At 40.7% G+C, this 233,098-nt stretch overlaps 2 protein-coding genes and 1 pseudogene across 4 annotated transcripts; 1 reads left to right on the top strand and 2 right to left on the bottom strand.

The window, feature by feature from the left end:
* Positions 1 to 7,721: 7,721 nt before the first annotated feature.
* LOC145349287 (small nuclear ribonucleoprotein F pseudogene) lies at positions 7,722 to 13,934 on the bottom strand (annotated as a pseudogene).
* A 1,357-nt stretch (positions 13,935 to 15,291) lies between these two features.
* On the top strand, positions 15,292 to 129,756 carry rev1 (REV1 DNA directed polymerase). 3 transcript variants are annotated; one of them, XM_080197113.1, is made up of 23 exons: positions 15,292 to 15,396; positions 38,805 to 38,871; positions 40,970 to 41,102; positions 41,325 to 41,493; positions 50,088 to 50,234; positions 54,771 to 55,477; positions 59,107 to 59,214; positions 59,951 to 60,067; positions 61,088 to 61,220; positions 63,699 to 63,827; positions 71,730 to 71,884; positions 77,142 to 77,261; positions 80,458 to 80,678; positions 85,458 to 85,630; positions 90,927 to 91,029; positions 94,475 to 94,637; positions 98,507 to 98,691; positions 99,251 to 99,484; positions 99,648 to 99,729; positions 102,450 to 102,649; positions 103,528 to 103,684; positions 117,484 to 117,586; positions 123,170 to 129,756. In XM_080197113.1, exons 2-23 carry the CDS (start codon positions 38,815 to 38,817, stop codon positions 123,279 to 123,281), a joined length of 3,708 nt encoding a protein of 1,235 aa, XP_080053239.1. In that variant the 5' UTR covers positions 15,292 to 15,396; positions 38,805 to 38,814; the 3' UTR covers positions 123,282 to 129,756. The 3 variants fall into 3 exon arrangements, with proteins under 3 accessions (XP_080053239.1, XP_080053240.1, XP_080053241.1); XM_080197114.1 differs by lacking the exon at positions 99,251 to 99,484; XM_080197115.1 differs by lacking the exons at positions 15,292 to 15,396; positions 38,805 to 38,871; positions 40,970 to 41,102 and adding an exon at positions 48,418 to 48,573 and having other exon boundaries at positions 41,403 to 41,493.
* Positions 129,757 to 129,865: 109 nt separating this feature from the next.
* Positions 129,866 to 232,678, bottom strand: eif5b (eukaryotic translation initiation factor 5B). The gene is made up of 24 exons (XM_080197116.1): positions 232,553 to 232,678; positions 212,837 to 212,938; positions 212,664 to 212,751; positions 210,730 to 211,372; positions 201,729 to 201,934; positions 192,458 to 192,608; positions 191,158 to 191,262; positions 187,885 to 187,974; positions 183,263 to 183,337; positions 182,704 to 183,011; positions 178,174 to 178,281; positions 173,789 to 173,899; positions 173,601 to 173,668; positions 171,176 to 171,317; positions 158,126 to 158,257; positions 156,089 to 156,271; positions 153,699 to 153,860; positions 146,202 to 146,333; positions 145,120 to 145,251; positions 144,955 to 145,031; positions 141,555 to 141,719; positions 140,709 to 140,847; positions 140,368 to 140,529; positions 129,866 to 130,641 (listed from the first exon to the last, which is right to left on the bottom strand). Exons 1-24 carry the CDS (start codon positions 232,585 to 232,587, stop codon positions 130,534 to 130,536), a joined length of 3,624 nt encoding a protein of 1,207 aa, XP_080053242.1. The 5' UTR covers positions 232,588 to 232,678; the 3' UTR covers positions 129,866 to 130,533.
* Positions 232,679 to 233,098: the final 420 nt, after the last annotated feature.

The raw sequence follows: 233,098 nt of genomic DNA, 5'->3' as shown, positions 1-233,098 counted from the left end.
GCAGCAACACCTCCCTACTTTTATATTCAATCCCCCTCGCTATGAAGGCCAGCATCCCATTAGCCTTCCTGACCACCTGCTGCACCTGCAGGCTGGGTTTTTGCGACTCATGCACAAGGACCCCGAGGTCCCTCTGCACCATCGCCTGCTGCAGTTTTTCGCCCCGTAAGTAATAGTCCTTCCTACCATTATTCCTACCAAAGTGGACCACCTCGCACTTGCCAACATTAAATTCCATTTGCCATTTCCTGGCCCATTCGCCCAGCCTATCTAGATCCTTCTGCAGACTCTCCACACCCTCCGTGCAATTTGCCGTTCCACCAATCTTGGTGTCATCAGCAAATTTCGACACCCTACACTCGGTTCCCTCCTCCAGATCATCTATATAAATGGTGAATAGCTGAGGCCCCAGCACCGACCCCTGGGGCACTCCACTAGTCACCAACCGCCAATCCGAATAGCACCCATTAACCCCCACTCTCTGTCTCCTATTTGACAATCAATCCTCTATCCACGCTAACACCCTACCCCCAACTCCATGCCCCCTTACCTTCTGCAATAACGTCTTGTGAGGTACCTTGTCAAACGCCTTCTGAAAATCAAGAAGGACCACATCCACCGGCTCTCCTCTATCCACCGCCCTAGACACATCCTCATAGAACTCCAATAAATGTGTCAGACACGACTTCCCCTTAACGAAACCGTGCTGCGTCCGCTCTATCAAGCAATTCCCCTCAAGATGCCTCGCTATTTCCTCCTTGATGACAGATTCTAACATTTTACCTACAACAGACGTTAAACTAACCGGCCTATAATTCCCTGCCTTTTGCCTGGCACCCTTCTTAAACAACGGCGTAACATTAGCCGCTTTCCAATCTTCCGGCATTTCCCCGGAATCCAGCGACGTCTGGAAAATAACCACCAAGGCATCCACTATCACCTCCGCCATTTCCTTCAGAACCCTCGGATGCATTCCATCCGGTCCTGGTGACTTGTCCACAATCAGTCCCTCCAGTCTGTCGAGCACCGCCTCTCTAGTAACAATAATATCATTGAGACCCTCCAGTCCTACCACCTTTCCATTGCTAACACCCGGCAAATTATTCACGTCTTCCTCCGTGAAGACCCAAACAAAAAAGTTAATCAAGACCTCAGCCATTTCCCCATCCCCTACCACTAAGTCCCCCCTCTCATCCTCTAAGGGTCCAACGTTCACCCTAGCCAGCCTCTTCCTTTTTATATATTTATAAAAACTCTTGCTATCCTTTTTTATATTAAGCACTAGCCCAGCTTCATAGTTTCTCCTACCCTTCTTTATCAACATCTTTGTCAATCTTTGTTGACATTTAAACCTCTCCCAATCCTCTTCTCGCCCACTACTCTTAGCTACTCTAAACGCCTCCGCTTTTAATTTAACACTTTCCTTCACCTCCTTCGTTATCCACGGCTTATTTCCTCTCCTCCTACGGTCCTTTTTAACCATCGGAATAAATTTCTGCTGAGCACCAAGATAGATCTCCTTAAAGATCCTCCACTGCTCCTCAGCAGACCTACCTTCCAACGCGCTCCCCCAGTCAACATTCGCCAATTCTTCTCTCATCCTACCGTACTCCCCTCTGTTCAAACAAAGGACGCGCGTCCAGGAGCCCACTTTCTCCTCCTCCATCTGCACCAGAAACTCCACCATACAATGATCACTCTCCCCAAGAGGATCCTTCACCGCAAGGTCCCTGATTCTACCCGCCTCATTACATAACACCAGATCCAAGATAGCTCGCTCCCTCGTCAGCTCCAACACACACTGTTCAAGGAAACTATCTCGGCAGCATTCCAAGAACTCCTCCTCGAGCCCACCGCGTCCAACATGGGTCGACCAATCAATATGCAGATTGAAATCTCCCATAATTACGGCCATTCCATTCCTGCACGCCGCACTTATTTGCGCGTTAACAAGAGCGGGTAAACGCTGTGACCATTTGCCAAACTAATATAGCCGACCTGGTCCAGGCGCAGTCCACTGACTGTTCCCTAAAACAAATTTTAGACGGAGTCTACCCAACCCCATATGAGAAATGGAAAGATAAAATAAAGATTCGGGATGGTTTGATATTAAAGGCAGGCAAATACGTCGTCCCTACCCAGGACAGAAATCAGGTCATCTACCAGTACCATGGCGGACATGGCCATCAGAGCATAGAGACAACAATTGAGCGATTAAAAGAATTATGTTGTTGGCCTAAACTGCACAATGACGTTGCCCATTATATCGACAATTGTTTAATTTATGCCCAGAGCAATCCCAATAGGTATGCCAGAAAAGCGGAGTCAAGATACACACCCAGTAGAAGGCCCTGGACAAATCTCCAAATTGATTATATCGGCCCACTACCACCATGTAGGAATGGATTTAAATACGTCCTGGTAATAATAGACACTTTCACTAAATGGGTCGAGGCATTCCCCACTAGATCCAACACAGCTAAGGTCACCGCAAAGATATTAGCCCAGCAGGCGTTCACACGATGGAGTCTTCCGCAGCACAGAGTCCGAGCAAGGGACACATTCCACCGGGCAGGTGATATAGAACATTATGGCTATGTTTGGCATCAAGCAGAAATTCCATATCGCTTACCATCCACAATCCTGTGGAACTGTAGAGCGCATGAACCGAATGCTAAAAGGGATCATCAGAAAGACAGTGCAGCAAAACAACACAACATGGAATATAGTACTTCCCTTTGCCCTCATGATGGTACATAACACCGTTTCCAGTTCTACTGGATTCACCCTCCACACATTAATGACTAGCCTACTTATGAGGGGAGCTGAATATTTATTGGGGTTTGACTTAACTGAGCCTGCTATCACAGCGCTCACCCACGAGAAAGCCGTCCAGCAGATAACCAAAAACATTAAAGCAGCCCAGTTAGTCGCAGCTGTCCAATTAGGAGTTAAAAAGAAAGAGAGCAATGCATATTTCGATAGAAGGGTACACCCGGTAGAATATACAGTTGGCCAGCAGGTGATGTTTTCCTTCTAAAACCCCAGTTCCTTCTTGTCCACGAGATATGCAGGTCCGCACACCATCACCAACAAAATAAGCCCCTCAGTGTATGAAGTCCTAATCACCAACAGGAAAACTGGTTGGTTCCACAGTAATCAACTGAAAGCTCACGGGACTCAGAATAATCACTTCCACCGTCTCTCATTAGAAAAAGGGGAGGGTGGCACTAGGTGACCGGAATGGTCTCACACAGGAAATGTATTTCCTTGGACACCTTCTCATCCACTTTCAAGTTCAGACCAGACCCTTACCCCTACCACACTACAGCCCAGAGTCTCATCCACACCTGAAGTGCCCCTACGGGTACTTATCAACCCAGACATAACAGTAGACTTGCGCATCCTAAAAGACTGGCACGACTCACCAGATATCAGCCCTCGCAGCATTGTGGATTCTCCCATAAACATAAGCCTAAACAGCCCCAGACCCAAAAGTGAGGCCCTGACTAAACGACACCGGGTTATTTTGATGGGGATACCCGATGCTGCATTCCCCAATGGATAAGGGGCCAGACACATAGATTAATTAGACTGGGACACGAGGATAAAGGATCCCTGAACTCTGATTCAAACACAAACTCCATTGTGCAGTCCAATGAACGGACATGGGTATGGAAACCAGGTGAGGAGATAATGATGGAGCCCCATGAGACAAATGATTCAGAAGATGAGTCTCTGTTGGGCCATTGGTTAACAAAAATACAGAATGAAGGAATCTAAGGTGCTCCAGATGATGACATTCAATCTACAAGTACAGACCAATGCAAGGTACAAGAATCTCTGATGGAAGCACCAGTCTACAAGTGGTTCCATACTGCTAGTACGACTAACCTGTAACTTGCTGCAACTGTACAGGGTACTGGTGAGGCCGCAGCTGGAGTACTGTGTGCAGTTTTGGTCGCCGCACTTGTGCAAGGATATTTTAGCCTTGGAGGGAGTGCAGAGGAGGTTCACTAGGCTGATGCCGGAAATGAGGGGGCTGGACTATGAAGAGAGACTAAATAGACTAGGTTTGTACTCGTTGGAGTTTAGAAGGATGAGGGGGGATCTTATAGAGGCATATAAGATAATGAAAGGGATGGATAGGATAGAGGTAGAGAGATTCTTCCTGCTTAGAAAGGATAGCAGGACTGGAGGGCACGGCCTCAAGATAAGGGGGGGTGCAGTTTAGATCGGAATTGAGGAGGAACTTCTTCACTCAAAGGGTGGTGAAACTCTGGAATTCTCTGCCCATTGAAGTGGTGGAGGCTACCTCGCTAAATATATTTAAGTCACAGGTAGATAGGTTTTTGACAGACAAGGGAATTAAGGGTTATGGGGAGAAAGCGGAAAGTGGAACTGATCCACTTCAGATCAGCCATGATCTTATTGAATGGCGGGGCAGGCTCGAAGGGCTAGATGGCCTACTCCTGCTCCTATTTCTTATGTTCTTATAACCAGGCTACTTATATAACCCGATGCCAACTCTTTTGCCAACTTTCTCCAGTTAAGACCACATTGAGCAAATTATACATATCTTTGGGCAGCTATGCTACATTTTAAAATCTTTGAGGCAGAGACACTAAATTTTCACATCTTTAGCTATGCTAAATTTTAACGTCATTGAGGCAGCTGCACTAAATTTTAAAATCTTCAAGGTGACTGAGCTACATTCTCAACAGGAAATGAAATAAACAAAACTCTTACAGTGCAAAAACCTGGTACAAATGCAGCTGCTCTGTGTTCCAATTGACACTGAGAATTTTATTTCCAGTGTTCTAATGATAGAAGGGTCATCTCTTTACCCCTAATGTTAAACGGACACATTTTCAACTCTTAGAGGCACTTGTGCTAAATTTTACATGCAGCCCGCTTTCAAACTCCAATACACATATAGAACAGACACTTCTTCAGGTCATTACAGACAGACTCCAGTGCTGTTTGAATCCCTATAGTTAATGGTGGTTGCTGCTAAACTAAAACCAGCTGCCTTGATTTTGCTGGCCTGTTAAATAAGCACTTTTTGGCAATGCCATGACTCGTCTATTCATCGATCTGAACAAAAAATTGCTCCGTAGTGCTCCACTATTAGAATAAAAAATTATGACATGCAAGCGACACTTGAGATGCCCAGATCTCCTGACCACATCTCTCAAATAAGTGTTCGAGAAAAGTGGGGCGTGGGGGGGAATATTGATCACTTTAAATATATGTATATACATCAAATATTAGATGCGTTAACAACAGAGATTACATTGATTTTCTCAGGAGAGTGACGGATGACAATAGAGATGCAACCTACAATCTACCTCATCGGACTCATCATCGGGATAAGCACACAGGACATTCCAAGGAAGATGAACTTGTGGTATCCAGGTTATTTATGGTTTGTCCCACCTGACATGGGAGAATGTGAGGAGGGTGTGTTATGGGTGCACCCTGAGAAGAGTATAATGTTTGGGTGTAACAACCAGCGGCTGGTATACAAAAAACCAAAAGGCAGTTCAACTGAATGTTACTTGACTGTCATCATAGAAGGGGATTGGTGAGGGTTTTCAAATAATGGGTACCCTGAAATTGGATGTCTGGCTAACAGCCCAGAAAAAGGATTGGATCTCGGGCAGCGGTGCCCCGGGACACTCACAGAGGGGAACTTTGCATTGTATGAAATAAGAACTGGGCCGAAGCCAACCCCAGACCCATCCCATTCGATTTGTCCTGAAGCCACTCCCGGACCACAGAATGGGTTGATACTAAAACACATAGGGAAAACCTGTATGACAATATTCACCACGAATTGGTACCTGTGGTGGTGGATATAGCTGGGACACAACTGCCAGAGTGGTGCTCTCCCCAATTTAAGAGATTATATCTCCACTTAACTCGCAGACTATTAGGACAGAAGGTAGGAATGGATGAAAGACAGGAAAGATCCAGGAGGCAGTTAGTCAATGACATGGTCACAGCATACAAGGCAGGGGTAGCAACCATCAATGCCTTTGATTTAGCTGACCTGGACAATAAACTTAGAGTTCTGATCCAACAGGTTAAACAGACACTAAGTTCCATCAATGAGGACAATCAGCAAGATGCTGAAGGGGAACTGACTGGGAACATAACCAGCAGCCAGATGGTAGCTGTGTTAAAAGGACACGCCAAGACAATCAATCAAATTATCAGGGAAAAATTAGAGGATGATGACTGACAACAGAACCGGACTTCATGTAGTGCACATGGACAGTGGATGATAGAACAGCTAAGGGAAAACCTAGAGCAGGTACACAGTGGACAGTTCTGTCTTGGATTAGTGACGAACAGATGGAACACTTATTTACAGGTAAGAAACACCCCGAGTTATCTGGCTGCCAGATGCGACAGTTGACCAAAGTCTGGTTCAATGACATCTGCAAAGGGACTCCAGAGAAAGCCCTGGGAATGATCTTAGGGCTCCCCATAATCAGTGACGACCAGGTCAGACTGAGGGTCTTTGAAATGGAAAATATAGGAACTATCCAGGAGGATATCTGGATAGGGCACGACGGCACTTTACCATACACAGTGGAGAAAGAAAGAAGGCTCATAGGCACTATTCCGGACAGATGTCAGCAAACTGACGAAATAATCACATGATCCATTGTGTGGCTTCAGAACAAACACTAGCTTAAATTGCTCAACAGAAGCTCATAGCCTGGACACAGACATAACCCAGGTAGCTTACAAGGGAGCAGGGAGATAGTGGGCCCAATTTTACCAACAATTTGCACCCGTTTTCGGGTGCGAAATCGTGGTAAAGTCAGGTGTGAGGCCTTTATCGCGATCTGCACCCCAGTCCATGCAGATCTCCACTTTACCGAGACCCACAAATGGCGGGGATCCATTCCGCACCCAAATCGGGCACAATGATGATTTAAATGTATTTGCATGCATTTAAATTGAATTAATGAACTGCCTACCCAACCCTATCAGTACTTCCCCCTTTACCACCGCATTTACCAATCTGGAACTGTGCTTTTAGGGACCTGCAGAATAAAAGTCTGAGTCGGGTGCTCCAAACCCTGAAGACGCGTTCAGTGTTTGCAACGGTACTCTGGCTCAGATCAGTGGTGGGGGTGGGGATGGAGGCGGGTCAGATCATTCTCTGGTTGGAGCAGGGAGGAGGGGAGTGAGGTCAGATCGTTGTCTGGTTTGGGGGGGAGGAGGCGGAGGCGGTTCAGATATACCTCTGGTGGGGGAGGGCCGATTGTTGTCTGGTGGTGGGGTGGGGGGGGGGCCGATCGTTGTCTGGTGGCGGGGTGGGGGGGGGCGATCGTTGTCTGGTGATGGGGGGAGGAGGGCCGATCGTTGTCTGGTGGGGGGGGTGGGGGAGGGCCGATCGTTGTCTGGTGGGGGGGGGTGGGGGAGGGCCGATCGTTGTCTGGTGGGGGGGGGTGGGGGAGGGCCGATCGTTGTCTGTTTTTTTTTCAGATTGAAAACTAGTTTTATTGGTCCAGCTTACACCTGAATTCACATTTGAACATATTCAGAGTGAAACTAGAACAGTTGTCTACAATTAAATTCTAGTTTGTCATCTATATTTTGCAGCACAGTACAAACCCCTGACCAAGTCAGTGCAAATCCAGTGTATTTGAACGGCTGAATCTAAAAAAAGTACTCAAAAATTCTACTATACACTGTTATTCTTCAAATAAAAAGGAATGTTACTCTCTCATTTCCCCATCTTCTTCCACTTCCTCAACTCCTCTGATGCACAGGACATTGTTACACCTTATTAGAACTTTACCAAGGTGACCCGCTAAAGCACAATCAATATATTCTTCTGTGTTCACCAGCTGCACGTTCATATGTCCATCGACTGATACCAAGTAGCCCTTGTATTCCATTCCCCATTTTAACCACCATCACCAGTTTGCCAGTTAAGTCATAGAGGAAAGGTTTTGGATTCAATGGTACACTCCCGCAGGGGGAGGGGTACACAGAGCCCTTGGGGCCTGACTCCTCTATCTCTCTCCTTTCTTCACCATGCTGGAGGGGAGGGATGATCGTTGTCTGGTGGTGGGGTGGGGGGGCGGAGGGGAGGAGGTGGGTCAGATGTTCTTCTGGAGGGGAGGGGGAGTGAGGCCAGACCACTCTCTGGGGGGAAGTGAGGCAATTTTGTTGTCAATGAGGGGGGAGAGTGAGGCCAGATCGTTGCTTTGGGGGGGAAGGAGGGAGGCGGGTCAAATGGATCTCTGGTGGGGGGCAGGGGGGTCCGCTGCCACTCTGCAGGTGATCAGTGGGGGAGAAGGGGGCAGGGGTGGCAATCGATTTGGGTAGTGAGGGGGGGTGGTGGATAAGGGGGCAGTGATATGTGTGTGTGTCTCCCTTATCCACTCCCCCCACTACTCACACAGATCACTGTCCCCTTATTCACTCCCCTACTACCCAGACTGATTGCCATCCTTGCCCCCTCACCCCCACCAACCGCCCACAGAGTGGCAGCGGACCCCCCCACCAGAGATCTGGAATAGGTTGTAGGAATGTATCATTACTGTGCATGCCAATGCCCGAGCCTTACTTGACTGTTGAGTGACTGGGGATGTGATTCATCACATTCATGTTCAAGATCAAAGGGGGACCTAAAATGGCGATTTGAAAAACACCCTGGGACAATTGGGCAAGAACTAAAACAACAGGCTGCAGTTTAAAAGACAGAGACAAACAGGCTGCAACCCGGACGTGTGATTCCACAGGATATGGGTCATCTCCTGGGTCAAAGAGACTTTCTGGTCAAACTGGGTTGTTTACCAGTCATAAGGGTGCTGTAACTCATTACTTGGGAGCAAGGTGTGAACCCTATATGCCCCCAACACCTGCAGACGTGGCTGTTGGGGACACACCCAGAGATTGGTGTGGCAGCACCCGATTGGACTTTATTGATCAGGGTGATCAAGTCCTGATCGATTGATTGGCAACGACCAAAAGGAGCGCGAAACCCAACAGGGTATAAAGGGTGCTGCACAACCAAAATCTCTCTCTCTGACCCCACATACAAGCTACAACACTGGTGACCATCGCCAGCGACAACCAGCACGAGGAGAATCATCACAACCAAGAAGGAAGGAAGATCAGAGCCAGAATGCCAGACCAGACCAAAGGACCAGACTATGCAGAGGACGACCGAGACCAGCACACAGATAAAGGCCAATATCTGCTCAGGTATTTGCCAGTCACGCAAAGTTAAGTCAACGTCTTGTATTGGACTTGAATTCTAGTTTTTTTGTAAGATTAAGTTATTGTTAGTTGGGTGGGTGATTATTGATTGTGTATTTTAAAGAAACATTGATTGAACTAACCAGAAGTCTATTCGCAGTTATTTGTCCATCGTATAAGGGTTAAAACAGACTGTGCGGCAGGCACAACAGCACCGCCTTCCCACACCAGTCAGAAAGCAAAAGGACTTTTCATTGCCCACTTGGATTATTTTCTCCCATCTCCAATAATTCTATAATGATATGGAAATGCTCAGTTTTTATTTTAAGTTGCCATATTTATCTTTCCATGGTTGCTTGCAGCAAATTGGAGATTATGGGCAGAATTTTCCCAAAATATTTCAAATGACATGATCAACCAGCCATTCACGCCATGCTCCCACTGCTGTAAGACCAAAGAATTCGGTGCCCAACCAAATCTCTGTTCGCTACAGAGGGATGGGAAAATCCTGCTGGCATGAATAGCTGTAGCATTCCAGCCTAAGTGTCACAACGGCGAAAGAAATACAGTGAACCAGGTCAGTCTCTCAGGCACACTCCACATCGCAATCTTTCAATGAATGCAGTGAAAGAGCCACCATGTAAATCATGCCGTCATGGAGGCTCCAGGCACATGCATGCCCAAAGTGGCAACTATGATGCACCGTTAAGCAGGGGAAGCTGCATTTAAACACTAACGATGTACTCACAGTCAGTTACTCCAAGAAGAACACACAGGTACTGCACTATCTTCCTGCTGAACTGCAGTCTGCGGTGACACATGAGGGGGCAGCACAGTGGCGCTGTGGTTAGCACTGTTGCCTCACAGTGCCTGGTTCTTGTTACTGTTAGTGGGGCCTGTGATGGAATGTCCTCAATAAAACACACAGCCCGCCCAGCAGATAAATGGCAGTGTAACCAATGCAACATTAATGAGGTTGGGACTCCACCTCATATGCAACCCCGCGGATGTCATTCAGCAGCCAGAGGGAACGTGCGCAACATGAGCCCCAAGCCAGCAGCAACCCCTGACCTGCAGATACCCAGACCAGCAAGAGCGCCCCCAAACACCTGCACCCATGTAAGTCCCCATCCCATGGCAGTGGCTGACAATACTCCCCCCTCCACAACACCATAGAGGTTGGTGGTCAGCAGTACTCACCTCCTCGCTCTTCTTCACAACTGCTGTGCCTGAGCTACACTTTTAAAGAGCAGTACTAATTAGTATCTGTGTGATGTCTCGAAGGAGAGGTAGGGAAGCATCTGGTAGGGGAAAGCATGCATGCTAAACTCCCTAATGATATTGAAATCCAGTCAATCTCATGCTAATTAGCTTTGCATCCTTTCTGGGCATGAAGTGGTTCTCGCCATTCGGAAGGCGCTGGGAAGATCGGATACCACGTTACACCGGATGCGAAACAAAACTTCAGCTCCATAAGCTATTGTCCCAGCTCAGCGCATTGATAACCAGGCATAGCAAGGGATTAAAACCACACCCTACTGTTCAACTTCTGGAGACTCCAGCCCAATCCTGGATGGTTGGTAAGTCAGTGGCCAGACATATCCATCCAACTTTAGCCTACTGGTATTTATGTCAGTCATCTGATTTCTGTCTGTGGTTAGTCCATCATTAAGAAATCTATTAAAGGGTATTCACCAATAATGCTAACAGGATAACCCACATTTAATGTGAACCTTCAGAGGATCTTCAAATTGCTACAAATTTACTTGTGAAATCTTTGTACAAATTGTTCTTTATTTACTTGGGTTTTCTTTATGTATCTCATTTAACACATGCAAAAAAAGCATATTAGATTTATTAGCGATTCCTTTCCATTGTACTATTTAGCGGAAGGAATGAATGAAGAAGTGCAATACATGGAAGATAGGCTTATCAGGTACCACAGGTTCACAAGACAAGGCACACTTATTGTAACATGAGCAATGCTTAACTACATCTACCACTCAAACTGCCTTAATTCAGGTCCTTATCCATAAAGCTACTTTGTCTCACCTCCCCTAGGGTTTTAGAATAGGGTTTAATTAGGTTAATTGACAAGACCGCATCATGTGCTACTGGGAGGAGCTAGGCTTGCAGAGGGTAAAAGCAAGCAGTCTCTGCTTGATTTTGTAAGGAGCAGCAGATCTTCTCTCTCTGGAAATTGAAATCTGGGACCTGACAGAAAGCAAGTATCTCCCCAGAGATGTTCTGGAGATTTGAGCAGCCCTCATACCAGGATGTGGCCTGTTGTTTGCTAACTGATTTTGAAGAACAGTTTAAATCTATGAGGAATATTGCTTAAATTGAAACAATTAGAGATAGCCCAGCAGTTAAGAATTATATCATGTCATGTTTAAGCACTAAATTGGTAAAAGTTAGACCAATTTGTTTGTTAATAGTTAAACAGTATTGTTAAATAAAGTTTGTTTTGATAAAAGCTTCCTAATCGGTTGATAGAATCACACCTGGAGTGAAACACATATGCTCACACTAATGCCAATTTCAAAAATAGTTGGGGTCTAGTCCAGCTTCAAAATATACCTTTCAGTTTCTGACCTGCAGTTTTGCTGTGCAATGGCAGTATAAATCATGTAAATACTTTCAGTAGATAGTTTGCTAATCTGCTACCTAAACAAAACCATTATGAACCAGATCCTTCAGAGACACATCCTGCAAGCCAAGTTGCACATCAGGACCCTGTGGAAATCCCAACAACTTGTCCTAGACCCCATGCCAACAGTATAGTTAAGAAAGCCCACCAACTTTCTCAGAAGACAAAGGAAATATGGCATGTCAACTATGACTCTCACCAACTTTTACAGATGCACCACAGAAAGCACACTTTCTGGTTGTATCACAGCTTGGTTATCTCCTCTCTGCCCAAGACCTCAAGGAACTACAAAATGTAGCCTAACCCATCACACAAACCAGTCTCCCATCCATTGACTCTGTCTACACTTCCCGATGCCTCGCAAAACAGTCAGCGTAATTAAGGATCACATGCCCCCCGGGCATTCTTTTTTCCACCTTCTTCCTTTGGGAAAAAGATACAAAAGTCTGAGGTCACGAACCTACAGACTCAAGAACAGCTTCTTCCCTGCTGTTGTCAGACTTTTGAATGGACTTACCTTGCATCAAGTTGCTCTTTCTCTACACCCTAGCTATGACTGTAATACTACATTCTGCATTCTCTCATTTCCTTTCCTATGAATGGCATGTTTTGTCTGTCTAGCACACAAGAAACAATACTTTTCACCGCATGTTGATACAAGTGATAATAATGAATCAAATCAAATCAAAATCAATGTGCTGACTCCATGGGTATTCCTATGGGGTCCCCCGAAAAGGTCTCTGACTCTGAGTTAGAGAAGGAGACTGAGGACAGTTCTGCAGTTTTTACCTGAATAGCTTCCCATGATGTGTTAGCAGAATTGTTGGAAGGGGACCTACCAATACATGGGATCCTGGCATAGGACTGAGTCAGGAAGGAACTATACTGCTAGGACAGGCTCCATCTGAACTGGAATGGAACAGGAGTACTGATGGAAAGGACAAGCAGAAGTGTGGATACAACTTTAGACTAATAAGAATGTGGGGGGGAATCAATGGAAATAACATAAACCTGAAGATAAAATAAATAGGGGATGAGATTAGTGGTCAGACCAAAACAGTCAGGGAACATATATGGTCGTAGGAAATTTGACAATTATACAGGGCTTTGGTGAGACCATACCCAGAATACTGTATCCAGTTTTGGTCTCCATATCTAAGGAAGCTTAGTCTTGTCGTGTAGGTGGAACAGCTAATGTTCACTAGATTGATTCCTGGGATGAGAGGGCTGTCCTGTGATGTGAGGCTGAGTAAATTGGGCCTATACTCTGAGTTTAGAATAATGAAAGGTGACCTTATTGCAACATTCAGGATTCTGAAGGGGCTTGAAAGGATAGAAACTGAGAGGGTGATCAGAACTTTCATTCCAGAAACAAGATCCTTACATCAGACCCATTTTCAGGTTCTAAGCCCATGCCAGAAACTGACCTATTAGAGATTATGGACCTGGTGATGAGGTAGGAGCTGGCCTCAAGTTAAATGTCAAATGGAAACCTTCATTATGAGAACAGAGTTATTGAAGGCTGGAAGTAAGAGGAGAGCAGTGGTCCAGGGCAGGCTCCAGAAAAAGGACAGCCCTACAATTCTTGGCACTTTTTTTGAGATTTGGGCAGGTAGTGGTCAGCAATGCAGCATATTTTCCCAGAAAGTGGCAACAGGAGATCAGCTAGCCAGACAAAATACATATAACTGGAGGTAGCACGTGAAGCACTGCAGCATTGTCATCAAGATTGGAAGTAGTGGAGAAGGACAACGTGGTTTTAACTGCACATCACACAACTACCACAGTCTACCTCCAATAAGAGAAAATCTAGCTTGACATTCAATGGCATTACCATCAGTGAATCACCCACTATCAACATCCTGGGGTTACCATTGACCACATACTGAACTGGACTAGCCATATATATAAGGTGGCTACAAGAGCTGCTCAAAGATTGCGAAATCTGCAGCAAGTAACTTACCTCTTGGCTCCCCAAAGCATCATCTATGTCGCTGAACTGTGTAGTTACAGGAAACCGCCACCAGGTGCCGCTGTGAGTGGGTGTAATCATGATGTGGAGATGCCAGTGTTGGAATGGGGTAAACACAGTAAGAATAATGAAAGGTGACCTTATAGCAACATTAAGAAGTTTCACAACACCAGGTTAAAATCCAACAGGTTTATTTGGTAACAAACGCCACCAGCTTTCAGAGCGCTGCTCCTTCGTCAGGCGAGTGGGAGATCCTATGATAGTGGGTGTAATTACAGAGAGCCGCCACCTGGTGTCGCTGTGAGTGAATGTAGTTACAGGGAGTTGCCGCCCGGTGTCGCTGTGAAAGGTGCAGTTACGGGGAGCCGCCGCCTGGTGTGAGTGGTGCAGTTACAGGGAGCCGCCGTTCGGTGTCGCTGTGAGTGGGTGTACTTTTTAGTGGGTGTAGTTGCAGGGAGCCACCGCTCGGTGTCGCTGTGAGCGGTGTAGTTACAGGGAGCCGCCGCCTGGTGTCGCTGAGTGGTGTAGTTACAGGGAGCCGCCGCCCGGTGTCGCTGTGAGTGGGTGTAGTTACAGGGAGCCACCGCTCGGTGTCGCTATGAGTGGGTGTACTTTTTAGTGGGTGTAGTTGCAGGGAGCCACCGCTCGGTGTCGCTGTGAGAGGTGTAGTTACAGGGAGTCGCCGCCTGGTGTCACTGTGAATGGTGTAGTTACAGGGAGCCGCCGCTCGGTGTCGCTGTGAGTTATGTAGTTACAGGGAGCCGCCGCCCGGTGTCGCTGTGAGTGGGTGTAGTTACAGGGAACCGCCGCCCGGTGTCGCTGTGAGTGGGTGTAGTTACAGGGAGCCGCCGCCCGGTGTCGCTGTGAGTGGGTGTAGTTACAGGGAGCCCCCGCCCGGTGTCGCTGTGAGTGGGTGTAGTTACAGGGAGCCCCCGCCCGGTGTCGCTGTGAGTGGGTGTAGTTACAGGGAGCCCCCGCCCGGTGTCGCTGTGAGTGGGTGTAGTTACAGGGAGCCGCTGCTCGGTGTCGCTGTGAGTGGGTGTAGTTACAGGGAGCCGCCGCCCGGTGTCGCTGTGAGTGGGTGTAGTTACAGGGAGCCGCCGCCCGGTGTCGCTGTGAGTGGGTGTAGTTACAGGGAGCCGCCGCCCGGTGTCGCTGTGAGTGGGTGTAGTTACAGGGAGCCGCCGCCCGGTGTCGCTGTGAGTGGGTGTAGTTACAGGGAGCCGCCGCCCGGTGTCGCTGTGAGTGGGTGTAGTTACAGGGAGCCGCCGCCCGGTGTCGCTGTGAGTGGGTGTAGTTACAGGGAGCCGCCGCCCGGTGTCGCTGTGAGTGGGTGTAGTTACAGGGAGCCGCCGCCCGGTGTCGCTGTGAGGCGGTTGCGGGGCCGGTGGACGGGGCGGGAATGGGGAGGTTGTGGAGAGCGGAGTGAGGGGGGGGAGGGAGAGGGTCTGAGGGCGGTGGCCCGGCGGACGAGAGACGGCGGAAGCGGCGAGTGGGACGGCAGCCGGTAACCGAGGCCGGGATGAGTGTGAAGCCGTGAGAGGTGAGTGATTTCTGGCTCGGCAGCTCCGCCGGGGCCGATCCCCCTCCCGCCGGGCCGGGCTCAGTCTCCGCGGCCCCGCTGCTGCCCGGAGCTCAGAGACCGGCAGCGCCTCCCCGGTGGGGCCGCCCCGGGGCAGAGCCCGTACCCGGGCCGGGGATGAGCTGAGGACAGTCCCGCCCCTGAGAGCCTCAGCCCGGGAATAACCCAACCAGATAGAGCCCGTCCCCTTAATCAGGGAGCAAACAATCCCCTTAATCCGGATCATATAGCCCCATAATCCAGGATCAGACAGTCCCTTAATCCGGGATCTGACGGTCCACTTAATCGGGATCTGACAGTCCCCATAATCCGGGAGCAGACGGATGGTCCCCTTAATCCGGGATCACGTGGTCTTCTTAATCCGGGAGCAGGCGGTCCTCTTAATCCGGGGGTCCTCACCTGACGAAGGAACAGTGCTCCAAAAGCTAGTAGCATTTGCTACCAAATGAACCTGTTGGACTTTAACCTGGTGTTGTGAGACTTCTTACTGTGTTTACCCCAGTCCAGTGCTGGCATCTCCACATCATGTGGTGTTTTATCAAAGGAACATTTTGGCCGCATTTTAGTTGCATGTCCTTTAAGGTGTTCATGCTCTTTCCATTTTCCTTTAATCCTTTGATGTTTAAACATTTGCTCCTGGTGTTACGTTTTGCCCATTGTCAACGTCTTTCTATTTGAGACATGTATGGTTAGATACCAGTTCTGAGAACTTATGCAGTAACTTCACTTACTGTTAATTGTTCTGAAATATATATGTGAAAATTATAATTATATATCTGAAAATGTCACATTTTCTGTAGAAACGGAGACAGATACTAAGTTTGTGCAGCACATGCTTTGCGGTATTTGTTGCTGCCCTCCTGTGTGGGAGTGTGTTCTTTTTCAATTGTGTAAGCGACAGAAATGAAACACTTGTGCTGAGCATATTCTTTGGGGGGGGGGCGGGGGAGGGGAGTCTCTGAGGGGAGCTCTGGTCCACTTATTTTAAGCTGCTGTTCCTTAATCAGTATCAGAGTGGTCCTGCTTTGGTTTGGAACCTCATACCTCAAATTACGAATCTTAATCATGTTGTAAGTAAGGTCCCTTCAGGAATAGATACAAACATACAAATTAGGAACAGGAATAGGTAGTTCTGCCATTCAGTAACATCATGGCTGATCTGATTGTAACCTCATATCCCACATTCCCAACCTCATATCCCACATTCCCAACCTCATATCCCACATTCCCACCTGTCCTTAATCAAGATTGTAATATTTTACTGAAAGATATATGATTGTATATCATTCAGTAAGACCAGGGAGGATGCTAGAAAGATATTTACGCTTGTAAAAGAATCTAGAACTAGGGGGCAGAATTACCAGTTTAAGGTGGAAATGTGGCAGAATTTCTTCCCTCTCAGAGGAATGATAATCTTTGGAATTCATATTTCCGGAGAGCAGTGAAGGTTGAGTCTCGGGGTGGCACATTGGTAGCGCTGGGGTGCTTTATATGCTCTGTCTGAGGCCAGAACTCTCCATTCACCTGACGAAGGGACTAACCCAAAAGCTTGTGCGTTTACTATCAAATAAATCGGTTGGACTAAAACCAGGTGTTGTCAGACTTTTTACTGTGCCTCACAACTCCAGGGACCCGGGTTCAAATCCAGCCTCGGGTGACTGTGTGGAGTTTGCACATTCTGCCTGCGCCTGCATGGGTTTCCTCCAGGTGCTCCTGTTTGCTCCCATGCTCCAAAGGTGCGCAGATTAGGTTGATTAGCCCTGCTAAATTGATCCTTTGTGTCAGTGGGATTAGCAGGATAAATACAAGAGTTAAATACAGGGATAGGGACTGGGTGGGAGACTTGTTGGGCTGAATGGCCTCCTTCTGCACCATAGGGATTCTATGAGTCAATGAATGTGTTCAGGGCTGAGTTAAATAGATTGTTGAACTATAGGAGTGTCAAGGGTTACGAGGCACAGGCAGGGCTCTGGCAATGAGGCCACAGTCAGATCAACCTTGATCTTATTGAAAGACAGAGCAAACAAAAGGGACTGTATGACTAGTCCTATTTCTTATGTTGTCATACTTTTCTGTTGGTCATGATCTTGTACATTATGAGGATTTGATACAGGAGCAAGGATGTCTTAATGCAGCAATACAGAGCCTTGGTAAGACCACACCTGGAATATTGGTGTGCCGGTTTGGCCTCCTTATGTAAGAAAAGACATACTTGACATTGAGGGAGTGCAGTGAAGGTTCACCAGACTGATTCTTGGGATGGCAGCATTGTTGAGTGATTGGGTCAACTAAATCTATATTCACTGGAGTTTAGACGGAGAGGGGACCTCATTGAAATGTATAAAATTCTGATACAGCTGGACAGACTGGATGCAGAGACGATGTTTCCCCCAGCTGGGAGGGTCTGGGACAAGGGGTCACAGTCTCAGAATACAGGGTAAATCATTAAAGACTGAGATGAGGAGATATTTTAGAGGGTAGTGAACCTGAAGAATTTTCTTCCACATAAAGCTGTGAAGGCCACATGGCTGAATGTATTTAAGAAATAGATTTTCAGACACTAAAGATGTCAAAGGGTAGGGGGAGAGAGTGAGAGTATGGCATTGAGAAAGGGGATTAGCCATGATCACATCAAATGGTGTAACAGGCTTGATGGCTGGAATGGCCTACTCTTTTTCTATATACCATTTCACATGAAATACATGTCAATTATTTTTTATTTTAGAGTTCCAATTTCAGCTGCGCTAATTGCAATGGACCTCTTCACTGGGCTGCGTGCATGTTTTATTGTAGCCAACTAAGAGTGGCATTGATGGCAAGAGATTCCCACACGGTCCTTTAGGCACAGGTGGTATTTTGGCAGGAGAAAGGAGAAGGAAGAGGAATGGCCCTTCTGACTTTTCAAATGCTTCTTTCTCCGCTGTTTTTTCCCTTTCCATGACAAAGGCATTTCAGAGATAGAGCTGTTGCTGTTTTGATTTTATTTCGGATCGTTCCTGTCTGGTGTTGATCTCTATTTCAGCTCATTTCTGTGGAGTTTGGTGAGTCCAGATGCTTTTCATTGAGGTCAGTCAGTGTTGCCCATTTCACATTCAGCTTGGTCTGGTATGAATGTTGTTAGCCAACATTTTTAAAATTATTGCCAACAGATAAATGCATGTGAATAAAACACAGGGACATGGCGAAATGTGTTTGAAATACTGGGGTATTAATACGGGAGCCTGGTTATGCCCATGAATCCACTAGTGAACTTGGTGACCTCTGCCAAGTGATGAAAGGCTGACAGTTCTATCATGGTCTCCTTGTTATCTAACTAATTCAACATAGAAACGTAGAAAATAGATGCAGGAGTAGGCTATTTGGCCCTTCAAGCCTGCACGACCATTCAACATGATCATGGCTAATCTTGTACTTTAAGTATCCCACTCTCACTTTCTCTCTATATCCCTTGCCTCCTTTAGCAACAAAGGCTACATCTGGCTCACTCTTGAACATATCTAACAAATTGGCCCCAAACAGGTTCATAACTCGGAGTGAAGAAGTTCTTCCTCATCTCAGCCCCCTTAGTTTTAGACTGTGACCCTCTAGTTCTGCACTTTCCCAACATCGGGAACATTCTTTCCGCATCTAGCCTGTCCAGCCTTATCAGGATTTTATATGTTTCTATGAGATGCCGTCTCATTCTCCTAAATTCCAGTGTGTATAAGCCCAGTCGATCCAGTCTCTCTTCATATGTGAGTCCTGCTATTCCAGGAATCAGTCTGGTGAACCTTTGCTGGACTTCCTCAATAGCAAGAATGTCCTTCCTCAGACTGGGAGACCAAACCTGCACACAACACTCAAGGTGTTGCCTCGCCAAGGCCCCCTATAACTGCCGCAAGACATCCTTACTCCTATACTCAAATCTTCTTGCTATGAAGGCCAGCATGCCATTAGCTTTCCTTACCGCCTGCTGTACCTGCATGTTAGCCTTCAGCGACTGTTCCACCATGACACCCAAGTCACATTGCACTTGCCCTTTTTCTAAATTGCCACCATTCAGATGATAATCTTCCTTCCTGTTTTTGCTATCGAATACCACAGCTTGTTCTGGCTCCTGCTCTGCCCAAGACCACAAGGAACTACAAAAGGTTGTGAATGTAGCCCAATCCATCACGTAAACCAGCCTCCCATCCATTAACTCTGTCCACACTTCCCGCTGTCTCAGCAAAGCAGCCAGCATAATTAAGGATCCCAACGCACCCCGGGCATTCTCTCTTCCACCTTCTTCCAGCGGGAAAAAGATACAAAAGTCTGAGGTGACATACCGACCGACTCCAGAACAGCTTCTTCCCTGCTGCTGTCAGACTTTTGAATGGACTTACCTTGCATTAAATTGATCTTTCTCTACACCCTAACTATGACTGTAACACTACATTTTGTACTCCCTCGTTTCCTTTTGTAAGAACAGTGTGTTTTGTCTGTATAGTGTGCAAGAAACAATAGTTTTCACTATGTTGGAGGGAGTGCAGAGGAGGTTCACTGGGCTGATACCGGAGATGAGGGGCTTGGCCTACGAAGAGAGACTAAATAGACTGGGTCTGTACTCGTTGGAGTTTAGAAGGATGAGAGGGGATCTTATAAAGATGTATAAGATAATGAAAGGGATGGATAGAGTAGCGGTAGAGAGATTCTTCCCGCTCAGAAAGGACAGCAGGACTAGGGGGCACAGCCTTAAGATAAGGGGGGACAGTTTAGATCAGAGTTGAGGAGGAACTTCTTCACTCAAAGGGTGGTGAATCTCTGGAATTCTCTGCCTGTTGAAGTGGTGGAGGCTACCTCACTAAATATATTTAAATCATGGGTAGATGGGTTTTTGATAGACAGGGGAATTAAGGGTTATGGGGAGAAAGCGGGAAAGTGGAACTGATCCACTTCAGATCAGCCATGATCTTATTGAATGGCGGGGCAGGCTCGACGGGCTAGATGGCCTACTCCTGCTCCTATTTCTTGTGTTCTTACGTTAATACATGTGACAATAATAATTCAAATCAAAGTAGATAGCCTCACACTTATTCACAGAATATTTCATTTGCCAAATATTTGCCCACTCAACCAGCCTCACACTTATCCACATTATATTTCATTTGCTAAATATTTGCCTACTCAATTTGCCCACCCAAGTCATCCTGCAGCCTCTTAGAATCCTCCGCGTAGTGCACACTACCATCCAGCTTAGTGCTGTCTGCAGATTTGGAGATATTGCATTTAATTCTTTCATTCAAGTCATTAATGTATGTTGTGAATAGCTGGGGTCCCAGCATTGAACCCTGCAGTACCTAGTCACTACCTGCCATTCTGAAAACCTATTTATTCCCACTTTCTGCTTCCTTTCTGCCAACCAGTACTCTATGCAAGCTGATACATTACTCCCAATGCCATGAGCTTTAACTTTGCTCACTGATCTCTTGTGCGGGACCTTGTCAAAAGCCTTTCAAAGTCCACGCACACAACATCCACTAGTTCATTCTTGTACAGTCTGCTGGTCACATCCTCAAAAAATTCTAGAAGATCTGTCGAGCCCAGTTTCCCTTCAGCGATTCCATGCTGACTTTGATCTATCCTGTCACTGCTTTCCAAATGCTCAGTTATTATATCTTTAATAATTGACTCCAGCATTTTCCCCACCAGTCTAACTAGTCTATAATTCCCTGTTTTCTCTCTCCTCATTGTTCCAAAAGTGGGGTTACGTTAGCTACCATCCAATCCATTGGAGCTCTTCCCAAGTCTATAGAATGCTGGAAAATGATCTGCAATGTGTCCAGTATTTCTAGGGAGAAGTCTGGGGTGCAACAGTTTCCCCAGTACAATTTCCTGACTAATAAGGATTTCCTTCAGTTCCTCCTTCATGCTAGATCCTCTGTCCCCTAGAATTTCTGGAGGGTTATTTGTTCCTCTTTAGTGAAGGTGGAGCCATTTGTTCAGTTGGTATTTCTTTGTTGCCCATTATGAATTCACCCTATTCTAACTATAGGGGACCTACATTTGTTTTCACCAGTTTTTTTTCTCTTCACATGTATGTAGAAGATTATGCCGTCAATTTTTGTGTGTTCTGCAAGCCTACTCTCATTCTATTTTTCCCTCAAATTAAATCCTTAGTCCTTTTCTGCTTGATTTTAAATTTCTCCCAATCATCAGAATCATTATTATTCTGGGATTCAGAGACAGTATAGAAGGAGGCCATTTGGCCCACCCAGTCAGTACCGACCACATACCACCCAGACCCTATCCCGTAACCCTACACATTTACCCTATTAATCCCCTGACACTAGACTCAATTTTAACATGGCCAATCAACCTAAGCCATGCATCTTTCAGACTGTGGGAGGAAACTGGAGCACCCGGAGAAAACCCATGTGGACATGGGGAGAAAGTGCAAACTCCACACAAACAGTGGCTGAGGCCAGAATTCAACCCGGGTCTCTGGCACTGTGAGGTAGCAGTGCTAACCACTGTTGCCACCATGCTGCCCCAATCCTCAAGCTTGCAACGTTTTTGGGTCAATTTATGTGCCTCCTTTTTGGTTTTAACACTATCCCTGATTCCCCTTGTTAGCCATAAATGAGCCACCTTCCCCATTTCACTCTCATGCCAGACAGGGACATTCGGCTGTTGAAATTCATTCGTGTTCTTCAAATGTCCACCATTGCCTATTCACTGTCAACTCCTTAAGCATCCTTTGCCAGTTTATCCTAGCCAATGCAAGTCTCATACCACCAAAGCTAACTTTCCACAAGTTCAGGACCCTAGTCTCAGACTGAACTGTGTCATGCTCTATCTTAATGAAGAATTCTGTCATTATTATGGTCGGTCTTCCCCAAAGAATCTTGCATCACAGCGTTGCTAATTAATCCTCTCTCATTACACAATACCCAGTCAAGGATGGACTGCTCCCTAGTTGGTTTCATGTTGGTTGAAAAAAACATCCCTGATACCTTCCAAGAAATCCTCCTTCATTGCATTGCTACCAGTTTGGTGAGCTCAATCGAGATGCAAATTGAAATCACCTATAACAACTGCTGTACTCTTATTGCCTGCGTTCCTAATTTCCTGCCATCCCCAACCTCGCTACTACTGTTTGGTGGCCTGTACACAACTCCCATTAACGTTTTTTGTCCTTTGATGTTCTGCAGCTGCACCCAGAGAGATCCCACATCGTCCAGGCTAATGTTCTTCCTTGCTATTGCATTAATCTGTTTAACCAGCAACGCTACCCCACCTCCTTTCCTTTCCTTTCCATTAATCTTTCCTGAATGTTGAATACCACTGGATGTTGAGTTCCCATTCCAGGTCACCCTGGAGCCAGATCTCCATGATCCTAGTTACATCATATCCATTCCCTATTGTGTCTGTGTAGTTAATTCATCCACCTTTTTACAAATATTCCTCGCATTGAGACACAGAGCCTTCAGGCTTTTTGGCATTTATTGCCCTCTTAGAATTGTGATGTAATGACTTTGATTTTTGTCTTTGGTTTCTCTGCCTTCCACTTTTCCCTTTACTGTCTTTTGTTTCTGCTCCCACTTTGTTTCCCTCTGACTTCCTGCATCGGTTCCTATCTCCCGCCACATTAGTTTAAACCCTTCCCAACAGCACTAGCAAACATTCCCCTTATGACTTTGATTCCAGTCCTGCCTTGATGCAGACCTTCCCATTTTTACTGGTCCCACTTCTCCCAGAACCGGTTCCAATGTTCCAGGAATTTGAATCCCTTCCTCTTGCACCATCCCTCAAGCCACGTATTCATCTTATTATCCAGATGTTCCTACTCTGACTAGCACGTGGCACTGATAGCAATTCTGAGATTACTACCTTTGAGGTCTTACTTTTTAGTTTAACTTCTAACTCCAGCTTGTAGGACCTCATCCCACTTTTTATCTATGACGATGGTGCCCATACACACTAAGACAACTGGTTGTCCACCCTCCCCTTCCAGAATAACCTGAAGCCACTCCAAGACATAAGAACATAAGAACATAAGAACATAAGAAATAGGAGCAGGAGTAGGCCATCTGTCCCTTCGAGCCTGCCCCGCCATTCAATAAGATCATGGCTGATCTGTCGTGGCTCAGTTCCACTTTCCCGCCCTCTCCCCATAACCCTTAATCCCCTCTCTTATCAAAAACCCATCAACCCGCTTCTTAAAAATATTTAGCGAGGCAGCCTCCACCACTTCAACGGGCAGAGAATTCCAGAGATTCACCACCCTTTGAGTGAAGAAGTTCCTCCTCAACTCCGTTCTGAACCGCCCCCCCTTTATCTTGAGGCTGTGCCCCCTAGTCCTACTGTCTTTTTTGAGCGGGAAGAGTCTTTCCACCTCTATCCTATCCATCCCATTCATCATCTTATACGTCTCAATGAGATCTCCCCTCATTCTTCTAAACTCTAACGAGTACAAGCCTAGTTTATTCAGCCTCTCCTCATAGCTCAACCCCCTCAACTCCGGTATCAGCCTAGTAAACCTCCTCTGCACTCCCTCCAAGGCCAAAATATCCTTGCGCAGGTGCGGCGCCCAAAACTGCACACAGTACTCCAGCTGCGGCCTCACCAGTGCCCTATACAGCTGCAGCAAGACCTCCCTACTTTTATATTCAATCCCCCTCGCTATGAAGGCCAGCATCCCATTCGCCTTCCTGACCACCTGCTGCACCTGCAGGCTGGGTTTTTGCGAATCATGCACAAGGACCCCGAGGTCCCTCTGCACCGTCGCCTGCTGCAGTTTTTCGCCACGTAAGTAATAGTCCTTCCTACCATTCTTCCTACCAAAGTGGACCACCTCACACTTGCCAACATTAAATTCCATTTGCCATTTCCTGGCCCATTCGCCCAGCCTATCTAGATCCTTCTGCAGACTCTCCACACCCTCCGCACAATTTGCCTTTCCCCCAATCTTGGTGTCATCAGCAAATTTCGACACCCTACACTCGGTTCCCTCCTCCAGATCATCTATATAAATGACACCCTTGACCTTTGCACCAGGGAGGCAACACACCATCCTGGAGTCTTGTTTTGTGTCTGCAGCAACACCTGTCTATTCCCCTTACAATTGAATCCTCCAGTCACTATAGCTCTGCCACTCTTTTTCCTGCCCTCTGTGTAGCAGTGCCAGCCACGGTGCTGTGAGCCTGGCTGCTACGACCTTCCACTGGTGAGCCATCTCCCCACAACAGTATCCGAAATGGTGTATCTGTTTTGGAGGGAAATGACTGCAGAGAACCCCTGCACTGCCTTCCTGCTCTTCCTTTGGCTGGTGGTTACCCATTCCCTATCTCCCTCAGTAATTTTAACTGCAGTATGACCAACCCACTGAACGTACCTTCCACAACTTCCTCAGCATCATGGATGCTCCAGTGTGAATCCATCTCCAGCTCCAGAGCCATCAAGCAGTCTAACAAAAGCTATAGCTGGATAACATCATGCATGCGAAGGAGCCAGGGGCACTGGAAGGGTCCCTGTGTTCCCACATTGCACAAGAGAAGCATGGCACCAGTCTGGGATCTCCTGCCGTGACTTAATGCTTAGGTTAACTTAACAACAACTACAATGCCAAGAGTAGAAAAGAAAAAAACTACTTACTAGTCACTAGTCAATCACTTACCTGCTGGTTGTGACGTCACAGTTTGATTTCTTTCTACTTGTCCTTTGTCCTCCACTCTCCCTCGTAGGTCTGCCTCTCCACTCCTCCCAAAGGTCAGCTCCAAATTTCCAATACCCTCAGTCTGGCTGCAGTCTCTCCTGTCAGCGAGCCAAGTACACTGGCCACGTTAATGTTAATAAAGCTCTGAATTGATAGTATCGGATGAAGTAGTGCCCATCGTGTGTTAGCTCCAGTTTTAACTCTTGAAACTGAAGCATTGTGAAAAACTTAGGTCATCTTCGTTTTCTTTGCAATTCAAACCCATTTCAGAAGGTTAGGCTTGCGCCAGTTTGGTATATATGTAACCAGACCAGGTGAGCTGAGCTGCCCTCTATATCTGACGCAGCGACAGTGGAAATATACAGCAGGAGGGTGAAATCAAATACATTGTCCTTCTCCATCACAAACATGTTAGATTGCTTGGGTTGTTTCTTTACTGTCAAGCTTTCTGCTTCTATACTTCACACAGCAATAGGAATTTATATTTGATTTGATTTATTATTGTCATACGTATTAACATACAGTGAAAAGTATTGTTTCTTGCACACTCTGCAGACAAAACATACCATTCATAGAGAAAGAAACGAGAGAGTGCAGAATGTAGTGTTACAGTTATAGCTAGGGTGTAGAGAAAGATCAGCTTAATGCAAGATAAGTCCATTCGAAAGTCTGACAGCAGCGAGGAAGAAGCTGTTCTTAAGTCGGTTGGTATGTGAGCTCTGACTTTTGTATCTTTTTCCTGAAGGAAGAAGGTGGAAGCGAGAATGTCCAGCGTGCGTGAGATCCTTAATTATGCTAGCTGCTGAGGCATTGGGAAGTGTAGACAGAATCAGTGGATGGGAGGCTGCCTGCTATTATGCATTCATGTAGTTCTTTGTTTAGCTTCACCAGGTTTGCAGTCATGTTTTGATATGCCTGGTGCTGCTCCTGACATGCTGTACCAAACTCTTACTGAACCAGGCTGTTCCACTTGCTTGATGCTAATGGTAAGTTGAGGAGGATTCTGAGCATGGAGGTTGCAGATTGTGATTGAAATAATTCTACTGCTTCCAGAGCTTCATGAGTGCCCAGTTTTGAGCTGCTGAATCTGTTTTGAATCTGTTCCATTTATAACAGGGATAGTATCACACCACATGACAAAGGGTGCTGTTACTATGGAAATGAAACTTTGTCTCCACCAGGATGGTCCTTAATTATGCTGGCTGCTTTGCCAAGGCAGTAGTCAATGGATAGGAGGCTGGTTTGTGTGATAGATTGGGCTACATTCACAATCTTTTGTGGTTCGTTGGGGTCTTGGCAAAGCAGGAATCATACCAACCTGTGATACAACCAGAAAGAATGCTTTCTATAGTGCATCTGTAAAAGTTGGTAAGAGTCGTAACTGACATGCTAAATTTCCTTAGTCTTCTGAGAAAGTTGGTGGGCTTTCTTAACTATAGTGTCAGCATGGGAGGACCAGGGCAGGTTTTTGGCAATCTAGATACCTAAAAACTTGAAGCTCTTGACTCTTTATACTTCACCCCCACTGATGTAGATTTCAGCATCTTTGATGTGTCTTTAACATGATGAAATAGCCCAAGATGTTTCACAGGGGCGTTATAATTCAAAATATGTAATTAAACCACATAGGAAGATAGTCGTGCTGATGATCAAGTTTTAAGGAATATCTCAAAAGAGGAAAATAAAGTAGAGAGTTGTAGGGAGAGTATTCCATAGCTTGGGGCCTAGCTTCAGAAGGCACATCCACCAATGGTAGAACAGTTATGATCGGGGATACACAAGAAGCTAGAATCAGAGGAGCACAGATTTCACAGAGTTGTAGAATCGGAGGAGATTACAGAGATAGGGAGAGACAAGACAAGGAAGGCCTTGAAAACGAAGATGAGAATTTTTAAATCAAAATGCTGTTTAACAGAGAACCAATGTAGATCAGTTAACATGGGTGATAGGAGAATAGGACCTGTGCGAGTTCTAACTCGGGCAACAGAGGTTTGGGTAACAAGTTTACAGAGAGCAAAATGTGAGGCAGCAGCCAGGAATCCATTGGAATCATCAACAATTTGAAATTATACAACACTTTGAACATCAACTAATCCCATGTCTTTCATGAAGCCAGAAAGGGGCAGATACTGAGCCTTAAAGCAAAATGCAGGAAATCTGAAATCAAAGCAGAAAATGTTGGCATTACTCAGCGAGCTAAAATCTGAGAAAGAGAAACAGGTCATGTTTTAGGTGGCTGAATTTACATTTCTAATTAGTTTTGAGGCAACAGGTTTTAGGCAAGTACAGTGGGTGTGGGGAGAAGAAAGAGTAAAAGAGAAGATCTATAATATGGTGGAAGGTGAGAGAGATTAACTACAAAAAGGATGATGTTCCTGTGCAAAAGGTACTATTATTCCTTTTGCTATTTAATCTCTCCTACTTTGCAGATTGCCATAGATCTTCCCTCAGGATTTCTCCTGCTGTTATTTCCTTATGCTTGGAACCTGCAATATCTCAAACCTTTTGTAGATCAGACGAAAGGTTGTCAACCTGAAATGTTAATTATTATTCTTTCTCCACAGAGGCTTCTTGATGTACTTCCAACATTTCTGGAATTTAATGGGTGGGGGTTAGAAAAGGCAATGGAAGACTCAGCCAAAGACAGACATGTAGAAAGGGAGGGGCTGAGACTGAAGACTTTGCCATAAGTGATGGTGTCTGTTGTGTGCATCATCTGTGCACTGTCTGCACTCAAAGTCTCTTGAGCCCTTTGTCTGATCTCTGCTGTCTCCTTTCTGCCTGCTATCTTGAATCTCTCCTATTCTCCCCTTCAACTTTTGATTAAAAAGCTCACTCACTCACCTGTCCCTAATCGCTTGTTTTTCTTTGCTGTGGCACACAGTATAATGTCCCAGGGTGCATGTCTTTCTCAGGTTAAGCAGAATTGAGATTTAGGACTAATTAGCATCAGTGACGCAGCCAGAATCAAGAGTACAAGGAAAGATCCGGACCATCAATTAATCTGAATCCAGATTTAGTTTGTGGGCACTCCTGATTCAATAGCCTGAGTATTTGATTGGAAAAGGCAATCAAGTGCATCAATTTTCACGTTATAGCTCGGTGTTAGATTTTTCAAATACTTCAGATTTGAAAATTTAGTTTTTAAAGCTTTATTCCAATCCAATCAAGTCAAATCAAATCCAGTTCAGAGTCCCAACAAGTTGGGACATTCCCGATCCAAGCTGACAAGACAGGGCTCTCACCTCTTGTCTTGGGCTTGATCTACATGATCCAAGCTGATTGGAGCAGGTGTAGCTCCTCCTCCAAGGCTTGATCTTACTTGCATCTTAGCTAAAAGGCTGAGATGCCACTTTAAAAAATTGCTTCAAATGAAGAATTGAAAATGTGCAAATAGCTGGCTGATCCTGTTATTTATAGGTTATAAATGCTTCACCTGGTCTGCCTTATAAACACTTCCATACAGTAAACTGCTTTTAACGAATGTTATGAAATTCAAACATTGTGGAGGAAAGAAGGAGACGTAGTTTTGGTCCTTTCTTGTTTTAAATCCAAAGTTTTCCTTTATTTCAGGAGTTTTTGACAAAACATTGCTGGCTGTACTGGGGAGAGAAATCAACTTCAAAAACTTGGTTGTAGAGTTTTACATTCAATACGTAAATGTGGGTTTATGTCCTCTTGGGTTGATTCATCACATCTGCCTTGGCGAAATGAAAGGGAGCCAAGTGTTTGTGCATTGATGGCTAACCCTTGGCAGACACACATTTCCTGTAATCAGTCAATGTTTTGATTGTAAATAGAGATAGCACTGTGTTTTGAAAAGACAGCTACAAATAATCAGCAACATAAATAACATCTTTAATTGCGCAACATAAAAAGGAAGCCATCTCCTTGTATTCTAATTTATAAGCACAAATCCAGGAGGGTCAGATCATACAGGGGTAAAAATGGAATGATTTGTAATGATAACTGGTACAGTATTCTGCAATCTCTTCTGCAAACCACAGTTCTTAATGTGCCTTGTATTGTGTGAGCACAAGTTACTTGCCTTTTCTCACTAGCAGCACGACATTTGCAGTTCAACTCAGGGAAGGGGTAGAAGTAGGATGGAAGTTTGCTCTGGTCGGGAGGGGTTGATAAAGGGAAGAGATGGTGGATGTCAGAAAGAAGTGCATAAGTGCAAAGTTATTTAAGGATTTATGGAGCACTGGAGACCCCAGCTGTATGCAGATGATCAGACCTGATTAGAATATAGTACAGGAACAATAGATATTAAATGTGAAGATTGAATTCACTTTTAGAATTGAAATGCTTTCATCCAAATTACTTAACCATTTCATGCATTAAAATGTGGCATCTCTTTTTCGGCAGTGGCAATCAGTTCAGGCAGTGTTGGGCAACCTGCAACCCAGGGGCCACCTGCGGCCCATCAGGGTTCCAGACTGTAGCCCACGAGATATTTTATTGACTGGTGCCCACACAGCGTTGCCATGTTCCACAGATTTCTGTCTGCGTGTTTTTTATCTACTGGTATAACTGAAGTGATATACGTGTAAAACAAGGGCACACGAAATGAGCTGATTGCTGATTGCACGCAACGTTAACTGTGAGAGCCATGCATCCAATCAGGCATAATTCTTTTTGTTTTTACCACTTGAAGTTGATGACAGTTCTATTAATATATGAATAATTAAGCATTTTCTATGTTTAAATTGTTATGAAATATTCAGCGTGCATTAAATGTATTCAGTCTCATTCGAGGGTCACGGTTAGCAAACATGCCTGATTTCAATCTTGCGGCCACTGAGATAAAGAAGGGCCACTCACTAGCCTAAGTTGCCCATCACTGAACTAGGGTGTTTGTTACTTGTTTGACTAATTCCCATTCACAACTTTCTGTTCTGGGCTTCAATGGTGATTTCCTTCAGCATTCACTCGATTAATCTCTAGATAATTCAAACTGTTTGCAGCAGTACAGGAAATGAATATGTAGATGGGACAAACCTGAGAACATGCAACTGGCTGCTCCCTGAGTGGGGAGTTATTCAAAAAGGAAATGGGGGAGAGTACAGTGCTCCCTATAGGAAGAAATGTAGGACTAATATGTTCGGGGAACCCTGGATGTCTAGGACAATTCAGGACTGGATAAGGAAGAAGAGAAAGTCTTTTAGCAAGTCCAAAGAGAGCAATTCAGCTGCGGCCCTAGAGAAATATAGGAAGTGCAAGAGAAGTGTAAGAAAAAAGAGCAAAAAGGGGGCAAGGAAAGGACTTGCAAACAAGTTAAGGGAAAATTCTAAGATATTTTATGTTAGGGAGAAAAGTACAACTATTTGGCTACAACGTACTTTATTCTTTCACTCGAGAAAGAATCTTGGAGTTACAGACAAGGCCTTTAATACAAACTAGGTATGGAGTGGCCCAGTGCTCCAACTAGTAGTTCACCAGGGAGAATCCCGATCCAGGAGTTGTATGGACTTTAATAGTTAAGATCCAGTTACAAGAAATTAGGATATACCTATCAAAGTTGTCCACTTGCACAGAAGTTATATTTATGTCCACACTCGACTATTGATTATGTTGACATCATGCAAAACATAAGGTTATGTATAGCTGCCCAGCTGCAACTTGTACGCGTCTACCTAATTATGATACCACTAAGCATCTATTTCTTTCTACACAACTATGAAGTTAGTTTTCTAACCAGTGGTATATCGACTCCCCCCGTCCCATTGTCTCGTGTTAGAACAGACACTAACAAGTTCCATAATTCAGTGGAGGTCTTGTGTGCAGTTTTAAGGTCTTGATGTTTACCTGGATCTGCTTTAATCAAGCCCTGTGGTTTTCTCATAGTTTTCCTGTGCAACTGAGTTTAGAAGCTTGCAGCTTAAATGATTTTTAAACCTGTGTGATTATTAACTCTTTCATTCTTTAAATACATTAAGGGGAAAGGTTGACCAGGGAACAAGAGGGGCCAATTAAAGAACTGTATTAAGTTTCAAAGGAGTAAGGTAAGGGATATTGCAGATAAAAATAGTGAGTTAAGGGCAAAGGTTGATGCATGGAACTGGGATACAGTAGCCTTTGCAGAGATGTGATTGAGGGAGAGGCAGGATTGGCAACTTAACATTCCAGGATATAAAATCTTCAGGTGAGACAGAGGAAGGGGGTAAAAGAGGAGAAGGCATTGCATTATTATTTAAGGAGTCAGTTACTGCAGAAAAGAGAGATGATATCTTGGAGGGGGCATCGAATAAAACTTTGTGGGTAAATTTTAGGAATTGAACGGGACAGCCACTTTCCTAGGTGACCCCAAATAGTGGGAAATTAAGGAACAAGTATGTGCACAATTTGCAGAGATGTGTACAAATAATAACAGGGCAGTTATAAAGTAGGCGATTTCAACTTTCCTGACATTAACTGGGATGAACATAGTGTGAAGGGCTTGGGTGGAGTGCATTTCTTGAAATGTGTACAGTAGAACCTTTTAGGCCAATATGTAGGGGGTCCAACGAGGGAAGGAGCTGTGGACCTAATTGTGGGGAATGAAGCCGGACTGACGACTAAGGTGATGGGGGGGGGGGGTGGGAATTTTACTGATAACAATCACAACATGGTACAGTTTAAGTTTGGTATGGACAAAGAAATAGATAAATTGCAAAAAAAAGTTTTGGATGGGGGAAGACCGGATTTTAGTAAAATATGGCAGGATCTGGCCAAGGTAGACTGGGAACAACAACTAGTGGGGAGATTGACAGCAGAGCACTGGGTGGTGTTCAGAAAGGAAATGGGTAGGATACAAATCCAGCATGTTTCCTATAGGGTGATAGGAAGGAGTAACAAACCCAGAGAACCATAGATAACCAGAGATATTCAGGATATGTTGAGAAGAAAAAGAAAGGCTTTTAGCAGGTACTCGGACAGCAAATTAGCCATGGCATTAAGGAAGTACAGAAAGTGCAGGGTGGAGCTTAAGAAAGCAGTTAGGAAAACAAAGAGGAGATATGAGAAAGCGCTGGCTGGTAAAAGTAGGGAAAATCCCAAGGTATACCATAAATGTGTCAATGGGAAGAGGATAACCAGGGAAAGAGTAGGGCCCTTTAGGGGGCGAACTGTGGATGGAGCCAGAGGACACTGGTTGAACAAAAACTTCACAACCGTCTTTACCCAAGAGAATGAGGATAAAGGTATAGAATTCAGAGAGAGAGACTGCACGGTTCTTGAGCAAATTGGCATGGGGAAGGACAAGGTATTAGAGATGTTGGCAGACTGAAAACTGGACACATATCCAGGTCTGGAAGAATTGTGTCCCAGGCTGCTGTGGGAGGCAAAGGAGGAGAGTGCAGAGGCTCTATCCAATTTTTAAATTCCTCTCTGGCCACGTGGGAGGTGCCAGAGGACTGGAGAACACTAATATGGTTCTGCTATTGGAAAATCTATTTCCCTTGTGTTCATAAGAAGGGAGGGGAGGTAGGAAAGTGCTGAAATGATGGGCTTAGGAATCATGTTGCAGGAAATTGGAACTGATGAATGGGAGTGGGACTGAAAGTTTTGTGAAACCTTGGGAGAAGAAGCTTTGCTGTAGACAGATATTACCACTGATGACGAGGTTTCTAGTTGTGTATTGAATGCAGTAGATGTTTTTAATGACCATGATTATATTTGCCCCTTTATCATCTGTTACTGATGCATATTTTCCAAGAGCGTAAAGTTTATTCGAAGTTTTCTTCTAAAGAATGCCAAAGTTTAAGTCATCCCAATGAAAAGTAATATGGATCACCAATTTCTCAGAGAAGTGATCCTTCACCTCCAAGAAATTAAAATTGAGTTTGGATTTTTTTTAAATTATGGAATTAACCTCTGCTTCAAAATCCAGACTGAAAAAACTATCAGTGTACTCGCAAAACCTGCTAAATCTATTGCACACGTCATCGTTTAACTGCTCAGTTCCTGGATTCTGTGGCTTGCTTAATGCCAACAGACCCAACACTTCTGAGATACTGATGTGCTGGAGTTTATAATTCAGGCTTGGGCTGCAATTGATCTAGACATCTGTAAACATCAGGGTGGTGATCAACGTTTTGTCTTTGATTTAGATACCCTTTCCAGTCAAGGAGCGGAGATATTGATTGTACAGCAAGAGGATGAAATTTCCTCTGAAAGTCTTGCCCATTGACATTATTTATACAGCAAATGTAAGAGATCATTGAAAAATCCTGATAGAGAGTATGAACAACAATAACAAAGTACAACTTATATTTATATAGCCTTTGACAGAATAAACACCCCAAGAATCTGAGCCAGATTTGACACCGTCGCTTGGGGAAATATTAGGACAGATGATCAAACACTTGGTTGAAAAGGTAGGTTTTATAGACTGCCTTAAAAGTGCAAGAGAAGCCGAGGCTTTGCAACGAATTTAAGATCTTAGGACCTTGGCAGTTGAAAGCACAGCCACCAATGGTGGAGCAACTAAAATGAGGAATGCTTGAGGTCATGACTGGAGGAATGTAGATACTTCAGAAGGTTGTGGAGCTGGAGAAGATTACAGGACTAGAGAAAGACAAAGTCATAGAGCGACTTAAAAACAAGGGCAAGAATTTTAAAATTGAGGCAGCGCTCAACTAGGTGCCGATGTAGGTCAGCAAGCACAGGAGTGATGGAACTTGGTACAAGCAAACACATGGGCAACTTTAGAGGCTAAGTTTAGAAGATAAAATTAAGGAGGCCAGCCAGAAGTGCATTGGGATAGTCAGGCATAGAGGTGACAAAGGCATGAATGAAGTTTCCAAAAGTAGATTAGCTGAGGCAGAGATGGGGTTCGGTATTGAAATAGGCAGTCTTAGTGTCGATAACTTTGTGGAAGCTAATCTCAAATATCACATCAAAGTTCGGAACAGCCTGTTTCAGTCTTAGGCAGTTGCCTAACAGAAAAATGAAGTCTGTGGCTAGTGAATGGAGCTTCTAGTGGTGACCAAAGACTTTGTTTTTTCTGATATTTAATTGGAGGAAATTTCTGCTCATCCAGTATTGGATGTCAGGTAAACATTCTGATAATTTAGCAACGGTGGAACAGCAAGAGGTGGTGATGTCATCAGTGGACATGTGAAAATTAACACTGTGCTTTTGAATGCTGTGAGGCAGCATGGAGATGGGAAATAGAAGTGAGGCCAGGATGAACCCTTGGGGCACCCCAGAGATAATGGTATGGGAACAGGAAGAGAAATGATGACATCAGTTAAGATTGACAAGTATAGTTCCATCCAGCTGAATGATATTAGAAAGGAATTGGGGGAGGATTGTGTGGTCGACCTTGTCAGAGGCTTTAGGTAAGATAAGAAGAATGAGGAGGGTAAGTTAACCTTTGGTACAATAACATAGGATTTAATTTGTGACTTTGTGAAAAAGCTGTTTTGGTTCTGTGGCAGGGAAGGCAACATGATAGGAAGGATTCAAGCATGGAGTTCTGGGAAAGGATTTAGGAAGTGACAAAACTTTTCTAGTCGTTGGAGGGATGTTGGAAATGAACATTATTTTGCAAGGACCAAGAGGCCAAGGATTAGTTTTTTTTGAGGAGAGGGGTGATGATGGCACATTTGAAAAGGAGGGGAACAGTACTTGAAGAAAGAGAACTGTTAGTAATATCAGCTAACATAGGGGTCAGGAAGGGAAACCGGATGGTCAATAGCTTAGTGTGAATAAGATTATAGAAGCAGGGAGTAGTTCTAGTGGGCAAAATGAGCTCAGAGGGTGAGATGGGAGAAAGACTAGAAAAGGATGTAATTTCAGGGCTGGGACGTTAGGGAACTTCAGAGGAACTTGAGCTCAGTGGAGGCAAATGGCATTTGATTAGGATGCTCATTCTAAATAACAAAGAGGTCCATAAACTCCCTGTATTTGTTACTTAATATGAAGGTGAAGGAGAATTAGAACATTTAGAATGAGAAAGTTTGTAGTTAGAGATTATTTTTTGCATTTCTATAATCATTTTTTTTTGTAAACTTTATTCCAATCCAATCAAGTCAAATTAAACCCAATTCAGAGTCCCAACAAGTTGGGACATTCCCGATCCAAGCTGACAAGACAGGGCTCTCACCTCCTGTCTTGGGCTTGATCTACATGATCCAAGCTGACTGGAGTAGGTGTAGCTCCTCCTCCAGGGCTTGATCTTATTTGCATCTTAGCCAAATGGCCGAGATGCCGCTTTAAAAAATTGCTTCAAATGAAGCTGAAATGTAACCCAATGACTTCAACCAAGTGCAGCATGTCGATACTACACTTGATCTTAGCCAAAAGGCCTATAATCATTTTGGAATAATGAACAGTTCGGGGGGAAGGACCTGGTAGTGTTTTGAGTAGTGCTGCCAGATCGATATTCTATCAAGTCTGCTGCCCTTGCATTTAAGAGAAAAAAGGTGAGGCCCGTACTGGGTAAATGACCAGGATAAGAGAGACAAATGGTTTTCTTTGCAATGGAGATGAGGCTATGGTTAAGCAAATCGGTAGCTGCAGAAATACAATGGTAAATGGAGGGCTGAAGATTAGACAGGTCTATTGAAAAGTCATCAATCTGAAATGTTAACTGTTTCTTTCTCCACAACTGCTGCCTGACCTGCCCCGTGTTTGTGTTTTCTGTTTTTATTTCAGATTCCTGCATCTACAGTATTAAACAATTATAACTTAATTTTTTTCAGGGCAGTACACAGAAGGAAATAGGGTTGGGCTGTGAGTGGAGAATAATGCAATGAAATAATCATAGATGGCCATATCTGAGATTGATGCAATGGGTGACACAAAGCTGCATGAAATTGCACTGTCAGTAGTTTGCCTGGGGAGTTTAGATGGATGGTAGGTCTAAGGTAGACTGTGAACTCAAAGGAGAGAGAGCATGATAATTGTGATGGAGGTTGAAATCACCATGGATAAGTCGTTCAATGCAGAAACTGATGTTGGAGAGCAGTGAAGAAAGCTTTGCAAGAACAATTTTATGGGGTAGTTGTGTGGAAAGCAGGGAATAGATTTTGAACAAGACTGAAGACTCAAAAGAGGACAGAGTACCAGAAGAGTAGGAAGACAAGACTCAAATGTGATGGTGAAGCGATTCACGCCTGCCATTACAATAGTCTGGGTGGGAAACTGGTGGGAGGTATTGTGAGACGGGGGGGTGGGGGGCTTCATTAAGGGGGAGGCGTTATTAACCCTCAGGCAAGTTTCTGTTAAGGCCACAACGTTCATGCAATCATTTATAGTTCTCTTACTAAACAGCCTCAATCCCTGCCCTTAAAGGCAAGAATTTTTTTGGAAGGTTTTCTGATAACTCATCTCTGACTATTATGTTTATTAACTATTATCTATAACTATTATACACCTCCAGTCCTCAAACAAAAAGGGTCAATGATCACTCCTTTTTCTCTTTGAAGTGTCTATTATATTCTATTTGGCCAAGAGTAATACAAATTGAGTCAAATACTACTTTGTCATCTTTATAGAAGTGGGAGGGGTTTATCAGGAATGCCGTTATTAGATACTTGTAAGTGTTAAAGGATATGAGACTTTCTGGAACCCTGAAGCTGCTGATCAGCTTTTAAATAAATATTTTAAATTCTGAGCATATTTTCTTTTTCTTTCTCTCTCTCTTGTTATGCTTTGTTAAGAACATTACTCCATTTGAGATTTATTTCAAAGCACAAATGTTGACAATTTAAGGTGATAAGTATTCCTCAGTGCAATGCTTCAAGCTGGTCTTAAAATGATTGGGCACAAGACATCCCAGATTATGCCCTGCTGTGGTAGGCTCCTGGTAGGATAGACAAGGAAGACGTATCAGATTATCTGAGGTTTTAGAACATAAGAACATAAGAACTAGGAGCAGGAGTAGGCCATCTAGCCCTTCAAGCCTGCCCCGCCATTCAATAAGATCATGGCTGATCTGTCGTGGCTCAGTTCCACATTCCCGCCCTCTCCCCATAACTCTTAATCCCCTCGCTTATCAAAAACCCATCAACCCGCATCTTAAAAATATTTAGCGAGGCAGCCTCCACCACTTCAATGGGCAGAGAATTCCAGAGATTCACCACCCTTTGAGTGAAGAAGTTCTTCCTCAACTCAACTTTCTGATATGTATACTCACATTTCTGGTATCAATTCTGTAAATCTTCTCTGCACCTTATTGTCTTTGCTGCAATTAGTAGCCAAAAAATGCAACCTCTCGATTTTCCTTTGGCTAGAGTACTAGTTGCAGTTTTTCTGCAGTAGCTTGGTGTTTATTAGACACTTGGAAGTCGATGCTGCTTTTGCCAGTCAACAAATGCAAATATGGCTCATGATGAAACTCTGTATGTCTTGGGGAGTAGGATCTGATTTTGCACAGCTTTTTTTGCATGTGGAATTAAATAGGCTCACGGAACGAAGAAGATAATATGACATTTGGAATTGCATCAATGTTAACCTATTTACAAGTCCATCTATTGTGATGATACAACAAATGCTGCAAAAGCACCCTCAATAAGGTTTAAAAGCAACAAAGCACTGGAATTGATTACAGATTAACATCACTTATGGTGTCCATGAAGCAGAGTGCTGTGGGTGGAGTAAGGAACAATGTTGTGGAATCAAGTAATTCTGTCCATACAGTGATAAATACAGAATTGTTAAAATCGGCAAAGCTGCATGTTATCAGTAAAGCTCTCTTTTCCTTTTGCCTGACCCCATTGTGTTTCTGGTTATCATACTATTGCAAAATTCTGCATTATTATCAGGTTAGTAAGTTGCACAGAAAAGCTGAACTCTCACTCTAATAGCAGTTACAAAGAATAGGAATGATTGAATCTCTGAGTAGGAAAACTTGTGGTAAACAACACAAAACCCTATGAATTATGAAAAACAGATAATTTGGCACATTTTAAAAATCGTATCATCCCCTGAGGTTCATAACTAAATCACTTGCTGTTTATTTCATTATCCAGATCCCAAGTGTATTCTTGTTTCATAATACACTTTCAAGAATTATTCACTATACAGCAGTTGCTGAGTAATTACAGGCTTGCCATATTTTCTGTTAGTACTGTTTGGAGGAACACATAGTTTGTTTTACTGTAAAGCACTTACAATTTGAGCACCTAAATATATTTAAGCTAATAATACTTGAAGCACATTAGGCTATGAAAGGGTGTTCAAGGCAATATGTCCTTGGGATCTAGAAAAGGCTGCATACCTTTGTTTTTAAATTGCTGATCAGTTTATGAATTTTGAACATTATCTGTTTTCATTATTTTTAAGCAACAGATTCTTCAATTTACAGAATTTTGTGTCACTTTTAAGCTGCTTGATTGATTGCTAAGAGGATCAAAGGTTACAAGGAAAAGACAGGAGAATGGTGATGAGAAATTTATCTGCCATGATTGAATGGCAGAGCAGACAGGATGGGCCAACTGGCCTAATTCTGCTCCTATATCTTGGGTCTTACTCTTCTGATGCCTGTGCTATGAATGATATTGAGTTTACATAAATAGTTGTTCGTTCACATGAAGTCCCCAGTAGTCACACTTAGACTTCATGCTAAGGTAAAGTGCCAATTTTGGTTAATTTTCTTACTACCTTTTAATAATAAGTAATTGCACTTTGTTTTATGTCTATTTCCATCTATGTAAAATTGAGCAAAATGCTTTAAAACCAATAATTTGAAATTAATTTTCAGAGAACCTACTATGAGCCGTGGAGGATGGAAGAAACGTGCCAGCGAAGGGGATGGCTGGAGCGATTGGGTATGTTCAGCACAAATATACCTTGAATGTTCTGATTTTTATTTGTCAACTTATCATTTTGTTTTGTCCTCCAGACAATGGAAATTGAACCATGTTTTGTCAAATGAATTCCAGTTTCACTTTTTTTGTCAGCTTAGCTTAATTGTAAATGAGTCAGAAGATTGTGGATTCACTAGTGCCACTCTATGCCCTTGAATAGAAAATGCTCACCCCCTAAATCAATACAAAGGAAATGATACGTTATCAGAGATACCATCCCCTGGATGAGATGTTAAATCAGTTATCCAGCTACATGTCTTGATCATTTGGTGGACGTTTAAAATGCCAGGGAAGTGCCGGAAGACTGGAAAACAGCTAATGTTACGCCGTCGTTTAAGAAGGGTGGCAGGCAATAGGCAGGGAATTATAGGCCGGTTAGTTTAATGTCTGTTGTAGGTAAAATGTTAGAATCCGTGATGAAGGAGGAAATAGCGAGGCATCTTGAGGAGAATTGTTTGATAGAGCAGACGCAGCACAGTTTCGTTAAAGGGAAGTCGTGTCTGACGAATTTATTGGAGTTCTATGAGGATGTGTCTAGGGCGGTGGATAGAGAAGAGCTGGTGGATGTGGTGTTTCTTGATTTTCAGAAGGCGTTTGATAAGGTTCCGCACAAGAGGTTATTACAGAAGGTTAGGGGGCATGGAGTTGGGGTAGGGTGTTAGCGTGGATAGGGGATTGGCTGTCAAATAGGAGGCAGAGAGTGGGGGTCAATGGGTGCTATTCGGATTGGCGGTTGGTGACTAGTGGAGTGCCCCAGGGGTCGGTGCTGGGGCCTCAGCTATTTACCATTTATATAGATGATCTGGAGGAGGGAACCGAGTGTATGGTGTCGAAATTTGCTGATGACACCAAGATTGGTGGAACGGCAAATTGTGCAGAGGGTGTGGAAAGTCTGCAGAAGGATCTAGATAGGCTGGGCAAAGGGGCCAAGAACTGGCAAATGGAATTTAATGTTGACAAGTGTGAAGTTGTCCACTTTGGTAGGAATAATGGTAGGAAGGACTATTACTTACATGGCGAAAAACTGCAGCATGCAACGGTGCAGAGGGACCTTGGGGTCCTTGTGCATGAGTCGCAAAAACCCAGCCTGCAGGTGCAGCAGGTGGTCAGGAAGGCGAATGGGATGCTGGCCTTCATAGCGAGGGGGATTGAATATAAAAGTAGGGAGGTCTTGCTGCAACTGTACAGGGCACTGGTGAGGCCACAGCTGGAGTACTGTGTGCCGTTTTGGTCGCTGCACTTACGCAAGGATATTTTGGTCTTGGAGGGAGTGCAGAGGAGGTTTACTAGGCTGATACCGGAGTTGAGGGGGTTGAACTATGAGGAGAGGCTGAATAAACTAGGCTTGTACTTGTTAGAGTTTAGAAGAATGCGGGGAGATCTCATTGAGACATATAAGATGATGAATGGGATGGATAGGATAGAGGTGGAGAGGCTCTTCCCGCTCAGTAAGGACAGTAGGACTAGAGGGCACAGCCTCAAGATAAAGTCGGGGGGGGAGCGGTTTAGAACGGAGTTGAGGAGGAACTACTTCACTCAAAGGGTGGTGAATCTCTGGAATTCTCTGCCCGTTGAAGTGGTGGAGGCTGCCTCGCTAAATATATTTAAGACGCGGGTTGTTAGGCAAGGGGATTAAGGGTTATGGGGAGAGGGCGGGAAAGTGGAACTGAGCCACAACAGATCAGCCATGATCTTATTGAATGGCGGGGCAGGGTCGAAGGGCTAGATGGCCTACTCCTGCTCCTATTTCTTATGTTCATCGCACCATTAAGAGACGAGCGTTAAAATCTCCTGGTGCCCAAGTGTGTGTTTCTCCCTCAGCCAACAGCATTGGCAAAATCTTTTTTCGTCATTAATTGACAGGATCTTGTAGTATGTACCTTTACCTACGTTTTCAAAGCAATTCATTGTGCAAAGTGCCTTGAGACATTTTTGAGAATTGGGAAAAAGGACTATGTAAATTAAGATATTTTGGTTTTATTCAAAGTGACCTTTGCTTTAAATGTTGTATCATAATCGGTGAAGTCAAAGTTCATAACATCTTCTGAATTATTCTTAGGATGGCTACATGGCAGCAAAGATAGACAAACTGGAAAGACAGTTCAAATCGGAGACTCCTTTTCAACAAGAAAATGAAGGGACAGCATCTTGTATTTTCAGAGGTGTTGCAATTTATGTCAATGGTTACACAGGTATGCAATGCTTTAGAAGTCTGACTCCGAGATAGCTGTAATCTTCATGTTAGTGGTTTGAAAGTCAAATAGTTTAGTAGAAATAATTTATTTCAATAGAATGGGTTAGTTTCAATGAAGATTGCCAAGATAAATAAAAGTTTATGCTTGTATAGTTGTCCAGTGCTGGAATGTTAAATCACTCCTGATTTTCTCCAACTGTAAATTGTGTTTTTTTTTCAGAGCCAACGGCTGATGAGTTGCGAAGGCTTATGATGCTGCATGGAGGCCAATATCACCTGTACTATTCAAGATCCAAAACTACTCATATTATTGCCACTAATCTTCCAAATGCAAAAATCAAAGAACTGAAGGAAGAAAAAGTGGTTCTCCCCAATTGGATTACAGACAGGTTAGTTAAAAGTATAATAGTTGTAATTCCCATTGTGTTTTGAGGCAGGGAAATAGTGGTAAATGCTGTAAACTGCCGAGGTTTCTTGAGGATTCCTCCCCCAATGTCGACTGACAGCAGATTTATGTTTGAACCAGCTGCAGTGTAATCCAACCTAAGTTTATGAGAATTGCCAACTGGGTAATTGTGTTGATTTAATGCATTGCCTTTTTGTAACTGTGGAGAAGTAGAAAGGCAAATATACTTTATTCATAAAATTTGTAAAAGTACATTGCAAAACATTCTGACTAGAAAATTACAGTGCAATGAAACACTTGTGTGTCTCAATCCAATTGTAATACTCTTGATATTTACAATAAATATTCCATGTCAGGCCTGAGGGCAAAAAAATTCAAATTGCGAATTACAGGGCAAAAGAATTAAATTTGTCACTATGCAGCATGTTCAATACTATTTCAATACTCTTGATTTTTGCAATGTACAAACCTTTTATTTGTTACTCTTTGTGAAATTAAAATCCCAAATTCTAAGTATATTTGTTAATTTCACGTGTTTAGTTAGCCCAATGTTACAATGTTGTGAAAATGTGTGACTTTAATATTTTGGGAGTATAGTGATATTCTGTAAAGAAGACTGTGTGTGTATCCATAATTAATTAAACTAGAGAAAGGCTGATACAGACAGCTTGTTTGTGAGAGCTCTGATGAAAGGACAAAGGTGCTAGATGCATGCGTTTGTAATGAGAGGCTATGGTGAAGTTGGATTTACAAGTAACTAGATTAGGTTTTAAAAGTTTGCATTAGGAAATAGGTAGAAACTTGGCCTTTCAGCTGTTAAATTTCAAAGGGGAGTTTAAGGGACTTTTACAGCTTGATAGTTTCACGAATAAACAAGAAGGTTATTCAATTTTATTTGACCCGAAAGTGGAAGAAATAAAAAAAGGTTTTATATTCTAGAAAAGTTAAGCTCAGAGGTTTTGATTTAATTTATTATTACCGTATGTATAAGTATACAGTGAAAAGTATTATTTCTTGCACTCTATACAGACAAAGCATACCATACATAGGGAAGGAAAAGAGTGCAGAATGCAGTGTTATAATCATAGCTAGGGTATAGAGATATATATATATACATTATATATATATTATATATATAGGTATATATTGAGGAGGAACTTCTTCACTCAAAGGGTGGTGAATCTCTGGAATTCTCTGCCCGTTGAAGTGGTGGAGGCTGCCTCGCTAAATATTTTTAAGACGCGGGTTGATGGGTTTTTGATAGGAGAGGGGATTAAGGGTTATGGGGAGAGGGCGGGAAAGTGGAACTGAGCAGCGACAGATCAGCCATGATCTTATTGAATGGCGGGGCAGGCTCAAAGGGCTGGATGGCCTACTCCTGCTCCTATTTCTTATGTTCTTATAGAGAAAGATCAACAATGTGAGGTAGGTCCGTTCAAAAGTCTGATGGCAGCAGGGAAGAAGCTGTTTTTTGAGTTGGTTGGTATGTGATCTCAGACTTTTGCATCTTCTTCCTCATGGAAGAAGATGGAAGAAAGTATGTCCAGGATGCATGGGGTCCTTGAGTATGCTGGCTGTTTTCCCGAGGCAGCAGGAAGTATAAACAGTGTCAATAGATGGGAGGCTGGCTTGAGCGATGGACTAAGCTTTATTTATGACCCTTTGTAGTTTCTTGTGGACAGAGTAGAAGACATATCAAGCTGTGATATAACTAGAAAGAATGTTTCCTATGGTGCATCTGTAGAAATGGTGAGAGTTGTAGCAGACATGCCAAATTTCCTTAGTCTCCTGAGAAAGTAGAGGTGATGGTCGGCTTTCTTAACTATAGTGTCCACATGAAGGGACCAGGACAGGTTGTTGGTGATCTAGACACCTCAAAACCTGAAGCTCTCGACCATTTTTACTTTGTCCCCATTGATGTCGACAGGGACTTGCACTCCATTACGCTTCCTGAAGTTGATAACTATCTCCTTTGTTTTGTTAACATCGAGGGAGAGATTATTATCATCACGTCAATTCATCAGACTCTATCTTTTTCCTGTACTATGTCTCATCATTGTTTGAGATCTAATTCACATCAGCAAACTTGAAAATCAAATTGGAAGGGAATTTGGTCATACAGTCGAAGATGTATAAAGAGTATAGTAAGGGACTGAGGACATAGCCTAGTGAAGCAATGGCGTTGACGATGATCGTGGAGGAGGTACTGAAGAGAATAGAATTGGAGATTAAAAGGAAGAGGGAATATAACTAAAGTCTGATGGTTAATATAAAAGGAAACCTATTTTTCCAGGTGCTTGTAGGGATTCTATGATGTTCAAGGAAGGACGTTGAGCTGAGTTGTGCAGTTGTGTGTGGATTAGTCCTGAGATTACCTCTGTGCTAGAAGGTGTAAAGTTTGAAACGACCATCCAGTTAAGCTAGTCTTTTTTTTCAGAAGGTACTGTTTTTGAACCGCCTTAGATTTCCACAGCCAAGTGGAAGATGGGAGGAGTTGTGTGCTATACTTTTACTAAAGTGACACCAGGTTTATTTGCCTGGGGTAATATTATTGGATTTTTATGGTTAAAAATCTGTAAGGGAATTTGCAAGAAAGTACTTGTGTGTTCTGAGTAATTGGCGTTTGTGGAAGGGATGTTTTATCAAACTGTTTTATTAGACGGGTGGTGGGTGCTCGGAATTCACTGCCAGGGAGGTAGTGGAAACAGGTGTGCTAGTCAATTTTAAGGGGGGTCTGGACAAATACGTGGATAGGATGGCTATAGAGGGAAATGATCCCCGAAAGTTCAGACAGGCATCATTATCGGTACAGACATGGAGGGCCAAAGGGCCTGTTCCTGTGCTGTAATTTTCTTTGTTCTTTCTCTTTGTTTTACCTGTGTAACTTATAATCTAAGTACTTTTTCTTGTTAATAAATGTTTTTTAATTTTTAAAAATCCTGAATGTGTTACTGAAGTTCTGTGCTTCTGGGATCAGTTGCTTTTTCTCCCTTTTCAAAATACAAAAACAACATTATGATCAGTAAGGCAGGTTTCCTTCTGGGATTTGGCTTGCTCAGCTGTGGTCATAACAGTCCTCCTGTTTTAGTTGTGCTTTTATTGTGTTAACTCCAATCCACGGTAGAAAAATATCTGAACGACATATTAGTATTTTAGTGGCGCGATCTGCAGATTATATTAATACATTTATATATTATTTTGAAAAGAGTATTAATTTGAGGCTTTAATATCTCAAGAAATCAACATTCTAGTGAATTCTAGCACATTTACTAAATACTTTGTTTTTGTTCTAATGGCCTATCTGTTTTATTGAGAGTATTTTAAAAGCAACATTGCTTACGTTCAGTTAAGGACAATTGTACATCAGTGGTACCTGTGAGTTCTTGTTTTGGTGTTGCATAGCAATACCCCTCAACAAATTCTGATAGCTACCTTATTTGTATTATAAGTATAAATTATAATCTAAAGAAATTATGTTGAGTGTTGAGATGAGGAAAATCTTTTCAGTCCGAGGGCTGTGAAAGTTTGGAATTCTGCTGCCCAGGATGCTCAGTTATATGTTCAAGGCTGAGATCGATAAATTGTACTCAAGGGAATTGGGTGGTGAAGTGAAATTGAGTTTGAGGATCAGCAATGGTCTTATTGAATGGTAGTGCAGGCCCAAGGGCATATGGGCTCCTGCTTCTATTTCATGTTATCTCTTATGATTGAAAGAGCAATTTTTAATTGGTTAGTTAGATTCTCTTGTTTTCAGTGTTTTCATTGTTGCTCAGGGAATATTTTGTACTGTTATGTTTAAACTTCTGTTTTACAAAGGATGTCAGTGCTAGGGAATGGAAACTTTTTCCCATATTGACATATATTTCAGTATTAAGCAGGTCAGTTATGTATCACGTAACTGGAGGCAGAGTAATGCTCCTTATACTCTGGAAAATTGCAAGTTTATCAAATAAGCTCTGTTTTCAAAATTGCATTCCAGAAATAGAGGATGACCATTAGCAGAGAAGAAGAATTAGAAAAACTTGCCACACTAAAATCTGACAAATCCCCAAGACTTGATGTCCTACAGTTCTAAAAGAAAGAACTGCACAGCTAGTTAATTCACTGATTATGATTTTCCAGGATGCCCTAGATTTTAGAACAGTTAAAATGGATTGAAAGTTAGCACATATAGCTGTGTTATTTAAAAAAAGGAGGGATTGAGAAAACAAAGAACTGTAGGCCAATTAGCTTGACAGAAGTTTGTCATGAAAGTCTGGAATCTTTTATTAAGGAAGTCTTAACAATGCGTTTAGAAACCTTAGTATAGTCAGACAAAGTAAACCTGACTTTGCTGAAGAAAACTCATGTTTAGCAAACATGAGTTTTGGCATATAACAAGGCAGATAAAGAGGAAGCATGGGATCTAGTATTCTTGGATTTGCAAAAGGCATTTGATGAGGTGCCACACCCAAGGTCAATACACAACTCAGAGTTGGGAGCAATATCTTAACATGGATAAAGGATTAAGTATTGGACAGGAGGCAGAGGATGGAGATATATATCAGACATTTTCAAGTTGGCAATCTGAAAGAAGTGGTGTGCCTCAAGGAATAGTGCTAGGGTCACACTATTTAAAAGCATTACAATTGACTTGGACAAAGATAACAACAGTAATACATTTAAGTTCGCTGATGGTGCAAAGCTGGGTTTGAAAGTAAGCTGTGAGATGCACACAAAGAGGCTACCAAGTGATATAGATGGGTTAAGTGAGTGGACAAGAAGGTAGCAGATGAAGTATAATGTGGGGAAGTATAAGGTTATTCACTAGGTTATAAGAGTAGAAAAGCAAAGTGTTTTTTAAAAAGATGTGAAACCTGTAAACAGTTAGCAGGACTTGGATGTACTTGTACAAGGAATACCAAAAATTGGCATGCTGGTGCAGCAAAAAACTAGGAAGGCAAATGGCATGGCATGTTAGTCTGTGTTGCAACGGAATTTATGTACAAAAATAATGAAATATTGCTTCAGTTGTACAATGCTTTGGTAAGACCAGATTTGAAGTACAATGTGCAGTTTTGTCTCTGTATTTAAGGATGTACTTGCATTGGAGGAAATACAGCGAAGCTTCATGAGATTGGTTCAGATGTGAGCATTGTCCTATGATGAGAGGCTGAATTAAAAAGAAAGAAAGGCAATCTCATTGGAACATACAAGATTCTGTAGGGCTTGCCGAAGTAGATGCTGAAAGATTATTTCCCCTGGTTTGGGAATATAGAACATTGACACAGTCTCGGGGTCTAATCTTTACGACTGAGATGAGACGTTTCTTCACTTAAAAGATAGTGAATCTTTTGAATTCTGTACATCAGAGGATTGTGGATGTTCCATCTTTGAATATATTTAAAGCTGGAACGGACAGAATTTTGCCCTCTCAGCAAGTGCAGAGATTTGGGAAGTACTGGGAAAATTAGTTGAAGCTGAGGATCAGCCATGATCTATTTGAATGGCTTTGCAGGTCTAATTGGCATTTTGTTCTACGCCCCTTCCTTTGTTTCAGAATCTATGAAATGTGAATTTTAAAACAATATTGTCGATATTATCTGGAATTTTGGGTAATTTTACATGATATGTGTTGCTAGTTTTGTTTCAGAATATCAGCCAGTTATGAAATTCCATAGTGTGACTAGCTGTAGGAATATCAATAAATATTACTCCACTTTTATATATAGTTCTTAAAATCCCTTGGGGTTCTTTTTCTTTATTCATTCATGGGATGTGGCTGTTACTGGCTTGGTCAACATTCATTGTCCATCCCTCATTGCCCTTGAGAAGGTGGTGGTGAGCCGCCACCTTGAACCACTGCAGTCCATGGTATTGGTATTCCACTGTGCTGTTTAGAAGGGAGTTCAGTTTGTCCGTTGCCTGATTTGAACTCTGGTCCTACTGTATTGACCAAAATTGTCCCTTTGTGTGTTTTGAAATTGCCGGATGAGGGCCTGATGTGTTTCTGTGAAATAGTTTGTAGTGAGTGTTATCAGAGATAACTTTATGACATCATACATTTGCATACTGGTTAATGTTCAGTAAATTCTATGACGTTGTCAGCAGATAACCTACTAGTCTAAGCTATCCCTTGACAAGACAGTACAATTTTCTTTCACTCCTTTCTGGAACGTGAGTACCACTGGAAAGGCCAGCATTTATTGTCTATGCTTAATTGTCCTTGAGAAAGTGAAGGTGAGCTGCTGTCTTGAACTACTGCATTCTATCTGGTGTAAGCACATTCTTAGTACTTTAGGAAGGAAGTTGCAGGCTTTTGACCCAGTGACATTGAAGGGCCTCGATATATTTCCAAGCCAGAATGTTATGTAATAGAAGGGGAACTTGCAAATGGTGGTTTTCACATATGTCTGCTGCCCTTCTGGCTGGCAGAGATTGTGGATTTTGAAAATGCGGTCAAAGAAGCCTTGGCAAGTTGCTGCTTTCGTAGTTTTCACTACATGCTGGTGGTGGAGGGTGTGAAAATTTAAGTGGTGGGTGGAGTGCTGATCAAGCAGGCTGGTTTGGATGATGTCAAGCTTCAAGTGTTGGAGCTTCATTCATGTAGTTAAGTGGAAGCATTCTATCACATTCCTGATTGGTGCCTTGCAGATGATAATAGACTTTGGGAGTCAGGAGGTGAGCTGCTCACACAAAAGACCCAGCCTCTCCTGCTCTTGTAGCTACAGTGTCTACCTGGTTGGACCAGTTAAGATTCTGGTCGATAATAGCGTCCCCCCAATGACAAAATTCTTTCATAGCACTATAAATTATAGGAGTCGATCAGAAGAGGAGACTGATTAGGGATCATTATGGAGATTTCTGCATGGAGGCAGAGGACTTGGCTGAAGTATTAAATGGGTACTTTGCATCTGTTTTTACCAAGAAAGAAGATGTTTCTACAATCACAATGAAGGAGAAGGGAATTGAATCACTGGATGATCTAACAAGTGATAAAGAGGAGGTATTAGAGAGGTCGGTTATACTGAAAAGTAATAAGTGAACAGGACACGATTGGCTGCATCAGAAGATATTGCAGAAGGTAAAGGTGAAAATTGTGGAGACACTGGCTATAATCTCCCAATCCTCTTTAGGTACAGTGATGGTGCCTGAGGACTGAAGAATTACAAATGTTGCACCCTTGTTCAAAAAAGAGCTAAGAAAAAATGCAGTGATTACAAGGCAGTCAATCTAACTGGGTGGTGGAAATATGTTTAGAAATTATAATTCTGGCCAAAATTAACTCACTTGGACAAATGTGGATTAATTTGCAGAGCCAGCACAAATTTGGTAAGGCTAGTCATGTTTAACTAACTCAGTTTAAGATTTTTGATGAGGTTGATAGAGAGGCTTGGTAAGGGTAATGCAGTTGAGGCGATATACATAGATGTCCAAAAGGCATTCAATAAAATACCATATAACAAACTTGTTAGCAGAGCTGAGAACCATGGAATAAAAGGGATAGTGGCAGCATGGATACAAAGCTAGTTGAATGATAGGAAAGGGAGTAGTCATGAACAGTTGTTTTTCAAACTGGAAGTATGTATACAGTGATAGACGCAAGCTTGAGAGTAATATGAACTGTGAGGGTAACAGAGACTTCCAAAAGGATGTAGACAGGTTGGCAGCATGGACAGACATGTGGCTGATAAAATTTAATGCAGGGAAATGGGAAGTGATATATATCGGGAAGAAGAATGTGGAAAAACACTATAAGATAAAGAAAACCATTCTAAAGCAGATGCAAGAGCAAAGTAACCTGGGGGCAGATGTGTGAAAATATTTGGAGATAGCAGAACAAGTTGAGAAAGTGGTTAGTAAGGCATACAGGATCCTGGGCTTTATAAATTAGGATATAGAATACTAAAGCAAGGTGGTGAATCTTTACTCCAGTTGAGGCTGAAACATTTTACCTTGTGTCCAATTCTGAGCACTGACTTTATAAAGGATGTGAAAGCATGGAAGAGGATGCAGAAAAGATTTGCAAAAATGGTTCAAGGGTGAGGGATTTTACTTAAGAGGAAAGGTTAGAGAAGCTGAGACGGTTCCACTTTAGAAGAGAAAGTTGAGAGGAAATTTGATTCTGAGGCGAACAATTTGATCTTGTGGACTTATATCCACTAGGAACTGGTTTGACAGTATACAAAATGTCTAAATCGTTCACATTTGAAATCTTGCATTTATATCCATGTTATCTGTGGAAAAAACAAGGTTTTGTATAAATGTGACTGTTTTCTGCTGTACTGATTAAATCAAAGGCGAAATGAATTTAACCATTTATCAGGATTTAAAAATCGAAGTTATGGGTTCAGTTTCTGACTTTGATATGTTATAGTGCACTGCACTTGCCTGTAATTTTTCATTTTGATCTCATCCTTCAATCAGACCATTTTTATGTAGGTAAGTATTCTTCCATGTGAACTTTTTGTCCATCTGCGTAATAATTTCTCTGTGAGGGAATATATTCTTAGAAGTTTATCAGTGTTTACTGTTCTCTTCCCAGCTGTGTTGGTGGAGATAACATTTTAACGCATATTTTGATTCTTCTGTTTGCAGTATAAAAGCTGGATATCTACTCTCTTACATTCCCTATCAGCTCTATACCAAGCAGTCAAGTGTCCAAAAGGGATTGAACTTCACTGTGAGCAAACCTGAAGAACCCACGCCAGGCCCAAGCAATATTTATAAACTTAGTAGAAATGTGTAAGTTCATTGACACTATTTTAAATTATGATTTAATGTTTTAATCTTTACCTTGTAATTCTCATTTTGGCACCTCAGACATTTAAGACTGAAGATATATTGGTGTTTATATTAGCTCAGAGTTGAAAATGATCTAAAAGTTAATGTTGGTAGTTTTCCAGAAGGATGTCAGGTGATTCTAGGATGGGTTTCTTGTTCATACAGCTAAATGCTAAAGCAGTTGCGGTTTGCTGTACTAAATCAAGGTGGGTGAGGGGGGGCTGTGGTGTAGTGGTATCTCTCCTGGGCTAGTAATTCAGAGAACCAGGGTAATGTTTTAAATACCCAGGTTTAAATCCCACAATGGCAGGTGAAATTTGGATTCAATAAAAAAAATCTTGAAATAAAAGTCTAATTATCAATTATTGTGGAAAAAAGATCTGGTTCATGAGTGTCTCTGAAATCTATTGTCCTTACCTGGTCTGGCCTATTCGTGATCTCCAGATCCACAGCAATGCGTGGAACCACCAATGTGGTTTATTCTTAAATGCCCTCGGATGGGCAGTAAATGGAATGCCCATATTCATGATCAAATAAAAAAAAAAGAAAATTTTGTGATTAACTTTAATCCATTTAGTGTATAGAAATGGTTGGCTCAGTTCTGTCAAACTGAGTCTCAATATGTCAACTGCAAGTTGTTCTGTATATTGCAATAAGTGATAGAAATGTAAGTAATTAAAGATTGTTCTTTATTCCCACCAACCCCAAGGCTACTGTGTGATCCAAATATATTTTAACCTGATACTTGTGTGCATTTTATACTTATTCTCACGAGGTGGGAGATATTGGCAAGACCACAATTATTTCCCAACCCCAGTTATTCTGGGTGGTGGTTCTTCTCGCCCTACTCAAACTGATCTGGTGCTGGTGCTTCCACAGTGGGGTATTTGTGGATATTCATCCAATGGGAATGGCAATTTAAATCTTAGTCAAGATGGCAGGAAAGCTTGGAGCTGATATGACATTTCTGCTCTTGTCTGTCTTTAGCAGTCATACGGGAGAGAAGTGCTGTCAAACTAACTTGGTGAGTTGCTGCATGTGCGCTGTTGTTTGTACATGCTGCACCATTGGCAGATGTTCAGTCCACTGGCAGAGGCACTGGTCAATCAGGCTGCCCTGTCCTAGATGCTGTCAAGATTCTTGAGTTCAATTGTTTCTGCAAGTATGAATATTGATGCACCTTTTAGATGGTGGGTGGATTTTGAATGGGTCATCGGATGAATTCCTCACTGCAAAGTACCCAATTTCTGTCCTATTCACGTATATGGTGTTGCCAAAACTGGCCTAATAGTTTAGATGAAAGTGCAGGATGAGGACAGGGAGGCATCTTAAAGGGAGCTTGGCCACGTGGGCTAGTGGAAGGAAGAAATATGGCAAAATTAGCTCATAGGGTGGTCCTGACCTTGGTGACACTTAATGTTAGAGGGAACAAAGGGGAAAGAGGTTTGCGAATACAGTTTTTAGTAAAGAACATAAACTATGGGCCACCTTTTGCATTACAGGATGATCCTGGCCATTTTGGCAGGAGAGCAGTGCCTGATAAGAGTTTTATGTGGTTCAGCAGCCAGATCTGGGATGGAGTGAAATCTGATTGGATAGTATAGTTGTCAGCTGTAGCTCAGTAAGTAGCACACTCACCTCTGTGTCTGAAGGTGTGGGTTTAAACCCATCCCAGACCTTCAACACAAAAATCAAGGGTGACACTCCAGTCCTGAAGAAATGTTGCAGTGTTGAAAGTGTCATTTTTCAAAAGATGAGCGAAGCCAAAGTGTCTCCAATGGATCTACAAGTTCCCATGGCACCAATAATGAAGAACTGTGGAGCTAATCCCAATGTCCTGGCCAGATTTTGTCCTCCAATCAAAGTAGAAAAATGGACTATCTAATTATTATTACATTGCTGTTTGTGACAGCTTGTTGTGTGCAGCCCTAGACTACAACAGTGTTCTTCACTTTAAAACTATTTAATTGGCTATAAACTACTTTGGAATATCCTGTGGTCATGAAAGGTACCATATAAATGCAAATCTTTCATTTTAGAAGCTGTTGCAGAGTACAGAGAGCCAAATTCTTATAGGAAAAACCTGTCAATGGGAAAATATAAACAAGGGCAAAGAGACTTTCTTTCAAGCCTTCACTGCACAAAGATGTTGGTCTTATTAGCATTATTGTAATTTAAATAACTCAATTTATTGATTCCAAAATAATTTGCAAGAACACTTAAGGAAATGGCCCCGGACATAGTAGATCCATTGGTGGTCATTTTTCAAAATTCTTTGGACTCTGGAATAGTTCCTATACATTGGAGGGTAGCTAATGTAAGCCCACTATTCAAAAAGGGAGGTAGAGAGAAAGCAGGGAACCATATACCAGTGAGCCTAACGTTGGTACTGGAGAAGTTACTAGAGTCTATTATCAAGAATCTCGTAACTTGGCATTTGGAAGGCAGTGGTATAATCAGACAAAGTCAACATGGATTTACAAAAGGGAAATAATGCTTGATGCATCTACTTGATTTTTTCGAAAACGTAACTAGTAAGAGTTGACCGATGAGAATGAGTAGATGTGATTTATTAGACTTTAGGAAGACTTTCAGCAAGATCTCACATAACAGACTACTGTGTGAAGTTAAAGCACATGGGATTGCAGGTAATGTCTTGAGGTGGATAGAAAGTTGATTAGCAGATAGGAAACAAAGAGTTGGCATAAATGGATCTTTTTCTGATTGGCTGTGAGTAACTAGTGGGGTTCTGTAGGGACCTGTGCTAGGATCCTCACTGTTCACATTATATATATTAATGATTTGGAAGAGGGAACTGAAAGTATTATCTCCAAATTTGCAGGCGATCCAAGTTGGCTAGGAGGGTGAGTTATGAGGAGGATGCAGAGATGTTTAAAGTGATTTGGATAGGCTGTGTATGGGCATCTGTATGGCAGATGTAGTGTAATGTGGATAGATGTGAGCTTATCCAGTTTGGTAGCAATAATGGGAAGATAGGTTATTACTTGAATGGGTGTAAATTGAAAGAGGTGGACACTCAACAAGATCTTACAGTCCTCATGCATTAGTCACTGAAAGTAAACACAGAGCATAAAGAAGGCAAATGCTATATTGGTCTTCATAGCGAAAGGATTTTAGAAAGGAGATGTTTTGCTGCAATTGTATAGAGTGTGGAGAAGCAGACACTGGGAATAGGGAGAATGGAGTATTGTGTGCAGTTTTGGTGTCCTTATCTGAGAAAGGATGTCCTTGCTATAGAGTACAGCAAACATTTACTAGGCTGATTCTTGGGGTGGCAGGTTTGTCATATGAGGAGAGACCAAGTTGGTTAGCATTTTGGAGTTTAGAAGAGCGAGAAGGCTTCTCATAGAAACTTACAAAATTCTAACAGGGTTAGACAGGGTAGATTCAGAAAGAATGTTCCGAATGTTGGGGGAGTCCAGAACTAGGGATTGTAGTTTGAGGATAAGGGGTAAACCTTTTAGAACTGAGGTGAAGAGAAATTTCTTCATCCAGAGGGCAACAAATGTGCGGCATTCACTACTACCAAATGTAGTTGAGGCCAAAACGTTGTCTGATTTCAAGAAGAAATTAGAAATAATTCTTGGGGCTAAAGGGATCAAGGGATATGGGAGGAAGAGGGAATCAGAATATTGAATTTGGTGATCAGCCATGATCAAAATGAATGGCAGAGGAGTCTCAAAGGGCCGAATGACCTACTCCTGCTTCTAGTTTCTATGTTTTGTTTTTCCTTTCATAAACATATCTATTTTGTTTAATTTATTTGATTGCCAGCTTTCTATTACATATAACAGACAAATGTATTACTTCAGTGCTTATTTGCACCTGTGAAATACCTGAGCACTGATGAGCTGCAGATGTTTTATTTGCTGAAGATGGTTATGAACAAGAGCCAGGCTATCCCTGGTTTTGTGCCGTGGGAACTATAGCAGAATTCATCAGCACCAGTGGAATTTTTTGTCTTTTTTTTAATGTTCTAGAGAACAGCTGGTGGAGGTGAAGTGCTTTGCCATAGGTCAATAAATTTTAAACTTGCCAATGGATTATGTAGCAGAGGCCTTTTACATCTCGATGATTGGTGCAGAAGTCTGGAAGGATCCAAAGCAAAAATGTTAATTTTATGTATAGATAAAGCTGCAGTCTGTCTGTACCACTTTTCCACCCCTGATCCCATTGCTGCTGCTCCTGTAACTTGGGAAACTTGTTTTCCTTCTCTGCTGCTCCCTATTCCCAGTGTCTGCTTCTGCTATGTTGCTCTCCTCATGCGATGCAATGAATTTATAGTTCAAATGTCACTCTTAAAGCTTTTTTTTAACCTAAGAAAAAACTGTTGTGTATTTCCAGTATTTTCTGCTGTTGCTCTTTTTTGTAGATTTAGTCTAGCCTATACACTCTATATATGACACTCATTTTGCAGAGAGAATGCATTCCCCAGAATGAAAGGTGAAAGTAATGATTTCTGGTGCTTTTTTCCAGAAAAAACACAACCAATAACCATGACAATGCCAAATACAAGGAGAAAGCAAACCAAACTAACAATGGAATGAATGGATGGGACAAAAACAATGAAGATTTTGACCTTATGGAATCGGAGCATGCTTTTCCTAATATAAATCATAATGGAGTTCATAGCTGTAGAGACCACTTTTCTGTTTTTAAAAAGAATGAGCCCAATTCTTATAGTGCCTTAAAAACACAAGATTATTTAAAACAGTACAGTGAAACTTTGTGGGAAAACGAAGTTGGAACTCCTGAAACTCCGGAAGAGGAAAATGATGACTGTGAAATGCATTTCAGAAACTGTGATAAGCAGTTGGCAGAAGGCAGCATATTGCTGCCTGAACGCACTAGGACTGCTACAGCACCTTCATTAAATGAGTGCTTTAAGATAAATGGGGCTAACCACCCCACAGTTCAAGGGATTCCAAAAATGAAAAGTAGTTCCGAGTCTCCATCCAATAAGGCAGATTCCCACTGGTCTTCAAGACCTGCGGACCCAAGTTTTATATCTGAGTTTTATGCCCATTCAAGACTGCATCACATTTCAACGTGGAAAAGTGAGTTCACAGATTATGTGAACAGGCTTCAAAGAGAAAGCAATGGTGTTTATCCAGGAAGAGAAAAACTGAAAAGGATTAACATGGACAAGATTCAAAGAAATCCAATTGATACCAACCATTCCGGTAAGATCCTACTAACTTATTTCAAAAGCATGCTCTATATCTAACTAAACATTATATCTAATAATGCATACTTTTTAAACAATATTGCTAACTTAAGTGATTCTGTGCTCTAAGATGGTATGTGTGAGGGCATCACCCATAGCCCTGACTCAATCTTTGACTAAGCTCCTCATTGGAACGCAGACCTTCAAAATTATTATTTTGTGTTTATAGACTTGTTCCCTGTATCATTGAATTTCACTTTTCAATAAATGTGGTTGTTGTTTCAATGGAAGATGTACAAGGTCATTATCCATTTCAGTAATTTAAAGTAAAAGTTCACTTGAATAAGATATGAATTTTCAACAGTGTCATTGTTCATAGTAGCTTAGAATGCATCCATTGCTGGCAGATCCCTTCTAAAGCTCTATTCATAGGATTTCAGATATGCTTATTTTTGGACACACCTGGTACAGTGTGAGATTGTTGCACCAGTATGGTACTCTGAATATTGGACCTCATTTCCATGAAGTAGGCAAACTGCAAGGCTTAAGAGGCTGGTGAAGCATCGCTCTGGATTGAGATAGTGCAATGCCAGTAGCGACCCTCAGTTAAGTGAGAAAGGAGACATGTCTTTACAGGGTTAATTATGAATTAGATTTGGAATATGTCAGGTGAAGTTGATCAGTAGCTAGGAAAGGGTGTGAATTGTCCATGGAGTGCAAGGGAGAAGTTGACTGGAGCGGTGGTGGCTGGTGTTTATTTCATGTGGGGTTGGAAGGAGCACTAGCTCCAAGTTCAGGTAAGTATATTTGAAAGACTTGCTGGTTGCAGCTTTACAGCCAGCCTTTTTAGGGGATCTCTCCCACTCCCAATAACAATAGTTTTTTGGCATATTTGATGTAATGAAACATACTGAGCATTTAACAGAATCATAATAAAACAAAGTATGATACCAACTCTCAAAATATTAGATCAGGTGACCAACATTTCTTTAACGAGGTAGATTTTAAAAAATGCCTTAAACAAGGGTGACATATTAAAGAAGTGGAGAGCAGTTAAAATTGAAGATGGATAAGAGGCCAGAATTTGAGAACTCTGGGTTTCTTGGAGTGCTGTGGGGCTGGAGAAAGTTACAGACATGAGTTGGAGCAAAACCACAGAGATTTGAAAGCAAGGACAAAAATTTTAAAATCAAGATGTTGTTTGATCAGGAGGTTGATCAGTTGTGGGTCAGTGAGCAGAGGGGTAAGAGGGGATAGACGAAGTTAAGATGTAGGCAGTAGAGTTTTGGACCTCAGGTTGGTGGATGAGGGAGACCAGCCAGGAGTGCATTGGAATTGTCAAGCCTAGAGATAATGAAGCATGAATGAGGGTATAGATAACAGATGAGTTTAGACATTGATGAAGTTGGGTGGTATTACAGAGGCGATAATCTAATTATGACATTGGAAGTTAGTGTTGAGATCATATGAGACACAAAGGTTGTGAACAGAGTGACATAATCTCAGACTATTGCCAGGAAAGGGGGTGGTGTTGGTGGCTGGGGAAAGTTGTTTCGGACAGAGCCTGAAAACAAGTGACTTAAGTCTTCCCAATGTTTAGTTGTAGGAAATATTCCTTATCCAATATTGGATGTTGGGTAAGCAGTCTAATAATTTAACTGTAGTGGAGGAATCATTTGAGGTGTTGGTGAAGTAGGGCTGGGTTTCAGCATGTCAAAACGTGTGTCTTCAAATGATGAATCAGGTGGTTAGTATATAGTAAAATAAGGAACCAAGGATCTATACTTGGGGAGCACCAGGTGTGATATACATGATCAAGGTAGAGAACCCATTGCAAGTGATTGTACAATTTGATAGATAAAAAAGGAATCATTTGAGAGCAGACCGTCCAGTTTGATGACAGTGGAAAGGAATTGGAGGAGGAAGGTATGGTCAACCATGTCAAAGACCACATACGTATATTATTTGTGACATTGTAAAACGTTTTTTCGGCACTGTGGTAAGCACAGAAATCTGGAGGGATTCAAGTATGAAGTTCTGGCAAAATGGAAATGGATTTGGGAAGCAGTAACACGTTTAAGGACTTTGAAAAGGGAAAGGTGGTAGGTGATGAGATGATTGTTTACAAGGAAATTGATCATGGCTGTTTTAAAGGAGAGAGGGGCAACACCTGTTTACAATATTGGCTAACACGGGCCAGAAGGGAATGTTGAGTGAACAGTAGTTTAGTGGGATAGGATAAAAGCAAATTATAGCAGATGCTGGAATCTGAAACCAAAAGATTCCTCAGCAGGTCTGGCAGAATCTGTAAGGAGAGAAAAGTGTTGTCATTTCGAGTCATCAGGACTCAAAACGCCAGCTCTTTTCTCTCCTTACAGATGTTCCCAGACCTGCTGAGATTATCTAGCATTTGCTCTCCTAATGGGAATAGGATTGTGGGAGCAAAGGGTGGGATTCATGGAAAATGTGAGCTTCAAGAAGGCATGAGGAAAAATAAGAAAGAAATGAGTGGAAAATGCAATTCCGTCCTAGGGCATGGGGGAGCATTAAAAGAAATTTGGCCATGTGGGCTAGTGGAAGGGAGAGACTTGGCAGAGGCAGCTGATTGAGTTGTCTTGATCATGGTGACAAAAAGATCTATGAACTTCTTACAATTGTTGAAGCTTATGGTAGAAGGGACAAGGCTTTAAGAAAGCAATTTTTATCTGAGAAAATAAGTCAAGGGTTGGCATTACTTTCCAGGATGATGTTGGAATAGTGAGAAATTTTAGCAGATTAGACATCGATCCACTTATTTGCATCTACAAAGGCAAGAATGAATTTACCATTGACCAGAAACATAACTGGACTAGTCATTTAAATACTGTGATTACAAGAACAGTCAAAAACTGAGAACTGTGTGGCAGGTACTCACCTTCTGACTCCACAAAGCCTGTTTACCAACAACAAAGCACAAGTCAGGAATCTGATGGAATACTCCCCATTTGCTTGTATGGGAGCAGCTCCAACAACACTCAAGAAACTTAACAGCATCCAGGGCAAAGTAGCCCACTTGATTGACACCACATCAACCAATTTAAACATTCACTGTACCACCACCAATGCACCATGACAGCAGTGTGGACCAACTACAAGATGCATGATGCCAACTCATCAAAGCTCCTTTCACAGTGCCTTCCAAATCTGTGATCTTTACTACTAGAGGTCCAAGAGCAGCTGAAGCATAGAAACACCACCCACAAGTCCCACTCCATGCTGCACAGCATCCTGACTTGAAAATACATCACCTTTCCTTCACTGTTGCTGAGTCAGAAACCTGAAACACCATTCCTAACAGCACAGCAGATGTACCTACTCTTGAATTGCAGCAATTCAAAAATGGAGCTCAGTATCACCTACTCAGTGTTATGGATGGACACTAAATCCTGGCCTTGTCAGTGAAGCTCACAACCCATGAGAATTTTTTTAAATGCTTGTTTTAGGCATGAATGCTGGAGGCAGATTTTCTGACCTTTAACAGTATGACAGATGAAGCGCATCCTGTTCACCACAATGACAATACAGTTGCTGTCTGCCATATTGAAGAATTAGGAAGCCATTTAGAGTACAAATGCTCACTCCGTGTTCACATTTTTTTTCTTGCAGGTGCTGCAAGTGCTGTAGATCCACCAAGACAACAGAACTGTATAATGCACGTTGATATGGACTGTTTCTTTGTATCAGTGGGCATTCGGGATCGTCCAGAGCTAAGAGGTTGGTAAACATTTCACTATTGTTATCAGTGTTTCAACTGATGAGATACTGTGCAAATTGTGTTTAAACTGCATTAGGGGAGTAATCTCACTGAGGTTTGCATAGAGTTTCGAGAGCACAATATACATAGGCTTAAGAAAATCAACTTCGCAAAATGTTGTCAAGATCTATTGTTTTACGAGGAGGCCTTCAAATCCCACCCACAATGTTTCACCCTGTGAAGAAATCTGAACTGAGTGAAAATTGGAATCAGTAGGTAGAATTGTACAAAATTACATGTGGTAACAGAGATGTGATTGAAAAACAGAGCATACACAATGTTGAATTTGCTCATCATGACTCAACCCAATTGTTCTGGATAAATGTCTGCAAGCCCTTCATTACTTTGTGTCGGAGCCATTTGAGGGTATTTTTTATTTGAAAAGTAGTTAGTAGAATAGGTTCCAGAGCAATTGAGAGCTTTTTGTTAGAAAGTAGCCAGAGTTGTGGATGGTAATGTTCAGAGTTTTACATCAAATGTATATTGGCAAAAACCACATGAACGTCTGTTCAGGCAGACGTTTTTGGACTGGAGGTTCTGGTAGTAGCCATTTTATATTGGAATATAATTCCTATAATTGACTTTACTTGCGTTCTTTGCCTTTCTCTGATCCCCACTCCAAGGGAAAAATTGAGTTTAGCTTTCTGTGTAGTACATAAAGATGTGAAATAAGTCTTTTCATTTTCTGATCTGTAGGAAAACCGATAGCTGTTACTCACAACCGAGGTCATGGTCGCACGGCGATCCGACCGAACACTAACCCACAGTTTGAAATGCAGTATTACCAAAAGAAGCTGAAGCGAGGCCAGACAGGTAAGCATTTATCTTTGTCTTGGTGTGCACTTATCTTCAGTTATTGCAAAGAAGTTGCATAGATCTCAGTTGGTGCACATGTCAGATTTTGGGAGTTTTGGTTATTTGTGTTTATCTTGGAAGGAATTTTGGGATTTAATAATATTAAAGGGCTAATTTCTCAAGTTTCTTTTAAAAGTGCAGAAATTAGCTAATGAGCTGGACATTAACATTGCTTCTTTGAAGACCCAAAGGAAATAAGTCATTCATTAGCGCATTTTTTATTCAATAAACAGCTCTCACCCATTTTGAGATATTTTTACGTTTACGGACACTAAATGGACAGTAGGAAATTCGCTGCCTATTTTACAACATGCTTGTTTTCTCTTCATCAATGTCAATGAAAATAAGAATCAGTTAGGCTAGATAATGGGTGTAAGATTCATCCCTTATCTGCTAATAAAAGTTAAAGACCATCCTGTTGCGCTGTGAACACTCTGGTCCCAAATTCAAGGGATTGTTTTGCATGGGCATTCCTCAGAGATTAAACATAGATCACTGACAAGTTTTTAAGCAGAAGTGTTAAGTTTTGCCAGTGCACATAATGATTCTCCCTTTGAATGCTTAATTAATACTTTGTTACTCTCATCCAGATAGATTTGAAGCTTTTTTTTTAGAGAATTCTAAAACATGAAGCTTTGGGAATGATAAGCTTAATTAAAACTTGTAGGAATATAAATTATTGGAATCAATTCAAATAGCCCAGGCTAAATATACTTTATCAATGGATGATTTTACTGATTTTGAAAAGAACAAATAAACGACTTTGTTAATGAGAAAGGTGCATAATAATCTTATTAGATAATATTAATGGTGTTGGTGGAGGGATCCCTAATGCCAGTATGACACTTACTTATTTGGATAACCTTTTTGCATTCTATATTACTTCTTTGGGATTTTGATACTAATGTGGGAGAGAAAAATAGATGTAACTAAAATCAGATGCAGTATGATAATTTTGCATTTCATTACTTTTCATAGAAGAGAAAAAAGTGCCTGATAAATTGGATGACAATACCTGGGAGAATCCAAATTCTGCCTGCGTGAATGGTACTAGTGTGGATGTGGTCACTTTGTCAATGGCAGAAATTGCATCCTGTAGCTATGAAGCTAGGTAAATAAATAAAAGCTGTTTGATTTGCAGGATAATTCTAAAAGTGTGTATAATAATAAATTTGCACATTTCATATATGGCCTGAAATTTGAGGTGACAACAACAAAACTGTGAACATGTGCCAAAATTTCTCCACCGAAACTGTCACCCTCAGGAGTTCGTACATGTGCAGACTGACACAAAATTCCAGATACTGCTATCACTGATTCTTTGCTGTTAGTTATGGCGCAATGTGGAGGTCTCTACAGATTGCACACTCCATTTGCTGCCATGATCAATGAAAATCCTCATATTTACATTGTAAAAACCCTTGAAATTGTTACACTTTTTGACTGGTTAGTTTAGGCCGGTTAGTTTAACGTCTATAGTTGGAAAAATGCTAGAATCTGTCATCAAAGAAGAAATAAGGAGGCACCTAGAAAAGAATGGTTTGATTGAGCAGACGCAACACTGATTCGTCAAGGAGAAGTCGTGTTTGACAAAGTTATTGGATATCTATGAGGATGTGACTAGTGCGGTAGACAGAGAGGAACCGGTGGATGTGGTGTTTTTAGATTTCCAAAAGGCGTTTGATAAGGTGCCTCATAAAAGGTTGCTACAGAAGGTTAGGGTGCATGGAGTTAGGGGTAAGGTGTTAACGTGGATAGAGGATTGGCTGTCTAATAGGAAGCAGAGAGTTGGTATCAATGGGTGCTATTCTGGTTGGCGGTTGGTGACTAGTGGAGTGCCGCAAGGATCGGTGCTGGGGCCTCAACTGTTTACCATTTATATAGATGATCTGGAGGTGGGGCTGAGTATAGGGTGACGAAATTTGCTGATGACACGAAGATGAGTGGAAAAGCAAATTGCGTGGAGGGTGTGGAAAGTCTGCAGAGAGACCTAGATAGGCTGAGTGAGTGGGCGAGGACCTGGCAGATGGAGTATAATGTTAGCAAGTGTGAGGTTATCCACTTTGGCAGAAATAATAGTAGGAGGGATTATTATTAAAAAGGGGCAAAGCTGCAGCATGCTACAGTACAGAGGGACCTGGGGGTCCTTGTGCACAAGTCGCAAAAATCCAGTCTGCAGGTGCAGCAGGTGATCAAGAAGGCGAATGGAATGTTGGCCTTTATAGCGAGGGGGATAGAATATAAAAGTAGGGAGGTCGTGCTGCAACTGTACAGGGCACTGGTGAGGCCGCAGCTGGAGTACTGTGTGCAGTCTTGATCGCCACACTTGCGGAAGGATACACTGGCCTTGGAGGGACTGCAGAGGAGGTTCACTAGGCTGATACCGGAGATGAGGGGGTTGGACTATGAAGAGAGACTAAACAGACTGGGTCTGTACTCGTTGGAGTTTAGAAGGATGAGGGGGGATCTTATAGAGACGTATAAGATAATGAAGGGGATGGATAGGGTAGAGGTAGAGAGATTCTTCCCACTTAGAAAGGATAACAGGACTAGAGGGCACAGCCTCAAGATAAGGGGGGGAGTTGAGGAGGAACTTCTTCACTCAAAGGGTGGTGAATCCCTGGAATTCTCTGTCCGTTGAAGTGGTGGAGGCTACCTCACTAAATATATTTAAGTCACGGTTAGATAGGTTTTTGAGCGACGGGAATTAAGGGTTATGGGGAGAAAGCAGGAAAGTGGAACTGATCCACTTCAGATCAGCCGTGATCTTACTGAATGGCGGGGCAGGCTCGAAGGGCTAGATGGCCTACTCCTGCTCCTATTTCTTATGTTCTTATGACTGAAGTATAACTGGGTTTTTGATAGCATATCAACTTCATATTTATTGTCACCCTCTTTTGGCTCTGTAACGCTAATATTTGGGGAATGGCAAATTTTTCCATTAATAAAAATACATTTTGAAGAAAGTTTGCATTAATATTTTACTTTCTGTCTAAATTCCGTCACAATCATTTATTTTGCTAACTGAAAAATTAAAGTGAAGGGATTCAGTAATTTTAATATTCTGGTTTACTGTATGTGAATACGTGGAGTGATTAGCTCCATAACTGTTTGTTTACATCACGGGTATGGGATTCAAAGACATGCCCTTATACTTGGTGACAGAGCTGAATTGCCATTGGGAAAGGGAAAACCCATGTCACAGGGATTGTTAGATCTTTGTGAGGACTTTCTTCAAGGTTAACAGTGAACACTTGCCTCATTGCTGTCTACAAAATCCAGCCCAATATGTTGCACCTGATTTATTTAAGTCTTGTTTGTTCTTAGAATAGTTTCTTTGTAGAAGTATTTATTGCTTCAGTAATTATTTATACAAATGCTATCCAGTGATGCTAATTCTGGACCTATATAAGTGGAACCTTGGTATTCAATTGGGAGTTCATACAGCTCAAAGACATCCTGGAACTTGGAAAGTTGAACATGGTGCGAGTCTGACTATATTCCTCCATTCAGAATCCTGTATTTAATTTTACCAATATTTGTTAGTTGCAATGTATATATAATTGGCTTTATTGTCATTCCTTGGCAGACGGACTGGTATTAAGAATGGAATGTTTTTTGGACAAGCAAAGCAATTATGCCCTGATCTTCAGGCTGTCAGCTATAACTTCAAAGCCTACAAAGAAGTGGCGTCAATTTTGTATGAAACTCTGGCAAGGTATTGTAGTTTATTCTTATATCTGAAATTAATAAAGATGACCATCCTAATGGTGAACTAAATTACATTAAATAAATCTAAATATAGTTAGAGCAAGAAAGAATACGTTTGCTCATTTACTACTTCCCTACAAATAAATTATATTTAGCTCCATTTCTATAAAAGTACCTATTTCTGACACAGATAGCTTATTTTACAAAATTGTACAGATGTTTGCCAAAACGTCTACTTTAGATAATTGATCATTTCTTTCAGTCATCACATCTTCCTTGCATCCCTATTTAGAATTTCTAAATTTTGAAGCACAATAACTAAGGACAGCTAAACCTGGACTTGTACTGTGCTCTGTGCAAACATTGAGGTGCTACTTTGGAGGGGATAAATATACCTCGATTTGTTAAGGCAGACCATATTTGGCTAATGTTGTGTTTTGAATAGATGATTGGATAGATTGAGGGTAGAATTTCAGAAACTGCTCATATGAGTGTTAGAAAATTTCAGGTAGCCGGTATGAGAAAATATAACAGAATGGGTATAAAGTGATTCAAGAGTGAATCATTGCATGCTTGAATTTCAAATGCATTTTAAGAGCAATAAACTTGAATCCCACACGGTGTTCTGGTGTTAAACCAAGGTAATTACGTACACTGGGCAGAAAGACTGAAAGGTAGGACCGTTGATGAGCAGTGGCAGACGTTTGAGGAGATATTCATTTCCTCCCAACTAAATATATATTCCAGAGGAGAAGAGATTGTAAGAAGGGGAAATACGTCGGTGGCTAAGGAAGGAGGTTGAAGACAATATAAAGGCAAAAAATGAGACATATCGTATTGCAAAGATCAGTGACTGGCTGGAGGATTGGGAAATGTTTTAAAGACCAACCAAGGGTTACAAAAAATGTAATAAAAAGAGCACAAGTAAATCATGAAAGAAATCTAGTGCAAAATATAAAAACTAATACCAACAGATTCTATAAGTATATAAAAAGGAAGAGAATAAAATCTCATAAGGGGACAAGACTGAGGAGTTAATAATGGGGAACACAGATATGGCAGAGACTTTGAGTCAGTACTTCTGCTTGACTTTCAACGTGCACAACACAAGAACAACCCCAAATGTAAAAGGAAATGCAGACATTGTTGAAAAAGAGGAACTTAGTACTTTTTACCCTGTGATAGCAATTGTTTTGAATAAATTGTTGGGATTAAAGGCGAACACGCATCCTTGGGTTTTAAAGAAAGTGACAGCAGAGGTAGTGGAGGCATTGGTTATAATACTCCAAAATTTCCTGGATTCTGGAAAGGTTCCAGCAGATTGGAAAAAGGCTAATATAACGCTCCTGTTCAAAAAGGGAGAAAGGTACAAAGTAGCCTCTGCCATTGGGAAATTGTTAAAATCCAATATTAAGGAAGTAGTAACAGGACATTTGGAAAGGCAAAACACAATCCATCAGAGTCAGCGTAGTTTTATAAAGGGAAAATTGTGTTAATTAATTTGCTAGAGTTCTTCAAAGATATAGCAAGCAAAGTGGATAATGGAGGTCCTGTGAAGGTAGTGTTTCTGGGCTTCAAGAAGGCATTTGATAAGGTGTTGCACAAAAGCTGAGATCACATGGGATTTGGCGTAATTTATTAGCTTGGATAGAGGATTGGCTAACCAACAGAAAGCAGAGAATGGAGATAAATTAATCTTTTCTAATTGGCAATCTGAAACTAGTGATGTGTCACAGAGTTTGGTCCTTGGATCCCAACTATTTACGATCTGTGCTAATGACTTGAATGCAGTGACAGAATGTATTATGGCCAAATATGCAAATGACAGAAAAATAAGTGGGAAAGTAAGTTGCAAGAAATAAATTTACAAATGCATATGGATAGGTTAGGTGAGTGGGCTAAAATTTGACATTATTATAATTTAATGTGGATAAGTATGAAGTCACCCAGTTTGGTCAAGGAATAAAAAGGCAACTCATTATTTAAATGGAGAGAAACTTCAAAATGCTTCGATGAAGAGGGGTCAGGATGTCCTCGTGCATGAATCACAGAAAGTTAGTATACGGGTGCAGCAGATAATAAGAAAGGCGAATAGAATTTTGGCATCCATTGCTAATGAGATAGTGTAAAAGGATGGAAGTGCTAGTGCAACTGTTGGTGACACTGCATTTGGATACTGCCCAGAGTTTTGGTCCCCTTACTTGAGATAGGATGTAAATGATTAGAGGCAGTTCCAAGAAGGTTCGCAAAGATTGCAGGGGACTTGTTTCATGAAGCGATGTTGAGCCATTTAGGCCTATACTTGCTGGAGTTTAGAAGAATAAGAAATCCAATTGGGATATATAAAATGCTAAAGGGATTGACAGGTTAGATGTAGAGTGGATATTTCCCTTTTTTGGGCATTCTTGAATGAAAGACCATAATTTTAGGCCAAGGGGTGTCAGATTTAAAACACAAATAAGGAAGAATTACTTCACTCAAAGGGATTGGAAAACGGCTAATGTTACGCCGTTGTTTAAGAAGAGTGCCAGGCAAAAGGCAGGGAATTATAGGCCGGTTAGTTTAACGTCTGTGGTAGGTAAAATGTTAGAATCCGTCATTAAGGAGGAAATTGCGAGGCATCTTGAAGGCAATTGCTTGATAGAGCAGACGCAGCACGGTTTCATTAAAGGGAAGTCGTGTCTGACAAATTTACTGGAGTTCTATGAGGATGTGTCTAGGGCGGTGGATAGAGGAGAGCCGGTGGATGTGGTCTTTCTAGATTTTCAGAAGGCGTTTGACAAAGTACCTCATAAGAGGTTATTGCAGAAGGTCAGGGGACTTGGAGTTGGGGGTAGGGTGTTAGCGTGGATAGAGGATTGGTTGTCAAATAGGAGGCAGAGAGTGGGGGTCAACGGGTGCTATTCGGATTGGCGGATGGTGACTAGTGGAGTGCCCCAGGGGTCGGTGCTGGGGCCTCAGCTTTTTACCATTTATATAGATGATCTGGAGGAGGGAACCAAGTGTAGGGTGTCGAAATTTGCTGATGACACCAAGATTGGGGGAACGGCAAATTGTGCGGAGGGTGTGGAGAGTCTGCAGAAGGATCTAGATAGGCTGGGCGAATGGGCCAGGAAATGGCAAATGGAATTTAATGTTGGCAAGTGTGAGGTGGTCCACTTTGGTAGGAAGAATGGTAGGAAGGACTATTACTTACGGGGCGAAAAACTGCAGCAGGCGACGGTGCAGAGGGACCTCGGGGTCCTTGTGCATGAGTCGCAAAAACCCAGCTTGCAGGTGCAGCAGGTGGTCAGGAAGGCGAATGGGATGCTGACCTTCATAGCGAAGGGGATTGAATATAAAAGTAGGGAGGTCTTGCTGCAGCTGTATAGGGCATTGGTGAGGCCGCAGCTGGAGTACTGTGTGCAGTTTTGGGCGCCGCACCTGCGCAAAGATATTTTGGCCTTGGAGGGAGTGCAGAGGAGGTTTACTAGGCTGATACCGGAGTTGAGGGGGTTGAACTATGAGGAGAGGCTGAATAAACTAGGCTTGTACTCGTTGGAGTTTAGAAGAATGAGGGGAGATCTCATTGAGACGTATAAGATAATGAATGGGATGGATAGGATAGAGGTGGAGAGACTCTTCCCACTGAAAAAAGACAGTAGGACTAGGGGGCACAGCCTCAAGATAAAGGGGGGGCGTTTTAGAACGGAGTTGAGGAGGAACTTCTTCACTCAAAGGGTGGTGAATCTCTGGAATTCTCTACCCATTGAAGTGGTGGAGGCTGCCTCGCTAAATATTTTTAAGAAGCGGGTTGACGGGTTTTTGATAAGAGAGGGGATTAAGGGTTATGGGGAGAGGGCGGGAATGTGGAACTGAGACACGACAGATCTGCCATGATCTTATTGAATGGCGGGGCAGGCTCGAAGGGCCAGATGGCCTACTCCTGCTCCTATTTCTTATGTTCTTATGTTGTGAATCTGTGGCATTCTCTACTCTAGAGTGCAGTGGATGCTGGAACATTAAACAGATTTAAGGAGGAGATAGATAGATAGGTTTTTAATGAGTAGCAGCATGAACAGTTATGAGGGTGAGCAGAAAGGTGGAGATGAGGCCAAGATGAGATCAGCCATGATTCTATCTAAAGGTGGAGTAGGCTCAAGGGATTGAATTGCCTACTCCTCTTCCTAGCTTTTATGAATACAAAACAGAGTCAATGAATTGAAACATAGAAGGAAGCCATTCAGCCTTACAAACCAGCTCTGTCATGGCTGATCTATATCTCTACTCCATTTACCCATCTTGATTCCATATCCCTTAATACCCCTTTGGTACAGAAATCAATCAATCTTAGTTTAGAGTTTTTCAGTTTATCTAGGCTCAACAGCTTTCTGAGAGTAAAAGCTCCAGATTTCTATTTGTGTTGTGAAGAAATAACATCATCTCGGAATGGCCTAAGTCTAATTTTAAAGTGTGCTTCCTTGTTCAGGATTCCCTCACCTGGAGGAGAATGTTTTTCCTTTATCTATCTTATCAAATCCTTTATCATAAATAATACTTAAACTAAATCACTCCTTAATCTTCTGTTAGAGAGGATTTTAAAGTTATTTGTTATTAACCCCAAGAGCCAGTGTTGAGTCCATTTTTGTTCTTGTGTACAGTTGATCTAGTGCTAATCAAATGTGATCTTCCCGCCTTTCCGCAAGATCAGGATATTCATAAATTTCTAAAATGTCCCTTCCATTTGCCTGCCTAAGTTCTGTACATGTCGAACAAAGAAATAACAGAATTGCAGTTCACAACCAGTAACAAAATTTGCATGAACTAAAATAACAAATGTATGTATCTAATTGTAACATTTAATGTGTATACAGTAAAAATACTTGCTATTTTCTGGGTCGGGGGATCATAGTGGAATTTTTATAACATGGAAGGGGGATCTCAGGAACAAAATGGTTGAGCACTCCTGGTCAGGATGAGATATTCCAACCTGAGGAAGGGAAAAGGTGGAAAATCCAATTGACACAAATTAAATCTTTGCAATAAATGATCACTCATTAAAATTTACAAAATGTTCTTCCAGCCAACCTCGTTTCCCCCCACCCCCACCATCCTGACCACCAGCCTTTCTCTCCTTCTGTCACTGATCCCAAGTGCAGAGTGGCAGCAGAAACCCTCACACTCCTCCAATCTTCCCCCCCCCCCCGCCCCACTCCACCATTCTTCCCCCCCCCACCCCACTCCACCATTCTTCCCCCCCCCGCCCCACTCCACCATTCTTCCCCCCCATAGGCCCTGCCCCCTTGGCACTGCTCAATGCCTGATGGGCAGTGCCAAGGTGCCCCTTGGTCATTACAGGGGGACAGGCTGGCAGTGCCAGGTTGTCAATGCCTGAGGGCATCTGCACTTATCCCTGACCTCCTGGGGGGGCCTCCATGACATCCCTTACTCCAGAGGGATTGGGTCGCCAGCTCCCCTTTCGTGGAGAACTGTTGTGAATCCTTTTGGAGTGACGCTGTGGGGGAAGAGGGGAGCGCTAGCAGGCCCAGAAACATCAGTCCTGGTCTTGCTAATGGGATGCAAATCCTGATTTTAATATTTAAATCAGCAATCAGAGCGGAGCTGATGATGTCAGAAATCCTGGCCCTAGAGATGTGTGGATGCCATGATGCCCAGTGGGAAGCCTGCCAAATGGCCTCCAGTGATGTCTCCCAACCTGCTATGCTGCTAGAACAGCACAGCAGACTGGAGAATTGCCCCCTATATGTTTCAATAAGGTCACCCTCAGTCTTTTCTATTCCAAAGAAAATAACTTTACCTATAGCTTGTACAAGACATTGGTGAGGCCACACTTGGAATACTGTGTACAGTTCTGGTCACCCTATTATAAAAAGGATATTATTAAACTAAAAAGAGTGCAGTAAAGATTTACTAGGATGTTACCAGGACTTGATGGTTTGAGTTATAAGGAGAGGCTGGATAGACTGGGACATTCCAACCCTGGAGGGTAGGAGACTTAAGGGCGATCTTATAGAAGCCTACAAAGTAATGAGGGGCACAGATCAGCTAGATAGTCAATATCTTTTCCCAAAGAAAGGGGAGCCTAAAACTAGAGGGCGTAGGTTTAAGGTGAGAGAGGAGAGATACAAAATAGTCCAGAGGGGCAATTTCTTCACAGAGAGGGTGATGAGTGTCTGGAACAAGTTGCCAGAAGTAGTAGGAGGAGCAGGTACAATTTTGTCTTTTAAAAAGCATTTTGATGGTTACATGGATAAGATGGGTCTAGATGGATATGGGCCAAACATGGGCAATTGGGACTATCTTATATGTTTTCAAAAAAAAAGGGGCGGCATGGACAAGTTGGGCTGAAGGGTCTGTTTCCATGCTGTAAACCTCTATTCAATCTTTCTTTGAAACTAGTATCATCCCGTGCAGATGTCATCCTCATAAATCAGCTCTGCATTCTCTCTGGTACAGTCTAATTTTTCCTAATTCTAATCCCCACAACAGTAGTGTTGAGGCCAATTCTCCACATTCAAGCTTCAGTCTCTGGAGTTGCATTGTGGTGAAGATTGACTTTATATAAGAACATAAGAACATAAGAAATAGGAGCAGGAGTAGGCCATCTAGCCCTTCGAGCCTGCCCCGCCATTCAATAAGATCATGGCTGATCTGTTGTGGCTCAGTTCCACTTTCCCGCCCTCTCCCCATAACCCTTAATCCCCTCTCTTATCAAGAACCCATCAACCCGCTTCTTAAAAATATTTAGCGAGGCAGCCTCCACCACTTCAACGGGCAGAGAATTCCAGAGATTCACCACCCTTTGAGTGAAGAAGTTCCTCCTCAACTCCGTTCTAAACCGCCTCCCCTTTATCTTGAGGCTGTGCCCCCTAGTCCTACTGTCTTTTTTGAGCGGGAAGAGTCTCTCCACCTCTATCCTATCCATCCCATTCATCATCTTATACGTCTCAATGAGATCTCCCCTCATTCTTCTATCTCTTGTCCTTAAGCTCCAAGTACACCTAATTTAATTCTTCCTTATTCATGTTTGATCATGCTCCCCATTCTTAGTGAATTATCTAAAACTACCACAAATCTTACATGCAAGCTTCCTCAACAATGCTTTACCTATTCCCTCAGAAGAAAATTAAAGTTTATTTATTCCTTAGTCACTGGTAAAGCTTACATTAACACTGCAATGAAGTTACTGTGAAGTTCCCCTAGTCGCCACACTCCAGCGCCTGTTTGGGTCAATGCACCTAACCAGCATGTTTTTCAGACTGTGGGAGGAAACTGGAGCACCCAAGGAAACCCACACAGACACAGGGAGAACGTGCAAACTCTGCACAGACAGTGTCCAAAATAAGAAGTCTGACAACACCAGGTTTAAGTCCAACCGATTTATTTGATAGTAAACTCGCAAGCTATCTATGTTTACTATCAAATAAATCGGTTGGACTTAAACCTGATGTTGTCAGACTTCTTACTGTGTTTACCCCAGTCCAATGCAGGCATCTTCACACAGTGACCAAAGCCAGGAATCGAACCCCAGTCCCTGGCACTGTGAGGCAACGTTGCTAACCACTGCCACCATTGACTGTGTCAACTTGTTCATGCTGTAAGTTGTCTTTCCAAGTCAAAACTGTTGGTTAGATATGAAGGTATGGACAATTTTGCACCATAGGTCTTTGATTGTGAAAAACTGAATGAAGATGGCCCAAATTTATTTCATTTAAAACACCTACAGCTGACAATGAAATAAACTTTCATTCCATCTGTCTAGTTTGGATTGCAACTGAATCCCAGCATTGAAAAAAACAGTACGTCATCCTTCTGTACCTTCTTATTTCCATCTTTCAAAAACTAACCACTGCATTGTGTTTGAGACAAAATGCTATAATTCACTTCCCTTGTTTTTCTCTGCATTTAGCTATACTTATGATATTGAAGCTCTCAGCTGTGATGAAGCACTTGTAGATGTAACAGCAATTTGTGCAGAAACTGGGTTGACACCTGATGAGATAGCAACTGTTATTCGCTCTGAGATCAAAGAAAAAACAAAATGCACTGCATCAATTGGAATGGGTATGTATCTAAGTAATAGAAATTGCACCCTTGAATTTCATGTAATGTTGAATATCTTAATTGGAGAATACAAGGCAGGATATACTTACCTAAGAGGTGATGTTTGACTTGATTTGATTTATTATTATCACATGTACTAACATACAGTGAAAAGTGTTGTTTCTTGCATACTATACAGACAAAATATACCGTTCATAGAAAACTAAACGAGAGAGTGCAGAATGTATAGTTACAGTCATAGGATGTAGAGAAAGATCAACTTAATGCAAGGTAAGTCCATTCAAAAGTCTGACTAGCGAGGAAAAAAAATAGCAAGGAAGAAGCTGTTTTTGAGTCTGTAGGTACGTGACCTCAGACTTTTGTATCTTTTCCCAAAGGAAAAAGGTGGAAGAGAGAATGTCCAGGGTGCATGGGGTCCTTAATTATGCTGGGTGCTTTGCTGAGGCAGCGGGAAGTGTAGACAGAGTGAATTGATGGGAGCCTGATATACCAAAGGTTCGAAGGCTAAAAGGGTGTGCCTATGAAGACAGATCAAATAATATGAGCCTCTGGACTCTTAAGGTTTAGGAGAATAAGACATGATTTCATCGAAATGAATAAAATTCTCAAAGTTGATGCTGAAAGGATGTTTCCCCTGGTGGCAAAGTTGAAAGAAATGGGACATACTCAGGATAAAGGGATGCCCATTTAGGACTCATGAGAAATTTTGTCATTCAGTCATTGGTGAATCTTTAAGAGTTCTGTACTTCAGAAAGCTGTAGATGCTCAAGATTATATATTCAGGACTGAAGCCCCTGATCTTAGGGCATTTAGAGAATCAAGAGATATGAGGATATGGCAGGAGGTACTTTTCTAATTTGTTATGGGATATGGGCATCGCTGACGAGGTCAACACTTATTTTGCCCATCCCTTACCGAAAAGGTGATGGCGAACCACCTCCTTTAAACTGCATTGGTGAGGCATAGACCCACATCACTGTTGAGTGGGAAGTTCCAGAATTTTGACTGGATGGCAATGAAGGAATCATGTTATATTTCCAGGTAAGATGGTGTGTGTCTTTGAGTGGAGCTTGCAGATGATGGTGTCCCCCTGTGCTAGATATTTTTAAAGTCACAGAGTCAGAAGGTACTGTCAGAAAGCCTTGGCGAATTGCAGCAGTACATATTGTACATCGCAGCTAGGTCATGTTGGAAGCTAATCATCTCAGTCCCAGACCATTGCTACAGGAGTGCCTTAGGCAAGTACCCTTGGCCCAACCAATTTTAACTGTTTTATTAATGAGCTTTCTTCCTTCATAAGAAAACCTAATGACTACACAGTATTCAGTTCCATTCCAAACTCCATTGACAAAATCCAACCTCAGCATTGATGTATTGCCTGTAAGTTGTTCTCATTAGCACTGTCGACAAAGACTTCCATCAATTTACTGATGATTTAGAGTAGACTGCAGGGTAGTAATTGGCTGGATTAGATTTGTCCCAGTTTTTGTGGAAAGGGCATATCTGGGCAATTTCCATCTTGTTGGCTAAATGTAAATGACGTACCTATACTGGAACCGCTCGAGTTGAGGTGCTGAACAGTCTGGAACAGTTTGTTCTACAGCCAGGATCCAATTGGGGCCAATAGCCTTTTCTGCATCTAATGTCCTCAGCAATAACTTGACACCACGTGGCGTGAATCAAATTAGCTGATCACTGGTGTCTGCAATTCTGAAGCTCTCAGGAGGGGGCCAAGATGGACCATTTGCTTAGCACTCCTAGCTAAAACTGGTAACAGATTATTCATCCTTGCCTTTTGCACAGACCTGCTGTGTTTCACTCTCATGGATGAGGCAGATGCTCATGGAGCCATTTCCTCCCATTATTCAAAATTGAATTTAACAAGACTGCCCAGCTTTAATCTGATCCTTTGGTTGTAGTATCACATGTTGCTTTGATTTGATTTATTATTGTCACATGTATTAACATACAGTGAAAAAGAATTGTTTCTTGCGTGCTATATAGACAAAACATACTGTTCATAAAGAAGGAGACGGGAGAGTGCAGAATATCGTGTTACAGTATAGCTAGGGTGTAGGGAAAGATCAACATAATGCAAGGTAAATCCATTCAAAACGACAGCAGCAGGGAAGAAGCTGTTCTTGAGTCGGCTGGTACATGACCTCAGACTTTTATATCTTTTTCCCGAAAGAAGAAGGTGGCAGAGAGAATGTCTGGGGTGCATGAGGTCCTTAATTATGCTGGCTACTTTGCTGAGGCAGCGGGAAGTGTAGACAGAGCCAATGGATGGGAGACTGGCTGCTATTACGCATTCATGTAGTCCTTCGTTTAACTTCACCAGGTTTGTGCTCATGTTTTGATATGCCTGGTGCTGCTTCTGACATGCTGTACCAAACTCATTGAATCAGGCTGTACCACTTGCTTGATGCTAATGGTAAGTTGAGGAGGATTCTGAGCATAGAGGTTGCAGATTGTGCAATAATTCTGCTGCTGCCAGAGCCACATGAATGCCCAGTTTTGAGCTGCTGGATTTGTTCTGAATCTGTTCCATTTATAACAGTGATTGTATACCACACAACATGATAGAGGGTGCTGTTATTGTGGATTTGTCTCCATCAGGATGGTGCTATGATTGCTCCTATCAATATTGTTATGGAGAGATGCATCTATGACAGGTAAGTTGGCAAAGATGAGGTTAAGCAGATTTTTTTCCCTTTTATATTGATTTGCTCAGTACTGGCCACAGGTCTATTTGGGCAGCCATGTCTGTCAGGACACAGCCAGTTCATTCAATAGTGGTGTTACTGAGCCATTCCTGGTGACAAATATTGAAGTCCCCCACCATAGTATATTCTGTGCCCTTGCTACTCTCAATATTTATTCCAAGTACTATTCAACATGGAGCTATGCTGATTCTGAAGGAGAGTGGTAGGTCATAAGCAGCGGAAAGTTCCATTGTCCATGCTAGACCTTGTGCTGTGAAGCTTCATGGGGTCCAGAGTCAATATTAAGGACCCACTGGGCACCTCCTTCCTGACTATAAGCACTGCGTTGCTTCCTCTGGTGGGGCTGCTCGCCAGCTAGCATGTCATATTCAGGAGCAATAATGTAGAAGGCTGTAAAGTTGGATTCTGATAGTATCACGTGCCAAAGTGATACTTGACTAGTCTGTAGCACAGACCTGCCAATTTTGAGGCACATCCTCAAGCGTTAGCGAGGAGAACTTTGCAGGATCTACTGGGTTGGATGTCCAGTGCCTAGGCTAATGCCGGGTGATCTGTTCATTTTTATGCTCAAACTTTGTAGCATTTTGAAGCAAGTGGTGGCTTCCTTAGCAATTTCAGAGGGAAGTCCAGAGTCAACCATATTGCTATCAACTGGAATAAGAAAGAAAGCAGACGCGGTAAGAACAGCAAATTTTCTTCCCTGAAGAGCCATAGAGAACCAGATGTTTTTTAATGACCATCTGGTACTTTTATGGTCACCACGTACTGATGCTGACTTTTTATATGGATTTATGTAATTAACTGCATTTTTCCAGATATTAAAGATATCAACGTGGTGTTGAGGAAGAAGATCAGCCATGATTTAGTTGGATGACGGACCCGACTCAAAGGGCTAAATGGCTTACTCCTGCTCTTGTGTTCCTGACTGAGCTTAAATTCTCCAGCTATCATGGGATTTGAACTCATGCCTCTGGATCATTGATCCAACCCTCTGGATTACTGGCCTAGTAACATAAGATAACCACAATGCCAACAAACTCTTGAAGCAGAAATTCAGCCATGATTTTGTTGAATGGCAAAGCAGGCTTGATGGTTTATGTGGCCTATTGTGTTCGCTGACCCACTTTCCTCCAACAACTCCAATTTAAAATTCTCACCCTTGTATTCAAGTATCTACAGGGCCTTATCTCCCAAACTCTAACCTTCCTCAGTCCTACAATCTTTTAACTTTGCATTTCTCCAACTCTGTCCTTTTGCATATTCTTTTGCCTTTCAATAAATCATTAACAGTCGTTTCTTCCATTGCCTGGGCTGTAAGTTCTGCAATTCTCCCCTTAGATTTTTTTTTCTGTTGTTTGCAGTTTGTGGGAATTGTTAAATGCTATGCAAATCATAAAAATCTACACAGCATAATTGCTATAGAAATGCTGCGGTTCAGTTAGTCACATTTTGAAGATATAATCTTGCTGCTAATGGTGGATACATGGCTATGTCCACTTAGCAATTTTTCCATGAATTCTAGCTTCTCATTTCAGTAACTTTAAAAGCATTAAATAAATCAGGGTCTTTTTAACCAATTTTACTCAAATTCGTATGGTGCCTCACCTCTGTCTCCTTGTGCTTCAGTGATCAAAGAGTTGAGTTAATTGAGCTTGTTTTTAAGAATCTCTTTAAAACTGGTATTCTGGAAACCACTCCTTATCCAAAGATATACCATTCTTAAACAGTAATTTCTCCCTTAAACAAAAGGAAGTTGGATTTTCAGCAGCCTGGTTGAGTAAGTATCTGATTCTTTCAGCATAACTGCATATGTTTATATAAAAGGACAAAAATATATTTTTGTACTTGTATTCACAATCAATGCCTTGGTTCGAACGCAAGATACATTCGCTGTAAGATCAGATATATTTGTCTCGCTAGTATGAGATTCATAGGTCGTAGTGTAAGTAACTTGAGCGCTGAATAAATTTTAAAATAAATCAAATTTTGTACAATATGCTGTAAGCTAGTAATTACATAATATGAAAGATAATATTTATCTTACATTCTTAATCTGCTACTTCTATATTGTTGAAAATTTTTAAAAACTGCTTTAATCTTGAATTTAACATTTTACATTATTTGCCAGGTGTTCAAGACCTCAGCCATTATGTTTTATTCGAGTATTGTATTTTGCATTTATGAACAAAGATTTTGGCTTTGATTTTTGAATTCAGTCATGTCATAGGTTGGACATTTGGTGTACATTTCAGTGCCCTGGCCCAAAAATGGAAAGATCAGCCAGATCCTTGTTACTATCCACTGACTCATGTTGAAAAGTATGTGTGTAAATAACAGGATTGGAATTGTTATGATGTGGAGTGGAAAGCACTCAGCCTGAACTTGAGCATGAAGCATGAGGCACTGGAGGACAACTGAGGCGTGTAGAATTGTGCTTTTGAAAATGGGATGAAGCCCTTAGGACAGAAAAGAAAATGAGCCAAAAAATGAGGATTTTTCAGAGTTTTGTTCGTTGCTGATGTTTTCAATAGGATCGAACATTCTGCTGGCCAGAATGGCCACCCGCAAGGCCAAACCAGATGGGCAGTATTATTTAAAACCGGAGGATGTAGATGACTTTATCAGAGATCAACTTGTGAGCAGTCTACCAGGTAAGCCTGATTGTTTAATGTGGATAATTTTGACAATTGATTTCACTTGGAAAAGTCACAAATCCTAAAGAGAGAACTTGAATTTATGTAATTCTCTCTATAATCTATTGATATCCCAAAGCGCTTCATAGTGAATTAAGTACTTTGTAGTCAATATTTTACTGTAGGAAAATGCAGCAGTTAGTTTGCACGCAACAACAACGTACATTTTTATACTGCTTTCATAGTATTAAAGTATCCCAAATCAATTCACAGAAACATAATCAAACAACATTTGGCATGAGTCGTGTAACATATAGGACAGATGATCACAAGTTTGGTACTGGGTGCAATTTCACAGGAATTTTCACAGGAAGTGCACGAGTGCAGTCGATGGTCACATCAATTTTTAAAAATTCAAACAGTTTTCCTTAAATGAATCGTTATAGTCAATGGAGTTTAAGGTTTGTGCAGAATGTTGCAGTCCTAATTGTTCTTGGGGGAAAAGAAGTTAGCAAAGAAAGCACGTTGGGGTTTATTTAGTTGGAGCTGTTGGTTATGATCTTCTTGAGCTTGGTGTCTTTTCGGCTTATGTACTGTTTAGAAATATTTAATTGCTCATTCAAAATTTTATAGAGGCATGTCAACCTTTTCTTCGGTTCTGGAGACCGTGTCTAGCGATGTGACCAACTGGGAGACATTATACTTTCACAAGTAATTGTTTATAAAGAAGCGAGCTGCTCAGCGTTGAACTTTCTCAAGGAGGGTAATGTTTTTAGCAGTATATGGGTCTCAGGTGGCTACGCTGTACTCTTAAGTGTGGTCTAACCAATGTCTGATGCAGAATTTCCTTTACTGCTGTTGAAGAGTGATGGAAGTTCCATTTCACAAAGTCAAGCATTTTGAGTTCCTTGGAGGCTGTGTATTGATTTTGTAAATTCCACTTTAAATTATTTTGAATGTGGATTCCACTCTTTAGAATTTCCTGATTGTTAACCTCACCTGCTTCAATAATGGCTTTGTAGACTAAACAGTCATTCGCAAAGAGCCTGTTCTGGCTTATATTCCATCCTGGATGTTATTTATGAAGAGAAGAAACAAGTGTGGGCTCAGGACAGTACTTTGGGGCATGTTGCTTAAGATTGGTCTCTAGTTTGAACCTTCTCCATTTGCTCTACTCTTTGTTACTATATGGCAGTAAACGTTCTTACCTATTGCTTGTATTTTCTCGGACTTCATAATGACCTAGTTTGTGTAGTAGCTTTGTGTGTGGTACATTGTCAACAACCTTCGAGAAATCAAAAACATCTACAAGTGTGGTGATACTACGGTCAAGTTTGAGGATGGTATGGATGAGTTGTGATTTTGTTGATCTAGCTTTATAAAAGATAAGGACATTCTGTCCTTCAAGATATCTCATTCGTTTTAGTAAATTACTAAAACATGTGTTTTAATAATTTACAGCAAATATTATTAAGTTAAATAAGTCCGTAATTTGCTGGATCAATAGATTGGGTTCTTATAAATTGGATATATGTTAACTTGTAGCCAGTCAATAGGCAGATCTTCTGTTTTTATGGACTGTTAAAAGATATATTGTAACATTGGTGCAAACTCACTTGCTGCAGTTGTAAGTTCATGGTTTGGGATGTCATCTGGACTACAAGCTTTAGATGATTAATATTGTGGATGAATTTCTCATCACTTTTTGTTGTAATTATAACAGACATATTCTTGTAAGTTTGCTCGCATACAGTCATACCAGGTGCTCTCATTCCTTTCTTAAAGTGCTCTCAAGTTTTAAGATGGAGCTTTAGCTTTTTCCTTGTCATCCAATCATAACTTATCCGCTACATGAGACTGGAAATATTCCTGGTGCCTGGGTTGAATCCACCTGTCCATGTATTCAAATTAACACACATGACAGGTATTACGTGACAGTATTGCATCGGATACTCCTAAACAACTGTTGGGATGCCATCTTGAGCAGCTGGAGCACAGGCTCAATTACAAAGACCACAGGCCCACTTAGGTTTGCAACTTCTTTATTTAATGCCGGTACGTGTAATTTCAGTTGGTCCAGGATTAAATTAATGTCTTCAGTTAGTGAGGGTAAAGTGGAGCAATTTACCATAAGAGTAGCCCAAATTTGGGGCCAAGCTGTTCTTTGAGCCTTGTTCTAGTTTGTTTTGTTAAGATTTAACAAGACAGGATATAAACAATAAGGTAACCACTAGCATTGTAATTCATGCCTTGGTCAGGGGTGACATATGTTTCAAAAAACAGCAGAATCCTACCATAATTTTTGTTTGCGTGTCCTGGGTTTCTTGGCAGAAAACCATTTCCAACTGGTAAGGACAAAAAGATGCAAGGTACAAGGGGAAAACCGTATTTTGCACCTATAGCCAGTCGATTACTTGAATCAGAGGTACATGTTAAACTGTCCAGATTAAAAATCTAAACACCAAGAATCAAGTTGTGGCGAAGTTGAAGAATATTATGCATTCAATTAATTATGACCCCTTAGAGTTAAGTTAAAAATGTCTTGAAAAAGTTCAAACTGTAGTGAGGAATGATTAAAACTTAATCAAATTCAGACCAGAATGTTATATGCTGCTTATTTAAAATGGAATTATTGGACTTTTAAACAATTCAATTTTACAGTCGTCAATATATCAAGTATTAGTCAAATGGTCAACAGTTTTTACAGGGTGGCATTTGACCCATACTGAGAAATTTGACATAAAATATGGGATATTCCTTAAGTTATAAATTCTAGCGCTATGCCTTATACTCTGTTCTAAGTGACAATAGAATGTGTAATCACCTCTGAGGCTGCATTATAAGGTGCACAGATCTTTTACGCTAGATGGAAAATTCTTAACTTGGATGCATCTTTACACATTTATGAATATCTTTTTTGGATTGTTTCATGTAATGCTATTTAATTTATTAAATTTAGTCTGCGGCTGTTTTTATTTCTGACCAATTTGTATATTAAGAATTGAATATGATCATGTACATTTTTGGCAAAAAATGATGAGGTGACGTTTTAAGAAAAATCAATCTAGCATGGACCATAAATTATTTCTTTGTTGGAAGAAAGAGCAAAATATCTGGCAAGTTCTGCAATATGATATTAAACACAATTCTCATCATTATCAGTTCACTTTCCCTATTCACGTTTTATTTATATTGTTGATTGTCTTGTATATAGGAGTTGGACGAACATTAGAATATAAAATGGCATCCATTGGTGTTAAAACTTGTGGAGAACTTCAGCAAATTTTGATGCCAACTCTTCAGAAAGAATTTGGGCCCAAGACAGGCCAAATGCTTTACCGATTCTGTCGTGGTCTAGACGATAGACCAGTCCGAACAGAGAAGGAACGGAAATCTGTATCTGCGGAAATCAATTATGGTATCCGATTTAGTCAGGTACGGTATTGATAATGTTAGTCACAATCAGGTAATTGTGTGAATAGTATTGTATTTTTTGTACATCAGCCTTTGGTTTCAATCCAATTAAGTGATTTGTAAATAATCTGGTTTCAAAATTGCACAGCCTAAACTAAACAAAAATAGGCCATAGTGTGATAGTTAGCAGCTGAAATGAGAAACTATAATCTATTCAAACAATTTTTTTTCTTTCTGTTAGCATAACGACACTGGTACTTTTGAGAATTTCCCATTTTCTTTTCCAATAGGAAACATATGGTCTGTACCTGCTGTGTTTGTGCCATGACATAACTGAAATCAGAAGCTCACGAGATCTTAATACTGTAGCTTTTCGCAATAATTAAATTGTATTAGAGGATATCCCATGGGATAGTTCGATGATAAGTCTTGGATTTATGGCATAATTCCGATGGTTAGCTGCTAATCTTTTCCAAAGGTTGCTTCTCAATTACGTCCTATGTTACTGTAGCAATTTATGCTATTCATTCATGAGATGGATACTAAAAAGGCTGTAAATGTAACGCAATCCATCATGCAAACCAGCCTCCCATCCATTGACTCTGTCTACACTTTCTGCTGCCTCAGCAAAGCAACCAGCATAATTAAGGAGCCCACACACACTGGACATTCTCTCTTCCACCTTCTTCCGTTGGGAAAAAGTGCAAAAATTTGAGGTGAAGTCTCAGATCTTTTTTGAGACTCGAGAACAGCTCCTTCCCTGCTGCCGTCAAACTTTTGAATAGACCTACCTCACATTAAGTTGATCTTTCGCTCTACCCTAGCTATGACTGTAACACTACATTCTGCACTCTCATTTCCTTCTCTATGAATGGTATGTACAGCACTCGAAAAACAATACTTTTCATGTAATACATGTGACAATAATAAACCAAATCAAATAATGAGATGTGAATGCTGAGATGGATGTGTGGAATGATAAGAGGACAAAAGGAGGAAACAGTACATCAGTGAAGACTGCAGGAGCATCAAAAAAAGCTGCCAAAAAGAGATTAAAATGGTACAATCATCTGTTGTGGAGAGAGAAGAATTACGACAGTAAAAAGAAATTCCAGAAATATGAAGAAGAGATGCAACTGAACGTCTTATCCATACAGAGTGAATCACATTGGTCCTGGGTGATTCTGAAGTTAAGGTGACAACCTATTAGGATGGAGCTTGACACTGGTGCTGCTGCATCTTTAATCCCTGAAACTACATAACAAAAGCTTAAGCATCTTCCTTTTAAACCAGCTGATGTAATTTTAAGGGTATACACAGAACAGATTGTGCCATTAAAAGGTTACATCATTGTCAACGTAGAGTTGAGTGAGCAAACAGTGTAGCTGCCTCTCCATGTGGTCCATGCAAATTTTCCAGCTCTGTTTGGGAGATCAGGGTTGGAGAAGATAAAGTTATTTGCAGATGACTGTAGCAACTGAATTTCAACCATTACTTATCATCATTATTCATGAAAATCTTTTTTGGTGTAAACGATTGCCTGTTGAAATAACATTCACACCAGCTGTATTCCGAAGATCAATGGGTCAGATTTTAAGTGGTCTCTCTGGTGTACAATGTTACCAGGATGATATTCTAATTACAGCGTCCAGTGAGCAAGAGCAATTGAATAGTTTAGAAGCAACATTGGAATGTCTTCAAGCACATGGGCTGTATATCAAGGAAGAAAAGTGTGACTTTTTACAGATCTCCGCCCAGCATCACGTTATTGTTAGTAAAGCCCTACATAAAGCACCCAAGAAACTGGATGCTATTTTAGAAGCACCATGTCCAACGAACATATGCAATTAAGGTCATTTCTAGGACTAGTAAATTATAGCAAATTTATTCCTAACTTGGCTGTGTTATTTACAATGTGTGAAACAGTCATGGGACTGGACAACAATGTGAGGAGGCATACAAGGATGTCAAAGATGCTTTGCAGAAGTCTGATGCATTGGTTCATTTCAATCCAAAGTTGCCGTGACCGCTTGTTTGCAACACTTTACCTTATGGAGTAATTTCACATATTATGCCTTCGGGAGAAGAATGGCCAATAGCTTTTGCTTTACGTACTCTGACTAGTGCTGAATCTAGCTTTGCTCAGCTAGAAGAAGAATTGAGTATAATTTTTGGTGTACAGAAGTTTCAGCATTATTTATATGGTTGTTATTTCATTATTGACTGAATATCGACCCTTTACTAGTTTTGGGCCACATAAAAGCCTATCATCATTACCTGCTACTCATTTGCAGAGATGGTTACCGATCATATCTACGCACTCTTACGATAGAAAGCATCGTTGATCAGAGTGCCATGCTAGCATCATGCTACCTTTACCTATTGAGCGGATGCCACCAACTAGTTTTGCTGATATTCTTTATTTTTCACTAGTAGATCATTTGCCTGTGACAGCTTCTCAAGTTCAGAGACATACCAGAAATGATCCCATGATGGGGAGGGTGATGGAATGGTATTGAAAGAAACAATAGCTGGAGCACATCTTGTTTTGAAACCACATGTGTCAAGAAAACTTGAGTTGACCATCCAAGGTGGGTGTCTTTTGTGGGGAATCTGAGTGATCATTCCTCCTTGTCTGCATGGAAGAGTTCTTGAGCAACTACATGATGGACATACTGGTATTGTCCGGATGAAGGAATTAGCATGTAGTTATTTTTGGTACATGAATCTGGATGCTCAGATTGAAGAAATGTAGGACACTGTCAATCCTGTGCACGAATAAGAAATACTCCACCGTTGTGTTCTTTACACCCTTGGGAGTGGCATAAAATGCCATGGCAACAATTACATGTATATTTTGCTGGTCCATTTGAGGGTTCTATGTTCTTCATTATAATTGATGCACACTCAAAGTGGCCAGAGGTTTACACCATGAGATTGACTACAACTGAACAAATCATTGAAAAGTTTGTCAGAATTTTTGCAAGATTTAATAAACCGGAACAGATCAGTAGCAGTAATGGTTCACAATTTACTTCACGATAAAGGGCATATAAAATCTGCACTTTATCATCTGTCAACTAATGGATCAGCTGAAAGATTTGTACAATCCATGAAACATTCTTTAAATGCTTCAAATGGGCAAGTTTCATTATCATGTCATGTGAATAGCTTTTTGACATCTTATAGAAACACTGCTCATATGACTACCCAAAGTTCACCTGCATTACTACTCTTAAGGAGAAAGTTAAAAACTATGTTTGATTGGTTATTACCTCCAGAAACTTCAGAGATAGTACAGCATCATCAATGATCTCACGGTGCTAGACCAGAGCTGAGGGCAAAACCACACTCATTCAGCAAGAAGATTGAGTATTATCATGTAATTATGCCACGAGTGAGAAATGGGTGTCAGCATAGTTTTAGCAAATCCAGGTCCAATTTCTTACACAGTTCAAACCAAAGATGAACTATTTTGGTGACACCATGCTGACTAATTTTTGACATCTTGAGATGATTTTTCAGAATCATCTCCAGAAATTCCAACTTCTTTACTCCCTAGTGTTGTGAAACTACGGAAGATCTAATTGAATCTCCATTGCCTAATGATTGTATCTATGCTACTGTACCATGTGAGAATGATGTAGAATTAGTTCCAAGAGACGAATTGTCATTAAAGTTATAAATTATAGTTCTAAGGTCAAGGACAGCCAAATTCTAGAATGTTGCATATAACCAAAGAGCAATAAATGTCCTTCTGATCGACTTTCTTATTGACTGTGTAATGATTAATGGCTTATGGTACTGTATCTAGCTTATTATTGATCTTATGTATAACATCGTTGTAATTTGTTGTCATGATCACAAGAGTGAAGGGGAAGGAACGTTGTATATTTAAGTAGTTGTATGATTGCATGAACAGGTCACATGATTTGATGGTGATGTCATTGGAGTATTTCGGAGACTCCTGATTTTAGTTTTAGTTTGTACTCTGTACAGTGTATATCTCCTTAATAAAATCCATTATTGTTAATTTGAATCTATGTCCCTAATATAATTAGGACATTACACCCTTCCGTATCTCTCAATTCTGATTTGGAAAAATATCAGTGTTCCTTCATCATCATTTGGTCAAAATCCTGGTCCTTCCTTTGGAACAGCAATGTTGGTGTGTCAACATTACATGTACTGCGGTCATTCTAAAAGGCAGCTCACCAACACTTTTTTGAGGGCAATTATGGATCTGCGATAATGCTGGCTTTAGCATTAAAGCCCAGATTCCGTAAATGAATAATTTTTTAAAAATTGGGTTAAAGTTTCAGATCACTGACCTGAAAAGTTATTTTGACTTCTCTCTCCAATGATGCTTGAAAACTTATAGCCAGTTGGAGACATTAATGAAAGAAATGAATTTCAACATAACAGGAAGGCTAAAAAATGGAAAGGGGAAACCCCTATATAAAACAGAAAATGTAAAATATGTTTAATGTTGTAATTCTGTGGATTGTTGTTCTCCAGGTACATCAGATTACATTTTGAAGCCATGCGTCATAATGATGTACAGTGGGCGTGTCATTCAGTTTTTACATATGTTTGCAGCTTTAAACAAATGTTTATATAAATATAAAACACTCTGCAATGATAGTCAATATTTTTAAACATTTTTTGACAAGTTAGAGGCTGGAAGCTGTGAACAAGTGAGTATATGTTGTAAATTTTGTTTCTGCTTGTGGTGTGCAAGTAATTCTTGTGTACTAAAGCTCCGAATGGTAATATTCTTGTCGCTTTTCCCTCTTTCAGACTAAAGAGGCCGAAGTGTTTCTTCTCAACCTTGCAGAGGAGATCCAGCGACGATTAGAAATGTCTGGAATGAAAGGGAAGCGTCTAACTTTGAAAGTAATGATAAGAAAAGCTGGTGCACCTACAGAACCGGTTAAGTTTGGTGGGCATGGAATTTGTGACAATGTTACCAGGTATGGCAAATTGCATATGGTCATTTCTAAAACTATCTCCATTTTGTGATTCTGGTTCGTCAGGCATCATAAATTCACAGATAAACTACTTTTAATTCCAAGTTGGTCTAGCAGCTTACTTGAAGATTGAATTTAATGTAAACTATAAAGCTAAATGAGTATTGAATTTTTCTTTTTGCTATTAAACCTGCCAGTCATTAGAATAATTATTTCTACTGTCACCACAACTAAATTGAACGAGGATCAGCAGCATATCCTATCATTTTGTTCAGCTAATCATTAGTACCCCTCTGATTCTGACTGACTCTTGTTCAAATCAAAATGCGCTGTATAATTATGGACACAGTTTGCAGTAGGTTGAAATTTTAGATTTAAAAAGTATATATTTGAGAGATTTTTTTGTAGAAAGAGTTCAAATCAATGTAGCCCTTGGCTGCAAACTGTTCCATGATTACAATTTGAGAATATTTAAATAAAAGTAGCTTAATGGTACTTTTTTAAGACCTGCAATTCCATATAGAATCCCTACAACGCAGAAGGAATTCCATCACATTGTGTTGCCTGAAGGATATAGTGATTAGAAGATGAATTACTGCCCCAGAAAATGTCAGTAAATCAAGAAAGGTGAATCAGAGCAGCTCCTACAAAGTTCCCCAAAGACCATCTTAAAAATGGTTTATGTGGCATAGAGAACCAAGTGGTGGATGATAAATATGTAAATTCCCCTGATGTATTTTTATGATGTATGGGGAACTTAAAACCTCTGAAAATTCTATAGTCGAGAACACAGTGTCACTTGAGTCTGCCATTTAGCTGTCCTACTGATTTGAGGGTTAATTCAATTTCAAAAAATCATGATATCTTGCTGTATTTTTCCAGAAGTTTAGATCTATTTTTGAATCATATCAAGGCATCCTATTCTGTAACAACGTGATGAGTGAACTGATATTTTCTTACGTCAATTCAGCTGCTATTGCTTTATATATTTTGAGTGTCGATGCAGAAAATAATCAAGAAGACTTAATGGAATGCTGTTTTTTCTGTATCTAAAGAGCAAGAATGTAAGGAGCTGGAAGCTACATCTGTGCAAAGCCCTGGTAGATCATGCGTAGAGTACAATTTGTTCAGTTCTGGAAACACATCTTTGAGAGAAAGTATTGGCCTTGGAGGAAGTGCAGCATAGATTACTAGAATGATATGAAGAATTAAATTATGTGGCAAGATTGCACAGACTAGGATTATGTTCCCTAGATTGTAGAAGATGAGGGTCAGTACTTTCAAGATATTACAAGGAACTGATGGCATATTTAGAGATAAATTCTTACAACAGATTGGGGAGTCTTGGGTTAGGGGACATATCCTACAGTTAGCGCCAGTCCTTTCAAGATTTAAGTTCAGGACCATTTTTGTATTGAAGAGGAAGTGTTAGAAGTTCGGAACTCTGTTTTTCAAATAGGACGGTAGTGGTATATTGTTAATGTCACTGGACTAGTAATCCAAAGGCCCAGGCTGATGCTCTGAGAACACCATTTCAAATCAATTAACAAACATTCTGGAAATAAAGAGCAGCCTTGCCAACCGTAACTATGAACCCGTGGTTGTTGTCGAAACCTACCTGGTCCACTAGTATCCATCTGCTGACCTTCCCTGGTCTGGCCTACATATGACTTCAGAATTCGAGACTCTCAGCAATGTGTTCGCTCTTAAATGCTCTCACAAGTAACTCAGTTGTATCAATCCCATGCAAAGCCAAAGAAGAAGAAAATTGGACAGACCTCCTGGCATCAACCTAGTCACCAGAAACAAAAACAGCACACCCAACCCTATCAACCCCACAAAGTCCTCCTTAGTAACATCTGGGAACTTGTGTCAAAATTGGGAGAGCTGTCCCACAGACTTGTCCAGCAGCAGCCTTACATTGCGTGTAAGGTACGATTCAGTGATACGATTGTGTCTGAAACACCATCACCATCACTTGATGTGTTTTGTCCAACCAACCAGAAATGGCCAGACAGTGGTATACAACCCTGGGAGTATAAAGAATACGTATGTTTAAATAAAATCACATTGCATTCTCCTAAGCTCCAAATGGCACAGGCCCAACCTTCTCAACCTTTCCTCATAAGATAACCCTTTCTTTCCGGGAATCAGCTGAATGAACATTCTCTGAACTGATACAATACAATTGTATCCTTCCTAAAGTAAGGAAACCAAACAGGACAGAGTACTCCAGGTGTGAGATCCTCAAAGGGAATAAGGAAGTATAGTCCTGCCTGTTTCTCAGCAGTTTGGTATTGTTAGCTCCAGTTATACACCACACTGTCTTGCAAGAGAGGCATGGTGGCACAGTGGTTAGTGCTGCTGTCTCACAGCACCAGGGACCCATATTCATTTCCAGCCTTGGCTGACTGTGTGGAGTTTGCATGTTCCCCCCATGCCTGCCTGGGTTTTGTCCTGGTGCTCCAGTTTCCTCCCATAGTCCAAAGATGTGCAAAGTAGATTGGTTAACCAAGCTGTATAGCCCCTTAGAATCCCAGGATGTATAGTTTAGGGTATAAACACCTGGGATTCTGGAAAAAGAGCCTGAATGGGATGCGCTTTCGGAGAATCAGTGCAGACCCAATGAGCGGCAGCCTGTACTGTAGGGTGCTATGCTAAGAGAGCAGAAAGTGTGTCAGTGAATGTGGGGTCATGTGTTTGGATGATATGGCTGTCATGGTTGAATAGCTGGCAGTATGTGCCAACTGCTTTGTTCTGATTTTTTTATTGTCACATGTATTGGGATGCAGTGAAAAGCTGTTTCTTGTGCACTATAGAGACAAAGCATACCGTTCATAGTGTAGTAGGAGAGAAGGAAAGGATGGGGCAGAATATAGTGTTGCAGTTATAGATAGGGTGATGAGAAAGATCAGCTTAATAAGAGATGTGAGATGTGGTTGTGAGGTTTTTAGAAAATGCTGTGTTTGAGGGTGAGACAAAGTTACCGAGCTAAATCATGATTGCTTAAGTTTGTTGGTAGATGAGTAATGTGGTGTGAGGTAGTGCAGTGCAGTTGATGGGATATGGCATTTGCACTTGCATTCACTTGACCCCCTCATTCAAGGTTACTGAAGTTGTACACTTCATTTAGGTCCTCACGGTTAGACTCCCAGCATTGACCATCAAGGCTATCTGGGCCCACTGCCTTTATAATGTTTGTCTGGAGGCCCTCCTGGCTCCCTGTGTGTTAATAACATCTCTCCTCCTCCTACACCAAGACTCCCATTGCAACATCAGAGTATCATGGAGCCCAATCTCTGCCATGTTGTGCTATTCTTGTGACTTCTGTATGCCACATTCAATTATAGAGTGACAAGTGTCTGCTCAAGCCAAAATGCACCTCTCTTTGTTTATTTTCATATGCAAATTATAGCTTATTTGAAGGCATTTGACAAGGTGCTGCAGCAAAGACTGCTACATAAGGTAAAGATGTGGGTAATGTATTAGCATGGATAGAGGATTGGTTAACAGAAAGCAAAGAGTGGGGGTGAAGAGTGGGACCGCAATTGTTTACGATTTACATAGATAATTTGGAGTTGGGAGCCATGTGTAGTGTGTCAAAATTTGCAGCTGACACTGAGATTGGTGGAAGAGCAAAGTGTGCAGAGGTCGCTGAAAGTCTGCAAAGAGATATAGATAATCTAAGTGAGTGGGCAAGGGTCTGGCAGATGGAGTACAATGTTGGTAAATGTGAGGTCATCCATTTTGGTAGGAATAACAGGAGCAATCCACAAAAAGATCAGCCAGATGGCCTGCTCCTGCTCCTAGTTCTTATGTACTTATTATGTTGCAATCAGATGCATCAAATTATTCAACTTTGCTTTGTAGCAGTGAAAAACTAACAGATTAAAGTACATCATGCTGTAACAATATACATACAGTAGCTACAAGAGCAGGTCAGAAGGTATGAATTCTGCAGAAAATAACTCATCTCTGACCACCCGCAAAGCCTGTCTACCATCTACAAGGCTCAAGTCAAAAGTGTGATGGAATACTATCTACTCGTCTGAATAAGTGCAGCTGTAGCAACACTCAAGCTTGACATCATCCAAAACAAAGCAGTCTGCTTGATTGGCACCCATCCATGATGCATAGTGGCAGCGGTGTGTACCAGCTGCAACACGCATTGTAGGGACTCAGGCACCTTAGACAGTACCTTCCAAACCTATGACGACTACCATTTAGAAGGACAAGGGAAGCAGACATATGGGAACCCCACCACCTGAAAGTTCCCCTCCAAGCCACTCACCATTCTGACTTGGAAATATATCACCTTTCTTTCACTGTCATTGGCTCAAAATCCTGGAACCCCCACCTCAACAGCACTGTGAGTGTACCTACACCACATTGACTGCAGCAGTTCAAGAAGGCAGCTCGCTACTACTTTCTCAAGGGCAATTAGGAATGGGCAATAAATGCTGATCTAGCCAACAACACCCACATCCCATGAATGATTTTTTTAAAATCAGGAGTGTAATGGAACACTCTCCACTTAACTCAGTGAGTGCAGCTCCGACAACTTTCAAATGTGTACTATCTGCAAGATGCACAATAGCAACTCACCAATGCTTCTGTGGTAGCTCCTTCCAAATCTGCGATCTCTGCCAGCTAGAAGGACAAGGGCAGAAGATGTATAGGATCATCACCACCTGCAAGTTCCTCTTCAAGTCACATGCCATCCTGACTTGGAAATATATCGCCTTTCCTTCACTATTGCTGGGTCAAAACCCTGGAACTTGCTTCCTAACAGCACATGGACTGCAGTGGTTCATGGAGGCGACTCAACTTTACATTCTCAAGAGTAATAAATGCTGGCCTCGCTAGCGACGAATGCAAAGAAAGTTATGAAAATAAGGTGAAAAGACTCCTGCTTACAGCAGTCAACATTTTCACTTAATTATCTTTTTAAAGCAAGTTTTGAAAATCTCCTGAGGGAATTTATTTTGAATTTGCTTTTCATAGTGATCAAAAATACACAATCATTTTTGTGATTAGACCTAAATCATTGTGAAAATCAATGGCTTTCAACTATTTCAAAAAATTCCCAAAATAAAACAATTCACAGTCTTATTAATTACATTCTTGGTTCATTATGTTATATTAAGCATAGAGATCTGAGGGAATGGATTTTAAAGTTGATTTTCATTTGTTTTAATAACATTGGTATAAACGTTTTTCATAAGCCAATAAACATGTCCTGGTACTGCTTGCTTTGAATTTTTAATTCTAACAACTGCCCCAAATTTGAATTGTGCAGAAGTGTAACATTGGACCATGCAACAGGCAGTGCAAAAGTAATTGGCAGAGAGGTACTGCACATGTTCCATATGATGAAACTGAACGTGACCGATATGAGAGGGGTGAGTTTAATTTTTTTAATTCAAATTGGACTCCACAATTAAACATCAGTACTATAAAATCAAAACCTTAACTGTTTTATATTCGTTACCTGAGTCTATGCGTGTGCTGGATTGTGAAAAGTTGATTTAGCTGCATACGATTTGGGAGTCAGGTACCAGATTCCCAGAGACCGTGTTAAAAGATCAGTATTATGGTCACACAGCTGAGATTTCTATAATTTATGCTTATGCTTACTGGCAGAAGGATTGCTAGCCAGAGGATACTGACTAAAGGTGATTGGCAAGGGAAACGGAGGCAACATGAATTTTTTTATTTACATAACGAGTTATGATTTGGAGTGCACTCCCTGCAAGCATGGAAACAGGTTCAACCATAACTTTCAAAAAGGAAATTATACTTCAAGGATAAAATGCCAAACTACAGGAAAAGGATAGAGAAGTGGGAAAATCAGATAGTTCTACCAAAGAGCTGGGGCTGGCACAATGGGCTTGAATTATCTCTTACTATGCTATCATTCTGTGATTCTGATTTTATGTTAAGTCATATTTAAGTGCTCAATTATTTAACTACAACAGATTTATGTTCAGATTTATTTATATAGGAGGGAAATTTCTTCATCTACCAGCAGTGGGTAAAACAAGGTGTTGCAAGGAACGATTCAAAAACTTCACTATCTTTGATTACATTTCACAAATGTATTGATAAATTCTCAGTGGCTTTGTACTTATCTCACAAATTACAACCTCCTTGCACCAGCATAAGACATAGTCTATCATGAACAGCCAAATACATGGTCCATTAATGTTTAATTTGTTTTTAATATTCATATGCAGAGCATCTTCACATAGTCCAGTGGATGTGATGTCCTCAGGTACTGCCATCCTTTTAATTGATCACAAGTTCTACCCTTCAAGTAACCAGTGTAATTGCTTGGTTTTCAGACTGAGCTTGGGCTATGGTCTGATTGCTCTCCAATATTTCTGACAGGCTCTGCTGAACATCCTGAAAGCACTTTGAGGGTGGGAGGAGGGGATAGATGGAAAGGAAGAAATCAAATTAGATTTAAGTTGCTGTTTGGAACAATGATAAGCAGATGCAGTGCAAGAAATTGACCTGGTCGATTTTATTTAAGCATGTTCTAAGTATTCAAATCGATTAATACAGAGGTCCATCTAAGAGACAGTACGTCTTGATATTTTTGATGAAAGATTTTCTTTATTGGTAGGATTACACATCATATTTGGTTATGACTCTAAAATTGAGTATTTGCCATTCATAGTACTTCTGTTTTTTCTCTGCTCCATTTGATCAATTATAAAAGTCTGCATCTCTGGAATTATGGTATCTGTTGTGGGCTTTGATGTCATCCTTTTAATTGATCACAAGTTCTACCCTTCAAGTAACCAGACAAGTATCAGAGTTTTCTTAAACAGGTGTTTTAATACAAGCTACAGCAAGGACGCTGGAAAGCTACAGTTCACATCTCTGTAGCTAGCCAGAATGGTATATTCCAAGACACAAAGTCAATTAAAGTTTTCAAAATGGATTACAAGAAATTAGCATAAACCAATCACAGTCGCCTTACACTTGCTTCATTATAATACCCAATCAGCACAAAAACCTTATAGCATAGCTTGTTTCTGTATTTGTGGGTCACTCACATTTTCCAGTTACAGATGTCTGATTTATGCGCTTTGTCAGACTTTTTGGCCTTGGTATCTGTGAAGGCTCTTAGAAGAAGGCCATTGTTTTTCAGCCTGTTTTAAACTTGTGTGACTAGTAACCCTTCTGGTATTTATTAATAATTCATATTCCAGAGTTTATTGTGCTAAAATGGGGATCTTGAGCTTGTTGAATCAACGGGTTGCACCTATTATTTGATAAATTGTATCCCTAATTCAAGCTAATTATCTGCTAGACTATTCGGTAGCACCATAATAGTAAAAGAAAAGGACTTCTGATACTCGAACCCTGAAATAAAACCAAAAAGTGCTGAAGTTCCAAAGAGGACCTTTTGGACTAAAAATGTTAACCCACAGATTTTACCTGACCTGCTGAGTTTTTTTCAACGTTTTCTGTTTTTATGCCATAGCAATACTATTGCTTCCAGAATGATATGTTGCACTGACTGTCAGGAATAGGTGCAGTATTCTATATGTGTCATATTCTATGTATAATGAATGTTTTAATGCTTGTTTAAATTTAGCGCCATTCATATTCAAGTTCTTTTTGCTGAAAATGCACTAAATGAAAATCTGGCCATGTCCCACAATTCATCTGCTGTCCATGAGCCAAACTATCCAGTTTTCAAATGCCTTTAACTTATTTCTTATTTCTACTTGTGCTTTTCATGTAACTGTTCTTGTCTTTTTGAATATGGTAGTTTTAGGTCTGCTGCTTTATTGATGACAGTAAGCTCTCTGAGCACTAAGCTAAATCTTGGGAAAGAGTGAGATGATAGTCTGAACCTTGGATAAAGCAAGGGCAAAAAGAAGGAATAGAAATTTGAGAGCAAGTTTAGAAGTGATCTTGAGTTTGTGAGTAATACTGTGAAATTGTACAGGTGCATTTTAGTTATGTTGACCTAGGATACAAAAGTGGAGTGCAGGTTTGAGCAGGAAGAATAACAATCGAGCATTATATCTTAACATTACAGTAAGATTCTTTTTCCAGGGAGCTTGAAATTTACATGGGCATCAATAGAACAATATTTCCAGCTAATTTAGAAGCAGCACTTCTTAGTGAAAGAATGTATATTCTAATGAGCAGCTTCAGATTGAAGGTTTTTACACCAGGAGAACTTTGTTTTTGCTACTGAATATTTTTCTAATTGGCCTGAATAAAAACTTACTATCTTCAGTTTAATCAGATGTAGCAAGTAGCAGCAATTACAAAACAATTAAAGGTGATTAGCAATACACAAGATAGTTAAACATTAATTCTCTGAACTTAGAAAGAAAACTAGTGACGGACTGTATACAAAATGGCTGAATATAAATTATAGGACTTTTTTTTAGCAAGTGAGGAAACATAATATTTTAATTCATGTTGAAGATATTTTGTATCACTTCTAATAATTGAAAGGCTCATCTTCTAAGCACTTTAATTTCATTGTTATATATTATATTTAAATATGCCTCGCAAACCTCCCCGACCCCTGCTGCTGGTTAGTTCAGCAAGACAAATCATTTGGGTATCCTTGCTTAATAATTGTTTTAATTTATTCATAGTTTGTTTCCTAATTTGATGATACTGCACCTTATGGTATGGCACCTCTGTATTACCAAATTGCAATATTAAAGTAAATTGTGTAGTACATTTATATTTTGAAAGATATATCGTGTACAATTAAAACTTTAATAAGTGACTACAATGTGAAACTATTTTAGTGATTTGGAGACGTATTTAAATGGAATCTAGCTTTTTTTCCTTTTCATTCTTTAGGTTGGAATTCAGATGCATCAGTTACTGCCAAACAATAAAGCCTCATTTGCTCATTTTTCTCCTTTTGTGCGGAATAACACTACGAGCGGACCTTCATGTTCAGTGATGGACCTTTTTCAGACATCTAGAACAAAGAAAGCTATGGAGCACAGGCTTTCAGAAGGTTAGCAAGCTTAAAAAAATTAGAGATGCACACCATAAACCAAAGCAGGGGGAAAAGAGATGTGAAGGAGGGAGGGAAATAAGAGAGAAAAAAATAAAGAAACTGGGAGAGAGAATGTTAAGAGGTAGGAAAACAGAAGAGAGTAGAAGGAAAAAGAAAGAGGAGGAAGTTAAGTATGGTCCCTCAGTAACTGTAAAATGATAGATTGTATAAATGTAGGAATTAAAAAATATAGAATGATGGCAGAATAGTATTAATAGAAGATTTTAACTTACAAATAAATAAGCATGTCAGAAAGATTGTGAATTCTATTATTTTATAATGCTGTATTGTGTCCTGGAACCAAAAAGGGGCATGTTGTTAAGAATAATGTGCTAATACTCAAAACAAAATTGAAGGTTGATAAATCTTTTTTATCAGAAGAGCTACATCCCAGAGTGTTAGAAGAGGTAGCCATTGAGGTAATGTTAGTTATCTTTCAAGATTCTGTAGTTTCTGGAAGGGTTTCTGCTGACTGCAAGGCAACAAATTTAACTCCACTATATAAGAAGAGAGAGGGGGAAGGCGCAGAACTACTTGTTAGTTTGACATCAGTTATGGGGAAAATCATAGAATTCCAGCAATTCAGAAGGAGGACATTTGGCCCATTGAGTCTGCACTGACTCTCCAACGGAGTATTGTGCCCAGGTCTTATCCCAGTAATCTTATATATATATATATAATATACATAAAATATATAAAACACCCCACTAATCTACACATCTTTGGATTCTAAAGGGCAATTTAGCATGACTAACCAACCTAATCTTTTAGAGTGTAGGAGGAAATCAGACCACCTGGAGGAAACCCACGCAGACACATGGAGAACTTGCAAACTCCACACAGTTAGTCGCCTAAGGCCAGAATTGAACCTGGGTCCCTGATGCTGTGAGGCTGCAATGCTAACCACTATGCCACCGTGCCACCATTGGTAGAAACTATTATAAAGGATGTGATAACTGAATGCTTAGAAAATAATGATACGATTGGGCAAGTCAGAATGATTCTGTGAAAGGAAAATCCTGTTTGACAACCCTGTTGGAGTTTTTTTTTTGGTAATGTTACATGTAGCATAGATAAAGGAGAACCAATGGATATAGTATATTTGGGCTTTCAGAAGGCTTTTGATGAGATCCCACACAGGTGATTAGTGAACAAAATGAGAACATAGGATTGGGGATAATATACTGGTAAGGATTAAGAATTAGTTAACAGACAGAAATTAGAAAGTAGGAATCAACGGGTCATTCTCAGGTTGGCAACTGTGACTGGTGAAGTACTGCAAGAATCAGTGCTTGGGCTCCTGCTATTCCTAATCTATATAAATGATTTGAATGTGGGAACCAAATACAATCTTTTCGCATTTGCTAATGATACAAAACTAGGTGGGAAACTGTTGTGAGAAAAGATGCAAGGGGACTTGGGCAGGCTAAGTTAGTGAACAGATGGAATTTAATGTGAGTAAGTGTGAACTTAATCCACTTTTACAGAAAAATATGGTAGAACATTTCGTAAATGTTGAGAGGTTGGAAAGTATTGATATCCAGAAGAACTTTGGTGTTTTTTAATGAACCGCTAAAAGTTAGTATGCAGGTGCAACAAGCAAACAAAAAAGGTGGATAGAGGTCCTTCTAGATTTTCAGAAGGCATTTGACAAAGTACCTCACAAGAGGTTATTGCAGAAGGTCGAGGGACATGGAGTTGGGGGTAGGGTGTTAGCGTGGATAGCGGATTGGTTGTCAAATAGGAGGCAGAGAGTGGGGGTCAACGGGTGCTATTCGGATTGGCGGATGGTGACGAGTGGAGTGCCCCAGGGGTCGGTGCTGGGGCCTCAGCTATTCACCATTTATATAGATGATCTGGAGGAGGGAACCGAGTGTAGGGTGTCGAAATTTGCTGATGACACCAAGATTGGGGGAACGGCAAATTGTGCGGAGGGTGTGGAGAGTCTGCAGAAGGATCTAGATAGGCTGGGCGAATGGGCCAGGAAATGGCAAATGGAATTTAATGTTGGCAAGTGTGAGGTGGCCCACTTTGGTAGGAAGAATGGTAGGAAGGACTATTACTTACGGGGCGAAAAACTGCAGCAGGCGACGGTGCAGAGGGACCTCGGGGTCCTTGTGCATGAGTCGCAAAAACCCAGCTTGCAGGTGCAGCAGGTGGTCAGGAAGGCGAATGGGATGCTGGCCTTCATAGCGAGGGGGATTGAATATAAAAGTAGGGAGGTCTTGCTGCAGCTGTATAGGGCATTGGTGAGGCCGCAGCTGGAGTACTGTGTGCAGTTTTGGGTGCCGCACCTGCGCAAAGATATTTTGGCCTTGGAGGGAGTGCAGAGGAGGTTTACTAGGCTGATACCGGAGTTGAGGGGGTTGAGCTATGAGGAGAGGCTGAATAAACTGGGCTTGTACTCGTTAGAGTTTAGAAGAATGAGGGGAGATCTCATTGAGACGTATAAGATGATGAATGGGATGGATAGGATAGAGGTGGAGAGACTCTTCCCGCTCAAAAAAGACAGTAGGACTAGAGGGCACAGCCTCAAGATAAAAGGGGGGGCGGTTTAGAACGGAGTTGAGGAGGAACTTCTTCACTCAAAGGGTGGTGAATCTCTGGAATTCTCTGCCCGTTGAAGTGGTGGAGGCTGCCTCGCTAAATATTTTTAAGACGCGGGTTGATGGGTTTTTGATAAGAGAGGGGATTAAGGGTTATGGGGAGAGGGCGGGAAAGTGGAACTGAGCAGCGACAGATCAGCCATGATCTTATTGAATGGCGGGGCAGGCTCGAAGGACTAGATGGCCTACTCCTGCTCCTATTTCTTATGTTCTTATGTAAATGGTTTGTTAGCCTTCATTGCAAGGGAATTTGAGTGTAGGATTAAAGATGCCTTGTGCATACGTAACGAGCCTTGGTGAGATCGATCCTGGAGTATTATATGTATTATTGGTCTCCTTATCTAAGGAAACATACACTTTCCATCGAAAGAGTGCAACAAAGGTTCACCAAACTAATCCCTGGAATGACATGATTCCCTTATGAGAAGAGATTGATGAAACTGGGGCTGAATTCTCTAGAGTTTTGAAGAATCTTATTGAAACCTACAAAATTCTTACAGGGTGTGATAGGTGGATGTGGATAGAATATTTCCCCTGACTTGTGAATCTAGAACCTGGAGACAGTCTCAAGATAAGGGGCAAGCCATTTAGGACCAAGATAAGTAGCAATTTCTTCATTCAAAGAGTGGTGAAACTTTGGAATTCTTTATCCCAAAGGACTGTGGAAGCTCAATCATTGAGCATGTTCAAGACAGAAATTAATAGATTTCTGCACATCGGGGTAGTGGGAGGAAATGGCTTAGAGATAGATGATTAGCCCTGCTGTTGTTTGAATGGCAGAATGTGCTTGCCAGGCCAAGTAGCCTACTCCTGCTCCTATCTTCCTATGTATTAAAGAAGTATTGTGGTATAATAGTGGAAGTAGAATAACATTTTTGAAGTAATAGTTAATTTGTTCCACAGTGTATTTGATTCACTGATAATATTTATGGTGGCAATTTAACTTGCTATTTATAGATTTTTATTTTAATGTCAGACATTGTAATAAAAGTATTGCATGATTTAAAAGAAACTTGTTCTGCTCAAATTACTTCATTTTGTTTAAGATAATGCATAACTCTAGCTTCATATTAAGTCATTTCACAAACTTCTATGAAAACCAGAGAGCAATGGATATTTAAGTAATTCTATGATTTTTCATATTTGTGCAATGCAAAGGTTGTATTATGTTCTCCTGGAAAGTATTCACTATTATAATCTTTTTACTGGATTTGATTGTAGACCCAGATTGTGCATGGAAGAGAACAACAGAAACAGGAAATCCTCCTTTGCCCCTACCTAGTCGAGATGCAAACCTCAATAATTCGGACACTTCAGTTAAAGGTGCTGCAGCACATACCTCTGAGAGCACAGCTATCCGCAGGCATCGACATGACACCAGTATTGAAGTGCCCTCTGCTTCTCAGGTGCATAGATTAATATATGAACCATTTCCTGGTGTTACACAATTCCTGATGATATGGCACGTTTACTAACAACCTTTATAATGAGTATTCAAACCAGGTGGTTCCTTGGCGAGATGGATAGGTTGGCTGGTGCAGTAAGGTGAGTAGGTCGAGTTGGGGAGTAGTCGGAACGGGATTGTGAGGTGTGGTTTAGTTGGGTCTGGTTGACAGGTAACCGAGTAGTTTTGTCCAGAATGTCCAACTTGGAGTTGGAACATTCACACAGGGTCCTGGGCAGCAGAGAATTAGCCATCAGAAGTTTAAATTCCTAGGCACTTCCCATGTAGAAGCATGTGTCAGGCCTTCCACCAGGATCAGACGTACATTTTCCATCATTTGTCCAGTTTTCAATGATCTAGAAGCCAGAAGATTTGAACCAATGTGTTTTATGTGGTAGTAATTTTACACTCAATTTTCATTGCTTTTGTGTACCGAGAAAATGAAAACATAAATCTTTTAGAAAATCCACTTAGAAAAAATACTGTTGAGGTAATGTGATGTTTTGCTTTCTACATTTTAGATAGATCCTTCTGTTTTGGAAGCGCTCCCTCCAGATATTAGAGAACAGGTAGAACAGACGTACTTAGCTCAACAACAACCTAATTTTACTGGTACCCATGTCAAAGAGTCAGTGAAAGGCATTGTTACTGGGCAGGCACCTGTGTCATTGGGGACAATGATTCTCGAGTTGCCTGGACCTCAGGAATCAAGCAGCACTGCTGGAATGATTGTTGCCCTTCCAGCTTTTTCACAGGTGAAGTATCTGTTCTATTGTTATTGTATCCAAAATATTTAAATTCAAATAAGAATCGTTTGTTTGTAAATCTTAATGAAAATACTACATTTGTATGAACAATTAAATCTTAATCACATTGAAGGGGATTTGATGATCAGTATATTTTACTTTTCAAATGCAGGTTGACCCTGAGGTTTTTGCTGCTTTGCCGCCTGATGTCCAAGAAGAACTGAGAGCTGCTTATGATCAAAGACATCGACAAGGTGAGAATGCTCGGTGGCTTCATATTATTGATCCTAGTACAAACTCTTAGAATTCTGAAGTTATTGAATGCATGAATGAGAAATTAATAAAGGAATTATAACCGAGATAAAATATCACAAGAGGCTCATGTGAAGCAGAAGTAGCGACATAGATTTGTTAGGCTGAATGGTCTGTTTCAGTGCTATGAGTTATACAGGTAACTTACCTGAATCTATCATCAATGTTACTATCATAATGTTTACAAAACACAATCATACTTCCTTCATAAAGGTGAGGCCTTGAATGAATACTTTTCTTCAGTGTTCACTAAGGAGAGGGGCCATGTTTTTGAGGATGAGTGCGTAATACAGGCTGATAGGATGGAGGAGGTAGATGTGCTGAGGGAAGATGTATTAGCAATTTTGAAAAACCTGAGGGTCGATGGTCCTCTGGGCCAGATGGAATATATCCTAGGATACTTTGGGAGGCAAGGGATGAGATTGCGGAGCCTTTAGCTTTGATCTTTGGGTCCTCACTGTCGACAGGGATTATGTAGAGATGCCGGCATTGAACTGGGATAAACACAGTAAGAAGTCTCACAACACCAGGTTAGAGTTCAACCAGTTTATTCGATAGTAATCCCACAAGCTTTCGGAAATGGTTCGGAAAAAGGTTCCTTCCACACACCTGACGAAGGGACACCGTTTCCAAAAGTTTGTGGGTTTACTATCAGATAAACTGGTTGGACATTAACCTGGTGTTGTGAGACTTCTCACAGGGATTGTGCCAGAGAACTGGAAAGTGGCGCATGTTGTTTCCTCTCTTCAAGAAAGGAAATAGGAACGATCCTGCTAATTATAAGCCAGTTAGTCTTACTTCGGTGGTCAGTTAATCAATGGAAAGGGTCCTGAGAGATAGGATTCACGACCATTTGGAAAGACGCAGTTTAATCCGGGATAGTCAGCATGGTTTTGTGATGGGTAAGTCCTGCCTCACAAATTTGGTTGAATTCTTTGAGGAGGTAACTAAGTGTGTAAACAAAGGTAGAGCAGTTGATGTCATATACATGGATTTTAGTAAGGCATTTGATAAGGTTCCCCATGGTAGGCTCATGAAGAAGGTAAGGATGTGTGGGATAGAAGGAAATTTGGCCGATTGGATAAGTAACTGGCTGTCTCAGAAGACAGAGGGGGGTGGTGGAGGGAAAAGTTTCAGACTGGAGGCCAGTTACCAGCGGTGTACCACAGGGGTCAGTGCTGGATCCTCTGCTATTTGTGATTTTTATCAATGACTTGGAAGAGGGGGCTGAAGGGTGGGTTAGTAAATTTGCTGATGACACCAAGATTGGTGGAGTAGTGCATGAGGTGGAGGGCTCTTGCAGGCTGCAAAGAGACATTGATAGGATGCAGAGCTGGGCTGAAAAGTGGCAGAATGAGTTTAACCCTGATAAGTGTGAGGTGATTCATTTTGGTAGGACAAACTTGAATGCAGATCACAGGGTCAACAGCAGGGTTCTGAGGAATGTGGAGGAACAGAGAGATTTTGGGGTTCATATCCACATATCTCTGAAGGTTGCTACTCAAGTGGATAGAGCCATGAAGAAGGCTTATAGTGTGTTAGCGTTTATTAACAGGGGGTTTGAGTTTAAGAGCCATGGGGTTATGCTGCAACTATACCGGACGTTGGTGAGACCACATTTGGAATATTGTGTTCAGTTCTGGTCACCTCATTATAAGAAGGACGTGGAAGCATTGGAGAGAGTGCAGAGGAGATTTACCAGGTTGCTGCCTGGTTTGGAGGGTAGGTCTTATGAGGAAAGGTTGAGGGAGCTGGGGCTTTCCTCTTTAGAGTGAGGAGGTGACTTAATAGAGATTTATAAGATGATGAGGGCGATAGATAAAGTGGACATGCAGAGACTATTTCTTGTTACTAGGGGGCATAACTATAAGGTAGATGGTGGGAGATATAGGAAGGATGTTCAAGGTAGATTCTTCACTCAGAGAGTGGTTGGGGTGTGGAATGAGCAGCCTGCTGTGATAGTGGAGTCGGGCACTTTAGGAACTTTCAAGCGGTTATTGGATAGGCACATGGAGCACACCGGAATTACTGGGAGTGGGATAGCTTGATCTAGGGTTTGGACATAGCTCAGCACAACATTGAGGGCCGAAGGGTGTGTACTGCTCTATGTAAATATGAACTGTGTACTTCATCTTCATCTTTATCTAGTGTGTGAATTTACAGATTGCAACTTGGGATTTTTTTAAAGTGAGCTCAGAAATGGCAAGCTGCTATTTCTGCTTGTTACGTTGGCTTGCCATTGGCCATCTTCCAAATCTGAGGAATAGTGTCATTTAAAAGGTTACGGGAACACTTCTACCAGAATCTATGCCTTTTTACTCTTTTATAATTAACAGACATATGATCCAACTGTCTAATTTATTGGAAATATTTTCTTTGGAAATCATTCAGTGTAATTTTCAGATAAAATAAACTGAATACTTACAAAACTAGGTTGTTAATCCCTTCCACCTGTAATAGTCATTAGGGTTCGAATAAGGTTTGCTCAGGAAAGCATTAACTTAGGTATCTAATTGTGTTGCTACTGTCTTATTTTTGTTGCTATCTGATGGATGAATTGAGTTATAACTCCAAGGTTTCTATCACTTGTTTTTAACTGGTTGCCTTATTTGGCATGGCATTTCCATGTTACCAGCAGTTAAGACTATATTTTATGTTCTAGGCATGAAGAATCAGTTACTGAATCCATTACTTCAGTTAAAGAATACTGTTCCTGAAAAATCTAAGAAACGGTTCAAGAAGAAGAATCAAACCAGTCCCATTAAAGTTCAAAGTCCTCTTAAAAATAAGTTAATGATCAGTCCACATAAAGTACTACCTGACTTGATCCAACATGAGCACCAAGTCGAGGAAAAGCTGCAGGTATAATGTTCAATATACTAAATCTAGTTCGGCTGTAAATTGTGGCTACATTTAAACTTACTGAATAAGGAATTTGTAGTTTTAAGTTTATTTATTAGTGTTACGAGTAGGCTTACATTAACACTGCGATGACATTACTGTGAAAGTCCCCTAGTAGCCACACTCCAGCACCTGTTTGGATATATTGAGGGAGAATTTAGTATGGCCGATGTATCTGACCAGCACGTCTTTCAGATGAGCTTTGGTCTTGGGAATTTGTTTTGCCTTGTGTATGAAGATATTGAAGTGGTTCTTCCCTTTCCAATTGACTTACCTTGTTCTTCAGACTGACAGGAAACTAAAACAGAAAGTACCAGTTTTAAACTCTTAAGTTATCAGAAAACTCTATATCTTATGATAGGCTATATACAGAATCATTTGGGCTTTGTATAGTGCTAGTAATCTTAGCACTCAGATCCTTAATTGAGTGCTGACATTACATTATAAATTGACAAACCTAATAGCCATTAGAATGTTGCCCTTAATACACTTTTTCTTTTAAGTACTCTTACCAAATGTTATTGATTAATATTGTAAGTCTAGGGGAAACAATTACAGGTAGAAGTGAGAATACAGTTCTAATTAAACTTTGACCGATATAACAACTTGTGTTATATAATGCCTTTTAATGTAGAAAAACATCCCAAAAACACTTTGATATACAATTACAGATCTGAGCAATAACGATGCCATCATGCTACCAAGTGTTGTTTTATTAATAACTGCTGTACCATTCAGTTTTGTTAAAGAACCTTTGCCATGATGCTAATGCCATAAAGTATCAAATACTGTAATGTGTGTGTATATTATTCAAATTATTGCTCTTTATTTACCTGTAGGTTGATCCTGGTGCTTCCACATCAGACAACCAAATTAAAATATCCTCGCAATGTGAAATTAATGTTGACTCTGCTTACTTGAGAGCAAACCTTGCTGGAGCCTATGAATTGAAAGATGTAAAATCACTTCTTAAAGAATGGGTTACAACTATTGGAGGTATGTCTAAATTATTGATAATTACTACAGCTTCAGTCAAGGTACAGTTTTCAAAGTGACACATTCACAAAATAATCAGAGGTAGGAAACCAGTGAAGTTTAGCAAGAACTTAGCATTTAATATAGTACTGTTGACATAGTACAATCAAGATGTTGCTCAACTAGAAGAAAATGTTTGTCACCAAACACAGCGGTGATAGGTGAACAGGACTTGATGCAAGTTAAGATATGGACAGCAGAGGTTTGAGTGAGCTTAAATTAAGGGGAGTCACTGGAATCGTAATCCAGAAACCCAGGACAAAACTCTGCAAATGATGAAATTCGAGTTTAGAAAAGACAGAAGAAAATTTGGAATTAAAAGTTGATTTGAACCAATCTAGTTCACTAATGACTTTTAGGGAAGAAAATCTGATGCCTTTGTCTATATGTGAATCCAGACCCACATGGCATTGTGATTATCCTTAAATACACTCTGAAGTGGCCTATGAAGAGCAGTTACTGACCAGAAGCTCTTTTTTGGGTCAGATACAGCACCAAATTTTAGGTTGTTCAAATTCAGAAATTGCTATGGAGAGTGATCAAGTCGATGACATGAAGAGGAGCTATTTAGTTGGGAGGAAATGGTCTGTTTAGCTAGCACTGGATGCCTGACGAGCCTTCTGACAGTTTAGAGATAGTCAAGAGAGGCAAACATGAGGTAGAGCTGTTTGTTGCCAGCCTGTGTGTGGAACCTGCTATGTTTTTGAATGATGATCTCAAGTGGTTACGTGTAGCTAAATAGGAAAGGACCACAGATAGATCGTGGGGGCTGTACAGCAGTGATTCCCATTCAGTGTGCAGTGAGGACCTCAAGTTTGCCGCAAAAAAAGATTCAAAATGAATAAAAATTCATTTTGTTAAAAACCAGTCTTTGTCTTCAGCTCTGTGTTCGGCATCTCCAAGACCCAACGAACCTCAGGCCACCATGCATGCACCAGCCAGAAAAGAGCTGTTAATGCGAATTTTAGTTTTTTTATGTTGGTGAAGCCCATGCACATGACCGATGGGATTTGGAGCTGAAGACAATGGCCTCATGCACCCACACAATAAAGCTAAAACTCATAAAGAATGCAAAAACCCTGTGAGAAGTGAGAGACACAGAGGGAAAAAATGTTGTATGCTGTTCTGAATATCACACTTGAAACAATGCCAGTAATTTGTATCTACAGTTATGTTTAGGTATCTCAGCTTTATGCTAAGACTCTTGTCCTGCGCTTCAGCTTTCTCCTTTTTTTAAAAATTACGTTACCGCTCTTTCCTCGTATTACATTTTTCTGCCTGGGGTAGGTACTCCAAATAGTAATACAAAAGCAAAGTACTGCTGATGCTAGAAACCTAACATAAAAATTGCTGGAAGAGCTCAGATAATCAGGCAGCATCTGTGGAGAGAAACAGTCAACGTTCATGTTGATGACCGTTTCAAAATATAAAGGAGGTGATTCTACCATTCTTTGGCTAAGTACTGGATGGACTTGAAATTGGGAGAGTTTCGGATCTGTCTTTTGGGTGTGTTTTCAGGAACTCCCCCCGCCATGTGCACTGTGCCTGCAAAATTCTGAGCAAGTCTCGTACTTGATAAGAAGAAGCCTGTCGGCGGAGCTTAATGTTCCCAAAAGCCTGTAAAAGGAGGTAGTACACGTGTGCAGGCCTCTGATGCTGTACGTAGAATCCTTACCGTTCAGGAGGAGGTCATATGGCTCATCTAGTCTGCACCAACAATAATCCCACTCAAGTCCTATTCCTGTAGCCCCACATATTTACCCCTTTAATCCCTCTAACCCACGCATCCCGGGTCACTAAGGCAATTTAACATGGCCAATGCGCCTAACTCGCCCATCTTTGGACTGTGGGGGGAAACCGGAGCACCCAAAGGAAACCCACTCAGACACAGGAAGAACATGCAGACTGCACACAGACAGCAAACCAAGCGGAGAATCAAACCTGGGTCCTTGGAATTCTGAGGCAGCAGGGCTAACCTCTTCCCTCTACCCCCACCCCTACCGATCGCTGCAGTGTGGCAGCGGGCCCCCTCTCCGTCCCTCTGCACCACCAATTGCTGCAGAGTAGCAGCAGGCCCCCTCCCCTCATTAGCCCCATTCTCTGTCACGGTGGACATTACTCAGGTGCCAGGGTGGCACTGCCAGTCTGGCACCGCTCAAGGGGCACCCACCCTCTTTCCCATGGCCTCCCCAGGGGGCCTCAATGGCCTCCAGTTCCGTCGGCGAGGCTAAATTGACTGTTGCCCGTTCATAGGGTGCATGTCTATTCCTCACCAGACAGAACCAAGATCATAAAGGGAAGGTGAACCAGGACGATTGAATGCCAGGCTTGCTAAACAGATGTTAAACAGCAGTTATATAAATTTAAATACATTAACCTGCCTCTCGCCCATTTCTGGTGAGAGGCTGACCATGCCGGAAATCCAATTTTCGTAAAATGGTGCCAGTCACAAGAACCGGTGCAAATTGTTTTACACCCCACTTTATGACTGCATCCTGCCCAAAAATGGGCCCAACGCAATGATAAAACCTGGTACAATCCAGATAAATTATTTTTGAATTGTGTTTTTGAAGAAATCAAGGTTCCCTTTATAATTTACATTTATATTGTATTATTCACATTTTTCTAAGTTAATGACCCAGGTTTTCTGATAGCTTGAACTGAAGCTATCAGTCTTAGCATTATGATGGTGGTATTCAGATTTTTGGCATCCACACATGCACAGTAAAAATGGAAACCTGTGCTTCTCGGTTTTCTGGATTTTCCATCCACAGTGCCGTTCTCTCTGGCAGCGAACATGGGCTGAAAATTGTCCCTAAACAGTCTTTAATTGGAGGGCAGTTCAGAAAAAATAGGTGTGCTTCAATTTTTTTTGTAGTATAGAAGTGTACCATGACACATGAAAAGCTGGGCACCACTGTGTCCAGAGGTAATGCTGAATGAGCAAGAAGCAAAGCTATTACAGGCAATTTTTCTTATTTAAATACAGACTGTTGCTACATTCCACATATTGAGATTATATATATTTATCCCACATTTAAAAGTTCGTCATAGTTTTAGCTTTAAATATTAACAGTTGGTTACACTCCATAATTAAATTGGTGGTTAGTGGTGATGCAGAACTTCGCTGCCATCCTGCAAATATCGTACTTTGCACCCTCGACAAAGGTTTTGGTGTTTTAAATAGACCTTTATTCTCACACTGTCAATAAAGTCTGCTTCCACAGGTGATGTACAGACTTCCTAAGTTATGTGTGGCATGCACAATTATATCTTTGCTTATCTTACAAGTAGTTTGCATATACCAATCACAAGTATACATTTATTCTGAACTTATTGATATCCAATTGCAACAAATTGTTCTGATTACTTCATTTATGTCAGATGAATATAGTGAACCAGTTATAGCCTCTATATGCTCATCTAATTATAATTAATTGCAATGAGGTATGCCTACATGGTTACACCATCCAAACATCCAACCCTGCTGTTACGACTTGTAGTTATCAGAGTTCTCACCCTCTGTCCCTTGGTCAACTTGTTTGTACTGCTCATCTGCAAGTATAGGTAATGCATCGAAATATCTTCACAGCAGGGAACTCTGGTGTACTCAATGATTTTAGTGCTTTTAACTCTTTCATTGGTATAAATCTGAAGAGAACTGTTACTCTTGAGCTCCAGTGTTATGTGCCTTTCCATTGGATGTAATTCAGGTATAAGAAGGTCCCACCACACAGAGAGGAAGCTTTGTTGAAATATTATGAAAGAAGAGAAATTGTTATTCAACGTCAATGCTAGTTCCTATCCTTTATACTAGAGGCGCACTATTACCGAATGTCTCACGTATGCAATTAGCTTTCAAGATTGCTAAATTATTTGGAAGGACACCCAGCAAATTCCTTGAAGAGTTTTGCATTGTTTTTCTCAACTTTATTTGGATAAATTATCGGTTGAAAATATTTGTTGCCATGGGCTTTGGTCCAGAAGACTTTTTTGTTTTGTTCAACGTCTAAAATTTTTGAAGTAATTTTTATTGCTTATCCCTAATTGCCCTCCATTTCAGAGGGCACTTAAGAGTTAGCCACATAACTGTGGATCTGGAGCCATATGTAGGCCAGGCAGCAGCCTCCTTCCTAAAGGACATTAGTGAACCAGATGGGGTTTTACAAAATCAACAACAGTTTCATGGTCATCAGGAGACTTATAATTCCAGATTTTTATTGAATTCAGATGTCACCATCTGCTGTGGTGGATTTAAACCTGGGTCCTGGATCTTGTTCTGGGTCTCTGGATTGCTAGTACAGTGACATTACCACTACACCACTGACACCCCATTGGTGTGTCCCTACGAAATTCTAAGTAGATATTGCACAAGTGGAAGGATGCACACTTCCGTCATTACCTCTTATTCCTTTTCGTGAATGTGCATGTTCTACAACCCTATCTGGTGGTTCTTTAATGACAGGAATATAAGAAGTGGCTGGCTATGTGTACCCAAGAGAGACTCTTAGGATTAAGATTAATGAAGACATTATCAACGATTCTTTCTCTGCAACAGCCAAGTTTATCCAAGCCAGGAAAGTGTGTTGCATTTGCAACCCAAAGTAGATTATGGCAGTTGACTAATGTTCATAAAAGATGATACAGCTTAACCTTCTGACCTCTGTCATAGGACTGTACTTTAAATATCCCCAACAGATGCTGCATGATGAACTGCAGTGTTTTGATTCCCACAGCGTGCATGCTGGTAACGGATTTCCTACTGCTAGCTGACAGTTGTTGAAGATCACTTAATACAGTCTCTAAGCATTGCAACATTTAAAACTAGGTCCACTGATAACGGGATCAGTGCCTTCATCATCAAGGAAAGATTTGTGAACTGGCTGACTGGTCTGAAATTTCTTGCTCTTTGCCATGTGGTCCTGTTTTCCTGTACTTTGTATCAGCTACTGCACTGTTCTAAACTACTGTTTCTGAATTGATTGATTGGTGTTGATGAATTTGAAGATTATTTGTGAGAGACATTTTTGACTTGCACTCATTAGGATAAATGCAAGATTGCTAATTTTCAAACAACATGACAGGCAAAAAAGAAGCTGATTGGTTGACAGGCCAGTTCAGATTGGCCAAGATGTTGCCATGGAAAAAAACAATAGGAAACTAGTGGCTCCCATGCTTCTGAATAATTAGAGTCATAGAGGTTTACAGCATGGAAACAGGCCCTTCAGTCCAACTTGTCCATGCGGCCCCTTTTTTAACCCCTAAGGTAGTTCCAATTGCCCGCTTTTGTCCCATGTCCCTCTATACCCATCTTATCCATGTAACTGTCAAAACGCATTTTAAAAGACAAAATTGTACCCACGTCTGCTACTACCTCTGGCAGCTTGTTCCAGACACTCACGACCCTCTGTGTGAAAATATTACCCTTCTGGATTCTTTTGTATCTCTCCCCTCTCACCTTAAACCTATGCTCTCTAGTTTTAAACTCCCCTACTTTGGAAAAAGATATTGACCATCTAGCTGATCTATGCCCTTCACTATTTTATAGACCCCTATAAGATCTTGTAGACCTCTCTAAGCCTCCTACATTTCAGCGAAAAAAGTCCCAGTCTATCCAGCCTCTCCTTTATAACTCAAGCCGTCAAGTCTCGATAACGTCCTAATAAATCTTTTCTGCACTCTTTCTAATTTAATAATACCTTGCCTATAATAGGGTGACCAGAACTGTACACAGTATTCCAAGTGTGGCCTTACCAATGTCTTGCAGAACTTCAACAAGATGTCCCAACTCCTGTATTCAATGTTCTGACCAACGAAACCAAACATGCCGAATGACTTCTTTACACTCTGTCCACTGGTGACTCCACTTTCGAGGAACGATAAATCTGTACCCCCAGATCTCTTTGTTGTGTAACTCTCCCCAATGCCCTACCATTAACTGAGTAAGTCCTGCCCTGGTTCGATCTACCAGATGCATCACCTCACATTTATTTAAATTAAACTCCATATGCCATTTGTCAGCCCACTGGCCCAATTGATCAAGATCCTGTTGCAATCCTGCATAACCTTCTTCACTATCCACTGTACCACCAATCTTGGTGTCATCTGCAAATTTACTAACCATGCCTGCTAAATTCTCATCCAAATCATTAATATAAATCACGTGATAGTAGACCCAGCACCAATCCCTGAGCATGCCGCTGGTCACAGGCCTCCAGAAAAACAACCCTCTGCAACCACCCTCTGTCTTCTACCATCAAGCCAATTTTGTATCCATTTGGCTACCTCACCCTGGATTCTGTGAGATTTAACCTTGTGCAACAACCTACCATGTGGTACCTTGTCAAAGGCCTTGCTAAAGGCCACATAGAAAGCATCCTCATCTACCGTCTTGGTTACCCCTTCAAAAACTCAGTCAAATTTGTGAGATCTGATTTTCCACTCACAAATGATGAAGTATATCCCAGGACATTGTGGGAGGCCAGGGAGGAAATTGCGGGTCCCCTAGCTGAGATATTTGAATCATCGAAAGTCATGGGTGTGAGGTGCCTGAAGATTGGAGAGTGGCAAATGTTGTGCCTTTGTTTAAAAAGGGCTGCATGGAAAAGCCTGGGAACTAGAGGCCACATTTGAGGTGGGTAAATTGTTGGAAGGTATTTTGAGAGACAGGATCTAGAGGCATTTAGAGACACAAGGACTGATTAGGGACAGTCAGTATGGCTTTGTGACTGGAAAATCATATCTCACAGGTTTGATTGAGTTTATTGAAGGGGTAACCAAGATGGTAGATGAGGGCAGTACAGTTGATGTTGTCTACATGGACTTTAGCAAGGTATTTGACAAGGTACCACGTGGTAGGTTATTGCATAAGATTAAATCTCACGGGATCCAGGGTGAGGTATCCAAATGGATACAAAATTGGCTACTTGATAGAAGCCAGAGGGTGGTTGTAGACAGTTGTTTCTCAAACTGGAGGCCTGTGACCAGCGGTGTACCTCAGGGATCAGTGCTGGTTCCACTGTTATTTGTCATTTATATTAATGATTTGGATGAGAATATAGGGGTCATGGTTAGTAAGTTTGCAGATGACACCAAGATTGGTGGCATAGTGGACAGTGAAGAAAGTTATCTCCAATTGCAATGGGACCTTGATCAATTGGGCCAGTGGGCTAACAAATGGCAGATGGAATTTAATTTAGACAAATGCGAAGTGATGCATTTTGCTAGATTGAACCAGGGCAGGACTTATTCAGTTAATGGTAGGGCATTGGGGAAAGTTACAGAACAAAGAGATCTAGGAGTACATATTCATGGCTCCTTGAAAGTGGAGTCACAGGTGGATAGAGTGGTAAAGAAGGCATTCGGCATGTTTTGTTTCATCGGTCAGAACATTAAATACAGGAGTTGGAATGTCTTGTTGAAGTTGTACAAGACATTGGTGAGGTCACACTTGGAATACTGTGTGCAGTTCTGGTCACCCTATTATAGAAAGGATATTATTAAAACAGAAAGAGTGCAGACAAGATTACTGGGATCCCCAGTATCAGACAGGATATTTCCTTGGACCTTGAAGGAGACTAGTTTTGAAATTGCAGGGGCAGATATATTTAAAATGTTGGTATCCACAGGTGAGGTGCCGGATGATTGGAGGATAACTCACATTGTTCCGTTGTTTAAAAAAGGCTCAAAAAGTGATCTGGGAAAGTGTAGGCCATTAAGTTTGACATCAGTAGTGGGTAAATTATTAGAAGGAGTACGAAAAGATAGGATCTACGAATACTTGGATAGACAGGGACTTATTAGGGAGAGTCAACATTGCTTTGTGCATGGTAGGTCATTTTTAACCAATCTATTAGAGTTTTTCGAGGAGGTTACCAGGAAAGTGGATGAAGGGAAGGCAGTGGATGTTGTCTACATGGATTTCAGTAAGGCCTTTGACAAGGTCTCGCATGGGAGGATAGTTAGGAAGGTTCAGTCACTAGTTATACGTGGAGAGGTAGTGAATTGGATTAGATATTGGTTCAATGGAAGAAGCCAGAGAGAGGTTGTGGAGGATTGCTTCTCTGAGTGGAGGCCTGTGACTAGTCATGTGCCACAGGGATCAGTGCTGGGTCCATTATTGTTTGTCATCTATATCTATGATCTGGATGATAATGTGGTAAATTTGCTGATGATACAAAGATTGGAGGTGTAGTGGACAGTGAGGAAGTTTTCAGAGCTTGCAAAGGGATTTGGACCAGCTTAAAAAATGGGCTGAAAAATCGCAGATGAAGTTTAATGCAAACAAGTGTAAGGTATTGCACTTTGGAAGGACAAACCAAAGTAGAACATACAAGGTAAATGGTAGGACGCTGAAGAGTGCAGTAGAACAGAGAGATCTGGAAATACAGATACATAATTCCCTAAAAGTGGTGTCACAGTGGATGGGATTGCAAAGAGTGCTTTTGGTACATTGGCCTTTATAAATCAAAGTATTGAGTGTAAGAGTTGGAATGTTATGGTGAAGTTGTATGAGACATTGGTGAAACCGATTTTAGAGTATTGTGAGCAGCTTTGGTCACCTAATTACAGAAAGGATATTAATAAGATTGAAAGAGTGCAGAGAAGGTTTACAAGGAAGATGCCAGGACTTGAGAAACTGAGTTACAGAGAAAGGTTAAATAAGTTAGGACTTTATTCCCTGGAGTGTAGAAGAATGGGGGGAGATTTGACAGAGGTGTATAAAATTATGATGGGTATAGATAGAGTGAATGCAAGCAGGCTTTTTCCACTGAACTAGGGGAGAAAAAAAACTAGACATGGGTTAAGGGTGAAGGGGGAAATGTTTAAAGGGAATGTTGGGGGGGAGGGCTTCTTCACACAGAGTGGTGGGAGTGTGGAATGAGTTGCCAGATGAAGTGGGAAAGCAGGCTCACTTTTAATATTTAAGGAAAACTTGGACAGGTACATGGATCAGAGGGGTGTGGAGGGATATGGTCCAGGTGCAGGTCAGTGGGACTAGACACAAAAATGGTTCAGCACAGCCAAGAAGGGCCAAAAGACATGCATAAGCAGCTGGGATCAAATGGATCCCTTGAAGAGTATAGAGGGTGTAGGAGTAGAGTTGAGAGAAATCAGGAGGGCAAAAAGGGGACATGAGATTGTTTTGTCAGATAAGGCAAAGGCGAATCCAAAGAGCTTCTATAAATACATAAAGGGCAAAAGAGTAACGAGAGAGAGAAAGTAGGACCCTCTTAAGGATCAATAAGATAATCTATGGGCAGATCCACAAGAAATGGGTGAGAACCTAAAGGAATATTTCTCATCAATGTTCGCTGTTGAAAAAAGCACGGATGTTAGGGAACTTGGGGAAATAAATAGTGACGTCTTGAGAAGTGTACATATACATAGGAAGTGGTGCTGGAAGTCAAAAGTGTATCAAGATAGATAAATCCCGTGGACCTGAAGAAGTGTATCCCAGGACACTGTGGGCGGCTAGCAGAAAATTGCGGGTCCCCTAGCAGAGATATTGAATCATTGACAGTCACTGATGTGTTGTGCCTTTGTTTCAGAAGGGCTGCAGGGAAAAGCCTGGGAACTACAGGCCAGTGAGCCTCACATCTGTAGAGCATAAGTTGTTGGAAGGTATTTTGAGAGACAGGATCAAAAGGCAGTTAGAGACGCAAGGACTGATTAGAGACAGTCAGCATGGCTTTAGAGTCATAGAAGCTCACAGCATGGAAACAGGCCCTCTGGCTCAACTTGTCCATGCCGCCCTTTTTTTTAAAACCCCTAAGCTAATCCCAATTGCCCGCAATTGGTCCATATCCCTCTATACCCATCAGACCCATGTAACTATCTAAATGCTTTTAAAAGACAAAATTGTCTCTGCCTCTACTATTACCTCTGGCAGTTTGTTCCAGACACTCACCACCCTCAGTGTGAAAAAATTGCCCCTCTTGACACTTTTGTATCTCTCCCCTCTCACCTTAAACCTATGCCCTCTAGTTTTAGACTCCCCATCCTGTTTCTGTGCTGTAATGTTCTGTGGTTCTATGGTTCCATGGATGCTACTGGGACTTGATAGATTGAGTTATAAGGAGAAGCTAGATAGACAGGACTTTTTTCTCTGGAGTATGGGAGGCTGAGGGGTGATCTTATAGAGGTCTATAAAATAATGAGGGGCACAGATCAGCTAGGTGGTCAATATTTTTTCCCAAAGGTCGGGGAGTCTAGAGTGTCACGGAGGGAATGGTCCCTTCAGAATGCTGAAAGAGGGGAAGGGAAGGTGCATTTGGTGATGGAATCACTCTAGAGGTGCCAGAAATGGCAGAGGATGATCCATTGAAGGTGGAAGATGGTGACGTTGAAGGTGAAGACACTCCGCACTCTATCCTGTAACCTTGCAGGTTTGTTTCCCTGAAGTACCAACTCAATTTTCTTTTTAATTTCTATTAAGTGATTGTCTCCATTGTCATCACCCTTGCGGGCAGCAAGTTACAGAGTAAGAAAGGTTATTCTTCACATCCATCTCTCCCATCCCAATCTCATGTCCAGAACATTAACTCTGCATCCCCTTATCCTTTGCCATCAGGTAATGGGAGCAACTTTTCTTTGACTCCCATATCTGACTGTCAGAATTTTGTACATCTCTAAAAAGTTTCCCCTCTGTTTTCTTTGCTCCAAAAGGGATTACTCCAGTTTCTATAATCTAATCTTGTGGCTAAAATCCCTAATTCCTGGAAATGTCCTGGTAAACTTCTTCTGTATCCTTAAAAGAGTTTTGTATTCTTCCAAAAGTGTGGTCATCAGAACTGACATAATACACTAGTTGTGGCTTCACTAGAGCTTTATGAGAGTTCATCATAACCTCCTTGCTTTTGTACTCAATGCTTCCATTTATGGACCTCAGGATTTTCTGTGCTTTGTTAACTATCTCAATAAGTCCTGTCACCTTAAAAATCTATGCATGAGAATTCCTATGTCTGCTATCCCTGTGCACTCTTTAAAACTGTGCTATTAACTCTTTATTACCTCTTCCTTTCCCTCTGCCAAATGCATCACCTCCCTCTTCTCTGTTAAATTCCATCTGTCACTTGTCTGCCTATATTCTGTTTTAATCATTTGGTATCCTCATTCTCTGCCACACCTCCAAATTTGGTATCATTGGCAAATTTTGTAAATCTTTTGCAGTACCAGATTTTACGTGTCATGTGTGTATATATCAGTGGTCCTAGCACTAACCATTGAGGAACACAACAGCCTATCATCCTACAGCTGAAAAACAGCTGTTTGATTTTTTTATCCATATACCTCAGGATTGTTAACCAACCTTTGTGTGGTACTTTGTGGCGATTTTCTGTTACTTCATCAAAAAATTCCAATTCTATTGGTCAAACATGACTCCTTAATTTAACTCAAATCTCTCCAAGTGCCTCATAATTTTTTCTTTGATAATTATTTCTGAAACTTTGCCTACCACTGGTTTACTGAATAGCTTGTAATCACTCAGCATGTTCTGACACCCTTTCTTGCACAAGGCGTTTATATCTGCCACTATCCAATATTCTGGCATCTCCAGTGTACCGAGGAAAGATTAGAAGATGATGCATAGCCCTTCCACTATCTTCACTTTAACTTTCCATAGCAACCTAGAATGTAAGCCATCAGGACCCGGTGACTAAGCCTGTCAACATCCTGGGAGTTACCATTAACCAGAAACTGAACTGGACCAGCCATATAAATACTGTAACTACAAAAGCAGGTCAGAGGCTAAGAATTCATGCAGTGAATCATCCATCTCTTGAATTTTCAAAGGCCAGCTACATTTGCAAGCACAATGCAAAAGTGTGATGGGGACACAGGTGTGTACGATCTGCAAGATGTACTGTAGAAATTCACCAAGGATCCTTAGCAGCACTTTTCAAATGCACAAACACTACCATCTAGAAGGAAGAGAGAAACAGACATAAGGCAGCAACATCACCTGGAAGTTGTCATGTTGCCCCCTCCCCCAAGCCACTCATCATTCTGACTTAAAAATATATCACTGTTCCTTCACCGGGTCAACAACCTAGAGCTCTCTCATTAACAGCATTGTCGGTGTACTTACACCATATGGACTGCAGCAGTTCACCACCACCTCTCAAAGGCAATAAATGATGGCCTAGCCAGCAACATGAACATCCCATGAATGAATAAATGAAACTAGACTTGCATTGTTTGGTTCTTGTACAGTAATTTTTTGATTAAAATGTGAAATCTTGTGTAATTCTCAGTTAATAATGGAAGTTCACATTTCTTTTTTAAAAAGTTAATGGTTTCCCTCAAGATTATAAGATATATCAGAATAATTCTTGTACCTTCATTGCATTTTAACTGTCAGATTTTCCTGAATGAGGGGCTGGGAGAAAAACTTTTGGTTAAGTACTACAAACGAAGAATCTATATCTATATGGAGCCAGCTAAGGAAGCATATCTTTGAAGTATATAGATAAGATAAACCCAAATTATTACTTCAGTATTCAATAAATTTGTGCAACAGAATGTAAATGGAAGATGTGGTTATGTAAGATATGTAAATTTAGACCAGATAGCAGGACAAAATTTTTTGGCTTACAGTGATAAGTGCTTAAATAATCTGTCCAGCAAAGTAGTAATGGCAGGTCATTGAGGATATTCGAACAGCACTTGAACAGTCTGACGGGACTTTCAGTGTACCTGATTATTTTTCATAATCCTTGCTTTATTAATATCTTACACTGGACTCTATGACTCAGTCATTTTGGAAAATACAAAACTATGCTTGAGATTCGGCACATCTTGCCACTTTAAGACAGTTGATTTTACAAAATTTCCCTTCTCTATGCAACTTCGGTCAAATGGAAAAGAAAACAGGAACCAGTCACCCGGGTTATCTGTGTGAGTAATTAGTCATGCTTGACCCACTAAAACTGTTCAGGTGCCCGATCAGTGAACTAGAATGTTTAGAATGACCCAGGCTGTACCTCTACATGGTATAACTTTTGATGCTTGTTTAGAACTGGAAGTTAAAATAGTCATTTTAGTTATAGAACAGAGAACAAAGAACAACACAGCACGGGAAACAGGCCCAACGAGCCCGCGCCGCCGTCCCACTGTCCCAGTGACCTATTCATGATTTTAGTCTAGGCCTAATGTGCGAGGATCAGGGAGGTCCAATTTAGGGACAATTTAGTACCCAATCAATCAGCCTAAAAGCACATCATTGGGATGTGGGAGGAAACCGGAGCACCCGGAGGAAACCCACGCAACCACGGGGAGAACGTGCAAACTCCCACAGACACAGGCCCAAATCCATGTGTCCGCACAGCAACAGAGATAGTCTCTGAGCTGTCATGTTGCCCTCGAGATGGTCCAGTTTAAGCACACTAACGACATGAAGCAATAGGCAACTCCCGAAGCAACGTCCAAGAGCAGCCCACTACAACCTGCCGCATGCATGCCCCTTGCTGGACTTAAATGCCTGTGGAGACAAAAAAATTCATTATTAAACAGGCAAAGACTGTAACATCCATTATTAGGAAGAAAATGCAAATCACTAATTTTGTTTCATTTCTGCTTTAAGGTGGCAGGTAGAATGGTTTGAATTTAGTATGCTACTAGGTATTGTCGGTAGTATTTTGGAAAATATGATGAGACAGAGCGTATAATGCCTATAATAAACAAAAATACTGCAATTGAGCATTACTGATTTTCTCAGCACTCTGATTTCTAATATAGCATTTTTTGTATTTATTTAGAGCCAGTGGAAGAGGACATTCTGCAGGTTGTCAAGTATTGCACAGACCTCATTGAAGAAAAAGATCTGGAAAAATTGGACCTAGTTATTAAATACATGAAAAGGTAAATCTGTTATGTTATGGGTCATGTTTTATGATTACTAGAATAAGTTCACTTTTCAAAATAATTTTCTACTTTTTTTGTGGGACTTGGTTTAAGAATAGTCATTTTGCCTAACAAAGCATTTTACGATCAGTGACATAGAACTTTACGTACGTAACTTTAGTTTTTGAGTATAGTAGGAATGTAAGTTTAGATTTTATAAATCTTGATATTCCCAGGTTTGAAAGTATTTTGACTATGTAATTAAATTTATTTTTATGTATAGTGGATTTCTTTTATCCAGTGTACATCACGAAATTAAGTCCAGATTCTTGGTCCAAAAAATTTTAATGATGCAGTTTCTTAAGACTTCCTTTCAATTTTGTTTTGGTTTTCTGCTCATCACATCAGAGGTTATTAGCGTGGGAAGCACTTTGCCATTATAAACTGTTGTGGGCAAGGTTTTAGAAAAAATTATTAGGGATAGGATTTATAGTTATTTGGAGAGTAATGAATTGATTGGAGATAGTCAGCATGGTTTTGTAGCGGGTAGGTCGTGCCTTACTAACCTTATTGAGTTTTTTGAGAAAGTGACCAAAGAGGTGGATGGGGGTAAGGCAGTTGACGTGGTATATATGGATTTTAGTAAGGCATTTGATAAGGTTCACCATGGAAGGCTTCTGCAGAAAATGCAGATGTATGGGATTGGGGGTAATCTAGGTAATTGGATCAGGAATTGGCTAGCAGATAGGAGACAGAGGGTGGTGGTTGATGGTAAGTATTCGTCATGGAGTTCAGTTACGAGTGCTGTGCCTCAGGGTTCTGTTTTGGGGCCACTGCTGTTTGTAATTTTTATAAATGATCTGGATGAGGGTATAGTTGGGTGGATTAGTAAATTTGCTGATGACACCAAAGTCGGAGGTGTGGTAGATAGTGAGGAAGGGTGTCATAGTTTGCAGGGAGACTTGGACAGGTTGCAGAGCTGGGCCGAGAGGTGGTGGATGGAGTTTAATGCGGAGAAGTGTGAGGTAATTCACTTTGGCAGGAATAACAGATGTGTCGAGTATAGGGCTAACGGGAGGACTCTGAATAGTGTGGATGAACAGAGGGATCTAGGTGTATGTGTACATAGATCCCTGAAAGTTGGGAATCAAGTAGATAAGGTTGTTAAGAAGGCATACGGTGTCTTGGCGTTTATTGGTAGGGGGATTGAATTTAGGAGTCGCAGCGTCATGTTGCAACTGTACACAACTCTGGTGCGGCCGCACTTGGAGTATTGTGTGCAGTTCTGGTCCCCACATTATAGGAAGGATGTGGAGGCTTTGGAGAGGGTGCAGAGGAGGTTTACCAGGATGTTGCCTGGTATGGAGGGGAGGTCCTATGAGGAGAGAGTGAGGGATTTGGGGTTGTTTTCGTTAGAAAGAAGGCGGCTAAGAGGGGATCTTATTGAAACATATAAGATGATTAGAGGTTTAGATAGGGTGGACAGTGATAGCCTTTTTCCTCGGATGGAGAAAGCTAGCATGAGGGGGCATGGCTTTAAATTAAGGGGGGGTAGTTATAGGACGGATGTCAGGGGTAGGTTCTTTACCCAGAGGGTGGTGAGGGATTGGAATGCCCTGCCTGCTGCAGTTGTAAATGCGCCTAGTTTGGGGGCGTTTAAGAGATCCGTGGATAGGTTTATGGGTGGAAAGGGATTGGTTTAGGTTAGAGGGTCATTGTTTTTTAACTGGTTGGTGCAACATCGTGGGCCAAAGGGCCTGTTCTGCGCTGTAATGTTCTATGTTAAACACCTATAGGCACTCACAGGTCAAATGCAGTAAAGTTAGACGCAGAGTCTAGTTTCTGATTGTTCTCCAAGCAATGGCTATGAAGGGACCTCAAGTACCTTGTATTTTAGCAATGTGACATTTTACCAATGTAATCACCACGTGACATTAGAAATTTAGAGTCAAGTTACTCCAAGTTTTGTTGTGAGCCTTTGCCCACTAAAAGCTAGGTTATAATTGAAACCTTATTTCATATTGAACACAGCCAAAGGACAACAACTTTCATCCATCATTGTGGTTTATCCAGGTCCTAGATTCAAAATAACAGTCTGCTAACCAACTGTACCTTGACATAACTGATCTAACAGCAAATGTTATTTTTCTCTTTGATACATTATGAAGACATTTGGTCTGCTAAATAGTTCTCCCCCTGCTGCTGGTAGCACACATGAAATTGTTCTTTTGACTCTGATATTTCCTTATACATTTGGAACTGTAGGTTTAAAAAGGAATGTTTTGATAAATTTAGTTGCATACCTAATAATACGGAATCCCAAATTAAGTCTTTTAGCTGATGTGGTTCGACAGAGACAGAGCCAGCAGGCAAAGACTCAGACACTCAATTAGCAAATAACACCAAACTTTATTGACATGAGCAAAATCAAACAATACACTTACAAATTAAATAGTTAAAGGAAACAAAGATATACTTCTAAATTAAACATTCCACCACTGCCTGCACTGACAGGAAACTCCTTCTGTCCCCGAGGATTTCATGCCTTCAGTTGGATGGTTCAGAAGAAGCAGAATACAGTCTCAACCCTTCATGCCAACAGGTTTTCGCTTCTTCCTCCAAAGAAAACTGGAGTATCCTGTGTCCATACTGACAGGAATTCTGCCTCTGTTCTTGGGCCCGCTGCTTTCACTATCTATCCCCGCTGCTGACAGGAAACTCGCTCTGTCCCTGAGGATCTGTCGATACAACCAGTTCCCGTTCATCTTGTACACATGCACAAAATGGTATAAACCTTTTATACCCAATTCTGGCATCGCCCACCTTCTTCCATAATTATTGTTAATTGTTAATAATGTTGTATAGGTTAATTTCATTGTTTCTGGCTATTTGCAATCATTATCTTAAGACAATAGATTATTTCAAGATGTTCTTTATCTTAATACCAGACAAGTGTCCAATCCAATTCCAGAACTGGGTCAGTGACTGTGTTCTGATAGGGGCCTATAATGGATAGTTCAAATTCCTTTGACAGCTTCAAACATAAATTATAATATAGGGATGTTAGTAGGTAATACAAAAATAAATATAATCTGACTTAATTTTTCATTATTAATTACTTACCCTTTAGTTACAGGGCAATTGAGATACTTCTAATAATCAATGACAGCTGTACTATGTTAAATTAGCTTGTTGTTGTTAGTCAAATTAATATTGCTTCTTTCCTGGCCACATGTTATTACAAAATGGTGGGCACAGTAAGAAGTGTCTCAACACCAGGTGAAAGTTTTAATACAAATAAACCAGTTGGTCTTTAACCTAGTGTTGTGAGATTTCTTATTGTGCCCACCCCAGTCCAATGCAGGCATCTCCACATCATTACAAAATGTAAACTTGATCTATTGGTTTGTTGCAGAATGTATGATTGTAAAAAACCTTTTAAAAAAAATGGTCAAGTTAAGCAAGCACACTAAATCCTACTAAAATAAAATCCCAAATCTAAGCCAGCTTCCAGAACTGAAAAGTTAAAATGATAGCTGCCATGTGTTATAATGGTCTCTAATTTCAAATAGGCCAAAACCATACTGCCTCATTTGTTCCGTTTATTCAACATATCAACATTTACGCCATCTCTTAATCCCAATCCTTCCCAGTTCCATCTCCAGTAATTTATTGCTTTTCACCAAGGCTCACATTTCACCTCGTGGATTGTCTTCTTCCATTCATATATTTCCTCACATTTTCTATTCCCAATTTTCACTCAAGATTTTGTTATATTTGTGCTGCTTGCCTCAACTCCTTTTGACTCAAATGATGTTGATCTCCTGTGACTAATTAACATTGTCCTGCTTCTTCACCTCGTGTTTTTTTCTTCCAATTTTGATGACTTTACATAATCATTTAAATTTTTGTCAAGCAGTATCGGCCCTTCTCTTCTAAAAATATTAAAATGCTAGAACTACTCAGTTCTGACAGTATCTGTAGAGAGAAACAAGAGTTAACATTTCACGTGAAGATGATCTTCCAGTAGAATGTTATTTCAACATAGAACGTTAACTCTGTTTCTCTTAGATGCTGCCTGACCAGTGGAGTGTTTCCAGCATTTTGTGTCTTTATTTCAAATTTCCAGCATCTGCTGTATTTCATTTGTGCTCCCTTTTTACTAAAGTCGCCATTCCTGATGACTTGAGATATCAACATTGAGAATGATTGGTGAGTGATTACAATCCAGAATTCTGCTTTCATTAATGACTTTGAACAAATGATTTATTGTCCAACTGATATCCCTAATTCTCCCAGTAATTCAATTGATCGCAAGTTGGTTCTTCACATTCAATCATTGTTCTTATACTGCCTCTGTATCCTCTGCTTTGGGCAATAACATCTGTCATATGAGATTCTTGGAGGACATTCTGCAAGAAACCACACTCCATAAAACAATCTTGCCTTGTTTACATTGCAAGCTGACCACTTGGGTCAATCTTGAAGAGTTCTATACTTTTCCCAATCCGATCGGTATTTTTACTCTCCTGATCAATCAATGTCATAATTGATATTGTTGGAATTAAAATATTTCATAACTCACTATTTTCCATCATGTTTGGTGGTGCATCTTGATTCAATATTGCCTGCTATTCTGCTTTCTTCTGTAAACATTCTTCCTGTAGGACATGCCAATTGTTTAATCTGAAGTATCCAAGCTGTATTTATCACTGCACAGAACATCTACAAATTCATCAGAACTTCTGAATATAACTACTTTAAAGATACTTTTACTGCCACCTTTTCAGCAGTTTGTTATTTTGGTTCCTTGGCAGACTAGCCTTTCATAACTTTAGTGAATCCTCCTTTTATCCAGGTGATGCATTTGCCAATTCTCCTCAAGAGAAAATAGACTATCTTGAGTCATTTTTGCTCCAGTCCTAATCACAATGACTTCAGTAAAGAATATTCCCTGTTATCTTTCAATATCATGACAGCATCATTATATTCTTGCCAGATTGGTCCAATTCTCTGGTATTTAGTCTGTAAGAATTCCTTCAGTGCTGACAGTATTGCATTTGTCATCCTCAAGAAGTGCTGCTGAATTTACCCTTGTCCTATGCTATCATTCTTCAGTGGCCTTAAATTTGCTGAAAACTTCTGCACCATGATAATGCTGAATTCTGTAGATCAGTGGCACAAGTTCCAGAAAATTGTGTGCAAATCCATTATGTACACCTGAGGTCTACTAGCATTTTTGTGTTGCTTAAGAGGGACCCTCATAAAACTAGTTACACAGCTCATTATAACTCCACCTCTCTATTAAAGTTAATGTGGAGTTTGTTGCATTAATGTCACTGATCACCACACCATGTGAACCATTAGTTCAGAATAGGAAAGACTTCAGTCAACCAGGTTGGCTGGAGATGATTCTTTTACTTACTTATTCTGGGAACTTCATTGAAATCTTAATTCTAAATTAAGTAATAAAGTAAGTGTTTGGAAGTCAGGCATTCATTCAGTTGCTATTTACTATTATGAGAGTAATGCACACAAAATTATACTGATCTTTTCAAAGCACAATGTTCTGAGAGTGATATATTTCCTGTTTTATGATAGGCTGATCCAGCAGTCAGCAGACTCCCTATGGAACATGGCTTTTGACTTCATTCTTGACAATGTTCAAGTTGTAATGCAGCAAATCTATGGAAGCACGTTGAAATTTACATGAAAAGACAACGCTAGTGATATTTTTAAAAACCAGTACACTGGAGCCTGGAGCTCCCATCTTGTGCCATAAATCCTTTGTGAAGCTCTTAAAATTTGCATGGTAGTAACACATTGTGTTTTTATGAAGACATTTCTGATATTGAAAAAACATTTTGTAGGTTTTTTTCTTGGCAAAATTGTGTGCCAAATTCTTGTTGGAGTTGCATGTAAATAATTGTGTTGTAAAAAGTATCATGTATGTAGAATACATTGTATTTACAAAATTGTTGTTTATAAAGTTTGTTTTTTAGTGTTCACTTCTATTTAATAAAAAATGTTTGTTGTGAATTTATAACATAAGTCTCATCTAATTTTTACCTAAATTGTATAGTATGTTGGCATTTCAAGCACATTGTTAATGATATTTTTGTCAGTTATGTTGTTTAATGAAAGTTGTTGTTACTAGTTAAATCCTACAGCTCACAGCCTGAAAAACATTTTGCATATTTCCTATTATAGTGACCATCTATAATTTAGTTCCCTCAATAATTGCATATCAGTGACTGGTAGAAGGAAACAATTAACATTGTTTGAAACCAAACGGAAATGCCATTTTCTGTAAAAACTTCTCTCACGACCTTAGGCTGTTTATTCCTCTGATGCTACAATTCTCCCAATAATGTCCTGCTATTGCAGCAAAGACAGAATCATTACTCTCACACACTCTCAATGAGTGCCAGTATTTAAGAATAGAATATAAGAAATCGAAGCAGGGTAGTACATACAGTCCAAAACGTATCAATCTCAGCCTTCAGTTTACTCAATTGCTGAGCACCCACAGTCCTGTGGGATAGAGAATTCCAAAGATTTGCAGTCCTATGAAGTGAAGATATTTCTCCTGTCAACCCGAGACCACCATACCCCCAAGTTCTAGACTTTTCAAACAAGAAAAATAATCACTCAGCCTCTACCCTGTCAAGTCCTCTAAATCCTTTATTTTTCAATGAGATCTCCTCTCTTTCTAAACATCAGAATATAGGCCCATTCTATTCAATCTCTCTTCATAGGACAACCTCCCATCCCAGGAGTCAATCTGGTAACCTTTGTGTTGCATTCTATTTAGGGTAAGTACATCCTTCCTAAGTTATGGTGATGAAAGATCTACACTACTCTAAGTATGGTCTCTTCAAGGCCTTCTACAATTGCAGCAAGACTTATTTAAAATTATACTCCAACCACTTGCAATAAAGGCCCACATACAATTTGCCTTCCTAATTGCACCTGCATGTTGATTTTGTCTCAAGTACAAGGACACCCAATTGAACATTTTATTAAGAATCTAATTTTTCCAAATTATATATTGTCATTTTTTTTTGTCCACTTTACTTGCAGACCTTTGTCTTCTTGCAGTTTACTTTCCCAATAAACTGTGTCTCATCAGAAAACTTGGTCACATTACATGAGATCCCTTCATCAAAGTCATTTATGGCAATAATCCTTAGAATTTGTCATGACAATCACCTGCAAATTACCCATTCCTATTCTGATTTCTGTTCTATAACTAGTACTTTACCCATGCTAATTCAAGATTTAATACTCCTAATCCATGGAGCCTTTTTCTTATGTAACAATGTTTTGTGTGGCACTTTATTGAATGCCTTTTGAAAAAGCTAGAATGTAATTGCAGGGAACATTTAAGCCAAACCTCGTTCTGCCTTTTCCCAGTATATACACATGCGCTGCTCAGACAAAGGTTGCTGCTGGTGGTGACCTGCAACTTTTTTCTGGACGCTGTAACCAAGATCAGTTAACAGCAGTCTGGTGTGAGAATCCAAGCTCTTTCTGGTGCCTGCAAATAAACCCAATGAATTGCAAACTCAGTAAACAGAACTCCACTGTATCAGTTCCAGCTTCATTAGATTCTGATAATACACAATAGTGACAGAATTGTGGCAGAACAAATTACCAGTGATTTATTCCATTAACATATCAAATATATTGCAATTTTTCCAAATATAACATGCATTTATTCCCTAAAAAATTAATCTAGAAGTTAGGCTGTGTATTACACATGGTCAGGGTATAGAAATCACTGGCAGAAGAGCAAAGTGCATCAGGAGTGAGAAGCAGTGGTGAGAAATGAGGATTATATTACAAGGGATCATGTGGCGTGACTACAGTAGTAAGCTTTAAATTTATGTTGTAATTTAATTTAATTCAATTAGTAAGAAAGATTAGATCAATTAATTAGCAAAAAACTAAAGCTGGTTTGATCATTTATGCAATTACAATGCATAATTTGTTCAATTAATCAAATCTAGAGATGGTTAAAATTAAACAGCAAGGAGTTGACATGCTAAAATGTAGAAATCTTCAATAAATTGAAATCTGAGACACAGGTAAGTAAAACACAAATTAACTTCCTACAAAATAAAGTGATGTCAGAACATGGGAAGCAGCTGATAGGTGAGTAACTGATGATTTTTTAGTTATTTAAGTATTTTATGTCTTTGTTAAATCAGTTAATTAATGATTAAGGTATGGCAGGGTATCTCAGTCCTATGGAATGCATATCCTGTTCATGTGAGAACTCTACAAAGCTGCTTTTATCCTAGATAGCCACATGTGGTAAATGTTGTTAGCTGGAACAGTTCGATCTCCCAAGTTCTAGAGTTTGAGCAGCAGTTAAGTCTCACTGGGTGCATTCTCAAAGCCAGGGTGTCATGAATAACATTCCTAGATGTGATCACCTTGCAGCTAAGTCTTTGCAGGCAGGTAAGGAATGGGTGACTATCAGACAGTCAAGGAAAACCAGGCAGCTAGTGCAGAAGTCCCTTGAGTGAATATTGGTTTGAGTGATGGTTCCTCTAAAGAGTACAACCAGAGCCAAGTCCATGACACTACAGCTGGTTCAGCTGTATGAGGTGGAGGTGTTGTACCATAGGAAGACTGGAAAAGCAAAGTGATAGAATACCAGATGGGCATTTCTGTTGCCATAGAATTGAATTCAGCATGTTGCTTACTTGGTGTCAGGATCACCAGTAGCACTAAATGGCTGCAGGATACTTGGGAGAAGATGGAAAAGGACCAGGAGTAAACCAGAGTCAAATTAATTAATTGAGGGGGAGTTAATTTAAATAGGATGAGAACAGATGTGGCTCAGATAAACTGGAATCAGAGGAGGAAAATAATTCATTTTCACTTTGGCATTGGGAAATGCTTTAGGATAATCCAGGACACAATTAACAGGTGCTTTGACAAATGTGGATTAATTAAGGAAAACAGCATAAATTTGTTCACCTAATGGTGTTTAATTAATTTGATTGAGTTTTTTGATGTAGTAACAAGGATGGTTTATATCGTAACCATGCATGGGCCTCCAAAAGGAATCTGATGCTGCATCTTCCACTGTACCCAGTGGTTGGAATATTTTGACAAGGCGTTGTATGAACCCATTCCACTCCACCCCAATTTTAAAAAAACAACCGTGTATACCTGGAGTAACAGTTTCATCACCACTCATTTTCTCAAAATACAGTAATGACCAGAGTGCCAGAGGCAGCAGCTAAGGTATCGTAAGGGGTGTCCCACCACTGATTTTAGCCATTTTTCAGGGCATTCATGGAAGATTCAAAAAAAATGCATTACCAGGAATATAAGTATCTTGATGTTTGTGAAACTATGGTCAAAGTGTCATTCTTCCCGGGGACATAACAGCCAGTTGAATGTGATGGTACTGAAGGTATCATCAGAGCAGAGGCTTCAGGGTCTCAAAAACTAATTCTCACAGGCTCCTTGTGTTATATGGATCCCACCAACATCATAAGATACCCCCACTCCACAGTCATGAAATGCATGGTTGTATATGTGGTGAGTCTCTAAGAGTACAAAACAAGTGAGGCACCTGACTTGAGGGACCAATGAGAATCAGGAGTGAATGGTCACACCAGAGAGAGAGAGCATCCTTTCTGCTGTTTTACTTATGAAACCATGTAAACATGTAGAACTGAGCTCTGCCCCACAGCATCCCTCATGCTGCATAAACCTCCTGTACCAAGTTCCCTTATCAACAAATCCCCATTGTTCCTAACAAAGCCTGAACTCTGACAACACCTTAAAAGCCACAACATGACATACCTGAAATGCTTTTACAGATTGGATAGGCCAGTCATGCACATAGTCTAAAAGACTGGAGAGCAGCAGCCTCCCTCAAACTAGCAGGAACTTCAATGAAAGTTTGAGGATGCAAGGGCCAAGCCTCTTGCTGCCTTCCTCAGGTGTTAAGAGCAAAGATGTTTTGGCAGAAAGCACCTGTGCAGCAGGACCCAGTGGCAAGGGCTGTTCTTCCAGTGGTGCCAGCAGAAAAGTCCCAGGAAAGGCCTGATTGATGTTGCCAAGATATTAACAATTGTTATATTCATCACAGTTGCAAAGCCAGAGAAATTAGCAGCCTACTCCATCTCCTCTATGTAAAGGTGTCCAAATGTGAAGGGCACTACAAGAAGCATTTCAACTGGTGTTATGCTAATAGTCAATTAAGAATACACTGTAAATAAACTCACTTCTCACCATCTTCAGCTGCATAATTATATTAACTTTATGCTAAACAGTAATAACAGTGTGAACCAAACAGTTGCTCTTTTCCGGTGTCATCGAAGACTCCAGGCTGTAGAGCAGCTCTGCATGATGACAAGATTGATTACGCCAGAGGAAAGGCTGTCATTCCTCATCAAGTTGCATGTTTGGAACATTCATATCCTTGAGTTAAACCTCAGGCCTTTCAATAGAATCATAGAATGGTTCCAGCATAGGGAGGCTGCCATTCAGTCTGCCATGTCAGTGCTGGCTCACTGAAACAGCAATTCAGAGTGCCAATCCTGTCTTCACCGTGCAGACAATTGAACTCTCTTAACTGTCTCAATTGAACCTGCCTCCATTATACTCCACATCCTACCCATTCACTGTGTGAAAAAGATTTGCCTCATATCACCATTGACTCTTTTGCCCATTACCTTTAATCCGTGTATTTTGCTGAATCACTTATGTACACACCTGCCAGGGTGTCTCAGAGGTTGCCATCCAAGCAGTTCAGATAGCAAAAGCTCAACCTTAGTACCCTGGTGAGAGCTCCAGTGATCAGCTATAACTAAATTAAATGGCAGAGCAGGCTCAGAGCCGAATGGCCTACACGTGCTTCTATTTTCTAAGTTTCAGAACAACCCATTAAAATTAGACAGCAGGAAGGAAACGGAAGAAAACAAATCCTTAGGGAAAAGATTCAATACTGAAAAATGAAATGAAGAATAATGTGTTAAGACTGACTTTACAGGGAGAAAATATAATTGGTAGATCAAACAGAAGAACAAGACTATAGGTAAAGTTTTTAATATCACCAACCCCTTTTGTATGATTAGTAAATCAATTACTGTAATTCAGTTACAGCCACAACTGTTGTTTGGGGCGCAAACTTTTTTTTAAGCTTTTAAAACAGAAAAATGCTGCTCTAGACATGGAAGAGAATGATTAATTGTTACAGATGTTATAGCTTTCCCACTAAAAAATATTTTCAGGCATGCGGTTGGAATGCTAAATTTTTGATCAAATTAAGAATAAAAGTAAAAAATATTTTGGACAGAAAAATGTTAAGTCAAAGATAAGGAAATCAGATGGAAGAAGAAGAAAAAAAATCAGGATGGAACGAGGTTACAACAGTGGAAGAAGATTGCATGAAGCAGTATATATCACAGATACTATACAAGTGCCTCAAATTAGAAATCAAAAGTCAACAATGAATGCAAACTAATTCCTCACATTTATTTGATTTGGCCTCAGTTAAAGGGGTAGAAGATTCCAACCTCAGTGTGATCAGTGAGACACTGATCAATCTGGCAAAAAGGAAAATTATGGAAGGAATCCAATCAGCCTTTTAAGCATTTTTACTTCTAGATAATCCCAATGTCAAACTGCATCTTTTTCATAATATTTTATGATGAGTCAATCAATGACATTAAAGTCTTGGGCAATTAATTAATACTGGTTTTTTGTTGATTTACTTAGTCTTATAGAATGAAAACAAAAGGAGATATGAACATCAAAACCTCATTATTCCAATTTGGATGTAGAAAGCTGGAAAAAGTGGAATTGCAAACACTAGTGATGGCAAATGGAACCCACAGCTGCATCTCCAAGTCACTTTACATTATTTGGCAAAAATTAATATATCTGCCAATGCTTTGAAATACATTCAATGCAATAAAACCAAAAGTTCCCTGCACCCCCTCTGTTGACCTCAGTGGTGATGGTATCCAAATAAAGAATAACCAATTGAGAGAAATATCAGAGTGACTGCTGCTCAAAGAGCCATAAATGAGTTAATATTTTAGGAAGATGGAGGAGCGTTTTGCATAATGAAACCTTTTAAACTGCAAGCACTAATCTGCCTTTTTTATAATTACACATAAGATTATTGTGCTTAATTTTCCCTATGCATGCTTCTGATCAGCCATTTAGAATGTTCCTTCAACCGCATGTAGTAGTCACCATTTTGCATCTCCACCTACCAATTATAGTTGTTTTTAAAAAGGTAAAGTATTGGAAATACAAATCTCACCATCTTCAGCTTTATTTGTGATTTCAGCTTTGAAAGTTTACAGTCTGGGTCACACAACCATCAACTGTACAAGCAATAAAAGGCTGCTCTATGTTATTTTTCTCACAATGCAGGTGGAATTCTCCTAATACCTAATTCTTTATAAAAGTTTATAGGCACAAAAGCAGGGTATGCGTCATGAAGTAGCTGAGAAAAGCAGCTCATGGAACAGAGAAAAATTCTCTATACCCAAAATTACTTGTCAAAAAGGCTGTACACTGCTTCTGCACAGTAGCACACAGGATTCAAACACTTTATTCATTATTTCATACAATTAAAATTAGAATCGGGGAGTGCTGCTTACAAGTTCCGTGTAGTGGAAGGGAAAATTTAAAAATAGCAGCTAGTATTGGTGGGAGGGGTGTGGTGGGGAAGGGACAGGAAGAAAAAAAAAACAGGCACATTGAGAATTGTAGGAATATGTAAAACTGATCACTGTCAAACCAGTGCAAGAGTTTTGGTTTGTCATGGAAAACATTTACTAGCTATAACCACTTTTTACTCTGGATTCTGACTCTCAGCAGTCCAGCGCGGCTTAAATAATAGGTCCTGTTCACGCACAGGCCTCAAATCACACTCAGTCCTCCCACTGGTGAAGTTTTGAAATGAAAACAAACTGCATTAGCTAGATAATTTCAAATATTTTCTTCAGTTCCATGACAAGCTGCCAATCAGACTTCTGCATCTCATCTCTGAACCAGTTTTTCAAGGCATCAATAGATTGTCGGCTGATCTGTAATACAAACAAAATACAACTCAGTGGGTCAAATATAAAAGAACAAAATACTGAATAACAAGTTTAAAGTTAACTGCATAGACAAAAAGCTGAATTATTTTGGCCAAGTTTATTTATTAGTGTATTAGTTTATTTAATGCAAGTAGGCTTGCATTAACACTGCAATGAAGTTAATGAAAATTGCCTAACAGCCACACTCCAGCACCTGTTCAGGTACACAGGGAGAATACACTTTCAGACTGTGGGAGGAAACCAGAGCATCCGGAGGAAACACACGCAGATAGGGGGAGAACATGGAAACCCCACACGGACAATGACCTAAGCTGGGAATCAAACCAGAGTCCCTGACACTATGACGCAGCAGTGTTAATCACTGTACCACCATGCTGCCCATAAAAATGTATCTACAAAAGAAAATTAGCAATTCTGTAACTTTGACTCTCACCTGTTATTCTTGTCTCCTCTGCTTAGTTCTGCTCTATTTTGATAAAGATCATCCTGCCTATTTATTGGAAATTTATGTATTCCAAACTTTGTGGGTCTACAATCCCAGCAGACATTTTTGCTGCTTAAGATTGTTCATACTAGATTTGATCTCCACAGTCAATGTTCGCAACCTCCATCATGCTAAAATGTAAAAGTGATGTTCAGCAGCTTTCACAAATTATCTCAAGATAGAATAGTAATCTATATTTTCTGTTTCAGATGCTGTAAGTACTTGTTATGTTTCCTACTAGATTAAGGGAAAAAAATTTAAAAGTCTAGAGCACGTGACTTGATTGGTTAACTAATAGGTTGCAAATTATAAGATACTAAAGTAGAATTTTATTTATTATTTATCAAAAGTCATTGCACAGTAAGGCACATTTCCATATTTGGGAAGGATGCCTTTACAAGTTTGCTCCTAGAAACAAAATCAAAATTCAGATTCAAGTTTCACTGCAAATTTGCTACTCCAAATCTTTCCCATACATCAAGGAGTATAAAGCTGTTTCTATCGATTTCTAACTCTGCCAGAATCTATCTGGTTATCGACCCCGCTAGGACAGCTTCTCTGGCACTACAGTGGTCTCCCAATCGATACTCTGGCCCCCTCCGTATTTTTTCCTCCTTGGTGTTTCCTGAACATCAATATTTTGTACTATTCCTGCCCTTCAATGAGCTAAGTAATTGCTTTGGCTCAGCTACAGTAGAGTTAGCTTCTAGTTTTCTCAGTAGCTATCTACAAGCTAAACAGTGGCACCATCTTGAATTTCAACAATACCCTAAAGCTGAATCTACATTTTAAAATTTTTCAATCATGGATCAGAAATCCACTCTTCCAAATCAATTTGGACATATCCAAGTCTAAATATCAACCACATAACTGGGGACTTTGGGAAGAAAGATTCCATAGATAAATAACTGCTTCAGGTCTGGATAAAAAGTCAGAAGTTCAACAAGTTAACACTCTGACTTATTCAGGAGGCCCAATAGTGGATGACATTATTGCTCAACAAGGAATAAATGATCATCTGTTAAGTTTGAAGTACTACTCAAATCATTCAATGTTTATTTTAATCTATGAAGCAACAAAATCCTTGATAGGACTAAATTGAATAAGCTTGTCCACCAGTCAGGAGAACCTGTCAACTCATTCATTTAATGGGCTGTACGGGATGGCTGAAGGCTGTGAATAGGGAGATCTAAAATCTGAATTTATCAGATATAACAACCATAGGAGTAATGGATGCTGTTAGCAAAGGGCGGTGTCTCAGACATGTTTCAAGCAAAGGAGATCTCACCCTTGAGAAAGCCATCCAAATTGATAGGCAGTCTGAACTATGTGCAACACAGGTCCATTTTAAAGAAGAGAAAGTAGACCATGGTACAAAGAAAATTCCACAGTTTGGTTAGCACAGAATCAGGGACACTCCAAGGGAAGCAGTATCCTAGCTGACCAACAGAGCAAACATGCCAGCATTGTAGAGCAAAGTGCCCCCACAGGTGAGATCAATATTGTGCACTTTCAGCTTAATGCTTTAAATAAAACAGAATTGGACACTTTAGCAAACTGTGCGGGATCAAAATATTTAAACGCACAAAAGACCCAAATATTTTTCATCAGGTCGAGACTGCACACCAAGAGGATACACAGCCATGCTTCTTAAGTGAGCTCAAAGGTCCTGGATTCTCAGATCGAAATTTGGACCTCAATAAATGATTACCTCTCAAACTTTAAATTGGACATGGGAACAAGTGTTATATCCCTTTTGGGCAAAAGCCACGGCTGAGACATTGCTGGCTTCAAATAACAGACACACCAGTCTATGGGCCTTGAGAAAACTGACTTCTGGTCATAGGTATGATTCTAGAAGCATTAAAGATATAGTGGCAAACCAATCTCTGAGTTGATGTACATCATCTGTCATCGGTCTTCTCTCTTGAACAGAGGTGCCTGTGCAGGCTTAAATCTCTTCAAAACAGCAAAAGATGTCAAGATAAGCACAGTTGTAAATTATAAAGAGTTGCAAGTTCCTGAGAGTTCAAACAAGAATATCCTGATTGAGACTTCAGTTCTGAACTGTCCTCACTCTTTGCAGAGCAGATCTGTCTATTTTCATTACAGGTGTCAGAAAGCCCTCGTTGGTCAGACCAGTCGACCACTCAGATGGTTACTATGATGCCTTCGGTGGAGGTTAGATGAGAGCAAAAAGCCTTACTCCATGACACAAACAAATGCGTTGATCAACACTATCACCCACAGAGCAATCACCACAACTCCCAGCCAGCATGATGGTGCTACTGGAACCAAGCAGCAGCCTCCCACTACTGATAACATACCATGCTGTCAAATGGAAAGGTGAGCTGGAAAGACTTCCATCAAAGAGAACATCATGACAACCCACAAATAGGACTAGGTATAGTACCACCCACACATTGATGAGAATCAATGACCCACAAGTAAGAGTCAGTCTAGTGTTGGACAGCTGCTAATTACGCACATAGTTCCTGTATTTAATAAATACATAGTTAACCTACTTAGGACTACACAAGCTTCATTAAGATCTATAGCACGTTGTGCAACAGCCTATTCTACTCTCTGCAGAATTCTCAGCCTCTGACTTGGTGCCACAGCTACCAAATTTATGTCTAGTCCAGTTTTTGGTCAATGGTGAACCCCACCAGCCCAGATTCTAATAGTAGGACATCCAACAATAGCAGTGCTGTTGAATGTCAAGGGGAGGTAATCAAACACTTTCTCTGCCTGGAAATGGTAATTTTCTGGCACTCGTGCCACTAATGTTGCTTGCCAATTTACATTTCTTTCATGGGTTGCGAGTGTCGCTGGCAAGACCAGCATTTGTTGCAAATTCCTAATTGCCTTGAGATGGTGGCAATAAGTCATCTTCTCAAACTACTGTGGTGCATCTAATGCAGAAGCTCTCTCTCTTCTCTTATAGGATCAAGGATAACTTCTTTCCGCTGCCGGTTCTGCTGTGATGGGTTTAGGAATGTTGGTTGTGAAATGGCAGATAATTCCAACGTGCGATTTTCAGGCTGGCAGGTGATGCATCTTGATTTGTTCTTTGTACATGGTGCACAGCTTTGTGGAGTCAGGAGTGGAGTTACTCGCTACAGAATTTGCAGCCTCTGACTTAGCAGCCCAAACTAGAATATTGCTGTTTTTTGCTTCATTATCTGTTTTGTTACAAATGGAATTGAATACAAACATCAGCTTACATTTCTATTTCAGGCATTAGGATGAAATGGAGATCATTAATGAAGCAGCTGAAGAAAGCTTCCTGGATCAGTGTGGGCTCCAACAACACCCAAGAAGCTCAACATCATCTAGGCTAGAGCTTGTCTTCAGAGAAAATGAGGTATCAGATTCTCTGATATTGCCAGAAGATTTTTTTTGTTTGAAAGTCACAGTCAGATATGGCTTCAGTTATTTTAAAGTCTTTGTCTAGTTTTTTCAAAAATTTGAAAAGTTAAATAGGATATTTATATGTTTTATGCAAATATAAAGTGTTCCAGTATTCTAGTAAATCTTTGCACCCACTGGCAATGATGATTGCGCCTTGCAAAGTGCAGTGCCCAGTACTGGACACAGTACAGGATATAAAACTACAGTTGAGGCCTAACCAGTGACTTAAGGGTTTAGCATAAATTACTTTATTTTGTAATTTTGTAACTCTAATTTAAAGCCCATGGCTCCACATTTTATTTTTAAAAAGCTGCATCAACTTGCGCTGCCTTCTTGAAACCAATATCACTAAAATAGATAATTTAATCATCTCATAACTATTTTGTGGGATGTTGCAGTTTGTAAAATTGCCCAACATCTTTCCTACATTTACAACATTGACTTTCATTTTATTTCTCATGAGATATTAGCACAGCTGATGAGACTAGGATTTGTTCCTCATCCTTAATTAATCTTCAGAAGTTGGTGGTGAGCTGCCTTCTTGAATCATTACAGTCCATCTGGTGTCAGTACATTTACAGTACTGTTAGCAAGGGAATTCCAGGATTCTGACCTACTGACATACTGTCATTTAAATCATTTTTAAGCATGCGTGTATTGGGACACTCTGCTTGTGAAAGTCATTATTTTATTTTGGAGAAACACAGGATTGGACTGGTGGGATTAACACAACCATAGGTTCCAAGATTTCAAAGCAGGTTAGCAGGGTGGAACAGCACGCAGAGCACAAAGTATGATAAAGGTTCCAGAACGGAGGACAAAGTGATAAGGGCCATGCTGCATCACAGCGGAAAGTATAGGCATCATAGGAAAAATGTGAACAATCATGAAGCAAATTTTGGTCAAAGTCAGGATGCCATTACAACCATTCACATGTGCAACAAGGTCACATGATTGCCAATCTATCAGCTGTTGAGTTTAGTCCCAACGTTCTTATTGGGTTCAAAGATTAGCAAGAAAGAAAGACAAACAGTTGAATACAAAACATTCAAATCTGTGATGCAGGGGACCGTTGGTGGGATCCAAGATGGATCATCCACTCAGCACTTCTGGCTGAAGATTGCTGGGAATGCTTCAGCCTTTTGCACTCATGTGCTGAGTCTTTCCGCCACAGAGAATCAGCATGTTTTAGAGCCTCCTCCTCCAGTGAGTTGTTTAATTGTCCACCACCATTCACGACTGGATGTAGCATGACTGCAGAGCTTGGATCTGACCTGTTGGTTGTGGGATCACTTAGCTCTGTCCAGTTCTATTAAGCAGTAAACACCGGAGAATTCTCGGGTAATCACATCACCTGGGACTCTGACTTCTGAATGCTGGTGCATTACATCATTGCAATATTTTAACTTCTTGTGTGATCTCAGGCCCACTGGAACCAGCATTTTAGGGAATGATGCAAGCTGACAAGAACAGAATGGGAAACAAGACAATTAAAGGACAATAAAGAAAATTATATTCCATGGGAACGATGAATAGACAGATAAATTAATTAGTTTTGGGCATGATCAAGAGGGTCCAACTTCTTGGAGCAAAAACACATTTTGTTGTTTTACAGTAGCTGTACTGATGAAAGGTGGAACAGTCAAAATAAGTGATCAAAGCGTGAGTAAGCAGGACATAGTGTACTTGCATTTCTGTAATTGGACAGTCACACGCACCAAGGATTGGTTTATCAATTGAATTATAGAAAGGGGTATAAAGAGTGTATGAAAATAAAATCTGGCTTCTGATCTTCATTTCACTTTATTTTTAAACTTTACTTGTGTGGTTTTATACCGAGCTCTACCTGGGGGCCATTGTGGCATAATACCTCTTTAGAAAGCATAGAAAACTTCAAGGAAGCCCTCAGGAAACAAGTATGGGTGTGGTCCATAGTGTGCACTTAAGCAACACTAAAGAGGGTGGTGTGAGGGGTTTGAGTCAGAGGCAGGAGACTAGTCATTGCAGCTTCCACCAAGATATGACAAACAAGGAATTACATGATTTGCTCTTATATGCTATAAAGCATCAAGTCTTACTCATGCTAAATGATGTTATATCATTGCCACTGACATGGGTGAATGACTAACCATCAAGATATCAGGGTTTATTAAAACACAACACAGGGGAACGTAGTAAGATGAAGTTCATGCAGGGACCATGAAATCTGCTTACAGTAGTCATTGACTAATATTCAGGTTCAGAATCAGTACTGGACATGGACTGGAACCAGAAGTGTTAAAAGGATAAAGTGTTAGCTTGGGCACTGCAGAAGTTAATCCTGATTCCAGCGGAGGTGTTCTCTCTTCACAGATGTTGCTATACCTACTAAGTATTTCCAACATTTTCTGTTCTTATTTCAAATTTTTAGCTTCTATAGTATTTTGCATTCATATTGTTGTACTAATCACATGAAAACTGTTTGTGCAGTTTAAAAGTCTATGCACATGTACCCTGAGCAGAGAGATCTCGGGGTGCATGTGCATAGCTCCCTGAAAGTTGGCACCCAGGTTGATAAGGTTGTTAAGAAGGCGTACAGTGTGTTAGCTTTTATTGGTAGAAGGATTGAATTTTGGAGCCGTGAGGTCATGTTACAACTGTACAAAATTCTGGTGCGGCCACACTTGGAGTACTGCACACAGTTCTGGTCGCCGCGTTATAAGAAAGATGTGGAGGCATTGGAAAGGGTGCAGAGGAGGTTTACTAGGATGTTGTCTGGTATGGTGGGAAGGTTTTGAGGACAGGCTGAGGGACTTGAGGTTATTTTCATTAGACAGAAGGAGGTTACGTGGTGACCTAATTGAGGCATACAAGATGATCAGAGGATTAGATAGAATGGACAATGAGAGCCTTTTTCCTTGGATGATGATGGCGGCTAACGCGAGGGGACATAGCTTTAAATTAAGGGGTGGTAATTATAGGACGGATGTCAGAGGTAGGTTCTTTACTCAGAGGGTAGTAAGGGCGTGGAATGCCCTGCCTGCAGCAGTTGTGGACTCGCCAACTTTAAGGGCATTCAAATGGTCAGTGGATATGCATATGGATAACATTGGAATAGTATAGGTTAGTTTAGGTTCCACTGGTCGGCGCAACAGAGGGCTGAAGGGCCTGTACTGCGCTGTAAATGTTCAATATTCTATGTTCTATAGAAAGGATGCCACTCCAGAAAGGCCCTTGACATTGCTACAGCGAGACTTTGGATGCTTTTCAAAAGTCTGCATAACTTTGGTCCAATAATGCATCTCCATAAGTCACTGCCATCCTGTTCTTTCCCCATCCAGGATAAATTCTGTGCTCAAACCTCTAGACATAAATAAAAATGTGTAAAATTCTACCCTGGCTGCTCCATTCATTTTAGAGCTCTGGATTACCTTATTACAGATGGGATTCTGGCTCTTACTGATTTTGTCAACTCAAATACCATGTTCAGGAAGTCTGGTCAGTTGTGCAATGCAAGTTGATAGTTCTGTATACTACTCAGGAAAATGCACCAAATCCAGTTCTATCTTCTCACGGAAGAGAAATATCCACTCACTCCTTTTCACGTGAACTGGAGGTACAATGCAGGACTCATCAAGAGATACTTTGCGGAGCTTGAGTAAACCACCCAAAATTCCTAAAGTTTCTCAACTGTCATTTGTAGCAATACTTTTTTGGCATTGAACTGAAAAGAATCTGATGATAGGGCTTTTGAATTATCTCTCTGAAGGGCTTGAATGTATTCTGGCATTCAGCACCTGCCTACACAGACTCCTTGTAAGCTGTCCAATCCTCTGCATTGTGCACTGTTAGAGTTTCCCTAATTCAACGCATTTAACTGTCCATGGCTATGTGTCAAAAACTTTTGCTGTCCAAACATTGAATAAAAATGGGCTATTCCTTACAGGTGCACTTTATAAACCAAAGGTCAATTTGCAAATTGCAGTACATTTGGAGAACAAGCATTTTATATAATTATTATCATAATTTATGACAGATTATTGATTATTTCACAGTATTCAAAGCCTATGATGGTGCATAGTGTCTCCACGGTTGGCACAACATACAAGTTTGTTTTGTTGCAGGCGATGTTTTGCATGGATCTGTAGTGAAGAATACATTATACAATCATAGTGCAGCCTTTTCTGAGTTCCATTTTGTGCCTTAGATTCTATTATGCTAATCTAATATATGACCTTCAATTTTTTAAAGAGAGCACAAAACTGATTGTGACGTTATCAAATAATCTAAACCACATTGTACTTATTCTTGTGTATGTTTTTACAGAAGGTAGGGTAGATTGGCCAAATGGCCTCCCTCATCTGTGCTGATAATACAGCATTGTATATTTTCTGGATGGTCACCATTCAGTAACTATACCTTTTACTCCTGAAAAACCTCCAGAACAAAACTAAAAACACGAAATATACAGTTTGAATGCAGAATGTTCAAATTTTTTCCCTAACCTATTTTTGGTGAACTTGTCCAGATCTTTAACAAAGAACAAGGTGGAAAGCAAGTAACTTTTAACTGGAGAAAAACTGGCTCAGAGAGAAAAGTCCACGGTTTTATACACCACATGAGCAGGAGACCGTATTCAAAAGTCTGTCTATCATAATGATACTTCCAAGTGCAAGTTCAACATTCCTCAGAATCAAAAAAAGATAAATGCCTACTGTGTTGTTGGATACAGAATAAGAAAAATAAAATCTTTCAATTTAACTGCCGAAAGAAATTAAAATACCAGATGGTATGAAAGATTTAAATTTTCCATCCTTCAGGAATCCAACCTCAAGGGATGCTTCCCAAAACTTTTCCCTTTTAAAGAGGTATTATGCCACAATAGCCCCCAGATGGAACTCAGCATAAAGCCACACAATTCTGAAAATAAAATGAAATGAAGATCCGAAACCAAATTTTATTATCATTATTATGTATTCACAGTGACAAACGTCTCCTAGTGTTGGAAAATCCTGAGTCGTGACCCTACTCAACAAGTGAAAATTCAAGGTACTTCATCTCGGAAAATAGCAGACACTGACACTCAAAAGCATTGCTTCCTCTTAAATAGTCTGCAAAATTCTTGGAATGAAAAGTAGAAGCAATTTATTTCTGAGAAATCTTGGTCAGGATTTGATTCGAGCTTTGATTAAAATGTATCTATCAGTAACCCTTCTGAATTATTCAACAGTCAACCAGATCCAGCAGATCAGAATGTATACCATTTCTGTTAAAACATGTCGAAGTTCCAGTACCAACTGAAAACAAAAATCCCAGTTTAACAGAGGCATCGCACCAGGAAAGGAACACCTACTAGGACTGAGTACTTTGAATAGTTGTAGTCACAAACAGCCAATTAGGTTAAAAAAAATTACAGAACTTTCCATGATACACAGTTGTGATGGACAACTGGAAAAGAACAGATCATGGTCTGGGCAAAGGCAAGTATGCCCAATTTTTGCCACATTAAGGGGAACTATTTGCAGTTTCTAAAGTACATGTAGCACACTAGCTTTCCCCCCCTTAGTGAATGATTAGGTTCATTCCAATATGCATTTAGGGCAACTGCACAGCTTTCACAGCCAAGCTATGAAATATTCATTCCAAAGAACACCAATGAAATTGAGTACTTTGCCTATTCCCACCCTAGTTAAACTGTATGACTGCAAGACACAAATTTTTTTGTGCGTGCTTTAGGATTTTAGGCAGTCTTTCCAAATTGCAACTTTAAATCCATTTTGCAAAAAGAAAGGAAAATAAACTCACTGCATCTCTTTTGTGGAACAATATCATACCTTACTGACAATGAAGTCTGTAGCTTCAAAGTGCCGTCCATACATTTTTGGTGATTCTCCAGGTATGGGTTCTATTTTAATACAGACCTCTTGGCCTTTCCGGGCAACATCAACTTGTTTATGATTCACTTCAATACTAGTAACAATTCCAATATCGACAAACTGGAAAAGGACAAATAATAATTAGTTTCCACAAGCAGTCTACTGATTGGAAGTAGGATAGGTTCATCAATGTTAACAAATTGATTTTACATGTAAAAATTTCAAGGCAAGTATGAAAAAGCATTTTTTTCAATTATCAGTACAAAATGAATGAAAATGAAATACTTATATAAACTTACATTTTTTGAAGGAACACACACTGGAGTGCCTTGTTTCAGAAGTCCAGCTTCCACAGACACTCCCATTACAATTGGATCCCGAGAATTGAAAATGAACTGAGGGATAATTCGCAGTTTTGAAGGAAAAACAGCTACATGCCTACCAAGGGGAAAAAAATAGATATTTAAACACACATACACATAAACATAGAAAAAAAGAACGAGGAAACTAGACCTTTAGAAATCATTTCTGATATGTAAAATTCTCCTCTGTTCAAGTCTTTAGAATAATTAACTCAGTTTATCATTTCTGCAGTTAACAATCTGCTCTCCCTCATGAGACAACAAAAACAAAATACTAGAGATGCTGAAAATCTAAAAGAGAAACAAAATGTTGCAAATATTCAACAGGTCTGGCAGCATCTGTGGAGAGAGAAACATTTCAGGTCTGTGATCTTTCATCAGAATACACATTTTATTAACTCTGTTTTCCTTGCCACAGATGCTGTGAGACCTAAAGCTTTACCAGCGTTTTCTATTTTATTCTCTTCTGGAGACTCACTTGCTCATTTTATTTCAATGAAGTTTATATTTGGAGCTCCAATAATTTGATTATAATGCAATTTTGTTTCAATAATTTATGACTGGAATTACACAAGACAGTTAGCACTTTGGTAAAAGAACACATACAACATTTTGAGACAATTTTCTTCTTTTCCAGCTCTGCAATTGACACCCAATTTTTTTGAAACAAGGAAGCTCTTGTCACAATAGAAGCCACTATCAAAAAGTAATTAACAAGGGTCTGCGCAATTTTTGGAGAGCGAAAAGGCAATGCCTAAAATGTTATTTGTGCCTTGAACTTACTTGAATTCTTCTTGCTTTTGTTTCTTATAATCTTGTCTATATTTTGTGAAAGCATCAAATAAATGGTAGATAATTTCTGCACTGAAGATCCTGACCCCAAGGGTATCAGCAAGTTCCTGGGAATCTCGCTCAATTTTCACATCAAAGGCAAGAACGACTGAATACCTACAAGTTGGATACAGAATAGTTATCTTAGCCCAATGCATTATTCAGTATCAATTATCAGCGGATATTGTTGCATAAATTTGCCATGTCTAGCAGCTAAATCATGGAATGGAAAGGTTTGACAACAGCTCTCGTGAAAATGACATGACATGGGATGACACAATTTGCCTGTATGGTCCAAATTAAAGCCTACAATAATGTTCAAATGCAAAACTATTCTGCACATCAAGTTTCCTGCAGGGATTTCTGTGCATGCCCATGACATTCATTGGCTGAATGAGGATAAAGAATGCATCTTATTAGTGTGTTCAAGTCCCATGTATTAGTGTTCAGGCCCCATGTACCTAATGATATCAAGAGATGCCTACAAAGAAATAACACCCACGTTGCACTGAACCTGGGGGCCTTGCATCCTCAGTTCAACAGTTGGATTCGTGCCTCAACAAGGATCACATTCATCCCAAACAGAACAGGTGGAGGGCTTCCAGAGAAAAAATTCTTCATGAAGTGGAAATATGCATGCTGTCCAACCTGAGATTTTGGTTTAATTAAGGGCTGTTTTTAACGCAATAACTATCATCAGATCATTCAAAACAAAAGGAATCCAATTCAACGAGGAGGATGATGATTTGTTGTGGAGGGACGATTCTGAAGTTAAAAGTGTCACAACTAATCCAGAGTGGGATCCTTATAAAGGCAGCAGGACTAGAGGGCACAGTCTCAAGATTTGGGGGGGGGGGGGGGGGGGGGGCGTGTGCAGTTTAGAACGGAGTTGAGGAGGAACTTCTTCACTCAAAGGGTGGTGAATCTTTGGAATTCTGTTCCCGTTGATGTGGTAGAGGCTACCTCGCTGAATATATTTAAGACACAGGTTGGATAGGTTTTTGGTAGGCAAGGGAATTAAGGGTTATGGGGAGAAAGCGGGAAAGTGGAACTGAGCCACTTCAGATCAGCCATGATCTTATTGAATGGCGGAGCAGGCTCGAAGGGCTAGATGGCCTACTCCTGCTTCTATTTCTTATGTTCTTATGCCATGGCCAAAGTGACTCATAACAAATTCAATTAATTTTGTGTGTCAGATAGAGAAGGCAATTAATTCGACAGACTTAAAACACTTAGTATAAAATGTGAACACTAGTGTGGGAGTTCACCATTTTGAAATGTGACAAAAATATCAATAATTCATATTACATCAATGTGACACAGATTATCAAATTAACTAATTGTACAAACATACCTTTAATCACAATCAAAGTGGTTTCAAACTGTCAAATTCAGTGCCTTCTGCATTCAACACTCAGAGTTCATGGAATTCATTACAGGTAATTTCAGTAGTGGCATCATCATAAAGATCCCACTCTAGATTAACAGTGATGCTTTCACTTTCAGAATCATCCCTCCAAATCATCTTCCTCCTCGTCCAAGGAATGAGATAAGTGAACCCCCACTTTTTAAAAGAGGCATTTTTTGAGGCTTCAACAATCGACTTATATGGCACAATCTACAATAATTCAAACTGTAAATTGATCAGTATTTGAATAGGAAAACTTTAATAGGGTGGAGAGTAAGGGTAGAATTATATAATTAGAACTGAAACTAGCTTAAGAGCTAGCAACAGCATTGATCTGATGGGCTATGAGTATCGTCTTTCTATGTCCTAATTTTTATTACTATGAATGAATACTGTAGAACTTTGGAATTATGAGGAAACTATACTGGCACAACTCCCATTTTTCTATTCATGATGTTGCATTGCAAAGCTCAGCACAAGCTATTCATTGCATATGTACAATGGTTTGATAGTGACAATATTCCACCATCTGGTATAAAAGGTACATAAATGACTCTACATGTACTATTTCATCCATTACTATTCTTTTCTTTTCAAGCTGGCCAATTGGCAGGAAAAAGGCTTTTTTTGTATTCAACAGCCATTATTTGTTGGCATAATAGAATCAAACAATCAAACATCTAGCTAAATACATTTTTTGTAGTACCTGCAACTGTATTATATCATTGGGTGCAACTGCATTATAGAAGTGACCTACTTAAAGAAACCTCCTGATTTAAGGGATACAATTCTCTGAGGACATCCATGATTATGAGGAGGCCTGGAACAGGAGCCTGAGAAAGGAATACCTGTGATCTAGAGCCCAATGGCTATACCCACTTTTCGGAAACACTAGCCAAGTGTGCAGATGAAGATGTGGCTCAAGAATCAAGTCCATCAGCCACATAAGGAGCCACACAACCCATGACCAATGCTATGGAGTTTCTTAGGGGGATAATCATACATGCTAGTGAGTGATCGCCAAAGAAGATTATACCATTGGGATTAATTTAATGACACTGGCATTAAATCCAAGACAGGCATAGTGGATTTTACCACTGAAGAATGTCAGCATTTTGCACTTAATTTATGATCCTAAGAGAGTGGTAATTAAATGAGAACTCATGGCTTCCATCTGCTATTCTCTTACTTCAATTGATTTTGCTGCATCTAATGAAGGTTTGATGAACATTTTTTTAAGATGTCAATCTGCCCTTTCTGCATTCTTTGGTTAATGTAACACAATGAGTGAATGGGAGAAGACAAAAGGAGGAGGAAAGCTGGCCAGGAGAGGACATGGAAACTTTCTTGAGGATCTATAGACAAGATATGGAGTTAGTGGAAGAGGTTGCAGTACTGCAAAGTCCAATGAACCAGCAAATGGCTGTCACTTATTTTGTTTAGCTTAAACAGGTGCAAAGTGACAGCCAATCACTGGTTCATTCTTAAAGGCAATGCCTTGATCAGAGTAAAGCTGTCTGGTTTCAAATTCAAACAATGCTTGGCACTTAATAGTTGGTCACCATCAACTGATGCATTCATCATGGCTCCAATTCTACCAATCTGAGTCCAGCTGCCAACCAATCAGCACTCTCTTCTCATACAGTATGAATGTTGTGGTTTTCACTTGCATTGTATTCTTGAGAACTGTCCTGATGACTGCAAGAGGAAAAGCTTTGACAAAATTTCTCTCTTTTTCAGCAATACTCAATTTCTGAAATAGCACCACTGGAAATCTGGAGCTCACTTTTCACATTTAAAAAATATTTACAGCAGCAGCGCAGTGAATAATCAAAAATACCAATCTTCAGTACTTTGCTCTGTACTTCTAAGAAATCAACATGAGGCAAAGGTTTCTTTAACCAAAATGCCTCATCTGTTGCAACAGTTCTATTTGACACTTACTGAGGATCATGCTCAAGCATTGCTGAAGCTTTCATCACATCTTTCTTATGGACAGGTCCAATGTTAATTCCAGCATACTATGAAAGAAAAGAATAGACAGATTTAGTTTTATAAATATTGAAGTTAAACCAAAGCAGAAAAGAGATTTCAAATTCTAATACTTACTGGCACGCTTGATGCTCGAAGAAATTCTAAGAGTGCCTCCAAAGAACCCAATGTAGAGGCTTGTACATAAACACCTTTCTCTTCAAGTTTAATAGAATTCAGCGTTTGCTTCAGTTCATGATCTAGTTCATCCTGTTAACAGTAGCATGATAGGGGATCAAATTACATTCTAGTCACATTTTCAAACTTATATCTACATTGAAAGTGTGATGGCAGCGTTAAAGATAAAAGCAGGCAAATATAATTAAAGTTGCAGGAAAATAGATATTCCCAAATGTATTAATCTAGTTTCTCTCAAACTCGTGCCATAATAGCTATGCAAACGTACTTCTAATTATATACCAGCTTCAATGCGGAAAACAGTGCCCACAAAATGATCAATATCCAAAAAGTGAACTTTGCAAAGAAAAAGAAGTACACATTGTCGATTTACACTAGATTCAAGGTTAAATTGGAATTAGTCAATTCATCTGTTTATTTTGGCAAAACAAAACACATAACTGGCTAAAGTTCAACGGATGTTAAAGGTGTTGATGGAAATATTCAAACTTACAACCATTAGATACCATGTAGTAGCAGATTGTTATGGTTTTAAAAAAGATCTCACGATCCACAAGAATAAAAAAAAGACTAATTCAGTTAGCGCAATTACAGACCTAACGTGAACAGCAGGTTACTACACAGAATGTTCAAGAACTCAGAAGCAAGACCACTAAAAGTAGACTAAACACTGTTTCTTGTGTTAATACAGGGAAATTGCAAATTGCTCATGCAGTAGTTCTGACAGATTGTCAATCAATCAGAATGATCTATCTAGGGTGAGGTATTACTTTAAAGAATCAAGGCAAGTGCACACACAGGAGGAAAATAGTGCAGATTTCAAACATCAAAGTTCTATATAGACATTTATTGATTTTGTTGTCAGTAATTGAATTTTATGCTTTTATGGACTCAGAAACTTTACTTTGATGATGATTCATTAGAGTTCTTACAAACTAAGGTGATGGTCAAGAAATTTCAGCAATTCTTAAAATTTACCAAATTTTATATGTATATATGTTTTCAGACAATCAAATTCAAACCTTTAGGACTGCAATTTCATCATCCTTGTGGGCTATTAGTAGTGGTAGACCTGCAAGAGATTTCTCCAGATCTTTAGCAAGAACCTTCACACCTTGTGCAGCCCAGACTTCCTTTTGTTTCTCATACTGATTCTGAGGGGGGGGAAAAAAAATATCAAAATTATAAAGTCAAAACTTCATTACATAACCTTCTACATTTTTGCAGGGGATGGGAAGGCAGAGTCAGGAGAGAAGGATAATAACATTGGCTGAAAATCACAATTCCTCTGTTGGCATCCTCTTAAAAATGTCAGCTAAATTAACCAAAAAGTTACAGCACACTTACAGAAGGAGGGCCATTAGAAAGCTGTGATCAAGAACAGGAATGCTACCTGATTTTCTTCTTTCAAACGTAAGGTAATTAGATCTACTGCTACCTAGCCTGAGGTCAGCTAGTTCAGTTGGCCCAACAGGAAAGCTCAATTTATTGTACCCACACAACCATTTTAATACAATAAACTTTAATATTCTAGAGTTAACTGGTACAACTAAAACTGATTCATGCAATGGAAATTATTGACAAAACAATTACAGTTTTTTGGGAATGTGACCAGCAAAATAGACAAATGTAAGTAGTAGTTTTGGATTTTCAAAGAACATTCAATAGGTGCCAGAAAGAGATTGTTATGTATAAAGAAGCTACCTTAAATGCAGAGCATAATATATAAGCTTGTTTAAGATTGATAAATAGGAAAAAAAAAATTCATTTTCAGGAGGAGTAATGCAAGGACCAGTGTTTGGGCCTCAGCTGTTTACAATCTATATTGCTGACCTAGATGAGCTAACCAAACACAGTGGGAGGGATTTTCCAACCACCCTTGCCCCAAAGCTGGAAAATCCTACCAAGGTCAACGAACCTTTCCATGGTCCACCCCTCACCCACTATGATTCCCATGGCAGGCAGAACAGGAAAATTCACTCCAGTGTATCCAAATTTGCTGATAAGACAAAGCTAGGTGAGAAAGTGTGAGGAGGATGTAAAGAAACTGCAAAGTGGTAGAGGTAGACTAACTGAATGGACAAGTGCATGGTAGATGAAGATAATACACTTTGGTAGAAAAGTGGAATATCTCTTAATAAGATGAGACACCAGGAAATTTAGGTATTCAGAGGGAATTGGCTGCTCTTAAAGATGAAGCACAGGAGGTTAACACCTAGATGTGGCAGGCAATAGGAAGGCAGCTGCTATATTAGTCTTCATCACAAAGGGATTGGAGTATAGGGTAGAGAAATCTAAATAAATTATAAATGGCTTTGGTGAGATCACACCTGTGTACAGTTTCTGGTGCAAGGGGCAAGCTCTTGGAGGGTTGTGAGATCCACCTGGCCTGTTGGGCCAGAGGACATAAATCCTGGTGTTGAGCAGGTATTCCTTGCAGTTAGGAGTCTAGAGTCGTGCGGTATGGCAGCCATTATAGCACTCTCTGTACATAGTTATTTACCTTAATAAACCATTCATTTGTTAATGTACTTGGTGGTCACCCACCTTTGCAAGATACTAACATTATTACACAACATGGTTTTGTATGGAATCCGCAAGGAAAGAGAAACAAGGTAGACCAAGAGACACATGGAGGCAGGATAAAAGAGATGAGAGTCGACTCCTATACATGGTAACAACTCAAGTGTTTGGCCCAAAACAGGATCAGATGGAGAGAATTTGTCTGTGGCCTATGCTCTGTCAAGGAATGAAACAGATAAGACGACGACAACGTTTGGCAACGAGAGTATATTGGAAAGTCTTCGTACTGCTGCAGAAATCAGAAAAGCAGACCTTATGTGAAAGCTTTTTCGAAGCAAACTCATTTGGCATTCTATGAATGTCAAAATGCTCCTCTTTGGAAACTAGATCCATTCAATTATAACGCAGACTAGTGAGTACAATATGTAAAATGGCTGTGCTACATATTTTTTTTTAGGCCAGTCAAATTGGTACGGGGAGGAGAAGAGAAGCAGCAGGTAATCCTATTAACAGCCTGTGTGGCTCCAATCTATAGCTTGATAAGAAGATGGACTTCTCCAGGAAGCTCCAAAACTTTCAAGGAACTTGTGGAATTAGTCAAGGGACATTACCACCTGATGCCCTCTGAGATAATGCAACACTACAAATTTAATTTGCTGAAAAGAGCCCCAGGGAGTCGTTAGAGGCGTTTGTAGCATGCCCAAGACAAACAGCTAAACAGCACATGTTTGGGTCTGCGTTGACAAACAGGCTACTCTATCTTGTTAATAACATGACTATACAAAATAAACTATTAGCAGAGGCAGTGATGACCTTTAAAAAGGCATTAGAGGTTGTCCATGGTATAGAAAGTGCTGGAAGTGGTAGTTGTGCATGGCGGGGGGGGGGGCGGGTGTGTGTGTGTGTGTGTGTGTGTGTGTGTGTGTGTGTGTGTGTGTGTGTGTGTGCGTGCGTGCGCGCATGCATGCAGGAGAGAAGAGATGGAGTTGCAGAGTGTAAAGCAGGTATGGGCCACTAAGTTTGGTAGAAAATCGCTGACAGTCGAGGAACCAGGGAGGAGGGTGCAGAAAGTAATGAGCAAAGAGGCTCCGAGCAAAAAAAAAAGAGTATGCAGAGGTATAGCAAATTTTGTCCACAGACCAGAAGTTATGAAGAATGCTACCAGTATGGGAGAGATCACCCCCAGGAGAGATGCAAATTCAGAGAGGCTGCGTGTTATGCCTGCAACGGAAGGAGCGTGTTAGGAGCAAATGTGAGGCCAAGCAGAGCCTCTCAGTGCCTACTGGGACCCAGTAAAAAAAAAACTCCAGTAGTGTTGAGAATAACCCAGAAAATAATTCTGAAATTGTACAAGTTAACAACATCAACATGAATAAACATCTCCAAATACAACTGTGTGGATGACAAATGGTCAGCCACTGGGAATGGAGGTGGATACAGGTGCTTCCACTACAGTTGAAGGAGAACAAGTGTGGGTTCAATCCTAAAACATACAAAGCATGACAACCAGGATATACTGGAGAAGCAGCCAGAGGACACCCATGCAGACATGGGGAGAATGTGCAGACTCCACACAGACAGTGATCCAAGTCTGGAATTGAACCTGTGCCCCTGGAGCCGCGAGGCAGCAGTGCTGACCACTGTGCCACCCCACCCCAAGCCGAAGTTGTACACAGCCCAACCTGTATGCTATGCTTTATATAAGAAAGTTGAGTCTGAACTCATGCAGCTGGAAGAATTAGGCATCATCATGCTTGTGCAGTTTTCAGAGTGGGCAGCTCCCATCATGCCAATGGTTAAGCTAGATAGAACCATTCAGATATATGTGGGATTACAAATTAACTGAATCAAGCAGAAAAATTGGATCAATATCTAATACCAAGAATCACATATGTGGAATGAATATACTTAAGATATATGGAATGTGTACCAATAATTAAGAGTTAGACAAGACAGCTAGAGAATTCGTTACAATAATTAAAGGTTTATATAGTATACTCAGCTACTCTGAGACTCATTGGTACATGCAATTTTCCAGCGTACAATGTAAAGTTTACTACAGGATCTAGGTGGTTGCTAATTTAAACGATGTACTAATTATAGGAGCATCTGACAAATCTCGAAAAAGTTTTAAAGAGATTTGAGAAGCCAAAGTGAGGCTGGAAAGGGAGAAATGTACATTCCAGGCTTGTGAAATAACATATATAGGGTTCAAAGAAGACACAAGAGGATTGTAACTTTTGGAGAAGATAAAAAAGCAATTAAGGAAGCACCAACTCCATAAAATGTCTCAGATTTGGAATCTATTTTAGGAATGGTCAACTACTATGGGGGATTTATTCCTAATCTTTTACAACGTTGGCACCTCTGCACACACTGCTCAAGAAACACCAGAGGTGGAATCAGAAAGAGCATCAGAAAGAAACTGCATTGCAGTCATCCAGTCTTAGTTCATTTTGACTCCTCAACCTGAACACATTTACTTACAGAAACAGAGTAGTGTTATTGCATAAGATGAAAGATGATGCAGAAAGGATTACTGCCTATGCCTCGAGGACTCTGACCAATGCTGAAAAGGTTACTCAAATCGAAAAAGAGGGACCAGCCATCATCTGAGTGAAGAAGTTTGATCAGTATATTTACTAACAGCATTTCATGGTAATCACTGACAACAAACCCCTATTGGGTCTATTGAGGATAAGGCCATTTTTCCCATAGTTTCAGCAAGGATCCAATGCTAGGCTCTATTGCTAGCTGCCTACGAGTAAAGTTTGACACAGGCTGGGCACACACATTCAAACGTGGACACTTTAAGTTGCCTTCCTCTACCCAAAAGTAAATGCCTCCACAGGAAATGGTTCTTGCCCTGAACTCCCTTGATACATTGCCTGTGTTAGTGCAACAGATCAAGTTTTCAACCTAGAAAGACCCTATATTAGCTCAATACATGATCCTCCATGGCTGGCATTATGATAACAGGTCTGAGCAATTAAGATTCTTTCAAATAAGATGAGTTAAGTTGTGAGAAAGGCATACTATTATAGGGAGCAAGGACGGTTGCTCCCACTCCCGCTAGAAAGTTAAATGGACTGGCTGACAGCTGTCCTAACATTCAAAGCCACTGTGAAGAAACAGTCATCAGCCTCTCTACAAACCATACTGGCCCATTTCCTGAGCACCTGTAAAATAACACCTCATGTCACCAGGCGTTACCCTGCCAAGTTACAAATGGGCAGATTGGACATTGTGTTTCTGGATTTGGTGGGGATGGTGGAAACAAAATAGAATGCACAGAAGCATCATCACAAGGGCATTTGGAGAGGGCATCTGAGATGAAGAATTGTGAGGCTAGTCTGAATTGGATTCCTGGAACAGTTGTGGCCAGAACAGGTCCAGTGTCATATGAATTAATCATGCAAAACAAAAAAGGAGAAAGAAACATTGAGAAGGAGAGAATTGCGCAGAGAACTAGTAGGGCAGCCCACCCCTAGTATGCTTCCAAATGAAAATAATGCAGCAACAAGCTATACTGAGGAAGAGCCAAGTAATGTTTTGGGGGAACTAGAGAAATTATCTGCACTGACACACACCTTCACAATGTCGAGAGTCAACTCATCGAAGTTCAAACCGAAACTACATCTAGAGCACCCACTAGAGAATTATGACATTCAAAGGATTAGTAAATCCCAGCACTGACTTACCTTATAAGGGCCTGTGTTTGAGATCCATTTATTGTACAATATTGTAAATAGTTCAATTGTTATTGAAATGAGTTAAATCGGGAACTTAAAGGGGGAGGACTGAAGTAGCGTACCCTTTAAAGTAGTCTTCATATCACTGTCAGTCTGTAGTTATTCACCTTAATAAACCATCCATTTGTTAATCAACTTGGTAGTCACCTGTCTTTGCAAGATACTACAGTATTGCTGTCATTGATTAAGAAAGGATAGACTTGATTTAGAGAGTGTGCAATGAAGGCTCACTAAACTTAACTCCTGGGATGAGGAGATTATCATAAGTGGAAAGATACAGTAGATGCAGGTCATTTTTTCTCCAGATTTCAAATGAGAGATTCTCTCATTGAGGTGTATAAAATCCTTAACAGCTTGACAGAGAGGGGGCTAGCAGGCTACTTCCCTTGAGCAGGGAGCCTAGAGCTAGGGGTCACTGTCGAAAATGGATAAAGTAGAAATTTATTCACAAATGTTGTTAATATGTACAACAATATCCCAGAGGGTTGCAGATGCTCACTTGTTCAATACATTCAAAACAGAAATTGGCAGAGTTTTGGATAAAAAAAAATCAAGAGAAATGCAGGAAAGTGTAGTGAGGAAGAAAACCAGCAGTCAGTCAAAGGGCCAATTATACGGTCTCATGAAAGAAAGAGGAAAATTGAATCAAGTTTAACGTGTACATCTCATCTGCCTAAATAATATTTAGTAGCAACATTGCAAGAAAAATATTGCAAACAGCATGGTCTGACAACACATTCTCAACACATATACAGCAACAATAAAAATTATAATAGCTGTTTTTCTAAAAAATATCAGTTTTGCATATCAAGTGTTTTTTAAAAATGGGGGCAGCGCAATGGGCCTGGAGACTCAAGCAGAGGCTGTGTAGTGAGTTTCCCACTGTGCGCTAGGGCCACCGTGAGTTTCCAGCTGTCAGATTTCCAGCGCCGTCAGAAATCAGCCTATAGGGGCAGGACCATTGTGGGGAGAGGTTTTGCTGCCACTCCACTCAGTGGTGACACAGGGAGGGGAGGGGGCCAGTGATCAGACTGGCCAGTCATTGGGGTATCTGATGAGCAGTGACGTGAGGTCACGGGGCTGGCCAGCAATTGAGCTGGTCAGCAATTGGCTGGCAGTGGAACTAATGCGCATGCACCAATCTCAATGCTGACAGATCAGTGTATGTGCAATGGCCTGCTTAGCACTATGCTGCCAGCCTTTCCAGTGGGAATATGTCCCACCCACAGCTTTTCAATGACAGTCACACTACCGCACTCTGCAGTGCACAGAGCATAGGAAATTCATTTTGAAAATCCTGCTGAAAAAACCAGCAGGATTTACTCCAGTTTTTACGCAAATTCAACATTTAGAATTTTTTTGAGAGAATTTCACCCAATGTTCCCATTCCTAGGTATGCAATATTTGAAATGAGAGCATAAAGCCAAATGCAGGGTCAAGCTCTTTGACAGACCAAATTTCATCCAGATAGTATTCCAAACTTCATATCACTAGGTCAACACTATATTGAATGTCCTGTGTTTGACTCCACAGTCTCAACTGATAAATTACATTTTTCCACCTTGCGTACTTTAGAAAAGTGTACTTTTTAGTCTGTTTAAAATTCTCTCATTTAACTGACCTCAGTTACTATAATTTATAAATCTGGGTTCAATTGACAGTATTTATTCTATTTAAATATTTCATACACTTGAGTGAGGATCCTCTCGACTTTCTTTTCAATGGATTCTAGAGCTTAATATTCTCTTCCTTCATAGATGAATTTTAAAATTATGTTAGTCTTGTATCTCCACTCCAATCATGACCAATGCATATACATCTCTTCTCAAGTCAGTTACCAAAATTGTATGCTGTAACTATTTTCCTCATCAATTTAATTCCATACAATCAAATTGATATATTCCACTAAACTAGATATCTGACAACATAATCTCACTTAGTATTCAGGCTTCATGAATTCATTCCTCCTAAAATCACAAGTGTTAAGGGCACACAGGTGTGGATACAGTTTCTGGTCCAACTAATGTAGAAAAGGTTGATGACAGGTAAAATATATTTCAACAGATTTTGAAACTATGTAAGAGATGAATCAGTATTGGGAGAGAGACATAGCTCTCTAACTTTGTGATGGCATAACAAGTTCATAAAAGCCTTTAAACAAACAAGAGTCACTTAATTTTTTTTATAAATGCCACACAGAAACATAAAATGTAAAAGATTATAAAATAGCATTATTTTCCATACTTTTACTCTCAATTCTTTGAGAGGTGGTGGTAATAGGAGACCTCTAATCTGTGTAACTATAGGGCCTTCAACTCCAGGAACAATAATAGTATCTCCTTCCTTCATATTACCATTGATCAGAATCACATCAATAGTTGTTCCCATTCCAGGAAGTGCTTTTACCTAAAAAAAATGCAGATAAAAAAGATACAAATTTACAACTGTGAAATACATAGTGTGGTTGCTGCCATAAGGTCCATTCTTGGTCACACCTTCTGTTAATGCACCCTTTTTCAGAAACTGCTCATTCACTAAGTTCCATGAACATGAACGATATTTTGTTCCTCTGATTATCTATGCGGATATCAGAATCAACTGGGTGAACTGAATGTTGTCACCACTTTAATGGGAGACACGGATCAATTTTACTCAGTTGCTGGTACTCTCACTTTTGAAGGTCAAGAGTTCAAGCCACTTTATGGCTTGAGCATTGTCTTTGGGATGGTATTTCAATTAAGTAAATATTGCATGGTTAGAAGCGCAATTTTTCAGTAAAGGTGTAAAACCGCAAACTTGCCTGTTGATCTAGTGGATGCAAAAACATTATAATCAGCTTGGGCAAGGTCAGACCCTTTGATAGTATGTTGCACATGCACGTGCTCTCCAAAATTAGATTTGGGAAGGGAATCTGAAACTTAATTCAACTGCTCAACACAGACATCAGTAGTGCAGTTGTTGGGAATTGGAAAGCTTTCTGAATAAATTTGGAGTCAGCTAAGGCTACCCTCTCTACTATTTGTCCTGCTTATGTGCTGTACCAATCAGAAAGGATGAGGACATAACAGGTCCTAGGTTGTGACCTAGTACCACAGCTTGAGTTGCACTTATCCAATAAATCATTGTTTAAAAAATTATAACAATGCTGCCTATATGATTCTCATCACTCAGAACTTGGGTTTATCATAGCAATAGATTCAAGATGTTAATAAATGCAGATTAGCAACTATTAATCATGGCAAGTTCAAATTCAGACAGGAAAGGATAGCATTTCATAATAATCACCAAATTACGCAACTAAGCAACCATCAGGCTGAGACATTTTTGACTGTTTCCATAGGAACAATCAGTGGGGGAGGGGTTAATGTTTAAACATCATGCTTTTTAAAAAAAGCATATTCGTTTTTATAAATAAAAACCTAGCCAAAAGGTAGTTAAAATTCTAATGAGCTTGTTTGCAAATTGTTTGCCTAAAGTCTGAAAACAATAGGCAAATGTGTTGCCATCTTTTTCACATTCCTTGTGTTAGGAAATCCTCAATGCCAATCACTCAGCAGAGGTGTTCTAGAATAGGCTCAGTGCTCCTGGTTAGGAATAGGGAAATTAAAAATAGGGTTAGAAGCATACATTGAATACCATTGGTGGGATTTTCTGGCCAAGCTTGCCCCAAAATTGGAAAAATCTGCCCAAGGTCAAATGGACCTTTGCATGGTCCACCCCCTCTGCCTACTATGATTCCTGTGAAAATTCCCTGCCCTTTATCATTAAATAAAAAGCGCAAAGTCAGGTTTCCCACCACACCCCCTCCCCACCCCCCAAACTCAGTAAGCTAGTAAGAAGTAATTTTGGTTAAATCAAGTAATGATGACTAACTGATTGACATATGGAAAATATAGTATTTTTATTGTATTGTATTATTATAGTGACAGGCTAAAGTGATCTAATTACATTAGTCTGATTACAACATTTATTCTGTATATTTACTTACTGACAGAAATAAAGCAACTCAATAATTTTTATCTTGGCTCCTCTTAGCAAATCTTAATCTGTTTTTGGATTAAAGGGGTGCATATGGGAGCATGTAGGAGAGATAAAGATAATCAGTTCAGATCATGAAGGGATTCTATTGTTATGTCACAGAGTTTCGCTATTATATAGTGTACAATATAGGCACATTCCCAAAGGCAATATACTCAGGTTTTGATGAGTAGTCATCAACATTGTTTAGACAAGGGAATATCTAAAGCCTCACTTAAACTGGCAAATAAGACATGTTTTTTAAAAATTCAAGCATGTTTCCATAATTTAAGATTTCAGAACAAGTATATTTTAATGAACAGAGCAGTCCATGTTCCTATCAATCAACTTCATTACAAGAACAACAGTGAATATTTTCATTTAACCTGTAATGTTCACTAACTGCTTGAAGAGGCAATTATGTACGGTGAAGGTTCACTTTTGCTCAGTAAAACTCTTGGATAACTTAAACTAGTGGTTTAGTAAAGTTGTTGGAAATATGGGTAGAATACAAAACATTTCATAGAATCCCAATAGTGCAGAAGGCCATTCAGCCTATCGAGCCTGCACCAAAAACAATCTCACCCAGGCCCAATCCCTGTAACCCCATGTATTACCTCCATAACTTGAGCTCTTAGTTCCATTGAATATACTAATCTCTTAGCAAGCATAGTCTGAGTGAGTTCCACAAGCATTGCAATTAGGTTTCCCATTCCATCTCCAGTGTGAGCTGATGTAGGAACCAATGACACAAATGTACGCGGATCTTTGTTCTCATAAAATAAAGCAGCATTGAGACTCTAAAAATATAATGCATGATATCCATTAGCAATATGCAGATAAATATATGCCTTATAAAATATTTCAGTCAGTAAGATAGAATCATTTTACCATAATAATTACAGAAAATTAAGTCAAGTTGACACAGGGCTAAAAACCAAACACTTAAAATATTTGTGGAGCTCTGAATGCATTGCAAACTGGATATATTGTTCATTTTTAAATTTTCTCTCAGGATGTGAGGAATGCTGTCAAGGGTACATTTCTTATCCCTTTCCAATTGCTCTGAGACGCTGATAGCACTTTTTGAACCTATGCAGCCATGGTTCCAATAATGCTATTAAACAGAGAATTTCAAATTTAGCCAGGAACGAAGGAATTGCACTCTATGTCCAAAAAGGCTGGTTTTGCAATTTAGGATGAACTGAGCAGTGATTGGCTTCCCAAGATAATGTTGCTCTAATCTTGAGATAGAGGCCATAGGCTGGTAGGCAGAAAGCTGGTCAGCTAATTCTCTGCAATGCATCCTTTTACTATGTACTCTACTTTAATCTCAATTTTTTTTTACCTTTTGTAAAAATAGCACAAGACAGGAAGAAAGATACACGAGGCTAGAAGCAGGTGTCTTGTATTTAGTAGCCAATTCACATGGAGATGAGGAAAATCTGGATACACGCATTTTAAAAAAAGGGGAGGATAATCCTAAAAGTTACAGGTCAATCAACCCAACATCAATGATGAGGAAATTTTGAGACACAATAATCGGCAATAGAAGTAATTGGCATTTGGAAAAGCATGGGCTAATAAATGAAAGTCAGCACATGTTTGCTAAAGATAAATAACGTTTGATTAACTTGATCAGTTCTTTGATCAAGTTGTGGAGTGAGTTGATGATGTCTACATGGACTTTTAAAATGCATTTGACAAAGTCACACATCAGTATTTGATACACAGTAAACCACTAGCAACATAATAACATAACATAGACAAGCTGGTGAAATGTACATACAAGGAAACATGAAATTTAATGCACAGAGTATTGCAAAATGACACAACTTGAAAAGAAGAACGAGGAGAGGCCATTAAGGATAAGGTTTTTAAAGGGATGCCGAAGCAGAGACACCAAGGGTTGTACATAAACAAATGTTTGTAACTGAAAGGACAAATTCAGAACGCCTTTAAAAGAGCACTGGCTTTACTACTAGAAATATACTGTAAAACAAAATCAAGGAAATTATGCTAAATATTTTATAAAACACACTGGTTGGGCCTCAGCCAAGATAGTATGGTTAATTCTGGGTTTCACACTTCATAAAGAATGTCAGTTCTCGGAAAGGGTGTAGCAAAGATTCACCGTACTTATCTCAGGGATGAGGGATGTTAGTAATGTGGAGAGACTGGAGGAGTTGGGGTTATTCTTATAGCAAAGAAAGTAAAGGTGATAGTTTTAAAAGTGTTTAACAAGACAGCTTTGAAATAATAACTAAGGCAAAACAGTTCTCAGGGATGGCAAGGTTAGTAAGCAGAGGACACAGATTGAAGATGGTTAAAAAAGAACAAGGCAACTTGAGGAAACATTTTTTTCTTAAAAGCAATGAATAAAAAGGTGACGAAAGCAGTGTCAAAAATAATATTCAAAAGATTATTGGATAAATATTTATAAGGAAAAAATAAAAGGCCTGTGGTTAATGAGCAGTAGAGTGGAATTAATTGGATACTTCCCCAAAGAGTTGGCATAGCCAGAATGGACCGAAAGCCCTCCTATATGACGCCTTCTGTACTATATTCTCTCCGAACAGAAGGCATCATATAGAGAAACAACTTGGCTGAAAACATTATTTATAAAAAATACATAGCAGGGAAATTCACAAAACCTGTTGTGCAAATTCCACAATGGTGGATTTGGCTCTCTTGTCAAATTCATCTTTTGTGTTCTTCTTCTGCTTCTTTAATGTGGCAACCACATCTGTATCTGGACTTTCCCTCCAATCATACAACCTGTCAATCTGGAAAGAAAAAAAAGACACTGGCAAAACTGAAATATTTATTCATTTGCAGAAGTACAATGCATCCACAATTAGCACTCAATGATAAAATACTTACTGTCAAATAGTCAAAAAAAGTTTAAAATGTGATAGTGATATTACATATAAGAACATAAGAAATAGGAGCAGGAGTAGGCCATCTAGCCCTTCGAGCCTGCCCCGCCATTCAATAAGATCATGGCTGATCTGTTGTGGCTCAGTTCCACTTTCCCGCCCTCTCCCCATAACCCTTAATCCCCTCTCTTATCAAGAACCCATCAACCCGCTTCTTAAAAATATTTAGCGAGGCAGCCTCCACCACTTCAACGGGCAGAGAATTCCAGAGATTCACCACCCTTTGAGTGAAGAAGTTCCTCCTCAACTCCGTTCTAAACCGCCTCCCCTTTATCTTGAGGCTGTGCCCCCTAGTCCTACTGTCTTTTTTGAGCGGGAAGAGTCTCTCCACCTCTATCCTATCCATCCCATTCATCATCTTATACGTCTCAATGAGATCTCCCCTCATTCTTCTAAACTCTAACGAGTACAAGCCTAGTTTATTCAGCCTCTCCTCATAGCTCAATCCCCTCAACTCCGGTATCAGCCTAGTAAACCTCCTCTGCACTCCCTCCAGGGCCAAAATATCCTTGCGCAGGTGCGGCGCCCAAAACTGCACACAGTACTCCAGCTGTGGCCTCACCAATGCCCTATACAGCTGCAGCAAGACCTCCCTACTTTTATATTCAATCCCCCTCGCTATGAAGGCCAGCATCCCATTCGCCTTCCTGACCACCTGCTGCACCTGCAAGCTGGGTTTTTGCGACTCATGCACAAGGACCCCTCCATGTGTGCCGATTAGTCAGTTACCTGCAAAATAACCTCTCAGTAACAAAATGTGGTGCAGCAACAGCCAAAATAGGCTCACTTTCTGACTTCATTCCTATAAGGCATGGTTCTTATTTTAGGATTATGCTCTTGTGTTCTGGATTCCACCATCAGAGGAAATAGTTTACTGTACATACTCCATTAAAACCCTTTGTCATTTTTTAGATCTGTTACATTAGCCCTCAATTTTCAAGTTAATGTAACCTGTCCTCGTAAGGCATCCTTTCAACCCCTGGTATCGTTCAAGTGAATCTGCACTGTACCTCCCATCCTCTGCACAACTCTCACCCTCCATCCCCACTTCAGGGGAGGTATGTGAAGTGCCCATCTTAAAGGAGCACTGAAGGTAACAAAAGCACTAGGTGGAGACTTCATTGTACCATTCAGGAACGGTTCAGTGGCACAACAATTGACTCTGACCTGAAGCGGCTAGTGCCAAACTTGGCCTTGCATAGAGATGGCTTTCAAGAGGGCAATCAAGGGGACAATTGGCATTGTTCTCAATCTATCTGGCAAAAATATGTCTATTCATTACAGTATTGGCAGGGTGGCAACTGCATAGTTCTTGTGATGACAAAATCCTGTCTTCACACTGAGAACTGCTCAGCATGTTAAGTGGGACTATACCATGCTAACTGCGATGGATTCAGAACAGATCAAGCAGTACAAAACCAAGAATTTAAGAGGCCCTGTGGGCCATCAACAGTGAAATTCTAGTGAAATTGTATTCCAACAAAATCTGTAATCTCATGCTCTGGCATATCCCTCACTGTACCATTACCATCAAGCCAGGAACCAACCCTAGTTCAATAAAGCTTATAAAACAACATGCCATCAGCACACCTATAAATGACCAACTGCTAAAATGACAACACATATATGGTATACTATGAAACCAGTATGCTTTGTAAAGAACCAAATAATCCCACAGCAATGGATCAAGTTACACTTCTGCAGTCCTTCCACTTCCAGTCAAGAATGGTGGTGGACGATTTAATAAGGGTGGCACAGTAGCATAGTGGTTAGCATTGCTACTTCACAGCTCCAGGGTCCTGGGTTCGATTCCCAGCTTGGGTCACTGTGAGGAGTTTGCATGTTCTCCCCATATCTGCGTGGGTTTCCTCCGGGTGCTCAGTTTCTTCCCACTGTCCAAAGACATGCAGGTTAGGTTGATTGGCCATGCTAAAATTGTCCCTTAGTGTCCTGAGATGCCTAAGTTAGAGGGATTAGCTGGTAAATATGTAGTGATATGGGAGTAAGACCTGGGTGGGATTGTGGTCAGTGCAGACTCAATGGGCCAAATAGCCTCTTTCTGCACTGCAGGATTTCTATGATTCTAAGTGAAAACAGAGGCTTCATGAGCATCACCATCGGCAATCATGTTGATCCTAAACATGGATTCATCAGCTGAGGGAGGCTGGTTAGTCATGATCTACAGCTTTCTTTGCTAATGATTGGTCTGATGCCATGAGACCTTGTGGGGTCAAAAGTTAATGTTGAGATCTTTTAGGCTGGCCTCCTTCCGATTGTATACTACTATGCTGTCCTCTTATGTAAATCTGTTCCGCTGGTGGTTCAGGAAATGTCCAGGGAAGATGATACAGGAACTTGGAACTTTGGCCAAAAACGATGATTTTCTGAGTATGACTGACAAGCTTGATTAGTCTCTGGGATGGGTGTCCCAGTGTTGCACATTTTAAAAGGAAGATAGTCACAAGAGTGACAAAACTGATGCACTTTCAACTCTCTTCAGTCAGGTGGTCTCTTCCCAAAATCCCCACCATCACACATACAATTCAATCATCCCAAATGAAATCAAGAAATGGCAGAGTACACTGCACAATGGCTATGAACCCAGCAACACCACAGCTATAGTGCCGAAAACCTGTGCTCCAGAACTAATCACATCTATAATCAGGCTGTTGCAGTATAGGTAAAGCTCTGGTATCTACCCAACCATGTGGAAAATTGCCCAGCTATGTCCTATCCAGAAAGCAGAACAAATCCAAACTGGCTAATTATTACCCTTTCAGCCTGCTCTCAATCATCAACAAAGTGATGGAAGGCATCACTGACAGTGCTCTCACATGACATTTATTGAGCAATAACTTATTCACAAAGTCAAGTTTTGATTGAGCCCCAAGATCATTCGACTCCAGATCTCATCACAACCTAGGTCCAAACATGGACAAGTAAGCTGAACTTGAGGTTTTCTTTCCTACAAACTTTTAACTAATATATTGAATTAGGAATACAAAACAAAACCATTACAAAACTTGCAACTATATGCTTTCTTCCAAAATTCCATCAGATATCAATCTAAAGTCAATAATTGGCAAAGAATTAGAAACATAGAAACTAGAAGCAAGAGTAGGCCATTCAGCCCTTCAAGCCTGCTCCACATTCATTTTGATCATGACTGATCATTGAATTCAATACACTGATCCCCCACTTCCCTCTAGCCCCAAGAGTTACGTCTAATTTCTTCTTGAAATCAGACAATATTTTGGCCTCAACTAATTCCTGTGGTTGTGAATTCCACACATTCACCCTCTGGGTGACAAAATATTTCCTTGCCTCACTTCTAAAAGGCATCCTCTAACTATGACCCCTAGTTCTGGACTCCACCACCATTGGGAACATTCTACCCTGTCTTACCCTCTCACTCTTCTAAACTCCAGTGAATGTAATCCTAACTGACTTAGTCTCTCTTCATATGACAGACCTCCCATCCCAGGAATCAGCCTGATAAACCTTCATTGTACTCCCAATATAGCAAGGGCATCCTTTCTGAGATAAGGACACCTAAACTGCACACAATACTTCACGTTTAGCCTCACCAATGCCTTATATAATTACAGCAAAACATCTCTATTCCTATACTCAAACCCTCTTGCTATGGAAGCCATTATACTATTTGCCTTCTTTACTGCCTCTTGTACCTGTGCACTTATTTTCAGCAACTGAAGCACGAGGACTGTAAGGTCTCGTTGAGTATCCACCTCTCTCAATTTAAACCCAGTCAATAATTTGTCTTCCTATTATTGTTACTGAAGTGGATAACCTCACATTTATCCACATTATACTGCACCTGCCATGCACATGCCCACACACAGTGTCCAAATCACACAAAAGCATCTCTGCGTCCTCCTCACAGCTCACCCGCCCAGCCAACTTTGTATCATTTACAAATTGGGAGATAACACATTTAGTTCTCTCTTACAAATCATTAATATATAATGTGAATAGTGGGGCCATAGCACAGATCCCTACAGAACCCCACTAGTCACTGGCTGCCAATCAGAACAAAGAACAAAAACAGCCTGGGAAACAGGCCCTTCGGCCCAACGAGCCCGCGCCGCCATTTTAATATTACCAGTACGCCCCTCCACCCATGACCCTAATCTATTGTTTTTATGGCAATCCACATTGAGGGAAACTAATTTAAGGACAATTTATTACTTCCAATCAGCCTAATAGCACATCTTTGGGGTGTGGGAGGAAACCGGAGCACCCGGAGAAAACCCACACAAGCACGGGGAGAGTGCACAAACTCCCACAGACACTGGCCCAAATCCATGTGTCTGCACAGCAAACAGTGATTGTCACTGAGCTGTCGTGTTGCCCAGCATCTGGTCCCAGTTTAAGCACACACTAACAATATGAAGCACTAGGCCAATCTCGAACATTCAAGAGCAGCCCAAGTACAACCCATCGCGTGTATGCCCCTCGTTGGACAACAAGGCGGACCAACGTAAAACCTGTGAATTAAAAGAGAAAAAACATTATTATCATACCATATCCTTTTACGTTACCAGGGACATCCCACTGCTAACAAACTTTATTTAAAACTATCTCCTATATCCAACCCACTCATGTGCCTGTCTAAGTTACTCTTAAACAACTCCAGCGTGCCTGCCTCCACCACCTTACTTGGCAGAGCATTCCAAGCCCTCACTACCCTCTGTGTGAAAAACCTCCCTCTAATATCTGTGATATACCTCGCCCCCCTCACCTTAAGCCTGTGGCCCCTCGTACTATGTGTCTCTAACATAGGAAATAGCTTACCTCTGTTTACTCTATCTATTCCCTTCATAATCTTATATACCTCTATTAGATCCCCCCTCAGTCACTGTCCTTCAAGGGAAAACAGCTCCAATTTGCTCAATCTTTCCTCATAACCCAGTCCTTCCATACCAGGCAACATCCTGGTAAACCTCCTCTGCACTCTCTCCAGAGTCTCCACGTCCTTCCAGTAGTAAGGCAACCAGAACTGGACGCAGTACTCTAAATGCGGCCTAACCAACATTCTGTGCAACTGCAACGTTAGACTCCAGCTCTTATATTCTATACCCCGTCCTATAAAGGCTAACATACCATAGGCTTTCTTCACAACCTTCTCCACTTGTACTGCCACCTTCAAAGATTTGTGCACTTGCACCCCCAGGTCTCGCTGCGTTTCTATACTCCTTATGGGCTTACCCTTTATCATATAACTCCCCCCTACATTATTCTGGCCAAAATGCATCACCTCACATTTATCTGGATTAAACTCCATTTGCCATGTATCTGCCCAATCTACCAGCGTATCAACATCCCGTTGTATTGCCAGACACGGCTCCTCACGGCCCGCCAATCCAGCCATCTTGGTGTCATCAGCAAATTTGCTGATCACACCACTTACTCCCTCTTCCAAGCCATTTATATACACTACAAAGAGAAGAGGTCCCAGTACTGAGCCTTGCGGCACACCACTAGTGACAGACCTCCAGCTAGAAAAGGACACCTCCACTACTACTCTGTCTCCTCTTAGCAAGCCAGTTCTCCACCCATCTAGATACCTGGCCTCGTATCCCATGAGCTTTAATCTTTTCTACCAACCTACCATGAGGGACTTTGTCAAACGCCTTACTGAAATCCATATAGATGACATCAACGGCTCGTCCTTCATCGACCGTTTTTGTCACCTCCTCAAAAAATTCTACCAGATTCGTAACGCAAGACTCCTCCAACGCTCTCTCCGTTCCCAGTTGCTTAGACCTGACATACCCCTCTCGTTTCTTCCTGACTAGGTCCTCAATATCTCTAGTAATCCACGGATCTCTAATCCTACCTTTCCCATCCTTCCTCCTAACTGGCACATGCCTTTCCTGCACCCATTTCAGTTTTCCCAATTTATGCCAACTCTGCTTCCTATCTGCTAATCAGCTTTCTATCCATCTCAAGACATTACCTGCAATCTCATATGCTTTAGCTTTACATAGTAGGCTATTATGTGAGATCTTGACAAAAATCTTCTGAAAGTCTAAATAAACCACATCCACTGGTTCATCTTGGTCAACACTACTAGTTACATCCTCAAAGAACTTCAACAGATTCATCAAGCATGATTTCCCTTTTGCAAACCCATGCTGACTTTATCTGATTATACCACTGTCTTCCAATTGCTGAATTTTGAACTCCTTGAAAATGCACTCTAGCAACTCCCCCAATACCAACGTTAGGCTCATTGGTCTATAGTTCCTGTTTTCTCCCTTTTTGAATAGTGGGCTCACACTTTGGCAAATCAGACCACAAGCCAGTGCTCCTGCTTACAAACAAAAACTGAAGCAGGAGAATCCATCAAAGAAAGTCATGCAATGTTTTTCTGAGAAACTGGATGACCTTGGTCGGGACTGCTTAAAGTCAGTGGACTGGGCGGTATTTTAAAACTGTGACCAGCCTGAACGAGTATACCACTACAGTAACTGGATTCATTAGTAAGCATGTAGAAGACTGCATGCCAAAGAAGCAAATTCACATATTTCCCAATCGAAACCACAAACGAACAGGAATATCCACTGCTTGATGAAGTCTAGGTCTGAGGCATTCAAGTCAGACAACCCTGACCTATACAAGAAATGATGTGGAAATGCCAGTGTTGGACTGGGGTAAGCACAGTAAGAGGTCTCACAAACCAGGTTAAAGTCCAACAGGTTTATTTGGTAGCACAAGCCACATGCTTTCAGAGCACTGCTCCTTCGTCAGGCGAGTGGGAGCTCTGTTCACAAACAGGGCACATATAGATACAAATTCAATTTACAAGATCATGGTTGGAATGCGAGTCTTTACAGGTAATCAAGTCTTAAAAGGTACAGACAACATGAGTGGAGCAAGGGTTAGGCACAGGTTAAAGAGATGTGTATTATCTCCATCCAGGACAGTTAGGTGAGATTTTGCAAGCCCAGACAAGTTGTGGGGTTACAGATAGCATGATATGAACCCAAGATTTTTTAAAGCGGCATCTCGGCCATTTGGCTAAGATGCAAACAAGATCAAGCCCTAGAGGAGGAGCTATACCTACTCCAGTCAGCTTGGAGCATGTAGATCAAGCCCAAGACAGGAGGTGAGAGCCCTGTCTTGTCAGCTTGGATCGGGAATGTCCCAACTTGTTGGGACTCTGAATTGGGTTTAATTTGACTTGATTGGATTGGAATAAAGTTTAAAAAAAAAATGAACCCAAGATCTCAGCTGAGTCATCCCCATGTGCGGAACTTGGCTATCAGTTTTTGCTCAGCGATTCTGCAGTGTCATGTGTTGTGAAGGCTACCTGGCAGAACACTTACTCGAAGATCAGAGGCTGAACACTTGTGACCAAAGTGTTCCCCAATAGGAAAAGAACACTCCTGCCTAGTGACTGTCGAGCAATGCTCATTCATTTGTTGTCATAGGGTCTTCATGGTCTCCCCAATATACCATGTCTCGGGGCATTCTCTCCTGCAATGCATCAGGTAAACAAAGTTGGTTGAGTTGCAAAAGCATGTACCGTGTACCTGATAGGTGGTTGTCTCACGTGAGATGATGACATCCGTGTCAATGATCCGGCATGTCTTGCAGAGGTTATTGTGGCAGGGTTGTGTGGTGTCATGGTCACTGTTCTCCTGAAGGCTGGATAGTTTGCTGCAGATAATGGTCTGTTTGAAGTTGTGCGGTTGTTTGAAGGCAAGAAATGGAGTTGTGGGGATGATCTTGACGTGATGTTCGTCTTCATCGATGACATGTTGAAGGCTCCGGAGAAGATATCGTAGCTTCTCCGCTCCAGGGAAGTACTAGACGACAAAGGGTACTCTGTCCACCATGTCCCGTGTTTGTCTTCTGAGGAATTCAGTGCGGTTTTTCGCTGTGGTACGTCGGAACTGTCTTTTGATGAGTCGAGCGCCATATCCTGTTCTTATGAGGGCATCTTTCAGCATCTCGACGTGTGTGTTACGACCTTCGTCATCTGAGCAGATTCTGTGTATATGGAGAGCTTGTCCGTAGGGGATGGCTTCTTTAACGTGTTTAGGGTGGAAGCTGGAGGAAGTGGAGCATCGTGAGATTATCCATGGGCTTGCAGTACAGTGAAGTGCTGAGGTGAACATCCTTGATGGAGATGCATGTGTCCAAGAATGCAACCGATTCCAGAGAGTAGTCCATGGTGAGTCTGATGGTGAGATGGAGCTTGCTAATGTCACCATATAGTTGTTTCAGTGATTGTTCGCTAGAAGTCCAAAGGGAGAAAACGTCATCGATGTATCTAGTGTATAGCATCAGTTAAAGGTCCTGTGCAATGAAGAGGTCTTCTTTGAACCTTTGCATAAAGATGTTGGTATACTGAGGTGCGAATTTGGTCCCCATGGCTGTCCCATGTGTCTGGATGGACAACTGGTTGTTGAATGTGAAGACATTGTGGTCCAGGATGAAACTGATGAGTTGTAAAATTGCATCTGGAGATTGGCAGTTGTCGGCATTGAGTACTAAGGCAGTTGCAGCAATGCCATCGTCGTGGGGGATGCTGGTGTAGAGTGCCAAGACATCCATTGTGTTGAGGAGTGTTTCTGGTTCAACTACTCCATGTGTACTGAGTTTCTGTAGGAAGTCCATAGTGTTTGCGACAAAAGCTGGGGGTTCTTTGTACAATGTGTTTCAGGATGACATCGACAGAGAGGTTCTCGCACAGGGTCCCATTGCTTGATACAATGGGATGGCGGGTGTGTTGGCCTTGTGTATCTTCGGGTAAGCGTTCTCCAAAGCAGCCTTCACAACACACGACAATGCAGAATTGCTGAGCAAAAACTGATAGCCAAGTTCCACACACGAGGATGCCTCAACCGGGATCTTGGGTTCATGTCACACTATCTGTAATCCCCACGACTTGCCTGGGTTTACAAAATCTCACTAACTGTCCTGGCTGGAGACAGTACACAACTCTTTAACCTGTGCTTAACCCTCTCGCCACTCTCACTGTCTGTACCTTTAAGACTTGATCACCTGTAAAGACTCACATTCCAATCATGATCTTGTAAATTGAGTTTGTGTCTATATATGCCCTGTTTCTGAACAGAACTCCCACTCACCTGATGAAGGGTCAGTGCTCCGAAAGCTTGTGGTTTGTGCTACCAAATAAACCTGTTGGACTTTAACCTGGTGTTGAGAGACTTTTTACTATTGTTATCAGACAACAAATTTTCTGAAATTGGGTACACAATATGGAAACAGACTAAAGATACACTCAGAACCCCTCCACTAAAGATCACAAAGGAGCAGATCCAGACAGGCAAGCAAAGACATGTTTTTAGAATGCAAATAAGGGCTAACACATGGGGGCTGGACAGGATGGCACCTACAGAAACTAAATTAAAGTACACCCCCATCTAATCAGCACCACAAACCTAATCAAGTAAACCTCTATGGAGACGCCTAAGAATTAACATAACTAAGGAAGCTTCCCTGGCTTCACAGACTTCCTAAAGTCAGTCAAACACCCATTGTTCAAACCCCAAACATTCTAGACCATTGATAAACCCATCAGACAGAAACAATTAACACACACTTAAAAACATCGTTACAATACTTGAAAACATCAAAACAGGATGGTCAGAGTCGAATACTGTAAACAAAACATTAGCATTTGAATTGTACAATGTATTGAAGTTCAGGTATATCTGTAGCCCATTGCAGTGGGCCTTGACAGTGCTTTCAGGACAGTTCAGTTTGTATGTCCTGATTGCACCTCCGTCGATGTTAAAAATAAAGCTGCACCGCTGTTGAACCTGACTGAGTCTGTAGTGGTCGTGTCCGCCCACTCGCGCTAACACTATGTTATACAAAGAAGCCTGATGTGAGCTAAGAAGATCCATCAAAGATGTCAAATGACAGTACTGGATCAAGCTAGAATCCCAGGCCAGCCATATAGACTCCTGCCGACTATAGCAAGGTCTGCAAGACATAACAGGCTACACAAGGATATTTTGGCCCTGGAGGGAGTGCAGAGGAGGTTTACTAGGCTGATACCGGAGTTGAGGGGATTGAGCTATGAGGAGAGGCTGGATAAACTAGGCTTGTACTCGTTAGAGTTTAGAAGAATGAGGGGAGATCTCATTGAGACGTATAAGATGATGAATGGGATGGATAGGATAGAGGTGGAGAGACTCTTCCCGCTCAAAAAAGACAGTAGGACTAGGGGGCACAGCCTCAAGATAAAGGGGAGGCGGTTTAGAACGGAGTTGAGGAGGAACTTCTTCACTCAAAGGGTGGTGAATCTCTGGAATTCTCTGCCCGTTGAAGTGGTGGAGGCTGCCTCGCTAAATATTTTTAAGAAGCGGGTTGATGGGTTCTTGATAAGAGAGGGGATTAAGGGTTATGGAGAGAGGGCGGGAAAGTGGAACTGAGCCACGACAGATCAGCCATGATCTTATTGAATGGCGGGGCAGGCTCGAAGGGCTAGATGGCCTACTCCTGCTCCTATTTCTTATGTTCTTATGTAAAATAAAGACATGTAAAATCGCCAGCTCCAGTGCGCCCCTCCCTATTGAGCTCAATGCATTTGTCCATTTTGAAGAAGAGGTCAGCGAGAGCGCACCCTCCACCCTGGAAGCCTCAGATGAACCTGTATCTGAGGTCACCACTGCAGATGTCAGACCAGCTTTCTGGAAGGTCAACCCACAGAAAGCAATTGGCTCAGATGGGGTACCCAGGCGAGCACTCAGATCTTGTGCAGGTCAGCTGGTGAGGGTATTCGCAGATATTTTCAACCTCTCGTTACAACAATCTGAGGACCCTATCTGCTTCAAAAAGATGGTCAACATCCCAGTACCAAAGAAAAGCCAAGCAATGTGTCTTAATGATTATCGAGCAATGGCTCTGACATACATCATTATGAAGTGCTTCGAAAGGTTAGCCATGATATGAATCAATTCCAGCCTTCCGGACTGTCTGGATCCACTACAGTTCAGTTACCACTGCAACAGGTCAACAGCAGACACCATCTCCCTGCCCTGCACTTAACCCTGGAATATCTAGATAACAAAAACATCTATGTCAGACTCTTATACATTGACTACAGCTCAGCCTTGAACACCCTCAAAACTCATCTCCAAACTCCGTGGTCCGGGCCTCGGTTCCTCTGACTGGATCCTGAACTTCCTAACTGATAGACCACAATCAGTAAGGACAGGCAACATCTCCTCCATCATCATCCATCCTCAACACCAATGCCTCACAAGGCTGTGTTCTTAGTCCCCTACCATGCTCCTTATACACCTACGACTGTGTGGCCAAATCCCCCTTAAACTTGATTTTCAAGTTTGCTGACGACACCACCATAGTGGTTGAATCTCAAGCAATGACGAAACAGAGTACAATAATGAGAGAGAATCTGGTGAACTGGTGCAGCAACAATAATCTCTCCCTCAATGTCAATAAAACAAAGGAGATTGTCATCGATTTCAGGAAGCACAGTAGAAAACATGCTCCTGTCTACATCAGTGGGGATGAAGTAGAAATGTTCAAGAGCTTCAAGCTTTTAGACGTCCAGCTCATCAACAATTTGTCCTGATTACCCCATGCCAACACTATAGTTAAGAAAGCCCACTAACGCCTCTCTACTTTCTCAGAAGACAAAGGAAATTTGGCATGTCAGCACAATTCTCACCAACTTTTACAGATGCACCGTAGAAAGCATTCTTTCTGGTTGTAGCACAGCTTGGTATGGTTCCTGCTCTGTCCAAGACCACAAGGAACCATAAGAGGTTGTGAATGTAGCCCAATCCATCACACAAACCAGCCTCCCATCCAGTGACTCTGTCTATACTTCCCGCTGCCTTGGCAAAGCAGCCAGAATTAAGGATCCCATGCATCCTAGACATTCTCTCTTCCACCTTCTTCTGTCGGGGAAAAGACAATAATCTCAGGTCACATACCAACCGACTCAAAGACTGTTTCTTCCCTGCTACCATCAAACTTTTGAATGGACCAACCTTGCATTAAGCTGATCCTTCTCTACACCCTAGCTATGACTGCAACGCTACATTCTACAGTGTCTCATTTCCTTCTTTATGAACGGAATGCTTTTCCTGCATAGCGCACAAGAAACAATGCTTTTCACTGTATTCTAATATATATGATAAAAATAAATCAAATCAATCTCTAGGAACCAGTCCACTTAAATGGAATTCAAGTATTTCATGTGACAACATATATTTAAATAGTGGCATAACAACGTAAAACATCTCAATGCACATCACAGAAATGTTATCAAACAAAATTTGGTACTATGCACAAATGGAGAAAATGGTAAGTTCCCTGAAAATATTTTATGATATGGTTTAAAGAAGGAGAGAAGGATAAAGAGGCAACAAAATTTCAGAAAGGAATTCCAGAGCTTAGGACACGAGGTCAGCTGAAGGAACAATCACCAGTGGTGAAACAATGAAAATTAGGGTATGTAAGATACTCAAATTGAAATAGCACAGAAATCTGAGAGCACTAGAGCATGGGAAGGACAAAACCATGGAGGGATTTGTAAACAAGAATGAAGATATTAGTGGAACGAAAATGTTGCGCTCCCCATTAATTTCATTTTTCCATCCATTCAATGAGACACATTAGCCTGAAATCAGATACATCGTAAAGTTTACTGAATTCAGTATTTAATCCTATTTTTCTTTACAATCCATTCATAAATTGGACTTGCAATTATTAAATTAAAAAATTACTCACCTTATTCAATGCAACAATAAAGGGGCATTTCTTTGCTTTTAGCAGGTTAATGGATTCTATTGTCTGTGGCTCCAAACCATGCATAATATCAACAACAAGGATGGCAATGTCACAGAGAGAACTTCCTCTATTTCTTAAGTTACTGCAAGAGGAACACATAGCAAAATAAAAGTATTTTAAAAGCCAATTTAAGTGTTTGAAGCACAGAGATATAATGGCCAGGATTCTCCCAAAAGAATTCTAAGTTCCCAGCATGTGGGAAAATGGGTGTAAACCCTGCCTCTTTTTTAAGCATGATTGCAAGAATGAATTTCCGCCACACTGTGCATCATAGAGCGCCCTAGCAAAACACCCACTGAAAAGTGGTGGGTGGGGTCCATTCCCACCCAAAAGGCCAGCAACGTCACGCTGAGTGGGCACTGCTCATGTGCCAATCTGTCAGCGGAGAGATCAGCGCATGTGCAGTGGCCCCCATTGCCGGCCAGCTCCGCAACCCCACTGATCACTGGCCTTCCTACCTCCCATCCCACATTACTGGCCACCAGGCCTCCCCTGGCCAGCTCCTCCGCATCCCCGCCTTCCCAGCCAGCCTCGAGCTCCCCAATCTCCCCCCAGATCTCCTGCCATAAAGTCCCTAATCACCCCCCACGCCCAGATAGCCAGGCCCAAGCCCCTGAATTGTCTGGGCCGCCAGTGTCCCACCCCCCACCACCCCCCAATCCCAAGTGGGAGTGTTTCCCTCCAGCAGCGTTTACAACTGTACCCCACTATCAGGAAACAGGCGGCCTCACTCCACTGGAGGGCAGAGAGGCCATTGCAGCGTCGCTGGGAGATCGAGGATAAGGGGTGGGGGGCTGCCCCTTGGACAGTGCCAGTCTGGCACCCTGCTCGAGATAAACTGGCACCACCCACCAAAATTCAGTCCTGACCCGCAAATCATATGGAAATGTCAATTTCAATTTCAGTGAGATGGGGAGCTGATTACATCAGAAAACAGGCTGCAGATTCACAGAGGCCCCATCAATGAGCAGGAATCTGCAAAATAGCCATCACGCTGCTCAGACAATGCAGCAGACTGGGAGAATTGCCCCCAATATCTGGAGTCACGCAACGCTGCTTGCTATACGGACGTGATAGTTTGATTATCAATGCCATAATGAAAGGAAGAGATCATTAAATACAGAATAGGCTAATAATTATTTAAGCTTTGAATTTGTAGCAGGCCAAAAGCAGTCTACATAACTGTCATGACGTGATTTTATTTAAATCTCCAGCCCTTTAAAAAAAAAAACAAGCTGTATGTGTCTGAGAGTTAAAAACGAACTCTACTAACAATTACAATAGCTGTTTGTTGACATTTCTCCTAAGGGCTACAGTTTTCCAAGTGCTACCAATATATTATTATAAATGTTGGCTGCTTTCCACAAGCAATGAGTAGCTCAGGAGGTCTCAGGTCACAGTCTGATTGACAGCTCAGAGGTTATTACAGGATAAATCACCTTTGATGTGGGATTATGAGTAGAAGCTTTAATAAGGGAATAGGCACAAGAATCAAATCTCAAGATTTTAAAGTTTGAGTAGGCTTTCAAGAATCTTTTCAAAATATGGTGATGGCTTCAAAAAATATTTAGATCTTTAATTGCATCTTAATAGGACTCCTGAACTCCGCCCTTGGAGGACATTGGGTGAGGTAGCATGGAGAGTGTAAGCATCCAGGATGGTTGGAATGGGTCAGGATAGGGCTATGGACTAGGTGGTTGCATAGCTTGACATTAAGTTGGCATAGGGACGTGGAGGTGGGATAAGGAGTAAATTTGGGGGAAATAAAATGACAGGTGGGAGCTACAATGCCCAAAATTTAGTGAAGAAACTGGGACAAATTCCCAGAGAACTGAAGCAGGCTGTTTAAACAGTCCACCTCAGCACATGGTGGCCCTTATGGCCTGTCACCAATTTACGTCTGGGCACTGCAGGTCCACATTTAATCCGCACCTTGCCACAGAATGAAAATCCATCATTTGGGGGAGGGAATTCACTGACACGTGCTATCCTCATTGGAAGCAAAAATCTGGGCCTAAATTTTGAATTCACTGAATTTTGTTTCTTTTGTCAGTTGTTCAACTGAACAAGTTTGAGAAACATTAACATAGATTTAGTGTAATTAGCCTTTGATTGCATTACATATCAAAGCAAACAGTAACCACGCGACACTGCTGCAATGTCAGTTCTTTTCAGAAAACATTACTAGCTTTAGTTGAGATTTCTTCCCCCTTCTGGATCCAAACACAGATGTGCTTAGAAAACTGCTAGCTTTAAAATGCAAGCCCCATTATTCATTATGGAGAATAATGTTACTTTCATTGTTTCATGTGATTCAAAGAATGAGTCATTAAGACCAACCACCTAACTTAGAAAAAAAATTTACCTGAAGGATTCGTGACCTGGCGTATCAATGATCAGCATTCCTGGTATTTTAATTTCATCTTTCTCAAACTAAAACAGAATTAGCAAGGAGTGATTATTTTTAATATTGTTTCACAAATAATTACAAATAATCTGGAAATTGGTATTGCAAATTAAATCAGTTCTATTTTACCTTCTATAAAAACTTACATTTTTCACCATCTTAGTTTGTTCCTTGATGGTTTCGAGAGGGACATTTGTTGCACCAATCTGCTGAGTTATACCACCTGCTTCACTGTCTTGCACATGAGTACGGCGGAGCTGTATGCAAAAAAAAAGCATTCATAAAAAGATTATATATAATTATGTGGTTCATTAAAAAGTTCACATATGAAAACCTGGTTCATAAAGATCCACGAGGAGCCCTCCATGGTTCGGGATATTAAGGACCTGGTCAAGAAGGAGGAGGAGGCATATGACATGCAAAGGCAGCTGGGATCAAATGGGTCCCTTGAAGAGTATATATTGGTGTTGCAGTAGAGTTAAGGGAGAAATCAGGAGGGCAAAAAAAGGGACACAAGATTGCTTGGGCAGATAAAGCAAAGGAGAATCCAAAAAGCTTCTATAAATACATAAAGAGCAAAAGAGTAACTAAGGAGAGAAGAGAGCATGTTAAGGATCAACAAGGTTAACATTATGCAGAGCTACAAGAGATGGGTGAGATCCTAAATTAATATTGTTCATCAGTATTTACTGTTGAGAAAGGCGCGGACATTAGGGAACTTGGGAAAATAGTGATATCTTGACAAGTGTACATATTACAGAGAAGGAGATGCTGGAAGTCAAAGTGCATCAAGGTGGATAAATCCCTGGGACCTGATGAAGTATATCCCAGGATGTCGTGTGAGACTTGTTAGGAAATTGCGATTCCCTAGCAGAGATATTCGACAACCATAAGTAAGGTGCCTGAAGATTGGAGGGTGGCAAATACCTTTGTTTACGAAGGGCTGCAGGGAAAAGCCTAATGTCTGTAGTGGATAAGTTGTTGGAAGGTATTCTGAGAGACAGGATCTACAAGCATTTAGAGAGGCAAGGACTGATTAGGGACAGTCAACATGGCTCGGAGTGGAAAATCATATATCATGAATTAGATTGAGTTTTTTGATGGGATAACCAAGAAGGTAGATGGGGACAGTGCAGTAAACGTCATCTACATGAACTTCAGCAAGGACTTTGACAAGGTACCATGTGGTAGGTTGTTGCACAAGGTTAAATCTCATGGGATTCAGGGTGAGGTAGCTAATTGGCTTGATGACAGAACACAGAGGGTGGTTATAGAGGGTTGTTTTTCAAACTGGAGGCTGTGATCAGCGGTGTGCCTCAGGAATCAGTACGGGGTCAACTGTTATTTGTCACTTATATTAATGATTTGAATCAAAATTTAGGAGGCATGATTAGTAAGTTGTGCAGGTGACACTAAGATTGGTGGCATAGTGGACAGTGAAGAAAGTTATCTAGGATTGCAACGGGATCTTGATCAATTGGTCCATTGGGCTGATAAATGTCAAATGCAGTTTAATTTAGATAACTAGACAGTGATGCATTTTGTTGGATTGAACCAGAACAGGACTTACTCAGTTAACGGCAGGATACTGGGGACAGTTATGGAACAAAGAGATCTAGGAGTACTAGCTCCTTGAAAGTGGAGTCACAGGTGAACAAGCTAGTGAAGGAGGAATTCGGCATACTTGGATTCATTGGTCAGAACAATGAATAAAGGAGTTGGGACATCTTGTTGAATTTGTACAAGACATTGGTACGGCAACACTTAGAATACTATATACAGTTCTGATCACCCTATTATCGAAAGGATATTATTAAACTAGAAAAAGTGCAGGAAAGGTTTACTAGGATGCTACGGAGACTTGATGGTTTGAGCTATAAAGAGAGGCTGGATAGACTGGGACTTTTTTCCTTGGAACACAGGTGGCTAAAGAGTGATATTATAGAGGCCTACAAAATAATGAGAGGCATAGATAAGATAGATGGTCAGCATTTTTTTCCCAAAGATAGGGGAGTCTAAAGCCAGGAGGGTACAGTTTAAGGTGAGAGATACAAAAAAGGGTCCAGAGGGGCATTTTCTTTCCCATAAGGATGGCGAATGCCTGGAACAAGCTGCTAGAGGTAGTAGTAGAAGTGCATAAAATTCTGTCTTTTAACAAGCATTTAGACAGTTACATGGATAAGATTGATGTAGAGGGATATGGGCCAAACACAGGCAATTGGGACTAACTTAATGGTAAAAACTGAGTGGCATGGACAAATTGGGCCAAAGGGCCTGTTTCCATGCTGTAAACCTCTATAACTCTAAGCATATTTGCTATACCAATATTCATCATGAAAATAGCCACATAAACTGGTCAACATTTCACCAAATGTGGACTGATGAAACAAATCAAGAACTGAAGCTACTTCTTATAACTTTTGCGTCTATTGTTTTGTCTCTCTATAATTGAATTTGCTAATGACCATGAGAAGAGGATGGCACAGGAAAAGACTTGTTCAAGCAGGTATTGAGAGCTGCTGCAGAGGAAAAGAAAAGAAAGATGGCCAGTGAGCTGCCCTTTTAGCTTGATGCATCTCCTTTTCATGATAAAATCTGTGGAGAGTTGCACATACACAAATCCTCCTCAAAGTTTGTGTTCTCATCACCGAATTTTGAATGTTGGGCTAAAGAGTTAGCCCCTGCTAAGAGCAAAAATTGCAGGAATCACATCAGGGACGTTGCATGCTTCATTTGTATATCTTTACCATAAACACTGCCACATTTGTCAAGCTCAATTTGCACCCCAACCATTTTGTTTCCAAGAAAGCAGTGGGGATGCACCAACAGCATACCCCCCAAGCAGCTTTTCACCTCCACTTCATATCGGCTGAAAACTTGACAGGTTAAGGCAGAAAGCATTGACTATGATTCCTTAACTGTCATTCAAAATCAATTGAATTTTGGAAATATTTAGAGCCAATGGTGATGATTTGATTATTACATTTGTTGTGTATACAGAAAATACGAACACTAATGATTATCACTTACATGCCAGAAAATGGAAAAAGGCAAGGACAGTCATGATTGGAAGTCATGACAAGCACGCAGGGGAACAGGGCCTCAGACAGGTTTGGGGGGGGGGGGGGCGGTTGTTGTCGAAAGGTTGCATTAAACAGATTGGGAAGGAGGGGGATGGGGAGGTGGAAAGAGCATTGGTGCCAGAAAGACAGACAGGGAGGGAAACAGTGATGTCAGACAGAACCTCAATATTGTGACCAGATTTCAACCAGAAATCCAGATTAAAAAGAAAATCAGCAAGTGTGTTCAGGTGGGGGAATAGGCAAACCAAAATCCGCTCAACTGTAGGTTTCACCTCCGGTGATGATAAAGCAAACAATATTGCCATTTTGTCAAACCGATGCAGCTTCATCACCTGACTGCCAACACCACTATCCCAACACCAAACCAGTGCTGCTCCACTAGATGCCGGGGTTGGACAGTTCTGCACGCATGAGACCCACCTCAACCGAGATCTTGGGTTCATGTCGCATATATGTAACCCTTACCATTTGCCCTGGGCTTACAAATTCCTAATAACTGTGCTGGCTTGAGACAATTCACACCCCTTTAACCTGTGATTATCCCTCTCTCCACTGGTTAAAACTGATTATCTATAACGACTAGTATTCCAACCATTATTTTGCAACTGTATCTGTCGATATATGCCGTATTTGTGAACCCACCTCTCCACTCATTTGATGAAGGAGCAGCACTCCAAAAGCTCATGATTCTAAATAAACTGGTGTTGTGAGACTTCTTACCATTCAATATTGACAATGGCTGATCTGATTATGGCCTTAATTCCATTTTCTTACCTTTATCCAACTCAGCCTTGAATATATTAAATGACCCAGCCTTCACTGCTCTTTGGGGAATTCCAAAGTGTAACAACCCTCAAAAGAAAAAATTCTCCTCATCTAACTTAAATGAGAATGCCCTTAGTTTTAAACAGTGCTGTCTAGTTCTAGATTCCCCACCTGGGGATAAATTCTCCCAGCAGCCTTGTATATACTGACATCTTGTTCGCCATCAGCTTAAGTAATTTCACTAATACATTACTTATAAAGCACAGCTAAAGACATACTGTTTTCTTTAACTGATTAAACAACTGTCCATATTCATAAATAGACACAGCCTGTATAAAAACTTTCACATGCTAATTACATCTTTTTAACAATCTCGGAGAAACTATTGTTTCACAACAACTCAGCTTCTCAAACTGTTGCAATGAATTTCCCATTTAAGTTAGTAATAAAAAATGAACTATAATCAGGATATAGACAGAATGTATGACTTTAAAACAGGAACTGAATTATACTTGTGGATCTGGACCAATTAGTCTTTTAATTGAACTTTACTTGAACACGACACTCAGGTTTTGCTTCAGTGTGCTATGATAAGGGAGCTCAGCATACATTCTACTAGAGTTTGTGGTTCATTTTTTTTTAACATCAATTTTGCAAATATTTGCAGGATCCATTTTACATACCTTATCCAAAATTTTGGTCTTTCCTGTATCAACATGTCCAAGAACACAAATAACTGGTGCTCGAAGTTTTTCGGTGTTTGCATTCATGATGTTTTCTGCTCTGCGTTTCTAAGAAAGCACAAGATATTTCTAAAACAGAAAGCAATTAAAACATCCAGCGAGTCTCAAATTATGGGGTTTTTTTAAAAAAGCAATTTCATGTTAAAAGCAACAACAGGAACAGGGTTATTTACCTCAATTTCGTTCCATAGCTCTCTGCCCGCTTTTGATTGTCTGGTGGGAAGCATGGGGTTTTGCAGGGTGTTTCAAATTTCCATTATACTTTCTGCTAAAAACTGAATTTTGATATTACTCCGAAATGACCTAGCTCTAAATTTATGCTCTGGTTCTGGATTTCCTAACACAGTAAATAGCTTCCATACAAGTGCTTATTTTAAATTATCTTCAAGATTAACAGACTGCAATTCAAAACGTCACTGACATGTACTTTTATTGTTACTTAATGGCAAACTGGAAAGAGACTGTTTTGGTGGTTTAATGGGTAAAATTATCATGTCAAGTCAAAGGAAGTTTCCAGCTTGAATTCCTGGTTTGTGCTGAGTTAGATCACCTCAATTGAGAGAGAGGCAGTGAAGGTCCATGTGCTTTTTATATCACTGACTAGCATTCCTGATTACCTTTTACCCATTCCTAGAACTGCAAATGTAAATAGCAGGTGAGGTCTAACATGACAATATCAACAGCTGACTATCCAACATTACAAATGAAAAACAATCAACTGGAGCCACTGAGTTATAACTGGAAATGTAGTTACACAAGAACATAAAAAGCAAGAGCTGGCCATTTAGTCCCTCATGCCTGTTCTAACTCAGTAGATCATTGCTGATCTGATTAGGTCTCAACTCCACTTTCCTACCTGTTCCCCATTTACTCTCAACTCCCTTGTAGATCAAAAATCTCTAACTCAGCTTTGAATATATTCAATGACACCAGCCTCCACCACTCTCTGGCATAGAGAATTTCAAAACTAACAATCATCAGAATAATTCCTCTCCTTTAATTGTGAGACCCCTTATTTTTAAAGTTCCTCTTAGTTCCAGATTCCCACATAAGGAGAGACATCTAGCCTGTCAAGCCCTCTCAGAACCCTTATGGGCAGAATTATATGAGTTTTTTTTCAGTGTCCAGCTAGCATCAAAACAGGGGACTTGCTGATCTGTTTTTCAAGTGAGTTTTCACTCCCAATTTTATGCATTTACTTTGAAAACATGGGCCAAACCATTTCTAGCCACTTGATGCAGAGGGCAGGGTTTAACTTACCAGATAGCCAGGGACTCAGATCAGACCCACAAACGACATGTGCAGAAAGAGCCAAAAAAAAATAGCTCTGCCCCACGGGCCACATACAGCCTCCCATTCCCTTACCCACCCCTCCCCACAGAACCCCTGGCACATGGCTCTCTCATCACGTCCCTAGCCCTAATGACTGACTGATATGACCCACTCTCTCCCAATCACCATAAGGGCGCACAACCCCACCCCTCTCCACTCCATCAGCATACCTGCAAGTACTGATTTGGCTCACCCTTCATGATAACAAGGCAAACTGCATTAGACTCGCTGGAATACTTCAGCGGGTGTGTGAGACACCCCCAAACTGATTGCAACTGATCTGCCCTAACAAGGGACAGCTCCATAAAAACCCAAGGATGGATGGATGGACAGACAGGCAGGCAGTACAGGAAGAAATGGCCTCCAGGAAGACAGTTCCCTGTTTTTCTGATGCCGATCTGGCCAGTTGCTGGAGGCAGTGGAAACAAGGTGGGATACCACCTTCCCCCACAACAAGACACCATCCCAGAGGAAGAGATGGAAATGCAGCTTAGGAGACAGTGGCAGCACACATTAGTGCCAGGGCACTGAACAGGAGAACCAGGAAGCAGTGCTGCAAAAAACTGAATGATCTAATCCAGGGAACAAGGGTAAGTGTTTTACCTTCCCCCTTCATGACCCCCAGATCCCCCCATCTACAGCATCCTGCATGTTTTCAGCCCAACCCCCAAGATTCCTCTCCCATCCTTGCCCTTAACTTGTGTCTTGTGCTGCATAAAGGGACCCCAATACACCTGGGCCATCTGGCATCATGGCTCCCGCTGCTCCTCTTGTCCATCCTGTTCGCACCAATCCTGTCCCTGACAGCTCAGAAGACTCCTCAAAAGAAGTGGATGAAGGGACCTCCAAGGCTGGCACCAGTTTTGCATCAGCTTCTATCTTGCAATTCAACATCCCAGAGACTCTCACATCAGTGGGTCAGGGTAGTGGTGGGGCATCTGAGTCACTTGCTGGTGTGCACACACATCTGCTGGAGTACATCAGGTGGAGGAGGGAACATCTGAAGTCTCTGGCATGTGGGGGCCTACTGGCTGGCCCCAAGCTACATGCTGGGCCTCTGCGATCACTTGTCTGTCAGTTGATGACGATGCAGCAGCAGAGCCGGGGAATGCAGGAGGGGTGGATGGCAACACTGGACTGACTGCAAGGCTGTTGGGAGGAGTTCCAAAGCTTTCAGGTGGACTAGCCTGTCTTGCATGGTTCCCAGGCCAAAACTGCATGGGTGGCATCCCCATACCTGCCCCCCCACACACAGACCTCCAATACATACTCCCCTCACCACTGCCCCCCATATACTTCTCCCCCACAAATCCCAGAATGTCAACAGAGCCTCCCTGCTACTCCCCCCACTCCCAAACACACACCCAGAATCCATGCAGTGGTGGCCACAAACAGTGCTGCTTGACAAGTCCTGAGGTTGCAGCACTGCCACTTCAGAGATTTTCCAGCCAATCTCCCACCTGCAACAGTGCTTGTTGCTGTATGCACTAGGACCCAGAGTCAGCACTAAGACCCAAGGTCAGCGCTCTGAGCCAGGTCCTTCTGAGAGTCCAAGGTTGGACCTGTAAGCAACAACAGCCCCCCATCCTCCCAGACTCAAAACTCAACATGGCCACCATGAAAAACCCCCTCTGAGCAGCATGGAGCGTGGAAATTTACCTCCTTGCTCACCCTCACTGACCAGGTGCCTGAATCCAACTTTTATAGAGGAGATATTTTCCTGACTCATCTGCCTGCAGCGAATGAGATGGTTAAGGGAGGTGAGCTGGGACAAGTGGGAGCAAAGCTCGCTAATGACATTGTGATGAATGGATAAAAAAAAAATGCAAATTGGCATTTCACTTGTTTTGGGCAAGCTCCCAATATTTTTGGTAAAATGGGAATGGGCACAAAAAAAGGCCCCATTCTCGCTAGTCACATTGCATGCAATTTCACGACATTTTCCTGCCACAAAATGAGCATGATGGGGTCCTAAAACTCCACCCTATATGTTTCAATAAGATTACCTCTCATACTTCTGAATTCCAATGAGTATAGGCCCAATCTGCTCAACTTTTCCTCATGAGAAAATTCCTTCATCCCTGGAATCAGTTTAGTGAACTTTTTCTGAACTGCTTCTAATGCAATTATATCCTTTCTTAAATAAGGAGACCAAAAGTGGAACAGTATTCTAGGTGCGCTCTCATCAATACCCTGTAATGTTGTAGCAAGACATCCCCTACTTTTATACCCCACCCCACCTTGTAATCAAGGCCAATATTCCATTTCTCTTCCTAATTACTTGCTGTATCAGCATTCTAACATTTTGAGATTCATGTATAAGGACAGTGCAACATTCTGAAGTCTCTCTCTATTCAAATAATATCCCATTTTTCTATTCTTTCCACCAATGTTGGAAGTCTCTCATTTTTCCACATAATACTCGTCAGCCAAATTTTTGCTCTCGCTTAACCTATGTCCCTTTGCAGACTCTGTACTCGCCTTACAACTTGCTTTCCTACCTATCTTTATATCTTTAGTAAACATAGCTATAATATACTTGGTCTCCTTTATCCAAGTCATTAGGTTAGATTGCAAGTAATGCAAACCCCAGTATCAACCCCAATGGCACTCTGCCCTGTTAAAATGATCCATTTGTCCTGACTGTTTCCTGTCAGTTAGCCAATCCTCCATGCGTACTAACTTATTACCCCTAAAACCTAAACTAGCTCTTATCTTGTAAGCCACTTTTTATGTGGCAGCTTGTTGAATGATGTTTAGAAAGTTAAATGCTTAAGACTTATTGGCTCCCCTTTGTTCATCCTGCATGTTAAATTTTCAAACAGCTTTAATAAATTTGTCAAATACCCTTTCATAAAATCACATCAGGAAGAATGACCATCTTTAAGAGAGTGAGAGGAAAGGAGGAAGCATGTGTAAAATTTGAAATAAAAATAAACAAGTACTATTATAATCCTATCTAAAGATTGGAAAATGAGTACTCAATGTGAAAGATTTTCTAAGCTACATCAAGACCACAACAGAAAACACCCGTGCAAATATGAATTTCTACCCATATAGACTTGTCTGCTCATTGATATAATTCAAGGTATTAGAATGTCAGACTGGAATTATTATTTTTTTAAGTAGAAATGATACCTCAATACGTCGCTTTGCTTCATCATAAATTCGTTCTTCTTTTGTTCGGCCATCATCTGAATCGGATTCAAGTTCAGAATCTGAGCTAAATTCTTTTGTCAATTTCATTTTCTCACTCTTTACCACATCAGGTTCTTTACCCACTCTCTCTGATGCTGTCCTGGTTTCACCAAAACCTTGTTCTTCGTCTTCACTTTCCTCACTTGCCCCTTCATCATCACTCTCTTCTTCCTCCTCCTCTTCATCCTTCTCTTCATCTTCCTCCTCTGCAGCCTCCTCTTTTACTTCAATATGGACAGTTTTAACTTCTATCAAAGAGTTTTCAAATTATCAGGATTAACCAAGGAAACTTCTTAAAATTATTGCAATATAGATATAACTGGCGGAAAGACTAATCTGAAAAGGCTTAGGCAAATGACTGGTTTAAATGTGTAAGCTTTAAATTTTGAGTGAGAAGGAAAGATTTTCATTCCAAAACAACAGGTTTACATTAGATATACTGGTACTCTTATTTCACTTTAAAACCTTTAGGGTCAGAGAAATTGCAACAGATGCTCACCTTTTTCTTGTTCATGGTCACTTGCCATAGCTTCCCAATCATCAGGATCAGCATCATCCTTTTTGTCTTCAGGTTCTTTGAAACAAAATTTCAAACAAACTTCTAAATATTCAACTTCAAATTAAAAATATATCTTAATATACACCAGAAGTTGTTTTAGTCAAGAATTTTACACTTGGGAAATATGTACTGTTATAGTGAAATGCATGTATTTTTGTACAAGGCACAATTATTCAGGTTAGTCATTTTGAAAGGTAATTAAATTTATGAAAATTTCAAGTTCTATGTGGCATTACATGGCCACATGAATAAAATTAGCACACGTATCCAGAAAGCTCAGGACCTGATTTGGAGATTTTACATATTTTAGGCCTAGCATCTACTGATAACATGTGAAATAAAAGTATGAAAAACGAAAAAAAGGATTTTATTTAGATTACTATATCTGACATGCCAGCTTTGAATGTAGCTGGTTTTTGGGTTCTCCCAGATTTTCAAACATCAGATAAGGGGTATGGTATCTGTATTACTTTTTTTAAAATTAAAGACTTTTTGAGTTGTACTAACAAAGAAAATATTTTTAAATCAAGGGAATACAATTTAAACGCAAAATAGTAATCTGTACACACAAATGCTTATTATATTCATTTTCTTTTTTGACAAACAGAATTGCTATAAAAAACACTAAACATACATGTAAACAAAATATTTCCTTCCTAGTTTTCTCCCCTTCACATGACAGAAGTCATACATTTCCTAGCTGGGATACAATTTCACAAGTGCCCACTCTTCCAGATGAATTTGAAAGATTGAGCATGGTGACTTTTTGCAAGCTGTTCCCAGCATACCTTCAAACTGAATCTTTTATTCTTGTTCTATGCTCTTAATAACTGTACTGTAACTCCTAAACTTGCAACACATCATATTCTGCACCCTATCCTTTTCTTCTCCTCTATGTACTCTATGAAGTATGTTTTGTCTGTAACAAATAAGAAAAAATACTTTTCACTGTATCCCAATACATGTGACAATAATAAATAAATTCAATCAATTGGCGCCCTGCCCACATAGCCACTATTCAACCATGACTGAATAACTATCAAATCGGAGATTGTAAAAAGTCACCTTAAAGCTAATTTTTAAAGGTGACAAGTTAATTGGGGATGGTGGGTGAGTGGAATCGGCTGCAGTCGGTGGTGGTGGATGCAAATTTGATAGGGTCTTTCAAGAGACTTCTGGATGAGTACATGGAACTTAATAGAATTGAGGGTTATAGGTAAGCCTACTAGGTATGGATATCATCGGCGCAACTTGTGGGCCAAAGGGCATGTTTGTGCTGTAGTTTTTCTATGTTCTAATTAGCAGAAATTTCTTTACACAGATCCTTAAGTGATGCAAAAGCTTTTTTCCTTTGCCTTGTGTATTGCAGCTTTTCATAACTGCTAGAGATTGTTCTCTTGTTCTTAATTGATATGATAAAGACAATACCAGGCAATGGAGCAGAGTCGTTGCACAGGAGTGAATAGAGAGAGGGAAAATGGAGATTCAATTTGCAGTCTGGAATAGAGTGTATAATTTCGGAGTTTGCAGATGATACAAAACTTTGCAATATAGTAAATAACAAGCAGGATAGGAGCTGTCTTCATGACAGCATAAAAGGACTGGTGAAATAGGTCAGAAAACTGGAGGGGTGCAAATCTTGGAAGGTGGAGGAACAAATTGATAAAATAGTTAATAAAACACATGGGATATTTTGCTTTGTAATTCAGGAAACAAGGAAGTCACAGTAAACCCTTACAAAAGTCTGGTCAGACTTCAGCTGAGGTTGCATACAGTTTAGGGCACCATAAGACATTGGAGCAGAATTAGGCCATTCGGCCCATCGATTCTGCTCCACCATTCAATCATGGCTGATACTTTTCTCATCATTCTCCTGCCTTTTCCCCTGATCCCCTTATTAATCAAGAACCTATCTATCTCTGTCTTAAAGACACTCAATGCCTGGCCTCCACAGCCTTCTGCGGCAGAGTTCCACAGATTCAGCCACACTCTGGCTGAAGAAATTCCTCCTCATTTCCATTTTAAAGGATCATCCCTTTAGCCTGAGGTTGTGCCCTCTGGTTCTAGTTTTGCCTATGTGGAAACATCCTCTCCACATCTACTCTATCCGGGCCTCGCAGTATTCTGTAAGATCCCCCTCTCATACTTCTAAAGCACAGATCCAGAGTCCTCAAACGTTCCTCATACGACAAGCTCTTCATTCCAGGTTTCAATTTTGTGAACATTCTTTGGACTCTTTCCAAGGCCAGCACATCCTTCCTTAGATATGGGCCCAAATATTCCAAATAGGATCTGATCAGATCACTGCCTCAGAAATACATCCCAGCTCTTGTACTTTAGCCCTCTCGACATAAATGTTAACATTGCATCTGCCTTCCTAACTGCCTGTATGTTAACCTTAAGAGAATCTTGAACAAGCGCTCCCAAGTCCCTTTTTGTTTGATTTTCTAAGCATTTCCCCATTTTGAAAATAGCCTATGCCTCCATTTCTCCTTTCAAAGTGCATAACCTCACACTTTACCACATTGTATTCCATCTGCCACTTCTTTGCCCTCTCTCCCAACCTGTCCAAGTCCTTCTGCAGTCCCCCGCTTCCTCCAAACAACCTGTACCTCTACATACCTTTGTGTCATCTGCAAACTTAGCCAAGTGCCTTCAGTTCCTTTTTCCAAATCATTAATGTATATTGTGAAAAGCTGTGGTCCCAGCACCGCCCCGAGGCACACTACTAGTCACCGGCTGCCATCCTGAAAAGGACCCTTTTATCTCCACTCTCTGCCTTCTGCCAGTCAGCCAATTCTCTATCCATGCCAGGATTTTACCCTTAACACCATGCACCATGGGCTCTTAACTTATTTAACAGTCTCCTATGCGGTATCCTTTCAAAGGCCTTCTGGAAATCTAAATAAATCACGTCCACTGGTTCTCCTTTAACTTCCTTGTTACCTCCTCAAAGAAGTCCAACAGATTTGTCAGACATGGCCTCCCCTTAAAGCTGTGCTGACTCAGTCCTATTTTATCGTGCACTTCCAAGTACTCTGCAATCTCATCTTTAATAACGGACTCTAAAATCTTGCCATGACCGAAGTCAGGCTAACTGGCCTATAATTTCCCGTCTGCTGCCTCCCTCCCTTCTTAAACAGTGGTGTTACATTAGTTACTTTCCAATCCTCTAGGAGCCTCCCTGCCTCCAGCAATTCCTGAAAGATCATCACCAACGCTTCCACAACTTCCTCAGCTATCTCTTTTAGAACCTGGAGTGTAGTCCATCTGCTCCAGGTGATTTATCCACCTTCAAACCTTTCAGTTTCCCTAGAACCTTCTCCTTAGTGATGGCCACTATACTCACCTGTGTCCCCCCAATTCTCCTGGAGCTCTGGTTCCATACTTCAGGAAGAATATCAAGGCATTTGAGAGAGTACAATGTAGTTTCAGTACTATATCAGGGATGGTGCATTTCATTGGTGCAGAGATTAGAGATGCTGGGATTGTTCTTCTTCAAGAAAAGTAGGCACAGTAAGAAGTCTCACAACACCAGGTTAAAGTCCAACAGGTTTATTTGGTATCACAAGCTTTTGTAGCACTGATCATTCATTAGGTGAATTCAATCAAAAATCCCACTCACCTGATGAAGGAGCAGCACTCTGAAAGCTTGTGATACCAAATAGAACTGTGGAATTTAACATGGTGTTGAGAGACCTCTTACTGGGCCCACCTTAGTCCAATGCCAGCATCTCCACATCAAGAAAAATAGGGTTAAGGGAAGTTTTACTAGAAAGAATCAAAATTACCAGGGGTTTCAATAAAGCAAGCAAGGAGAAGTTGCCTCTTCTGTCATGTGTGTAAGTAAGCTGGTCATAGATTTAAAATAATTGGCAAAAAGAGAGGAAAATTAGAAAAAATATTTTCATAGATTGCTTTGAGGTTCGGTACGCACAAGCTAAAAGACTGGTGAAATTGAATTCACAGGAACTTTTAAAACAGGATTGTACTTGGACGACAGATTTGCAGAGCCATGGAGGAAAACCCTGGGGCTTGGGATTAAATTGGGCAGCTCTTTGACAAAGCTTGCACTGGTATGATAGGTCGGATGGTTTTTCTCCTGCAATCCAAAGTTCAAATGATTCAATGCCCACATTCAACTAAATCTAGCTAAAAGCTGAAACAACAGTAAGGCTCTATAAAAAAGAATCCAAGACACTGAAGACCATACAGCACAAGGCTTGAAGGTTAATACATACAGAACACTGCAGAAGAAAATAGATTCTGCCCTGCACTGCAGCACAGCATGCAGAACTTATTCTGTCCAAGTAATGCAACATAATGGATAATTTCTGTCTTTGTATATCACTGAGCAAATACAAGTCATACTGGTATTACCAGTACCACCTCACTACCTATACAAGTAGGTACAGAACATCAAGAATCAACTCCAATAAAAAGTAAGACGCTCAAAATTGTTTATGGGAACAACTTGCACAATAAACCACAAGGTATCCACAGCACATCCAAATTCCCAACAGGTGGCACAACTTCTGATACAAGATAAATAAATTACTAACCTGGTGTGGGTTCTGAAATCACTTCTGGTACCTCAGTCATCTCCAGTTCAAGTTCTTCATGTACTGGGGTTGAGGTGACCTCCAAAGCTTCTGTAATAAGGTAACATACCATAAATATTTCAGCATGTTATTGGGCCAGGAATCCAGAATATTTGAAGCAAATGATTCAACTCATTATGCAGGTCAGTAAGCAAAATATAAAGTTTGTTTATTTTGAGATTATGCTTTAATATATATGGCTTTCTTTATTAACACTGAGCATCACTTTAGAGTCTTGTTGCAATTCAACAACTATACAAACATACAAAACAGCATAAATAAGCTGTTCAGACCCTTGAACCTGCTCTGCCATTGAAGATAATGGTTGATGTGTTTGGATTTTTAACTCCACATTCTCACCTACTCCTAATAATCTTTGATTCCTTTGACATATAAGAATTCATCTACCTCTGCCTCGCTAAATATTTTTAAGAAGCGGGTTGATGGGTTCTTGATAAGAGAGGGGATTAAGGGTTATGGGGAGAGGGCGGGAAAGTGGAACTGAGCTACAACAGATCAGCCATGATCTTATTGAATGGCGGGGCAGGCTCGAAGGGCTAGATGGCCTACTCCTGCTCCTATTTCTTATGTTCTTATGTTCTTATATTCAGAGAATCTGTCTCCACTGCTTTCTGAGACAGAGTTCTAAAGTTACACCACCCTCAGAAAGCAATTCTCCTAATTCTTGTCCTAAAAAGACATCCCCTAATAATAAAACAGTGCCCACTCCCTAGTTCTGGACTCGCCCAAAGAAATGTCATTTCTGCATCCAACTTGTAAAGACCATTCAGAATCTTAAATACTTCAATCAAGTCACCCCTCACTCTAAACTCCAGGGGAAAGAAATGCAGTCTATGCACCTATCCTCAAAACAAAATGCTCAACCCAGTCATTAATCTAAAACCTCCTCTAAGCCACCACTAATACATTTACATCCTTCCTTAAATAAGGAGACCAAAATTGCACACATTGAGGTGTAGTCTCTTCAATGCCTTATATAACTGAAGCATAACATCCTTTCTTTTATCTTCAACTCTTTTTGTAATAAGCCATCAGCTTTATTGATTACTTGTTGTACCTGCGTACTAACATTTTAAGTTTGCAGACGACACAAAAGTTGGTGGAATGCAGATAGGCAAGAGGACAGTCAGAGGATACAGCAAGATATAGATCAGTTGGAAACTTGGGCAGAGAGATGGCAGATGGAGTTTAATTCAGATAAATGTGAGCTAATGCATTTTGGAAGGTCCAAGTAAATGGCAGAACCCTTAACAGTATTGATAAGCTGGTCACTGAAAGTGGCAACGCAGGTGGAGAAGGTAGCCAAGAAGGCATATGGCATGCTTACTTTCATCAGCCAGGTCATTAAGTTTAAAAATTAGCAAGTCTTGTTGCAGCTTTATAGAACTTTAGTTATACAGCATTTGGAATATAGTGTTCAATTCTGGCCGCCACACTACCAGAAGGATGTGGAGGCTATAGAGAGGTTACAGAAAAGATTTACCAGGACGTTGCCTGGTATGGAGGGCATTAGGTACGAGGAGAGGTTGGAGCGACGTGGTTTGTTCTCGCTGGAACGATGAGGTCGAGGCGGGTGTCTGATAGAAGTCTACAAGATTATGAGAAACACGGACAGAGGGGAACGTCAGAAGCTTTTTCCCCAGGGTGCAGGAGTCAATTACTAGGGGGCGTAGGTTTAAGAAGCAAGGGGCAAGGTTTAAAGGAGATGTACAAAACATGTTTTTTTTTTTTACACAGAGGGTGGTGGGTGCCTGGGGAGGTAGTGAAAGCAGATACGATAGACCACACCCCATACACCTACTTTCATACAGAGGTTGATGGGGATGAACAACTTCATAAGCATCTGGCAGAAGGAAAAGACAGTTAACCAGAGTATTGCAGAGTTCGCAGGAGATGACAAGATTGGCTTTGGCAACCCCCTTAAAGTTCGCATTTCCACTATCCTCAGTAAAAGTTGATCTGCTCACTTACCTCATTGTTATTTGAGTACTTAGTGCACAAATTACTTGAGGTGCTTCCCTGATCATCTATAGTGACTAAAATGCAGAAGTACTCTGATGAATTTGAAGGTATTTGGAATTCATATGATCACAAAAAGAACTATGTAAATGAAAGCTCTTTTTCTTAATGCCTTTTTGCTGCCTTGAGAAAAATCTTCCTTTATCATCCACTTAATTTTACTGTTTCAACTTTTCAAAAACAATTGTTTTCCATCAATTTAAATCATTAACTCCTGTGATGAGTCAATCTCTGATTCATGACTTATCGGCTGTGCTCTCCACCACATCCATTCATGTTATCCAACAGAAGTATAGGGTTCAGAAATAGAAAATGCTGGAAAATTTCAGCAGGCCTGACAGCATTTGTGAAGAGAGAATAGAGCCAATGTTTTGAGTCTGGATGACCCTTTGTCAGAGCTCAGGTACAGGGTTGTTTTTGTTTGTTCTGATGAAGGATTGCGAGGAGAAATGTCTTCACGTAGAGAATGGTGAGCCTGTGGAATTCTCTACCACAGAAAGCACTTGAGAACGAAGTATTATATATAACTCTTGGGACTAAAGGGATCAAAGAATATGGAGGGAAAGCAGGGATCAGTTGCTGAGTTGGATGACTAGTCACAATCATAATGAATGGCAGGGCACACTCCAAGTCTGAATAGCCTAACCCTGCTCTTATTTTTGTGATGTGAGGCACTAACTGAATATAATCTATATTCTTTTGTTTTACCAAGTTATTTTAGATCTGATAAAGGTGAAAAAGGATTATAATTTGATACTGAAAATAAACAAATAACTAACCGATGAAAGAAAAAGGCCAACAAATCTATCAAGCCTGCTCATCCAGACATGGTGTACAAATACCATCAACACAAATACCACACCACAACCTCCCAACAGATACAAAAACTCATCTTTGGGAATATCTCAGGATACAACTCTTCACCAACTCCTGAATACATTCAAGCAAACACCAGGAGACTGCCACATTGACACAGTTATTACAGTTATCCCTCACCCATGTTACATCTTCACATATTTTCTACTGAAGTTCAACTGCTATACGTGTATTTTGAGTCCACATAATTTTAATTTACTAAAGGTTTGCAATTGCTACAAAAAGTTAATATGCACATTGATAAATGCATTAAATGCATATGATCCATATCATTAAAAATTCTGGACTAGTGAAGTAGCCTAAACACAAAGCACTCACCTTCTTTATTTTCCTCTCCTTTGTTCTCCTGCTGCTTTTTCTTCTTTCGGGTATCATAGACTGGTCGTTTCTTTGGCATTGAATCTTTGGACGGCACATCAACACCTGTGAAACCAAAGTGCAATTCAGGACAAGATTTTTTCCTAAAATATATTTTCCTCCACTATGCCATTTACATGCTACCCAATATTTTCTATAATCTACAGCATTCTATACCCTCTTTCTGTCAGTCAGGTGAATAACACTGACAAATCAAGATAACTAACTTGCCAAATTGCTTTAGTATAATTAGTTGATTAAAAGTGAGGATTTGCAGATATAAAAGCCATAAAATTTGAGTTGTAAAATTCCGGTCATTCTTTCCAGACGGAAAAATGTTCAAGTTTCTCAAGTTTTTATTGATAACTGAGACATCAGAAAATAGCAATAAACCTCAATACACTGCACATCCATATTGATATTTCACAAGTCTCATTAACTTACTGCTGAGCAAGTTACAGCAGTGGTCTTTAATGGTCTGTCATTCATGTGCAGTTTAATTGTCGACATGTATTGAGTTATTACGACTCAATAGAATACATCACCATTCACAACTATAGTAAAAAGCAAGCTGAGCACTTTAAGTTAAAGGAAATTTGGCATGTCAGCTACAACTCTAACCAACTTTTACAGATGCACCATTGAAAGCATTCTTTTTGGTTGCATCACAGCTTGGAACAGCTCCTGCTCTGCCAAGGCTGCAAGGAACTACAAAGGATCGTGGCTGTAGCCCAATCCATCATGCAAACCAGCCTCCCAACCATTGACTCTGTCTAGACTTCCTGCTGCCTCGGCAAAGCAGCCAGCATAATTAAGGACCCCAAGCACCCCGGACATTCTCTCTTCCACCTTCTTCCTTTGGGGAAAAAATAAAGAAGTCTGAGGTCACATATCAACCGACTCAAGAACAGCTTCCTCCCTGCTGCTGTCAGCCTTTTGATTGGACTTATCTTGCATTAAGTTGATCTTTCTTTACACCCTAGCTATGACTAACACTACATTCTGCACTCTCTCATTTCCTTCTCTAAGAACAGTATGCTTTTTCTGCGCACAAGAAACATACTTTTCACTGTATGTTAATACATGGTGACAATAATAAATCAAAGTGGCACTGGCGCTGAAAAGTGTACTGTTTTACCTGTTGTTCCAAAGACTCCTGTGGGCTTATTTGCATTAGCTATGTAGTACCTCCGATGCTGCTGCAGATACCGCGGTTACATTAAAACTATGAAATAAGTAAATATTCCAACTTCATCTCTACCTTGAGCACGGAGAAGTTCAAGTGTAGCCTCAGCTCTTGCTTTGGCATCTCTCTGGGCTTTTGTCAACAGCTTGCCCTCCTTTTTCAAGCGTTCTTTTCTTTCTTTTTCTTTTTGTTTCTTTTTTTCTCTGCGTTCCTGTTCTAGTTTCTCCTGAAAATTCAAGACATTTCAGAATATTAAACAAAATGTTTACTAACAACCCAGTTACACTTGATTCAGTACGACTAAACACTGTACAAGAAACAGCAAAGTTATAATTTGTTTATAAAAGTTACTTCAAAATATCAACTTTTTATAACTATCCATCATAGTCTGATTCACAAATTGTAAAATGATGCAAAATTTAGAACCCAAATTAAATCACAGAATACTACAGTGCAGAAGAGGCCCTTCAGCCCATCAAGTCCACAGCGACACATAAAAGACCCTGACTTGCCCACCTAATCCCGCTTGCCTGAACTTGGCCCATAGCCTTGAATGTTATGGCATGCCAAGTGCTCATCCAGATTTTTTTTTAAAGGATGCAAGACATGCCAACTCCCACTACTCCCAGGCAGTGCATTCCAGACCATCACCACTCTCTGGGTAAAAATGTTTTTCCTCAAATGCACCCCCCTCCTCTCCCCCACCCCCCCCAAAACCTCCCATCCCTCACTTTTAACTTATGTCCCCTCATAACTGACCCTTCAATTAAGGGGAACAACTGCTCTCTAATCCACGCCCTCATACTCTTGAGCACCTTAATCAGCTCATGCCTCTGTCTTCTCTGCTCCAGAGAAAACAACCCAAGCCTATCCAATCTCTCTTTATAACAAATATTCCATACCAGGCAACATCCTGGGTGAATCATCTTTTCGCCCCTTCCAGTGCATTCACATCCTTCCTATAATGTGGCGCACACAGTACATCAGCTGTGGTCTCACTGAAGTTCCATACAACTCTATCATGACCTCTCTGCTTTTGTAATCTATACCCCGATGGATAAAGGTGAGTATGCCACATACCTTTTTCACCACCCTATCAACCTGCCTTTCCACCTTCAAAGACCTATGGACAAACATGTCAAGATCCCTTTGCTCTTTGGAACTTCCTAGTGTCAGATCTTTCATAGTATACTTCCTTGTCAAAAATTACTCCTTGCAAAGTATACCACCTCACAATTTTCAGGGTTAAGTTCCATCTGCCACTTATCCGCCCATTTGACCATCTCGTCTATATCTTCCTGTAACCCAAGACACTCGACCTCACTGTTAACCACCTGACCAAACTTATTGATGCTACTCCCCACATTGTCATTTATATAAATGACGTGGATGGCTAACAATCGGGGGCCCAGCATGGATCCCTGCGGTTTGCCACTGGTCACTGGCCTCCAGTCACTGAAGTAGCCACCTGTCATCACCCTCTGTCTCCCAGAGTTAAGCTAATTATGAATCTACCTTATCAGATCATTTTGTATCACACGTGCATTTGCCTTAAGTCTCCCATGTGAAGCTTTGTCAAAGGCTTTGCTGAAATTCATGTAAACTACATCAACTGCACTACCCTCATCGACACACTTGGTTACATGCTCAAAAAATTCAAATCAAATTTGTTAGGCATGACCTCCCTCTGACAAAACCGTGCTGACTATCCCTGATCAAACCTTGCCTCTTCAAATGGAAATAGATTATCTCCTTCAGAATCTTCTCCAGTAGTTTCCCAACCATAGACATGAGACTCACTGGTCTGCAGTTCCCTGGCTTGTCTCTACAACCTTTCTTAAATTGTGAGACCAAATTAGCTGTTCTCCTGTCCTCTGGCATCTCCCCGGTGGCCAGAAAGGAATTAAAAATTTGGTTCAGAGCCCCTGTAATTTCCTCCCTCACCTCCCACAACAGCCTGAGACACAACTCATCCGAACCTGGAGATCTGTCCACTTTTAAGCCTGCCAAAATCTTGCAACTCCCAATGGAGTTTTTCTCTAGGACCTCAGTCTCTCTCCCCAAGTTCCAAAACTACCTCCTCATTTTCATGGGTAAAGGCAGATGTGAAATATTCAATTAACACCCTACTTATGTCCTTTGCCTCCATCCACAGATTTCCCCTCAGTTCTTAATGGACCCTTCTCTTTCCCTGGTTATCCTTTTCCCATTGATATACTTAGAGAATAAATAGTATTTCCCCTATTTTTAGCAGTCAGAGTTTTCTCATATCTCCCCTTTGCTCTCCTAATTGATTTTGTAAGCTCCATCCTGCACTTTCTGTACTGCACTAATGCCTCTGCAGGCTTAATCCTTTACACTTGTTAAAAACCTATCTTTTCCTTCTCATTGTATCCTGAATGTCTTTGGTCAATGGTTCTCTGGGTTTGTTACACCTTCCTATTACCCTCAAGCAGCTGTACCCTCCCATTTCATCTTTGAACTGCTCTTCTGTAGATTTCCCCACAAGTAATTCATTCCAGTCTACCTTGGCAAGATCCTCCTTTATTTTGTTAAAATCTACTCTTTCTCCAAACCAAAACCGTTTTCTGCAATTTGTCTATTTCTTTGTCCATAACAAATTTGGATTGAGCCATGTGGTCATTATCACCAAAATAGTCCTCCATCAACACATCAACTACCTGTACAGTTTCATTCCCCAGAATTACATCCAGTACTGGGCCATCCCTTGTTGGATCCTCTACATATTGACCCAAGAGATTTTCCTGTAGACATTAGAAACTCTATTCTGTTTAAGCCCTTAACACGATGGCTCTCAGTTAACATAGGGAAATTTGAAATCATCTAATATAATTACCCTCATTATTTTTACACCCCTCCGAATTGCACACTTTTGCTCTTCAATTTCCCACTGCCTATCCGGGGTCTATAATAAACACCTAGAAACATAGCTGTCCCTATTTTATTCCTAAGCTCTACCCACAAAGCTTAATTTGATGCCTCCTCCAAGATATCATCTCGCTTTACAGCAAGACTACATCCTTAACTAAATGCAATGCCTCCTCCTCTTTTACCCTGTCCTTGGTCTTCCCTGGATTCTATATCTCGGGATGTCGAGCTGCCAATCCTGTCCCTCACTCAATCTATGATGGCTAACATATCATAATTACACGCGTCAATCCTTGCCCTTAAGTTATCTGTTTTATCTTTAATACTGCTGGCATTAAAGTAGAAGCCCATCAGCCTTGTCATACTTCCTTGAAAATTACTACTGTTGTATTCTCTCTGACCAGATTGCTTTTTTATGTCATACTGTGTCCCTATTCTGCTAACAATCTGGGTACCTTCACCTTGCCAAATAAGTTTAAACTCTTTCCAACAGCAGCAGTAAACCCGCCAGCGAGGATGCAAGTCCTGCTCTGATTCAGATGTAGACCATCCCACTTGCACAGGTCCCACCTTCCCCAAGAATAGTCCAGGAATCTAAAACCCTCCCTCCTGCACCAACTCTTAAGCCATGCATTCATCTGTGCTACTCTCTTATTTCTGTACTCACTAGCTCATGGCATTGGGAATAATAGAGATTTCAACCCAAGAGGTCCTACTCCTTAGTCTACTGCCTAACTCTCTAAATTCTTGATGCAAGACCTTATCCCTCTTTCTACCTATGTCATTGGTACCAACATGTACCATGATCTCTGCCTTATCACCCTCCCCCCTTCAGGATGCCCTGCAGCAATTCAGTGACATCTCAGACCCTGGCACCAGGGTAGCAACACACCATCCTAGAGTCTCTTTCACAACCACAAAAACGCCTTTCTGTGCCCCTGACTATGGAGTCCCCTATGACTATTGCTCTTCTGTGTTTTGACCCTCCCTGCTGAACACAAAGCTAGCCATGGTGCCAATGCACTGGCCGCTGCAGTTGTTGACCCCCAAAAGTATCCAAAGCAGTATATCTGTTGGAGAGGGGGAACAGCCACAGGGACCCCTGATCTGACTACCTGCGTCTTCTAGCGATCAACCATCTATCTGTCTATACCTCGGGTACGACCACGTCTCTGTAACTGCTGTTTTCTGTCACCTGCATGCTCCTAAGCACATCCAACTACTGCTCCAACCAAACCATGTGATCTGCAAGGAGCTACCATTGGGTGCACTTCCAGCATATGTTGCCATCCAGAATGCTGGAAGTGTCTTGAAACTCCCACATCTCACAGTTAAAGCACTGTACCCTGCTGACTGACATTTCTAGTGTTAAATAATCAGATCAAAATTAATAGTTATTAAATTTAGCACTAATTAAGCCCTTCTTGTTCTCGTTCAATCAATTCCTGCTTTTACAGATTATGAACCACAATATGTATTTTCAAATCATAAGAAGTAATAAAAGCTGTAAAGACTTACTGACCTGACCCACTACTTACCAATCAGCACTCTCTCTTATAGCCTCTGCTGCCTGTTTCACATAACTTCCTGTTTCCACCCAACTCCAAAAGCACTCTCACTCAGCCAAGCAGCACTGAGAGGCTTCTGCTTTTATAGCTTTCAACTTACAATGCCCTGGAACTGGTTTGAATGGGTTGTACCATTAACCAGCCAGAGCTACATTTGAGAGCAACTCAGCTGCCTCCTGGTTTCAAGACTACACTAACAAAAGTGCAACTTTTAACTACCCAATTAAAGAACTAATATAGCTAACACTGAGAGCAAGTTCAATGACTACTTGCTCCCTTATAACTCACTTGAATTCCCTGTTTCCACCCAACTCCAAAAGAACACACATTCAGCCAAGTAGCACTCTCACTGTCTCATCTTGTAATAGAATCAGAAACAATGATTTCAAAAGGAAATTGAGTACTAGAGGGCAAAAAATGTGGAGATTGATAGGGTGGGAGAGGAGGAGTTAGCAGTGATCAGTTTGCTCTGACGATAAAGACTCAATGTTAAATAGTTGCCCTCTATGCCTTAAAGAGGACTAAAAGATTGTGCAGTCCTGAATAGACGTTTGGCTCAAGATCTTCTACAAGTCACATTTTTAATTTCAGGTGTTCCAACAGAGGCAATTCTAAAAGATGCAACCAGGACTAATCTAACAGCCCAGCTAGACTTTATAGAGCCCAGCTTAGTTTAATTATCAGATCTAGGTCACTTTCTCATTTTGCAGAATATTTTAGAGGAAAATATTTTCAATGTCTAAAACATATTTTAAATGTTTCAGTTGATACACATCTGATGACATTGAGATTTTAAAGTGAACATCTACATCTGTACACAACTTTGTACGGTTCTCTTCATTTTACATTGATATTCATATATTTTGCCTGTGTTGAGATACATCAGTTCAGTTGATTTCCCTACATTTAATGTAAGAACATAAGAAATAGGAGCAGGAGTAGGCCATCTAGCCCCTCAAGCCTGCCCTGCCACTCAGTAAGATCATGGCTGATCTGAAGTGGTTCAATTCCACTTATCCACTTGCTCCCCATATCGATCAGAAATCTATCTACCCGTGATTTAAAACATATTCAATGAGGTAGCCTCCATCACTTCAATGGGCAGAGAATTCCAGAGATTCACTACCCTCTGAAAGAAGAAGTTCCTCCTCAACTCTGTTCTAAACTCACCCCCTCCCCCCCTTATTTTGAGGCTCTAATTCTGGTTTCCTTTAAGTAGAAAGAATCTCTCTACCTGTATCCTATCTAGCCCCTTCATTATCTTATTTGTCTCTATAAGAACACCCCTCAGCCTTCTAAACTCCAACGCATACAGGCCCAAACTACTCAATCTCTCCTCATAAGCTAACCCCCTTATCTCTGGTATCAACCTGGTGAACCTTCTCTGTACTCCCTCCAAGGCCAATATATCCTTTCGCAAATAAGGGGAACAAAATTGCAGACAGTACTCCAGTTGCAGCCTCACCAGTGCCTTGTACAGTTGCAGCAAGACCTCCCTGCTTTTATATTCTATCCCCCCTCGCGATAAAGGCCAACATTCCATTCGCCTTCTTGATTACCTGCTGCATCTGCAGACTGAGTTTTTGCGATACATGCATAAGGACCCCCAGGTCCCTCTGCACAGTAAGATGTTGTAATTTTTCACCATTTAAATAATATTCCATTTTACTATTATTTCTTCCAAAGTGGACAACCTCACATTTGTCAACGTTATACTCCATCTGCCAGATCCTCGCCCACTCACTCAGCTGATCCAAATCTCTCTGCAGACTTTCTGCGTCCTCCACGCAATTTGCTTTCCCACTCATCTTTGTGTCATCTGCAAACTTTGTTACCCTACACTCAGTCCCCTCCTCCAGATCGTCTATGTATATGGTAAACAGTTGAGGCCCCAGCACCGATCCTTGAGGCACGCCACTGGTCACCAATTGCCAACTAGAAAAGCACCCATTTATTCCAACTCTCTGCTTCCTGTTAGATAGCCAATCCTCAATCCACACTAACACTTTACCACCAACTCCACGTACCCTAATCTGCAGCAACCTTTTGTGAGGCACCTTAACAAACACCTTCTGGGAAATTTAAAAACACCACATCCATTGGCTCCCCTCTGTTAACCGCACTAGTCACATCTTCATAAAAATCTGTCAAACATGACTTCCACGTCATGAATCCATGCTGCGTCTGCTTGATCAAACCATTCCTTTCCAGGTGTCCTGCTATTTCTTCTTTAATGATAGATTCCAACATTTTCCCAACTACAGACTTTAAGCTAACCAGCCTGTGTTTACCTGCCTTTTGTCTACTTCCTTTTTCAAACAGCGGCATAACAGTAACTGTTTTCCAATCAGCCAGAACTTCCCCAGAGTCCAGCGAATTTTGATAAATAACTACTAACACATCTGCTATTACTTCTGCCATTTCCTTCAGGACCCTGGGATGAATTCCAACCGGGCCCAGGAACTTGTCCACCTTCAGTCCCATTCGTCGACCAAGCACTACCTCTTTGTATTAAGGACCTCAGCTCCTACCAACCCTCAATTGTTAATATCCGGTAAGCCATTTGTGTCCTCCACCATGAAGACTGACACAAAAAAAACTTAAGAGTCTCAGCCATTTCCTCGTTTCCCACTACTAAATCCCCCCTCTCGTCCTCCAAGGGTCCAACATTCACTCTGGCCACTCTCTTCCTTTTAATATATTTGTAAAAACTTTTACTATCATTTTTTATATTTTGAGCTAGTTTAGTTTCATAAGCTATCTTTGCTTTCTTTATCGCTTTCTTAGTCATACTTTGTTGTTTTTTAAAGCTTTCCCAATCCTCTAATTCCCCACTATTTTTGGCCACTCTGGTTTTTAATTTAATACTCTCCTTTATTTCCTTCGTTATCCATGGCTGGTTATCCCTTTTCTTACAGTCTTTCTTCATCACCGGAATATATTTTTGCTGAGTACTGACAAAAATCTCCTTAAAAATCCTCCACTGTTCCTCAGCTGTCCTACCAACCAGTCTGTGCTCCCAGTCGACATTAGCCAGTTCCTCCCTCACCATATCGTACTCCCCTCTGTTCAAGCGGAGGACACTGGTTTGGGAACCTTCTTTCTCACACTCCATCTGTATCAGAATTATTCCTCACATAATCACACTCAATTGAAATTCAAAGTGTTTTTTTTTAGGGACTCAGCAAGGCACTCATAATTAAAAATCAGAACAATTTTTTCATAATTGAATAATTTCAGAAGATTAGGAAGGGAAGGACCAAATTCTTTGCATTTATGTTTGGTAAAAATTTTATCCTCATGTTTACTATATGATGCATCGTTACTGTAATAACAAATTTACTGAAGCAATGTCCTGGGTAATAAGAACATAAGAACTAGGAGCAGGAGTAGGCCATCTGGCCCCTCATGCCTGCTCCACCATTCAATAAGATCATGGCTGATCTTTTTGTGGACTCAGCTCTACTTACCTGCCTGCTCACCATAACCCTTAATTCCTGTACTGTTCAAAAATTTATCTATCCTTGCCTTAAAAACATTCAATGAGGTAGCCTCAACTGCTTCACTGGGCAGGGAATTCCACAGATTCACAACCCTTTGTGTGAAGAAGTTCCTCCTCAACTCAGTCCTAAAGCTGCTTCCCCTTATTTTCAGTCCATGCTCCCTAGTTTTAGTTTTACCCACCAGTGGAAACAACTTCCATGCTTCTATCTTATCTATTCCCTTCATAGTCTTATATGTTTTTAAAAGATAATTTCTTATAGTTTCTATAATACAGGTCACAGATTTAGAAACTGCTGTCAAAGAAGCTTTGTCAATTACACCACAAGATTTCATATTTTTAAACAAAAGCTTTTACTACACAAGAATTAAACAAAGCAAGTACTACTAATGTAACACTATATTTCATAAACCCTTATTACTTAAGCGTAAAAATCTTAATAGATCATTTCCTGTTCTATTTTTAATTTCACTCAAGAGCTCTCCATACATCACATGATCTTGAGGGTCCCTTCAGTCCTTCTAGGACCAAACAAAAGTGTATCACAGATCATAGGAATCCATTTCAGACTCTCCTCAAATTCCAAGTCTGGTACTAAAGCTTCCAGAGTTCTCAAAGAATCATAAAACTACTTTGGTGCAGATTGGAGGCAATTTGGCCCACCAACCCTGCACCGACAACAGTCCCACTCAGGTCTTATCCCCATAACCCCTGATCTTAAGGGGCAATTTAACATGGCCAATCAACCAAACCTGCACATCTTTGGACTGTAGGAGGAAGCCCACGCAGACTCAGGAGAATGTGCAAACTCCACACAGTCATCCAAAGCTGGAATTAAACCTGGGTCCCTGGCACAGTGAGGCAGTAGTGCTAATCATTATGTCACCATGCCACCCGTTCTAATCTCTCTCTCTCTCTGTATGTGCAAGGATTTCACTGCCAATCTTTTCTACTAGCTTTACCAGGTAGGTCTGACAATTTTTAGTTTCTCATGAATTGGGCCTTTTCTTTCCAAGCATGGGCCCTGCTTGCAATTCCTGTTTAGTCATTCCAGATCAGGAATACCTTGATTCCTAATGGCTTCTGCGTTCCTTGTTCTAGCAACAAAGACATGGGAATACTATCACGACCAACCTACCTCAACCAAAATCACCATAAGGATCAACAGGTTCTTCAATATTATGCTTTGTTCAAAATTACATTTGTCCAATTAACATTAAACTTTTGAGATGTTTGAGACATGGGATAAAGCAATACAGAAATGCGAGCATCTTTCTCTCATGGACAACTTTTGTACGCAGAGCTAACTTTTAACTTAATCACCTCCAATCCTCTTTGCATGTGACCTTCAGAATCTGAACAGTCACATAATTCATAACTAACGTACCTGCTCCAAGCGTTTGGCTTCCAGTTCTTCCAGTCTTTTTAAACGTTCTTCTTCCTCTCTTTTTTGCCTTTCTTCTTCTTCTTTCAATCTTGCAAGTGCTTCTTGCATGGCTTTTACTGTAGCCTTACTAGGACCTGCTTTCTTCTTCTCTTTTTCATTCTTTTTCTTTTTATCTTTTTTCTTTTTTTCTCCATCATTTTCTTCACCTATCAGTTATAAACAACAGTCACCAATCCTCATCAATAACCCCTTAATCCACCATAATCTTAACATATTAAAAAGTGATCAATTAGAAAAGTCATTGAGATTTCAAGTATTTTTGTTCTAATTGTTACACATGAACCTAAATATTATACCAACCTCTTTTGCCAATTTCATTTTTGCACCCCAAGGATGTCATTCTATCCAAGAAATATTTCATTAAAATAAATTTCTTCAAAATACAGTCGTCACCAAATAGTATTTTGGGTCAACTGGATATCTGACACAGGCAGAATCACAATCACGTCTCCAAGTCAATTCACATTAGGTAGAGAATTTGCTTAATTAAAATACAGCTTAAACAAATCAGAAAGACACTCACTTGGCCAATTTCAAAGGTCTTAAATTCAATTTTGCAGAGCCAAGGCTTTGTGGCTCCTCCACCTCTTCCGAAATACTTCAAGTTTAGCTAGCTAAAATCATACAACGTACTCAAAGGACACTACTAATATTCCCAATTCATGTCCGGATACGATCATCCTGCCTATTATGGCATTAGTGTGCAGAATTACCTGCAGATCAACGAGAAAAATGCCAGGCTGCAGTATCAGCCCAAGCCTCCTACAGTGAACAGGAAGATGATCAAATCGGGTCCTGAAATACTGAAACCCGCATAGAACAAGTATTAGATTACCAAATCTGGCATAGAGAATTAACTTGGTTCTGAAATGTCACCATGTTATCTTGTAATCATTGAAACTTGCAGCACAGATGAAACAGAAGTGTCAAGTTTCTGCTACAGATATCAAAATTAATTCCTGTATCCTGTTCTCTACTTACAGCTTTCTTTCCCCGCTTCAAATGAGTATCTATTTTTCCCTTCATAGTTATCAAAACCTCTAATAAGTTTCCATTTGGCCTTCTCTACTTTAATTAAAAACAGCATCAGTATCTTAAATCTCTCCTCATGAGTCTAGCTCTCCATCTTTTGCATCATCCTGCTCAACCCATGTTAAAGGTGCCCTATAGCTTTAATCTCTTTTCCAAAGGGACAAAAACTACAACCATAGCCAACCACTGCTTTGGACAAATTTATCATAACCGCTATTTGTCAGGCTCAAAGCTGTAGTTTAAGAATCCAACACATACATGGTTAATGGTATACTGAATACAGCGATGTATGTAGACATACGACCTGGACCCAGGGATCAGTGTAGGTGTTGAGCAGAGAATTGTATAGACCTAATCATATAGACAACTTCTAGTCTGTACTCTCTACTGTCTGTGTAAATTATTCATAAAGACTTGCACTTAACCTACAGAAGACTACTGAGACTTCTTTAAGACATACCAATCTGTAATCTACAGCCTCCCAACAGTAAATCTAGAGTCATTTTTAGGAAATGTAAAATAACAACTGCTGAAGAATAAAAAGTAATGGGTATTTGATAGGGGAGTTAAATCATTGTGGCGAGGGTGAATGAGGAAGAGGGTATTGACTTGGGGCTGCACCACTAGGGCCAATGTTTCTGTTTTATGTAAAAATAAAGTGTTAAGTCGATGATAAATATTCAGAGTGGACAGTAAAATCAAACAAGGATGCTGAAATTACACGATAATTTGAATGAAAATGTGACTGGAAAGAACATGAAGTTTCATCTGTCAATGTCAAGAGTGAAATGCTACAAATAAGAAGGTAAATGGGTGACATATGTAATCATTGTTTTCTTTTTCATAATCTTCTTCTCTTCCCATACTAGTAGTGTATGAGGCAGACAAAGCATGTGCTTTTGTCTAGTGTCATAGCTACTTTTTCTTGAAATAGGTAGCTAGTCTGTTGTCAGAGGCTAGAGTTTGAAGGACATCACTCAGCATCAGGCTGTCCAGGAGATACTATTGCTCTTACTGCTCGTCATAGATGCATTGGAAGGATTTTCAACCTGTCTGACCACGTTTGAACAAACCTGCCATGCTCAAGCCCTGCAATATGACTCAAACCTGGAGGTTCTAGCTCAGAGGCAAGGACGTCATTACTGCATCAAAAGGCATAATCATTAAAGTTACTAAAATAGCAAATACTGGGGTTGAAAACAACCTACATAAACCTTTCTTAATACAGCAGTGAAGTGCCAAACTAGATTATGTTCTCGAGTCTCTGGACTTGAACTTGAACTCATGATTTTCTGAATGAAAATTCAACGCAGTGTGCTGTTCATTGTTGTTTGGTGTAGGCTAGATGGATTAGCCATGGTAAATCTGTGGGGCCACAGGGTGAGGGGCCTCTGATGCTCTTAGTGAGGGTGGTGACTCGATGGGCCAAATGGTCTCCTTTTGCATTGTAAGGATTCTATGACTGTAGAAAAAAAACCTGCTTGGTGCAGCAACAAATCAATAATTTTATTAAATATAAATTGACTCCATAAAGGGAAAAAACCCACCTAATCTCCTATTTAGCAGTGTAAGAATTTGTATCTTTAAGATTATAGAATTAGTAGGCATAGTACTGTAAACTCCTAAGAGGCTGTATGTTTTTTTCCTCTTCAGGAAAAAAAAAACATTCTTAGCAGCGAGGCATGGAGGCAGAACAAAAGACGTACACATTCCTTAACTGATGGCAGGAAGTCTCCTGGAGCCAAGATTCAAGTAAGGGCAAACAAATGGTCCTTAGCATGAAATAAGCTAAAATACAAATGATCTTGAGCTAAAGTGATGCACATGGAGAGAGGTGACACCGAGTATCGGTCTTCTATTCATTGATTAGAAGGTTAAAACAAATGATTGTCGTTGGGTAAAAGCCTCCAGAAATAAAAGTATATTAATGGGTGCTTGGAGGTGGGACAGTCCACATCAGGTTCTTTAGATGGAGGATGACTGGAGAGCGGTAGGCACAGTTTCCTTATACTCCAGCTAGAAGCTAGAGTGCAGAATGCTTCCACAAGTTATAAAGATCAACACCTGCGCTCTCGGTTCATTTGTCTTCTGGAATCAGTGAGCTGCTCTCAACTATCACAGGTCATGAGCTTTTCCTATCTATTTAGCTTATGCATCCTGTCTAAACTATTACTCTCAATAAACTACCTTAAGTTCTCGACTCAATCTATGATTCCTGAACCTTAAAACATACATCAGATTGTTTTCTCCCATGGGAAATATTCACTCTACAGGCAGCATACACATAATGCTTCAGTCATGCTTTCAATTGACATTTGTAAATTTGCAACTTTAAAATGAAAACGTGCAACAGATTTATTGCATTTTAACAAGTTAACCTTGAATAACGTAGTTAAAGAATGCAACTACCCAAAGGAATATCTGTGCATTCTTATCTCTTCAATCCCTCCTTGTTAGTTTATCATTACAGAGTAGGAAGAATATCCATCAATAGAGTAACTCATGACAGTAGAATATGACAATAGGAACCTTAAGGACAGTAAAGAGTGACGAGGCTGCAAAGAGGACATGGCGAGGCTTATGAATCTGACAGTATCGACTATAGAAGCATAGGGAGTACAACCCCAACTAAATTCTGTCTGAATATGAACAATTTTGGGATCCAAAGTAAAATATAACAGGCCGTAACTTCTGTGTTCCCCACATCTGATGGGTGGTGATGGGGTTATTCCAAAGATGCGGTTAATCATACCTGGAGTGATATACCTTATGCTCACCCATGCCAAATACAAATGTAAAAACTTAGGGTCTAGGCTAACTTCATAAAACACTGGCTTGAAAAATATGTTTGTGCCGCTTGCAAAGTATCTTTGACTGGGTTGGCCTTGAGGTCTCACAATGTCTCCAAACATTCACATTGCATGCAAAACAAAAATCAGACAATTCAGTGGATATCCCACAGAATACATGTGCAAGATCAGCTAGTCATGCTTTTAAGTGCTCAGCATTTTTTTGGACATTGGTTTGTGGTGGGATAGCTGAAAATAAAGTTCAAACTCCACACATATTTCTCCCCATCTGAACCAAGCACCAAATTTGAAGCCATGCGTGAGGACAAAAGCTTTGTTTTTTGATAGTACATTAGACTCACTACATGTTTGGTGGCTTCATTAGCTGCACTGCTGAAATGCTTCCACTGGAGTGAATTCAGTGTTTGAGAGCAAATGAAAATACTTGAAAAATAATAAAGCAAGGTGGCTATTTGGGTCAGTAATTTTTGTACTGGCTCTGGCTCTTTCACCATATCTATTTTCATTCCTTCAAGAATTTATTACACCCGATTGGGATCAATGTTCTAGCAACTCAGTTAACTGGGGCTTTAAACTAATAAATCAAAGAAAGCACTCAATTAAGAATAAATCAGTGAGCCTCAAGGGAAATGTAAAGGCTGTAGAGTGGTGCAGCAATATGGGTAAACTCAAGCAGACGTCAGGAAGGACCAGATAGTTTAACAAAGGTAACAAGGCTTAGTAACAAAGGCTACATTTGAGTGAAAATGACAAAAATTTTAATATTAAAAGTTTCTATATTGGAATGCATGAAGCTGTATCAAGGTAGAGGAATTAATGGCACTATGTTAATGACTCTGTAACTATTACCAAGACATGGTTGTAGGACAAACAAGATTAAGAATCAAATACTCCAAAGGCATTTGATTTTTTTAGGAAAAATAGGTAAAATAAATACAAAAATGTATGGTTGTTTTGATCATAAAGGAGGTGATGAGAAAGTATCTTAGCCTAGAAAATCAGCAGGGAGAATCAGTAAGGCTGATTTAACTAAGGGCAGAAAACAATTGTGGGAGTGCCAGACAGGATCCCAAATAGTAATCAGCATGGTGGACAGAGTATAAATCAGGAAATTAGGACAATATGCAACAAGAGTAATTCAATATTCCCAGAAAGCCTTAATCATCATGCAGACTTAGCAAACCAAACTGGCAAAAATAGCTTAAAGGAAAAGTTCATGGGATGCCCACAAGTCTGCTTTCTAGATCAATATGCCCAAGAACAACCTACGGAACAGGTTATTTAAGATCTGCTATTGTAGATATTGTAAAGCATCCTCTGGGGAAGAAATATCATAATATGATAATGTTCAGATTAAGTTTGGGAGTGATAGGGATAAATCCAAAACTAGTCCCTTAAAATTTAAATAAAGCCAATTCCAAAATTGAAAGAGGTATAAGGAAGCAGATTGGCTGTGGTAATTTGGGAAATTAGATACATGAGGGTGGATAAGCAATGACAAGTATCTAAAGAAATCATTCAGAATTAAATTAATATACATTCCCTTTAAGTACAAAAGTATTGAGCTATGATTAACTAGAAAAGGATAATAATCAGATTAAAAGGTGCTTACAATGTTGCCTACAGGACTAGTAAGATTAAAAACATGGGGGATTTTAAAAATCAGCAAAAGGATGGTTAAGAAACTGATGGAGGCAAAACAAAATGAGAAATACAATATAAACAGATTGCAAGAGCTTTTGCAAATAGATCAACTGGAACAGACTAGCAAAAGGAAATATGGATGTCAGAGACAGAAGTCAAAATTTAGGCTTTGAGGGGATTTTGAAGAACCAGGTATTGCAAGAGTTAAACTGATGCAAGCCCTTACATATAGCTGTCTCTTCAAAAGGTCTAAAACTGACTATTTGAAATTTACATGAGCCAACAAACAATAACCAATTAAATGCCTTTTACTAATTTTCAGTAATAAGTTTTGCTAGAACTTTAATTTAGTACTAAAATCAATTTATTTAGTACAGTTTTATTAATTATACTTTATTCCTAATAAGGTTAAAAACGAGATGTCACAAAAAGGTGACATCACCATGGGGACATAAAATACTTGGGCTTGGCCACAGATCTTGCTAGGTCCCTTATTAGATAGAATTGGGTGCTTGAAAGAGACATGATTGGATGGATCTTTCCATTGTTATGAATTTTGGGGTATATCCTAATCAGTGTGGGATTATTCTATGTAGATGGGCCAGGGAGATTATCGATCCAGGCAGGTACAGATATCTTTGCAAGCAGGAGAAAAGAGAAACTTCCATAATTATTATCCAAAGATCAATATAATTCTCGATTGTTCTTTGAAAACTGATGTATGAATACTCTAATAAATCAAGGGTCACTTAGGCTTAAATAAAATCATAACTGATCAATATGGAGCCAACTTTGAACCACTGATCATACAGTCCACAGGGATTTCCATTTCTTGTCTTACACGGAGAAAGTTATAATGATCCCTGGATTCCAATGGCAAATTACAAGAAAAATGCAGAAACAAGGATTATATTCCCAGGAATTTGGTAGGTTAATGGGTGATTTGATTTTAAAACTGATTTTAAAAAAGTGACAAGAGAATATGAATGCAAGCTACTGGAAAACAAAGGTGGATCATAAATGCTTCTTTGAGCATGTGAAGAAAAGATTAGCTAGGGCAAAAATGGGCCTATTACTCAGGTGGACATAGGAGATTTTATACTGGAAAACTAAAGAAATAGCTTATATCTGTGCTACCGGAAAAGATATAGAAAATCTCTCAGAAGTACAAAGCACCAAGAGACGCAAAACTGGGGAACTGAAATAAATCAGTATTCGTTAATCAGGGAATTCTGACAGCGCAAAAGATGGCCATTTGGTCATCGAATCTGCACCGAATCTCCGACAGAGCATCCCATCCAGGCCTTATACCCTTAGCCCCACATATTTACCCTACTAATCTGCCTAACCTAATGGGCAACTTGCCATGGCCAACCCAGCTAACCTGCACATTTTGGACTGTGGAGGAAACTGGAACATCTAGAGAAACCCAAGCAATATGGGAAGAAAGTGCAAACACCATACAGTCACCCAAGGTCAAAAGTGAACCCAGGTCCCTGGCACTGAGGCAGCAGTGCTATCATTGTGCCATCCCAGAGATAGTACATGAAAAGTTAATTGGATTGAGGTTGATAAATTCCCTGGATAAAATAAGCTGCAACCCAGGAGTATTTAATGATTTTGATCCAATGAGAGAGTATGAATGTAAATTGTGCTGAAGCCCTAGAAAGGGACTTGAACCAGAGCCTTGTGACTCAGAGGAGAGCATTAAACTGAGCCATAGTTGAGACAGTGTGTGCTGTTATGCTTTATTAGCTGCTTTGTTAACCTGTCCTGCCACCTTCAAGGATTTGCACACAAACAACCTAGGATTACATTTTTTCAGCCCCTTTAAAAATTGTACAATGCAGCATTTACAGCTTCTCAAGCTTTCTACAAAAATACATCACATCACATTTTTCTACATTAAATTTCATCTGCTATATTACTGCCCATTCCACCAGTCTGCTTATGGCCTCCTAAAGTTAATTACCATCTACCACATTACTTCGTACACTTGCAAGTTTTGTCAGAAAATTTTGAAATCGTGCCCTGTACACTTTCTGGCACATAGCTTAATATGGGAAGCCGGCATTTTCAACTAGATTGGTAGAATGCAAGTATACACTATCACTCTGTCAAGGCTGCTACATTGTTGATCTCAGCCATAGTGCTGCAGATAATGCGGAAGAAAAGCAAAAATAGTTATCATCCAAAATCACATTTACTAGTTTCAGATGCAGGTTATATATCCCTGTGAGTCTCTCTCACACAGAGATAACATCATGACTCGGAGTTTCTGGAATATGAAATGTTATACAGATTACGTAAATGGAACTGTGTCCTCAGCCGTCTAGGCTCCAAACTCTCAAGTTCCGTCCCAAAACACTCAAGACTCTGCATAGACTATGACTCTTCAATCAAATTTTAAAAGACATACATCCCAACATCTCCATTTTTGGTTTTGCATCAGTTTTGATCAGACTTTGCTCCAATGAAGCAAGTAGGCTTTTTTTCCTATGATAATGGTATTATACTAACGCAAACTGCTGTTGAACATGTTAAAAAAAGAGGAATGAGAGAAAATAAATTGGATAATGGGGAAGTGAAGAGTTAGGAGATACAATAGGAGCAAATAATAAAGGAGGGGAAAAAGGAATACAGTTAATTGGAAGAAAGCTCTTCAAAGGCAAAGGCAATCTAAAAAAATAAATCAACATTCCATTCTTCAAGCCTATTCCAACATTTAATATTATGGCATGGCTGGCCTTCTACCTCAAATCCACCTTCCCAAACCATCTCCACATTTCTTAATTCATCCAAAACATCTATTAACTTGTGTCCTAGAATGCACTCAGCAACTGAATATCTTCAGCTCTGAGGAAGAAATTCCAAAAATTCACAACCTTTTGAATGAAGAAATTGCTACATATCTCAATCCTAAATGTTCACTCCCTTAATCTGAGACTGTAATCCCATGATCCAAATTGCTCAGTCAAGGGAAACATTTTCTCAGCCTCTGCCCTGTTGGCCCTTTAAAAATGTCATATTTCAGTGAGATCACCTTTTATTCTTCTAATCTCCAGTGAATATAAGTATAGTTTACTCAATCTATCCCCGTGAGACAATTCCTTCATTCCATTTGTTACACTCCCCTAGGGCATGCATGTCCTTTCCTAGGCAAGGAGTACAAAAGAACAAACATTACTCCAAGCGTCACCTCACCAATTTACTGTATTAACTCTAACGGTATTAAGACTTCTGTACTTTTGGACTCCAATTCCTTTATGACAAGATTAAATATGCAATTTGCATTCCAAATTGATTGCTGCACCAGCATGGGAACTTTGTGGTTCATGTGCAAGGACACATTATAAAATGAATACTGTAAGGCAGCAGGATAGTCTGAACTAAAAAGCAAAAAGATTCAACACCCAACTTTTTACAAATGGAAATCAGATATTTTTTAAAAGTACCTTCTGCACCTAGAGTATCTTCAGTTCCCTTATCATCAGCAGTTGGAGTCACATCCATTTTCTCGGATACATTTTTAGAAAGAAGTTCAGTTTCAGCTTTCTGAGGTTTTGATTCCGACTCCTTTTCCTTTTTGTTTCGGTTAGAGTCATCCTTTTCTTTCTGTTTACGAAGTTTAGCCTTTTCCTCCTCACGCTTCTTGCGTTCCCTTTCTTTCTTTTCTGCTTTCTTTTGTGCAGCTGTTTTAAGTTTGAATCTTGAATCTCCTTCATCTTCCCCTTCACTTTCACCTTTTTTCAGCTGATTATCTTCTTGATTCCTCTTATTCTTAGTGTTTTGAGGAAACTCATCAGATTCCTCATCACTCATTGAATTTGCTTGATGGTTCTTAGTCTTGACTTCATCTTCTGAAATCTCTCGTTTTTGCACAAGACTCTGGATCCTCCCTTTAGCCTTCTCCCCTAATTCTTCATCATCATCATCTGATTGTTCAGGTTTGTGTTTTTGACCTCGGGCTTTTGGCCACCCAGATTCTTCAGCTTTCATTTCATCTTCTTCAAAAGTAGGTTTTGGGATTTTCAGGTTCTTTTTCTTCCGATCTTGCTTTTTATTGACTGGTTCAGATTCATCATCTTTATCTTCTTTCTGTTAAGATTTTTAAAAACTTTGAATAAAAAGTTGCATTCTCTATCATTGCAATAAGTGAAAATGAAAATTATGCCTAGCCATTTCTGAATTAATTGATTGATTTTGCAGGAAGGGTCAAATATTGAGATGGTGCAAGATTATAATGTGAAATATTATCCTTAACTAGATTTGGAGTATAATTAAGATTTATTACTTGATCCAGAGTGTAGTTTGCAAGTCAATCATTTTTAAAAAATGAGCAGTCTTTAAACTATACAGAGACTAACCACACCTTGCTAGGAAAAGGAAAAAGATAAATCCATTTCAATTAGGATTAAAATTATTAAAGCTATTTAACCATGCACATATTCCAAAGAGAATACCAACCGAATTTATCAGCACTTATGGGTGTAGAACAAGATATAGCAAGGTTTATACAAGCTTTAATATTTATTTGGTATTTCTAAACAATCAAGAGCAAAATTAACCTAAGAAATTTAAGAATAAAAGAAGAAAATTAAAGTAGCAAAATATAAAAGGAACTTAAACAAAAAAAACTTTTAGGATTGTGTGTACTACTGCACCAGAATGTGGTGAATGTATTTAGCCTATTGCTTTGGGGAAGCTCCGATCAAAGGCCAAGTCTTTTCACACAGGTAGGCAAGCGAGGGAGAGACGGTGAGATGGAAGAAGGTGGCAATGAATCGCGCGGTGGTGGTGGTGGTGGTAAGAGGAGGAGGAGGCACAGAAAGAATAGGAGTTGGGCAAAGAGAGAAGAGACCAAGAGTTGTCAGAATGAAACATTTCAGGATGGTTGAAAGGCTGCAAGAGGGGTACAGAGATAGTGAGTAAAGGCCATAATGAGATTTGATCAAAATGTTAAGATTTTTAATGCTGATATGTTACTGTACTGGTTGCAACATAGGTCAGCAAGCACATAATAATGGATGAACAGTATTTTGTGCAGGTTGGAATATAGGTAGAGTTTTGAGCTCCATGTTATGACAGAGTAGGAGGTTGGCCAGGAGAACGCGTGAACAGTTATGTCTGGAGTTAACCTGGATCAGGGTTTTAGCAGCAAATAAGCTGGTGTCAAATTGGATGAGGCTACAGGAGCAAAAGTAGACTAGCTTTGTAATATACAGGATATGGGATTGGAAAGGCAGCATAGGCAACATGTCACATATGTCATTATCTAGAACAAAAATGTGTATAGTTTAGTCATTTCATTTATTACCTTAACAGAGAAAAAAAGATGAAAAAGAAAACCTTCTGGAAACATCTAAATAAAAGCTAAACATTTACTTACTTTTGAAGATTTAGCTGCTTCTTTATGATCCTTTGTTCCTTGGATCTCCAGAGAAAGTTCTTCAATTTCTTTTAGTATATCGTCTTCCCTGAAATTTAAGAAGAGACAGGAACTCAACCATTTCGCACAAATGTAAGTTTTAAGAATGAAATCAAACCCAAATGAATACATACTCAAAATCTTTTTTCTTCTTTTTGCTAGCTGCTTTCTGTTTAGGAGCTCCTGCTCCCTCAATCTCTGCTGCCAGTGCATCAATGTCAATATCATCCTTGGTGCTAGGATCAAAAGCGGATAATACCATTTTTAAAAATAACAATCTCAATGTTAAAAAGGCATTACAACATGACCTGAGTTCCGACTCTTGCTAGGCGTAATTAGCATTATCCATAAGTGTTAGTCATGTGCATTTAATCTTGGTTACATTAAAATCTTGCTCTCTTTACACAGTATAAACTTGAAGTATCACATTTAAAAGCAATAGAATTATATATACACCCCAAATAATTCAGTACCATTTTTCACAAAGCTAAGGAAGCTTTAAGTTATTTACCAGTGTCAAAATATTTCTCATAAGAAATTTACAACATTTGTAAAGTAATTTTGCAAATTAACAGAGTGCGGAAATTAAATTCAACCGTTCCATTACCAATGTAGTTTAGGATTTCAAATTAAATTTTTCATTAAGACAAATAACAATACATGAATTTTACAGTCTGCACTGCTGTACACCAAATAAAAATGTCAAGTGTTCTGTTAATACAATTATGTGACTACAACGTTTTTGACTTGATTTATTATTGTCACATGTATTGGTATACAGTGAAATGTTTCTTGCACTTTATACAGACAAAATATACCATTCACAGAGTACATAGTGGAGAAGGAAAGGAGAGGATGAAGAATGTGTTTCTCTATATCCTAGCTATAATAGTAAGATCAACTTAATACAAGTCCACTCAAAAGTCTGATGGCAGTAGGGAAGAAGCTGTTCTTGACTCAGTTGGTACCTCAGGCTGTTGTATTCTTTTTCCTGACGGAAGAAGGTGGAAAAGAGCATGTCTGTGGCGCATGGAATCCTTGATTATGTTGGCTGATTGTTCAAGGCAACAGAAAGTGTTAACAAAGTAAATGGATGGGAAGTTGGTTTGGGTGATGTACAGGGCTTTGTTCAACACCCTTTATAGTTTCTTGCGGTCTCTAACAAATGCTATTAAACCTGAGATATTCCAGCATTTTCTGTTTTTGTTACATTTTCCACTTTGTTTTGCATGTGCTGTATTCACCAATATTACCAAACCGGCTCCATCAGAGAATTGGAATAACCTTAGCAAGCACACGGAACTTTCCAACCATTGCTTTTTGTATAGTCAAAATGTATTTTCACAGTAAGTTGCATCCATCTTCTGCCTTCCATTAACTTACCTACATTCTCCTGAAGTAATTTATAGTTCTCTCCTCAGTTTTCCAAACTTTATGTTTGTGTAATCAAATTTGAAAATTATTCAGCCCCAATGCCCAATTCAAAATATTGATAACAAACATGGATCAATTTGCATCACTTCTAATCCTGTTCCAAATGAACAGAAGCGATGAACGCTTACCTTTTGGCTCCTTTTAACCAACTTCCTATCCTTGCTGCTAAATATATTTGGCAGTAGTCACTTAACTCTCCCCATTTTGAAGCACAGTGCCTCATATCCAGTATCCATACAAGGTTCATACAAAAGGACACCTGCTTTCAGAGTAGTGTAGTGTAGTGAAATCATTTATATAATTTTACCACTCTCTTCCTGTTGAAGCCCTCCAAATTCACTTCCATCTCGAAGTTTCTACCAACAACAATTGCTTTCATTATACAGACATGATTAACATCCAGTGTACGCAAGGAAGTAATACTGAACAATATATGGGATTATAATGTAATTATTACTTAATGTAAATAGTACCAACTGTCTTTTGTTGGGAGCATTCAGCATCTGATGGAAGTGCTGCTACAATATATATGTTGAACATAAAAATTCACCTTACAAGTCCCACCCAATTTTCCACCCCCACCTCAAGAACCTGAGATTCAAGTTGCATTGCTGAGTGGTCTAGATCAAAAACATGAATACGGCACCGGAAAAAAAAAATCAATCCTATTTGCTGAACTAGAAAGAAATGAAGAAAGAATAATAGAGCTGCTTGAAAATAAATAATATTGGGCATTTTTTTGTTTTAAGAACCAACTAACCACAGGCTAAGTCAGAATTATCATTCCATTATGAATGGAGAAATGGTAGCTGTTTCCACACATTAGAAATTTCAATTTCTTTCACGAGAAAAGGTAAGAGATCTGCTCCAATTCTGAAATGTATATATTTCCATACAAAACACTGCCATATTTGAGTGTGAACTGTCACTACATTTAAAGGCTGCTAGTGCTCCATAAACAAAGTAATTAATTTGTTTTCCTGGAAAACAGATCACTCATTATTTAGCCAGTCTAACAAATCAAAAGCCAAAACAAAAACCTTACAATCGGACAAGGTTTTGTAATAAATGATGACAATTTCTTTTAAGTACAAAAATGTCAGTTATGTTAAACAGACTTCTAGTGATGGAAACAATTTTTTAAAAATATATTGAATCGTACAAATGAACATTGATTGATTTAATAGATTCTCGACAGCTTGTGGATAGTCAACTGTTTTAATGCAGCTTGCTGGCTGAAATTATTAATATCAATGGGAAAGAGGTTTTGGACTTTATCTTGTAATAAATCACTTCATTTAAATTGAAATCTTGCCACTGAACTAGTTGTTTCAGTCTTATGTTGTGATGCCTTAGAAACAGTAAATTAAATTTTGTTGTGGAAATTGTAGACCGAGTATTTGATCAGATATCATACATCAAACACAACTTTTATTGTATACTCATGGTAAAGTCCATTGCAAGGGGTTTGATGTAATGCTCAATAAATTAATTGATCATTTTGTAACTTTAACTCAGTATAACTAGGCTAAGCTGTTTTAATATGAATAGAGTTTTTTTTCATGATAGAGTCATAGAGGATTACAACATGGAAACAGGCCTTTCAGACCAACTTGTCCATACTGCCCAGTTTTTAATCGTTAAGCTAGTTCCAATTGCCCACATTTGGCCCATTTCATTCTACGCCAATCTGACCCATGCCATGTATCTGTCTAACTGCTTTTTAAAAGACTATATTGTATCCACCTCCACTACCACCTCTGGCAGCTTATTCCAGACACTCGCCACCCTGTGAAAAAATTGTTCCTCTGGCCTATTTGCATCTCCTCCCTCACCTTAAACATATGCCCTCTAGTTTTAGACTCCCCTACCTTTTGGGGAAGGTGTTAACTATCTAGATTAACTATCATTATTTTATAGACCTCGATACGATTACCCTTAAGCATCCTATGCTCGAGGGGAAAAAAAAGTCCCAATCTATCCAGCCTCTCCTTATAACTCAAATCATCAAGTCCCAGTAGCATCTGAGTAATTCTTTTCCGCACTTCCTCTAGTTTAATAATATCCTTTCTAAAATAGGGTGACCAGAACTGTACATAATATTCCAAGTGTGGTCTCACCAATGTCTTGTACAACTTCTATAAGATGTCTCAACTCCTATATTCAATGCTCTGACCAATGAAACCAAACATGCCAAATGCCTTCTTCACCATCCTGTCCCATCTGTAACTCCACTTTCAAGAAGCTATGAACCTGTACCCCCAGATCTCTTTTATTCTATAACTCTACTCAACATCCTACAATTAACTGAGTAAGTCACGCCCTGGTTCAATCTACTAAAATGTATTACTTCATATTTATCTAAATTAAACTTCACCTGCCATTCTTCAGCCCACTGGCCCAATTGATCAAGATCTCATTGCAACCCTGGATAACCTTTTCCACTGTCCACTATGCCAATCTTGGTGCCACCTGCACCTTACTAACCATGCCTCCTAAATTCTCATCCAAATCATTAATATAAAATGACAAATAACAATGGACCCAACACCAATCCCTGAGGCACACTGCACAACCACCTCTGCAAGACATGCCAGATCATCGACATGGATGACATCATCACACGTGAGAATACTATCCACCAAGTACACGGTACATACTCTTGCAACTCAGCCAACGTTGTCTACCTAATATGCTGCAGGAAAGGATGTCCCAAAGCATGGTACACTGGAGAGACCATGCAGATGCTACGACAATGGATGAATGAACATCGCTCGACAATCACCAGGCAAGACTGTTCCCTTCCTGTTGCCGAACACTTCACCGGTCACGAGCATTCGGCCTCCGACCTTTGGGTAAGCGTTCTCCAAGGCGGCCTTCATGACACACGACGGCGCAGGGTCGCTGAGCAGAGACTGATAGCCAAGTTCCGCACACATGAGGACAGTCTCAACAGGGATCTTGGGTTCATGTCGCACTATCTGTAACCCCCATGACTTGCCTGGGTTTGCAAAACCTCACTTACTGTACTGTCTGGAGACAATACACATCTCTTTAACTTGGGCTTAATGCTCTTTCCACTCACATTGTCGGCATCTTTAAGACTCGCATTCTAATCAGTAATCTGTAAACTGTCTGTGCTGTTATATGCTCTGCCTGAGGCCAGAACTCTCCATTCACCTGATGAAGGGAGAAACCCCGAAAGATTGTGAGTTTACTATCAAATAAATCGGTTGGACTTAAACCTAGTGTTGTCAGACTTCTTACTCTGCACACTGCTGGTCACAGGCCTCCAATTTGAAAAGCAACCCTCTGTCTTCTATCATCAAGCCAATTCTCTGTCCAATTGGCCACTTCAACATGGATCCTGCGAGATTTAAGCTTATACAGCAACCTCTTATGTACCTACTAGCATTATCGTATTCAATATTTTTAAAGGGGGAACAAAAAGATGGTTTTGTAACAGTGCTTTGTAGGCATCTTGGGTTTTACCATCTATTCAATACATCGCAATTTTGTGCATTTAAGTGTTCAAATATTGCACAGGTCATAATAAGAATAAACAATTTTAATTAGGTGCACTCTAAAATACTATTAAATTAATACTTTATTCAAAGGACAGTAACTTTTAGTAAAAGTAAGATGTTTAACTTATGCAACCTCAGTATCCAAATTAACACCGATTTAAATTTCCTATTTCAGCAACATCTCTGATGAAGCGTCATCCAGACTAAAAACGTTACCTCTATTCTCTCTCCACAGATGAAGTCAGACTTGCTGAGATTTTCCAGTATTTTCTGTTTTTTTGTTTCAGATTCCATCATCCACAATAATTTTGATTTATTACTGTCACAAATATTGGGACGTGGAGATGCCGGCATTGGACTGGGGTAATCACAGTAAGAAGTCTCACAATATCAGGTTAAAGTCCAACAGGTTTATTTGGTAGCAAAATCCATTAGCTTTCGGAGCGCTGCTCCTTCATCAGGTAAGTGGGACTTCTGTTCACAAACAGAGCATATAAAGACACAAACTCAATTTACAAAATAATGGTTGGAATGAGTCTTCACAGGTAACCAAGTCTTAAAAAGGTACAGACAATGAGAGTGGAGAGATGGTTAAGCACAGGTTAAAGAGATGTGTATCGTCTCCAGACAGGACAGTTAGTGAGATTTTGCAAGCCCAGGCAAGTTGTGGGGAGTACAGATAACATGACATGAACCCAAAATCCGGGTTGAGGTCATCCTCACGTGTGCGAAACTTGGCTATCAGTCTCTGTTCAGTGATTCTGCGTCGTCGTGTGTCATGAAGACCGCCTTGGAGAATGCTTACCCGAAGATCAGAGGCCAAATGACTGACGCTGAAGTCTTCCCCAACAGGAAGAGAAAACTCTTACCTGGTGATTGTCAAGCAGTGTTCATTCATCCATTGTCGTAGCATCTGCATGGTCCCCTTAATGTACCATGCTTCAGGACGTCCTTTTCTGCAACGTATCACGTAGACAATGTTGGCTGAGTTGCAAGAGTATATACCGTGTACCTGGTGGATGGTGTTCTCACGTGAGATGATGGCATCCATGTCGATGATCCAACATGTCTTGCAGAGGTTGCTGTGGAGGGTTGTGTAGTGTCGTGGTCACTGTCCTCCTGAAGGCTGGATAGTTTGCTGCGGACAATGGTCTGTTTGAAGGCAAGAAGTGGAGGTATGGGGATGGCCTTGGCGAGATGTACATCGTCATCAATGACATATTGAAGGCTTCGGAGAAAACATTGTAGCTTCTCCGCTCCGGGGAAATACTGGACGATGAAGGGTACTCTGTCCACCATGTCCCATGTTCATCTTCTGAGGAAGTTGATGTGATTTTTCACTGTGGCACATCAGAACTGTCGATCGATGAGTTGAGCGCCACGTCCTGTTCTTATGAGGGCATCTGGAGGTGTCCATTGCGATCCTCCTCATCTGAGCCAATCCTGTATATACGGAAGGCTTGTCCGTAGGGGATGGCTTCATTACGTGTTTCGGGTGGAAGCTGGAGAAGTGGAGCGTCATGAGGTTATCTGTGGGCTTGGGGTACAGTGAAGTGTAGAGGTGACCATCCTTGATGAAGATGCGTGTGTCCAAGAATGCAACAGATTCCAGAGAGTAGTCCATGGTGAGTCTGATGGTGGAATGGAACTTGTTGACGTCATTACATAGTTGTTTCAGTGATTGTTCACCATGAGTCCAAAAGGAAAAAAATGTCATCGATGTATCTAGTGTATAGCATCAGTTGAAGATCCTGAGTGGTGAACTATCAAATAAATCTAGTTTTTAATCGTTAATACATGTATCCCAATACATGTTCTTGTTCGAACATGTATTGGGATACAGTGAAAAGTACTGTTTCTTGCATGCTATTCAGTCAAAACATACAATTCATAGAGTACAGAATCATAGAATCCCTACAGTACACAAGGGAGAAGAAAAGGATAGGGAGCAGAATATAGTGTTGCAGTTACAAATAGGGCAAAGAAAAGAACAGCTTAATATACAATAGGTTCATTCAAGTCTGCTGGCAGCTGCAAAAAAACTGTTTGACTTGGCTGGTATATATGACCTTAGTTTTGTTCCTTTCCCAAAGGAAGAAAATGGAAGAAAGGATGTCTGGGGTACATGGAATTCTTGATTATGTTGGTTGCTTTTTCGAGCAGCGGAAAGCGTAGACAGAATCAATGGATGGTAGGTTGGTTTGCATGATGGACTGGGCTACGTTCACAACCCTTAGTAGTTTCTTGTGGTCTTGGTCAGAGCAGGTGCCTTACCAAGTTGTGATACACCTGGAAAGGATGCCTCTTTTTATTCACTCATAGAGCATGACTGTTGCTGGCTGGCCATTGTTTGTTGCCCATCCCTAATTACCCGAGGGCAGTTGATGGTCAGCCACATTAGAACATAGAACAGTACAGCACAGTACAGTCCCTTTGGCCCTCAATGTTGTGCCAAGCTATGTCCGAACCCAAGATCAAGCTATCCCACTGCCTATCATTCTGGTGTGCTCCACATGCCTATCCAATAACCGCTTGAAAGTTCCAAAAGTGTCTGACTCTACTATTACAGCAGGTAGTGCATTCCACACCCCAATCACTCTGAGGAAAGAATCTGCCTCGGACATCCCGCCTACATCTCCCATCACAAATCTTATAGTTATGCCCCCAGTAACAGCTACATCCACCTAAGGAAATAGTCTCTGACCGTCCACTCTATCCCCCTCATCATCTTATAAACTTCTATTAAGTTGCCTCTCATCCTCCTCCACTCTGAAGAGAAAAGCCCCAGCTCCCTCAACCTTTCCTCATAAGACCTACCCTCCAAACCAGGCAGCAGCCTGGTAAATCTCCTTGGACTCTCTCCAATGCTTCCACATCCTTTTTATAGTGAGGTGACCAGAACTGCACACGGTATTCCAAATGTGGTCTCATCAACGTCCAATATAGTTGCAGCATAACCCCACAGCTCTTAAATTCAAACCCCCTGTTAATAAACGCTAACACACTATAAGCCTTCTTCGCAGCTCTATCCATTTGAGTGACAACCTTCAGAGATCTGTGGATATGAATCCCAAGATCTCTCTGCTCCTCCACATTCCTCAGAACCCTGCCGTTGGCCCTGTAATCTGCATTCAAGTTTGTCCTCCAAAATGAATCAGCCTGCACCTATCAGGGTTAAACTCATTCTGCCAGTTTTCAGACCAGCTCTGCATCCTATTACTGTCTCTTTGCAGCCTTCAAAAGCCCTCCACCCCTTCCATACTCCACCAATCTTGGTCTCATTAGCAAATTTACTAACCCACCCTTCAGCTCCCTCTTCCAAGTCATTGATAAAAATCATAAATAGCAGAGGAGCCAGCACTGATCCCTGTGGTACGTCACTGGTAACTGGCCTCCAGTCTGAAAATTTTCCCTCCACCACCACCCTCTGTCTTCTATGAGACAGCAGTTACTTATCCAATTGGCCAAATTTCCTTCTATCCACACCTCCTTACCTTCTTCATGAGCCTACCATGGGGAATGTTATCAAATGCCTTACTAAATTCCATATATATGACATCAACTGATCTACTTTCATCTATACACTTAGTTACCTCCTCAAAGAATTCAATCAAATTTGAGAGGCAGGACTTATCCGTGCTGACTATCCCAAATTAAGTTGCATCTTTCCAAATGGTCATAATCCTATCTCTCAGGACCTTTTCCACTAACTTGCCGACCACCGAAGTAAGACTAACTGGCCTATAATTACCAGGGTCATTCCTGTTTCCTTTCTTGAAGGGAGGAACAACATTCCCACTCTCCAGTCCTCTGACAGAATTCCCATGATGTGGGTATGCCGGCGTTGGACTGGCGTAAACACAGTAAAAAGTCTGACAACACCAGGTTTTAGTCCAACCTATTTATTTGATAATATACTCACAAGCTTTCGGGTTAGCCCCTTCACCTGACGAAGGGGCTAACCCGAAAGCTTGCGAGTATATTATCAAATAAATAGGTTGGACTAAAACCTGGTGTTGTCAGACTTTTTACTGAGAATTCCCATGGACAGTGAGGACCCAAAGATCAAAGCTAAAGGCTCCACAATCTCATCCCTTGCCTCCCAAAGTATTCTAGAATGTAACCCATCTGGCCCAGGGGACTTATCAACCCTCAGGTTTTTCAAAATTGCTAATACATCCTCCTTCAGAGCATCCACCTACTCCCTCCTATCAGCCTGCACCACACTCTCAACAAAAACATGGCCCCTCTCCTTAGAGAGCACTGAAGAAAAGTATTCATTCAATGCTTCACCTACGTCTTCTGACTCCATGCACAAATTCCCACTACTGTCCTTGACCTCACCCTAGTCATTCTTTTATTTCTCATATAAGAGTAAAAAACCTTGGGGTTTTCCTTGATCTGACCCGCCAAAGACTTCTCATGCCCCCTCCTAGCTCTCCTAAGCCCTTTTCCTTAAACTCATTCCTTGCTACCTTGTAACCCTCAAGCGACCCAACTGAACCTTGTTTTCTCACCCTTACATACGCTTCCTTTTTTACTCTTGACAAGACATTCAACCTTTTTTGTGAACCATGGTTCCCTCACTGAGCCACTTCCTCCCTGCCTGACAGGGATATAACTATCAAGGACACGTAGTTTTTGTTCCTTGAACAAGCTCCACTTTTCACTTGTACCTTTACCTGACAGTTTATGTTCCCATCTTATGCTCCCTAATTCTTGCCTAATCACATCATAATTACCCCTGCCCCAATTATAAACCTTGCCCTGCCATACAGCCCTATCCCTCTCCATTGCAATACTGAAAGACACCGAACTGTGGTTACTATCTCCAAAGTGCTCTCCCACAAACAAATTTAACACTTGGCCTGTTTCATTACCCAGTACCAAGTCCAATGTGGCCCCACCTCTTGTTGGCTTTTCCACATAGTGTCATGAAACAAAAGGACCGTAGGAGGAGAGGTAATAAGCCGTGGATAACGAAGGAGGTGAAGGAAAGTGTTAAATTAAAAGCGGAGGCGTTTAGAGTAGCTAAGAGTAGTGGGCGAGAAGAGGATTGGGAGAGGTTTAAATGTCAACAAAGATTGACAAAGAAGTTGATAAAGAAGGGTAGGAGAAACTATGAAGCTGGGCTAGCGCTTAATATAAAAAAGGATAGCAAGAGTTTTTATAAATATATAAAAAGGAAGAGGCTGGCTAGGGTGAACGTTGGTCCCTTAGAGGATGAGAAGGGGGACTTAGTGGTAGGGGATGGGGATATGGCTGAGGTCTTGAATAACTTTTTTGTTTCGGTCTTCACGGAGGAGGACGTGAATAATTTGCCGGATGTTAGAGATGGAAAGGTGGTAGGACTGGAGGGTCTTAATGACATTACTGTTACTAGAGAGGTGGTGCTCGACAGACTGGAGGGGCTGATTGTGGACAAGTCTGCAGGACCGGATGGAATGCATCCGAGGGTCCTGAAAGAAATGGCGGAGGTGATAGTGGATGCCTTGGTGGTTATTTTCCAGATGTCGCTGGATTCCGGGGAAGTGCCGGAAGATTGGAAAACGGCTAATGTTACACCGTTGTTTAAGAAGGGTGCCAGGCAAAAGGCGGGGAATTATAGGCCTGTTAGTTTAACGTCTGTTGTAGGTAAAATGTTAGAATCCGTCATCAAGGAGGAAATAGCGAGGCATCTTGAGGGGAACTGCTTGATAGAGCAGACGCAGCACGGTTTCGTTAAAGGGAAGTCGTGTCTGACAAATTTACTGGAGTTCTATGAGGATGTGTCTAGGGCGGTGGATAGAGGAGAGCTGGTGGATGTGGTCTTTCTTGATTTTCAGAAGGCGTTTGACAAGGTACCTCACAAGAGATTATTGCAGAAGGTCAGGGGGCATGGAGTTGGGGGTAGGGTGTTAGCATGGATAGAGGACTGGTTGTCAAATAGGAGGCAGAGAGTGGGGGTCAACGGGTGCTATTCGGATTGGCGGATGGTGACTAGTGGAGTGCCCCAGGGGTCGGTGCTGGGGTCTCAGCTATTTACCATTTATATAGATGATCTGGAGGAGGGAACCGAGTGTAGGGTGTCGAAATTTGTTGATGACACCAAAATTGGTGGAAAGGCAAATTGTGCGGAGGGTGGGGAGAGTCTACAGAAGGATCTAGATAGGCTGGGCGAATGGGCCAGGAAATGGCAAATGGAATTTAATGTTGGCAAGTGTGAGGTGGTCCACTTTGGTAGGAATAATGGTAGGAAGGATTATTACTTACGTGGAGAAAAACTGCAGCAGGCGATGGTGCAGAGGGACCTCGGGGTCCTTGTGCATGAGTCGCAAAAACCCAGCTTGCAGGTGGTCAGGAAGGCGAATGGGATGCTGGCCTTCATCGCGAGGGGGATTGAATATAAAAGTAGGGAGGTCTTGCTGCGGCTGTATAGGGCATTGGTGAGGCCGCAGCTGGAGCACTGTGTGCAGTTTTGGGCGCCGTACTTACGCAAGGATATTTTGGCCTTGGAGGGAGTGCAGAGGAGGTTTACTAGGCTGATGCCGGAGTTGAGGGGGTTGAGCTATGAGGAGAGGCTGAATAGATTAGGCTTGTACTCGTTAGAGTTTAGAAGAATGAGGGGAGATCTCATTGAGACATATAAGATGATGAATGGGATGGATAGGATGGAGGTGGAGAGACTCTTCCCACTCAGAAAGGATAGTAGGACTAGGGGGCACAGCCTCAAGATAAAGGGGGGGGCGGTTTAGAACAGAGTTGAGGAGGAACTTCTTCACTCAAAGGGTGGTGAATCTCTGGAATTCTCTGCCCATTGAAGTGGTGGAGGCTACCTCGCTAAATATTTTTAAGACGCGGGTTGATGGGTTCTTGATAAGAGAGGGGATTAAGGGTTATGGGGAGAGGGCGGGAATGTGGAACTGAGCCACAACAGATCAGCCATGATCTTATTGAATGGCGGGGCAGGCTCGAAGGGCTAGATGGCCTACTCCTGCTCCTACTTCTTATGTTCTTATGTTCTTATGTAACCCTCCTGCACACACTGTACAAAAAGTGCCCCATCTGAACTATCCAACCTATAAAGGTTCCAATCAATATTTGGAAAGTTAAAATCACCCATGATAACTACTCTGTGACTTCCACACCTATCCATAATCTGCTTTCCTCCTCCACATCTCTATTACTATTTGGGGGTCTATAGAAAACTCATAACAACATGACCACTCCTTTCCTATTTCTAACTTCAGCCCATGTTACCTCAGCAGGCAGACCCCCTCGAAATGCCTTTCAGCAGCCGTTAAACTATCCTTGATTAACAATGCTACTCCTCCACGAACATTGTTGTGGCTATGGAGTCACATGTAGTCCAGACCAGGTAAGGATGTCAGATTTCTTTTCCTGCAGAACATTAGTGAGCCAGATGGGCTTTTCCAACAATCAACAATGGTTTCACGGTCATCAGTAGATTCTTAATTCCAGGAATCTTTAACTGAATTTAAATTCCACCATCTGCCGTGGCAGGATTCGAACCGGGGTTCAGAAAATATTAGCTAATTTTCTGGAATAATATAGTCTAGCAATAATACCACTAGGCCATTGCCTCCCCTGGTGCACTTGGAAAAATGGGCAAAAGTCGTAGCAGACGTGTTAAATTTCCTTAGCGTCCTGAGAAAGTAGAAGCATTAGAGGGCTTTCTTAACTATAGCATTAGCATAGGGGCCAGGACTGATTGTTGATGATTTGAGCACCTAGAAACTTGAAGCTTTCGACCATTTCCACTTCATCCCTGTTGATGTAGACAGGGACATGTCCTCCACAACATTTCCTGAAGTCAACAACCATCTCTTTTGTTTTACTGACATTGAGAGATTATTGTATTGCACCATTTCACCAGATTCCCTATCTCTTTCCAGTAGTACTCCATCTTGCCATTGTTTTAGATACAACCCACTACGGTGGTGTCATCTGCAAACTTAAAAACAGAGTTGGAACAGATTTTGGCACGCAGTCATAAGTGTATAAGGAGTATAGTAAGGGACTGATGATAAAGCCTTGAGGATTATCGTGCAGGTGTCATTACCTGTCCTTAACTGATTACGTTCTGTGGGTTAGAAAGTTTAGGATCCAGTCATAGAGGGAGGAGTCAAGCCCTAGGCCCCTGAGTTTAGAGATAAGTTTTGTTGGAAAAATGGTGTTGAAGGCTGAGCTGTAGTCAATAAATACAAGTCTGACGTAAGCGTCCTTGTAATGTTGGGTTGAGTGCATGACCAGCGAAATGGCATCTGCTATGGACCTATTGCGGCCATAGGTGACCTGTAGTGAATCCAGGCAATCTGGCTTTTATTTTAAATTTCCCGTTTGGTCTGTTGCCAAGAGTATTTTTCTCAACTTCTGAAAACAGCCAGTTTGAAAAAAAATGCTAATTTACACTTCCGCCACCTCAAGAATCAATACCTCTCATCTTCCGGCTTGTGTCTCAAGATGATTTTATGGGATTCCTAAAAGCACTGTGTGTACACCTCTGTCTCCGCAGCAGTTCAAAAAGGCAACTCACCACCACCTTCTCTAAGGAAAGCTAGGGTTGGGAAATAAATGCTGGCCTAGCCAGCAATGCACAAATCCCATGAATGAATTTCAAAAAAAAAAAATCACATATATAATAGCACATGTGTTATAGGTTTTCTGTTCCCACTGAAAAAAAGGCCATGGCCTTGGTGTCAAATCCCTCTATATTCTTATTCTGCTTCCTCTGAGCAATATTCTCCAGCTATTTGTCCCCACACCAGGCATCCTGGACTGCTTTGACATTAATGGTTCTTTCAAGTCATTCCTTCCACTTTGCCATGAAGTTTTTTTTTGTCACAATATTCCTCTATTTCTTTTTCCTTTCACTTCTCTCCATACCTTAAAGTCTTCTACATACCTTTAACTTTTGCAATACCATCGGCTTCCCCTGCCCCTGAAATAGATGCTCATTGGCCTGCGAAAAGTCAACTGGTGTTAAATACTGAAACATTTATTTTGTAAATAAGAGGAATAATTTTGTAACCAAAATGAAAGTCACTTGTTCCCACACTTCCAACGTCCAAACGTCATGCAACATCAATAAATGGCAACAAAGTTCAAGCTTAGAGAAATATGTTATTCCCACATTTCATAAGTGGACAACAAAAGGAATTTGTCACCGTAAGGACAAACACACAGTAACATACTCAGCATCACTACCCCTTCTCCCTTAAATTCAGCATGCTTATTCTAATTTTCAATGTAACCAAAGATAATTCTGGTTTCCACCGAAAAGTGATTTAGATTATCTCAAACTTGTAAACATCTGCTTCAGAAAATATCTGGCTGTAATTTGTGCAAGAATTGCAAAGTGCTTCTGTTGTTAAATGACAACAGTAAAGCATGTGCTCACAAATAATTTATTCATCTGAAATTAAAAATATAGAAATCAGGAAGGTTCTAGACCCATTCTCCATTTATACCGCTATTGTTGATTTCAGTTGGGGTATCAGCAGGATCACTACAAATGGGTTCAACACCTCCAACTCAAAAGCCAAAATATCAGTTGGGATTTCCACTCCCGTACGCTGGGAACAGCACGTGTGGTACACATTCATCTTCCTTCCCGTCTCCACCAATCAAGAATTTTACAGCAAATGAAGTACTTTTCATAGGCACTGTTACTGTTGCACTGCATGAAATACAGCTGTAAATGTGTATGCAATAAGGTTCCAAAAATAGTAATTAATGGCCAGATAATCAGTTTTAGTTATATTAATTTAGGGTTTATTATTGGATGGACAAGGGCCATGCTTTCCTGTATTCCGTCAAATAGTGCCTTTGGATCTTTTACATCCTCCTGAGAGGACAAAAGAAGCCTCAGTTTAATGTTTCATCACAAATACAACAGCTCGTACAGTGCAGCACTGCCTCAATCCAGCTCTGAAGGGTCAGCCAAGATGCGTGCTCAAGTCTGTGGGACTTAAACTCATTTCAACCTTTTGACTCAGATTTTACAGATTACCACTGAAACTCTGAAGAGGATATAGCAAACAAAATACCTAAAAATGCAAGGACAGGTATAAATTGGATGGCATAGTGGTTAGCACTGCTGCCTCGCAGTGCCAGGGACCCAGGTTAATTTCCCAGCTTGGGTCACTGTCTATTTGCACATTCTGCATGGGTTTCCTCCAGGTGCTTTCGTTTCCTCCCACAATCGGAAAGGCATGCTGGTTAGCTGCACTAGCCATGCTAAATTCTCCCTCACTTTTCCTGAACCAGAGCCAGAAATTGGCAATTAGGGGATTTTCACAGTAACTTAATTGCAGGGTTAATGTAAGCCTACTTGCGACATTAATAGATAAACTTGAAATTTCTATCATAAAATTAGTTTCCCCACCAGACCTTAGAAAACTGTCTCTTAAAGCTTTCTTTGTTGATCTTAACTCAATCATTTGTCCACAAAAGTTATCATACTTAATTAGTAACTTAAAAAAACTGGAGCTTACAAATACATTGCAATGATCATATACACATTAAGTGTTAATTTGTTTGGTGACAAGGCCAAAATTACAGAATACCCCAACATGAATAGCAAAATTTTCAAATCAATAGCCTGAAAAATAAATTATATCCTACCAAAACACTAAGTTTTAAATCGGAGATACACCAGCAAATTTGATAATACTTGGTAAACTAGAACTGACACAAAAACTTGAAACTTAAGGCAACTAGTCTCCATCCACCTCCTTCACCTGGCTGAACTTGTTCTCTCATTGAAAAATTCATCTGCTACCTCTTTCCAAACCCTCAAAATAAAAGCTATTGATACCAGTACCCACATGCCTGTCTTTTTGTTGGCTATGCGGAATATTAAATGTTCTAGTCCTACTTGGACACCCTCCCCCTACTCTTTTTTTCAGGTACATTAATTGTTGTTTTGATGTTGCTTCCTGCTCTTACCCAGAATTGGAAAACTTCACAAACTTTATCTCCAAATTTCCATCCTTCTCTCAACTTCACAGGGTTCATCGCCAATGTCTTGACTTTTTTTCTATATTATTTCATGGGACATGGCATTGGTGGCAAGGTGAGCATTTATTGCTCATTCCTAAATTTCCTTCGACCCAAGTGGCTTGCTTGGCCATTTCAGAGGGCAATTGAGAGTCAAACCACACTGTCATGGGTCTAAAGTCACATACTGGCCAGACCAAATAAGGAGGGCAGATTGTTTTCCCTAAAGAACATTAGTGAACCACTCAGACTAGCTTTCAATTTTGGATTAATTAATTGAATTGAAATTCTACCATGGTGGGACTTGAAACCATGTTGCCAGAGCATTAGCCTGGGCCTCTGAGTTACCAGTCCATCTTGGTCATCTGCATTTCTGAGGACAGGTTAACAACAAATATTCATGATAACCCCACTGACTCCCATAGCTACTTGACACAATTCCTTACACACTGACCCTGGAAGATTCCATTCCATGCTCCCAATTTCACCATTATATTGGTTTGGATGATGCAACCCTTCATAACAGCACTTTATATAGGAGTCTTCCTTTTTCCTCATCCAAGGATTCCCCTCCACAGTGCTCAACAGGGCCCTTGATTGAGTCTGATCCATTTCCCACCCTTCTTCTCTCAGTCCTTTCCACCTCTCTGAAAACCATGTTAGAGTTCACCTGTTCCTAATCTGCACATAACCAGTCTCTGTATTCAACAGATCATCCTCTGCCATTTCTGCCACTTCCACCAAACACGTCTTTCCCTCCCCTCTCCTTTCTGCATTCTGAAGGGACTGTTCCCTCCGCAACTGTCTAGTTCACTCTTCAAAATACCCTAACATTAATTTTCCCTTCTTTTGGAACCTTTCCAAGCAAAGAGAACGCTTGCTTTTCTATCTTCTGTTTCCTCACAATCCATAATCCTAAAGATTTCTTCCTTCCAGGTGAAGCAACAATTTTTGTACTTTTTTCACTTCGGTATATTGCGTTCACTGCTCACAATGCAGTCTCCTCGACACTGAGAGGACCAAACAAACATAGATCGGGTGGAATCTTTGTAGAACACCACTATTTAGTTTACAAGCACGATCATGAGCTTTCAATGGCCTACCATTTTAATCCTCCATCTTACTCCTGCACTGATATACCTATGCTCAGCCCACTACAATGTTTCCAATGAAGCTCATAGCAAATTCAAGTACCTTATCATTCGATTAGGCACTTGACAGCTTTCTGTATTCAACAATTGGCTCAACAATTTCAGACCATAATCTCTTGCATTCCCATTATGTTTAGTTTTCTTTTTCTTTTTTTTCTGCTTTGCATTCAGATGTCAGCTGTTCATTATTCAAACCATTCACATCTCCTGTGTGCTCATATTTTGTTTTATTTATCCCATTAACTCTCTCTCTTTGGTTTTGTCCCTTCAACTCTTGTGTCATTTAATGTCTTCCATCTCTCACTTTCCTTTCTGTTCCTCCCCATTTCGCTCCTTAAAAGCTATTAACATTTCTAACTTTCTTGGTTCTGGTGATGGAGTTAGCATTTCAGGTTGTCACCTGGTTCTCTTCAAAGATGCTGCCTGACATACTGGACATTTCAAGTGTTTATTACAGATTTCCAGCAGCCACAGTATTTTGCTTTTGTGTTTGAAACTCAACACATCTGATTTTTTTTTAAAAATCAAGGTTGTTCTTTGACCCTTCTCTCTTGCTTTGGGTTTCCTGATCTATACACAGACAAACAATTATTCTCACTTCCCTCTCCTCACACTCATTCCTTTTACAGACACTATATATTCACCTTTCCCACTGGTCCACTTTCTGCACTGAATCTCATTACGTCTAATGGTTAATAGTAATAATTTGTCCATAGACTTGACCCAATATATTTTATCTGAAATTTATGTATTCATTTTTGGTTAAAAAAGGACATGTGCTGCAAAGCTGAGCTCGTGGTGGTTGCGATGGTGTTGGGAGTGCCTGCTTCATGACTAGTTTGTTTCAAAGTTCAATGTGCATCAGTCCAGCTGCCAGATCTGGCACGAAAGCAAAAATTAAGCAATACTGATTAGTTCAACTTTCTGACTAACTCGGAAAGCAAGATTTTCTGGGCTAATTTATGTTTTACATACCAAGAATGAATGCATGATAGATGCAAGAAACTTCACTTAAGTGTGAATTGCATTGGATCACATGATGCAGTGGATCATTCCTGCTGATCAAGTATTACAAAGGTGAAATTAATTAATATTTAAACCTTTTGATGGGGGAAATATTTAATGGGTGTATTAATAAAAGAGGTACAGCAAAACTGACCAGGAGATTAATTATACAGCTGAAAAATAATTTTCAAAGTTGTACTTGTAAAAGAAAATCTTAATCAAACAGAAATACCTACACTTTCAAAAGTACTTTCATTCTTGGGAACTGGATGGTGAAAGATCCAATTAGTAATCCCTAAAGATTTTCTATTCCTTTCATTAAGCACCAGAGAAAGCATTCTTTCTGGTTGTATCACAGCTTGGTATAGCTCCTGCTCTGTTCAGGACCACAGGGAACTACAAAGGGTGATGAGTGTAGCTCAATCGATCACGCAAACCAGCCTCCCATCCATTGGCTCGGTCTACACTTCCCACTGCCTCAGCAAAGCAGCCAGCATGATTAAGGACCCTACGTACCCCAAACATTCTCTCTTCCACCTTCTTTCTTTGGGCAAAAGATGCAAAAATCTGAGGTCATGTACCAACAGACTCAAAAACAGCTTCTTCCCAGCTACTGCCAGACTTTTGAATGGACATTAAGCTGATCTTTCTCTGCACCCTAGCTATGACTGTAACACTACATTCTGCACTCTCTCATTTCCTTCTCTATGAACAATATGTTTTGGCTGTATAGCACACAAAAAAAAAATACTTTTCATTGTATCCCAATACATGTGAAATAATAAATCAAATCAAAGTGTTAAAGGAAAATTAAAGTGTGGGCAAGATTCAGAAAAAGACAAATCTAATTGGATACTTGCTTTTACTCACCCCAAAGACTTTTTTGACATGTACTTGGCATACTAAAGGTTTTATTTCGTATACCCACATTTTTTGGAGTTCTAGTTTTTTGCTTATATTCAGGCTTATGTGTAATCAATGCATTCACTAAAGGTCCAGGCTCCAAAAGCAAATAAATAAGTTCAAGACAATATAAACAGTCACCTTTTGACAAAGATTTGTAACTGTTGCTATAATAAAGGAGTTGTGTTACATTCAATACTATCATATGATCAGTGATTTATTTTAAGATCAGAACCTAGAAGTCACTGTTGGTAAAATGAAAATTTGATTGACTACTTCACATATTCAGAGTGCCTATGGTTACTACCTTGGCAAGAATGTTTAGCCACTTAAATTCAGTTATGATTCAAACTTATATTTAAAATTCTGCATCAAAAATGCACAAAACAGCGTCGCATTTTCTGGTATAATGCCCTTTAACCTCTTTATAGAATAAAAATCACGACATACGTTACATCAACTTCTAAAATTACGAATATACTGGATAGAAGTCGCATATGGAAGCAAAATTCTGAACCTTTAAAGAATCAGCAGGTCCAGGAGGTAAATAAATGAGTGTCAGCGAGAGAAAGGTGAGGATAGGACCTCAAATTCTCCCATTTCCACAAAACGAATAAACGTTAAGCACTATTAAAAGCAGGCCAGTCTGTCAGTCTTGCGTCATGTTGGTGATAGATAGAAACCTGGTTTTCTGGGTACTCGAGCAGGAGCAGCAGGTCCAGCCAGCGGCCTAGGCAAGCAACAGCTTCCATAACGTGCTTCCTCCCCTCTGCGACAACAGCTCCGAATTACACTGAACAAACAGAGCTGCGGGCAGCTCAGCACTCACTTGTTCTCACTCTTGTTTTTCTGTTTCTTTCCCATCTTTTTCTCTTCGCCCTCTTTCCTCTGTCACTTTTTAAAATCTCTTTCACACATATGGTAGTTGCCTGAATCTGCGCCTGCGCGACGGCGTGTTGACGCGTCGCCTGAGCTGCTCTCCGATTGGTTGCGGCCGGCCGCCGCCTCCACCTGTCGACGCAAGCTGTCAATCACCTGGTGCGGAAGCAGGGAGCGCAGAGCAGCAAATACTGCGCAAAGCAGAGGCTGAAGGGGGAGTGTGCAGAAACATAGGGTGTACGGAAACGTAGAGTGCTGCTTCAATCCTGTTTTTATGCTAATTGTTTTAGAAAGGGGGATTCTGACACATTTCCCTCCCGGGGGCGGGAACAAATGTCCAAAAGGGAAAAAGTCATTTTCCTTTTTTTAAAAGAAAATTGGCTTCTACCTCAGTGTCAAATCTTCAAAGTTGAAATTTACTCTCCTTTTGTATTCAGATGAGGTCAACTTCGCAAGAAATATTAGCATTATTTTCTCATTCTATACATTGTAGAAA

Source organism: Carcharhinus amblyrhynchos, chromosome 10, assembly GCF_965287045.1.
Source record: "Carcharhinus amblyrhynchos chromosome 10, sCarAmb.v2.hapA, whole genome shotgun sequence".
In the NCBI taxonomy this organism is placed as follows: Eukaryota; Metazoa; Chordata; class Chondrichthyes; order Carcharhiniformes; family Carcharhinidae; genus Carcharhinus; species Carcharhinus amblyrhynchos.
The sequence above is the reverse complement of the archived record's forward strand: the minus strand, read 5'-3'. Positions and strand labels throughout refer to the sequence as shown.

Bases quoted from the DNA above. Each gene is read 5' to 3' on its own strand.
- rev1 (XM_080197113.1), top strand. From the start codon at position 38,815: ATGAGCCGTGGAGGATGGAAGAAACGTGCCAGCGAAGGGGATGGCTGG. The intron at 50,235-54,770 runs GTAAGTTCATTG...GCTTTTTTCCAG, and splicing joins TATAAACTTAGTAGAAATGT to AAAAAACACAACCAATAACC. The intron at 60,068-61,087 runs GTAAGCATTTAT...TACTTTTCATAG, and splicing joins GCTGAAGCGAGGCCAGACAG to AAGAGAAAAAAGTGCCTGAT.
- eif5b (XM_080197116.1), bottom strand. From the start codon at position 232,587: ATGGGAAAGAAACAGAAAAACAAGAGTGAGAACAA. The intron at 183,338-187,884 runs GTTAGTAATTTA...TTTGTTTCAAAG, and splicing joins GATTTCAGAACCCACACCAG to AACCTGAAGACAAAAAGGAT. The intron at 158,258-171,175 runs GTGAGTAATTTT...TTTTCTTTCCAG, and splicing joins TTATTGTTGCATTGAATAAG to ATTGACAGGTTGTATGATTG.